Source organism: Ornithodoros turicata, chromosome 7, assembly GCF_037126465.1.
Source record: "Ornithodoros turicata isolate Travis chromosome 7, ASM3712646v1, whole genome shotgun sequence".
NCBI classification, from domain to species: Eukaryota; Metazoa; Arthropoda; class Arachnida; order Ixodida; family Argasidae; genus Ornithodoros; species Ornithodoros turicata.
In genome coordinates, this window is record NC_088207.1 from 37,709,178 (window position 1) to 37,991,542 (window position 282,365).

General features: G+C 45.3%; 16 protein-coding genes and 3 long non-coding RNA genes across 41 annotated transcripts; 7 read left to right on the forward strand and 12 right to left on the reverse strand.

Annotated features, from left to right (window-relative positions):
* The first annotated feature begins 5,101 nt into the window (after positions 1–5,101).
* On the forward strand, positions 5,102–10,036 carry LOC135401001 (uncharacterized). The gene is made up of 7 exons (XM_064633089.1): positions 5,102–5,350; positions 6,083–6,135; positions 6,251–6,316; positions 6,385–6,417; positions 7,266–7,379; positions 9,757–9,798; positions 9,873–10,036. Exons 1-7 carry the CDS (start codon positions 5,278–5,280, stop codon positions 9,906–9,908), a joined length of 417 nt encoding a protein of 138 aa, XP_064489159.1. The 5' UTR covers positions 5,102–5,277; the 3' UTR covers positions 9,909–10,036.
* A 150-nt stretch (positions 10,037–10,186) lies between these two features.
* Positions 10,187–25,162, reverse strand: LOC135401002 (uncharacterized). Its single transcript, XM_064633090.1, has 7 exons — positions 24,767–25,162; positions 20,931–21,013; positions 18,167–18,232; positions 17,969–18,001; positions 17,783–17,893; positions 13,051–13,092; positions 10,187–12,960 (listed from the first exon to the last, which is right to left on the reverse strand). The coding sequence occupies exons 1-7, from the start codon at positions 24,813–24,815 to the stop codon at positions 12,928–12,930; spliced, it is 417 nt and encodes a 138-aa protein (XP_064489160.1). The 5' UTR covers positions 24,816–25,162; the 3' UTR covers positions 10,187–12,927.
* A 13,820-nt stretch (positions 25,163–38,982) lies between these two features.
* Positions 38,983–39,684, reverse strand: LOC135400592 (uncharacterized). Its single transcript, XM_064632428.1, has one exon. It carries the CDS (start codon positions 39,682–39,684, stop codon positions 38,983–38,985), a length of 702 nt encoding a protein of 233 aa, XP_064488498.1.
* Positions 39,685–40,878: 1,194 nt separating this feature from the next.
* LOC135401003 (uncharacterized) lies at positions 40,879–50,712 on the forward strand. 2 transcript variants are annotated; one of them, XM_064633092.1, is made up of 6 exons: positions 40,879–41,169; positions 42,334–42,432; positions 44,517–44,673; positions 48,100–48,199; positions 48,269–48,336; positions 48,775–50,712. In XM_064633092.1, the coding sequence occupies exons 1-6, from the start codon at positions 40,919–40,921 to the stop codon at positions 49,063–49,065; spliced, it is 966 nt and encodes a 321-aa protein (XP_064489162.1). In that variant the 5' UTR covers positions 40,879–40,918; the 3' UTR covers positions 49,066–50,712. The 2 variants fall into 2 exon arrangements, with proteins under 2 accessions (XP_064489162.1, XP_064489161.1); XM_064633091.1 differs by having other exon boundaries at positions 40,886–41,169; positions 48,100–48,336.
* A 5,209-nt stretch (positions 50,713–55,921) lies between these two features.
* Positions 55,922–61,489, reverse strand: LOC135401005 (uncharacterized). Its single transcript, XR_010424696.1, has 2 exons — positions 58,515–61,489; positions 55,922–57,054 (listed from the first exon to the last, which is right to left on the reverse strand). It is a non-coding gene; the product is annotated as an uncharacterized LOC135401005 (long non-coding RNA).
* A 6,287-nt stretch (positions 61,490–67,776) lies between these two features.
* LOC135399847 (uncharacterized) lies at positions 67,777–68,623 on the reverse strand. The gene is made up of 2 exons (XR_010424426.1): positions 68,368–68,623; positions 67,777–68,098 (listed from the first exon to the last, which is right to left on the reverse strand). It is a non-coding gene; the product is annotated as an uncharacterized LOC135399847 (long non-coding RNA).
* A 7,206-nt stretch (positions 68,624–75,829) lies between these two features.
* LOC135401008 (uncharacterized) lies at positions 75,830–80,371 on the reverse strand. 7 transcript variants are annotated; one of them, XR_010424701.1, is made up of 6 exons: positions 80,339–80,371; positions 78,466–78,869; positions 78,216–78,346; positions 77,580–77,651; positions 77,353–77,512; positions 75,830–76,193 (listed from the first exon to the last, which is right to left on the reverse strand). XR_010424701.1 is itself a non-coding variant. In XM_064633097.1 (5 exons), exons 1-4 carry the CDS (start codon positions 78,900–78,902, stop codon positions 77,469–77,471), a joined length of 339 nt encoding a protein of 112 aa, XP_064489167.1. In that variant the 5' UTR covers positions 78,903–80,310; the 3' UTR covers positions 75,830–76,193; positions 77,294–77,468. The 7 variants fall into 7 exon arrangements, 2 of the variants coding, with proteins under 2 accessions (XP_064489167.1, XP_064489166.1); XR_010424700.1 differs by lacking the exon at positions 80,339–80,371 and adding an exon at positions 79,515–80,304; XR_010424698.1 differs by lacking the exon at positions 80,339–80,371 and adding an exon at positions 79,954–80,303.
* Positions 80,372–80,457: 86 nt separating this feature from the next.
* On the forward strand, positions 80,458–88,358 carry LOC135401007 (uncharacterized). Its single transcript, XM_064633094.1, has 5 exons — positions 80,458–80,676; positions 85,781–85,879; positions 86,746–86,902; positions 87,347–87,583; positions 87,981–88,358. Exons 1-5 carry the CDS (start codon positions 80,606–80,608, stop codon positions 88,269–88,271), a joined length of 855 nt encoding a protein of 284 aa, XP_064489164.1. The 5' UTR covers positions 80,458–80,605; the 3' UTR covers positions 88,272–88,358.
* A 74-nt stretch (positions 88,359–88,432) lies between these two features.
* On the reverse strand, positions 88,433–95,970 carry LOC135401006 (E3 ubiquitin-protein ligase parkin-like). Its single transcript, XM_064633093.1, has 10 exons — positions 95,686–95,970; positions 95,360–95,516; positions 94,183–94,298; positions 93,526–93,731; positions 93,301–93,437; positions 93,115–93,176; positions 92,478–92,630; positions 92,338–92,418; positions 91,475–91,595; positions 88,433–90,520 (listed from the first exon to the last, which is right to left on the reverse strand). Exons 1-10 carry the CDS (start codon positions 95,881–95,883, stop codon positions 90,411–90,413), a joined length of 1,341 nt encoding a protein of 446 aa, XP_064489163.1. The 5' UTR covers positions 95,884–95,970; the 3' UTR covers positions 88,433–90,410.
* A 216-nt stretch (positions 95,971–96,186) lies between these two features.
* LOC135401009 (serine-protein kinase ATM-like) lies at positions 96,187–141,007 on the forward strand. Its single transcript, XM_064633098.1, has 61 exons — positions 96,187–96,570; positions 97,804–98,050; positions 98,831–98,992; positions 99,691–99,856; positions 100,430–100,589; positions 101,276–101,460; positions 103,843–104,046; positions 104,232–104,339; positions 104,999–105,127; positions 105,271–105,380; positions 105,500–105,638; positions 106,025–106,239; positions 106,407–106,606; positions 106,687–106,803; positions 108,783–109,028; positions 109,098–109,320; positions 109,477–109,667; positions 111,004–111,086; positions 111,339–111,482; positions 111,571–111,646; positions 114,341–114,556; positions 114,976–115,137; positions 115,269–115,429; positions 115,503–115,731; positions 115,932–115,994; positions 116,548–116,633; positions 116,712–116,841; positions 117,094–117,284; positions 117,553–117,664; positions 118,295–118,375; positions 119,089–119,238; positions 119,818–119,947; positions 120,431–120,522; positions 120,661–120,839; positions 121,489–121,636; positions 121,717–121,878; positions 121,967–122,120; positions 122,798–122,903; positions 122,991–123,119; positions 123,513–123,645; positions 125,028–125,213; positions 126,110–126,246; positions 126,342–126,440; positions 126,517–126,636; positions 126,849–127,044; positions 128,172–128,321; positions 128,484–128,594; positions 129,403–129,605; positions 130,001–130,220; positions 130,501–130,617; positions 131,213–131,359; positions 132,185–132,326; positions 133,038–133,117; positions 133,661–133,801; positions 135,239–135,355; positions 135,755–135,904; positions 136,059–136,224; positions 136,829–136,915; positions 137,298–137,412; positions 137,487–137,674; positions 139,474–141,007. Exons 1-61 carry the CDS (start codon positions 96,502–96,504, stop codon positions 139,638–139,640), a joined length of 9,027 nt encoding a protein of 3,008 aa, XP_064489168.1. The 5' UTR covers positions 96,187–96,501; the 3' UTR covers positions 139,641–141,007.
* Positions 141,008–141,254: 247 nt separating this feature from the next.
* Positions 141,255–143,304, reverse strand: LOC135401011 (superoxide dismutase [Mn], mitochondrial-like). The gene is made up of 5 exons (XM_064633102.1): positions 143,131–143,304; positions 142,047–142,234; positions 141,865–141,981; positions 141,570–141,749; positions 141,255–141,488 (listed from the first exon to the last, which is right to left on the reverse strand). The coding sequence occupies exons 1-5, from the start codon at positions 143,166–143,168 to the stop codon at positions 141,340–141,342; spliced, it is 672 nt and encodes a 223-aa protein (XP_064489172.1). The 5' UTR covers positions 143,169–143,304; the 3' UTR covers positions 141,255–141,339.
* Positions 143,305–143,509: 205 nt separating this feature from the next.
* LOC135401010 (pre-mRNA-splicing regulator WTAP-like) lies at positions 143,510–163,201 on the forward strand. Of its 3 annotated transcripts, none has more exons than XM_064633099.1 (8): positions 143,510–144,125; positions 147,441–147,486; positions 148,460–148,515; positions 148,591–148,658; positions 149,466–149,590; positions 149,662–149,852; positions 160,108–160,262; positions 161,930–163,201. In XM_064633099.1, the coding sequence occupies exons 2-8, from the start codon at positions 147,454–147,456 to the stop codon at positions 162,508–162,510; spliced, it is 1,209 nt and encodes a 402-aa protein (XP_064489169.1). In that variant the 5' UTR covers positions 143,510–144,125; positions 147,441–147,453; the 3' UTR covers positions 162,511–163,201. The 3 variants fall into 3 exon arrangements, with proteins under 3 accessions (XP_064489169.1, XP_064489170.1, XP_064489171.1); XM_064633100.1 differs by having other exon boundaries at positions 143,510–143,829; XM_064633101.1 differs by having other exon boundaries at positions 143,510–143,669.
* A 19,110-nt stretch (positions 163,202–182,311) lies between these two features.
* On the forward strand, positions 182,312–192,678 carry LOC135401014 (protein 5NUC-like). The gene is made up of 10 exons (XM_064633111.1): positions 182,312–182,409; positions 184,754–184,976; positions 185,576–185,713; positions 185,892–186,108; positions 188,311–188,508; positions 188,619–188,819; positions 188,953–189,209; positions 189,576–189,747; positions 190,092–190,295; positions 191,441–192,678. Exons 2-10 carry the CDS (start codon positions 184,773–184,775, stop codon positions 191,629–191,631), a joined length of 1,782 nt encoding a protein of 593 aa, XP_064489181.1. The 5' UTR covers positions 182,312–182,409; positions 184,754–184,772; the 3' UTR covers positions 191,632–192,678.
* Positions 192,679–196,807: 4,129 nt separating this feature from the next.
* LOC135401013 (golgin subfamily A member 6-like protein 1) lies at positions 196,808–226,063 on the reverse strand. 8 transcript variants are annotated; one of them, XM_064633104.1, is made up of 22 exons: positions 225,923–226,063; positions 224,766–224,822; positions 222,331–222,516; positions 216,508–216,693; positions 215,222–215,433; positions 211,966–211,996; positions 211,774–211,857; positions 207,696–207,839; positions 207,238–207,381; positions 206,829–206,972; positions 206,425–206,568; positions 206,021–206,164; positions 205,620–205,763; positions 202,890–203,063; positions 201,058–201,117; positions 199,140–199,214; positions 198,988–199,049; positions 198,767–198,803; positions 198,574–198,650; positions 197,855–197,930; positions 197,043–197,114; positions 196,808–196,940 (listed from the first exon to the last, which is right to left on the reverse strand). In XM_064633104.1, exons 2-22 carry the CDS (start codon positions 224,793–224,795, stop codon positions 196,866–196,868), a joined length of 2,301 nt encoding a protein of 766 aa, XP_064489174.1. In that variant the 5' UTR covers positions 224,796–224,822; positions 225,923–226,063; the 3' UTR covers positions 196,808–196,865. The 8 variants fall into 8 exon arrangements, with proteins under 8 accessions (XP_064489174.1, XP_064489173.1, XP_064489177.1 ...); XM_064633103.1 differs by lacking the exon at positions 201,058–201,117 and adding an exon at positions 202,674–202,739; XM_064633107.1 differs by lacking the exons at positions 201,058–201,117; positions 211,774–211,857 and adding an exon at positions 202,674–202,739.
* On the reverse strand, positions 218,151–222,324 carry LOC135401016 (uncharacterized). Of its 2 annotated transcripts, XR_010424703.1 has the most exons (5): positions 221,765–222,324; positions 221,611–221,706; positions 220,980–221,563; positions 220,731–220,803; positions 218,151–218,334 (listed from the first exon to the last, which is right to left on the reverse strand). It is a non-coding gene; the product is annotated as an uncharacterized LOC135401016 (long non-coding RNA). The 2 variants fall into 2 exon arrangements; XR_010424702.1 differs by having other exon boundaries at positions 220,980–221,706.
* A 2,156-nt stretch (positions 226,064–228,219) lies between the features above and the next one.
* LOC135401015 (uncharacterized) lies at positions 228,220–230,214 on the reverse strand. Its single transcript, XM_064633112.1, has 2 exons — positions 229,916–230,214; positions 228,220–229,287 (listed from the first exon to the last, which is right to left on the reverse strand). Exons 1-2 carry the CDS (start codon positions 230,024–230,026, stop codon positions 228,328–228,330), a joined length of 1,071 nt encoding a protein of 356 aa, XP_064489182.1. The 5' UTR covers positions 230,027–230,214; the 3' UTR covers positions 228,220–228,327.
* A 6,593-nt stretch (positions 230,215–236,807) lies between these two features.
* On the forward strand, positions 236,808–258,681 carry LOC135401017 (solute carrier family 41 member 1-like). Of its 4 annotated transcripts, XM_064633114.1 has the most exons (12): positions 237,339–238,135; positions 238,228–238,292; positions 251,078–251,788; positions 252,500–252,607; positions 253,060–253,131; positions 253,612–253,756; positions 254,960–255,106; positions 255,465–255,612; positions 257,436–257,509; positions 257,575–257,706; positions 257,766–257,914; positions 258,051–258,681. In XM_064633114.1, exons 3-12 carry the CDS (start codon positions 251,150–251,152, stop codon positions 258,207–258,209), a joined length of 1,773 nt encoding a protein of 590 aa, XP_064489184.1. In that variant the 5' UTR covers positions 237,339–238,135; positions 238,228–238,292; positions 251,078–251,149; the 3' UTR covers positions 258,210–258,681. The 4 variants fall into 4 exon arrangements, with proteins under 4 accessions (XP_064489185.1, XP_064489184.1, XP_064489183.1 ...); XM_064633115.1 differs by lacking the exons at positions 237,339–238,135; positions 238,228–238,292 and adding an exon at positions 236,808–237,051; XM_064633113.1 differs by having other exon boundaries at positions 237,339–238,292.
* Positions 258,682–258,695: 14 nt separating this feature from the next.
* LOC135401019 (beta-1,4-N-acetylgalactosaminyltransferase bre-4-like) lies at positions 258,696–272,750 on the reverse strand. Of its 3 annotated transcripts, XM_064633119.1 has the most exons (9): positions 272,144–272,750; positions 270,055–270,188; positions 269,907–269,989; positions 269,080–269,161; positions 268,929–269,022; positions 265,457–265,644; positions 265,230–265,352; positions 263,976–264,071; positions 258,696–261,127 (listed from the first exon to the last, which is right to left on the reverse strand). In XM_064633119.1, exons 1-9 carry the CDS (start codon positions 272,162–272,164, stop codon positions 261,001–261,003), a joined length of 948 nt encoding a protein of 315 aa, XP_064489189.1. In that variant the 5' UTR covers positions 272,165–272,750; the 3' UTR covers positions 258,696–261,000. The 3 variants fall into 3 exon arrangements, 2 of the variants coding, with proteins under 2 accessions (XP_064489189.1, XP_064489187.1); XM_064633117.1 differs by having other exon boundaries at positions 268,929–269,161; positions 272,144–272,740; XR_010424704.1 differs by lacking the exon at positions 258,696–261,127 and having other exon boundaries at positions 263,982–264,071; positions 264,791–265,352; positions 268,929–269,161; positions 272,144–272,743.
* Positions 272,751–275,019: 2,269 nt separating this feature from the next.
* LOC135401020 (tetraspanin-33-like) lies at positions 275,020–282,209 on the reverse strand. Its single transcript, XM_064633120.1, has 6 exons — positions 282,031–282,209; positions 281,535–281,675; positions 280,313–280,570; positions 278,363–278,716; positions 276,178–276,374; positions 275,020–275,481 (listed from the first exon to the last, which is right to left on the reverse strand). The coding sequence occupies exons 2-6, from the start codon at positions 281,661–281,663 to the stop codon at positions 275,265–275,267; spliced, it is 1,155 nt and encodes a 384-aa protein (XP_064489190.1). The 5' UTR covers positions 281,664–281,675; positions 282,031–282,209; the 3' UTR covers positions 275,020–275,264.
* Between the last annotated feature and the right edge of the window lie 156 nt (positions 282,210–282,365).

Genomic DNA, 282,365 nt, shown 5'->3' on the forward strand with positions numbered 1-282,365 from the left:
GGATAGTCGGTGACGCCCCACCAACACCTACAGCCGTGTAGGTCCGTCCGTAACATTTGTGGAGAGAGAAGAAGAAGAAAAGAGAACGGGAGAAGTAAGAAGTTACAATAAATCTCTATGCTGAGACCAGTGCGTGCGCCGGAAGACTGGAACACGGCCCTGTAAGGCGTTTCGCAGAGCGCACAAAGTAGCATCCAATTTAAAACAAGAGAGAGCATACATGTAACGCGAAATACTTCAATTGTCTCACATAATAGGATACAATACTATAGACAGGCTCGAGAGTTACAGAGCTGTACCCTGTATTAGACTCCCAATATTAGTTTTTACATTTTCTATTGTTTGTACGTTATGCCCCCCAAAAAGGGGGGGGGGGTTCGTTTATCTAAAGAAATAAAAAAAATAAGAAAGAGAGGTAAAAACCCCCCAGAGAAGTAAAAAAAACGAACAAACAAACAGAGGAAACTGTTCTCCAGAGCAAGAAGGTGCACTCGATTACTTTGGGTTCGAAGTCCATGATGAAGAAGTCTGAGCGAACTACAAGAAAAAGGACGACCACAAGACCGCACAAGACAGGGTTATAGATTTCGTTCACCATCCACCATTTATGCTATTGTATCAACAGTGTTTGAAGCCACGTTTCGAAAGAGCCACATTATTCATTCGGCAAAGTTGTCCGAAGTGCGTCACTCAATACCACTATAGCTGCACGATAGAGGGCGAACCTGCTCCACAACAAGACAAACAGTTTAGACAGCTCTTTCCACCTGACCTTCATCCGGGAAACGTTTTCTTTTGCTTTTCTAGAAAAGTTATTACTGGCCAAGCATTAATTTTCAGTAGTGGCTCATGTGCCACTACACCCTTTCCCAGTGTCGTGATCATGCTTCGCTGATGGATGAATCAACGGAGCATGTCGGTTAGCGAGAGTTATATCCTTCCTGGTTCCCAGAGGAGATTGCACAATGGAAAAAACGTAAAAGGGGGGGGGGGGAGGCGTAGTTATGCAAGAGTTTCGCTGCGCAATTGCGCAAAAATGCAGCATATAGTAAATCTGAAAGCTGATAATAATACGTTGGGTGCGTACAATACGTTTGGGTGTTCGAATGCAAATGATATTGTTTGCATGGTGTGTGATCGGTAAATGATGGACGGACGTCAGTTCTGAGAAAAGAGACCTAATTACTGTAATTGTACGAGGGTGGTTCCATAAGTTTCCGGCCCGACCAACTTTTAATAGTCATAGAGACGAAACAAGTGTACCACTTTTCGACATAGTCACCCTTAACTTCGATGCATTTTTGACACCTTTCAACCACCATTCTTATACCCTTGAAAAAATAGTCCGAAGTTTTGTCCGCGAAATGCTGGAAAACTGCCTCTTGCACCTCACTATCGTTTTGAAATCTCCGTCCTTTGAGATCCCTCTTCAAGTTTGAGAACAGGAAGTAGTCACTCGGTGCCAAGTCTGGACTGTAGGGTGGGTGGTGGATATCTTCGAAGCCACACTCCTTTCAGTGCAGCCTTGGCAACAGAAGCCGTGTGGACAGGGGCATTGTCCTAGAGCAACCGGACACCTCGACTCAACCTGCCGCGCCTCTTTTCCTTGATGGCGTCTCGCAGTCGGTGCAGGAGTGAAGCAAAATAAGTCGCATTCTCTGTGGTGTTCCTCTCTTTGAAATTCGATGAGGAGGATCCCGTGACAATCCCAAAATATTGTTGCCATGACCTTCTTTGTGGATTGTGTGACCTTGGCTTTTCTTGGGGGTGCTTCTCCTGTTTGCGCCATTCCATCGACTCCTTTTTCGAAAGGGGATCATAGTAGAGCACCATAGTGGCATAGTCTCATCCCCTGTGACAATTGACTTCAATATTTCTTCTTCGTTCTCTCGACAGAGCTCCAAAAACTCTTTGGCACAGACGACGCGCTGTTGCTTTTGAACTGACGAGAGAAGTCGTGGCACCCATCTCGCACTGACCTTTTCCATGTGAAGGCCCTCGCCGATGATGCGAAAAACGGTTGTTTTGGAAAGCCCCAGCATTTCTGAGATTTCCTTCACCTTCAGACGCCTGTCGCTCAGCACTTCCTCCTCGACAAGAGACAAATTTTCTTGTGTCACCACTTCCACTGGACGACCATCGCGTGGATCATCTTCAATGGACTCTCGCCCCAGTCGAAACTGCTTAGCCCAGTCTTTTACCGTTGTGTACGACGGAGAGGCTTCCCTGTACACGTTGTCCAGTCGCGCATTAATTTCTTTAGGCGAAAGTCCCTCTTTTGTCAAGAATTTTATCACAGCGCGGTACTCGAGTTTTTCCATTTTAACTGAAGAGTGCACCCTGGCTGTTTGAAATGCCGCTCTCCGACAAAAGCATGGAGAGGGTTGAGGGTGGTGCTCCGGCCCTCCAAGAGATGGCGCCACGCGTCCTTAATCGCATTTTCAAATTTGCGCGCGTTTGCTACCTCGGGCCGGAAACTTATGGAACCACCCTCGTAACTTAGTTTCTATTTTTGCAGGCTAACTTGAACTTCGTTACACTTTTTGAGCAACTTACCCGTGACTGGTTCATATTGTGAAGATGGCTGAGGAAATTTGCCAGTTGCCGGAAAAATATTCGGTATAAGTGGCAGTTCGATAAGAGCGGAAGTGCAGCACAAACAGCAGGAGTTCGAGCAAGCAAACAAACATTTTGGAGGTGATTATTACTTTGGCAGTCTTTAACGCTAAATTTAAGAAACAACAACAACAATAAATGGTGGAGAAGTGATGTGATGGCATGGGATGTTTCCCCGTGGCAGCCGCAGGACCCTGCCCCACTTCACAAAGGTTAATATGAAAGGATGAATTAAATTTAAGAAAGAGAGAGAGGAGGCGTAAGCGGCGGTTTGTCGTATACGGGCTTCTGCCGCTACTATAAGCTTCGAACAATCGGGTTCGAAAGGCATGCGTTGTGATCGGGAGAGCGTGAGACTTCGAATAAAGCGATAATTAAAAGAAAGCGATTTCGTTTTAACGCATCGTAATCAGCTTCTAAGGAGCAATCACGCTTCCAACAAAGATAAGCGAACGTGGCACGTGACGATTGAGTACACAGATCTCTCTGAAGGTGCGTGCGTAACAGCGTTTTAAAAGTATTCCGGAAGCCCGATAGTACGCACGAGGGCCTCAATAAAAAGCCATTAAGCCTGGACTTCCTTTGATGCTCTGAATGCTGTGACAGAGCGGAAATAACGCAGGTTACCACAACGTTTCTAACTCGCAGTAAGTGAGAAAGACGTTCCGGTCGTTGAAGGTTAACCATTCATCTGTTATGACGTCAAACGCCTGAGAATGCCTATTCGAACGATCATTAAAAAGGACGTATTCTCCACGTGCAAGTTGCGTGACCGTGAGCAACAACAAAAACAGATGTGTGTAATGAGAATCTCACGTGACCGCGTGTATACTGTACATCGTTGTTTCTACGTTTTTGATTGTAGCGCTCATGAAGAGGGATGGCTAATGCAGTTCTCGTAATTAGAAGATGAAATAAAATAAGGTAACGAAATAAGAAATAAATGCTAGAATCGGGGAACCCAGAAATCACTAGAAAGAGGAAACCCGCCAACTTGGTATCTGTAAAAATCTGCACAAACGCCCGCAGGACCTGGCGATGTCTGACAGCGTAGGCCAAGGGCCCAAGACTTTTGTCACGTCAAAAAGCTTGCCGTCGTCGATGCTGATAATATCGCCGGTGGGACAGCGAGATGCGTTCAGTGTCCTCAACAGACCCCACACGTTCGGCCAGTTAGGGGAATTAAGTTAAAATCCGGGCTGGTTGGTGATCCATTCTAAAAACGATAAAAAACCCTCAGTGCAAGGGGACAACGAAAGGGGCAAAAAAACGAGACAAACACAGCACTGAAAGCAAGCACAGTGCTGTGCTTGTCTCGTTTTTTGTCCCTTTCGTTGTCCCCTTGCACTGGGTTTTTTAATCGTTTTTACAGTTAGGGGAGTCCGCCTTTTTAAGTGTACATGTACGTGCGTGTAAACACATTACACAATTACACAACATCATTAGAGCATAGAGCGTGCATAAATATTTTCTTTAAATCCCTCCAGTGTGAGCACGTGATTTGTCACTTCCATTTTCCAAAAAAGATGCATCATTACACGGTTGAAATCATGCTTCAGTACCACCTCTCTCTCTCTCCTTTCTCGAAGAAATGTACACTCTACAAACTATATAGAAACCTTAGAGTATCACTCGTAGCCCTTCTTCTCCGTGTAACGCGTTCCTTAGTGGCTCTCTGCAAGAAAAAAAAGAGTAAAGTTGCCGACCCAGAAATTTGCTCAACAACACTGCAAACAGTCCTCAAAACTTCGGATAAACTTCCGTGCAGCGGTTGTAGCAATGCATGTAGTCTCCAAAATGACTAAGATTACTCTTTTAATTTTTTTTTTTTTTCGCCCTTTGAGTGACTGACTACAACTGCTCTGATTGCATGTAAGTGCGCCTGACCGAGTACGGTAGAAATGTAGGGGAGGTAAGTGCGCAGTTCCCAAGTCAGCACCGTGTGTCGAAGAACGGAGTTCTCAGGTGGTTGACATTATCCACAGTCCCACCCCGCGGCACGTGCATCGATCATGTCGACACAAAAATATGAATGACTCACCCTCTGTGTAAATCTACTGCAAATTACATAATTATTACATGCAAATGCATGGTGGTAAAAAGAAAAATAGAAGCCTTTCTAGGCCATTCAGAATATTTCGTGCCTCGTCCCGAGGCCTCGTTTTGTGCATTATGTTCCCGCTTACTGCTAATTACTGGAATTACTGCAAATTCTGTCGATTATTGCTACGTTAACATTTGGAACGCTTTACACATATAACCACGTGTTTATAGTTCCAAATGTTACAGCACAGCCAGCACACTCCGGCAATACAAACAAGCGACCAGCTATCGTGCTTATCTTTTATTAATGCAGTATGATGTAAGTCGCCACTTAGCATCGAAACGAAAGGGAGAGCCTTTTAATCAGGGCCATCGCTTTGGCCGAAACCTGTTTCGTCGAACCTGTTGGTCTCTGTGTAATTTGTTTTTTCATTCCCTGTATGCACGCACCTTTCTGTTGGAAGTCTCTTTCCCTTCTTTTTCCACAAATAATCTCTCCTTGCGCGAACGAGTTCTGGCATATCACTCGGACAAGCGTCGCCTGAATAAGCGTGTCTGAGGATCCTGCAGAGCAGTCGCAGCATTCATCTTGGAGAGCACGAGGTGCATTGCCCAGTTATGAAGTGCCTAGTAGTCTTCGCTTTGGTTTTCTTCGTATCCGTAGCAGCACGGAAGACGGCTACCAACACCCGTGAGTAACAGATATCTCATCCGCTGAATACGTTGTAGTATATAGTAGGTAGTATACATCCTATTGGTTGTAACCGCAACGCTTATGGTTTTAATAGATCGGAACGTGTTCATGATAACAGTTCCGTGTACATGGTAAGCTAATCACACTCTTCAGATTAGATTAGAGTTCTCCGAAACACTTAAAAATAAAAGTTAGAAACGAATTATAAATAAAAATAAATTATAAATAAAAATGTCCACAAGGAATGTGATTAAAGCAGCTGTCGCACGATGTCTAAGATCCCATGGCCATTCTCCGAGGAGCTTCACTTAGTCTGTAGAGGACGGTGGTCCAGTCTTTCCAAGGCGGCTCTAAGAATCACTCTTCGTCTGAGGGGGCTCCCCACAGCATTTCTCAACTTCGGTTTCACAGCGTTCTTGGTTGACTGAGTCCCAATCTATACTAAAACTCCCGATTGTGTCTATCGAAGCAGTGCGGAATCGAGGGTCTGAAACGTTTTCAAGCTAATTAATGTTTATATAGCACGTTAACAGAGTTCGCAGTTCAATTTTGGAGTCGCTATGCACTTGAAGCGACTGCTGTTCATCGCGTCCTGTTGTCCGTCTCCGTGAACATTTTCTTTATCGTTGAGTATCACATGCGTGCAACGCATCTTCATCCTTACTAAACATTAGCTCGAATATCATTCCCACTTGCAACCCCTAAACCCAAATAATGCCCTTCCCACAGGATTAGTGTACAATGACTGGAGATCCTGCATGGTAGACAAGCTTCCTGAGGAGGTACGTTGGAGCCATTAAAACATCCTGCGATAGTATACACAGGGATAACCCAACTGCTTCTTGAGTCCCCGTCAACTCAGACGGTTTGTCAAATTTGTTTCATTTTCTGCTGCAGACCAGAGGAGCCTACAACACCTGCCATGACAGAGCTCGTGGAACTCAACACCACAATTTCCGAGAGGTGAAACGTTTTTACGTTTTTATTTTATATTACATTTAGAACATCAATAACCAACTCTTTTCTAACAGGGCTTACAGTGCGTGCTGGGTCATTACAATCTGGTGAGTGCACTCATTTTACGCACCCCATATTTCCTATTAGCATAATCGGTGTTTCAAAGCTACTTCTTCAATGACAGTGCTCAATTTAAAAGGGAACTAAATGACTCTCGATATCTCGAAATCTGTATATCCTCTTCCAGAGAACTTAATGTTTGTACAGATGCTTGCTGCTGCGTGTACTATGCTTTTTTGCTGGTATCAAACTGCTCAGCTCCTGGGCGATGCCACAGGAAACTACGACCCCGAATATGAATAAAACAAAATCATCAGTAAATAGACAAGTAAATAAATAGACAACGAGCACGTGATACGCCATACTTTTGTAATGGTGTATAATTACAAGTGCATTCAACTGCATCGCAAACCCACGAGTAAAAATAAGTATTCTTCTGTGTTACAGGAAAATTTATTGACGCCCTAGAACATCAGTTGGCTAGTTGTGCTAGTTATGTTTTTGTGTCTACTATGCATACTACTACAACTATGCAGTACATGTACACACACACACACACACGTGTGTATATACATTAGACGATGATGAGTACATGTACAATATGCTATGCAAATGGACTATGCATAAACCCGTATGGACATTGTGAATTATTCTTCCACGTGGTGTGGTTGGTTTTACTCGTTCTTGAGCACAGTGCCATGATGCCATGGCGAGCGATGACGTCACAGGCGTCAAAGCCTTGACCATTCCACTTGCACGGTTACAAGTGAGAAATGGCCTCTTTAGGTTAATGGCATTCCCTCGAAAGCTCGTGCATTATGTAATAGCTGTTCGTTGCGATGAATGACTAGTGAAAATACTCCGTACAAGAAACTTCCATGCACCAACTCCACAGGTACAAGGTACTCGAGTGAACCTGCAAGCAATGCGACAGGCAGCAGCTTCAGTGCAGAAGCCGGATCTGAAGGCGGCTTTCAACACATGCCCCCAAGCGGAGAACAACGTGCAGGTAATGTGGACACCATTTCCATTTCTTCATACGCGTATGGTGGGATCCTTAAGCTGTCTGGGAAAGTGCGGTTAATGTGTATTTTTTTTTAAATTTTGTGTTAGCGACGCGAAGCAACTGTGGCTATGAGCGGCGTACAGGCGTGGACAGATGGAGAGAGGACAGCAGGAAGGAGTGGGGGACAGGGGGGTTAGTATGCGTCCTGGGCCGGGTTAATGTGTAAAGATCTGCAAAAACGCAGCCTCATAAAACATTTGCTTGGTGATGGATGTGTGCATGTAGCCCTTAATTACGATCGCGACATTAGTTTCCTACACCCCCCTTGTCCCCCATTCCTTCCTGCTGTCCTCTCTCCATCTGTCCACGTCTGTACGCACAGTTGCATCGCGGTGCTAACACAGAATTTAAAAAAGTTTTCTACATAAAAAGGCTGAGGCTGATGTTGGGGAGGTATGTTAGCTTAGCTCAATTGGTAGAGCCCTGGACCGGCAATCCAGAAGATGTGGGTTCGAGCCCTACAGCTGGTTAACCTCAGCGTCAGCTGTATAGTTATAGTATAGTTGAGACTTTCTCGCGATCGCGTCGTCGTCGGCATTCGCATGTCCCCAAGGAAACGACGACAAGGGGAAGATACTATCACAGGAGCGGCGTGAACGAAAACGACGCAGACAGCGGGGAAAGACACTCGAGTTATGTTATTTGTACAATTTTAATGGGAACTTTCCCGAGATCGCGTCGTCGTCGGCGGCATTCGCATGCCCGCACAAAATTCTTGTCGCATGTGCGCTCAGTGCTGTGAGTAAGGAGGAGAATCCCGCCAGTTTACAACCGCTATCGATGGAAAGTGAGATAGCTGACTGAGTGAGTGGCTAAGTGGCTGAGTGAGTGGCAATGACTTGAACTTCTATCACGGAAAGGCGAATATCGATAGAACTTTGGCGGACGAATTTCATGGACTGCAAAAGCACCGCCTACGCACCATCACTACGCAGTGCGTGGAACAACTAAACAAGCCCCACTCGTTGACACTCGCAGCCGTATATGTGCGCTCCGTACAACTCCACGCAGAAGACCTATGTCCTCCGTAAGACATCACTTCTGTGTCTTTCCGAGACGTGGATGAAGACGGAGAGACCGATACACGTTGACGGCTTCAAGTGCTGCTGCGGGGCGCGTCGCAGTGGCAAGGGCAACCGAGCGGCCGCAGTTGCCATTTACCTGCGTGCCGGAGTACTGGCTACACCACTTGACGTCACGCTTCCTGGAGACGACGTCGGAAAAATTTGTGCCGTGCAGCTTCCCACCGGGCTCGTGGTGGCTGTGTGCTACGCGCCGCGCCGGATCGCATCCGCGACTTTATCGTTTATGTACTCGCGCCTTACCGAACGCGCAAGCTTCTCGTCGTCGGAGACTTCAACGTGGACGTTTCACTGGCCAAGAACACCACTTTCCTAAGTGATATGTCCAAACAACTGGACCTTCCGCTGTGCACCGACATTCGCAAACCCACAACATGGCTCATGCATAGACTTGGTGTTCCAGAACAGCCCCCCTCGTTCAGGACACCCCTCACCTAGCCAACCATTTCAGCGACCACAAATCAATACTCATCACGCTTAAATAAATTTGTCTACACACTTTCATCCGGCCTCATTTCACCACACGCACAGCTGACGCTGAATTTCGCGTTACACGACTCGTAACCGTCCTGTAATTTTGCAGTGACTTCGTTCTTTCATTCTTTTTGCGTGTAATCGAAGTAGCCAGTTTGTAGAATATGACTAGAGAACGCGACAAAAAACTATCCTTGTTCTGTCGTTGTAGAGTAAACGTACGTGTGAGCACGTCCGAGTAAGATTTTACCATATATATTTTGTTCAGTAGGCTTCGTAACTAACGCAAGCAGTATGAAGTTTCGCCATCAACTAATTTCATTAGCTCATCTCATTCTCTATACCGTTGAGTTTGAGTTTGAGTTTAAACGGTGCTAAAAAAAAAAAAGCAAGGACGAAGTTGAATTCGTCACCTGACGAATTCTGCAGCTTCCATAATGAACGCCTCAATGAACGAACCCCCCCAAAACAAGAAAAAACAAACAAACTAACTAAAACCATCACTCTTCCCTCTCCCTGAACTGCATCATTAATTCATTACAATTGTTGTTATCTCACATTATGTGCAACACACAAATAAATTTTTGGCAGTTTATGTGTTATATTGAGAGATGTGATAGATGAAATTTGACTCTTGGAAAGGTATTTCCGCATCCAGTTTTGCATACTGTTGTTTGTATATACATATATTTGTTCGTCTGGATCGCATAAGGGCTCCGCCCTGCATAACAGGTTGCTTTAATAGCGCCCTTTTTGCCTAACAGGTTGCTCGTGCAGTACAGTGCGTCATCACCCACTTGGAGAGGGTACGTAGAACACTTTCTTTGCAAGTGTCCGGTTACTTTTTAGCGCAGTCCATGACGGTCGACCTTACTTGCAGACGTGTCCAGTTCCAGCCGCTGCAGGTCGCCAGTGATTCTCAATACAATGAACCACACCAGAATGTATATTATACGTGGTAGGATTGTTTAAGATTCATCAAGTATGCATTATGTACATCTGTTTGCCACTGTGTACAACATCAATAAAACGCCTTGAAAGGAGTATGAAAGTCTTTCCATTGCCAGGCGAAAAACGGAAAGCTTCCACTTTTTGATCCGTTTCTCATTGCCTCACAAGACTACCTTCCCGTCCTTTGTACGTATTGTTGTTTGAACTTTATGTATCTTGCGTGTTATCCGTGGACGGCTAAAATCTTTTTTCACGTTTTATTAACATACATTTACATACACCGCGACAAAATATGGATAATTTCATAATTTAATTCACCTTTAGTTTATTGCAACTGCAACCTCTTTAACGTTTGTCATTCAAAATCTCTGAGAGCGTCACATTCAGTAACATGTATCACATGGTGCCTTTTCACATAGAACCTCACAATTTATTTACACTTCTATTTACAACCTCACACAGCCAAGAACATTGAAACAGCAGCTTGCGAAAAATGCGACGGACGATATAAACGACACGTGCAACCGGCGAACATGACAGTGACACTGCAAGACGTGTTAGGTACTTTGTGTGAAATTATAGGAATGCCCTTGCAGGCTTCAATTGCAGCAGGTGCCTGAAGCGGGAAATCGTGTGCATTTTCCGTCAACTTTTCCCCCAACACAGTTTTTTTTTCTTCTTTGCCTGTATTTCTTTTATTGAAGGTCCTCAATAGCGTGCAATCGATTACTACCAATCTCAAATGTTTACAATAGACTCTTCTATTGTAGACTGGGGATGGGACAAGACGCTGACCACATCGCGTTTAAAAATAATATTACTGCTAAAAATATTACAATAAACCTTGCGCAGAATTTATACAAAAATTACGTTTCTATAGGAACCAATTATATTTGAGAGAGTTGTGGCGACAACCGTGAGTCTTCAAGCCCGAGGGAGAAACTTGAAGTTGCAAGCGGGTGCCGAAGTGAAAGTGACGGGTTCAAGCCACGTGACGTGTGCTACATACAACTCAAATTCATGAACGTAAAAAATAAAAAAAAACATTTTTTATGGGTGCGTCACACATGTGCGATAGTTCGCTAAGCGTTAGTGACGATATAGTAATGGGTAACACCATGCGTGACTGCCGTGCTGTACCGCTAGAAGCTCTCCACGAAAGCGTTCAGATATCGACCTCGACAACAATGAACATAAAACCATTCGTAGGACATCATTACATACATTGATGGGGTATCCGCACGAGCGGCTTCATCGGGCGAGATAGCGGCGGATACGCGGGTGTGAAAAGAGCAACGTCAAAGTTGAGACACGTGACCATCTGCGTCTTACGTCACGTCTTCCCGCGTTTGCCATTCGACTAGGAAAGTTTCCGTCCGCTCGTTGCGCAATATGTCATCTGCGTCTGTCGTCTGCTAGCAAGCAGAAGCGTGCATCGCTTTGCACACCCTTCTTTCCGTTTTCCAACAAGTCTTACGTCGCTTCTTCCAGCGTCGTTCGGGTACTATTGGTGTTTCTTCCGCGATATCTTCTTGGTGTGTGTTTTCCCCCTTGCTCTCTTCCGCTGACATCTCCCTGATAAAGTCACCCGGTCAGCTCCAGTTCACGGATATTATGGGGTTGGCAGACGGCGGCGCGTCTACATGGGAGTGCTGCTTCCAACGATAAATGGAAAGGTAGGCAGGAATAATGGAGGAACAGCAATACCATGCGAAATATCTTAGGTCATTCCGAAGCACGTTGAGCAATTTGTTACGCAGAATGACTAAAAAATATTGTTTGACACGTCCTGATGCAGACGAAGGCAACTTATTTTTCGTGTGACCCTTTTCCTCTCCACCTTTCCTCTCTCAACAGAAATGATGATAACGTGGGACTGCTTTCCACCATCAAAGAAAAATAGTGCGGAAGTCACTGAACGGATGGGGAACATCAGGATTTACCCTTTCCACATAACACTCGTTCCAGTGCATTTTCACTAGAAGCTTTCAGAGCAGAATCTAAAGTTTCTAGAAAATCATCTCCATAAAATCATTCCTTGACTTTAGAACGCGAGACGAAACAGAATGCATTGAATTGCGTGAAATAAAAATACGGAAATGAATGATGGTTCCACACGTGTGCAACACAGTAAACAGTGCACAGACGCGTTCTGCGACCATATACGACCATGTAACATCGTGTGCAGAAAAAAAAAAAACATATATATAGTGCTAGCACTCACAAGGGTACGAATAGACTATGCTAAATCAGGAGCCTCAGAGTCAGGAAACAGCTGGATGAAAATCCTTAGCTTCCGACATGAGCCTCTCTCGTTTTCACGAATGTTCAAAGACTGCGCTAACGATTTCGTAATCGCAACATTGAATGTTAGGTTTCTACTTGATGCTCACCTTCTCACATGGCCGCGCTGTTCGTCGATGAACGTGTAATCACACCACATTGCATAACTCACTCTGTACACATGTCCCACTGTACCCACCCGCAAGATATTCCCACATTTGTATATCTGTATTTGTGTACGTTTGGCTTCCCGCGTGGCTTATTCAGTATTGGTATAGTTGATGTGCGCATTCGATATTATATTTAGTGTAGATTTGGCTGACTTAGTTTGCACATAGAGGGCCTCACACTGTCAACGTGTCCCTATACGTACCACTTCATTTAACGTACATTAATCAATACAATATTACGACACCAACTATTTTCGTGCATTGTAAATACTAGCAGCCCTCATTATATAGATATGTACTAAGTACTTCTAAACAATGAATGCTATCCACATGAGTGTATATATGCACAGAGTAACGCTAATAATACTTTCCTCAGTAGTACGCTCATTAATGAATATTACGTATAGTTTAACAATAGGTCTAAAACCTCCATTTTAAAATATTAATTCGTGATGCCTTCATCCCTTGATGAAACCTGCGAGGCACATCTTGCCACTGGCGCCTCCCCGAAGTTAGTCCGTCCTGTGAGAGTCAACCAGGCATCCTGACACGAGTTTTGCATATCTGTTTGTATAGACAGAAGACATTCGTAAGCTTATTGCTTGAATGTGAAAAAAAAAAAAGTAATTTTTGTGCCTGATATAATATACTTACTTCTTGAAAGCGGCTGAAGAGACAAGTGGTGAACTTCATAGCCTGCAAGAAGCAAGAACGCCGTGATGTCAGGAACTCGACTGTGCTGCAAACACTGGTGAATTAAGTTTCTCGAAGAAACCACTCTAATACGCGCTTTGTGATTTCCCCTCATAAGATGCATGCGGACACTCGGCGCCCTCTGTCGGTCTAACTTTTGCCTTTGTCAATATTGTTTTACAGCTATAGACGACCTGAGCCCCTACGCCATTGTAACGCCGCTGCGCAAAGCACGCTGGTGGGCTCTATGTATCCAGGGATCGGAACCGGTATTTTTTTCGGTCCGGTTCGGGTTCGGGTTCAGGCATATTGGTTCGGTTCGGGTTTAGCTCCGCTGAACCGAAATTATCAGCTTGAACCGGTTCAGGTATATCGGTTCGGTTCGGGTTCGGCTCAGGGAGAACCCCCCACCCCCACCCCACCCCCGCACATACACAGACAAAAAAAAATCTGTCAGCGGTCGGGGCATTTACAGGGATTGGAACAGTTACTTTTTTCGGCCTCGGTTTAACCGGTCCACGGGCAGTAATTTTGCTACATGCAAGCAAGCTTACGCTCACCGTACACGATTGTAAGAGAAAGGCGTGAGATAACCGTACAGGAGAGAAAAAAAAAAAAGGTCGGTCAGTAGTACAATTAATTCACCTGTGAACCGATTCCCGAACCGGTAACCGTATCAATTTTTTTCGGTTCAGTTCCGGTTCGGCTCAGGACAAGCAAAAAAAATCGTTCGGGTTCGGTTCGGTTCGGGTTCGTCAGAAAATAACGGTTTTTTCCGGTTTTCGGTTCGGGTTCAGTTTCGGCTCCGATCCCTGTATGTATCAGCTTTATCAGCCTATATCAGCCGCCGCGTTTTTTCCGCTAGCTTCTCGCTCGCCACAGTCAAATATAACATCGAGCCGGTCTTCTCCTGACGTCACATGTTTGTAAACACAGGGTTTTGCAGCGTCGACGGTGATTATGGTGAGCGTATAGCAGAAACGGAACGACGTCACCGCGACATGACGTCACAACATCACGCACAATGACACGCACAATCGCACCACTCGCACCAACTGACATCTCGCATCAACTGGCATCAACCACACGCACCACTCGTACACGCACATCACGCACAATGACGTCGCACCACCTTCAGCACCGGCATTAGCCGGCGCGGTAGTCAGTCGCAGCGCAGGTAGAGGGAAATAAACCTAGGCCTGCGCGCTTGTCGCCATTGTACCAGGCTCCTCACAATGAGGCGGACATCACATAAAGTGCGTCCGCTGTCTGAAGAACGAAAGTAGAATATAGGCGCAGTGCACCGCTGCTGCTGAATGCACGGACCGCTCGCAAAGGCGCGTGTATTAACGTAGTCATCGGCAAGAATATACTGCCACGCAGTTGCAGTGCCTCGCGCTTCCTGACATACCTTACTGATCATGAACGTTTGTTGTTACTCCTTGAGTAACGCAAGTGTGAAAACAGTTGTCCATATTGGCAAATTCGCGTGGCCATTTCCTGGCAGATTTCTTTGCCACATTCTGAGCACTTATACGATGTTGTCACATCAGCCGTCGCCGCCTGTATTTTTGGCTGTGCCACTATGGCTGTGCTTACCTGACAGATTTCCACTGCAGGGACCCTCCAGTAGCCTGTAAACATCGCTGCGGACCGTGATATGCTTTGCCATCGTCATGAACAATGTATATAGAGTAGCAGACGAGGGAACCCGGAAGAGCGCTCCTAGCAGCATCAAGGGGAGTTAAACCGCTAGAGTCCTGGCACTCACGTTCGGGTGGCAACGGTCACGTGATCCAGCGCGGGCACCAGACTAGTAGTTGCCGAGCGCTAGGCCGTGTTACCACGAAATGACCACGCAAATTCGCCATTGGCACAACCGTGAAAACATTGCGCGAAAATTATAAAGCTATCGCTGTCACGTCTTCGAACTTATAGGCGAAAAGGCGTGTTTTCTTCATAGTCAATTTTCCTATGTGCTGGACGTCTTCGTTTGTTTTCCTGTCATCATCATCATCATCCTCGTCGTCATCATTACCATAGCTGGGGAGAGGTTTTTCGCAATAGCTTCCCGGAAGAAGACCCCAATTTACTGAGGACCTTCTGACCTAACCGGCGGCACAGTCTCATGCCCGCACCGCCTAGTGCGTGCCTGGGAGGGGGGGCGCCCCCAGACCCCCCCCCCCCCCCCGCCCAATACGTCAAACCCAAACTGACCCAACCTCGCTAAAGTGAGGTGAGCCCCTTCTGGAAACTACTGCAAAAAACCAATCCCCCATAGCTGCCACGAACTTTTCGCGAACCCGAGAGTTTCGCAGATGAAGTGGCTAGGCTCGTACCTTCTACCTAGGCTTCGAACCTTAGAGGCGAAATGCGTTTTTTTTCCGCTTTTTTTCCACATTCAATTTTCCTATTTGCTGGACGTCTTCATTTGTTTTCTTGTCATCGTCATCATCATCATCATAGCTGCCACGAACTTTTTGCGAACCCGAGAGTTTCGCAGGCGAAGTGGCTATAGGCTCCGAGCAGAAGACGATGCGGGCTGACGTCACTGTCTCTTCCTCCGTACGAATCGTGGGACAAGCGGAAGCTCTGGTTTCTGCTCTGGTTTCGCCTCTCCGCACTTCTGTTTCGGTTTGAAATCTACACCGTTTCAGAACGAATTACTCGCGCAAAATCAATACGAAAGCTCTAATGCGAGGGTGGTTCCATAAGTTTCCTGCCCGAGGTAGAAAATGCGCGCGAATTTGAAAATGCGATTGAGGACGCGTGGCGCCATCTGTTAGAGGGCCGGAGCACCACCCTCAACCCTCTCCATGCTTTTGTCGGTTGGAGGGCGGCATTTCAAACAGCCAGGATGCACACTTCAGTTAAAATGGAAAAAAATCGAGTACCGCGCTGTGATAAAATTCTTGACAAAAGAGGGACTTTCGCCTAAAGATATTAAAGCGCGACTGGACAACGTGTACAGGGAAGCCTCTCCGCCGTACACAACGGTAGACTGGGCTAAGCAGTTTCGACTGGGGCGAGAGTCCATTGAAGATGATCCACGCGATGGTCGTCCAGTGGAAGTGGTGACACAAGAAAATTTGTCTCCTGTCGAGGAGGAAGTGCTGAGCGACAGGCGTCTGAAGGTTAAGGAAATCTCAGAAAGGCTGGGGCTTTCCAAAACAACCGTTTTTCGCATCATCGGCGAGGGCCTTCACATGAAAAAGGTCAGTGCGAGATGGGTGCCACGACTTCTCTCGTCAGTTCAAAAGCAACAGCGCGTCGTCTGTGCCAAAGAGTTTTTGGAGCTCTGTCAAGAGAACGAAGAAGAAATATTGAAGTCAATTGTCACAGGGGATGAGACTATTGTGCTCTACTATGATCCCCTTTCGAAAAAGGAGTCGATGGAATGGCGCAAACCAAGAGAAGCACCCCCAAGAAAAGCCAAGGTCACACAATCCACAAAGAAGATCATGGCAACAATATTTTGGGATTGTCACGGGATCCTCCTCATCGACTTCAAAGAGAGGAACACTACAGTGAATGCGACTTATTATGCTTCACTCCTGCACCGACTGCGAGACGCCATCAAGGAAAAGAGGCGCGGCAGGTTGAGTCGAGGTGTGCGGTTGCTACAGTACAATGCCCCTGTCCACACGGCTTCTGTTGCCAAGGCTGCACTGAAGGAGTGCGGCTTCGAATAAATCCACCACTCACACTACAGTCCAGACTTGGCACCGAGTGACTACTTCCTGTTCTCAAGCTTGAAGAGGGATCTCAGAGGACGGAGATTTCAAAACGATAGTGAGGTGCCAGAGGCAGTTTTCCAGCATTTTGCGGACAAAACTTCGGACTATTTTTACAAGGGTATAAGAATGCTGGTTGAAAGGTGTCAAAAGTGCATCGAAGTTAAGGGTGACTATGTCGAAAAGTGATACACTTGTTTCGTCTCTATGACTATGAAAAGTTGGTCGGGCCGGAAACTTATGGAACCACCCTCGTAGGTGTGGGAACTGATAAGCTATCAGTTCGTGCCCTCGAAAAGGAGTAGCGTGTGGGAATCACATGATAGTAAAGGGGGCGTTTTTGCAACATTTAAAAGCACGAGCGGGGTTTGACGGAGATGATTCTTGGCGGGGAGTGTCGGGCAAGACGGAGCAGCCGCAGATGTAAGCGAAATAAATCCTTGTTGTTGCTGATTGCATTTTGTCGTTGCTGTGTTTTCCTGGCGGGTGCGGCGGACGGGCTGACGCCCCGAGGTTGTGGAAACACGGGTTTCCACATAGGCTACGAGGGGATTGCTTCTGTAGGGCACGACGCTCACCGACATGGACCCGAACGAAGGTCACGTAACACGTGAACGACGTGACCACGTGACCTTCTGACGCCACTCGCTCAAACGTCGTCTACCTGTGCATTGCTGAAGATGGCCCAGCAAGGCCGAAACAGCTGTCCAGTGCTGGTATGGCAGCGTTGAGCACTTATGAACACATATTTTACGTGCAGCCAAAGAGCTTCGGCTACTTTTCTTCCTTGCAGACAGATGGTCGATTCCACCTCATCGTAGTATAGCTATAACTTTAGATATGAAAGTATCATATGGGCGCATTTCACCGCCCAGTCGCCGGGAAAATTGGTAACATGTATTCTGTATAGTATACTACACAGCTACAAAATTTGGCATGTTAAGAGGCATGCTGCTCACCACCATTGGGGGCTTCGCACATTTGTCGACTGCAAGTTCGAACCGGGTACCCTTGAAGTCGCCCACTGCTGAGAAGAGCAGCGCCGTATCGACAAAGCGATCCGGTTTGATCTGCAAAAGTGACCAGTAATGTCTGCATCAGCCGAGAGAATAGAGGAAGACACACAAATTAGACGATATACTCACTGCATTCGCCAGCCTCAGTATACACTGCAGGCCCTGCACAATGTACAAAAATATGACATAACCATTCGCATGTACGCCCAATGAACTTCCTGAAAGCAGACTGGCTACAAAGCAGATAACATTTGCGCTCACTGCACAGCGAAAATTCTATACTGACAAATTTGGTCCGACCCGGATTTAGAATATTGGCACACTCACCGTTAAGAATTTGTAAAAACTGCCGACTGTAACGTTGTCAACACACTCCTGGAATTTAGGCGAGACCTGAAAAAAATGATGTTTATTCAGCTCTATCGCCCGTGGATGCCAGCAATTTTCCCGAACAATAACAACATCGTCGCGATGAATGAGGAAATGAGGCACTTTGAACATGCATACAGGGTGAGGGAAAGTGCCTCAGGACGAGAGCCGCCGATATTTCGAACAGAGACTGTGGGAAGAACGAAAGAAGAACACAGAAGAACAGCCCCTGTTCAAAATTTCTGCGGCTCTCGTCCTGAGTCACTGCTCTTCACACTTCCTTACCGGTTAGCTGTATTTTCTACCCTTCTACATACACACAGGACGTCTTCATTATTCGTTACAGAATTTTTGTGAAAAAAAAAAAGCTGTGAGATGATAAAGATGATTCAGGTTTTAATGGCGCATCTGCTGTGAGAGCAGCAAAGATACAGCCTTCCAGGCGCGGATCGAGGGGGGGGGGGGGGGGGGCAGGGGTCCAGACCCCCCTCAATTCCAGACTTCAACATAGGGTTCAATGGACTAATCCCAGCATGCACGTGGTACTTGCCCACAGTGGACCCCCCCTCGGGAAAATCCTAGATCCGCCCCTGCAGTTTTTGTAGGTGGGTTATACGGTCAGAAGGACATATTCTCTCGAAGAGAATGTGCAATCTCTAACTACTATAGGTGTCTAATAGACCTTTCCCGGTAAACAAATAACGTCACACTGTTCGACAGCGCCACCAATTTGGTACAGTTGAACTAATCTCGAAGCTAGGGGCGAACAAGGTCGCGCCTGAAAGCCAGGGTCTTGAGGGGATTTCGATGGTCCCTGAAAGGGACGCGACCTTCGGTCCTACTTTTCCTTCAATAGGAAGCAGCGAAAAACTACCCATTCGTGGAACCCAGCCCGCCCCGTCAGATTTGTTTCGCTTTCAGTCTGTCTACCAACGTCATGATGACGTTTCGCGGGTCTATTACCTAAAATTCACTAACTAGCCCTATTTTATTAGGGTCCTTCTCGCAAAACAGAGCAGAATGGGAGACAGTCCTCGTATCTTTTAAAACTACCGAAACGCGTTGAAATATCCTCGCCGAATCTTGTTATGCAAATGAATCAAAACCAGCGGTGGCCGTCTCTGCCAGCTCCTTCTGGCGTGTTGCGAAGTCAGATCATCCGAGCACTTTTATAGGGTTCCAAGAATCGTCTGCTACAGCGCGCGTGCAAGGCGACCGACCGACTGCTCTGCGTCAGACGCAGGAAGGGCGGCGCCAAATACAACAGCAAAAAGAAAGAAAAGAAGATGCGCGCTTCACTATTGGGCGGATGACGTGACGTCACACACTGACAGTGGAGGGAAGATGCTCTTCTGACCCGCGAGATTTGAAACCTCCCTCTCTTGCTTTTTGTGCGAATATGTGGTTTGTAATCCTAATCTCCACGCCTCATGGCACTTTTTTTTTTCGAGCCATCCTGTTTTCTTTTTGCATTGTTGTCAAAGTAACAGCATCTTTTATCCCATAAATAGGAATTTTTGCACTTTCTGATTTTTCCGTCGGTGTAAAGGTGACTGCCTCCCGTAGGTAGCCCTCCTACTTGATATCAATACACACTGATTCTTGAAGAAGATACACAATTTCCCTGAGTATCCTTAGGGAGTTGAGGATACTCAGATGATTCCCTCGTTTTTAAGTTAGGGAAATAATGACTTACATAAAGCTCACCCAAAGTAATGGTTTTGTTGGGAGTTCGCGACGCTTCTATCCGAGTTCAAATACAGCAACCGTGTTTTGTATAGTAGCGTACCATTTTCTATACAAATCTTATCTTATGGACTGCCCTGTCCACCATCGGGAACGCGAGATCTTACAGCATGGGATGCATACAACCGACCACAACCCCTTTACCATAGACAAGGTGCTGGGCCCCTGATCCAGTAGCGCTCACATGCACCAAGGTCTCCGTCACCTTTGGGATTTCCTGTCCAACAGGCCTCTCTACCATGCTTTGATCGCCTGAATCTCCGATGGGGTAACTTCGCCAATCATCCTGGTGGTTACCGTGGTACAGGGAGCGTCCCTACGAAGACTACTGAGGGACGCTCGCATGTTTTCCGCGGTGGGTAGTCGTCTTGGACTATCCAAATCCCAGAGCAAGAGGGTTAGCACACCCCTTTCTCTCCTGAGCCTACCATCATCTCCCTCTTTCACCCTCCCCTCTTCTCCCTCCCCTGGGTGCATAGAGCCGCCACTTCAGAGCAGGCTGACCGCACTTCCCCCTACATAACCCCCCTCCCCCAACCTAAAATTAATACGCATCTCCATCATCATCATCTTTAACTATCTACAAATGGCACAGGGGCAGCGCCTAGCCTGCTGGCCGGCATCAGCCCCATCTCATCATCGTCTCTCTCTCATTGTGTGTGCGTGTGTGTGTACAAATCCCCACTACGTTGTCCCGCGCGTTTGTACGGAACAAATAACTGAGATGTAACCGATATGAATATGACTTGAAACTCCGAATGGGTTGAATCTGCCGCATGTATAGGGACGATGAGCTATACTTTGCACCACACAAAAGTGATTGTCAGACGGTGAACTTCGAAGTTGAAACAAGACTACAGCGGTTCACGCTACCCCCAAAGAGTCATTTACCAACCCTGATACAAACTACTTCTTTAGCTGGAAAGGCAAACTGGTGGCACTGAGGTTTTAGCAAAAGGAGACCGGGTGCACTTACCGTTGCCGGAATTTCTTGCCTGATGCAATCCAGGAGTGTCACTCCCTTCTTGCCCCCATCGACTTCGGATACCAACGAAAGGGCTGCACCGATGCAATACAAAGACGACGTTACTCACTCGAAACACATTCGAAGTAAAAGAAAAGTGCCCCAGTACAGGCAAGCCACAGTGAACAAGAACCCAAAGAAGGCCATTGACTAAACGGCGACTGCCCGCCAGCAAGTGATACGCGCCTGCAAAACAAAGCGTATATCTCGTCTAAATGCGTTCCTGATATGAATTATTGCGTTTTACTCGTCGGACAATCCCAAGCAGCACAATGTACTCAAAGTCGAGTGCAATGGGGGTGGACGGTATGTGTCTTACCAATATGTTCCTTTCCTTTCACAGGTATGTTCAAGGCCTTTCACCTACCCGTCCACCCCCATTGCACTCGACTTTCAGTACATTGTGCTGCTTGGGATAGGTCATGTTTATGATAGATGTTACGTTATCTTCCTAGCAAACAGTCTGAAAGTAACGGCTACTGTTGTGTGAAAATAAACTAATAAGGCAGCCCAGTCCTCGTTGGTGTAATTGATGACGCGGCTACGATCGAAAATGCACAACGTGGCCACAAAGCCGTTTTGCCAAAACATACAGATTGCGACTGTGATACGGAACGCACCGAGCCACAGCTGTGGTGTGTCTGAAGGGCAGAGATCCGAACCAGAGCTGAGCGCGAAGCAGAAACCTCTATAAACAGTTATTTTGTGCAGAACCGGAACTGAGCCGAACCGAAGCTGAACCAAAATAGATCTGAAGTAGTTGCCTGACCGCGAAACGGCCAATCGTTCCACTATGTTATGAAAATCTGCTCTGAAGACGCATGAACATCGTCATCAGTTGCTTTAGCTCGAGGAGGTGGTATAGGGACAAAGACATAAAACACAAGTAGACAGGACTAGGACTGTGACAGACTAGACTAGGACTTTGTGTCTTTGTCCCTACCACCTCCTCAACGGGCTCAACCTTAAGGGAATGACACCGTCCATATCGATACACCAGCTTGCTCTGCTCAACTTTAATCGCGTCGTTGTTTGAGTGTCTCAGCCGTGAGAGGTCATATGCCATCATCAAAGCTGCGTCAAGTAGCCGGGCTTACAGCGTATAGAGATAGTTCTGTGAAAGGATGCAATGATCAGTTTCGTAGCTTTTTCGATCCTGTGTTAGCACCGCGAAGCAATTGTGGTTATGAGCGGCGTACAGACGCGAACAGACGGATAAAGGACAGACGGAATGGGCCGACGAGCTTCATTGTGAGGACCAGAGGTCCATTATCATTCCACAGTTGCACACTGTTTACAGAAGATTATAAAAACGAAAGCTCACGTGGAGGGGATTTCAAACCACAGTTGCGTGTACGCGTCAGTACTTGTTCCTATACGTGAGGCAAAGCGTGAGGTGCTTTCGCTAAATGACAGATAAGGAAGGACACAAAAAAGGAGAAAAGCTCCTTCGTTTAAACGCAAAATAATGATTCCGATCCATGAGTCGGCGAAGATCGTGCATTCCTAACACAGAAGGGTTTGTTTTAACTCCTTTTTGGGGAGTACACGCTTGCCACATATATTACTCCCTTTGGAGTGGACAATTCCTCTCCATTACCCTCGTTAATGAGTCCCCTCACTCCCTTCAGTGGAGGGTAATGGAGAGTAATTGTACACTCCAAAGAGCGTGATATATGGGGCAAGGGTGTACTCACCAAAAAGGAGTTACAACAAACCATTTTTTTTTAAAGAGTGTACTACGATTTTCGCGTGTTTGATGCTCCCACAAACCACGACCAAGTGACGCAGGGGTCACCCGCCCACTCATGTCAATTGGGGACCGGGTTGCCAGTTTCGACTCCCGTCTGACAGGAATTTCATGGCATACAAGTTGCTCAGGTGCGCCGCCTTGCCGTTACACAAGGCACATGACTCGATAGGTACAATTTGGTGTCTGTCACTTCTCGAGGCTCCCAAACACCAATGAACCAGTAGCTACGACTCCAAAGCTTGCCACGCTCCATAATAAGGAGCTAATGCCGACGCAGAGGGTAGAGCACTGCACGGGCCCGGGCTTACCCGAAAGCCCGTGCCCGGCCCGCTGGCCGGGCCGGGCCTCCTTTGCGTTTTTTATGCGGGCCTGGGCCGAGCTCGGGTTTCAGCCACCGGGCCCGGGCCGGGTACGGGCTTGACAACGCCGACCATGGTCGGGCATGTACGCCAACATATTTGGCGAGACTGGACAGCTGAATTTTAATGTCACCTTTTTTCTTTTTTTTCATTGGGTATGGTGTACCATGGTATTCTCATCTGAGAACTATCACTTTATTATATGTGATCACGCTTATTTCGTGCAATGGGGCTGAATTTAACACGTGCACTCACACACATTTGGGGACGTTTGGTGTAGCGGGCGCGCTGAGCAAGTTCTGCACGAGGGTCAGTTATGTTAGGTGTTCTGACATATTTCGTTCGCGTGAGTGTTCGAGAATGGGGAATAACACCGGTGCATGCGCAATAGAGCGGAAATGAGTCTCTCTTGATCCGCAAGGTACATATCGCCCACGCGCCACTGCGCGCTGCCTTCCCAAGCAAGCAAGCAAGCACCAAGCACACAGCGGCTTGCCGGCAGAGAAACACAGCCTGTAAAACACAGAGCGTACATCCTCACTCTCCACCAATTAGCTGGGTCCTTTTCCTCGCTGTGCTCTTTCAATACGCGGATTTGAAGGGAGACGAGAGCAGAGACCAGAGCATAGCGCACGTCAAAAGAACCCCAGGTGGTCCAAATTATCCGCATTCCTACCCTGCGGCATGTGCAACATGTCACCACACTGCACAGACAAACCCTACGTGTAACATCACAGTACCACAGTAGCATTTGTGCTCTTTAGTAAATCTAAATACGCCTCCGAGCCTCGAGAACACATAGAGCAGAGGCGGGCTTGGGCCGGGCCTGAGCATGGAAACAGTCGGGTACAGGCTGGGCCCGGGCTGGAAATGTATAGAAGACGTCGGGCCCGAGCCGGGTGCGGGCCGTAGCAGCCGGACCTGGGCCGGGCACGGGCCTGAAAATTAGGCCCGTGCAGTGCTCTAGTAGAGGGCACAGCTGCTACTATAGTATGGAGGACCTTCTTCATGGCGGCTGGAATGACATGCAACTCTGCACACCGTTGTCAAACCGCTGAGACTCCATACGTATACTACTTTTTACTAGGCAGTAATGAATAGTGAATCGGCAGTCTGAATATTTCAGTTTTTCGAAATTCGAAGCCAATAATTCTGTATTCGATTTTCCAGATCGAACACGGAACTTACATTCGAATTTCGAATTGAATCGATGTTCCTTTCAAACCGAATAGGTTCGAAAAGTTCCCAAGATGCACACGTGAAGGCGAAAACGGCACAAGATAAGATAATATATTATTATCATATTCGATTTGGTTTCATTCCCTTCGTATTTTCTTTAGCTATGTATCCCTATTCGCTTCGCTTTTAAAATAATTATCCGCACATGCCTACTTTTTACTAGCCCACACTTGCATTTTCTTCGTTGGTTCATCATCATTCAAATAAAGTTGTTGTTGTTGTTCTTCGTTGGTTTTACCTTGCTTGCATACCAACCATGTTGTCATACACGCAGACAATATGGTCCTCAGCCTGTGCTTCGCCTTTAAGCACATCACAACGACTTCACTTTATAATTTAATGATTTATCGCTCTGACAAATTATCACGAATCATCCCGCAAAACGACAGATCACAGCACTTGAGTTTGAGTACCAACAAAAAGAAAGTTACACTCACCTAAGGTCCAGACAAAAGCAGCTATCGCCAGTTCTCCTGCGTTCCCCATCTCTGCCACCAACCACACCGTCGAGTTTGCGCCTCTCTTATGGTATTGCCCTTAAACCCTCATACGAAAGTACGCTTTCTCTTCTCCTCTGGCTCGCACGTCTCGGGAAAACACCCCGGCTTTTGGTCTTCTACCGACGACGAATCAGCAGATCCGATAGACAACGACACACTCAGCTAACCATAACCTTACAAACGCCAACATAACCTTCGAACAAACTGTTGGCAAGACATGCCTCTTCTGCTATGCGGGCTCCCCTGAAGAGTCTTTCGAAAAATGTGACCGCAGTTCAGATCGGTCCCGCCGCAGAATCGTCGTCACGCTTGGAATCCCTGACGCGCCTTTTTCATAGCATTTTCGAGGTATATGAGAGAGGGCGAAAGTGTGGCACGTGCCTCACGGACTCTGTGTCACGGACACAGCAAATAAAAGTAGGCCTAACAAAAAAAAAAAAAAGAAACAGTCCAAAATCACACCAGCCATTCATTATGGCTGCGTTTTTGTTTCGAAGCAGCCATCAGTTTCGTTTTTGTCATGCAGCAGACGCGCTTCTGCACGTTCGGAATGCAGACGAGACGCCCGCGTGTGTGCATACAGAGCTGATGTTTGGATAGTAGAACGGATGCATTTCGTTTTCATTATCGCGTAGCGGCTCCCTTGGGAAGGATACAGTGTGCTCGGTAGGCGTAATATTTATGCAGATTGTGGTATTGCTTTAGCGGTATATTTGCACAAACGGCTCTGATGTGCTAGGCATATTCGTCCCGCCCAGGGATTCGTTTCCAAAAGTGTCTTTTTTTTTCGACGCATGACTGGTTTTATTCGAATGCAAAGACGTGAATGGGTTTCGTAGAAATGGGTGGTGTACGCGTTATCGGATGGCGTTGGCGAAGAACGCGGTATACGTTTGCATCTGTAGGGAGCGTGAATACTATATGCGTGCAGGGTGCCTCAGTAGTGGAAGATAGGGCACCCAGTGGGTGGCATTGCCAAGAGATGCAGCTGATAATGTCTTGCGACTAGCAGTGGCGTTTCAGTCAAAAGGCAAAGAGAGCAGTCCACTGACGTCACAAAGGAGGACCGAGTTGCCGTCTTACAAAGTGCGTGGTTCAGAAGGAAATGCCAATTTCATGCTCATATTGCGCCATTGAAATGTTCTGGTACGTGTGTACTATCCTGTGGTTGTCGTTGGACACCAGAAGAATGGCAGTTGCTAAGTCATCCACTTCTTGTTTCGAATACACCATTGCGATTCAAATCCATTTTCTTTCGCGCAATCGTGTCAATGAAGTAATTTCTGGAGTAAGCTTTGTTTGTTATGTGTTACGTGGGTGTTGTAAGCGCATGGTTTCGGAATGGGTAAATTCCGGATGGACACTCACGCGCCGAGTTGTACCAACATTGTCAACACCAGTGGCGGATCTAGGGGGAGGGAAGGGGGGTGACTGCCCCCACCCCCCCCAAAAAAACACGTCAGTTTATACATGGGATTTCCTTCTCTTCCCTCCCCACTACGCATTCCGACAAGGAAACCGCCCCCTCCCCACCAAACTGACGGTCCGGATCCGCCCCTGGTCAACACCACCTAGAAACGAAGTCCATCATATCGCTCAAAACAGTGGTGGTCTTGGGGGAACTATACTCGGCGTATGGTCGCGGCCACGCTCAGCCGGGCAACGTCACGACTATTGGAGGGGCGATCGTGCGTCCTGGGCCGACTTCACAGGGAACTGCCGACATTTGTCTTAAAGCGTCTAAGGAAAACGCCCTGACAAGCACAGCCGGCGCACGGATTCGAACAGTCACATCCCAGTCTCGGCATGATCGCTTAAACGACGTGACATAACAATTAAGAGTCCGCCAATCACGGCCGTGCTTGGAGGCTCTAGCTATATGGAGACGAACCGCATGGGTAGCCACAGAAAGTCGGCGTTCGAAATAGTCTGAAGCAGAAGATATATATGCCGACGCAGCGAAGGAGGGAAAGGGGACGCGCTAAGCCAACGCCACCTAGATACAGAAGGCCTCCTCTTCCTCCTTCGCTACGTGACATATAAAGTCAGAATTCGTCTGTTACTGCGATTCGTCGTAACATCACCCTTTTTCACGTATAACCTTACGCGTAACATCACGGCACCATTATTTTGCGATTCGCCTTTCTGTGAATTCAAGAACTAGCAAATGACTGCAGCAGACTTGGAACGTGTAGCCTGCAAAATCCGCAAAAATCTGCAAAATCTGAATAGACAAAAAGTGCAACATGCTTTCCAGCAAACCAGTCTTGAGAAAGATACGGGACCGTTTTGCGCTTTATTATCAAGATTTCCCACTTAGTACGCGAGGATGTTCAATCACTACTCGCAGATAACGGTGGTTCGTCTCCATGGCTACGACCGCTGAAAGCACGTTCATGATTGGCTACCGCCGTTGAACACACAATCCCGATTGGCTGACTCGGAGTTGTTACGTCACGTCGACGAGTAAGCAGGCTGTCTCTATCTTTAGGTGGTGTTGACTATAAGCATTCCTTCTGGCGTTAAGAGAGTTACGTAGAACGTGATGTCCATCCTCTCTGGGTTAGAGCCTCCAGCCAGTTCGGTTAGAGCTGTAGCCCAAGTTAGCCAAAGGCTGGAGCTGTGATAGAGCTTCGGCTTTATCTTGGTTTTAGCCAGGGGGCTCTCACTAGCATTTTCTCTGTTTGCATATTTCACCATGACAAGCGTTTCGAACGCATATTGCACGTTGCACAGGAAGCAGACACCTCTACCCGACATTTCAAAAGCTTATAGGACGCGTGAGACGTCAACGAAGAGTGCAACCTGTTGTTCCAGACATTCAGAATTTTAAGGCCTGTTCCGACATATAGCAGCGCGCTATAGCGCTACAAAACAGCGCGCAAAAGCAGCGCTTACTGCTATCGGACGGTTCGCACTTGTACAGCGGCGCTAGCGCTATAACTTAGCGGAAGTTCGGTGGTCGTTTACCGTCTCTTCCATCATGGCGCTTCCAGAGTTCGACAGCATGCGGACGAACAAGTTCGATCAACTGAATGAACGCAAAAGTACCACATTTTGGATGGCAAACTCGCCGGTCCCAATGCGGCCGCCGTGCCGTGAAAAGCGAAGCCAAACAACTCCACGACTTCCTCGACGCCATCGCTGAAGGGTCACCTCATTGGCCAACACGAATGTAGTGCTAATATTAGCGCTGACACGAGCTCAACTCCAGCGAGCGCTAGTTTTTAGTGGTTTGGAGCACTGCGAGGAGGAAAATATCGCGCCATTTTATCGCGCTATACAGCAAATCGCTATATGTCCGAACCACGGTCGGAACTGGCCTTCAGATCCAACGGTCAACGCAGCATCCATTCGAATATTTCACGCCTCTATGTTGTCATATAAACACACACACACACACACACACACACATCCGCAGTGGTCAATCGCTTCATCTCAGGTCGTCGGCCTATAGCTGTTTGGGATCACAAGTCACGGAATGACCTCCGATACTATACCAAAAGAACAAAAAAAAAATCAAGAACTAAATGATCGGAAAATGAAAGAGGAGTGACGGCTCTTCCTGAAGGCTGTAACCTAAATGCGCACCAGCATGTTCAGTCATACCCTAATGACACACTGCTATAATTGACACACATAATGAAATCCGGAGAAATCACGATGCTCACGTGCATCATGGTCACGTTCATGTCGCATTATATCCGTGTGTGTTCCTCGCGTCCAGTTACATGACACACTTAACGTTCGTTCGTAGGAAACGAATGTTTTTAGTGTAGTCGGTGCACGGTAATCGAAGTTAGGTAGTACAGGGTGCATCAGCAACCATGTCAAAGACTTTTAATAGACAACCACGCTACGGAAAGGTATGCAATCAACGACATTCTGTAGGGAACTTTTGCCACGTACGACAAGTGCATTTAGCAAATTTCATTCCTTGAATTGAACTTCTAAATTAGTACCAGTTTCTAAACTACGGGACTAGCTCATCCTGTATATTATTTGCCTATTGTATTTTTCGTGGAAATACACAAATAAATAAACAAACAAACAAATAAACAAATTCACTAAGTCAACGTTACCCTTTTTTGCCAGAAACAGAAAGCTCCTGCCAAACCATTACAAAATATATTCCCTACTACAATGGCAATCGCTGAAGAAGAAGCAAAAAAAAAAGAAAAGAAAACTGTGAAAACTGTTGGATACACAAACTGTTGGCCACCTTTATTTCTGCGTCAACAAGCGACCTGAGGCCTGAGGGCGAGGGGAACGTGAACGTGCTCCTTCAGTTTCTCTTTTGCGGCTTATGCGGATAGCAGTACGGTTCGACTCTGAATTATATCCTTGACAGGACATCTGAAACAAGAGTGAGAAGCAAACAGGAAGAAGAGGGTCACCACTTTCTTCCGACGCTTCTTGCGTTCACGAAGAACTGAAGGCCAGTTCCCACATATAGCGCTTTGCTACATAGCACTAGAAAATTGCACTATATTTTCCTCCTCGCATTGCTACGAACCGCTATAAAACCGCTCTTGTCGAAGTAGAGCCCCGGTCAACTTTTCTAGCGCGATATTGAGCGGTGACTCTGCGTTAACCAATCATGAGATTCTTTCAGCCGTGACGTCGCGGAAGCTGGGGTTTGTGTTGCTTCCGATCACTCGAAGCAGCAAGGCGGGAAGACGACGAAGACGACGACGACGCGAAAATGGCCCCGAGTTTCATCTGCCAATGCATGTGTGTTGGTTATAAGTCTGGTATCGCGATCACAGCATCGAAAGTGTCATCCCCCTTGATGCTGCGGATACCCGACGCCGACAGTAAGCAATCACGGTAGCACCGGTGCATTACGTCGCAAAAAGATATCCCGTGGCCCCAGCGGGATAGCGCTATGTGCTCGGTTGTATGTGAAAACGGCAAACGGAAAAACAGCGCTAGGTTTCGAGCGCTATTTTCTAGCCCTATAGAGGGAAGCGCTATATGTGGGAACTCGCCTTGAGCCATAGCCCGTGTCCGGCAATTTGCGCATGCCGAAACGACAGCTTTCCCATTGTTTTTATTATTTTTTATGTATTGGCATTGTAGCAGGGTGCATTTTTTAACGGAATTGGGCAAATCCGACGTGCGCTTTCTGTTTCTGAGTAAGAAAACGTTACGTTGACTTGGAAACTTTCGGCGTGCGATTCAAGAAATTTCATTTCTTGCAATTTAAATTTTATGAAATTATGACAAAAGTTCCCCATTGCTACATATAAACGTCGTTGGTCGCGCATTTTTCCACAGCGTGTTTTCTTTATTAATTTTTTTACGTGGTTACTGGACACCCCGTGTTATCGATGTTGATTTGTCAGCGTTGTAAACGTCCTCTGACAGAAACATGCTATCCTTAGGGACAACAACAACAACAATAAAATTCTTTGGGAAGAGTCGTTGGAGAACATTGCTAAACGTAACATGGATCGTAAAACACTTTCACCGTTTCCACGAAAAAGTAAAATGGAACTGTGTCCTGAAGGCTTTGACGGTGGAAGACGAGATGTCAGAACTGCTGCCTCCCCTTCACCCAGCGTGATCCTTAAAAACGAAGCTGTTTCTGGGAGTCCCACACCAGAAAATGTAAGTTTTGCTCACGGTTTTCGCAAGAAAGACACACTAAGACGCAAGACACTTTTTAGGGGTCTGATTGATTGTAAGTAAAAATGTTTTGGGGTGCACTCTGTTAAAAGAGCCGTCGTCGCCAACTCACATCGCTTTACCCCTAGAAGGGGTAGACCTCTAAGCGACTTATAAATGTCGTGACCTTTATTTTTGGAATGACACGATTTTTATTTAAAGGCTATGAACAGATTGCACAGTTCTGAAATCGCATCAGGGGTCACTTCACTCTCATAGAGGTTAACTCTCTCCATCTGCGCATACCATCTGTTAGGTCTTCGTCGCGTAACCATCGTCATCTCTGCGGAGTGAGGGGTGCACTTTCTGCGCACGACACGCTTTCTATCCCACACATATGAAGGATGCGTGAAGAAGCCCTTCCTACGTTACAACCTCAATACCCGCCACCCACTTCCGGGAGCAAGGACTTCGGACAGATTTGACGGGGACGTCGCTTTACGGTGAGTCGCTTGCAGGTTCCCACCTCCAGTGTGGCCGATGCCGATGAGGCCATATTCTTCCGACCACCTATTGATCTACTATACCCTCTTCGACGCATGGTGAAGCGACCACTTTCTGATAGAGCTAGATTACGCAAACTTAATTAGAGGAACGAACAGGCAAAACGAACGTAACGAATGAACACTTTTACTATGAAGACAGACTGTCAAGAATTGTACGAAGATACTAATGGGCAACACCAAGTCATTTACGTCCCTTGGTCTTGATTCCACGGTGTACGGCGTCACTAAGCTCAACAAAGGAAGAGACGATGTGCTTTGCTCTCGCCAATAGACCTCTCCCTGTTTGTAAACAAATGACGTCATAGTATTCCACAGCGCCACCAATTTGGTAGAGTTGACCTACGCTCGAAGCTATAGGGGCGAACAAGGTCGCACACGAAAGCCAGGATCTTGAGGGGATTACGATGGTCCCTGAAAGGGACGCGACCTTTGGTCCTACTTTTCTTTCAATAGGAGGCAGCGAACAAGTGCCCATTCGTGGAACCCAGCCCCCTCTCCTTCCGATTTGTTTCGGTTTCAGTCTGTCTACCAACGTCATCATGACGTTTCTCGGGTTGATGTCTATTAAGTGCACCATCGGATTGATCCCTTGCGCGCGTTATGTCGTCTTTCCCGAGCGCCTACTGCCTACCAAACTCCTATACATGCAGTATGCAGATCCCTTTAGCACATCGTATCTTCCCCCCCGTATCTTCCCACACCGTATCCCCCACGTGGCCGTAGGCAAGCTCATCGTCACTATGAAGGCCCCTTGAGACCACGAGCACGGTCCGAAGGCACAAAACTGCGTGGAACGGGTTCGTCGTTCTCTTCTGTTCATTCTGGAGTCGTGGTCCCTATACACTCTGCTGGTCATCACCATTCGTCTCATTAAGAGTCTAGAGCTCTAGTAAACTGGTCCTGTTCATTATTGTGAGGGGGAACCGCAACAACACACCAATATTGTTTGGACGTTAGGACTCGAGAGCATGGTGTAGTTCTCATTCTAAAGAGGAGCAAAACAATCAATCAGGTAGGTTCCTATACACACCCGGCCGTCTTCCTAATTCCCTGCCTTACCGAACTGGGACGCTTGTTGCTTAGGTGACCCTTATGGTACAGTGGTGGACCAAAGTTACGGACTTACAAACATGGGCCTAGGTAACCCAGTCACCTGTCTGCAAGTTCGTACGATACCATTTGCAGCTAGCGTGTCACTCTGAGTAAGTGAGTAACGTGTTCCGTGAACTTTTGTTCAGCCCTGTACATACCTGGAGAGCACAGCCAATCTCGGAGCAAGTGACTGGACTGAAGTAGACACGCTATTAGGGTTCATCTTCAAAGTGGACAATTCTACAAAGTGCAAAGGAACCGCATGTAGTGTTTCTCGACATCGAGCGTCCGTTTGACACCGTATCCAATTAACACAGTGGTGCAGGCCATCCATTTAGTCCATTTAGCTAACATCGGAGGGAGGAGTGTCGCAAGGCTGGACTTCCGAGGTCCTTACCGAAGACTTCACGAAACTCAACTCTTCCGTGTATGCCGGGCGAGTTACCCGAATATGTTCTACGTTCATCGGGCAGAACACTTGGGCATCTCAGACAAGACTTCCAAGAGGCAAAACTGCAAGAGAAAGCTATACATTGATCAGGTTCGCTGAAGCTATCGCAAGCCCGAATTTGTGCAGTCGGATCGAAGACTCAGCGTTACCTGGGCATTGTGATATTGTGAATAACGTTTTGCGAATAACCTAGTACGACGTATAACTATACAAATAACTGCAGGCAGGCAGCAAGTAATAGGCTCGAAAAGCGTTTCAGGTGGTGAAAGGGCTCGCCGTTGTCGGCCTCACATATGTGGGCAACGTCACGACTGACGCCCGGAGGAATCCTGGGCCGACTTCTAAGGGAACTGTGCTGACATATATGTCTGACAGCATCTGAGGAAAACCCAGGAAAAACCCCAGATAGCACAGCCGGCACCGGGATTCGAACCCGGGTACCTCCCAGTCTCGACGTGACATGGCCAGCACGCTAACCACTGAGCCACGCGAGATGGTAAGCGTTTCAGGTCTTTTGGTGCGCGAGCGTACGCATGGAGCCACACGCGTGGAACTGGTTTGAACTAGGAGTATAGGAGCAAGCCACGGATGCGAGGTCCATGGAGTGGAGCATATAGCCTTTCAGCAATATTCATATTTAAGCGTAGTTCCTTTCCCCCCAGTTTTAGACATAGTTGGTGGGGTGATGCAAGGGGAAGGCGCCAACAGCTTGCTCTGGAGATAATTCTTTGACACATTTTGACCCTTACATAAAAGGTTACAAAAGTGTGAGTGTGGGGTATGGCTGATATTGAACTGGTGTCAGTATGTTTTCTTAGCCGATGACAACAATCTTGAGAATGGGACACGAAAAAAGCAAAACCATACAAGAACCTAGTGCGTGTTTTGAAATCACGGTCGACATATTGGTATATTAAATCGAAACCACAAGAAGAGCGCCGTAGGCCCCGCCCCGACCATTCAGTTGATTCATTTTAGCTCATCGACATAATCGCAGCAATTCTACGTAATATCTACGTAATCGCAGTAATGGTCGCACTTCCATGTAGCTTTATATGGCTTGTGGCAAGTGACCCGTACCACGGGTCCCTGGCGGTCATTGCCTGACAGTTTGAGGTCGAGGGTCACCCTGGCACGTGAGGGCTCACTTAGCCTCTAGGAGGGTCATTCGCCCAGAATCAATGACCCGATACCTAGCCTTGGTACTCTAACCGAGTTCGTCACCGACGACGGACGGTGCAACAGGAGTATAGCTGCATGCATCATTTGTCCGTTACCCTGCTGCTGAACGACGGGATGGCCCTAGTCATTATGGAGGCGTTCATTTTTCCTTGTCAAGACTATCCCGAGCTGAGAAGAAGACGTGACACGAATACGTCGATACGGATACTCACAAAATCTATCGGGATGACGAAACATTTGGGATTAATCCAAGGGGCAAATTTCAATAAATCCGCCTGCATCGAACATACATAATAAACAATGAACGTTCAGACTACAGCAAAAAATAATATGCAAGTCTACGGATAATTCAATTGATTATCGTTCTGTTTTTTATTATTATTATTGTCATTTGCGTGTCTTTTGTATTACTTGGTGTATCAGCTCGTGACATGTCGAACCGTGCTAAATGCACAAATCCAGCCGAGGAAAGCCAGCATCTTGGTGCCCGTCATAGTGCATATTCTACAGACGGACCACAACCGTGTCTTTCATGATTATGTTGTCTCGCGACGTAAAGCCCCTAATTATGATTATTATTACTTTTTCACAATCCGTGGACAACCTTCTTCTTTCTTTCTTTCTTTTTCCTCTCTTTTTTTTTACGAAAGTTTATTCGTCAGTCAAATCATCCCTGTAGCATACAAGGAAAGTGTGTGTACATGCTGTGTACATATCTCCTTGTGAGAACTGTGATTCGCCATAGCATAACGTATATGCATGACTTCGATTCGAGAATTCCTGTTGGTCGACTTCAACTTGCCTCATATCACGGAACGTCCGTAGCGCCTCCGATATGGACATCCACATCACAACTTGCTAGGTTCAAGTATCATTGCAACGAAGACAGGTGAGATAATCATCGCGATTGTATACTACCCAACGAGAAGCAGTTCGTTTGGCATCACGCATGACAAAAGTAACAATATATCCGTGTCATCTTGCGGTTTGTGATCTTTATCAGTGCTTCCCGTGACTGCAATTATCACTGGCAGGAGAGAGGATCCTTTTTGATAGCACTCTCTTCCGTGGGTTTAAAAGGCGAAACAACGCAGGAGCTGTTAAGATGTCGAGGGACAAGGTCGATTCATAGATTGGCTGCATAGTTGAGAGATATTTAAGCGATAAACAGGCTTTGTTCTTGAAAACGCTGTGTTCGTGTCCTCTGGGGCAGCAGCTGAAGTTCAGAGAGCTCGCGCACAGAATCGCGACAGGGTTCCGGTTGGAAACTCACAATCGCTTGTAACGTACTAGTAGACGAGGCAATTAAACGCACAACACAAACCGCAATTCCTCGGCCAACATATATTGGGATAGCAGATGGACGAGAGGATAACAAGAGGGCGTAAACTAAGCCTGCGCAAACCATAGCAGACGGAGAGAGCTTGGCAACAATCCACATCTCCCGCAGCGCTACAACTTAATGGAACACACATGGTTCCTACTTTTGAATAATACGGGCAAGTACTGCCATAAAACATAATTTGCTTTGTTGCAGCTATACAGTTACGTTATGTGATGGTCGTTTGTTATAAGTTTTTGGCATAGTCATAGCAGACGATATCGATGTCCTTTCGTCTGAAGCATAAAATATGGATTTTCCTCGGTGGTTTTCCTGTTGGTTTGCCATGTTTTTGCTCAAATCAGTCGTTACTTCCTGCTTTTGCTTTTGTGCGGAGTTTCAAGTCGTGAATGTCGAAGTGATCGAAGCCTTATATATTTCATATGCGGTTCCAAGGGCAATACAGCATTGACGAGGTGAGATGCGTAAAGCAGGTGCAGCTGCGAGAAACACACGTTACCGTAAGCATGCTATGCATCTGCGGTAAGAGATTGCCTTCTTCATGATACATGATTTTGAAATGCACTACGAAATGGACATCGAAGTTGAACGCATCGTAGTAACCGAAGGGTGTATGTTGCAATATGGGTGATGGATAAGACAATCATTAATTTCTATCCTGAACAGTTACAGATGACAAGACGAAATACGAAAAAATACCGTAAAAGAAATACGACATTCATTAGTGTGGCGGAACAAAGCAGACGATACTGGCGCGAAACATACGAGGGTGGTTCCATAAGTTTCCGGCCCGAGGTAGAAAATGCGCGTGAATTTGAAAATGCGACTAAGGACGCGTGGCGCCATCTGTTAGATGGCCGGAGCACCACCCTCAACCCTCTCTATGCTTTTGTCGGTTGGAGGGAGGCATTTCAAACAGCCTGGGTGCACTCTTCAGTTAAAATGGAAAAAATCGAGTACCGCGCTGTGATAAAATTATTGACAAAAGAGGGACTTTCGCCTAGAGAAATTAAAACGCGACTGGACAACGTGTACAGGGAAGCCTCTCCGTCGTACACAACGATAAAAGACTGGGCTAAGCAGTTTCGACTGGGGCGAGAGAGTCCATTGAAGATGATCCACGCGATGGTCGTCCAGTGGAAGTGGTGACACAAGAAAATTTGTCTCTTGTCGAGGAGGAAGTGCTGAGCGACAGGCGTCTGTAGGTTAAGGAAATCTCAGAAAGGCTGGGGCTTTCCAAAACAACCGTTTTTCGCATCATCGGCGAGGCCTTCACATGAAAAAGGTCAGTGCGAGATGGGTGCCACGACTTCTCTCGTCAGTTCAAAAGCAACAGCGCGTCGTCTGTGCCAAAGAGTTTTTGGAGCTCTGTCAGAGAACGAAGAATAAATATTGAAGTCAATTGTCACAGGGGATGAGACTATGCCCACTGTGGTGCTCTACTATGATCCCCTTTCGAAAAAGGAGTAGATGGAATGGCGCAAACCAGGAGAAGCACCCCCAAGAAAAGCCAAGGTCACACAATCCACAAAGAAGATCATGGCAACAATATTTTGGGATTGTCACGGGATCCTCCTCATCGACTTCAAAGAGAGGAACACCACAGTGAATGCGACTTATTATGCTTCACTCCTGCACCAACCGCGAGACGCCATCAAGGAAAAGAGGCGCGGCAGGTTGAGTCGAGGTGTGCGGTTGGTACAGTATACAATGCCCCTGTCCACACGGCTTCTGTTGCCAAGGCTGCACTGAAGGAGTGCGGCTTCGAAGAAATCCACCACCCACCCTACAGTCCAGACTTGGCACCGAGTGACTACTTCCTGTTCTCAAACTTGAAGAGGGATCTCAGAGGACGGAGATTTCAAAACGATAGTGAGGTGCAAGAGGCAGTTTTCCAGCATTTTGCGGACAAAACTTCGGACTATTTTTTCAATGGTATAAGAATGCTGGTTAAAAGGTGTCAAAAGTCCATCGAAGTTAAGGGTGACTATGTCGAAAAGTGATACACTTGTTTCGTCTCTGTGACTATTAAAAGTTGGTCGGGCCGGAAACTTATGGAACCACCCTCGTAGCAGGCGGCAAAGCCTTATATACAGGGTGCTCATTTTTATCCGTTACAGACATAGAACCCTTATTAATTCTATGACTACAGCAGGTTTTGCAGGTGGATTCTACGGCCACGCGGACATCCTCTCGAAAAGAGTATGTAACTACAAGATGTCTTACCAAAAATTCGCTAATTATCCCTTTAATTAGGAAATTTCGGGCAAAAGCGAGGTAGCGGCTAGTATAACTTACACGTTATGCTATCTGTATGGTTCCAGGTTTTCGGAGTTTATTTTTGGCATATTTGGAGGGTGTTTTTCAGAGTTTATTATGTTCCGAGGATTCTGAGTTTTTCGTCTTTTATTTATCATATCTCTGTTGATATCCGAAGTCAGAAGAAAAAGCTGTGAAAACGACATAACAATAATAATAATAATAAAGAAAAAAAGGAATGAGCCGCTGCTTCTCCAAAATGTTATGCTTTTATGCTCCTCTGTTATGCTGCGGAACCGACAAAAAACGACATCTACGCCCGATCACCTCGCGACGGGAACAACTCGGAGTCCTGAACATCAAGCTGCCCTTTCATAAAGACAATTTGTATGCCATCTCTGTTTCCTTGTCTACTTGTGAGGGGAAAGCACGATAAAAAAGAAAAAGGAACCCAAGGCGATAGACATTTTTCAAGGAGACCTCAGAAATGACTGAGATATGGCCTCAGAATGCCGTCATGTTGAATAGTTTCGCTAAATAAGGTACCCTATAGATCTCTACCCGAGAAACGTCATGATGACGTTGGTAGACAGACTGAAACCGAAACAAATCGAAAGGGGAGGGCTTGGTTCCACGAATGGGCACTTGTTCGTTGCCTCCTATTGAAAGAAAAGGAGGATCGAAGGTCGCGTCCCTTTCAGGGACCATCGTAGTCCCCTCAAGACCGTGGCTTTCGGGTGCGACCTTGTTCGCCCCCTAGCTTCGAGTGTAGTTCAACTCTACCAAATTGATGGCGCTGTCGAACACTATGACGTTATTTGTTTACAAACAGGGAGAGGTTTATTCAGTGGCCCCAATGGCGAATTACCTCTAGACTCTAGGCAAGGATTCACCACATTACACTGATGATTCGCGCGTTTGTAGGGGGTAAGTGAGGTCAGCCAATGTCGCAGTGGTTGGTATACCGCGATGCGAGGTAGCCTCGAGCGACACCAAAGGAAACGATCCAACCAGTCATCAAGGCAGTGGCCAGTGGCGTAGCCACGGGGGGGCTAGGGGGGGCTCGAGCCCCCCCTACCTGCCACGGACCGATCCAAATCATGCCAATCCGAGGAGAACGTCATATATGGGGGGAGGGGGGCATGGTGACGATCGCGAAAGTTCTTGCAGATCAAGGCGTCTATCTAAGCAGCACACTTGAATGGTTTTCAATGTATGAGCTTTTCAAAATACTTCGAATCTCATGACATCACCTCATTGGTCATGACAGCCTATACATGTAATCGTATTGTGAACGTCGAATCAACTCTTTTTTTTTTTTCATTTCGCACTCCGCAGTGTGCACAAGTATGTGTGCGTTGCCGCACACATGATCAGCCGGGTGGGGGGGGGGGGGGCAGAGGGGCGAGTTTTCGTATCGAGCCCCCCCTACCTTGGAGGTCTGGCTACGCCACTGGCAGTGGCGTCGCTAGGGTACGCGTCACCCGGTGCGGGAGCTCTTTGCGTCACACCCCACCCCACCCCGTGCCTCATTAACGTACCTTTCCGTACCAGGCGATTCATGATAAACATACGAGGTGTGTCCCAATGAAAAGGTGACTGCTGTCAAATAAAATGGAAGGCATCAATAATGTGTAATTTTTATTATGGGTCATTCAAAGTAGTCCCCCGCCGACTCAATGCACCGCTGGAACTGCCCGTAAAACCGCTCGAAGCAGTGCCTGAAGTCTTCCTTCGGTATGGCTCTGAGAAACTTCGTCGCAACGCCTTGAATGTCCTCTATGGAGTCATGCCGTGTCCCCTTCATGGCCAACTTCAATTTTGGGAACAGCCAGAAGTCAGCTGGAGCCAGGTCTGGGGAGTAGGTGGATGATCGAGGAACACCGACGTAGTATTTCGTGTTTACTGTCCGACCCTGTATAATATATTCAATATGAATTATTCCCTTTGAATCAAAGAAAACGGTCATGAGTTTTTTGACTCGACTCTTCTGCATTCTTGGCTTTCTGAGCTTCTCGTCATCTGCCGACCTCCACTCGGCGCACTGCCGTTTGGTCGACGGTTCGTACTGGAAGCACCACGTTTCATCGCCCGTTATGATGCTTGGGAGGAATTCAGAATCCTCTGCTGCGGTTACCTGCATGTCTCTGCAGTGCTCCAGTCCGGCGCGCTTCTGACCGCTTGTCAGGACATGAGGCACAAATCGCGCGCAAAGCTTTCGTTTTTGCAGGTCTTCCGTCAAAATGCGATGCACGCTTGTTTTGGGAAGGCCGGTGAGCTCCTCAGATGAGTTGTACAAAGATGCATCGGTCTGAAGCAAGCACTTCCGCAACTCTTTGCAAGTTTTCTTCATTTCGGGATGTCTTCGGGGCTACCGGCCGTGGATCATCTTCCAGGGCATCCCTGCCGTCACGAAACCTCGAAATCCACCTGAAGATACTTTTACGACTCATTGCCTCAGTTCCATACGCAGTTTGGATCATCTCAAAGGTTTCTGTTGCAGACTTTCCCAAGTTGACAGAAAATTTCACATTGGCACGCTGCTCCATCGTTAAAAAATATACACAGCGACTGCATGCCAACACAATTCAAATTCAAATCCGGCGGTTAAAATGTGTCAACCATCTGAAATTCAATGAAAAAATGGCTAGGAAGCAAGCGAGCTGGTGAAGATGATGCATAATGTAAAACCCCGAGACTAGGGAACACGAAAGGACAGTGTGTTTGACTTCGTGTTTGTGTCTGTCCTTTCGTGTTCCCTAGTCTCGGGGTTTTACATTATGCATCTGAAATTCGCTTCGGCCAATAGCTGAGGGACTGCGCTACGTAATCCATGTGCTCGACAAAAAATAGCGCGACAAGCACGCTCGCGAGCGCGCCAGTCACCTTTTCACTGGGACAGACCTTGTATTGCACCACACTCAGAATAAAAAAAAAAAAAGTGCCTTGCAGAAGGCCCCTCATGGTGTTTTTGGCGTCATCGTGCTACAGAGAACGGGAGGAAGCGGCAGTATTGGTGCGGCGCGTCACCCCTTCCGTCACTGCACCCGGTGCGGACCGCAGCCCCCTAGTGACGCCACTGCGTCAAGGCATGGCTTTTCTTGTTCAGTTCTCTACTGAAACCCACAAATGCGTAGTTTTTCGGATAAATCAGAATAGACGATTTCAGGAAATCCTAGTGTTCCTTGCCCACGCGTTGTATCGTGAGAGATCACTGTCATGAGCAAGGGAGAACAGTCCTTATCGCATTTCGTTTTCGCTGATCTCGACACCTGGTAGACAATGGGAAGGAGAGATCAAAACAATTTGGAAACCTTCTCCTCCTTTCTAATAAGCAAGTTCCCATAGTTCAAAGCAGCGCAAAGCTCTCTGGGATTTTCTGAAGTCGTCGATTTTCCCGCGTACGATTTTCGGATTTTTTTCGGATAAATCCGAAAACCAGGAACATTCGGTAAGTTCGTCGGAGTGGTCGGAGTAGAGCGCCGCGGTGGATGATTCAATATGGCGCGCTCCCCTACATCCCAGCTTCGGACGTTTCCTTCTAAATCCTATCCTGTGAAATATGCAGGAATCGGCAGGAATATGGAATGGATCGTTGGAGTGGGAACACGTGGGTCACGTGCGGCCACTTGGGGTGTCGGTGTCGCTGCGGTCGTTGTGGCTGCCTGGCGGCCTGGCCTGGCTGCCAGACCGGTCAGACCGCAGAGGCTATAGTTGGGCTGTCAGCTGTTAGTGGTGCTGTGAGGCTAAAGCACCGAAAAACGTTAATCATGCGTCCAAAGGACATTGTTGTAAGGCAGCCTGCTGTTGCAGACGGTACCCTGGTATGGGCAATTGAGTACGGCTGCTGTTGTTTTCGTTGGAATAGCAGGAGATGTAGTGGCAAACTGTGGTTTCTTTTGAGGCAATTCTAAAATTGTTTAGATATTGGATGGTGGTAGTATGGAACACAGTGTTGGAGACATATAAGGTGACTTACGCGGGCCCCACCGTTGACCTTTCGACAGGGTCACAGCGAAGGATCAACGGTGGGGTCCGCGTAAGTACTTGGAATCCTGGTACATACGCAGTGTCTCATCCGTCTGCAACACCAACCGCGACCCCCGTCCGGAGCTACACGTACCTACTTAAATAGCCCTTGTTTGTTGTTCCTTCCTTGTTCTGTTCCTTCCTTGTTCTGTTCCTTACTGATGTCTTCCGCATGGAGGACGAAACGTCTAAGACACACCTGTTATTCTGTTGTCTAAAGCCGGTGCGCTATATTTTTTTATCGTGACCAATCCTGGCTTTTGGAACATCTTTGCATTTAAGTGCCTGCACTCAGCGTGGGTCTCCTCCACAAAATCATGGCTGTTGTATACCCATAACCGTTCGATTGTTAAAAATGTGTATCCCTCCAACAGTTTTCAGATCTTATTCCAGTGAATTTATTACGAAGCAGGCGTGCCACCTATCTGAAGCAAAAGGTTTCTGAAAGCACTGTTGGACTTTGTATGACCAGGCAGCTTTTCCTAGCTGTAGCGTATTCGGTTCTGCCCTGTTGAAATTGACACCGTAATGGTTGGGTCAATACGTTGCATAGGAGGTTGAGTAACAGATCTTGCCACGTGACAAAAATGGAGATTATTTGTAGCATCCCTTTGGTTTTGCTACGAATGCAAGCGACAATGCCGGACTCCAAGGAGACTGCAGGCTAACATCACGCTGTCCGCCTCCTGATGAATCTCCACTCTAGGGCATGCCAGTTTCCCCACTTTGCATATCGGTTTTGGTTTGCTGTTGTCTTCAGAAACAAATTACTTCTGCAAAATGAACACGAAGGCCGCATTAGGTATTAGGGATAGATATTGTGTTTGGTACAATGTTCGCCTGATTTAATTCTTTTTTTTCTTTTTCCCGGGTTGTTGCGGAGTCTCCCTTTAAGAAGCTGTTGTACTGCATTGATTTTGCAATCACTAGTATGCTAGTGTATCCTACATCAAAATAATTTTCTACCTTGCAGTGAGAAAGAAAGGCTTTTGACAGCTTTAAAAAAACATGGAACAGCTGACTTAGAAAGGCTTGCGGCAGAAGTGGGCACAAGGGATGCTGTGGCAGTCAAGTAGGTATCTGTACACGGTATAATCATGAGAACTACACGATACAACGGTGTAAAGACATTGGATTACGTTGTTCACATTAGTAGACATTTAAATTTGGGAAGGTAGATGAAATACTTATCAGAGTGAACTCTCAATCAACTGAGCACCTCTGGCAGCCATCCTGAGCAATGCCACAGTGGGAGCCATCCGTACGATATCTAGAAGCTTTGTACGGATTCTTTACGTACCAGCTTGAAGCTTTTAGTAAGCTTCCCCAAGCTATTCCCGAGGATATCCTAACGTACAGATCAGGGTTGCGGAATGGGGTCTCCCATTCCATTCCATTCCTATTCCATTCCAAGGAATGGAGATTTGCGATAATTCCATTCCTTTCAATTCCTCGGAATGAAAAGGTACGGTCACTTCCCACTCCTGGAATAGCTTGGCAACCCAATTCCATTCCGTTAATTCCCTCAATAAAAGAAAAGGACCGGTAACCATACTGGCAAGTCCAGCAGTGCTAGAGGAGGTTAACATTACCAAGCATTGAAAAAGCACAAAGACAAAGTTATTTCACTCTTGACTGTGCGCAGGTGCAGTGCAAAGGGTGCGAGGGCAGAAACCAGCACGTTGAAACCAAAACTGCCACCGGGATACCCAGACCATTCCATTCCCATTCCTAGGACAGTTTCCGCCATTCCAATTCCATTCCGGACTCTGCTGAATCTGGAATGATTCCGAAATCATTCCAACTCCGGAGTTGCAACTCCGCAACCCTGGTACAGATACAGCATAGGCTATGCATGGGCAGTGTTTATTTTGTGCTAAACCCTAAAACTTCAGGCTCTAGTTATAAGTAGAGTTCCGTGTTTTTGGCATTTGCCGAAACATGCCAAAAACCACCTGCCTAATATTAAATGAAGAAAAATAGCATACGCTCTTTGGCTGCACGTTGAACATATGTTTATAAGTCCCAAACGTCGCCACACCAGCATTGGACAGCTGTTTCGGCCTTATTGGGCCTTCATCAGCAATGCGTAGGTGGGCGACGTTTGAGCGAGTGGCGTCAGAAGGTCACGTGGAACGTGATGTCCTCCCGTCAGGGTGAGTGACTCACCTCTGAAAGCCCAATGCGAAGCCAGTAAAGTATTAAATGAAGAAAAATAGCATACGCTCTTTGGCTGCACGTTGAACATATGTTTATAAGTCCCAAACGTCGCCACACCAGCATTGGACAGCTGTTTCGGCCTTATTGGGCCTTCATCAGCAATGCGTAGGTGGGCGACGTTTGAGCGAGTGGCGTCAGAAGGTCACGTGGAACGTGATGTCCTCCCGTCAGGGTGAGTGACTCACCTCTGAAAGCCCAATGCGAAGCCAGTAAAGTATTAAATGAAGAAAAATAGCATACGCTCTTTGGCTGCACGTTGAACATATGTTTATAAGTCCCAAACGTCGCCACACCAGCACTGGACAGCTGTTTCGGCCTTATTGGGCCTTCATCAGCAATGCGTAGGTGGGCGACGTTTGAGCGAGTGGCGTCAGAAGGTCACGTGGAACGTGATGTCCTCCCGTCAGGGTGAGTGACTCACCTCTGAAAGCCCAATGCGAAGCCAGTAAAGTATTAAATGAAGAAAAATAGCATACGCTCTTTGGCTGCACGTTGAACATATGTTTATAAGTCTATTGTCTTGGAAATTCAGCATGTTCCAAAAAACTCCGAATTATACTTTTGCATATGGTGCTAGATGCCAGAAATGCCGGTACCCAAATGCCTGTTAGTTCCTCCGGGGCATCACCTTCCTTACTTTTCCTTCACCACGTGTCCAGGTGGAATGCAATGAATTAGGAATCTAGCTTTACTCAGCATCTCCTATTCGTTGTATTGGAGATTAGATGCTTGTACGCATTTTTTGTTAAAGATACGCATGCTATAGTTTGATAAAAAGCTGCTAATAGTGGTGTGCGTGTGCGATAACCATCTGTCATTGGTGTTGCACTTTGCCATGGCACACATACAAACAACTTGTCGCTGTAATGCAAAGCTAGTGTATCCCTACTTTGGAAATATTTCACATCCGTTTTGTCTGTGGTGCGTTCCTTCTAGGGGCTTCTTGGATGTACGACGAAGTCAGCTGCGACGTACCGCCTACCCCGTGAAGTCTGACCCCGTTTACACATACCTGCACAACTGGCAAATGTACATGCACAGGGCAAAGAATCCAAAATGGAGAACCACTGACAGAGCCCAGATCTTCACTGAGGTACTGTGACCTCCCCTATGAAAGTGTATGAAAGGTATGAAGGGTACGAAAGAAAGGGTATGAAAAAAGGGAGATTTTCTTTGCCCTATTTTTTAAGTCTTGCATCGCAAGATAAATTAGGGTCATACACAACCAGACTTATGCGTAACGCGTTACTAGTAATTGCATTACTTGTAATCAATTACTTTTTTGAGTAATTTTTCGAGTAATCAGTTACTTTTTGGAGTAATCGATTACTCAGTAACTGATTACTTTTCCGGCAGAGATTAACTTATTTTTCAGATGTTCTGCCCCAAGTCAAGCACCTCGTGCCGTCAGCCTTTATTGGATCATTCTACTATAGCAAGTACAGGTCATTGTACTAACGTTCTGGAATTTCAGGGTCTCTCTCCCTAATCTTTTCCTACACCAGTATGGTGGTACCTGAAGGTTCAGAGGTTTAGTGAGTCATGGGGAGGTTCCAGGCAATGTTCTTCCACAATCGGGTCAACATCTTCCCGGACGATAAATACAGTAGACGTACAGATCTACCTGTCCTAAGTGTTTATGTTTTTCGTGTTATTTCAGTTGTTCCGCTATTGAACCTTTCTTTCTGTCCTTTCTTTTTTTCTGGGGCACACAAAGACAGGTATAATTTGTGTGAATGCAGAGTAACGACCGGAGTAACGCGTTACTTTTTTACTCGTTACTCAATTACATTTGGAGTCGAGTAATTGGTAATGGTAATCAATTACTTTTTGCGCATAAGTAACAGTAATGGTAATCAATTACTTTTTTCGAGTAACGGGCACAAGTCTGTATACAACCATCAACAGCATGTGTCGTGGCAGTCTGAACATGTTGCCACCCAAGAGTTTAACCAGCTGAGCATTCATTTCGTTTTAGAAGCACGAAAGGTACCTCAAACATACAGGGTGTTTCACCGAATGTGAAATAAAAAATCGTGCACATTGGATTTACCCCATTGCATTGTAAAATACATTCGCTACTGCTTTGGTAGCTGAAAAAAAATGAAATGAAACACTCCAAAAACATTGTTGTGTGGTTTGCAAATTGTCGGCTGAGCTGAGGGAGGGGGTGCGACCCCCCTTGCCCCCTCTCGGTACGCCCATGATGGTGAGGGAGGAAGGCAACCGGTCGACCAATCTGTGCATCGTAACTACCCATTCGCATTTGTACCTGCCGCCGTTGTACCCTTGGCGGCTGTGGGCAAATACGGCCGCAAAAAGAATGTGCGTGTCCCACTGTTGGGCAGAAGACGTGACGTCGCAGACTGGCAGCTGGTGGAAACAGCTTTTCCGACTTGTGCTGTTGAAAGCTCTCTTGCAGACCAGGATTGCGCCTTACACTCATACTTCTTGTGCAAATATTTATCCCAGGGAAGGTCGTGGCTTTGTGGCATATATGTGATCGTACGGAGAATGAATGATTTGAGAAGCAGCTGTTTGGGGATCAGTAGGTGTGCACAAGGCTTGAGCTTGTATTTGAGGTCTGAGATGCATAAAAAGGTTCCAGACGACGCTGTGTAGGAGTTTTTTGGAGCGTTCAACCTTCATGCGTGGGAGTGCTCTATGACATGGGACAGTGGTAACCGTGGCCGAGGTTACGTCTAGCAGAGTACTGTCAGGCTTGGGAGCAAGCCTTAGGAGCCAGCATTTTTTTCTTGGGTGGATACTTACGTATTGGGTGTGCGGACATTTCGTGCCTCCCCTGTCGGAAGTGCGTCCCTGAAGTGGAGAGCAGGATCACATGCTTGATTGCTGCTTTGGCAGCGTATCTCCTGCAGTTTTCTTTCGCTGACCTTCACTTCTAGCTTCGTATACGAGCCCTTAGATTTTGTAATTTCTCGTGCGATATATCAGCTCGTTTGATACCAAATTAAGTTTTCTGAGACTACATACAAGCTTCGGATTTTAAAAGACCACGTAGTCCAACGCCGTCATTCGCATCATATGGCGCAATGGAGATTTCAGAATTCTGTATCTTCCATGAACGCAAACTGTAGTTCCTGGTGAAATCCTTGTCAACAACGTATGTCTCGCATTTATAGTGACATGACCACAATTTACTGTGTGCTTTGTGGTTGTTAGCTTCTAAAAATCACAGTGCATGTTGAGAATCTCTCTGCATACTAGAAAATAAAAAGTTTTAGCTTAAGTAGCAAACTAGTCAGCTCAAAAAGGTATGCACTGTTGTGATTTAATGTGTGTCAGTTAATTGTGAATTTTGTCTGCATTGTCACAGAACCATAACGCTTGCTGTTTATAGTTAATTACCGGTCAATTATTTGTCGCTCAACTCCTGGATACGCCGTTTTATTTTGCATATATAGATTTTTAAAATGTTAAGTGCAACACAGTATACTAAATTTCAGGGTTGATGGTTGAAAATGCATTTTTCTTGGTTGCACTTAGACATAACCTAATAAAAATACATGTTGAACATCAGAGCAAGCTCATCGTGTGCTTGCCACAGAATATTTGTTCCGCAAAAGCAGTACAGGAGTGAACACTGACCTACACATTGTGCAGCCATTCGAATTAGACGAAGTACAGATATCGCAAGAAGGAAAACAGAAGCAGTCTCCCACAACCGCACCGCAGGTTTAAATTAACCGACAAGTGATCATTATTAATCGATCATTACTAAGAGTCTCATGGGCATGCCTACTATTAGCACGTAAATTGTTTCTTAGCTTTCTTTCAGTCTTTTCATTCTTCATCCTTTCACTATTGTCTTTGCCATCTCACGAACCTATTCACAGCTCAAGCTGCATGGATGAACCAGTCATGAGGCAGGCTCGTTGAGTAGTAAAAGCTGCTTATTAGGGCAAGAAAATTTTAAAATATGCAACACCAGGCAACAAGCAGAATAAGAAAGAACAAGGCTAAATGCGCGAGCTGTGCATCCAGCTAGCATATGCCGAAGCAGGCAGGAGTCACATGATCCTACTTTCTCTGCGGAAACGACGGCAGCACCCCTCTCTCCAGTGGTACAGCTCACGCCCAGTATGCTTCTTGACCTGCAATCTCACCTATACAGAGTAGACCTTTTTACAAAAGCAAGCGCCACCTGTGCTACGCAAGGGCTCATGGGAACTTCTAGCGCCTTAGAGTATTACGAGACGACCAGAGACGTAGGTAGATGAAGAACAACAACATTCCCGGGGTGCGCAGCAGCACCATCAGCCGGTGTGAACCACAACCGAAGCAGACGACGGAGCAGTGTCGCTCAAATTTCCCATGCTGCTTTGCGCCACACGCTTAGTGGCGCATGCATCTTTCTAAAATCCTCTATTCCTTGAGAAATCGGTAGATTACTCTTTGTCGAAGTGCAAATTCCTTCCAACTGAGTGTAGTAAGAGATGCATGTGCGACTCCTCCTTTGTGTAAAAGATGCTAATGAATGCAACACTCTGCATTACAGGTAGTAGCTACATGTGCGGAGAAGGATTTTCCACAACCAGCCCATGACCTGGAGCCAAACTTTGGGGAGCTCTACCACTACTTGGCAGATGTAATGCAAGGTCAGGTTCCTGCAGAGCTCTCTTTGGCCGATAGGTGTGTGCTGACGCACCTCATGAGATCGGTTGCAGACACTGTGAAGCAGATGGACCTAGAGGCAGAGAAGCATGCTTTGCAATGTGCCGTTACTCATGTTGAGGTAAGCATGTCGCATTGTCTTCGTGTATGAGCTTTCTCGGGTCTTCATATCACTTAGACATTCATGAATACATGCATTTTTTGATGACTGAATAAGGCTACGACAGCAAATTGTATGGCATTGTTACTGCGCTGATTGTTTCAATATTATGGGGGTTCGGGGGGGCTGTTATGTTATAACATGGCAGAGTGCCATTATGGCACCGAATTGAGTGTGGGTAAGTGTCCCAAACCAACTGACAGCTTCACTTATTATGTGGCGGCTGTATTTACGGTTGAGACATTGGGTGTAGGACTGTCAAGGGAAAAGGAATATATTTGTCTGCTTCAGTCCAATCCAATCTAATATTTTGATAGTCACACTTAGTCTCGTTGAAGTTACTTTCACTGTGCCTATAAGGGTATATTTGAATTAACAGCTTCAGAGTTACTGTTTCAGAATATCAGCGTATTGGGTAAATCAACAGCAAATGCACAAGTCACGGCAGAGTCCTCCAAGGATGCGGGTAACAGTGACGAAGTTGATCCGTCTCCTAAAACTAAACCAGCCCTGACAGTAATGGCAGAGGATGACCTCAGCCGTAGGAGTGAGTCATTTCATGGCCAGCCCCGATTTCCACCTTGGAAGACTAGAGTGAACAATGTTAGTGCTACGTGGAACCCTCTCCAGATTGCTCCTGATGTGTTGCACCAGGAGCATGCACACATCACAAGTATGTGGTTTAACTAGTGATGGTCTCCACAGAGCTAGTATGCCAGAAGTCCTTCCACGGTACCGAACATTAATAAAATGTGATAGATTGCAGTCTCCACAGACAACGGCGCCTAAGTTACACATGGTATTGTACTGTTTAAAACGACTCGGGCAGCCTCGCACTAAACGTTAAACTCAGACACATAACATTTCTTTGTTCTTATATGCTATGAAAGTAGGTCAGCCTTTCGCGCAGTCCCTCAGCTTTTCCCCTCGTGCACTTAGAACGTTCTCACTGAATCATTCCCAAATAAGGGCCCACAACAACAGCTGCACATGAGGACCACGTGCTGTGGGCCACCATACTGTTGTGGGCCGTCTGCGAACACCCCCTTATGCTGCTTTCTGAGTGGACAGATGCGTTGTCCCATGCTTTCTTCAGCCTTTTCTTTCTCTCATGCGCAGAGACATACTGTCTTAGCGTATACAGAAGAGGTGGAGAAATAGACTTGCCTATGACGAACCTCACTATATTGTACAGTGTATCTGTATCTGTACATGCTGGTAAGGTTCTCAAGTTGAATGCGTATGCCATCCTGTAGCTTATGGAACGTTCACAGTGTTTGTCACAGTTTGTTCACCTATAAATAGGCGATTTCAGATATTGCCCTTGTGCTCTGCACGGGGGCCCTCCGTCGCCCAAGTCACGCGCATCACGCAATGCGTCGTGGGAAATGGTTTACATTCGTGCTCGTCTGCCTGCTGCTCGAAGGTGCGGGAGGTGAATGAGAGAGAAAACAGAAACCGTTTGCGTTCTTCTTCTCTCTGACTCATGAAAACTAAATCCCAAGGTGCAGCGGGGCTTTCGCAACACGGCGCTCTCTGGTGGGCCATTCATGCAATTTCTGAAATCGTCTATTACGCCTGCTAGACTTCGCATTGATGTCTTGATCGACTTCTGTCCCAATTTGACGAAATAAAAAGTTTTGGGACCTTTTGTGCTACTAGGGAGGTTACAACCTCAGCACCCACTCCGGGGCGCAAGGACTTCGGATAAATGTGGTGGGGACGTTACTTGCTGATTCTGACCTATAGTGTGGCCGATGCCGATGAGGCCTATTCTTCCGCCCACCTATTGATCTCCTACCCTCTTCGATGCATCGTGAAGCGATCACTTTCTGATAGAGCTGGGTTACGCAGACTTAATTGCAGGATCGAACCAGCAAAACGAACATAATGAATGAACATCGTTACTATGAAGACGAAGCGTAAAGAAATGTACGAAGATAGGTAAAGGGAATTAATGGGCAACACTAAGTGATTTACGTCCCTCGGCCTTGTCTTGGAGTTCCTCAGTGTATGACGTCACTAAGCTCGGCAAAGGAAGGGATGATGTGCCTATACTATGTTGCTCCCGTAGTCACGGATTGACCATCCCTTTGCATGGTGTGCGCTATAACGCATGCATAACCGCACGATGCGTTTCTCCAGCGGTCGGCCGTAACGATGGTCGAGCGGTGATGAGCAGAGTGTATGAGCTATCGCAGGCTTTGTGAGTGCAACAACAAATGGCTCAGTGAGTGCTTATATTGCTGCAGTATCTTGTTCGTTATAATATGTTATCACGCAAAGGCACCCTGGTTTGAGACTTTTTCACTTTTAATAAAAGTGTTTATCGAGTCACGTAGAGTTTCTTTCCTTGAGAGAGTATAGAAACGTTCGCATGGGACGCTTGCCGCTGAGAAAAGCTCGGCGCTTTGCCACTCATAAAACTCCTCATTTACCTCAGGTTCCACGGAGGTACCGGGTCCTGCTGACGCACAAACTTTGCTTTGCGGTTGGCATGCTTTGCAACCGTGCGGCCGTAGTGGCCATGTACATGTGAGATAGGTTCAACACTTTACCTCCAGACATCTTTGGTGACCGTGGAGAAGTGGCTGAGGTGTGCGCGGTGCAATTTGAGAGCGGACTCGTCGGCGTGGCTGCCTCCGTTGCCCCCCACCGCAACAGTGCTACGAGTTATAACGTACCTCACCTACGCCTTAGCAGTCCACATGCCATCGCCATCCGCTAATGCCATCGCTGTCTGGGACGCATCGACACAAAGACCATCAACTTCGTCACTGGTCTACATGAACAGGGGTCGTAACAACCTCAAGAAAGACCTCCATTGATGACCTTCCAAACCAGGGACCAGACCTTCCAGAAAAAGGTCTTCCAAAACCGAGACCTCGTCAAGAACCCACATCACCGCACACATCACCACTCACATCGCAGATCACAAGGCAGTACTCATTGCTGTCAAGTGGCTGTGCATACATCAGCAATAAAAATCTGAACATTCACCCACAACAGCCATCGCTGAAATGTGTGTTAGACAACCGTAACCATCTCGTGATTATCCCGTGATTTTAAAGAAATATGGAATGGCTTTCATCAAGGATTGTTTGGGCCCCCTAACGGGCACCTTGGATGAAAGACGTTCCACATAGATGAAGCACTCCAGAAAGATGTCTTTCAGTGGCTACAACAGCAGCCCACATCTTTCTATGGAAAAGGCATCAAAGTGGTGCCACAGTGATGGCAACTGTGTCCAGATGTGCACAGTGAAGACTTTGAGAAACTGACAGTTCTGTGCTTCACAACTTTTCCATTGTATGTAAAAGTCTTGGTCAACCTTGACCAACCCTTGTGCAACCGAAGGGGGCTATCTGACTGGACTGCAGTACATTGCTGTGATATGGTGTTACTAGAAGATGGTGTTGGCCTGCCACAATTGGCTTGGTGAAGCTCTGATGAGCATCTGTCTGATGCCCTAGTCTGGATCAGTGGCGGATCACGGGCGCAGTTGTAATTACGCTTCCCCCTCTTCCCTCGTCCACTTCGCGCTTCAAGAAAGAACTCTCAAGCAACTGGTCTGGATACCCCCTGCCCGTGACCTGGATGCGGGACCAACCCGCGTAGCTCAATGGGTAGCGTGCTCAAGCCACGTCGAGACTGGGAGGTATCCGGGTTCGAATCCCGGTGCCGGCTGTGCTGTCTGGGGTTTTTCCTCGGACATATGTCGGCACAGTTCCCTTAGAAGTCGGCCCAGGACGCACTTTCCCGCGGGCCGAGCCGGGCTCGTTATTGGCTGTGTGCTCCGGGCCGGGCCGGGCCGGGACCAGGCCGTTAAAATACGCCACCACCGCGGGCCGGGCTGGGCCCGGGCCGACAAGTATGTTTCCGAGAGTCAGGCTCGGCCGGGCCACGCAGCTAATTCCACACAATGGAGATGCATTAGTTCATATCATCATGCGCTTGCGTCATTCCTGTGCATATTTTGCAAAGACAAGCAAGGGATACTGCATTAGGCATATGATTCGACCCTCTAGAACATTCTGAAAGTCACTTTACATTGCTCGTCACTCCTCACGTATTTCACAATCACTTGGCAAAGCTTGGTGAGAGGGGTATGGACTGGGAGAAGGAGTTTGTAGACAGCATCCTCTACCTCCGCAAAATCTTGACAGGGTAACGATAACGCCCGTGCACGCGTACGTTCTGGATTTAATTTGGTCTGGTGCGGTTATGGTGTTAAACCGCCATCACTTGTATGTTTGTCTTCTCTCCTTATAAATTTACTGATAAATTTGTTTGATAATCGCCAGAAACGCGTACGTCGCGGCTGGAAATACTATGCCGGGATCTACTCGCCGGGTCACCGGGCCGGGTCGGGCTCTAGTCACTGGGTCACCGGGCCAGGCCGGGTCGGGCCGCATAAAAATATGAAGGCCCGGGTCGGGCCGGGCCATTTTTCGATGCGCCCGGGCCGGGTCGGGCCCGGAAAAGTCGGCCCGTGCAGGGCTCTAATGGAGAGTCTATATCATATATTGACAGAATGTGACGCGCTTCAACTAGAGAGCCACGAAACAACAGAAAACCAACAAGACCTCGTCGCCTGCCTATTCTGGGAAACCGAAACCACATCGACAGAACGGCTCAACCATGCGCAGCGCCGCCTTGTGAAGTGGGAGCAACTAAAAAAACAAAAATCGACAACATCTGGACAGACATAAGTGACAATGTGTATTTTTGTGTGTGTGTGCACGTTTTTATCTAATTAGTTTTATTTTTGTCTATTTTTTTGCACCTGTGAACCTATTTTTGGGATCTGCCCTGTATCAAAAGGGATTAGGTGCACGGTACTCTACTCTACTCGCGATACAAGATTTGTCAAGAATTATGCAGACAAATACAGCAACCTTCTGAAGCCATTATGAAGAACTTTCTTAATTATAATATATAGTGTTCATCGACGAAATATAATTTACTTTTAACATCACGTAAGCAGCAGCTTCATATCGCTTGCTCCATCCTTCGTACTATGGCATTGACTATGGTCGCTATGGTAATCGTACACACACATTGATCCGCTTTTCCACATGATTCGTCTGCAGTTCACACAACGCTATTCTACCGCTACTTCTGTTTGTGCGACACATAATTGTCAGATAGGCTCTGCGCTGCAGCAGTTTATTTCATAATGGCACACCGGACAAAGTCATTTCTGTGAAGCCGGCCCTGGTCGCGCAATGCCCCTTAGCAACATGTCACCAACCAACATTATTTGAACCACCACCACCTGACAGTGTTGGGTACGGAAAGGTGATATCAGCCTGTTCTAAAACGGACAGAAGTTGATGGCTTTGCAGTGACTTTTCCAGACCCCTTCCTACACGCCAGGGCTTGGTTGTGGTTTAAAGTGACATTATTTCTCGGACTATAAGGCGGGACATCCAGAACGCGTTGAGGCACATGTTGAGGGGCGGGTCCTGTCACTCAACAAACTATACTCTTTTTTTTTCTTTTCATTTTTACATACTACCTAGCATGCACAGAAATTGTTTCAGTACAATGTATTCGCTTCAGTGTTTCTTCACACTTGCAGATATGAAGGGGAACTCCCGCCCAAAATTATTCGTTGGACTTGCACTTCCATTTGACAATGATCATTGATGTTGTGATGAATGATGGCAAACCTGTATTCCAAGACCAGTGGCATTGCCACGGGGGGGCTAAGGGGGGCCCGAGCCCCCGCTACCTGCCACGGACCAACCCACACAAATCATGCAAATCCGAGAACATAATATATGGGGGGGGGGGGGGGGGGACCAGTGTGACGATCGCGAAAGTTCTTGCAGTTCATGGCGTCTATCTAAGAAGCACTCTTGAATGGTTTTCAAAGTATGAGCTTTTCAAAATACTTCCAATCACGTGACACCACCTCATTGGTCATGACAGCCTATACATGTAATCGTACTGTGAACGTCTAAATCAACTATTCTCGTTCCTTTTTTAATCCTCAGTTTGCAGTGTGCACAAGTATGTGCGTGTTGTCGACACAGGATCAGGGGGGGGGGTTGTATCGAGCCCCCCCTACCTTGGGGGCCTGGCTACGCCACTGTCCAAGACCAAGGCAGCTCCATGGGCAAAGTTTTCACTATCAAAATGGTTCATTTCCATTGGCTGAATCTACCAAAGATGTGAGCATCCATGGAAACCGGAAGTGCTTCTGTTTAATCTGCTCATTCCTTCATCTGGAGTTAGTTCAAGCCAAGCCATGAAGGAACACCCACCAGGCAGGGTTGAGGGACAGCAAGACCTTCGATCACCGTAGCTTTTGGTGAGCACTTCGATGCAAACAATTGAACTCCACACTTCCTTTTGTTGCATAAACTACAACAGAACTCTCATTTTTGTACCTCTTGCAAAGGGTTGGGTCAGTAACAGCAATATAAAACACTGAAGCTTTCCTTTAAAGGGTACAAGCTTCCATGCAGTGGACTGCATTTCGTCAGGTACCTACCTACCTACCTGACGAAATGCAGTCCACTGAATGAAAGCATGTAACCATTAAGGGAAAGCCCTATCGAAATTGCTTGGTCCCTGGCCTAAACCAGCCAAGCCCAGCCCAGCCCAGCAACGCTCTGCACTCAAAGCTCTTCTGGCATTTCTGAACACCATCGGACTTCGATCGTTATTGTGAAGGGGCTCGTTATTTTATTCCCCACATTCCCACCAGCAATGGGGTAGAGTATTGCCTGTGGCAATGAACCTCCTCACTCTCCAAAGTCAAATATAAAGATGTTGCTTCAGTGTTTTATATTTTTGCTGTTACTGTTGAATGTTATGTCAACATTCTATTGTCAACAAAGATGAGTCACTGTGACGCTCGCGTGACAGACATCGCGATCATTCTAGTTCCTTTCAACGGAATAAACACCATCGTCATCCCTCTGTCCTCTCATCTTCAACAGTTACCTCTTGCAACGAAGATCCTACCCCAAATGCACTTTCACACGTCATTGACAGGATTTCAGTAAAGAGTTTTTGCAAAAAGTTTCCACCAGTGTTTCACCTCTACAAGCAGACATTTTAACATGCTTGACACAATGCCCAGATTTTTTGTAGGACATGAACATCAGATTTTCTAAACGATTTGAAAGAATCAAAACTTTTTTCATACCTTGTGAATTTGGCAAGCAGACATCCTTCACATGAAAAATGATTTGCAAATTAGACAAGAAAGTTACTCAATGTGTTGTAAGTTGTCCAATTCACAACCATGTTTTTATAACTGCCCATCCATATTTGATTGCTGGATTGACAATGCACTCTCACCTTTGGTAGTACATTTGGGAAAGGGAAATGGGACTTCACATGCAGAGGAGGATTTCACCGAACTCCTCTAGAAATATTTTTCTGGCTACATTACTGGCATTCAACACACAGAACACAAAGTGAAGAGACAAAGCACCTGAAATTTAATGTACAGAAAGATGAAAATCACACAGATTTAATACACAAGAACAAGTCAATCATTATACATTATTTAGGTAGCATCAGCACATACAAAATGAACTATTTAATACACAAAGAAATCTCACGCAATAATCAGATAGCATCAGCATGTACAAAATACACATCACTGAAACACTCACAATGAACTATTCAATACCAGAAAAATCCTGGCACATTATTTAACCATAATATAGTGCACCTGAAGGCACACACAGCATCGAGGATATAATTTAAAAATTGCATTTCAAATAACCAGGCGGATCCAACCTGACCATTTGAAATAACCGAACCGAACCAAACCGAATAATGGCTTCACTGCAGCAAAGTCCGCCCGGCAAATGACATTCAACCACGGAAGTTTAGTAGCGTTAAAGACGGACACATCAACATTTGCGTACGTACGCACATGCACACACATGCTATACACACACAGACACGTGCATGTTGCAATACCATACCAGAATCTTTGAGACTGACTATTAAATAAATTTGTACTGGCTAAAAGTAATGATTCATTTGTTTCCCGACTTTAATTTGGTGTGGGTCCTGGTTTGGTATGTACAACGTGCGCACGTGACATGCGCACACATTCAAAACATCCACGCAACATGCAAAATGGTCGACTGTCATTTGCACAGTGCGAGCCATGTCGCAGTGAAACTTAAAGGGAACGCAAAAGATGCGTCATGGACGTTTAGAGCAGGATTACGTCCAAGGCATGCGGTGCCGCCATTTTGGGGGGAACGAAATTGCGGCCTGGGCCGACTTCATGGGAACTGCACCCACATTCGTCTCTGTCTGCGAGGAAAACCCAGGAAAACCTGCAGAAGGTGCAGCCGGTACAGAGCAATGCCCCATACCTCCCTGCTCAGCTGGTCAAGTTTGTTCATGATACAAAACAATTGCGTACTTGTCACACACACAATAAACCTAAACCACACAACAATATAACAATACAACAATATGTTACAACAATATGTATATGCGCTATGTTGTCCATAGCGTGCTAAGCACTTGCAGCGTTACGTCTTGTGGGATGATACATAGCTGTTGACTGAAGGTGCTTGGAGCACAAAAACAATATCCACGAGTACATGTTTACTTGAGGTTGACACTTCGATGTTGTACCGTTGACGAAGTCTGGTAGCCCCCACTCCTGGCTCTTCTTCGGAAAGACCTGCACTGGTAACAAAAACTAGTCAATAATGTAGGTGTGGTTGCTTATGAGGTGTTTGAATGGACCACGACAGGGCTCAGAAATGTGTCATAATTCAACATGACAAGTTACAGAAAATTATTTGCTCCAGCCTCGCATCACATTAGAATTCCACTCCGTGCAATACCGCAATAAACTACCGTGTACCGAACAAGTACCGCGCAGGCATTTTGAATGACAGTGCATCCTTACAGGGTGCCGGTAAGCAGGCTTCCGCTGTTGACACCTGTGACACGCGGCAGCGCTCCCTCCGCGTATCGTTCGAGGGGTGCCGGCAGCGTCGAGCCGCGCACGTGACCAGCGCAAACAGGGAAGAAAAAAAACAAGTGTTTTCGAAAACCAGCCTCTTCGATGTTAAGCAGCCGGGGGCATTCACTTCATGTTGCTTGACAATTTTTGAAACTTCAGTGATTTATGTTTGGAGGTCGAATCTGTTTCGTACTCAGTCACAAGTATGAAATAAATCGGTGGGCGATTAGAGTTATTCGAAATTTCCAACATGAAATTAACATCTGATGCTAATTAAATGCTATTCGCAACCTAGTTTCAGTATTCAACATTTTCGAATATTTTTCCAATAGTTCTGAAGCGAGATATCGCTATAGCAATTCTGCAAGTTGGCTTCGTCTTATTACACCCAAGCGTTAGGTGAAGCCCACTTCACGTTACCACCCTTGTTCTTTTTGTGTGCGGCTTGATCTCATTACACTCGAGCGTAACGTGATGCCCGCTTTACACTGTTAACGATTTTCTGGCATGAAAGTCTACAGATTTTGGGAGCTCATGGTACAACACTGTACTCTTGACACTGCAGGTTCCAGTAAATGTACTCCCAACTTTCTGAGTTATGTTCAGCAGCAGATGGAAATATGTGCAAGTTTCTAAAAGCACAGTAATGAGGAGATTCACACAAAGCAGGCCGCATGGAACATGACTCTCTCAACGTAGTTCATCCCACTAATGCACTTCTCTTACAATATGTTATGCTGGATGTTTGGAGCAGAACAGCATTTAATCCATGCAACACCACAAAATATTTCATCATGGGGTATGTACAAAAAATTACTCGAATTTGGCCTTTTCTGATTTTTTTAAATTTGATTCGCCATCTTAAGAAATTGAGAGAATTTATGTTCTGAGGCTGGAACAACGAGAAGGGAATATGAAATTATTCGGGTTCCATTTGCAGTGCAAGTGAAATATTCGTAAACTATACACAATGGAAATTTTGCTATTCGCCTGGCTCTACTATGTATCTGTGACAACTGCGAATAAAAACAAGCCTTTTATAGCAGGAGAACATCAAACAGGCGTTATCAGTTTTTGAGTTTTCCTCAGACACTTTAAGGCAGTTGCCGGGACCGATCCCTGTGAAGTCTGCCCAGGACACACCACGTGAGCCTATAGTTATAAAGGCATCACTCACGTCTCACTGTCTCCTTTGGCTGCACTCCCACAGATACACTTCAATTTGCCCCCCTGGGAAGTCCGAGCTAGTCGCCCGTGTCCAAAGCTTCCAAAGGCCAGTTAAGCGAAGCAGGGAAGATGCTAGATGTGCTTGATATGGCTGCAGTTGTATTTGCTTCTGAAATAGAAAAAAGGTCAGAAACAGCGAAACAAAGCATTTTAAAATGCCTGGCCTTTAAGAATGCTCATTAATCTATGATCTGTGAAGTTGCAGCCATAAAATTATCCTCAATGGTCAGTTCAGTCCGTTCATTCCCAGTGTCCAGTTCGTTCTGTCAGTGCCCTTTGCTTTTCAGGCTCGAGAAAATGATGCCTATTTCATCTACACACCAGCTATCTCGCCTTGTTTTATGTTGGTCGACATTCATTGTTCACCATTGTTCATCACTAGGTGATTAATTCTTCTGGTGGAAATTATGCAGAGCGGTCTCAATAAACACTTCCTCCCATTTCTGTGTCCTTGCCACAATACTGCTCTTGTTGGGCAACTAGTTGCATGAGAGTTCAACCTATCCTAAAGATGCAGCAATCATTTTCTTCCATGGAGCATTTTCTTCCAGAAGCCTCAGAGGCGTTTCAGTATAGAATCTTGGCTGCCTTCTAATCTTACGGAAGGAAAGAAAAAATATCACCACATCTGTCGATGCTAGAGAACCAACGGCTGCACTCCATAGTCGGGTATCTTCCGAGACCATGGGCTTGTGGAACCATCACTCTGGAAAACGAAAAAGAAAAACCAAAAAGGAACACCACACCCATATCTAACCTACTTATCATTATCAATTATAAAAATGATTTTTTTTTAAGTCAGTTTCTTCTTCCTCTGGTCCAAAGTACTTGCTGTGGTTGAATATATCTCTCAATGAGTAAAAGCTCCGACATGTTGATATTATAAGGCAGAAGATGTACTATCGTGAGCATCATATCTCGTTATCGTGAGCATCATATCTCGTTATCGTGAGCATCATCTCGTTTGTTCCTTTGGTCTCTTGCTTCTTCTAGCTACTCTGATCTCAATAAACAGTTCCTCCGATCTCTGTGTGTCCTTGTCACAATATTGCTCTTGATGGGCAACTAATTGCACGAGAGTTCAACCTATCCTAAAGATGCAGCAATCATTTTCTTCCATGGAGCATTTTCTTCCAGAAGCCTCAGAGGCATTTCAGTATAGAATCTTGGCTGCCTTCTAATCTTACGGAAGGAAAGAAAAAATATCACCACATCTGTCGATGCTAGAGAACCAACGGCTGCACGCCATAGTCGGGTATCTTCAGAGACCATGGGCTGGTGGAACCATCACTCTGGAAAACGAAAAAGAAAAACCAAAAAGGAACACCACACCCATATCTAACCTACTTATAAAAATGATTTTTTTTAAAGTCAGTTTCTTCTTCCTCTGGTCCAAAGTACTTGCTGTGGTTGAATATATCTCTCAATGAGTAAAAGCTCCGACATGTTGATATTATAAGGCAGAAGATGTACTATCGTGAGCATCATATCTCGTTATCGTGAGCATCATATCTCGTTTGTTCCTTTGGTCTCTTGCTTCTTCTAGCTACTCTGATCTCAACAGTTCCTCCGATCTCTGTGTCCTTGCCACAATATTGCTCTTGATGGGCAACTAATTGCATGAGAGTTCAACCTATCCTAAAGATGCAGCAATCATTTTCTTCCATGGAGCATTTTCTTCCAGAAGCCTCAGAGGCGTTTCAGTATAGAATCTTGGCTGCCTTCTAACCTTACGGAAGAAAAGAAAAAATATCACCACATCTGTTGACGTTAGAGAACCAACGGCTGCACTCCATAGTCCTTCTGAGACCATGGGCTCGTGGAACCATCTCTGGAAGACGAAAAGGAAAAACCAAAAAGGAATACCACCCATACCTAACCTACTTATTATCAATTATAAAAATGATTTTTTTAAAGTCAGTTTCTTCTTCCTCTGGTCCGAAGTTCTTGCTGTGGTTGAATATATCTCAATGAGTAAAAGCTCCGACTTGTTGATATTATAAGGCAGAAGATGTACTATCGTGAGCATCATATCTCGTTTGTTCCCATGGTCTCTTGCTTCTTCTAGCGACTTTATGATCTCAATAAACAGTTCCTCCGATCTCTGTGTGTCCTTGCCACAATATTGCTCTTGATGGACAACTAATTGCATGAGAGTTCAACCTATCCTAAAGATGCAGCAGTCATTTTCTTCCATGGAGCATTTTCTTCCAGAAGCCTCAGAGGCGTTTCAGTATAGAATCTTGGCTGCCTTCTAATCTTACGAAAGAAAAGAAAAGAAAAAATATCACCACATCTGTTGATGATAGAGAACCAACGGCTGCACTCCATAGTCCGGTATCTTTCGAGATCATGGGCTGCTGGAACCACCACTCTGGAAAACGAAAAAGAAAAACGAAAAAGGAACACCACACCCATATCTAACCTACTTATTATCAATTATAAAAATGATTTTTTTTAAAGCAAGTTTCTTCTGGTCCCAAATACTTCCTGTGGTTGAATATATCTCTCAATAAATAAAATCTCTGAATTGTTGCCATTGTGAGGCACAAGATGTGCTATCATCATTATCTCGTTCGTCCATTGCTCTCGCTTCTTCTAGCTCTAGAGCCTGAATAAACAGTTCCTCCAATTCCTGTGTCCTTGACACAATATTATTCTCGACGGGCAACCAATTGCATGGGAGACAGTTCCAGCGAAACATAGCGGATAAATTAAAACATATGGGGAAATATATGGTGAGAACCTGAAAAATACAAGCAGAACGATTAGTGTACCACATCGAAACAATGTGGAAATGCTGAAAAGGAGGAAGAGGTTAGTACAGCAGCCGCAAATTAATCCAGCCAAGCTATAGCGATAAGCCGACTCGCACGCGCTCCGCCAATCCTTCGCCGGGGACGATTCGGTATATATAGTTGAAAAAAAAAATATTATATATATTATATTATATATATTATATTATATATATTATATATATTCTATTATATATATTATATATATTCTATTATTATATATTATATTATTAATTATATTATATATTGAATCCCCCCCCCCAGCAATACAAGACGAGTAAAGAGACACAGACACACACTTTTTTTTCCGAACATCACACATTAAAACACACTTCAATTTTTATTTCTATTCAATCGCCATGTTCGCACTGAAAGAGAACGTACGCGAGCTAAGCCTAACACGGGCGGGCATCTATGCCGAGCAGTCCAACTCCACCGCCTAACACACAGATGTTTGGAGAGGATCTAGGCTCGACCGCATACGCAGATACAGCTAACCATAAATGAGATATATGGATGCATATGTGTGTGGCGATCAGCAGCTATACGGAGGGATCATCCACGGCCAGAGACTCGTCCCGAAGGTACGAACCCAAGACACGAGCACAGCAGATGTGCTCACTCGCGCTGGTGTGGACTCTCTCACCGATAACCACTAATCGAGACCGAGCTAGCGGGGTTCCAGCGGCGGGAGGTCCGTGCTTCCATCCAGCGCCGCCACGTCCGCGGCGATATGTCCCACGGCGGTACAACTTACTGTTGCGTTTCCCAGTGGCCGATTGACCAGTGTTCCTCGAAGGAGATAGTGTACGAGTGGAATCGTGTTTATATTAATTAATTACATTACTAATTGTCACACTACGAAGTCAAAGCAACACTTTGCTTTTTTTTTTTTTTTGCTATAGAATAAACTAATAATTTCCACTCATAACCATCTCCTTCCATTGTCTCGCTTTTCCTGTCATTCCCCTATCATTTATGACACCCTACACACGCAATATACACTCTGAAAAACCCAGGGACGAAATCTTACTCCCTAACGACAACCGTCTTTACTCCCTACGTACTCCCGAACAGAAGACACCCCAGGACCGCCACCGCCACGGCTATCATTAATACAACCATAAAAGCTAACCGGTCGCAGTGCGCACCCGTCCGCTTTCCCGTCTACCTAAAGTAATCCAGACCCTGCCCTAAACGGCTGCCAGAAATATATGCGCCCGTCCCAGTGTTTCGCGCCTACACCTACCCAAACCAGCGGACGAGCCCGGTATGACGGTGACGGCCCTTCCATTCCCACGTATTCCCATGGTAGTCGTAGCCTAGTGTGTCCGACATACTTACCGACGAGAGACGACCGCGAAGGTGCCTCTGTCGGGGTACCACGCGGTGCGAGCTATCGTAGCTATATTTAGGGGCCCACAACCCCGCAACATCATTACACAAGCACTATATGAATTCGCGTACATGACACTCGTAATTCCCAAAGTAATATATGTGTGACTCCCCTCTCACTGTAGCCGCGAGCCGTGCCCTTCTTCGTCTTTGCAGACAAACTAATGGTAAAGCTAAAAGCTGCACCTAACCTTATTATATACGGCTGTATGTATATCTTCGTGGACAGCCTCTCACCCAACCCGTATACCCCAGAGACCAAGTGCGTCATTTTTCAGACTTATCATAGCTGAGCGAGACAGAGCTGACCGTGTGATGAGCCTCGCACATGGCCATGAACGTTTTTTTTTTTTTTTTAATTTATGATAAGAACGAGTAATCGGTAAATATTACATTTTATGCTACTGGTATAGAAATAGACTCAGAAATGAGTTTCACTTATGGCGCATTTATTTAGGCGTGAATGAATCCAGAAAGAACGCCATGTGCCAGGCTCACGTTTCCATCACTGTACCCCAGGTGCTCCTATTCTAATTCTCATACAACTTAACGCGATAGAGTATGGTATTCTTACAGCTAAACCTCACTAGCCTATCTGATATTGTTCAGTGGTGCTGTTCGAGATTCAAAAGCAGAAGGTTCCGACACAGGCTAACGACCAGAATGGGAGGACATTACGTGGAGAAAGATAGGGATATCCCGATAAGGGAACCGAAGTCGAACCAAAGAACACAGAACAAAGAAGGTCGGAGGATGTTATTAGCGGACGCGCCACGCAACTGATAACCAACCTGAACATGCATTGCACAAGATTCGACCAGACTGATAATGGACCCTTGATACGCACAACTTTAGGGAATGTCCAGCTTATGAGGGAATGTCCAACTCATTCATAGACGACCAAATGCGATGCGCAAACCTAACCACAAAGACGGACAGAGAGGACACAGTGTCGGAACCGATACCAAATATCAATATCGTGAAAGGATTGAATCCGACGGAAAACATCCGAGCTAAGCCTAGCATGAACGACATCCACTGAAATGGATCATATTCTACTGGCGGAGAACCTCTTTACAGCAACCACTGAGACAATATCCTGTAGCTAAATGCTTTCCGCGACATACACAGTGCACTTCAGATACCGCAGTGCAATTCGTTACCTGTCTATCCTAGCTGAGCTTGTACCTAACCAGCTACGGCTGCACGCGATATCCTGACACTACTCCTGTCCTATATACACTTCAACTGCTGTGGCATTAACAGTTAAATTGTAACGATATACAGCTCTTCGTGGCTTGTCTCCTTTCAGCTCTCCTCCAGGCTTTTCCGATCGTGTCCTTCCGCTCCTCCATCCGCTGGCTGCTCTCTTCCTGTCGCGTGCCCGACCTATCATTAACTATTGCACGCAGCAGTTGGACTACGTTAATTTTAATATATTGGTTATCTATATAAGCGCTAGTGACGAGCAGGAAGTTTCTTCATCCCTGGATTCCGGCAATGCAGGACACTATAGGACTATGTCTAGGCTAAGAGAGTAAGCTAATTCCCTTGCACACTAAGCCTGAGCTATGCTGCGGAGAGAACTACTCTAAACACTACGTTCTATAAAAAGGAAGGAGAGAGCAAGAGGAATCGCTACTGTGCATTTCTGGGAAGTTACTGGTTTTGATCTGGATTTTTGAGATTTTATGCAATTGCGTGGTAAAATAAGAGACAGTAAAAATAAGAAAGGCGGTGGGTCCAGTGACCCATTTAATTTAAAAAATCATCGTATTCGTATACGGAGTGTCTTAAAGTATTTATATATAATCACCAGATTACATTTGATTCTAGTTACTTATTTTAAACGGAGGAAAGCTCCTAAAATGCACAGTAAGCACAGAACACACCGTATATAGCTACAAAATCCCTGAAGCTAAAAGCTAATGAATAGCACCTGAGGCACAGCGAGCGAAGAACCCTGCTCGGAACACAACATCCGCTCCAAGAAGAGGCCTTCACTATCCCAATCACACAGCAATCCTGATCAGCGAAGAACACAGAGCCCAATGCACACACATTACATATATTTCTTTAGGTTAAAAAAAAAATACAATTTTGCGAACAAGGAGACCAGGCGCACTGAACAATCTCGCACCAGACCGAAGCTGTATCCCAACCCGCGCGCACAGAATCCCCAAGTTCCCCACGAGGGCCACGGCTTTCCCCCTTTCCCTCAAACACTCCTGTAACTTAGCACAAAAGACATACTAAAAGCTGACATACACTCTATCGTGGGTACGAGATAGTCAGAAACGCCTGTCGGACTCTGCGCCTCCACTAATGCTACGACTAAGAGTAAGAAAAAGGGTATTTTACCCATCACATACCGATCTTCTATGCGTCGCTCGAGGCGCCACAAAAACCACACACATCTTCACCTACCCTACGTTACACTTTCATCACGGTATCAACGTTAAATCTATAGAAGTCTTCTGCATGTTCTGATGGCAAGTTGTGCTAAAAAAAAATAAAAAAGGTAGGTAGTCATGTGCCTAAAATCTAGGCACTGCCCTGAAAAGAGAAAGAGAATGTTGTTACACAATTGGAAAACAATTCATGTAGACAATGCGAGAGCCTCCACCTCCATTTTTGGATCAAGTGTGAAACTAAATGGCGAAAAAAAAAAACAGCCCGCCAAAAGTAATTTCAGAATTCGAGCTACAAATTTGGTTGAAATTTCCATGCTAATATTACACAAATGTAAATGAATAATAAATGAAATAAATTACAAATAAAACATCAGCTAACATTTAAAAAAAGAAAAACTCACGGTAAACTCAGATCGACCCCATGCTGTACAAAGCAGACGAACACCAAATGTGCGTTCAATCATGGGCGCTCGTCATCAGAACCTCACCATCCAACCAGGAGGAAGCCCGCGAAAAGCATTAGATCACGCGATAAATCGACGCCATGACAGTACAAACGCGTTTGTCCCAATTAAAAAAAAAGGAAAAATAAGAACAACGAGAACAAAATGCATGCTAACGAGAACAAGCGACCAGTGGCACCAGGAATTCCAAATAATACCGAAAGAGATTAACTCCACCGAATTACAACAGCGAGCAGCGTCGCAAAGAGGCGCCGGACATTGAACATCAGGTCGTCTGCCATGGAACGCGTTCACGTAAAGTTAGTCAGGACAACTGGAAATACGCGAAGACGGAAACGGCCAGCAACACTCCCAAAACTTACACCCCATGACGACATTAAAATTAGTTTAAGACCAAACAATAAAAAGTAATTCGTACCGTGGTTGCTGATAACGCACCCGATGATGCTGTTAACGTCCTCACGTAACAGCGACCAGGGGCAAACTGAAGGGAGATAACGGGCGCCTTGGGGATCCAAACACTAGCGCCCCTTGCGGAAAGGTAAATTTTTCGGTTAAAAAAAACGTAAACGAACAAACTAATATTGTCCGTACCACCAACAATGAGCAACTAATAAACAAAGAAGAAAAACTATAACGTTGCAATAATGATCCATTCAGTATTTACGAAGTCGTCTGCTAAAACTACTGGAGTGATTGACATCGCCGCCAAAAAAATAATAAAGAAAAAAAATGGCCGAAATTTGATTTCACTACCACCCCAACTGAAAACAAATATTTGGCTGGCTAGAACGCTGAGTGGTTAACGAGGGCTGTTCCACTTGATGCCCCGAACATCAAATAAAGTTGAAATGACACAATTTATCTGAAATAAGACGATATAATAGTCGCGGAAGCGATAAAAAGCAATAACCCTAACGCGATCAGGCGACGGGTCGCATGGTGTTAAGTTCGTCGGCACGATTTCACTTGAAAGTTTTTGGACAAGAAGAGGTGTTCAAAGTTGCCCTGGATTATCAAGCTAATCAGATCAAAATATGTTCAATCTTTATCCGGATATTCTAGCGTTTACTATCCACATTTCTTGCCTAGCGCCTGCCGTATCTGCGTCGAAGTAGAGATGGGAGTAAATTGAAATCCATTGTCCATGTTCTCGACATGTCTCAAAGGCAATCGAAAAGATGCTTCGAATGTCCCTCAATAGTCTATCGCATGCTATATGTCACAGAAAACTTCGAAGGATGGCAAAAGCGATTCAGGTTTTGTATCTCAGCCCAGTGCGGCTCGCTTAGCAGGCAGACGATGTTGTCGATCGAAAGCATGAAAACAGTTCGAACGCTGTGTATATAGCGTTGTCGTAAGCAAAGGATCGCCTCAATTAAGCAGTTTCACGTTAATGTACGTTCAATTATAGGTGGCATGCACGCAGAGTCTGCGTATCATATGGACCTCCAAAAACATCATCCGCTGCTATATGAGTAAAGGATTGAATTCTCAGCTTCTGAAACAACTGGACGATTTATAAATTTAAGGAGTGAGAGGTACACATATGAGTCGGGCTCCATCTGGGGAACACAGAGAAATACATGCAGCCTCACTACAAGCATAGCCAGTTGAAATTACGATGAAATAACGATGAATCAACCAATATGATTAGTTTAATTGGCTTCAGTTGCTGCTATGTTCACGGATATCAACCACATTATATACTCACCTGAAGTCGTTGAGATGTGGACTCTCGCGTTGTTATGTGTGGCAGAGTTGAGTCCTTTGATTAATTTCAAATACGTACAGGAGACGAACTTTGATATGGCCAAGACACACCTTTATTCGAAAACATATCATGCGAAATACGGGGTAGCAAGAAAGGCAACGTAATATTTCTACTAGCGAACTGTTTGCCGAGCTGCTGAACTTGAATGCTAAATTCTGCAACACATCTGATACGCTCATCACACCGTAATCGCGCAATAAGAATACAAATCGAGCCAGATCTCATAAGCGTACTGGAGTACCCGGCCCAATGTAAAGTTCGGCTAACATCTCCGTAGTTTTCTTTTTTATACTAACCAACCAACCAGCATCACATGTGTATTCCAATCAGGGTAGAGATCTGTAGGGATAACCAGCTCAACTTCAGCCCCTTACTGCTAAACAACAACTTTATTTCGAGAGCAGAGAAGGTACCTCTCCAATCCAATTTAAGTGATACATGTACACAACCGAACGTTGCACTCTGGCTCATTAGGTTACATCATTCACTGTACACATGAAGTGTTACTCCTCCAGGACCTAGGTAACCGCAGTAACACTGCAAATGAAGCCTTCCAATGTCGAGCGCGACCAACCTTGCAGAGGGAATGTTATCCATAAGACGCACACACTGCAGCAACCACTGTCGATCAGCTGTTCAAGACGACACACACGCCTTCAGCAAGATATCGTCCACCATTCGGCACCGATGAACTAGACGGTGACATGAAATGACGTATTACACGATGCATATTGCACACTTCTTCAAGAACATCAAGAGAAGTAAAAGGTACGAAAGAATCAAAGGACAACGAAAGTGGAAACATCAGCCATGTGCGATGCGAAATTGCGTTCTTCGAACAAAGAGATCACGTGAACAAGGAATATAGGGGAATTTCGGATTTTTGAGCACGGTATAGGGAAATCTAAGAGAGAGGGTGTATACTTGCCCGCGGGCCCATGCGATAGATGGAGTGACTTACGCGTAACAGAGGAGATTTGTTTGTTTTCTGACACCGAGAGGTTTGGTCTTTGAGGGAGAAGACGGAAGGTTGGCGTTGATTTGGTTTTCGTGCCGAATGCGCTAGGTACATACATGAGGGCGAATGAGGGTGTGTTCCCACCCCAAATTCGGGCACGATGAAATAAAACTGCGCAATAACTGACCATGAGCTAATTATAAGTATGCTTTTGCCCATATCGCTTGGCGGTTCCAAATTAGGACCGGAGATCCAGCGGTGCTCAATGGTACCAGTGACTTTAGCAGTACCTTCATCTCAGCTAGAGTGTTGGAATTCGTCAGGTGTGTGTGACTCCCGATGATGATGGTGATGGCAGATTTAAAAGAAGGGGGAGGGGGGAGCGTATCTGCTGCATGTTTGGGCATTTGGGGCTTTTCTGACAGGTATATATACCAGGTGTTTCAGTTAAATCCTCGGGTTAAATAATTCGCGAACGGGTGCACCAATCGACGAACTTTGTTTTTTACAAGTATCTGTCCGAAATCACCTACAAGCTGCGCACGGTGTGAATGAGTGGGAGGCGCTCATTATTTAAATAAAAATTCAAATTAGTTTCGTAAAAAAACTAAACTTCTAAAGCAGGGCGCTGTCGGCATTAAAATGGGTACTACGACTACTACCGCTTTTGGGACATTCAGTGGACACCTTTTAGAGAAAAATCTGCCACCGATAAGCGGGTCATTTGTTGTAGCAATTAATTGGTTTCGGTTTACATATTTTTGTCGCGGCTGGTCGCGGTGAAGCGCAAAAGGACGCTCTTCCACTCCCTTATCCACCAATGAATTACGTCCTTTTGCGCTTCACCGCGACCAGCCGCGACAAAATATGTAAACCGAAACCAATTAATTACAGCAACAAATGACCCGCTTCGGTGGCTGATTTTCCTCTAAAGGTGTCCACTAAAAGTCCCAAAAGGGGTAGTACCCATTTTAATGCCGACAGCGCCCTACTTTAGAAGTTATGTTTTTTCATGAAACTCATTTGAATTTTTATTTCAATAATGAGCGCCTCCCACTCATTCACACGGTGCGCAGCTTGTATAGGTGGTATCGGACAGATACTTGTAAAAACGAAAGTTCGTCGATTGGTGCACCCGTTCGCGAATTATTTTAACTGAAACTTTTAACTCCCCTTTAACCGGGGATTTAACTGAAACGCCCGGTATAGGGGTAGGGGAGGTTGTAAGGTTTTCGGAAAAAATCCCTGGCTGTGACTTATTGGGGTTTGGCTTTTACGGGCAGGCGTTTTGGCCCTTTTCGTCATGTATTTTGGGGAAGCGTTGTAAAATCTTTACGGGGAAGGGATTGCTAGAAAAATCCCCGAAGAATACATTACTCCTCCCTCAACAGGGTTTTTGTTCTTTTCTTTTTTTTCACCTGATCACTTCAAGCTTTTCAGCAGCCCGTCATTTCGAACCTCGAAGTATAGCAGCAGTACAGTGTACTAGTTTTTGTGTGTGTGTGTGTGTGTCACTTGCTCGTCTGTTTCCATCAAGGATTTAAAAAATCAGTTTTTTTCGTTTTGATGAATAAAAATGAGGTCGGTAGATCGTGCCCTTAGTACCTTAGTATCTTTATACCTTACACACTAGTACCGACTACCGGACGTGCCATCGCCTCTCTCAAGATTTTTTTTTTACGTATTTTTTCAACTGCGGATTTTTATTTAACGATTATGATTTTCGATTGTGATTTTAGTTTTTTTTTTTCTAGAGTGTGGTTTTGTACTAAGGATTTGGGGATCCGTCGCTGTTAACGTTCCGTTATTTCTCCCTTTCCTGTTTCCTCCTTGTCCTTGGAGAACGGCACGGTACGTTCGTGTTGGCACGACGGGAAGCCACGCATTTCTTCCTTTAATTGAAATAGGTTTCGACGATTTGTTCCAAGTTATGCGAGATAAACTGTATGATACAATATCTGTGTTCAAAACCCAGTGCTCGTGCGTGTGTTCGTGCACGTGCGTGGTTGCGTGTTTGTCTGTGCACGCGCGTGTGTGTGTGCACGTGTGTGTGTGCGTGTGTGAGAGAGAGAGGCGTAAAAGGGACGGATTTTCAAAACATTTCCAACAACATTCCACACTGCTGTAAAATATTCCTGTCATGCGTGACAGCATACTATGCAGTGAAGTTCTTTTTTCTAGAGTGTGTTCTGAGCGCATTCTCCCATGTCGATCCACGTACCAACCAAAGTGGTCCTAATACGTAGACCATTTCAGATTCTAGAAACAGAACCCAGTGATTTATCGAGAACCCCACTACACCCCCCTAACACCCCCCAAATGTTCAGTGACACCCCCTCCCCTAACTTTTTCAGCTATGTACCTCCTACAGGGGGTGCCCTTGCGATTTCAGCTTTAGATACATGTCGGTAATGATATGTTAAGGTGTAATGACGTAACTATAATAATGACCCCCCTCCCCCCCAATTTTTTCTAACACCCCTCCATGCTTGGGATTCTGGATAAACCACTGACAGAACCTCACCGCATATAGCACACTCTACACCAACCTCTGATTTGAGGAGAGATTTTTCCTCAACTGCCACTTTTTAATTGAGGAGAGCACAGGGATTACGCTTTTTTTGTGTGTATGTGTCAATTAACAAAAAGTCTGTAACTGTCACAAAAAGGGCGTACGCCTTTCATCATCCAATAGGATGTCTGTATAGCGGCAGATGTATCACCTACTGTAGAAGTGGTTTTTTTCGCGCGGAATTATTTTTCGCGTTTTTCGCGCACACCTCCAAAATCGCGAATTTAAGTTCCCGCGAATAACTCTGGCCATATGAGGGCGAAAATCGTTCGGCGTTCGACGCTATACCGCGACTACCTGATACGTTCTACTTCATGTAGCATAGGCAGTTTAAGCAAGTGCAGAAGATTGTTTTATCCCATCAGGCAAGATGAAAAGAAATGAAAATTCATCATGGTTTTGTTACTCCTATAAACGCTTTGCACTATACATGCAATATACCACTATACCACGAAGTCAAAACATGCCTTTCCCCGCATTCTCAAAACCAGCTTGAATGATAGTACCACTTCTCAACCGAACTGGTCAGTGTCCCGAGTGATAATTAATAAGAACTGCTAAAATAAACTGACTAACTTGCACACGGCCAGTACTATGGCCTCCTACAGGGTCCCTAAAGGCCATTTGACAGGACCTTTCCTCCTATGTCTGTGAGGAGAAGAAAGGAATAGACCTAGAATGCCGCAATCCACGTGAACAACGGATGTCTTAGTACGTGCCGAAATATGCTCGAGTATTGACGGCGGCACGATATGCAAGAGCAAAGCACTCCCGGAAACCTGTGTCGCGAATTTAAGTTCTCGCGAATTAATCCTCAAAGCAGCTCTGCTCGAAAACGCGAAAATATTCTCCACGCGGAAAAAAACCACTTCTACAGTATATCGTGCCTCGGCGAGCAGCTGCAGCAGCGAAAGGTGGGGCGTATCGACCCAGAGGGTCGACCCCGTCGGAGAGTTATGTTTACAAAGTGCGGCGCGGCTCCTTCGCTGCTCCCCCACGGAGCAGACATGTTTGAGGATAAAGGCGAGAATTTTTATTGGTCGAAAGCCAGCCAATTGCAGCGCTGCAGGCGGGTAGAGCGGAAAGGGAGTTCCTCAGCCTCTTTTATTGATGGCTTCTTTTCAGTGCTTCCGACTTGTTCCTCCCTGACGACGACTTTTTATTCAGGGGCCGCGATATGGTTTTTGTTGTTTTGTTATACACTTTCATCTTTCGTGGTTTTTGTGTTTGTTCAAAGAAAGCATGGCAGTGCCGGTGTATCTTATTCTGGAGATATAGATATAGTCAAGCACTGAAAGAAATTTATAATAATGTACGGGGGAAACCAAGATGAAGTACGGAGTGTGCGATGAAGATAAAACGAATAAAAAGTGTGTTTGGGAGCCTTGGAGGCAGCTTTGGAGGAATGGGATCACCCGTTCCATTCCAATTCCATTCCGAGTAGTGAAGATTTATGATAATTCAATTCCTTTCAGTTCCTCGGAATGAAAAGGTAGGGTCAATTCCCACTCCTGGAATGGCTTGGCAACCCCATTCCATTCCTTTAATTCCACCAATAAAAGAATTAGGACCGGTAACCGTACTAGCTAGCCCAGCAGTGCTATAGAGGAGATTACCCAGCGCGGAAAAAGCACAAAGACAAGGTTGTATTTCGCCCTCCTCCTCCTCCTCCTCTTCTTCATTGGCATAATCATTACATGAGTTTTCCACGAAAGTAACTGGTGCAAGTGATGTGGGTTGTGGGCCTCACACTAGTGAAGCCAAAATCTCCATTTTATTTTTTCTTAAAACCAAACCATCGCCCTTGACCGTGTGGCACCCACCCAGACCATTACATTCCAATTCCATTCCGCGTGCGAAAAAATACCCTAATTCCATTCCCATTCCATTCCCAGGACAGTTTCCGCCACTCCATTCCAATTCCATTCCGGGCTCTGATAAATCTGGAATGATTCCGGAATCATTCCAACCCCGGAGTGGCAACTCCGCAACCCTGCTTGGAGGACGCTAAAATTGTACGTAAAAATTGGCACTTGATCCGGTGCCGCGTAGAACATATCGCGAGAAAAAAAAAAGAAAAAGAAAGAAGAGAAATAAACGGGAATGCCACGCTCAGGCGGACAACATCTCGACTATATCGCAGTGCGGGATTGCGAGTCCTGGGCCGGCTTCACAGGCCGCCCGCATTATAGAGCCTGGCTGTATATGACGACATGTGTGACGGTGCGTTGAAGTTGAGTGCAGGGCTCGCTGTAGTTTCATAGCAGAAGAAACTTTCTTACTGTATTTATTTTCCCGCTTTTTCACAATTTCGAGGCATACCACACGTTGTTGGAGTTATACTTCCGGTAAGTATGCTTCACAGAATGAATTTAAGCGCGTCACACATGGCACGACAGCTCTGGATAGTGGTGGAATTGTGTATTTCCGATCTAGAGGGGAAAACATCTTGGCGAAATGTGTCGAATAGTGGGTTTATTGTGGCTCCCCCGCAGTTGTGTACGGCATGAAGAAAGTAAAATATGAGAGCATCAGCTACGTTACTTTTTACGTCAACTGAAAAGCGACGATCCTGCATGGAAACATTTGTCCTAAAGCGCCTTCCAAAAACCACGTGCAAAAACGAAACTCTTATATTTCCGATCTAGAGGGAAAAATAGCATGGCGAAATGTGTCGAATAGTGGGCTTATTGTGGCGCCCCCGCAGTTGTGTACGGCATGAAGAAAGTAAAATATGAGAGCATCAGCTACGTTACTTTTTACGTCAACTGAAAAGCGACAATCCTGCATGGAAACATTTGTCCTAAAGCGTATTCCAAAAACCACGTGCAAAGACGGAACTCCTATATGTCCGTTCTAGAGGGGAAAACAACATGGCGAAATGTGTCGAATAGTGGGTTTATTGTGGCGCCCCCGCAGTTGTGTACGGCATGAAGAAAGTAAAATATGAGAGCATCAGCTACGTTACTTTTTACATCAACTGAAAAGCGACGATCCTGCATGGAAACATTTGTCCTAAAGCGTATTCCAAAAACCACGTGCAAAGAGGAACTCCTATATGTCCGTTCTAGAGGGGAAAACAACATGGCGAAATGTGTCGAATAGTGGGTTTATTGTGGCGCCCCCGCAGTTGTGTACGGCATGAAGAAAGTAAAATATGAGAGCATCAGCTACGTTACTTTTTACGTCAACTGAAAAGCGACGATCCTGCATGGAAACATTTGTCCTAAAGCGTATTCCAAAAACCACGTGCAAAGAGGAACTCCTATATGTCCGTTCTAGAGGGGAAAACAACATGGCGAAATGTGTCGAATAGTGGGTTTATTGTGGCGCCCCCGCAGTTGTGTACGGCATGAAGAAAGTAAAATATGAGAGCATCAGCTACGTTACTTTTTACGTCAACTGAAAAGCGACGATCCTGCATGGAAACATTTGTCCTAAAGCGTATTCCAAAAACCACGTGCAAAGAGGAACTCCTATATGTCCGTTCTAGAGGGGAAAACAACATGGCGAAATGTGTCGAATGGTGGGTTTATTGTGGCGCCCCCGCAGTTGTGTACGGCATGAAGAAAGTAAAATATGAGAGCATCAGCTACGTTACTTTTTACGTCAACTGAAAAGCGATGATCCTGCATGGAAACATTTGTCCTAAAGCGTATTCCAAAAACCACGTGCAAAGACGGAACTCCTATATGTCCGTCCTAGAGGGGAAAACAACATGGCGAAATCTGTCGAATAGTGGGTTTATTGTGGCGCCCCCGCAGTTGTGTACGGCATGAAGAAAGTAAAATATGAGAGCATCAGCTACGTTACTTTTTACGTCAACTGAAAAGCGACGATCCTGCAGGGAAACATTTGTCCTAAAGCGTATTCCAAAAACCACGTGCAAAGACGGAACTCCTATATGTCCGTTCTAGAGGGGAAAACAACATGGCGAAATGTGTCGAATAGTGGGTTTATTGTGGCGCCCCCGCAGTTGTGTACGGCATGAAGAAAGTAAAATATGAGAGCATCAGCTACGTTACTTTTTACGTCAACTGAAAAGCGACGATCCTGCATGGAAACATTTGTCCTAAAGCGTATTCCAAAAACCACGTGCAAAGAGGAACTCCTATATGTCCGTTCTAGAGGGGAAAACAACATGGCGAAATGTGTCGTTTTTACTCGGCAAAATTACCTGCAGTCATGTAGCAACCATTGCCATCTGTTTGCAACAGCCCCCACATCCCTTTGCAGCTTACTGCCATTACTTACCGTTAATCACTTGCCATTTAATAGACACGACGTCACAAGACAATTTTTTCTCATGAACGGCACCACAGTAGCCTCTCTGTGTAATAACTTTGCACACAGGGGGCCCACAAGTATACGGTGCACCCAGTTTAACGTCCCTCATGAGTGTCTAAGCAACCTATGCATAGGGCCTGACTTTTTAGGGTTAAACCCGTATCCGCCCGATATTTACCCCCCGAACGAAATCTGTAAAATTCGGGTTTAACCCGAATCTACCCGAAAACATCCGGGTCGCGTGGCGCACTCATAAGCGTGCATTAAAATAAAGTTTGATAACATTGCTAAACATTAGTTCCACGTTAAGACAAATTTTTATTAAACAATAAAAAATCACCCGAATACACCCGAATTCCTGATGACAGAATATGCCGTAACGGGATTTAACCCGAATACACCTGAATTTTCCAATGAAAAATATCGCCCGATATTTACCCCCCGAATTTGGCCAAAAATAAAACCCGAAAAAGTCAGGCCCTACCTATGCACTGCCACTGCTGCTGTTTTCAGCTAGGATCAAGCCTGCAACAATACCAACTGATCCAAGGAAGCCTGTGCATTTCACTGCAACTGTCGCCACCTTTGCACACAGATGGAGCCACATAGTGACACAAACAGTTTTATTTACTCAATTTATACACATATGCGACACAGCGCTAAAAAGGAAACTAAAGTCCCAGCAGAGGAACTGCTATTTACAATGCCCAGTGGAGGTCCCTGCCTTCTTCGGTGGCCTTGAACCCCTCCCTTCAGGGGCGATCCCATCCACGACCATCAAATGAGCAAACAATGTGGGAGTAGAGAAAACCGGAAGAAAAATGAGTGAAGTGAATTGCCCGCGCGCTGGCTGGAGCACCAGGCAGTGGTTTTACGGAAACCTCATTCTCGGATGTGTTGACTGGGATCAGTGCGTTGGGTAGTACGACGTTGCTGGATATGTGTTCCACTGCTGCTGGTAGCCGTAAGCCTGTAATTAAGTTATTGTATGGTATAGCTCCTCCAAAAGCTGCTGCAAAGCTGAAGCACATTTGAATACATCCACGTAGCCACAACCCTCAGCAAGTTAAACAACTCTTGAAGCAGAGGCATGTTTTCCAGCGATAGCTTTATAGGTAGAGCCTGAAGTTTTAGGGTTTAACCCAAGTTTTCCCCAAATTTGCAGCCCGAATTGAAGGTTGCCTCTTTAGGATGAAACCCGATTTCTACCCGGCAAATTGCCCTCACTAAGACATCTGTAGGAATGCACACTAACTTGTTTGGCAGCAAACGCAGTTACATCACCATTTGTACCAAACCAGTACAGTTAGTTTGAGTACCTGAGCCCAATTTCTCCCCGAATTTAGAATACTGGAAGTTTTCTCACCCGAATTCACATGGATTTAGAGCACATGTTCATTTACCCGATTTTTACCCCCCGAATCTAGAAAAAAATATTTCCCGAAAACTTCAGGCTCTATTTATAGGGCACACCAACGTCAACAGCCACGTATGTCCGTCCATAACAGTTGTGGAGAGAGAGAAAGAGAAGAAAGTAGCTACAATGGAAGGTAAAAAATCAATCAACATTAGAAGATGGCCCTGTAAAGATACTTCATTCAAATGTGTTTGGCAGAATATTTAAATTTTTTTCCCTTAAATTACTTCAAAAAAGCTTGCAGGTACAAAAATGCCTCGTATTTCGGACCCCCCCGAGAGCAGGTCATATCTAGGGCCTGACTTTTTAGGGTTAAACCCGTATCCGCCCCCCTTTATTTACCCCCCGAACGAAATCTGTAAAATTCGGGTTTAACCCGAATCTACCCAAAAACATCCGGGTCGTGTGGCACACTCATAAGCGCGCATTAAAATAAAGTTTGATAACATTGCTAAACATTAGTTCCATGTTAAGACAAATTTTTATTAAACAAAAAAAAATCACCCGAATACACCCGAATTCCTGACGACAGAATATGCCGTAATGGGATTTAACCCGAATACACCCGAATTCCTGACGACAGAATATGCCGTAACGGGATTTAACCCGAATACACCCGAATTTTCAAATGAAAAATATCACCCGATATTTACCCCTCCGAATTTGGCCAAAAATAAAACCCGAAAAAGTCAGGCCCTAGTCACATCCTCACCTGTGGATAGCTTCCCCACTACTGCGCATAATTGTACTGCGCGGAAGGGTCGGTCGTCGCAGTGGGAGCAGCTGCAGTAGTCGCCACTGCGGTTGCAGCTGTTGCGTCGCCGCCATTCATCTCAGACTTGACTTTCTTCTCTCCACCTGCCGCGTCGTCTCTAGAGGGACACATCGAGATTTATGTGAAAAACGCAAAAACTAAAAACAGGCTAACTAAAAACTTACTCTGCCGCACGTTTCTTGGCCGTTGCTTGAACCTTGAACATCTTGTTGTACTCCTCAAACGTTTCCTGAATCCTGCAAAGCACAGAGAAGAGTAAGAACACGTAAAAGTTGCCTTTACATTCTCACTACATATGCACTTGTAACTCAGTAAAACGTTGAAGGAGCAGACAGTACAATCTCACGTTCCGATTATGCAATACACGTTCAAACGCCTCAGGTTCTGTAACATTACATTATGTTTAGACCCTGAACTTTTCGGGTTTTATATTTTTCCAAATTCGGGGGGTAGAAATCGGGTCAATAAATTGATGTCCAAAATTCACGCAAATTCGGGCAGAAAAATTACCATCAGACTGAGTTCGGGGAGAAATCGGGCATTATTGTAGAATAAACGTTCACTGTACCGTTTATCCAGAGTGCCAGAAGTAAGGGGCCAGTCGCATATTTTGTGAGAAACTAGCACGGCGATGCCTCGAGGTGCCTAGCCTAGGTGCAGTTTTGCAGGTAGAAATCGGGTTTAGCCCCAGATAGGTGAACCTCAACTCGGGGCGCAAATTCGGGGAAAAATCGGGTTTAACCCTAAAACATCAGGGTCTAACCATCAATCAATCACGACGAAACGACGATCCCTCTAACCTCCTGTTCCACAAACTGCAGCAGGTACGTCCATCCCGTAAAATCGGCTGGGTTGCTCCTCACCACCTGCCAGTACTTCTCCAACTCCGTCGTAGCCGAGTCCGCCTTGGTCTTGGCGTCTGCCGTCCCACCTGCAACACCACACACAGACACACACCAAGACGAGCGTGAGGCAAGACCGAGCCACTCACACCTCCCTTCGCCCTTTGCCGAGTAATAAAAGAGAGTCGAGCCCGTCGTCGTTCATTACCTGACTCGTTAGCTTACTAGAACCCATGCTCCATTTGCTAAGGGTGGCACGGCGGCACACTGTTGTGGGCGGAGCATCGTCAGAATGCCGACAAGCGAGGCACAACGGAAAAAAGAGAGGAAGACACACACTAAACAAAAAGGGACCAGAGATTTCTGTTTTTCTCTTTTTTTGCGACCTTCGAGCTCACACTTTCGGTCACACACACCTTGTTAAAACGGGGGCCTTTGCCGGCCACATCGAATGGAAGACCACATTCCCCCGTTTCGCGGAATGTGGCAGTAGCCCTTTGTGCGCTAGAGTGGGGGGAGAATGGGTTATAAAAGGGAAGAAACGAAGACATACTCTTGGAGTCTCCGCCGCTGGCGTTCGTGGCTTCGGTCTTGGACGCGTGCATGGCAGATCTGGAGTAGGGAGGGGAATGAGATGTGATGCATGTTGGATGGAGAGTTTGTACACAAAAAATCACAACAAATTCTAAAATCTTAAGAATTTTCTTTTTTTTTTCATTTGTCCTATTTCACACCAAAGCTTTTGGTATTTTTATGCTGCAGCAGTAACCCGTAACATTGTTATAAAACCTGGTGTTTTTTTTTTTTTCCTCTTGGCTGGGGGGACTAAAAAAATTGCGTAATGCTTGCAGGAACAGGGGAAGTGCTCTGAGCAAGCCTAGTATAAGCAAGTGTGATTCATTCAACTCATTCAGCTGCCACGAGCAACGTTATGTACAACCACACTTGCATTCGATATGCAAGCTGTGGCCTGACACAATTGAACCTCCGTATGCAATAAGGGGATAAGTCGAATTATCCCCTTTTTAGTATTTTTGTTGCAATGACATCTACGTACCAGTGTGTACCTGTCAAATATTATTTAGGACCGTATTTGCAATTTGTTGACTCGCGATAGGAGGATACGAAACGGGAAAGGCATGCGTGTCAACGGGATAGACAGCCAGGTCAGGCCCCTTTTCTACACATGCATACAAATGGAGTAGTTTAAATTTTAAATGAACTTCAACTTCCACTCAAAAAGCATGTTCCTCCTACCTCACGTGACCATGCCAGCAGCGCTACTGAACCTTCTAATAGGAAAAACGTGTGCACTATGCTAATAAGTCATATTTTGCTGACCATACATAACATTATTTTCAAGATTCTGCTCGTTTAGCAACACGATAATCACGATCTAGGCTGCTCCACTGCACAAAGGAAACTTCGCCCGTCCTGGCATCACCATGAAAGTCCGACTCGTGAAAACTGTTTTTTTTCCTGCACGAAAACCCTGCGCGTGCGGCGTTATATAGAAAAAAGGGGTTATGCCATGCTCCTGGGTTTTGTTCAATTTGTGCTAAGTCACACACCCAGAAACAATGCTAGCGGGACATGCATGTAAAGCAGACACATGCGCATATGTTACACATTTTGCATTTGCATTCAAGCATTTATGTGCCACTGAATATCAACTACCGCTGGGTCAGAAACGTACAGCAACACGATGGCAGTGTCAATAGAGTGGACAATGAAAACATTTATCTTCAGTTGTGAGTTGGGTAACAAAATGCAAACGTTATCTTCTCCTGCTATTACTCCAAAAAATACGCAAAGAACACATCATTTCTCTTCCAACGCCTAGAGGTTCTCTTTGCTTGCCCTACGTTGCCCACATCTGTGAGGCCGACAACGGCGGGCGAGCCCTTTCACTACTTTCACCATCACCACCACCTTGATGCGGGTACAGTAGTTGGATTAGCAGGGTGGTGTTACGCAGCGGAAGGACGCGGACTCCATGTGTGCGCGTGTCTGTCTTCTTTGTTTTGGCCTCGCTCTTTTGCTGCGTTATGTTGTATCGTGGTTGTATTTGTATCACATACCGTGCAAAGTCCGTACGCGAGATTGGCTATTTCTGGGAAGCTTTGGCTACTTTTCGCGATTTTGAACTGGCAACACTGGTAGCAAACGAAAGAAAAAATGAAAAGGAAATGAACGAATGGGACGAACGCGGCGCTGGCTGCGATCGCGGAGTGGCAGTGGCGGGGAGGTGGTTGTCGTTGTATGGTAGTTGCGGTAGTTGTTCCTGTCAGATCTCGGTGGTCTGCGCTGTGCAGACTGATGCTGCTGCTTAGGCTACAGCGTTAATCATGCGTCCGAAATACGCTGTTGTGAAGCACTCTGCTGTTATTGGAGGCGGCAGCGTGATATGGGGAATTAAGTACGGCTTTTATTATTTTCGTTGGAATAGCAAGAGATGTAGTGTCAAACTCTGTGGTTTCTTATGAAACAATACTAAAATTACTTCATTGTTCAGATGTTGGATGATGACACGCAAAAGTGGTAGGGTGAAACACAGTGTTGGGAACATTACAGGGCGACAACTTCATTGTGTAGTCTAGTGTTTGTATTAGAGCACTGCACGGCCCCGGGTTTTGCGTTTTTTATGCGGGCCGGGTACGGGCTTGACAACGCCGGCCATGGTGTGGTATGTACGCGAACATATTTCACGAGAGTGGACAGCAGAATTTTCATGTCACATTTTTTTTTTCCATTGAGTATTCCATTGGAGATATTATGGTATTCTCATCTGAGAACTATCACATTTTTAAATGTGATCATGCTTATTTCGTGTAATGGGATTGGATTTCACACATGCACTCATACACATTTGGGGACGATTGGTGTGGCGGGCGCGCTGAGGCCGGCACGAGGGTCAGTTAGGTTAGGTGTTCTGACATATTTCGTTCGTGTGAGAGTTCGAGAAAGGGGAACTAACTCTGGTGCATGCACAATAGAGCAGAGATGAGTCTCTCTTGAACCACAGGGTACATACATATCGCCCATGCGCCGCTGTGTGCTGCCTTCCCAAGTAAGCAACCACTAAGCACAGAGCGGCTTGACGGCAGAGAAACACAGCCGCGCCGTTCGAGTGTACCTCCTCACTCTCCACCAATTAGCTGGGTCCTTTTCCTCTCTGCGCTGTACTCTTTAGTAAATCTAAATACGCTTCCGGGCCTCGAGAACACATAGAGCAGAGGCGGGCTGGGACCGGGCCTGTGCATGGAAACAGTCTGGTACGGGCTGGGCCGGGCTGGAAATATATAGAAGACATCGAGCTGGGTGTGGGTCGGGCACGGGCCTGAAAATTAGGCCCGTACAGTGCTCTAGTGTGTATCCCCATAACAAGATAACACTGATAATTGAAGCATCCTGCCGAGTTCGCGAAAAGGCGTATGGCAATACGAAACGCTTCTGTCCTTACAAGCACAAAAGAGGTTTTAGCCGATTCATTCTTGGGATGCTTTATACTTTCTCAGATGTTAACTTGTCAAACATGACATATTCCTGAAATAATGTCAAAGTTTTTCTGTCTATTCTCACAACTGGGTTCCTCACTTTCGTCAGATTCATACTGATCATCAGTGGACAACAGTAATGACACCGTTATACCTAATTGTGGTGCAGGTGTCACCATTCTAGTCAACACTGACATTCCCCAAACTGGTGTTGCTCATAGCTGTAGCTCTCTTGTTGCAGAATGCAAATTAACATTTATTTTAAAAAATATAATAATTGGATAATTCAGTTGATTACCTGCAGTGCACTGGACTGGCCAGTGAGCAGTGCACGGGTACAATGGTCAAGGTTAGTTGTCAGGTAGCTCAGAGTGGCAAGCCAGCTTGTCTAGGCTGACTACTCCTTAAATTTCCCATAATGAAACGAATGAATGAATTCCTCAAGGTGGGTCAAGGGGAAAATTCCTCAACGTTCTTGCTTCCGTTTGACGAAATGTATGCCGCACGTTCTTTCTGACTAGAGATTAATTAATCAATAATTGGGGGTTTACGTCGCGAGACAACTGAGATCACGAGAGACGCCACAGCGGTCGGTCTGTGGATTGCTTTTGCCCTCCTTAGAGTTCTTTAATGTGCGATGAAAGCTCACCACCCGGCACCCCGTATTTAACGTCCCTCCCGGAAGACGGTGTGTCTAAGCAACTTGTACCCTGTCACCAAGTTGCTACTAGAGACTAGATAGGTGAAGGCAGTTGTTGGATACTTTCCTCGGTTGTTCCTGGAAATGTCTGTCCAGATCCAGGAACTGAAGCCTGGATAAATGAAGGCAAACTGTGTGTACCAAAATCTGTCCTCATGTTTCCTGTCCAGGTAGCGCAAGATCTGGAGAAACGGGGGATCGACTGTGTGTATCTGTTTCTGACAGGGATCAGTTCTGCATTGCACTGCTGGTGGCATGGTAGAATGCTTTTTGTAGCTTTTTAGTGCCTGCACAATATCGTGACAATGGTTGTCGTATATCTTAGCACAACCGTATCTGTAACTTTTCGGCTGTCAAAAATGTGCACGAAATATCTCCCTCCAAAGCTGTGCAGATCGTATTCAAACGAATTCATTACGAAGCTGGAGTGCCACCCAGAGCCGTAGCGACGGGGGTGCGAGAGGGGCGACCGCTCCGGGCGCCCTCGCCAGAGAGAGCGCCGAACGGCAGGCCCTTGCAGGATAGTTGGACGGTATAAAGCGGAAATGAGGAGGATTTGAATTTTACAGTCTCGGCAGTGCAAATAAGCGTTTTCTTTTCTTCGTTTACAGACCTTGTGGCGGCAATGGGGTGGGGGTGGGGCGCTTCAGATTTGCTCTGCCCCAGGCGCAAACTCGCCTCGCGATGGCTCTGGTGCCACATATCTGAAGCAAGAGGTTTCTGAAAGCATTGCTGGACCTTGTGTGACTAGGGAGCTTTTCCTAGCACTGCTTTTGTTTTCCCCATGTTTTGGAAGAAAACTAGCTTTTCTAAAGCACTTTTGCTTCTGTCCTGTTTGAATTGACAGCGTAATTATTGGGTCAGTACGTTGCATAAGTGATTGTGGTAACGGATCTCGCCATACGACAGAAAGGGCAACTAATTCAAGCATCCCTTTGTTTTGCTAAAAATCCAAGCGACAATGCAGGACTCCAAGCGGACGGCAGGGTGACGTTACATTATCCTCTTCCTGATGAATCGCCACAGTAGGGCACTCCAGTTTCCCTTCTACACGTTTCGGTTTTGATTTGCTGTCGTCATCGAAGACAAATTAATGACTTGCACAAAATGAACACAAAGGCTGTATGAGGTATCGAAGGGGTGGTTTGTGTTTGGTAGTACGTTCGCCTAATTTTTATTTGTATTGCTGCAGAGTCTCCTTTTAAAGGAGCATGGAAGCGACATTTAATGTAGCTCAGAACCGCGTCTCGTTTGTGAGGCTGTCCACCACGAGCGAGTCACCATTCAAAATATTTTCGCTCTGCAGCGTATAGTCGCTGCGCCATCGACTTTCCAAAACGAGTTGGAGAAGGTAGGCCGCGGACGACAGAGACGATTCTCGCGTGACGTAGAAACTGCTCTGTGCCTTTAATCTTTGTTTTATTTCTTCTCAGCTCATGTGCCGCTTATACCAAGACCATGTCATAGGCACCCATTCCTAGCGCCGCATTTGGAAGCTAGCGGTGGCAATACCCTTCGGCCCGGTTATTGCTTCCTCAATTTCTGCGACACTTCGTACTTCGGCTTTTCTTAGTATTCTTGTACAAGCGGTGGATGTCCCATGAGAGAGGCTTCTTTCTAAAGTTGGTTATCACTAGGGTTTGTGGTTTTCGGCATTTATTTTCAACCCAATTCGGGGGCTGTTTATCGGCATTTATATGGGGGACTATAAATCGGATTTTTTCGGCATCTATATTCCGCCCAAAAAATAAATGCCCGAATACGGGCATCTATTTATTTCGCATGAAGGAAAGCCTATTTTGCGCGTGAAGTGACAACGAACCGAAAAGAAGTGAATCGATTCATGGCTTCATTACCAATGTCTTTTATTGCCTGTGCCAAACTAGCAAACAAGGAGACTGCCTCTTGTTGTGATAGATGCAAGCGCACATCATCATGCTCGCATCTGTCATAGCGGCTCGCTCCTTGCGATTAATAACACGCAGTTTAGAGAACGCGCGCTCAACATTAGTGCTAGAAACAGGAATAGCCAGTATGCTTGAGGCGCACTGCGATAACAAAGGCCAAACAACAACTTTATTTTCGACCTTGGAGAATGGGGTAACAAAGGCCATGTGCTGGAACGGGTCGTCCAAAACTGAATAGCAGATATATCCACCTGAGGGGAAGGGCATACAGCATATTCGAAAAACTCGCGCTTTATATCATCCATACGAGATTCATCTCGTAGAACAAATAAGAATAAGTCCTCATACAGTGAAGTGCCTTGAAGTGCCTCAGGAACGGAAACAGGGGTCACTCCAACTAGTAACTGGAGGGGAGTAGATAGAGGAATAGAAAAAACACAAAAATTAACTAGAAGGCTAGGGCAGGGGATGAGCGATTGGCTTTTGAAACTGTTTGGGAGCTCCGTACACTCGTGATCTCTTTTTAACCCGACAACAACATACCATAAAGGTTCTGAATAGTAAATTCACTAAAGGTAGGTGTGTCACTAAGTACGTCTGCTGCCAAAAGGCGGTCACCGACCGCACAAACACACACCGACCGACACACACAAACGCAAACCGAAACAAGAGCACAGCCCGAAGATAATGCCACGCTTGAGAAATAGTCGACAAAGGGAGATTCCAAGGGGATTTCTCTTTGCCGTTCCAGGAATGGCAGCTGTCAGGATACGAGAAATTCGGAATTTTTCGGAATATTGCGAATCTGAAAAAAATCATTCGGGGGGTGTTTTCCGGCATTTTTCGGAAAATGCCGAAAACCACGAACCCTAGTTATCACCATCGTTCTACACGTTTTCATAGGAGCTGTTGCTGTCGTCTGCTGCGGTAGTCATACGTCCACTTCTGCGCGTTCAAATTCAAGTTTCCATTGTCCAATCGTGACGTTGATCTCGCGGGCCGATGAGTAGCGCCCCTAGTGGATCGTGTGGACGGGCTCCTCATAGGGGTTGACGATTATGACATGGTTGTTATAGTGTAGTAGGTCGTGGCTTATACATGCCTTACGTCACCGGTCGCGTGCCGGGGCCCATGATACGTCACGACGTTTTCACGTTTGGTGATGCGCTCTTTGCACGAGAAGAGGATTTTCTAAAGGTGTGTCGAACACAGCCTTGTGTGTGCTCTGTGGGTCTTCTGTGCTCATCGTTCTTTCGCAGGAGCTCATTTTATTTGTTGCAGAACACGTGGCAGCGAGAAACAAAGGATACTTTGGGGGTCACTTGCATGCTCCTCCTTAAGAAGCTATTGTACTGTACTCATTTTGCAATCACTATTACGCTAGTGGATGCTACACTGAACTAATTTTCTATCTTGCAGAGAAAAAGAAAGACTTTTGAGAGCTTTAAAAAGATATGGAACTGCTGATATAGAAAGGCTCGCAGCAGAAGTGGGCACAAAGGATGTTGTGGCAGTCAAGTATGTATCTGTACATGGAATGATCATTAGAACTACATGATGCAGTGACGTAAAAACATTGGGTGACGTTGTTGATATTAGTAGACATTTTGATTTGGGAAGCTAGATGAAATACTTATCAGAGTGAACTCTCAATCGACACATTTAGGACATTGGGAGTTGTATTTTCAGAATATTTGACGTGGAACTTGCACTGCAGTTTTATTGCCAAAAAGCTAGCAATGGTAAACGGAATGTTGTGTAGAATTTTAGGAATTTTAAGGAATCTTAAGAAATTTTATTAAGGAATACAATTTTTGTAATGTCACATTTCTTACTACACCAGAAGTGACATGATTCTCCCAGCAGGGATGCATCAAAAAGGTGCATGACTCGGCCTGTCCTTGCTGTTGGTGCAATGAGATCGGCACTGAGGTGGATTTAAGTGTGTTCTTTGATGTTATACATAAAAGTGCCTAAAGAAATCTCGATGTACTCAGCGTCATCTAAATGTTGTATTAGAGATTAATGGCTTGGACACATTTTTTGTCAAAGATAGGCATACTATAGTTTTCAGGTTAAACTACTGATAGTTCTCTGCCTGTCTGTGTGTGTGTGTGAGCGAGAGAGAGAAACAGAGAGAGATAACCAGCTGTCACTCGTATTGCATTTTGCACACGAATTGCACACCCACACAACTTGTTGCTGTAATGCAAAGCTATGGTATGCCTACTTTGGAACGAAGCTTTCCGTTGGGCTATTTGGTTCTGATGGTCCATTCCATTCCATGTTTTTGTAATATCGTAGCAGTGCTCAGAATACTGACTTGAATAGACTTGCTTTGGAAATATTTCAAACCAGTTTTATGTGTGATATGTTCTTTCTAGGGGCTTCTTGGATCAACGACGAAGTCAGCTGCGACTTGCCAAAAACAAAGCAAAGACCGACCCCGTTCACACATACTTGCACAACTGGCAAAAGTACATGCACAGGGCAAAAGATCAAAAATTGAGAACCACTGACAGAGCCCAGATCCTCACTGAGGTACTGTGACTTCCCCTATATGTTCATGCGCTGATAATTGAGCCTTTTTTTTACAACTGAAGTAGCATTGCCTCATGGATCAACAAAGGCTAGAAAAATAATACAGCATTTGACGTTGGCGTTGACATTCTACAGTACTGGACAAAAATTTACGGAGCACGCTCCGCCGCATTCCTTCCTCGGAGTGACACGCTAGCAGTAAATGACATGCGGTTGCAGATAACCACGGCGGAGGTTGGATCTAGCAGAGTATTATCAGGCTTGGGGAGCCTTAGGAGCAAGCGTTTTTTTTCTTGGGTGGATGCTTAGTACGTATATACCCTTCTTGTCCTGCCACCTCACCTGTTCACGGTTACTTGAGAACCTATTCACAGTTCCTGGGTAGATGCGTGCGTGACTCCTTTGTGTAAAAAATGCTAATGAGTAGAACACTCTGCATTACAGATAGTAGCTGGATGCACGGAGAAGGATTTTCCACAACCAACCCATGACCTGGAGCCAAACTTTGGGGAGCTGTACCGCTACTTGGCAGATGTAATGCGAGATCAGATACCCGCAGAGCTCTCTGTCACCGATAGCTGGGTGCTGAAGCATCTCATGAGATCGGTTGCAGACACTGTGAAGCAAATGGACTTGAAGGCAGAGAAGCATGCTTTGCAATGTGCCGTTACTCATGTTGAGGTAGCTATGTTGCATTGTCATTGTGTATGAGCTTTCTCAGGTCTTCACATCACTTATACATTCAGATGTATGCATTCTTTTAGTGACTGAACATGGCTGTTCCTGACAGCGAATTGTATTGCATTATTACTGGGCTGATTGTTTCTATATCATGGGATTGGGGGTGCTATTATGTTATAATATGGCAGAGCGTCATTATGGCACAGAGTTGAGTATGGGTAAGCTGTCCCAAATCAAGTCAGCTTCATTTATTATATGACATTTACATTTAGGAGGCTGTATTTCCAATCCAGTATTTTTGATAACTATTAGCTCACACACTTAGTCACATTGAAGTTGCTTTCACTGTGCCCATAAGGGTCACTTTGAATTAACAGCTTCCGCGTTACTGTTTCAGAATACCAGCAGATGGGGTGAACCAGAAGCAAATGCACAAGTCACATCAGAGTCCTCCAAGGATGTGAGTAACAGTGACGAAGTTGATCCATCTCCTAAAACTAATCCAGCCCTGCCAAGAATGGCACAGGATGACCCCAGCTGTAGAAGCCAGACATTTCGTGGCCAGCCCCACTACCCACCTTGGAAGACTAGAGCGAACACTGTTAGTGCGACGTGGAACTCTCTCCAGATTCCTCCTGATGTGTTGCACCAAGAGCATGCACACATCACAAGTATGTGGTATAACTAGTGATGGTCTCAACAGAGTTAGAACACCAAAAAGTCCTTCCATGGTTTCTGAACATTTGCCATTAATAAAGTGCGATTGATTCAAGTATCCACGGACAACAGCGTGTAAGTTATGTGTTGTGCTGTTCAAAATGACTGGCTGTCTCGTACTAAATGTTAGACTCAAACGCAGAACGTTTCTTTATTCTTATACAGAAAAGGTGGTGGAGTTGCTCCGGTTTTTGAAGTCCCCTCCAGCTACGGGATACTGTGTGAACAGTTTCGGCCTTTGTTGTTGGGACACGGTTGTCTAAATCACCAGCCGTGGCTGAGCAGTCCCCTATCAGCGATGTCGCGCACGAAGGAACTATACCATTACAGTCTCTGAGGTAAGGCCACGCAGCGCCACCTGTCGGGAGAGAGTACCATCGCATTACTCAGCGTCGTCTGCTAGGGAGAGCAGATGAGCGCGACCTCCCCTCGGGGAGGGTATTGGTATAGTTTCTTCATGCGTGACATCGCCGATAGGGGATCGCTCCGCCACGGGCTGGAGACTTTAGACAACTGTGTCCCAAACAGTACAAACCAGTCAGATGCATCCTTTCCAAATACATATTCATTTCAACATTGCATGCCTCGATACAACACCTACTTGCATATTGTGGCACGCTTCCATCCGAACAAGCTTGTCTACGATGAACCACACTGTACTGTACAGTACTCTACTACACATATCTGTACATGTTGATAATATTCTCAAGTAGAATACACGTGACATCCCGTAACTTATGGGGCAACGCACAAACCAAGCATCCCTTGATGCATCTCGAGTATCTTTGTATTCTGTAAACTGGAATGCAGCAATGGTACCTCACCAGCTGTTCATGCTTAGGATTTATTTACGAGTGTCCTGTTGTCTTACACCCGAATTACCAGAACATGTGCACACTATGTGGCCAAAGGTTTAACCATGTTTTAAAATGACAGCAAGAATCCAATTTTGAGCAATTTACGGAAGAGTTACACACAGTTGCAAACATTCTGTACGTTGATGAAAACCGAAACTATCACCACATATCTCTGCAAATTTTACTTGGGACTGCTAGTTTGTGCACTATAGTGATGATCTTCGTGTGCATAGCAAACTTCTATGAGCTTAAAAATGCTCACAGGTTAACTAGAGTACCTTACAGATATGTAATCATCTTCCATTTCCCCGTATTTTTTCTCGAGGAATGCAATTACTTCATGCTACTGCTGTTCACAATGGTGGGAGAAAAGTGTTACCACTGCCATCTTATATTCATTCCATCACACTTTCTCACTGCTTAGAGCAGCTTCCACATGAATGTTTGAGACACAACATAGCCATTACATACCAACAGCACTTCTCAAAAAATAGATCTGCAGGGCCTGCAGCATTGTGTTGTCACTAACTAGCTACTTCAGAAAGCACACAAAATAAGGAGCACTGAAAATCATCAAGTTACATCCTTTAATTTAAGCGCTGAAAACTGTTGCGTTTTCCCATCCAAGCGCAACCATTGTCCATATCGTAAAATACCATCCCAGGAGGAATGATGCGTGCATAGGGCCCTGTGTTTTTTGAAAATGTGGGAGAAGGGGTAAAAATCGCGGATTTATTTCAGGAGCCGGGAAAAAAACGGGTGATATCGGGTGGAAAGTAAGATTTTTGTGTGAAAAAAAAAACAAAAAAAAAAAACACTCGTTACATTTTAATTAACACAAGATATGGAACAGCTGTGCTTAGTGTTCTCCAGTGCCTGTATTGGTGGCTGAATTGGCACTTTGCCATGTTCATTTTCTGTTTTTTCCTGAAATATGGGGGCCCTATGCATGCACTCCTGGGCTCATATAGACTATCTTATCTATACGAACGAAGACAAGCATGACAAGAAAAAAAGGGGTGAGCTGTACTGTACTTCTGTTCCATGTTCGTGGACACTGAAGACCATGAAATAGAGATGTCTCTATATTAAGGGGTATTCTATGGACCTGTATAACTACTTGCTATTCCTTTTTCTCCAGTGTTCTTTTCCCCCATCGTTCATCATTCAGAAAATCTACAAACATCATACTTACAATCGATGATACTACACTATACATTAGGTGTATACACTATGCACAGAAACGTAGCTCCTCATCCAAACCAATGTGCGCCTTGGCATTCACGAGACCACTCTACTTGGCAGATCCAGCACCAGTGATACCCACACTGAGGTCGTGTGCACACCATGTGCATGCAGCCACCTGTAAGCAATAGAAAGCGACATTCATAAACACTCTTAGCAAACACAAGAGCAAGCTTTGAACAGTAAACAATCCCAATATGAGCACTCCCCGGCAGTGCAGAGGAGGCCTTTGGGTTCTACAAAACTACGCAGCAAGACTTGGGTGGGTATGATCACAATAGTATGCAGCCAGTATACCAATAAGGACCTATACCATGGTCTCAAAACCATTAGGCTCCTCAGTTATGGTCATGCCCACACCTCTTCTTTAATCTGTCTCTGTTATGCAGAAATGCATGGATGGACATATTGCTCATTGGAACTTGTGCCACACCATTCACACTATCTTTAAGTTCACTGTGAGTAATAAATTTAGGCAATGCTGAGGCAAAGCAACATAATATACAAGATACATTCATAGGGTCCTGTGTTATAAGGTCTTATGTACTTTGAAAATTGGGGGGGGGGGGGGGGGATAAAAATTGGGTTTTAATATTTCAGGAGCTGTAAAACAGGATAACGTTGCGTGATATTGGGTGGCAAAGCAGATTTTCGTGTGGAAAATAAAAAACGAGCGCTTCTCGCATTTTAGGTTGACATAAGATGTGGAACAGCTGTGCTGAATTTTCAATGCTTTGTGTTCCCCAGTGCCCGTAGTGGTGGCTGAATTGGCAGCACTTTGCAAAGATTTGTTTTCGTTTTTTGGGGGGTTTTCCCCTAAGTGGTAGTGATGCAAAGCGGGGGGGTAAAAACGTGTTTTACCCTAAAACGCAGGGCCTTATAGCCATTCCTCCCCCTCTGCTGGCTTCATAGTATGGGAGCTCCATGAAAGAAAACAGCAAAGTCCAAATGTGCACTTGTGAGGTTATATAACTTTTGTGCTGCACCGTTTGCAGAAGCGGTGCCCGCAGTTTACCACATTGTAAAGGAACATGGAAAACTTCTCGACATGTGACAACACAATATCATTTACCATCTCTTTCTGTCGGAGTACGACACTTGGGACAAGGCTTGGAAATTCCCCAGATTGTATGACGACTTGCAGACTCCCAGCGAGACCTGTCCGCCTGAGCCTCATCAACTTCATACCTGGGCTGCAAACAAAATTCATCTGTGGAATATGCATTATACAGGGTGTCCTAGTAACCATGTCCAAAAGTTGTAAAAGAAAAATACGCCATGTAAGATGATGAAAGATGAAAGTAGAGACACGCAGTCAACAGTATTTAGTGTTACTACATTTTCACCACCTCGTGTACTTTTTTTATTACAATTTTTTTTTACATGGTTGGTTCTTATGACAGTAATTATGTGACAGCATATGTAACAGGATATTGATGCAGAAGCATGACCAGCAAGGCCAAGCAGGAACTCTTCAAACATTTTACTTGTAAGCAACACGCTCTTTTTGTTTTCTCCCTAATTTCTTCAAACATGTAGTTATTGTGTGCGGTAGATTCCTTTGTTCTCTTTGCCTGCTCTATCCCTGACTTATGTCTGGCCATTAATGTAAGTTACAGATCTGTTTCCATGTCAGAACTGAAACAGTGAGGTTAGCACTCAACAAGTGAAGTGGACAGTCCATTTAATCTGATGCATACAGGGGGAATCTCCATACAATTAAGGGCATAAAGTATGACGTGTCCTTCAAAAGTAAAAAAAAAAAAAAAAAAGAGATCTGTGCAAAAGTACATTTCTCAAGGGCCATTTGGGCTGGAGTAAAAGTAAATAAAAGTAGTAATAATTTTCTTTATCTAAAAAATAAATAAAAACCCCTCATATCTTTCCTATACAATGTGTGTGTAGCAGAATAGAATACATATATGCCTCACAGACCTGAGCTGAAGGTGTGAGAGGCTCAGCTTCAATGCATGGCCCTATGTGGTACCCTTGTAGACACTGCTTGCAGAACACAAACTATAGGGAGAGACATCAGTAAAGACACAACTATCATTTGTGACATGGCAGAACCTCACCCCGCAGCCTTGCCCTTCGATCCTACCGCCGCAGATCACTCTGTTGCAGTTTCGGTCCGGAAGGATACCTGCACCACATCCCGGTCTGGGACACAGAACCCCTCCTGATTGCAACAAAGACTCTTCAGCTCCAAACCTCAGATATCGTTGATACTGCAAAATGAACGCGTGAAACACAGGACGAAGAGACAGAGGTGGAAATATATGGTGGCGATGTAGGTAGGATGAGATAGGAGACCTTTAGTTTGATGGATGGAAAGCATACATTCATGCTAGTATTGTATGACACTACTCCAGGTACAGGTGTATGCTTGTTTAATTGTGTAGCGTGTAGTCGGTAGCTGTGCTCTTCGTATAGTAGCATGTTTTAAATGTCTTGAACATTGTTTTGTTTTTTGTTCGTTACACTGAAGGTGTTCATACAGGGTAGCTTCAATGTTGGCAAATCCCTCTTGGAACAATCAAGGAATAAAACATGACAAATACTTTTGACATTGTACTAACAAGTTTGTCTACACTTGTATGTTAAAATAGGAGAGGGAGAGAGAGAGAGAAAGCGTGCATGCACGCACACAATCTTATATAACAGTTACATGGATTACAGGCTTTAGGGAGGGTGCTGCCCACATTGTCTTACCTGATCACTGCCAAGCAAATGAAAATGGTGAGTCTCTTTGATAAGTGAATTCTCACAGCCCACTGCACAGAGAAAGGAAAAGAAACACACCCATTTTAAATACCATCTCAAACATTTCGAATTGCCAAGACATTCGGTTAGCATAAAAGACTGGCTTTATCCAAGAAGTGTGGAACACAGTCGTACCTGGGCAAGGCAACGTGTATCCTAGTTTTGGGTCCTGGATGAATCGTCTTTCATCTAACCTGCTTCTGCAGTAAACTTGGAAGCACTCGAGGCAGATCACATGGGCTGACTCACAGGGAAATACCAGTACAATCTGACTGGAAAAGGAGTAAAAAATATCCGACATACTATTTTGTAGGAGACCAGAATGTAAATGCCCATAATTCCTTTGCAAATTATTCTCACCTGATCTCGGTGCAAGAAAGGCAAGAGATATGTAAGAAGTTGTTTTTGATGAGATGTAACACGGCAAGGCTAGACTCTTCAGTAGAAGTGGAAGGATGAGATGCGCACTTGAAGAAGAATTCTGCCATTTTGCCTGTACAGTCCTCTCGCTGACAGGTACCGCTAATCTTGCCTTGTTCGAGCACATCTTCCCAGCAACTTGGGTCCTTAAAACAGTTAGTCCCACTCAGTATGACAATAGCATTTGTGTTGCATTGAGCAAATGAATCCATTGTTGGCATCAACAGGACATAGTGGCTAGCGTTATGTACATGTATAGTTTATGTTATGATATGCGCAGCAAGATTCCACACAGTAAGTGATGCCGTACATGTACATCCATGGAAGCATTTATTGTGGAAGAAAGTTATGTTGATGCATAAAGCTAAGTAAGTTGGTTGTAAGCTACTGTGATGATTTGTGATTCTCCGTAGTACATGCCTTACATTTATTTTCTGATAATGCTCTGAGCACACACTGTGGGCGAGCATCGACGCTACAGGTCGTGCGTTTGTTACATCTGCCAGGAGCTTCTGTTGTGTACATAAGTAACACTATATGCTTTGATATAAATGGATGTATATGTTCCACCATTGTTTAAGAGGAAGATCAACTAACCCGGGAAACGACAAGTGTTCCTTGCTTGCACATAGAACAACGAACACGTAGTTTTGCAGGCACAACATTTGAGCAGGGGCTGCCACAGTAGACGAAGAAGTGCACCTTTGAAATATCTGCAATTTGGTTATAGAATGGGAGTAATTACTCACTTGGAAAGAAAGACAACATACTTTGAGACACGAAAACAGAAAAAAAAAAAAAATCCATGCACTGTGTATCGAAATAGAACAATGGACCTTTTCCGAGTAAGCGTATGCGCATGCCCAGCCCTTGCGTCCGCCATTTTTTAGTGGAAAACATCACTATGGACCCACCTGTGGGTGACTGTCATGTTCATTGGGGGAAGGTAATCGGTTTCAATGTTACGCGGACATTTGAGGTCTACATTTGACAACTCTTTGTACTGGTAATGAGTACAATGTGCTTTCACTCTTTCCGCATTCTTCTTCCAATTTTCTCTTGCTACTTCCCCACGCAACGTGCCAGTCCGAAAAGCGTCACCATGTTTATTGAGGGAAAGAAACGACGTTCGGCATTCCACCATCAGGGTCGACGTGAATATGGAAATGGTCCATACCCACATCGGCCCCTACTCCTGGGAACAAGGCTAACTGGAAGTCGCGCGTACGCTAGTAATGAATTATGCTGTTATTTGTAAACTTCTAAGTGAGCTTAGGTTGGTTAGACTAACAGACGGCGAAGCTGTTGGTTATGTCCGTGCGCCATAGCAGAAGCCTTGCGGCAGGCAAGACAACCGTTGCTGCATCAGCTGCATTTCCGTCTAAGCCTCGTTCCTAGTGCTAAATCTGAGTGGTCCAATAGCAACACGCTGCTTGTTGGAAAAAGAATGCAATCTATCTTTCTCAATGAAAAAATGGCTAGGAAGCAAGCGAGCGGGTGAAGACAATGCACAACATAAACCCCCCCCCCCCCCCCCCGAGACTAGGGAACACGAAGGGACAGACACCACACGAAGTCTCGTAGTCTTGGGGACGTTTTACGTTATGCATCATCTTCACCAGCTCGCTTGCTTCCAAGCCATTTTTTCACTGTGTCTGTCCCTTCATTTCCCCAGTCTCGAGGTTTTACGTTATACTAGCTTTCTCGTTCATTCAGAAAAATAAAAAGATCGAAATGCACGCTGTTTTATGGGCAGTAACAGAGTACCGAGTACCTATATCGCTGCCGAGTGTCTTTTTCTCCTCTTCAGTGAGCTGCAGTCGTAAAACCGATTTGCTAAGCGGGCAACGCATTTCAGCAGTCACCTCTGGGGCAGCAGCAGTGGCCGACCGGACAGCATGAAGTGTGGTGTGCTGACCCACATCGCAGTCCTAATGGATGCAGGAAAAAAAAAATCAGTTTCACTCCTTGTATCACTTTCATTTCAGTGGGCCTCTGAAGAACCGAACAGACTCAGTACGATAAAAATTGAAATTAAGTGGTCTCCAAGCGTAAGAAACACGACAAATCCAAGGACATTTCACGTTCCAACACACGTACCCTAAATAAGTCGTTGTCATGAAGTTCTTTGCCTGAAAATATGACCTTTATTTCGTCCACAGGCAAGCCCAGCTGTGACGCAATATGCTCTTTCACTTCCTTCACAGACCATTCGTACTTGACATTCAGTGTGAGGACAAGACTTCCACCTGGCATTGATACAAACTTAATCTTTACCACGATGCTGCTACTATCCATTGTTTGATCACATCTCTGGAGCTTTAGAAAAGGAAATATTCTCTTTATTAGGTCGGCGATCAAACCCAAAAACCATTTTACTGTGGATGCTGCCATTAAAGTAGTGCTGAAGTAGCCAAATCATATTCTCGTAGCAAAGTAACAAACAGAAAGATTACACCTTTTCTAATAAAAATTATATCGATAACATTACGAAATTAGAGTAATAATTTTCGTTATGTGTTGTGTGCAATAAGTTACAAGAAATTTTACGCGCTACTTCCGAATTTTGCGCCAAATTTAGTTGACGGCTGTGGCCTTGAGCGTGGTGCAAGTCGTGTGTCTGTGGTCTGTGTAATGCAATATTATGCAATATTTTAATGTTGTTGTATGTGGGTGCCTGACCAGCATTGTGTGAAATACAGCTCTCATGTTCTTGGATGGCAATGCGAGCTGTTCAGTGGGAACGAGAACTTGTTTCGCGGTGTTGACAAATGCGCACATGGAGGCATGGTTCATCGTGAGCATCACCTAGAAATGTAGATCATGGGCAAGGAACACCGAATTTCATATCGCGATCAAGAACTTAGTCAAGAGACCCACAGTATTATAGTCAGGAGACGTTCAATATAAAAAAGAATGAACACTCTAAACGAACTGGCAGGTTTCTTATCAGGCCAGCGGTCGTCTAGAGCAACGGACAGAAAGGTAAGATGCGGTCTTTTTTATAGAGTATTTCTTGTTTGAGGAAGCTGCTTGGATGCTGTTCTAAACCAGAGTCCTGCATATGCCATTGTTTATAGGTGACAGTTTTCCGTGCAATTTTATCGTATGTATGTATGCGCAATTGGGGTCCGCATACCTTCACTCGTTTTTCAGTAAGTTGTATCGCTACCTAATATTTAGCTGCCACGAAAAAGTCCTGGTACAATTGTCTTACCGTTGTCTTCCTTTCTCGCCGATGTTATCTTTAATGTAATACTTTACAGCAGCATATTCAGCATAGTAGCTATCTAATATCATTATGGTGTTTGTAAGAGTCGGACTTCACAATGACCAGCCTGGACGAACCCACGACGACAGGATTGCTGAATTGTGCTTCTGCTTTATTTGGCAGATACCTTTTCGAGTCTCTCTCGAGCAATCACTCTCCCTTTGCCCTCCTGATGTGCCCGTTCCAAAGTCTAGAGGGGCAGTTCTTTACCTGTTCTTGTCCCACAAGACTCAAAAGTGCAGACGCACACGGACACAGAGTGACACACATCTCTCTGTGTCCGTGTGTGTCTGCGCTTTCAAGTCTAGGTAGAATACCAACATGTCCAAAACTCAACCCTTCTTGTCCCACAAGCCTGAGCCACCCTTCCTGGTACAGCTCCAGTCAAAGTTAATAATAACACTGGAAAAAATTTGGTCTTGTTCCTGAGCACGATTACAGCAGCCCTTGGTGCCTCGAGGAAATCTTAATCGAACAAAACTATTCCGTTAATGTAACGCAAGGATTTTTGTTCACTTAACATTCCCACAGTGCCCCGAAGGTGGCTGTTATCACGCTTGGAAACAAGACAGAATTTTTCCAGTGTTACTGTTAACTTTGATGTGAGCTGTACATCGAGGCACCAGGAAGAGGAAGATTGATGTCTGCTTTTGATTATCATGGACATGTGGTGCTTTGATGACCTACGGCTGACAAAGTTTAATCTGTTCCCATATCTCAATCAAAGCTCTTGGGTATTCCAGGTTTGTTCCTCGAAATGTGTTGAAAATTTGTAAATTGAGTGTTCATGAAATGAGGGATAAATACAGGAGAGATGCCTTGTCCCATGATGTGCGGCTGATAAAAAGACTGAATTTTGTAAATTGAGGGTTCAGAGGTCGAGGGTTGACTGTACTGTATATGTTTTCTATACTTCATGATTTGTTTATTGTTGGATTGCTTTGCAGAAGTCTTGCGAACGACTGGCCGATATATTACAGAGGGATTACATCAAAACTGCCCTGAATTGCGCATCCGCATCCAAGTCTAAGATATCTTGGACCTCCGTGACCGAGTGTGCCCTCGGGTTTATCCTGGACGAGCATGAGCGAGCGTTGGCAAAGGCACAAGCTCATGCTGTTCAGTTGTCACTTCATGATGTCGCTGCAAGCTTAAATCTTTTGAAGGCACTAGTGCAGGCTTGTTCTACACAGAGTAAGTGTATCTCCTACTGGCTGAAACATTAGTAGTGCCACAGTGGGCCATTTTTGTTATGACAACCCCCTCTGACAACAAGATTTCGTATTAGGTAATTTGCAAGGGCTGAATATTGCCGTCTTCAAATGGCACCCCCATTCGGTTATACGTATAACCGAGCCATTCTGTAAAATCCTGTAGGAGTACTTCTTCTTTTCTTTTTTTTGCTGTCTTCACGTAGAAAGAGCTACGGATGATACTTAAAAGTGCAAAGATTTCTCCTCATCGAATGAAAGATTCTGTTAAATTGGCACCAGCACAAAAAGAATGGCAGTCATCCGCTGCATCATTTGTAATTTATGAGCGAAAGAACCTGCAAGTTACGCTTTCATTCGCAAGGCTGTCAATGCGGAGCGCTCACTCATCACTCTCAATTCAACGATTTGTTCAACCATCACAGGAGATTGCTTGAGGGGACCAATCAAAGGCCTCTCCACATAGTTGGGCTTCGTGAGAAGGCGAGGAGGAGGTTAAGCTTACATTGAGGTTTCTTTCGCTCATAAATCGCGAACGACACAACAGATCAATCTTTTTGAGACTTCGTGTTTGTGTCTGTCCTTTCGTGTTCCCTAGTCTCTGGGTTTTACATTATGCAAAGATCAATCGTGTTCCTTTTGTGTTGGTGTCAAGGTAATGCTGTCTTTTATTCCCCGAGGATAAATTTTTGCACTTTAGTGCCCCTTTAATTTGACGTACGCATTGCAGTGTGTATATGACATATACCTTTTGGTCTTCCAGACTCATTCTACTTAAATCCAAGAGCAATTCTGGAACACATCTCATCTATGCTGTTAAAGAAGGCTTATAGCCATAGCCTGCTCAACAACTATGTGTCCTTTTTGTTGGACATTTTGCTCTCACCCTACTGGCAAACGACGCTTCCAGCATCGTCGTACAATAGTAAGCCACCATTATACCTTCGTTTAAGGGCTTGCAAGTAGTAGAATTCTAGAGCTCGAATGAGCTTCTCCGGAGCACCCAGTCAATTGTCAAGCACAGTCTTGGCAACATAAGCTGATGGTGTCGTAAGTAGAGATGGCAAGCCAAAGGCTGAAGTAATTGAAAACCCAAGTTTTTTCATAAGAACTTTCATATAAGACAAAGTGCGTATGCTACTTTTGCTATCTGATATTGATTTAATTCATAGCTTAATGGAATGAAGTACTTCAGAATGAAGGACAACACGTGGTACTAAACATTGAAAGCTATCTTCTTGCCCCATCCCTGGTGCTAGCTTTCGCTCTGGCAAGTAGACAATAAGCCATAGAAGAATTTCTCAATCTCCAAGCACACCCTGAGTCTAGCCAAGACAAATCAAGAAATGTATGTTTTTAATCACAGAATATAGACCATTGCCTTGCTGATTTAATAGGTCTGGCTTGTTAGATATACATATGTAGGGTTGTGACATCACGGATGGCAGTGGTGGTAAGCACTGTCCATTCTTGAGGTTTTTTTTTTTTTATGTAAGAGGGTGTCATGCATCTTTCAGGTGCTTAATATGCCAACAACATAAACCGTGGCATGTGAGAAAACCATTTTGTGTTTTATAGTGCCTTGGACTATAGCACTGATCTCGTATGTGATGCTTCTTGCAGACCTGGTACAAGCCCTGTGTTCCTGTACTGGACAAGGTAGCAGAGATAGCAGTTCCATCGCTATCAGTCGTTGTTTGGAAATCCTAGTCAGTGTTGGTTTCCTCCACGCCGACATCAGCTGTGATGCCGTGATAGATACTGCTGCAAATTTTCTGCTGAATGCCAGGTAACAGTTCAGTTTCATACCACATCACACCAACACTAAAGGCTGTTTTGCATTGCTGCGTTTATGCTCGCGTACTGTGGTTTGCATCTACGCTAGTTTCCTCACAGAATAGGCTGACGTTTACGCACATGTCGCCCCGTTCACATTTTTGCGTTCCTCCAATGAACTATCTCTCTGCTTCCTGGCTCGAAGCAGCGTGCATTTCTCGAATTCGATTGGCCAGATGGCTTGTGCTTGTTTTGCTTGCATAGATGAAGTTGATGTTGGCTGAACTGCTTGTGGTGCATCGACCAAGTGGCCTTGCAGAGAGCGTCTGCCCATTTCCATGGCAACGATCCGCGGAACTTTAAGCTTAAGCTTGAACTTGGGGGCTGGATGGGCTGAGTAGACTTTTACCTAATGTGCACATAGGTCCACAATAAACGACCGTCCAATGAAGGGAGCTCCAGTTGTCACAAGGACTTTTAACACTGATTGTACCTGGCTAAATTTCTTTAACAGTTATCTGATCTGTTTGATACAGGTTTGAAGAAACCACAGCATATGATCTTTCCTTTTTCCTATTCTGCTCAGGTCAGCAGGAGGAAATGCATTGGTTGGACCGAATCTTGCAGTGCTAATACAGCTATGCTGGCGCCTTGGACCAACACATCGCCATCGTCTCTGTGGCCTCGGTGAGACCTTGCCCTGGTCTCTCTTCCACCTGCTCTCTTCAAACACCCTCCAGCTTAAGGTATGTACTCCCTCGGATGACTACCATATTTGCTTGAATAAAAGTAGTAGCCTTAAGGTATGTATATTTCCTCACACCATTAAATACACTTTCTAAACCCAAAGATGTAACACCATAGAGGGAGTGCGTTAAGTATGCCAAGAAAACCTGTGCCCACACTTTACTGTAGGTGTCGCCGTGTGGTAGTGTTGACTCTAGTAGCAAGGATGGGTTGTAAATGCCAACATTTTTGCACAAAGTTGAAGGTGTGTGAACAAATAATAATTCGTGACTTTGTCGTGAGACAGCTGTGGTTAATTTCACTAGTGTGTTAATTATTACTATTATTTATTAGCAGTATTAATATATTTATGCATATGTAATATTTTTATTTATAAATATAATATAGTTATGATGTAGTGAACATTCTGATATAATGAAGTTTTGTAGACGTCCAGCCAACTTCACTATAAAGACGTTCTACTCACAGAGGAAAGTTAGTCCTGCTGATTGGCGTACACATACTGAACAGAGAGCGAAGATACGAAAACTGAGCTTGTCAGATTGCTTTGCACCAATTAGTCATAGGGTCTACTCCCTAAACGTGACGCAAGTGCTATATGCGAGGACCCAGATATGCACATTGTGTGCTGCTGTACATCTGTCATCACCTTGTGGACACTGAAAGGTGTGATGTTTCTATGCAGGAACAGTTTTTAGATTTCCTACAAGTGCAGGTGACCCTGCACCACCCATGTGGTGCTCGAACTGAAGCCGAGGGAGCCTATTCTGCTGACTGGAAGGAGTGGCATTCTGTGCTGGAGAAACTCTATGTCCACTTTTTGAGTCATCTAGAAGAAACAACCGGAACGTCACTCTTATCTGCAACCGAGTAAGTGTCCATGCCACAAGAGTGCAGCAAGGGATTGTGCGGAAGCATTTTTAAAAGAAATCTGTTCGAAATGGCTCGGTGATTCCAGATACTAGACTTAGTTCAAATGAAGCATTTTGATGTACAGTTCTTTCATGAGATGAGGGAAAAGGCAAGGAAAGCAGAACAAGCTCTTCTGTATCTTAAGAAGGTACTTGTGTAATTTGAAAAATCTTGTCCCATCACATCCACACAGGATGTCTACTAACCTGGAAAAGTGGGAATTGTCAGGGAATTTTGATACGACTGGAGAGGTCTGGGGATTGTCAAGGAATGTGCCAAAAAAGAGCTCATGTCGGGGGAAAATCGCAGACAAGTGCCATGGCGATGCGCAGCGAATCGCGAGTGCTGACCAGTGGTCGAGCGACTGTGCCGCAGCAACGTTGCTGCGAGTAGCAGTTCGCCAATGCGACAAGCTCAGATGCAGAAAAGTAGAGCAGTCTCACTAATATTCAATAAATGATCGGTTTTCTGAGGGATCTGTATCAAAACGTAACAGGAGGCACCAAGTTCCCTTTTGTTTTGGTCAGGGAGTCCGCTTGAGATACAGTGTGATCTCTTTAAACGGAACATCAAGGGACCTGGAAAATCTGTTTCGTTTTCTGTTCCGTTTACTCAGTGGTGTATTATTTTTTGTTCCGTTTCACGGGAAAAGTTTTGCATTGCACAAGTACGAATCCAAACAACCTTGCAGCTGTTGTTCCGTTAAAGCAGTAACTCCGTTTACGTGATTTCCGTTTAGTGAGATTCCACTGTAGTCTGTGAATACCTGGAAAAGTCAGGGAATTTGAAGGCTGCAACTTTATAGACACCCTGGTACAGTTCTTTCAAATGAGCGATAATTGCACAAGGGGCAATGCAGTTGAACTTAATGAATTAGTTCCATGGCATACATGTGTTCACATGGAAGCTAGTGATTCTGGAACAAAACTAAAACTTGATGATGAAAATTAATGAAGCTGACTAATGGCAGCCGACAGACACTTAGAATAACCTTAAAACTTGGGCAGGTTTTATTTTAGGAGTGTAAAAGTAGATTTTCAGCTGGAAAATAAGAAAAGAACGCTTCTCGCATTTTAGATTAACGCAAGGTGTGGACCAGCCATGCTGAGTATGCAGTGCTTAGAATTTGCTAGTGCCCATATTGGGGGCAGAATTACTTCTGCCAAGTTTTCCGGGTGTTCGGGTTTTACTCCAAGTGACGATGAAAAGTCTGGGGGGGTGGGGGTGGGGGGTAAAAATGGGTTTTAGCGGGTTTAAAGGAGCATTAAAGTGGTATCTAACATGGCCAAAAACTGCTGTCATCTTGTAAAGCAGTATGTGAAAAGCATTCCCACAAAATATATCTGTCCGAAGTTGTTTCGCCACGGTACAATCAACTTGGAAAATCGCTGCCGCGGTGACAGGCCGGAGCGCTCCAACTGCAGACCACACCCACTCTACTGTGACGTTGGTCGTAGAGAGCCCCTCATTCGTTCGCAGGAAAAACCGTCGGCTACGAACATTGCTAGCTGTTTCTTGTGGACTTCTATTCTTTATATGATTTATATCACGTTTTCTAAAAAAACAAAGCATATATGCAGCCTGAGAAAATAAGATTACGATCACAAGAGTAATATATCCGTGGCTTCTGTGCAATCTCAGAATTCACAGTAGCAGAAAGCAAGGGATGGCGGCGGTATTGTGGCTCCACCTGTTAGCCACTGAACCAACTGCGCGGTGAAAACTGTCGGACAGGCTGCACACTGTCGAGAAGCATGGGATTTTCGCTGTACAAGCGCAGTTAATTTCGGGCTGCACCACTCATTCTTCCCGTGGTATCTGCGGTCCCCAAAAAATCGTGGTTGTGTCATGGACAGCCTTCAAACCCTCCATTTCGGACATCACGTAGCCGGAGAACGCATGGCATCTCCGAAGCGGTAGCAGACGCTCCGGCCTGTGCGATGTTGCTCACTTCGATCATGTGATCCCAGGTTCAATGAGGAGCGTCCTCACCACTTGCGTCACATGTGACGCGTGTGGTGGGGCTCATCACGTGCCTATCGTGAAGGCGAAGGAGGGTGTTTCGCGCACAGGAGGTTCGGGGAGCTATTTCAGGCGTCCCAATTTCGCTACGGTTGTACTAATTGTGGGAAAACTGTTTTCGGCCGCCTAACATTCCATACTGACCAAAGCCAGAAACAAAGTTGTGGGCCTCTAGACTGCTCCTTTAAACCCTAAAACAACAGCAACTTTATTTCAAGATGATGAATGGGGAATTTCACTCGGCACTCTACCCCATTGCTGTTACCCGTAGGATAATTGGGCAATTAATGGGAACCTTGTATCTGACTTGTACAATAGGGAAGAGGTTCGGGTGCTTCACCGGATAGTGGGACTGGCTGCTGATAGCCTTTACCAGTTGGAAGGAAGGGAGGTGCTCTTCCCATCTCCGTCACTTGCACTGCAGCCTGTGTCACAAAGGCAACGTTCCAAGGTCCCTGTGGAGCTGGCGTGTGCAGTTGATGCCCTCTGTAGCTCAGGCACCACAGATGCTGCTGCGTCTTGGTAAGCACGATTAGTGAACGTTTGGCAACTAGTACTGCTTGATTCATGTGAATGTGTTGTTAGCCCAAGTTATGCGCCTAAAAATGAACCTTTAGGCCGAAGCAAAGCCAACGTGCTCGGCTAATTTAGCCTGCGTTTCTTTTTTGTTTTAAGTATACAGAAGTACTTGTGTCTTGTTCTTTTAGGTTGCAAATACTCACAGCATATTTGCAGAAGTATCCCAAATCAGCCAACTCCAAGATTCTGACCAGATTGCTGGATTATCTGTCTCAGTCGTACTCCTCTTGTAAAATGTATGTAGAACATTGTAAACACTTAGTTGAAAAACATGGCAGGTACTAAGGGGCATCTATTACACGGCCACCCTACAGTATATTTAGAGCCTGAAGTTATCGGGAATTATTTTTTTTCTAAATTCGGGGGTAAAAACCGGGTAAATAAATATGTGCTCTAAATTCGTGCTAATTTGAGCGAAAGAACTTCCAGTATGCTAAATTTGGGGAGAAATCGGGCTCAGTTACTCAAACTAACTGTACTGGTTTGGTACAAAGGGTGATGTAACTGCATTTGCTGCCAAACAAGTTAGTGTGCATGCCTACAGGCATCTCAGTGAGGGCAACTTATTGGAAAAAATAAACCCTAAAACTTCAGGCTCCCAGTATATTGCAGCCACACTTAGAACTGAGACACCGTTCAAACTACGTCAGAACGGAATCCAGAGGATCACACACGCATGCCCACAAACGAGCAACTTGGTTAGACTTGACGTTTTACACCCTCCCATAAACATGCACTTAACAAGAACTACAAGCTGACCTTACTGAGCGGTACCGTGCATTGTTTTCCTGAAGAAAAAATAATTTTGAAATGGGGGAAATATTAATCAGAGTGCACCATGATTTAGAATTTTTCTCATTATGCATGAACAAATGCGCATGTTCTTAATATGCAGAGTTCATGTGAAGAAGTGGATGCTGCAGTGCTGCTATGCTGTGGCTAGTGCATCAGAACACTGTTCAGGTCGGGATTCTTCAGATGGTCATAGAACACGTTGGCTTCACATTTGGGAGCAAACAGTGAAGTATGTTCATTGCTATATGACATGCTGTTACAAGTTCTCCAACTAGGCATTTTTGTAATGCATCCCATTACATTCAGACTTCTACTTCAGTGCTAGAGATCTCTAGCTATGCTACTGATTTGAAACTTACTGGATTGTTCCAGATCCGTGTCTCTGAATCAGTGCCTTGTAGAGGGTCACATGCTCCTCCAAGAAATCTTGCGTCAGCGGTTGGCATGCCCATGTGATGACTTTATCTCTTTGTTTTGTCCAGGTGAGGACAACACTTTGAGGGACATTGACATTTGCTAATGTGGGATATGTGGCAGGTGTATGCACACGGTGCTCCTGATGTTTACAGAGGCATTTTCTTTTTAAACTGTTTTACTATAGGATACAACCACCGTCCTGAGCTTCCTGCATTGAGAACTCTGGCTGCTTTTCTGTCGAGTACCTATTGTCTTCCATATAACTGTCCCAAAAGGTTTCTTAATGTGTCGAGAGACGTCACTGGCGTCCCTTTGAAGCACAGGCAAGTCTGCACTGTTGTTTTGCTTACCCTTTAGGTGTACAGTGTAGTTGGTCAGCATCACAAGGAGTTTCCATATAAAGGCGTACTGTACCTGCTAAGCGACCATAACCAAGGTCTCTAAATAGCACGCTGTTAAGTGTTCGATAAACCTTCAGCATTGCAGTTTCGGCCTAATTGAGATGTCACTGCATAGTAACGTAGTTCACATTTATTCGGAAGATTGGCTGTGTGATGAGCAGTGTTATAACATGAGCATTACTTGTGCCATAACTGGATGTTAACTAATTATGCGAACACATCCCATTTAATTATTTACCCATTACTCCAGATGATATGTGCATTCCACACGCAACACTTATAGCGTATAGATGTATTTTCTTTAATAGGTACCGCATATCCCTGCTTGAGTGGCTATTACCAGCTTCGCCGGAAGAGGTTGACATTCCCACATTCACAGCCACTCAAAAAGCTTCACAAAATTCGCAAAGGACCTGTTCCAGCAGTTCGCTACCTCTGCTACACCACACAGGAGAAATTCTTGCTTCTCTATGCCTTGGCCGGACGGCAGCCCTTACATCCTGGAAGGATGGAACGATACAAGGTTTGCAAAACATATAGCTCTTATTGTAATAATGTTGTCGTCTTCTGTGAGAATACATGAGGCATACTACGTTTCATTACATTACATTACACCTCAGTTCACTGATGTTGTGTGGATTTAATGCAGCCAAGTCCTGTGAGTTGACTTGTTCATTATCTTCTATGCAGGTGAACCTGACCTAAGAAGTCAGCTGGAAAAGAACTTGCTCTGTAGGTCATTGGTGTGCTCACCATTGCCATCTGTTGATGACACCCTGAAACTGGAGGAGCATGACTCCCCTTCAAAAGTCACATTCCTTGAACCTATATGGGAAGCCGTATTGGACACACTCATGTGCTCGTGCCTTGCATTAAAAGAGAAGAATGAGGTTAGACTAGCCAGTGTTGCTTCTCATATAAGTGCATGATTTGTTGCTGTACTCACAGTGGTAACATTCTTCACATGCAGACCGTCTCTTGCCTTGAAAGATGCTACGTCAGCATAGCCGTCCTACTTAACCTCTGGAATTCGCAAGCTGTCGATGAGGCCTTCGTGTCTACTTCTCCGCTCACTTGTCAGATAAAGGTTTGTGTTGCAGTATGTGTATTGGTGTTCGTGCTGCTCAGACATAGGTGCACAATGAATAGACCCTTGTGCATTAATGTTTTGTGTTTTTTTGGAAATGAGGGAGGCAAAAATCTGGTTTAATTTCAAGAGCCGCAAAACAGGGTAAAATTGGGTGGTATTGGGTGGAAAAGCAGATTTTCGGGTGAAAGCACTTCTTGCAGTTCAGATGAACACAGGCAACTCTGCTGAATGCACAGTGCTTAGCGTTCTATGTACATGCATATATGCATGCATGTATGTATGGGCATGCGTTCTGTATTGGTGGCTGAATAGGCACTTTGGCAAGTTGTATTTTATGGCCTTTGGGGTTTTATCCTATGTGACGATGATGCAAATCGGGGGAGTAAAATCGGGAGATTAACCCTAAAACACAAGGCTCTAATAATGAACAGTACAAGCATGACGTGAACTGATGTGCTAATAGATTAACAGGTAAGCACGTGAATACAGTAGCAGCAAGAAAGTTGAGGGAGTACATATACCTGCCATGCCCTCTGGACTTGTTATACGACTCCTGCATGGTGTGCTCTAATGCATGGTGTCTCCTCATGCTTGGGGAAAAGGGAGAAGGCAAAAGCATTAGAGAGTATCCTAGAGCCACTGTAACAGCATATGATAATGTGACATGATTTGAGTGACACCCATTTTTCGCTCATAAATTGCGGCAAAGTTTGCTCATCCTTAAAAGAGTACAGAGGGCCATCCAAAATATTTTCAGCTTAAGACATCTGATGAAAGTATATATGTCAGTTTGCCGAATGGCACAAAAGGGTTTTGATGCATGCGGTTTTTCCCCCAGAAAAAAAATTTACACAAACACTGCCGCGCTCGTTCACTCTTGACTCGCCCCCCTGGGGTGTAACAAGAAGGACAGGGACAACTGATGACAGCTAGCATCTGCACGGTCAGTCGAGGCCAGCGCCTGTCTTTTTCTTTTTGTGTGTGAAGGCTTTCTTCTTTTGTAGTTGGTAAACCTGTTCCCTCGAGGGGGGGGAATTAGGAATTAAGGATTTCATTGTCGCGCCGGAGTTTTTCTGCGTGCAATCTTTCTTCAGAGCTCTGAACAGCGAACTAGCAGATAATACTCTGAGCCAATCAATATAGCCAACCTGAGCTAATCAATGTGGATGATGTAACATCAGCACAAGGTCTCTCCACCACTGTTGTGCATGGTCTCTTTTTATGGCATAGGTGCTTTAAATTCTTTTTCTGCAATAATTAAGACTTTGTTGGGGAAATTACATCTCATGGTTCATTTTACTTGCCTACTTAACAGTTTTATAGGACGAAAACAGGGTGTTAAAAATGACTTCTTTGCTACTTCAAGCCTGATGTTGCAAAAATGCCTTAGGCGATGTTGGGGTACTACAGGTTAAGTGTGCATCCGTGTGTATCAAACACAGCATTGTGGCACTGCATAGGGATCCTGAGCATTTTCTCATAGTGGGGCTTGTTATTTAATTCCCCACATTCCCACCAGCAATGGGGTAGAGTATGGCCTGTGGCGATGAACCTCCCCACTCTCCATAGCAAAAATAAAGTTGTTGTTCTCATGGTTGTGTTCCACATGATGGGCGCTCCCATTATCATTTCCATTTGCAATCAAAGGAGCACCTGGTACATTGTCAGCAGCTTTTTGTTAACAGTATTGCAAGGCAGTGACTTGAGCATCTGTCTGTGTGCGTTTTGTTATTATTTTGTTATTTATTCATGGTTTTCTTTGCTGCAATTAGAGCACATATCACTGATTTACGTTAGCTGACACATTAACTGATTTATGATTCTAGTGTGGCATTAGTGTAGAGTGGTGCTGCTGTAACAGGTTTTCTCTTTGCAGAGGCTTTATACCCGTTTGCAATATCAGCTACTTCAACTTTAGTTTGAAATTCGCATTCTCCTGCCACCACCAGAGTGTCTCTCTTTCTTTGGCTGTGTAGGACTGCATCCTCATGGCAGAGAAGGAGATGTTAGAGTCCTTCAGTCAAGCCTCGCAGAGAAGTGACTCCCCTGAGGCTAAACTGCTCCATGATCTACTTACCCTACTTCAAGGCATTCTTTCGTACGTTGAAAAATTCTTCACCATGAAGCACAATGTGATAAATACGAGGGATTTGGCATCGTGGGTGGAAGGCCTGTTTTCGTCAGAGTTTCCTACAACACTAGTGAATCTGTTGCAGAGAAAAGTGAGTTGCAGCGCAAGAGTGTTACGTAGATCATATCATGATGTTGTATCTTACGGTACATCCATTTAGGACAGCTCAAGTTTGACAGGCGCCGAGGATCTCGACACATCAGCATCTTTGATGAGGACAGAAGACCCTTATGGATTTGCAGAGGAAGTATTTCAAGATGACTTTGCACCCTTCTCCCAACGTACACAGCGGGCAGAAAACTGCGGGAGTTCCTCCGCAAGAAAAGAGCCTAATGACCAGTTTGCGAGCATTTCAGGCGCTAGCACTTGTTCGAGACGCAAAGGTATGATCTTATTAAAATATTTTAATTATTATTTAATTTTATTTATAATATACAGATATTTGTATATATTTACTAAAATTTATTTTATTTAATTGTTATAATTTTTGTTCTTTTTTCGCTGCGAAGCTGAAATGCCTCCCTGTTTTTTATACTCAGAGTTACAAGGCATCCTGTCTCCGGAACATCTTTCCCAAAGTGATTCCATGAGCATGTTGACTGTGCAACTGGCACTGTCATACTTGCGTGTAGCCAGCAACACACACGAGAACTCCTTTCAAGATGAGCTCCTCCACCTTATTGATTCTGCTGTTGCTACCAAGGACCCCCAACCTTACCCTGCACAATTTGTAAGTGCAAAGTTTTCTTGAACATCTTAACAAAGCTATAAGGCCTGTCCAAGACAAACCTTTCCTGGGTGCATTCGAGAGAAAAAGAAAGAATATGAGGCAAAAAAAAAAAGGAAAGAAAAAAGAGTGACATAATATAATGTAATGTGTAACGTTGTACCAGCGGCATGGCCGCGCGGGTTAAAGCGCCCCGCTCGTTGGTGGTAGCCGAGGTCGTGCTAACGACTGGGAGATGGTGGGTTTGAATCCCACCACAGGCTGAGCTGTCTGAGGTTTTTCCCTGAATTTTCTGGCTGACTTCCCAGGCGGACGTCGGCACAGTTCCCTTTGAAGTCTGCCCAGGACGCAAAATAACTCCCCTGTCCCCCACTCCTTCCTGCTGTCTGCTTCCTTCTATCTTCTTCCTGCTATATCTATCTCCATCTGTCCACATCTGTACGCCACTCGTAGCCACAGTTGCTTCATGGCGCTATCACATAATTAAGAAAAGTACATAGTATCGCCCACATACAAAAGTGCAATTACGTACCTAGTATGCTAACATGAGCTTGACAGTGAGGGATCATGAAGTTAGGTTGATCCTAAAGAAATGGTAGGAAAACCGTAAAAAAAATCATGGTCAATGTTAGGTTACCAGAGTATATAGTTTGTGATCACCTCGTTTCAGTTTTGCTTACAGCAAATGCGAAAGGGCAATAACTTATACATGTATGTACGATGTCATGGGCATGTATGGGGGACGCCATGTGAACAGTATAGCCTCTTATTATCTCGGGCACAACAGAATTCAGAAAATGCACCCTCAGGCCTCCATGAAACCCATGAAAGACACACTCGTAGCAGAAGAGAAACATCGAGTGAGGGACTGAAAAAAAGAAGCAAGTGTTTAACAAAAATTGATGAAACATTTGCCAACTATGTTAAACATGTGGTATAGCAATATCTTTAATGGGTCCTTATTATCTCTCAAAGTAATGTAGTGTATCTTGAATAAACAACTTAATCTTATACCAGCATAAATATTGACCCACATGCAGCATGAAATTGTACAGCACACTTCTGGTGCATATTTGCTCAAGGTAAAGTTAATTTCCAAAACTGAACCAAAATGTCTACAAAATGCTATGCTGAAGTGTTGTTCTGAAAAGGAATGTCTGCGTGGTGAGTCAGCTGTTTCTTTCGTTGCTTCGTGGTGTCACCAGTGTTGCCATGCAACCACGTGTGTGTTCTAAGGCATGCCTCTGAATGCATAAACGTCGAATGCAAGCCACTTTGTTTTCTTGTGCTGAAATATTATATCTCCAGCCTTCTTACAAAGTATGTATCTCTTTATTAGGGAATTCTTGTTCTGAGGGAAGTTTTGAAAGGAACATTCAAGTTACATGATGAATACTTGCATAACATCATCGAAGCATTGAGGTACGTACACACCCTGTTCTGACTTCGAGCGCTAGGAAAATGTAAACAGTTAATGCAGCATCATTCATTATATTAACAGTTACCTTCACTTGAAAGTAAAACTGTATCTGTACCCCTGAGCATGTGATATCTGGCCACCTATTTGGTATTGCAGATTACGCACAGCAGACTTTTTTGGTCGCTGTTTACCTTGCCTTTGCTAGTGTGAGCCTTCTTCGCTACTTTTCTCATTGTGCAGTTCTCTTAACATAGGGAACTAATGAAAGCACACCAGAAACATCACGAGCTGTCTGCAGCGCTTCTAGAGTTGGCTCAGATGTGTCTTCCTCGAGTGAGTCGCTCCAGCCAAGGGTGTGACGCCAGGAAAAAGTTCATTTTTATCCTGGAGGGGTACATGTGAGTCTTTTGTCCACTCAGCCGTGAATTAATCCTGTAGCCTGAAAAGTTCTTACACGCTATTATAACTATAATTATTTTTTTGTAGAACGCTTGAAAGACAGCAGAAGTTAAACGAGCACGTCACATACCAGTTAGCTAAGTTGCTTTTTGACTGCTGTAAGGTGAGAACTTTTTTTTCTTTTTTTTTTGTTTTCGTTTGGCTTTTCACTCGAGAGGTGTTACCTCCTTGTACGTACTGTATGTCTTAATACCTGTGTCCATCAAGTCCGAGTTTTCAGACTTTCCAGATTAGTCTGGGACTAATGCATCAGAGTGTTTGCCTACCTCTACCATTACTTTATTGCAATCGTAGCCAGTCTGCCACAAACTGTAGGGATGCATTGATGTGCGTCTAACGGAGAAAGATGAAAAGCGTTCCTTTGTGTACTCGTAGATTCATCCTTTTGAATGTCCAGTGGTTAATGTTCTCTGTAGTAGCTCAGAGCAGAAAACTGAAGCTTGTGAGGTTGCAACCTATAGATAGAGCCAGAAGTTTTCGGGAAACATTTGTTTCCCAGTTTGGTTGGTAAAAATCCGGGAAACTAACATGTGCTCTAAATTCATGTAAATTTGGGTGGAAACAATTTTAGTATGCTAATTTCGGGGAGAAATCAGGCTCTATTACTAAAACGAACTGTACTGGTTTGATACAAACTGTGCTGTAATTGCGTTTGCTGCCAAACAAGCTAGTGTGTATTCCTACAGACGTTTCAGTGAGGGCAATTTGCCGCGGTAAAATTTGGGTTTCACCCTAAAGAGGCATCCTTCAATTCGGGGAAAAATGGGGGGGCAAAACCCTAAAATTTCAGGCTCTACCTATAGGCTGTCAGTAAGCATTATAGCAGAGAATAGACATTTTCAAAAGGAAATGGAGTGTGTCACGGCTTAACTTCCTCCTTCACCCTCAATCGAACGAGGTAGCCAAGAAGTTAGTTAAGATCTTAAGTTAAGTTAAGCTCGTTAAGTTTCTGTTGACTCTAATATTACGGGCAATAAAGTGCAAAAATTTCTTCTTGTGGAGTGCATGATGCCCTTGACAGCAACACAGAAGGTCGTTTGTGATTTATGCAGAAAAGAAACCGCAATTCGTGCTTTCCCTTTTCTTTCCTTCTCGAGAGACACGACAGCACAGGCAGCCACACATTGGTCTCCACGAACGATTTCCTACAATTATTGGACACTCTGTATAGATCTTTCTAGCCTACCCTTGCACTGTGTTTCCGTACCCTAGGAAACAGACGGGTTTTGTTTTGTTCTGTGCAGCTACGAACCGTGGTTGCTGCCCTGTTTGGCAGGGGTCGTGGGTTTAAACTCTGTAGTTGTTGACTATGTGGAGTGTAGTATGTGTTTAAAACTGTCCGCAATGCATAGCGTTCTCCGTGAAAAGCAGCGGGTGGCAGCCCAGCGAGGGCAATATGGCGGATACCATGGTTTTAGGAAAAGCTTTGTCTATACACTGCCGTGTCACACTTCTTGAGATGGTGAGAAGGGAGAAAGCGTAGACTGCGGTTTCCTTTGTGCACAGATCACGGACAACGCAATAGATGAATCCTGTTCCTTTTGTATTGCTCTCAAGGGAACACAATCTTTCCTAATGCAAGGAGAAATTTTTGTACTGTATAGCCCCTTTAAAAGTCTACCTGAAGAACATAGGACAAACTGAACGACTGACAAGCAACCAAAAAGACATGACCGAACAACTCGGTACTAAATTAAATGATAATTCGTTGTTTTACATCCCGAGACAACTATGATCTCTACTAAATTAAAGGTACTGTAAAGCAGTAGACAAGCATGATATGCCGGTGATGTGACTAGAGACTTTGTTGCTTCTAAATACCATATGCGGAACCATACGACCAATAACGCGTTATAAATATTTTTAACTTGCCATGAAAGATGCGGCGTAGTGGAGTGGTGCTACGCCTGGTGTCAAACAACCCCCTGTACAGCGGGCAACATTGAAACTTGGTATTACACACTGTTACATCGGAACTTCGTTATTTTGGTAACCATATTATTAGTTTTCCTGTTTACCAATGCATTCTGAAACCCCTGTTAACAGTGTTTTTTGCAAAGTAACCCAGCGCTGGCCGCTGTTCGATGGAGGCTCTCCCTGCTTCTCTACTGCGTCTGCGCACTCCTTCTGTTCGCAGCCTCTTTCGAACGAACAAACTCTTTCTGTGAACCTTTGTGAACAAACAAGTCCCGACGCTGTCTGGCTTCTTGAACATCTGACACATTTTTTTTTCAACGGCTCAGCATTTCATTTCAGTTCGCTTATCTGTTTATCCTCAGATGTGGATCGTTGTGTGGATTGCAGGGGCGAATTTTATGGTGGATTGTGGTGGATTCTTATGTCAGGCCCAGTGTTATACGCATGCAATGTGGTTGCCGCCGTATGTGTCAGGAGTACGGATTCATTTCGAATACCTAGTACAGTGTTGCCCGTAATCTTCAATTGTAATTTTCAAATTAATTGCACCGTCGATTGGAATGAAGCTTGCGCAGTTTTTGTCCTGGTGGCTTGGACTATCGAATAGCCACACCAAATGACATTTGGTCGGTGCTGCTTTACAGTACCTTTAAAGCTTTTGAGTACTGGCAGTGGCTTGAATCATGACCTTGCGTCCAAATATAATCTTTCTTCCTCTGGAGGGCATGAGCGCCCTGGACTCAATTCCAAGGTTTCTTTATTTTTTGCATGTCCTCTTACATATATATTTATGCAAAATTCATTTTTTAATCGTTTCTTTTTTTATGCAGTCTACTCTTTTGTCTTGTGAGTGCCTGTAATTACTTTGTTATCTCCCTAGGATCCCCACTCTGAATGGGTTCAGATTGCTGTTGACAACAAGATGCAAAAAGTGTCTGAATTTGCAACTTGCTTTTTGGGGAACCAGTATTCTTCTGTACGAAGCCTTGCAGTTCAAGAAATCGCCTGTTTCTTCTCTGACAATAGTGCAGAGAAAGACATGAAAGTGTTTGACACCGTTCTAGGCCAGTGTCTCCCATACGTCACTAATGCCAGCGTAAGTTGTGTTTACCGTACTCGTAAGATGAACCTGGCCGAAGCATGTGAGACTCACTCGGGGAATGTACAACTTGCAATTAAATTGTGCAATTAAATTGCAATTAAAGTTACATAACTTGTGTGCGACTGCACATCCTGTACGAAAGTCATTCATTGTAAATAACCATGTTCTCCCATCTTTCTATCCTTCAAAAGCAAAGTTTTTCCGAAGGGAGCACATTTAGTTGTACGTATCTTTCTAGAGAAGGCTCTCTAAAAACATACAAAGTACTTCACAGCATTTGTCTGCCAAAATGCCTGGTTGCCATAATGTTTAAGTCAGCAAAATGGCAACATTTTATGAGCCCTTTCACTGTTTGTGCTTGTGACTGATCGAGTAGACCCTGACACAGCATCCTTGTTCATTTTTCATAAAAGGATGCCACATTGAGCATTGACACCCAGAGCAACAATCACTTCATGTTTCTGTCAGCAATGGCTAACATAGCACATGTTAGACCAAACCTGACTGGGTTGTCAGTTTTTGCTCTGCTTGACCTGGTCCGACTGAAGAAACTTCCTGCAGAGCAGGTTGCGAAGGTATGTACTGTGTTGTCATACAATAAGTCAGTGACACACTATGTCAGAGTAACCTTTACTGCTTTCATCAGTTATAAACGTTGTGCTGAGCGTTTAGGATAAATTAAGTAAAATTTGTACATGAATTTCAGATGCTAAAATTTATAGCTGAGAGGCAGCAAGGGAGCTCATGGTATGCCTTCATTTCAACCCATCTGGAATATGTGATGTATGAATGGCTGAACAAAGCCTACACACTGCTGTCCCTTCCCATTGAAGCTATGGGATATAGTACCATTAAAGAATTCCTGACGTAAGCGTACCTTTTATTCAGGGACAGCTCAAGTAAAAAGTACTGAATCCTTTCATGCACTTTTGTCTTACAGGTACCATTACAAGGTTGTGATATCTAATGCTGTCCTACAGAACAGTTTGGAAACTGTATCTTATGTCAGCAGTATTCTAGATTCCTCTCAGAAAAGTCTGATTGCAAAATGCATTCCAGTCATTCTGAGTCGCACCTTGCCATACATCGCATGTAACAGTTTCATGCCAAGTGCAATACAGAAGGCAGTTGTGGCTTATGAATTCCTAGGATCTCTGTTGCTGGAATTGGTAAGTTACGCTTGTACAAATTGAACAGCACGAGCAGTGATTTTGTTGTGTAGACGACTAGTTTGCCAACTCTGCTTATAAAACTCCCTTGTTCTACACAAACCAGCTGTATAGGAAAACATAATACCGCTGACATGACATTACACAGTTTTTTGGCAAGGTTGATAATATAACGGTCACACATATTTCTATTTTGTAAGCGTGGAGTTGATGAAGCTAAGGAAAACCGACAACAAAATATGATGAAGCCTTCGGTACAGCAGGTAAGTTAAATAACCCTCTTATTTCCCTAGTACGTTGAACTTTGTTGTACTTTGTTATGGGGATTGTACAATTTGAGCTTGCTCAATAACCAGCTATGATAAAATCAGATGTAATTACCTAAACTGTTAGCAGTGGTTCTCAAACTTCATCTTTTGTAATTGAAACTTCTCAAATGGAGAGCCCTTCAACAACTTTTGAAAGATCCCAAGGGACCTACTTATAGTGAAGCAGGAATAAAGTTGCCGTAAGCAATTCAAAGCACGGTGCAGCTGTGACATTTGCGAAAATTGAGAGACGCACACGCTCCTACTTTGCAGGAAGGAGTCGAATGCATTTGTGCAGGACATGTGTAGCATTCTGTAACAGTTTCCCTACATGTATAGTTTCTCTTCTTTTTGTATGTGTAGTGTTACAATTTTAGGCACTGGTTTTCCCATGTGTTTAATGTTCTTCAATTCTTCCTGAGATTTTGATTGCAATGTTTAGACACTTGTAATTATCAGATCCTCAACAACAACAACAACAACCTGCTTCTCAATATTTCTGTAATAGATAATAAACCAATTCCTGATGAGTTGTTTGGACAAAGTTGTGGCTGCAGTTCTGCTCCTAACTAGCAGTGACAAATCACCTCAAAGGTAACAATTCACATGAGAGGCAAACAGCTATGCCTTGTACAACATTGGGGAAGCGGCAACATCACATTTTCTTTACAGCACACTGCAGAAGAAGGTCTACCCTCCTCGTTTCTCTGCTGAAGTCGTCAAGTTGACACTACAATACATGTTGAAATCCTGTGGTGGTCAAGGAGACAATTCTCTGATAGTCTTCCTTTCAAGCAAGAGGGTAAGCACAATAACGCCACTTTATTTTCATTTATTACAGTTGATTGATTACAGCTGATTGATTCTTCAGAGTTCTTGGAGTCATAAAATTGGTCCGAATTACGGTAAAAAATTTTAGTGGATGGCAAATCCCACACAGGCCGTGCGCTCGTGTGTCGTCGTTTAGGCTGATGGCGGCTGTACGGTCCTACTGTTCCTTTTATGTAGAAATTAATCTGTGCATAAAGTGTGTACGTATTTTGTTTCTATGTAGGACTGTCTGCAAAGCATAGTAGCCACAATATCTAGACGAACTGAAGAATGTGCCGTACAGTTGGCACCCCTTGAACAACTGCTAGACATTGTCATCCCGGGATTTGCAGCTGCAAGTCTGTGTGGATCTGAACGTTTTGTTTTTCGTTCCATCGCGCTCTTGCTGCTGCGTCGCCTGACAGCTCTTTTTGGGTGAGAGAATAAGAAGCATATGATTTTACCCGAATTTTAAGTTGATGTTTGTGTTCATAAGTGCTTTGAGATGCATTGTCCAGTAAAGCTAGGTGCTTGAATGCATGTAGGTTGCAAACGGCTCATTTTGTGTTTGTTCAGCATGTGCTGCAATGCAGCCTTGCTGTGAATTGCTTTCGTGAATGTTTGCTCTGTTTGCAAAGTATCCTTATTCTTTGTACATGTGGGCATAACATCTTGTTTTATATTTTTCTGTTTCTCACAAAAGCAACATAAAGAGAGCAACAATAAATAATGATCAGTTTTACATGGATGATGTTGCCTTGACAATGGCACTCCTCAACAAGCTTTACCAAGCAGCTTCAGCATGCATTCCACAGGTAATGTGACACACTAAAAGGAGCACTGAGGTGACCCCCCCCCCCCCCCCCCCCCCCCCATTTTCCCTGTTTTTTGCTGGTTTTTGTGACTATCCTTGCGTTGGCTGACCAAGAGTGAGGCGCCAGGCTTCTGCCATGACGCTCCAATTTAACAAACGGCTTCGCCATCCATCACCATGGGAACAAGGCCAAGCAGGAGTTGCAGGCACGCCGGTTAATGGACGGCGAACCCGTGGGTTAGATTGGAGCGCCATGGCAGAAGCTTTGCAGCATGCAAAACCGCGGCAGCTGCTGGTTAACCATGGCGAAGCAGTTGGTTAGATTGGTGGGCCATGGCAGAAGCCTTGCGACACGCGAAACAACAGTAACGCTGTGCCACCTCTTAAGTGTGAGTAGATGCTTGGGAAGTGCCTGCCCTCTGTGTCCTCCTGTTGGCCTGCGTCCAGGAGGTGGAGCCTCCCTCGCTCTTGGTCCGCAAACGCAAGGATAGTCGTTTTTGTCTGTTGTCTGTCTTGTCTGTTTGACTCTTCCGAGCCATGTTAAATGTCACCTCATTGCTCCTTTAACTTGACAGTATATGCTTAGTTGGATCACAGTAAACATCCTTGTTTCATAACCTCTGTTTTCCAGGAGATGGAACGGAATTTGTCGGATGTCATAAACTTGGCTGTTCCCTTTGTTCAGACAAACAACAGCAGCATTATAGATCAAGTAAGCACTTTTTAAGTAACCCGTCACTTAGCTTAATGGGTGAGTAGAACAGTTAACAGGAAGAGATGTTGCAAGTGCTCTTTTCAAGATGCCTGACACCATTGTTGTCTGCCAACGCTCCTCGTAAGCCTTGACCACTCTTCTTGGCTTCGCTGTCTTAGCTCTTAGGTTTCTGTGACTTCTGATGAACATTTGTGACTTGATGTGGTGTGACTACAATGCCATGTAAATACATATGAACATTCAATAACATTGAGCACACATGCTGGCAAATTAGCTATGACATATGTTCGTGTTGAGTGCTGTTCTTGGTTCGTTTAGTTGGGTTCAGCGGGTGTAGGAAAAATCGTCGCCGGAAGAAACGTCCCCAGGAAACGATGTCCCCCGGAGAAATCGTCCCCGCAAGAAAAGTAGTTTTCGTCAAACGGCACTATAGCGTAGCGTAGCGGGCGTGTCCAGCTGTGAATAGCCCCCTCAGCCGCATGGTGAACTGTCAAAAACAAGCCTAAACGAGCCTAACCTCTGAAAACTAACCTAGGACCCAGTTCTAACCTAGATTTCTCAGGGGACATTTTCTCCGGGGACGATTTTTCCGCATCCTGGGCTCAGCATAACATGTTGGACCATTCTGTCTCAAAACTTGCTATTTGCACATTGGTACGATGGAGTATTATTTATGGTAGTTCATTCATTGTTTCTGTTCAATTTTGCAGGTGAAATCTCTCATAACATTCTTCATTGAAGATTCAAGGTACAGAAAAGCTTTTCTACATGTCCACCATCTTCCTGACTGCATTGAGCTTCAAGAGCAACAAGACCTGCTCAGGAGGGTCCATTCCAATGACAGAAGAAGCTTTACTGCTGTAGGCCAATATTCTTTATTTAATGTATAAGTTTTATCTAAGCGTCATATTTCTATCAGACAGCCATGCTAAGTGCTAAGCCTAGACAGCCTGATAAAAATGGTAGCTGAATTTATCCTTCCGCTCACTGCCGAAGCAGCCTTAATATCTGCCATATTAAGATAATTAATATTTGTTGTAATATAACAGATTAATATCTGTTGATATCTGTTGATATATCTATAACAGTTTTCCTACATGTATAGTTTCTCTTCTTTTTGTATGTGTAGTGTTACAATTTTAGGCACTGGTTTTCCCATGTGTTTAATGTTCTTCAATTCTTCCTGAGATTTTGATTGCAATGTTTAGACACTTGTAATTATCTGATTCTCAACAACACCACCACCAACAACCTGCTTCTCAATATTTCGAGATAGATTCTATAGATTGATAGCTAGATCTATAGATTGATGTGGTGTTAGTTTTTATTGATCAGCTCTGAGGTGCAAGTGATCCGTAACTTAAATGGATTTTAATAATTTAATCATGTGATGGACATGTTGATAGTGTGGTTGATAGAAAAAGATGCTTTTGTTTCAGGTGATTGCATCTTTTGCTGATTCCCTTGACAACAACTTTCTGGGAAACTTTAAGGATACCTTGGAACTGACACATATCTATTTGACCCGGAACGGAAGGAACCTCGTGCGCATGGTCGGGCAAATTCAAGGTACATGGGCCAATGCACCAAGACAAACATTGCACCCTACAAATACCATTAGTAGTGCATGGTCACAATAAGATGTACTACAGGGCATAAGATAATGCCCATAAGAGTCACGTGCTTCGAGTTGCACTGTGGGAAACTTCTGTGATGTGAGCTATACATACTATTTATAGTAGATGCCTATAGCAAAATATGAGATGCTGTAGAACCAGTTTTCCTGATAGCAATGATCAGACCACAGAAAATGGAAATACACACGGAGCTCAAGAATTCACAGAGCAGTGCGTGCATGCTATATCTATTGAAATCCTGTGCATTTCCCAGCATGTCGAAAATTTCCTCGCTTTGCTGTATGCTCCCTGGGTCTGTAAGCGAAGACCAACTTTTAGAAATTGGGACACTGAACCCCCTCAGATAATGCTGCAAAATGTAGGGAAGGGCAGTACATGCATCATATCACCTGAGACACCCTTGCATCTCTTGCAGATAAAGTTCTGTTTTCCGAAGACATATCACATAGCCCTCTGCACAACCTTGTATCTGGGCTCTTTCGGCTGGCTAAGTCAGGTACCGCCGAGGTGAGGAATATTGTCGTTCAGTAGCAATGTGCAGTGCAGAAGAAACCATGCCTAGTACCCTGCCACATGGGCAGCATTGGAAAAATTAAGTTAATGACAAAATTAAAGGGTCTCACATTATGGTTTCTGCAATATCAGGTTCAAGAATTGGCAATGAAGTGCTTGGGCACACTGGGGCCACTCAACCTGAATGCCCCATCTCTAAATGCTCGTTCAACCCTATCGATAAGGAACACAAGTTCTGCTCCGTGCTCTCCAAACCATTTCTGCTTCCGTTTCCTGTTTACCAAGATGCAGGACTATGTGGTCCATCCCAAGTAGGTGCATGTTTCTACAGCAATTTTGGTTTACAATAGGTAGCACAATACAAAAAGCAACACTGAAGCTTCCTTAGTTTAATATATACAAGCTTTCGCGTGGGGCACCACGCTTCATCAGGTACAAGGTGTGAAGTTCGCGTATACAACTATATATATATATGTGTGTGATGAACACTGGAACATCCGTCCCGCGCAATATCAGTTTAATGAATATCCCTGCCCATGCACGAGCGTGGGTTCGGTCTCTTCGTCGTTACGTCACATATATATATACGGTATATATACAGAGAGAGAGGAAGTTTACAATAAGCAGACCTGACAAAAAGTGGGGGGAAGGTACACACTGAAAAACAAAACAGAGACAACTGGGAAGCTACCAGTTTATCACTACATGAATGTTGGGGGTCAAAGTGGTGGGAGTGAAGGAAAGCAGAACCTCTCATAAAGGACCTGCTTTCTCCCTGCTTTTTTCTGCTTTCCTCCCCTCCCACCGCACTGACCCCCAACATTCATGCAGTGATAAACTGGTAGCTTCCCAGTTGTCTCCGTTTTGTTTTTCAGTGTGTACCTTCCCCCCCACTTTTTGTCGGGTCTGCCTAGTTTCTATCTCACTGTGGATTTTGTTCTCCAATGAACTTCTATGCAGCCCGGCTGTAGCAGACACCGCGTGCCGAGTACTAAAGCACGCTCTTTCAACGAAAACCGGGTGGGAGTTTGCTTTGGAGAACAGCAAAGGACCCATGAAAGACGTTTTTGAGTTCCTCTATCCGTTTACTTCGGAAAGACCACCACCGGTAAAAGCTTTTGCCCTTGGCTTCGAGCTATGACTAAAACGCTATGTCCTACAAAATGCAATATTTTCCTACCTCAACAGTGTGTGATCTCTGAGGAGGATGTGGGCAGTGTCACAACACCAGACTTTTTGCCTTGCAAATTTGACGATCACAGGGAGTGGATCACAGAGCTTGTCTGTACACTCATTTCATATGCTAACTGTGATTTGCTGCAAGCAGTTGTACCCCTCTGTCATGTCCTTGTGAGTACCAGTAGACCCTCATAGCTGCTTATGCGAAAGAGATACTTGTTTGCACGGAAGTGAAGGAAAGATGACATTGTTTTTGCAGCCGGAGTTGTGTGAGCTCCTCCTGCCCTACGTAACCCAGATAGCCCTGAAAGACGGACGCACAGCTGCCATTGTAGCAGACTTTTTTCACCAGCACACTACGCATCGAGCATTGGACTTTAGCAGCCAGTGTACTCTTTCTTCTTCAAGTACTGGTTAGTTGAAACACAATTGCTGATTTGTCTCAGTACAGTATGCCTTTGCGAAGTTCAGAACTCTTTTAAAGCGGAGCACGTTATAGAACACGTTTTTTTAACGTTTGCTCTGGGCACCCCACCCCAGTTGTTTATCAAGAAGTGCAAGCGCAGGGGAGTGGGGACGAGGCATCATCATTACAGTTATGTTCAAGTCAAAACAGGTTTGCGTATTATTGCCCCCTTTCTTTCTTTGCTGTGCAACCCCTACTGGGGGTACAAAAGAAAGAAAGGGGAGGTGCAAGGAGGTGATCTGGATACCTTCACTGGGGCACCTTCACGACATAATGTTGGCATGCTGCATTCTGGCTTTTGCGCATTAACAGTTGTGGCGATTAGCTTCTTATCCTTTTCTCGGTCCCTGCGTACATTCCAGTTCCTTCCAATTGATTCGTTCTTATCAGCAGCACACAAAACTTTCAAAATATAAGGCTTTTATTTATAAGTTTTTATTGACACAAATGTTTTAATGAAGAGAACTTGAGAGAGTTGACGATTGTTTGAGTTTAGCTGTTTGTTAGCTAAAATTTTTTAAGTTTAACTATTTGAGGATTCTCAAAGGTGCTGACAAAGGAGTCCAATATTCTTGGTGTCTTTCTTGTGGTGTTTTGAAGCACAGTAATCATACCCAGTTAAAGTTTCAGGCACAAAGGACCTGACATTGTCATCAGTGTACACATCTAAAGAATCTGTTGCGGTCATGCTCTCTGTTGTTGAGTACCTAACAGTTCACAAGAAGGATGGGTAAGGTGGTTTTCGTTAGCTATTCAGCATCTGCTGCAATTGCATTCATGATAGAGTGTTTGGTCCTGGTCACTTCATACTTCACAGTGCAAAAACAGTCTGGGATGGATTTCATCTTGATCTGAACTTCCTGAATGTTGCAATGGCTGCAGAGTTTTGTGGACGGCACTTTGCTGCCGTTCAGTTCATGGAACTATGGTGGGACCAGAAAGGCAGGTAAATGTGTTGGTCCTATGTATTCCTTTATCTCATTGTCATGAATGTTTTAAACTCGCACATTTTCGTGTTCTTGAGGAAACAAAAACAAATTCTCTTTGTATACCAACAAAAATCTGCAAAGGTTTCTTTTGGAAACCCCGCTCGTCTCTTTCTCAGTTGATTCCTTGCTATACAAGAATATTGTAATTGACGCTGTCTAGACAAATCTAACTTTTTTGCAGAATACCATGTACTCTTCTTATTTTATCTTTTTAAATTTTAAATAATTGGTTGCAAATTTTATTGAAACATTTTTGACAGTGATTTTCGGAATTGATGGGTAGTAGTAAAAAATTGTGGAGTTCCGCTGATGGTGAAGCTACGCCTTTATTTGACTGCTATGTGGTACAGAGAAGAAAAGCACAGAAAAAGGGCACCTGAAGACCAGGATTTATTTGAAGAGGATGTAGCTATCGTGCATTCGGAAGAAAAGGGATGGTGTGCAACACCTTTTCTCTCATGGGACAGCCCTGAAGCTGGACAGGTTAGTCGGATAATAGCAGTTAAGAGGGCACACCAGCTCTCCGTCCCAATGTATTTCCTATGGAACATATTTTATGCTTTTTCTCTGTAACCACCGTGCAGATTTTAACACGGGTGTTTTCACTATAAAGAGGAAGACAAGATGAATCTGATAACGTTCATACATTTCTGATACATGTCGTATGTATTTTACAGCGACGTCACGAATGTGAAAAAAATAGTTTTTCTCCTCCCTCTTTGAACAGGTTTTTATTAAACTTCTATATCCATTTCGAAAAAAACTTCCCATTTACTTTCTCTCGAAATATTTCAGGAATCGATAGACACCAAATTTATATGTCTACCACTTTTCATTTTTATAAAAAAGCATGAAATTTGAGTACACATACACAGCGACTGAAAGCATGTCACTGTGTGGCGCCATCTGGTGACGCAAAGGAGAAATCCGTAAACCGTATCCATCCGTAAACCGTATCCATCCGCCGAGCAAGCGGTGCACATGCGCAGCATACTTCTAGCTCGTATGGGGTGTGGATGGCATGCTGGTTCCTGCATCCTCTTTCTCTCTCTCTTCTGATTACTTTCATGGCCCACTGACTTAGAGCATGGAGCCTTGGAGACCAGTACAAAAGGTTGCTCGGCTGCTCGTAAAGGGATTATCCCCTGACCTTGCATAGTAGCGCCTGTGTAATGTAAAGAGAAAGCACACGGAGACCAAGAACCCTCTTCTTTTCTCTCTCTCTCTCTCTGCACACAGTGCGCATATAGAAGAGTGAGACGAGTTTATTAGCTTCATGTGAAACATCAGTTTGCCCGATTTTGCCGGTTGGAGTTTGTGTGGACTCAGTCAACTGTTTGAACTGTCTCATAGGGCTAACGAGAATCTCTTGTATTTCCGGTTAGTGTAAGCCGGGATTTAGTCATTCATTACAGTATCATCTAGCGGTAGGGATGTTGTGAGTGCTGGTTTTGAGTCCCTCGGTGTTGTCCATTCTTGTTTGCTCAAAAACGCTGGCTTTTTTATAGTACTACAAAAAAGCCAGCAAAATAAGGCAGTCATTAAATACATACTTTTGGACTTAATGACTGTTTTATTTTGCTTTGCTGAAGGACAGGGTATGTTTGTCTGCTATGCAAAGTACGCCAAGCGAACATGCATCTCTCAAGCTTCCTCCTTTGTCCCTGTTTTTGTGAAGTATGTGACCTAATTGGTTGGACACCGAATAAGTGCTTTAAAAAGCAAGTATGTGGTGGAGCATGTGCATTCCCACATGGTCTCAACATTGGTGACAAAAAGTGACTAAACTAATCCAGTGCTTAGTGCAGTGTTGCAGAATTATACAATGTGATTTGTTGTGTTTTGCTACCTTTATTTTGCTGCAGGTTCAGCAGCTCCTCCTTGCTGCATATGCTGGGATTGGGGATGAAGATGGCCTGCATGGTAGCCGGTGTTTGGCTCTTCCCTCTGAAGGCATCTGGGATAAATGTGCTGAACAGCAGGGAGACTGGTGTTCTGTGCTTGCACAAGCTGACCTTCAGGCTGGAGCCAGTGACTGCAAAATTCCCATGGTATAATTTGCTCGTACAATGTACAAAATCATAGTGATGGTTTCAAGACTTTTAAGTTACTTTTTCTTTTTCAAAACTTCACAGAAGTAAAACATTTCCGCCAACTTTGTGCGCAAAGAGCAAACATTCGATTAGTATTTCTCAGGAAATGCAGTTTAAGCTTCTCTGCATAACATATATTGATCTAACAAATAGCATTTCATTGCATCAGTGGTACATGAATACACTGTACACCATTTATATTATCACCTATTTATGATAAACTACCATGAAACACCTTTATATCGAAAAAAAAAAAAAAGAAACAAGAAAAACAGAAAACTTACAGACTATGTCTGCTGTCTTTTGTTAATTATGTACGTGTTTAGCTTCGATTTTCAATGTTTGAAATTCCAGTTCTGAAACACGTTTTGTGGTTTCATTTCATTTATTAAGACCCTTAAATTACATCGAGGGCATTACATAAGAGGGGTGGTACAGCAGAAATAAATAACCATATAATATCAATAAAACCACAAGAGAAACTCAATACACACAGATAAATGTGCATTAGAAAAATATAAAAACTGCTTGGCAGAAGGTGTTTTGAAAAGAATGAAAAAGCGATCAAGTGGGTTGTATTGGCATCATGATTGGAAAACATACAAACAAAGGAATATAACCAAAGGGAATGTTGAGAGTTCAGGCATGCTGGATTATTTTATGTTCTCTGAAACGGCACGTTGAAACGAGGCATTATGGACAGTGCTAACGATGGCATCTGGGAGAGTTGCAAGTTAGACTGAAGTGCTGAACATTCTTTGTAGCTATATAAATGAGCAAGCACCACACGTGGTTGTTGGTTTAGCGGTGTCTTGTCTATGTGTGTTCTAATGCATCTTGTACGACCTTGCTAGGCACTGAGTCAGTGTGGTCTCTATGGCACCCTACATCGTGCCTTCCAACATGAAAATGACTCACCAGCGCTCATGGAAACCCAGAGTGAATGTGCATGGCGGTTGGCGAAGTGGGATCACCCTGTTGTAGCAAAAGGGCGAGTAGGGTTTTAAATATTGCCTGCACTGTTCTGCCTTTTTGCTTGACCAATTTCTGACACTTACATCTGAGCATCTGATGCGTCTCTTGCAGGGCGGAAAGTGTGAGCTTTCACCGAGGCATCTTGCAGACGTTGTCTGCAACAGCTAATGGGGAGGCAGAGGGTGTTGTTGAAGGCCTTCAGATGTGCAGGTTAGAGTAAAGATTGTTTTGTTTGAAGCTTATATCACAATCACTGATTTTCTAACGTAACGAATTCTGCACATAGAAAGTCACTGAGTACGGAGCTTTCAAGTGTTGGAGTAAGTGTAACTCATGGGCTGTACCCACTGCTATCAAGGCTCCACATGTATTCTGTTCTTGAGACAGGAGTCAGTTTGTGCAAAGGGTATGTATTAAAACGCTGCTATCACTCTCTTTCTTTAGTTCCCACTGGAAGCATAATGTAGACTGTTTGCACAGTTTTTTTTATTGTAGTTTTTTTTGTAAATTTTGTAAATACTCTGTAAATTGTATTTACATGTATGTAATTTAATTGTATGTCATTGTATTTATTGTAAATACTCTGAAAAGACATTGTGCCATGTTGCCTGTTTACAGAGCAACACATCCGTCTGAGGTACTTGAGACTTGGCTGGACCGAGCTAGAGAACCTGTTTGCAGCTTTCAGCTGCACGAACCAGCAGTCTGGATGCAGATAGTATTGCTGAAGCTACTTCCCTCTTCCCCAGTGGAGGAACTGAGTTCCCTGTTGGAGTGCTACACATCACAAGCTCGCAAGAGCAACTTGTTCCTGGTACAACAATTTTGTTGCTCCCCTAGCCTGGTCATGAGGTGACCAACGTAGTCAATGTCATATGATGTTAGTGCAGGACACGTGTAGTAACAAACGGTTACTACTGGTCTTATGTAGAGCCTGAAGTTCTCTGAAAATTTTTTTTCTAAATTCGGGGGGTAAAAATCGGGTAAATAAACATGTGCTCTAAATTCATGCGAATTCGGGTGAAAAAAAAAACTTCCAGTACACTTAATTCATGGAGAAATTTGACTCAGTTAATCAAACTAACTGTACTGGTTTGGTACAAATGGTGATGTAGCTGCATTTGCTGTCAAACAAGTTAGTGTGCATACCTATACAAATGTCTCAGTGGGGGCAATTTGCCGGGTAAAACTCGGGTTTTACCCTAAAGCTGCAACCTTCAATTCGGAGTGCAAATTTGGGGAGGAATCGGCTTAAACCCTAAAACTTCAGGCCCTAGTCATATGTGAATGTCATTTGCTGCGTTCAAGGCTTTCTCTATTTCAACCTCACTGTCATGGTTACCGTGATCATTTCTGATTTTGGAAAGATTTACATAATCTAATTGTTATTAGTGTTTCTGTTCTAACTGTCATTGTATAGTAAATTTGGTCCCCGCAAAAGTATGATGTGGAGTCACGGTTTTGAATGGCAGGGGAAAAAAAACTATCTCTTTTTTTTTTTTCTGGAAGGTTGGAAAGTTTGGAAGACAAAGTATGGTGCAATATGTATCAAGTGTACTTATTCTTATGAGAAGGCAACATTTCCTGGGGCTTGAGGTGGCATGGAAGGCGTGGGCATATGAGGTGGCATATGCCCATTTCCAAATTGGGAGCAGTTTCATCACATGAGATGTGGCGGCCAAGGCAAGAGATGACTCCTAAGGCACTTAGAAGGCTGTGCAGCACCTAACAGTACTACAGACTGCTCGCCTTCTCGCCTACATCTATATATCCAGGAATCTACTGTCTAGATGTTCTGTAGGTTTTCCACCACCTTAAATTTAATGAAAGAATGCAAAAGAAAACAGGTTTTTTCCCGAACTTTTTACATTTTTGTTCAAGCATTGGAATCTCTACTTGCAATATGCATCTTTAACTTTTTTAAAAATTCCTGCATTGCAGTGGGCTGAGCGTGCACTGGAATGTCTGGATGCACTTTCTGTTGAGCAAAACAGGCGTTGGAAACTAGAAAAGTTCAAAGTGCAGTGTGCCAGAGGCAATACAGCAAAGGCTCAGCATATGTTGTGGACATTACTTCAGTCACTTAAAAAGGTAGGAATTTTTTTTATTTGGAAAAATTTTCTGCAATATATATACAGTATATATATATTTGAACACCACGACCTTGCGGCCTTGAAGAAAGGCTAATGGAAACATGTTTGTTGATTCACATTTGTTGACAACGCATGTTATTCTGGACAATTTTATATCCAGGAGGCCACCTCGGATACTGTTTATGCGGAAGCTGTAAAGCTGTACGGAGAGCATCTATGGGAGAACTGTTTGGAAAGCCCAGACACTATTGCTCGAGACTATTTGGAAAAGGTGATCTGCATTTGTTTAGTTTTTTGTGTGTATTATTCATTCCTTCTATAAACTAAGGAACAGAAATTGCTAGATTGGCTTCTGTGACATAGGAGCAGGGTTTAATTCCAGAAACAGTAACAGAAACGAGAAACATTAGCTTCCCTATCATTCCACAGGAATGGAAAATAAAAGCAGACAAAAGATGTTTTCGTCACCGGAAACCAAAAATTAAAAAAATTGGGTGTGCAAAAGCAAGCTGCACATTTACATCATGCACAAAGCACCTCTAGAGCCACCAAAGAGTTGACTTGGGCAATATCGTGCTTTACACCAAAGAATCGGGCTGTAGCTATCATTTGCAGGTTGTCGAATCTAACTATGTACATTCTGGAATTTCTACGTTCTGGAATTTTCCCCACGTAACCACTAACCTCCTTATCTTTCGCTATGTGCCAGTTCTTGCCTGTTGTCCCGTTTCGTCTACGTGTTCGTGAACCTCCTATTTTTCTGTAACCGGTCTGGAGCCTAGATCACTACATTCACATAATCCCCTCCACACTCTAACAAAGCGGCCATTCACTCCAGCCGTAGAAGCCCGTACGGACCCTTTCTTATTCCCTCCGGGCTGTTGACCCACAATTCGCATGAACCTTTATACACGTCACACCTAATCCTTTAAATACCATGCCAGTGATGAGGACGGTGCCCAGAAGAAGAACAGTCTCTGTTCGAAATATCGGCGGCTTCTGTCCTGAGGCATCTCCCTTCCTACATATTATAAAGTGTCACTGACTGACGGCATTGTTTTCATATACATCCCTCTCAGGCAGTGCAGTTGCTGGAAGCAAAGTCTGGAACGGCATGTAAACAACTGTGGGATGCATACCTGACGCTTGCACGGTTTGCTGATAACCGTTACCAAAGCATTGATCAGTACATGCAGTCACCAGACCACCAGGACCAGAAGATGGTCTTGCAGCACTCAGACAAGATCTTGTGCAGCACTCCTGCAAAGCAACCCAGTGGTCGGTAAGTGATAACTCCCTTCACTTCAAGCATCCTAAAATTTTGTCCGCAAATGGTAATGGAAGAAAGCACTAGCTCACAGTAGTGTAACGGTTTAGAGGTTAGTTGTAACTCATCTGGTAGAATGACATGGTTGGAACTGGAAGCAGGGGCTGTTGGGTTAAACTAGGCTATTCCTGTAATTAAATGGACATATTATGCAGAATCTGCTACTGTGCTGTATCTGTGATTAAGGACATTGTTAATGATGTAAGTATGTTGTTACTGTGATAGGCAGTGTAGCCTTGAAATTGCTCTGATGAATCACAAGAGTGGGGCACATGCGAAGCCAAACTTCTTTAAATGAGACAAGATCATCCAGAGATGTTGAGACAAAGTTTGATTTTTCAATGATCCAGGAAGCCAGATATAGTAAGACTTCGAATTCAAAGACAAAGTGAACTGGACAGGCAGCACGTAGAGCGACTGAAGAAGTCTCGCAATCACTACCTCATCCAGGCTCTACAGAATTACCTGCTGTGTCTTCAAGGTACCCGCAGTCATGACCTGCGCATCTTCCGGCTTGCAGCACTCTGGTTCCAAAATTCAGACATGGCAGAGGTGAATCAGCTCTTGCAGGTGTGTGTGTGTTCCACTATCCTCTCATCCAGAACAACTGAAAGAAGTGCTTTGGTATTTTACCCTGTGTGCAGAGACTAAAACATTGTTACTATTTCTATTTGAGAAGTATAAACCAGGCAGAGCTATTCCCTATTCTGCATTAGAAACCATGTTTCAAAAATGTAATCCGTTTTGCTTTCGAGTACTAGTCTGTAGACTGCAGGTGTGCCACGCACAGTTTCCAAGTTAGGCAAAACAGGAATTGTTTTATTATTCCTTGTTTTCTGGTCTCTCCCAGCATGGACTTCAAAAACTGGAGACATACAAATTTGTGCCACTTATTTACCAACTGGCTGCCCGCATGGGCGTCCCACCGTCAAAGTCATCTTTCAACTTCAAGCATGTTTTGGGCCAGGTGAGACTTGTCACTTTGTATGTGTGGGCCTTATGTAACTTTACACAATCGGAATTGTTTGTCGTTTTGGAGATCGACTGCAGTCCCATGTTCGTACCATCTAATCACAAAGGGTTATTATGTTGAACATCTGCAGCTTGGCACCTCGCTTAACTTGTAATGTGTTCTGCAACATTGTTCAATGTGGCACAATCATTGAATTGTTTTGGGTAAAGTAGTTTATTTTAATTTTTGAACAAGATGAGGCAACATAAATGCTGCATATCACTCTTTATTTTTCACATTAATCCTACGTGTGCATGAACTTCTCTCCAAATGGAATGTAAGCTGTGTGTAATGTGGTGCTGGTGTTCCCATTCACAGTGCATGCACACATCCTTTGCCTTTGCCTCAACCCCACGCTTGTAGTTTCGCTCTCAAGAATGCACCTAGAGCACGTTATTACCTGAGATCGCTACTCTAGTATTCTCGGGATGCAAAAAAGCTACAATTGTTTGAGTGCTCGGGCCACTGCATAGTATATAATCGGAGTGGGATGCAAAATGTAATATAATGAATGTTACATACAAAAGTCTTCTGAATTTCCTGTCTGTAGCTCATTGAAAGAATGGTGAAGGACCATCCATTTCAAACCCTGCCCGTTATACTGGCGATGTGTAATGCAGAAAAAGACTCGCAACATTCTGCTTCAGGCAGCGCTGAAACACCTCCTTGTAGTAAGAAAGCAAAGATCAGCGTCGAGGTAAGTGGGAATTGCACAAACAACTCTCTTATTTGCACAGCTTAAATTTAAATCAGCATGGATGGTACCTCGAACATGTATTTTTTTTTTATTGCACGATATGAACATACTACCATTGTGCAAACGTTTCTTTTGGGAGGCATGCATTTCCTGAGAAGATTACGGTAGTTCATAAGAATGTGCTCAACGGCAGCAGCAGAGCCATTTATAGTACGGGTGTGCGAATATTCGAGTTCTCGAATTCAAATCGAATATAAATCACTCGAAGTATCCGATTCGCGAATCAAATATCGAGTATAGTGGAACCTCTCAGTAGTGAAGCTGCATGTAGTGAAAATATGGGTGTAGTGAAGTAAACGTGCGGTCCCAATGTGTTGAAACCAGAGTTTTTAACTACTGATGTAGTGAAGACATTGATATTGTGAAATTTTTTTAGCAGTTCGACTAACTTCACTGTGGAGGGGTTCTACTGTATTCGGTTTTCTAAATATTCGACTCTTCCACGAATATGAATGACACCACCCCTAAAGTGGGCTTCATCCGATGCCTCCCTGCATGAGGTGACACTGGTGTCAGATGTCACCTGCATGAGGTGACACGTGACACTGGTGTGCTCACACAGAGAAATGATAGATCCCAAGTCACATCCATTTACCAAACAACAACAACTTACACACCAGGCACAGATGTTATGCATAACGTTTCTTATTATGCACTTGTGTTACTGCTGCCCAAGAAAGGGAACATAAGAGTATATCGACACTAGCTTGGTAATAAGGAGGCTGATATTGCTCTATCTCTATTCCATTTCACACATTGCCTTAGGAACGTGTGGAAGCAGCTCAATTGCTAGTACAGAGGGCAAGAAAGAGCTCTCTTGCACCAATTGTGTCAGAGATGGACATACTGATGGATGCCTACATGCATTTGGCCTATCTACCTCCTCCACAGATAAAGAATTCAAGCGGTTTGTAGATCTCCTACATCCTGGTGCATGAGCTATTGATTTTGGATGTTACAAGGATGTTTGGATGTTTTGGATGCTCAAGTGTATTTGAATTTTTCAAAAAAATATACACTTAATTAATTGTTATCAATCAAGTTAGTTTCTGCAAATTGTAGGGCACGTGCCATGTGTTGAAGTCTGTAAAAGAAAACTGATTATAGCCACGTAGTCATATGCGAAACAGAGTGTAACCTATATCAGGAAAATGGGCAATCCTGTATGAGATTTAACGTCTTTCCTAAATCCGTGTAGTCACTGCTCCATGCCACCCAGTGTAGTTGTAGTTATAAGGGAAAACATGTACTGTTTGTAAGCAAGACAGTGTAAAAAAGAAAAGACATGAAATAAGATTCTTGTGTGCATACAATTTGTGAATGGCTCTGTGCATGACTTGCTGAACTGCATCAGAAACCACACAAATTATGAGTGCAAAGCACCAGCATTGCTTCATGGATTCATAAGTGATGGTGTTTCTTAATGTGCTTGTGTGAATATTCATATTGTGAAGATACACTTTTTTAAATTGGTGTTGAATGCATTATTTCTTTAAAAAATGCGATCAAATGATGTCATTCCATTGTGATAAGATGTTTCCATTCTTATGAGAATTTTTATTATCCAGGCTTTAACATATTTCAAAAGCTCCTAAGCCATGTGTAATATCTATTCCAGGTGTGACACTTCCAAGAAATGCTCCAATAGTGAAGCTCTCTAACCTGAGTCATATTCCAGTCCTCACACAAACGGTTGAGGTAAATTAAGTGTTTAATGCAGTGCAAGACATCGTAACTTTCCTATGCTGGGGTTCCCACCTAACATGATGATGTGTCTGTCTATTTATAACTGAAGAGTCCCGTATTCCTGAATCCTTGTTTGTTTTGGTGTCATATCGAAGGAAGCAGTGTCAGTCTCTGCTCTCTACAAGGTGACATGAGATGTGTGCAGCTTCGCGCAGTAAACCTTGCCACACAGTACCTAGAAAGTAAATTACACGTTGAACGTTACCTTAGCTTGGCACATTACAGAGTTCAATTCAAGAAATTAAATTTTTGTTCTACTAAAATTTGATCAAATTACTTGCAGTACGTAGTAAAAGTTCACGAAGCTAAGTACTGTTGATCCCGTTATTTCCAGACAAATAGATTTTTCAGTCGACTCTTGGGACACATTATGTGTCTATACATGTCTTTTATTACAGGGTTTCTTTTTTTTTGTTGTTGTTGTTGTTGTTGCTGGGTTTCTTTTTGGATATTGGTAACCACAATATTCACACAATCTTTATGTTGTTTATCTAGGTAGATCACAGTTGCAAGTATGAGAATGTGCCAGGCATCTCCAAGTTCCTCCCACAGTACCACCTCTGTGGAGGTATCAATATGCCAAAAAAAGTAACTTGTATGGGTCAAGATGGCAAGAGGTACACACAGCTTGTCAAGGTAACAGACTTGATGGAAAGCTACTTTTGTTATAGATGTTTGTAGAATATTGCACACATGCCCACAGAAACACTGATGCAGCACATTGGCACAAAAAGCAATACGTAAGGCCATCGGTTTTCCGCAATTTCGCGAAATTTCACAGAATTTGGAATTAATCGTGGAATCCTTCGTTTGGCACAGAATTCCACGGAATCCCTTATTTTTAGGGGTGTGCAGATATTTGAGTTTTCGAATTATAATCTACTATCAGTCACTCGAAGTATTCGATTTGCGAATCGAATACCCAATATTCGGGTTGCCAGATATTCCACTATTTGCCGAATACGAACGACACCTCCCGAAGTGGGCTTCGCCATGTGCTTCCCTGCATGAGGTCAAGCCTGCTTTACAAAATTGTCCATGCCGCAGGGCAAACACAGAGAGATTGTAGTTTAGCTTAAGATAACATTAGCCCAAGTTTATTGTGCATACTTCGCCTGAGGAAGGGGCAGCGTCCCTTACGTGTACACTTTTGTGGTGGCAGTTGGGGATTTTGATTTGATGTCTGGGAGGTTGCCTTCAAAAAGTAAGCTCTTAAATAATGCCCAGGTACAGAAAAGGGTGTCCTAAGGATGTATTGTAAACTCCCCAGGGCATGTATTGTAAACTCCTTCCTATAAGGTTCCTATAAACTCCGTAGATGCTGAAACATCTTTCAGCAGGTATAAAATGATTGCAGGCGACGTACGGCATCAGAGGAGAACACAAGATACCATGTATGTAATGCTCCTGCCGCAACAGTGCTTTTAATCTGTAATTTCATAAAATATTTTTGTTCCCACATTATCCAAGAAAATAAAGTGTTTCCCATTTCAAGCAGCCGTTGACCGCTCGCTGCGGCAAAATCGAGGAATTCACAAGTCGGTGCCACCGAATTTTGATTTTGCCGCAGCAGAAAACCGAGCGTTATTAGCAATAAGTTAAATTGAGGTAGCCACAAAATGGATGGCAAGATCTTTGTACTGCACCCTTGCCTCACCATAAATGCTGCTGCTCTGGTGCTGGACCAGTGCATGTACAGTGTCATGTAACGTGCATGGTTATCATTATCGCATGTAATGTGCACATCATATTTAGGCACCTAGTACAGACCTTTGGCATATGGAGTAAATAAGCCATTGAGTAAAAGGGTAGGGCACAGGTGCGCTGGTACATATTCCAAACAGTAAAACCTGAGACAGGGAAGGAAGGACTGATTAAATGTTCAACTTTGGTAAAAAAATGAGTTTTACCGGGTTTAACCTGAAAACACAAGGCCCTTAACTATGAGGTAGCTAGAGTGGCATAAAAACAATTCTCTGACTGAAAATCGAAGGTCACAGAATTGAACCCACTGTTGGTGCCTTTACCATCAACTGCTATTCTTCAACCTTAAACGAAAACGTCGTACTTCAGGGGCGAGATGACCTCCGGCAGGATGCTGTGATGCAGCAGGTGTTTCAACTTGTTAACCAGTTGCTAAAACAAGATGCCGACAGTCGGGCCTTTAAGTTGCACGTTCGCACCTACAAGGTGAGGGAATTGTCTGTGCATCTCATGAGCCCTGCATGGGCTGTCTTCTTTGGATATTGATAATTTCTCAGGTGTCTCAAACATTGATGCAGTATTTTAAACATTATTTTGAGTATTTTATTTATATTTCTTAAAAAAATTTAGACATCGCAGAATTCAGCGTGGCTTTTACGTACATTTAATTTTGTAAAAAAAAGTGTCAGCATTCTTTAGTGCAATTGCCCACTTTGATAACCCAACACCAAGTTCAATATGGGATGAGCTATTCCAATGAAAGGTTGACTGTGTGTGGTATTTGATGATACCTGTACGTAATATGCCGACTTCACTACATAACTTGGAAAAATTCATAATTTATGTGTCTTAATGTGCTCTCTGTTTCTCACATTCCATGTGCAGGTTGTCCCTCTGTCACGTCGTAGTGGTATTCTGCAATGGTGTGAAGGCACCCAGCCATTTGGGGAGTACCTTACCAATCCAAATGTGGGAGCTCACAGACGGTATCATCCATCGGATTGGTCAGCCATGGAATGCCGTGGTAAAATGAGGGTATGCTTGCAGCCATAGACCGCAGCACTGTCAGTAGGCTTGCGTTGACATTATTAGTCAGTAATAATGTGATAATAATTAAATAGCAATAAATTATGAATGATAATCTTACTGACTTAGTGACTTCCTTTTTGTTTTGCTTCCTTGCTTCCAGAGTGTTGCGGAGGATTCCCCCGATGTCAAGCTGATGATGTTCCGAGAGATTTGTGACAAGTTTAACCCAGTCTTCCGTTATTTCTTCTTCGAAAAGTTCCCAGAGCCAACTAAGTGGTTTGAGCGACGACAAGCCTACACTCGTAGCACAGCAACGGGCTGCATAGGTACACTTCAGTTTTTTACTTTTTCTTCTATGCCTATGTGTTAGTACCAGAAGGTAAAGAGCGTGTTGGTTGAAATTCCGCATGGTAAAATAATGCACAGTCCGTGTTTGTGTGTGCACTTTGTCCGTGTGTGCACTTTGTCCATGTGTGCACTTTGTCCGTGTGCGTTCTATGTGTTACTGTTTTGTAGGGTGGTTTGTAGTGTTACGTGTTGTTTTGCCAGGCTCAGGCTTTCAGCAAACCCCACACCGTGGAGCGTCGTACCCTCAAATCTGGTAAATTAAACCAGAAGCTTTTATGGTTAATATGCGGCATTACAATTTTTCTCTGAACACAGCAAAATTTAATCTATAAATGTATGCTGCTTACAAGTGATACATATACTATTGAAATATGTGTCATTGTATTGCTATTCGTTACGTACTTGGAAATTTGTGGGGCTAAGCTCACAATCTGTTTCCATGGTCACCTTCACTGTACAAGCTAGCCGCTGTTTACTGGCGGTACATGATTTGACTTTCCGATTGAATGTTCCGTAATGGCTCTATTGTTTGAACAAAGTGCACAGCTTTAACAAATGTGGTACTTTATTGCTGCGTTACAGTGGGCTACATTTTGGGCCTGGGTGACCGACACTGTGCCAATATCCTGGTTGATACTCATACGGCTGAAGTCATACACATTGACCTTGGTATGTACATTGCATAACTGTAGTAGAAGACGTATAGGTAGTACAGTGCTAGACTGGGAATACACGCCACCAGAAAACTTCCTGGTGCTGTGACTTCGCCTGTAGTGGTGTGGGTGTGACATCTACCTATATCTTTTTTTTTTTCCTGTTCTGGTAGGCACTACCATATTTTCTCGAATCTAAGACGACCCCCGAGTTCAGGGTACACGAATTTGGGAAAAAAAAGTAAACAGAGATTGGGAGACAGTATAAGAGTCAGATGGGAAACAAATCCCTGCAGAGATTCTGTAAATCTCTACGCAGATTATCACCATTCTGGGCTTGTGTAGGAAACTTGTAGTGTCCCCACTCAGTGATGTGGTCTTCCAATATTTTCTCGTAGGTGTTGCTTTCGAACAAGGCAAGACCTTGAACACACCTGAAACAGTGCCCTTCAGGTTGACCAGAGATGTGGTTGATGGCATGGGGATATCCGGGGTAGAGGGCACCTTTCGCAGGTAAGGGCCTTCACCACAAATTTAGGAAGGTGCATTATTTTAAATGATGTCAGCAGTACTTTCAAACTTCACAGATGCTGTGAGCGCACTATGCATGTGATGAGAAACTCTCGGGAGTCTCTACTGACGATAGTTGAAGTTTTGCTGTACGACCCTCTATCAGCATGGACGCTGAGCCCTGAACAAGCTGCAGCATTGCAGCAGACTAAAAGCCCTGCGACAAAGCCTTCCATGGCATCTGCTTCAACTACTGGTGATAACAGTGAGTGTTAAATCTAGGCAGGATCAGAAATTGTTCATCTGCAATGTAATCTTGTACAACAATACTTGTCACTTACGCAGGCCTGTGAAAAGTTAATTGGTGTCTACCTGTAAACTCGCTAGCATTTTGAACGCAGTGGAGATTTTTTAACTTCAGCAAATATAAACAGAGCCTGGAGTTTTTGGGAAATATTTTTTTCTAAATTCAGGGGTTAAAAATCGGGTACATAAACATGTCTTTGCGAATTTGGGTGAAAAAACTATCAGTTTGCTAAATTCGGGGAGAAATCGGACTGAGTTACTCAAACTAACTGTACTGGTTTGGTACAAACATTGATGTAACTGCGTTTGCTGCCAAACAAGTTAGTATGCATTCCTGCAGACGTCTTCGTGAGGGCAATTTGTTGGGTAAAAATCGGGTTTCACCCTAAAGAGGTAACCTCCAATTCGGGGAAGAATTGGGTTAAACCCTAAAACTCTAAATATAAATCCTTTTGTGCTTTTAGTTTCATTTAGCAATGTGACACATTTAGTTTGACTAGGCGGATTGACTACTTGGATTTCCACGCTGGGGTAATAATAAATCCTACAGCATACATTGATTAGAAAGGTGACTGTATTTTTCACATTTGAAGAATCATTGTTATGATGCAGGATCCCTGACAGAATGTTCTGCACAAATGTTCTGGTTTGATTCCCGACGCTGTCTGGCTTTTTCGACAATTGCCATATTTCGGTTATTCATATTCCGCACAAGTAGCCCCTTTCTCCTGATGAAAGGACACTCTATACCTCTTTCATTCATACACTGTGGCATGATATCACAGTTAAACATGCATAAGGCCCCTGGTTTTCTGCTGCGGCAAACTTGAAATTCCGCGGCACCGACATGTAAATTCCGCAATTTTCCTCGGCAGGCAGTCAACGGCTGCTTGAAATGGGAAACACTATTTTCTTGGATAATGTGGGAACAAAAATATTTTATAAAATTACAGATTGAAAGCACTGTTGTGACTCAGCATTACATACATGATATCTTGTGTTCTCCTCTGACCAAGACAAAGGTCTCTCACCTGCAATCATTTTATACCTGCTGAAAGATCTTTCAGCACCTACAGAGTTTATAGGAACTTTATAGGAAGATTATAGGAAGGAGCTTACAATACATGCCCTGTGGAAGTTACAGGACACCCTTTTTGTTTATTGGCATTATTTAAGTCATTAAAGGCAAACTCCCAGACATCAAATCAAAGTCCCCCACTGCCACCGCTCAACTGCACACGGGAGGGACGCCGCCCCTTCCTCAGGCGAAGTATGCACAATAAACTTGGGCTAACTTTATTTTACGCTAAACTACAATCAATCTCTGCTGGTCCTGCAGCATGGGCAGTTTCGTAACGCAGGCTTCACCGCATGCACGAAACCTTCAGGTGAAGCCCACTTTCGGGCGGTGTCGTTCGTATTCGGCGAAGCGACTAGTCGGATATTCGGAAATCTGAATATTGGGTATTCGATTCGCGAATGAAATACTTTGAGTGATTGATATTTGATTCGAATTCGAAAACTCGAATATCCGCACACCCCTAGTAATAAGGGATTCCGTGAAATTCTGTGCCAAACGAAGTATTCCGCGATGAATTCCGGATTCCGCGATATTTCGCGGAATCGCGGAAAACCCGGGGCCTTAAACATGCAGTAGATGTAAACACGCACTGCAATTTACACCTTAATGTAAAAAAAAAAAATATGGTGTTCTCTCATCAACTTTGATGGTTACCAAGGTATACATTGCTTTCACAGAAAACCGCCTAGCTCAAAGAGTGTTGCTGCGCCTCAAGCAGAAGCTACAGGGCCACGAAGAGGGCGCCACTTTGAGTGTTACTGGACAAGTGAACCTCTTGATTCAACAGGCGATAGACCCTGCAAATCTATGCCGTCTCTTCTCTGGGTGGCAGCCGTATGTTTGAGTAACCTGTGCACTCAGTTTACACACAGGAAAGAAGCAAGAACACCGTTATACCTCAAATTTGAAATTCTTTGCATGCAGAGCTTGAGACTGTCAGTATGCAAGACTACTTAACACAATTTTTTTTAAATTGCTTGTTAAGGTAACTCTTTGTTAGAAATTTCCTGCTTATATTCAACAGAAGCTATAGTGGTTATAGTCAGTGCACCACACAGTTCATGTCAGTGCTGGACCCTTCAAAGTTTTGGAGAGTGATTGTCCGTTTTTTTTTTCTTCCACCTTTTAATTTATGTAGGGTTTTACAAGTAGAACGTATACGTGTATCTTGTGAGGTACTTTTGTTATATAGTGTTCCTTTTCTGTTTACACATATGCTCTACAAAGTGCCAAAGGCAAGGATGCCTCCTTATGAGCTTCACTCAAGTGTGCTCGATTATTTGTGCTGCACTAGTTGTGTAGTACATATCAAGCTGTCCGTGTTTCATTGCCATCACTCATGTGTTCACAAACTAAAGAAAGAGTCACAAATTATATTAAGAATACTTTCTCAAGCAGGTACAATTATTTCAAGCATTCTTGTTTCACTGAACTTGACTGAATTGACTTGAATTATATTCAGAGTTGAAAAAGAAATTTTAGCCTATGTATGGCACTAATTAACCTGACTTTATAAATTTAAGTTGAAAATTTTTGGAGCAAATAGTCCCCCTTTTTGAAAATGTGGAAAGTCCATAACCTTTATATCAACCATGTTCCAATTTAGAACAGTGCGAGAACAAGAAGAGAGCGAGCAAGATACAAGAAAAGCAGTTGGCAATACTTAAAAGATTAATGACTAAAGAGGTGGACTTTAGTTGCGTACCGCAAAGTGAGCTCTTGCCAATTCTTTTCTTAATAAAGCGCCGACACATCAGCTCTACATAAATTGGCCTGTGGCACAAGAACGAAGGTCTTCCCACTTTTTCAAGAAACCAGCAACATTTGTTGCAAGCTTTTTGGTTTCAATGAGCTAAACTATGTGTCAAACTCAAGTACGAACGTAACAAATTGACAAAAACATTTCACTAATTTGCACGTGTATCTTCATTATGCAACTTATTTATTGAAATCCAATGTCAACATAGGTGAAACATTGTGTATGCATTCCTTGCATTTATTCTGTGGACTGATGTTTTCTTGGGAAAATAAGCTCGGTCATGGTAGACAGTATTTCAGGTATTTTCCGTTGACCGGACCATTCCAGAGCCTTCCCAGCTTTATAAATCTGTGATACATCTTTTATGCGCATGGAACAAGTTAGCCAGCACAATAAACGAGACATTTAGTTCCATGTAGTTCCAAGTCTAATAAATGTTTGCTATATTTTTACTATTGCATTGTGAATTTTATCTTCAGTTGGAAATTTAGTTGGAAATTTTTACTTTTATACTTCTGTTACTTCTAAGACATGCAATTAGTTCAGTTACTTGCCCTCAAGTGGGACCCACTTCCTGAAGCTGATACAATTGTATTGATCTTATAAACTCCACTATATTGACGTCACAGCCCCAGTCCATGTGATACACATGGTTACAACAGCAGTTTTTCCTGCAAAAATAAGTTGAGGTACAAGACATTTATCTGCCCCTTCTGTTTTATTGAAACGTTCTATGCACCGGCATATACATGTACAAATGCAACAACAAACTAAACACAACAACTCAAGCAGCACGTGCTTTCTGCAGCCTTTCCGCAATGTTGTTCCAGTTGATGATATCCCAGATAGCTTTCACATAGTCTGGACGCACATTTCTGTACTGCAGATAGTAGGCGTGTTCCCACACATCAATTGCAAGTAGAGGGACAAGACCTAGATATGGTAAGAAACAGGGTTAACAATACCATTGCACTAGGTTACATCATACATACTGAGGTCTGTGAGCAGCCGTACCTGCAACATCCCGAACAGTGTCCTGGTCTTTTGTGGCAGCAACTTGCAATCTTAAGGTTTTTGGATTGTAGCCAAGCCATGCCCATCCAGAACCTTGAACATCAACTGCCATGGCTGACATCATTGTCTTCATTGTTTCAAAGTTGCCAAAATCCTTGTTGATAGACTCAAGAAGGTCACCTGCAGGTCACCATAAATGCAGAGTGCAATAAAGGTAGCAGGTTTGCAGCTGTCTTGTAAAAGTTCATCATATCGTATGAGACAGTTTCCTCCTATATTTGAACAAAACACTAACCAGTTGGTTCGCCACCGCCATTAGGAGATAGGTTGGTCCAGTAGATACTGTGGTTCAGATGACCACCCCCGTTGAATTTTATCTGTGCGGATGCTGATATAATAGTCTGAGGGCAGTCTGTGTAGAATATGGGAAAGACGATAAAATGTGCTTTCGAAGTTGATCAGCTTGAGCTGTCTTACTCTTTGCTAGTCCCTCCTGCAGAGCCTGTTCTGCAGCATTCAGCTTGTTGACGTACGCAGCATGATGTTTGTCATGGTGGACGTGCATAAGGTCCCCAGAAATAACGGGCGCCAAGGCGTTGTAGTCATACGGTAGGTCTGGCAGAGTATGCTTCGATCTTGCAGAACATCCTGCCGCATTCTGAAGCCTGGTTCAAAAGATATGGCGGGTCAGCATAGATATAGTGCATGGGACGACCACTCCAGTTACAATGCAAGCTTATCCAATCGACAGAAATTCTGAACTTTTGAGAGAAGCAGGAGTTGTGAAAAACTATGTCTGTATCATAAGGTATGCTACCACGGAATCAGTGCCGGATTCATAATGGTGGGGGCTCCCGGGCCACTGCGTTTTAGGGGACCGTCTTCATGGTCAGTACTGTGCATGGTGGTTTACATGGTTGGAGGAAGGCCAGGATTTCACAGAATTTTAACTGCAGTGTCACCTACCCTGGGTCCCAGGATTTTGATCTTGGGGGGGGGGGGGGGGGGGATGCCTATATCTGCTGCTTTTGTGGCGCCTGTGACCGGTATTCCAGGGGGTGTTGCAAGATTTTTTTTTCTGGGGGAGGAGGGGGATCCTTGGACCTCCCCATATTACTGCTATCCATATGATGATCAGGGGGTCGGGCCGCGTCAAGCTGCACACTAGCAGCTTTTTGCCTGACCTCCCCCACAAACTTGTTTGGAAAATATAGACTTGAATTGAGTTGATGTACGCAATAAATTACATTAAACAGTTTCTGTTTGATTCATTAACTCGCAGTTGTAGAAATAATTTAAAATTATGCTGCAGTAGCACTGTACTGTGTAAAAATTCTGTTTGGCCGAGCTTAAGTGACTTCTTGAAGGCATATAAATATTTTTAAAAACTGGATTCCTTTCTACACATAGAAGGTGGATTTTGCGAAGGTGGGGGGCCCGGGATTATGCCCCTTTAAATCTGGCACTGCACGGAGTACTCAATCCAGTACGATGACAACACGAGGTCAACGGGTCACGCAGCAAAAACATTCTACTTTGCAAAAAAGAACTAACGTGCTACCTTCTTATAGCGATGCTTGCCGCTCGTGAAATGATCATTTTCGCTTTTGTTACGTCGAGGAAACGTGAGGAATGTGTATTACAGAACGCACAGCCGCAAATTCAAGCAAGACGAAACCACGAAACTCGGCCAAACCGATACGACTGGCTGCCGGAAGCGGTATCATGTATTTTACCGGAAAATGGAACGCATTATTGCATAGCAACGCGAGAACACAACGACACAACAACGTAGGTTCGGTATTCTGTAGAGGATTCAAATGCGATTTTATTTTAATTATTATAAACACAGAAATAAAGTAAAATAGAGTGCAACGAGCATAAAATTTATATGCTTTTTTTTTCTCTCTCTCTCTTTTTTGTGCATACAGTGTACACTGTGCGCACTGTGCCTAATCGTGACAATCGTAACAACCTTGGCTGCATTGGAGTTTGGGAGCGTTCTCGCTGTCGTTGTTGCCGTAGACCGCTTTTCTGTTTGCGAGGAAATAGTTGCTTGTTCCCGTATTCGTGGTTCAGCATAGACGTCAAATTGTGTGGGTAAGGGAAATCCTGGACTATGCAGGGAAGATTTAGGGGAATTGAATTCCCTACCTCCGGCCTACCTCCCGCCCAGACGAACAAACTCCAAACTGGAATGGTGCCTACGTTCGCTACGTTATGTGACATTACGTTTATTGTGGTGCGCAATTAACACAAAGTGAGTGACCCCTCCGCCTAGTATATGTGTTACGCATCAGCTAAGCATCGTGTGATCCTCGGAACGTCGTATTTCGTAGAACGCAACAGGGTCGCCACAACCAGTCCGCTTTCAAGAGAGGGCGCCGCTAAGCCTAAACGAGGTTTGGCTGCAGCGCTTAGTAAACTGCCTTTGATTCCGGATGGATGGCCGTGTAGAATTGATCGAAATATGCGCCGGTTTGGTCTAATCATCAGTGGTGAACACTGTACTGTCTTTAGAGGTCCCCGTACTTTGCCGCAGCTCGAAAAGTGAAGGTTAGTGCTCTCTGCCATGGCAAATGCTAGTTCTAGCAAACACAAAGCGACGTACAGGTTCAATAGATGGAATTTTTCCTTTGTGGTTTGGATCGTGTGTGAAAAATGTGGTGGCATTAGAACGCAACAAAGGTGGTTGTGTTCGAAGCTTAGTGAAAATGCCGTCAACCATTCGTTTGAGAGCGCGCCGCGGTTGCCTAGGGGATTCGTACGCAAATCCTCGCCCAGCCGTTGTCTTCTTGCGCATTCATTCACGCCGTGTTAGAAATATCGATGGTGATCAGTTTGAACAACCTTTGAAGCAAACAGTGAACGTGTTACTATACGTCATGTGTGGCACAAACTACCAGAAGAAGCGGCGTGGGCCATGATGTAGTGTATAGCTGTAGACTGATATAGTTTCTTCCATTTGTTTACCTTTTTTTTTTTTCGGTTTTCTTAGGGAGAACAAACTTGCTTACTGGACATTACACACCCTTTTACCTGAACACAATGTCGGAAAGGAATCAAGTTGGTGAAAGTTATCAGGAATTTTCCCCAGAGGTCAGGGAGACCCAACCGGTTATGGAACGACACGTTTGTTGGCAGTCTAATAAGTGTTTCAGTGTATAGTATTTCACTATATATGAATATAATAAGTATTCAGTGTATATAAGTGTTTCAGTATTCCACATTAGAATGGCGCCAAATGTGCTGCAGGAGAATTTAACGTTTTCTTATTCCTTATTACGTTCAACTACGAAAACCAGAAAGGAGCAACACTTCCTTGAGCCTGAGCAATACACTTCTATACACACAGGTTATAAACACTGCACTGTCTTCTGGTGTTTAACAGATGCCGATGCTATGTTTCAGCTGAGCGGGACTATTTGAAGTTTAGATGTGTACATCGCTGTAGTGTCCTTGACATGGTCCTCCACACTTTGCATGCTGTGCACTTGCCTATTTATCAGTGTTAGAGCACAGCGCAGTGTCGGCTCACAAAATTCTAGTCTACCGTACCATCACTGGCACTGTTGCATGATTACGGTCATACGTAAATAATTCAGTAAACGCCTGTGGGTAGGGGTGAGCACGGATAAGATTGACAGTATCCACATCCGCACGGTGCCCGTGCATGTACGATCTGCAACCACGATAGTTAAAATAGATTTATCGACACAGGCAATTTTTGCCACACACCCGCAATTATGGAATTTGTAGGAAAGAATCTCCATGACGAAAACATTACGTTACAAACTTTACCACCTCACTGGCTGCGATACCGGCCATGGTGTCGCGGCTGGAGGAGTTGCGGTATTCACAAGTATTGCAAAGAACTGTCTTTTGCATTTACTCGTTTTGTTGCATTTAATCGTCACAATCAGTGTTGGGGATTTGAAATCTCGGATTTCATGTAAATCCGCAAAAGGGACTGGTGGATTTGATTGACGGCTTCATTATGAACAGGATTTGAATTGAATCACGTTTTTGCTTAGGGATTTGGATTGGAATTTGCATCATTTGCTATGAAATTCGGCCTATATGCATGAGTGATGTGCACGCTGGCTCTGGCTGCATCTGCTATACCTTGTTATGTAATGCTGGCAGTAAGTCCAACACACTTCAATATTCGGCATATAAATAGAATGGCGTAAATGCAGGCAAGCTGGTTGATGAACTCCATGATAGGCAAGCCTGAGTGATGGGCAAGACATGTAAACACAACACGAGGACTCAAAGGGCTTTGGCAAAGGGCACGAGGGCTTTGAGCCCTTGTGTTGTGTTGTTTACGTGTCTTGCCCATCGCTCCGGCTTGCCTATCATCGGCATATAAACTATTGAGAAAGCCTCGGCGACACTTCATAGGATAAAACTTTGTTCTTCGGTGGTACTTCCCGAACACTGCAGCGAGCTCTTGCACGCTGCTAATGTCAATTTACGGCCTATACTTCATGCAAAGGAAAAACAAAAAGCACTAGAACGTGTCTTATCCTTCCTATTTGCCACCAATTTTTGCAATATGCTGTCATTATGCTGCTATCCCATCTCTTTATTTCACGCATTCGTTCGTACATACTGCACAGCAAGAAATGTATCATGTTGCAGGTGTACCGTAGGAAAACCAGCAACAGGGAAGTAATAAACAGTGTTTCCCGCAGCACAACATTCGTCCTGCAATCAAGTTCCCATTTCTTTTTGCCGCAGTTTATGCTCGTGGGGCTCCACTGAAATGGATGGCTTCCATATGTTTCGCCTCTTTTTCCTAGTTACGCAACTGTTACGAATTCCTGTTAGTAATTAGGTATTCTGTGTAAAAAATCTGAGCTTTGAAAACTGCAGTCGATTCTCAAGTCATTCCACAACTGTTCAGCAGTGTTAATTTCTCTTCCGGATTTGTGATGGATTTGAAATGATTTGATTTACTCGAATAAATTTAAATCCGGACTTTATTTGGATTTCATTTAGCGCCTTCTGCAAACTGCGAACTTGATTTAAATCCAATTTGTTTCCTCAAATCCCCAAACACTGGTCACAATCGCTTTAATGCTGCAGACAATAATAACAACAAATTTATGATGTACTACAACCATATAACTAACAACCTGTTCAATATGTGGGTTTGAAAACACTTCACTTTGCCACTTTGATCACTGCTCGTTGTATTCTGTCTGTTACAAGCCACACGTGGTAAAATGTACATTTCAAAGCTTTACATAAAAAATTTTACAATGTTAAAAAATAGCAAAGCTGAAGTTTGCACTTGTGTATGGAGCCGGCATAAATCAAGTGCAAGTGCATAAATCAATGCTTCCCAAACTCTTCTATCCTGCGACCCATAAAAAATATAAGATATTGCGTCATAACCCGCCCTCCCCCATGGCTTTTTGCGATGCCACAAGCTTTGCGATTTCGGTGCATGAACAGTATTATGCAAAATTGATGCTGAAGCTGAATTTGAGAGTTAATATGGTCAGAGTGAACCAGCCGGGGTAGAAACCATCACAAAAAGAAGGAAAAGAAAACTCCAGCAGGATTGGCTGTTCCTATTTCCTAAAGTGAGCTTGTTTGTTAGACGTCGCGCTGCAGTCCCACGACCTTTTCTTCGTGACCCAGAATAGTGGGCAGAACATTGTCTAAGGACGTCATTTGCTGTCACTTTATTTCAAGGTCCCAAGCAGTTTTGTGACCCCCCGCTGTACCCCCTGGGGATCGTGACCCACACTTTGGGAAGCACTGGCATAAATCACACGTTATGTGTGTGCAAAAGCATGTGTATAGCGCATAACTTCAAAATTTTGAACAGACTAACATTGCTACTCTGCATCCTTGCAGGTTGGTCTTCAACATGGTGGGCACCGACGTGCAGCCACCCAAGAGAGTGAGTAGCTCTGGAATTCTTACGTGATATAAAAAAGGGAGAGATAAAAGCTGACCAAAACTAACTTTATCTAGGCTTCTTTCAGCATGATCTGAAATGAAAACATGTAACCGTAGTTGTAGGTATCATGTGGGAGGATGGGGAAATAACATCAGGACATTTAAAATGTTTTAGAAGTGTGCCACAACCTGTGTTGCATCAAACAATGGAGGTGATGCAAAAAACACTGCTGCTTGCTTTCTCACAAAAAGAGGGGAAGGCTTTATTGCCTGCTAGTGATTTCCAAAGTTACTCTGGATGTGGTCTCATGTAGCACAGAAAAGTACCAAAGGCCATAAGGCCTCATATTTTGCATAACAGCTTTCATTATGATCCTTTGGGTTGTTAGACCATACTTTGAAATTAGTAAGGAAGCTTTGAGCTTGGCAAGCAAGGAAGCATCAATTGCTTGCTCTGTTGCACAGGGCACTGCCTGTCACTAGACCCTTGTGTTTTAGTTTGTTTTGTTGAAAAACCTGGTTTTATTTCAGGAGCCATAAAACAGTTAAACCAGGTGATATTGGGTGGAAAATAAAAAAAGAGCGCTTCTCGCATTTCAGATTGACACAAGATGCAGAACAGCTGTGCTGAATGTTCCATGCTTAGTGCTCTCCCATGCCCGTATTGGTGGCTGAATTGGCATTTTGCAAAGTTCGTTTTCTGTTTTTTTTTTTGGGGGGGGGGGGGTCGGTGTTTTTACCACAAGTGATGATGGTGCAAATTGGGGGTTTTACCCTAAAACATAGGGCCCTATCATTCACACATTCATCTAATCTTGGGACAGGTCAGGTCAGCTTATTATCTTATGTTTCAGTATATGAAACACACCGGACGTTTTTGCCTATACACAGTGGGCCAATGCGACATTTGAGCACATTCCTGGATGCTGGTTGTATGCAATATCTGGGTTACTTAATTTGACCTTTTGTTGCAGATCCAGCTGCGGAAAGAAGAGTTGGAGCTTTTGTCAAAGGAAGAGCTGATAGAAAAGTAAGTTTGTTGACCTGTAACTACTGTTTTGCAATGTGGTGCTTAATAGCTTTAATCTATTGTTAATCTCATTAGGTGGCTGCAACAAGACACTTACTTAGACCATCTAGAAAGCAGCGCTGGCAAGAACTCTGCCGAAAACTGTAAGTCTTCTTTTTTCATTTTTTTTTTTCATCGAATTGTGGCTTACTATGTATCGTTAAGCAATTTCAAAACAAAATCAACCCTATGGTTGAAAGAAACAATTTATCATCCACTGCGGGATAGTGGAACATAATACTAGAGCTCCTTATAGTGTGCATACTGGTGTAGTGCGAGAAAAAGAGGTCCTATAGTTTGCAGTTATTTAGCATTTACATATTTCCAACCCCATTACTTTGTTAGTATCAACAAACTATAGATAGGGGCTGACTTTTCAGGGTTAAACCCGTATCCGCCCGATATTTACCCCCCGAACGAAATCTGTAAAATTCGGGTACAACCCGAATCTACCCGAAAACATCCGGGTTGTGTGGCACCCTCATAAGCGTGCATTAAAATAAAGTTTGATAACGTTGCTAAACATTAGTTCCATGTTAAGACAAATTTTTAGTGAACAAAAAAAAATCTCCCGAATACACCCGAATTCCTGACGACAGAATATGCCGTAACGGGATTTAATTTTCAAATAAAAAATATCACCCGATATTTACCCCCCGAATTTGGCCAAAAATAAAACCCGAAAAAGTCATGCCCTAACTATAGACAGATACTTAAGTAAAATTTTGCAGTAGTAAATCGTGGCAACTCTTGAAAAAAAAATTGATTGTTAGGCAGCATGATGCAACTCCCGAAATGTTAGTGTTTGCAGGCTAAGTGCAAAGGGATAAGTTGTTCAATAATTTTTACTGTATGGAGCCGCAATACGTTTTATCTTAAAGTGTAAAGCATCGACTTCCTTCTCGCCACAGTGGAGCTGGTCAGCCTGCGAGAGTCCGAAGAGAAGCTGAAGCAACAGCAGCTCGAAGCGTCACGCCGCGAGAATGTGCTCGTCATGCGACTCACCACAAAGGAGCAAGAGATGCAAGAGTATGCGGTGCGTAAACTCTGCCCCTATCTTTGCTTAGGAGCTGGAATAAAGTCCGGAACGTGTTATTCCTCGTGCAGCACCAGATACAGGAGCTGAAGGGCATAACCGGACCTGGCGGCTCGGGGTCAACACAGCAGCTGCGAGCCGCCCTGCTGGACCCTGCGGTCAACCTGCTCTTCGACCGGATGAAGAGAGAAGTTGAGGCGACACGTGCCCGCCTCCAGGAGACCCAGAATGAACTGAGCGCTTGGAAGTTCACCCCTGACAGGTGCACACAGACTCTCAACACTCCTTCTTTCGGTATACTAGTTGTACACCCACGTATCGTAAGTACTGCTCAACCAGCTGCCCGTTCCTGCGGCTGCCCCTCGAAGGTACTTAAAGTAAGGGAAGGGACGGCTCCTGCCAGAGACTGTGCCGCACAGTCCACAATCACTGGAACTGATATGGCATGCATGGGCAAGCATTGCCCTTGCTTGGCAGAAAGAGACATTATCAAGAGACTGGTTACTTCTCGTTTCTTGCCAAGAGGGACATTTTTTGGCAGAGACTGGATGCAAACACTCGCATAAGCAACTTATTACAAGTTTCCTTTCTCGGTATGGAGGTTATCAAAATGACCTTTCGGGTCTTCTAAATGGGACATTAGAGACAACGGACAAGAACTCTCTTCCGAGCTCAGTTTCATACGCAGGTAGGAAATTGCAATCCGTTAGAAATAAGTAACAGTATTTGCACAAAAAGAGTTCTCCATGGCCATGGGTGGCTAAGTATGTGACATTTATTTTCTCGCAACTCCTCATTACTTGAGCAGTGTACTTTGTTAATTGTCTGAAGTTGTGTGCTTTTGCTGTATTGCTGTGAGAAATTTGTTTCTTGTGCTTGTAACCTTGTGAGACATTGATGTGTGTTGAAAAATTTTGATGTAGGTCACTTTGTGGCTTGTGCAGTAGTCAGAACCACCCTGGGCAAGCTAATGAGAACATTCACATGTCCTGCAGAAATTTAATATGGGGATACGTCGTGACTTGTGTATGAGTATAGAGTGCAGGGTGCCCAGGCTGAATGGATTTCTGAAGTTTTTACAAAAGGTTACCTTGTGTTGTTCAAGTGTTACCTTGAATGTGAAAATCGCCAGTATTGTTAGAGGTTTTTTGGTATCTGTGGTACCCTTAACAGAGCAGTGAAATGCCTTCAGTCACCTTTCAAAGCATGATACCAAAGCAGGCAACTCTCATGGCAATAAGCGGAAAATATTCTTCCTGTAACAGTTCAAGTGCGAGCACCACACCTGCACGTGAGTTACGGTGGCCACTGGTGAACTTGCTTTCAGTCCCATGACACAGGACATGCACACGGTTTCTACATTCACATCTTTAGCCATGCCATGACGTGTGATGTGAGTTCTATGGAAAAAAAAAAAGAGAAGCATGCTGCACATGCAATGGGATCAAACACCTGCTCTGTGCTCTGCAGGCTTGCAATACAATTGGGGCCATTTATTAGGATCTTTGATATAATATTAACTCCAGTACTTACAATCAAATTGCTGGTTCCCATCAGCTCAACCACTGAAGCACACACCGTGAAAGCGTTTGCTTGCATACAGCGATTAGAATTCTCCCAGCGGGGCGTGAAGAGCCTTAGACACCGTGAGCATGAAAGTGACAGGGTGCTACCAACCTGAAAAACTGGGAATTGTCAGGGAATTTTGTTGTGGCTAGAAAAGACTGGGGATTGTCAGGCAATTTGCCAAAAAGCAGCTCAAGTCTGGGGGAAATAGCAGAGAAGTGCTGTGACGATGCACAGCGAATCGCGAGTGCCGACCAGTGGTTGAGCGGCGCAACGTTGCCGCAGGTAGCAGTTCGCCAATGCGACAAGCTCGGAGGCAGAAAAGTAGGGCAGCCTCATTAATACTCAATGAAGGATCTGTTTTATAAGAGATCTGTATCAAAATGTTGCAGCAGGTACCAAGTTCCCTTTTGTTTCGGTCAGGGAGTTCTCTTGAAATTAGTCAGTGAAAACCTGGAAAAGGCAGCTAATTTGAAGGCTGCAATTTGGTATACACCGTGAGTGAGACCGCGGTGTGTTTATCTGTGCATAACCGACGGGGATTAGATGTCCGCTTTGCAAGGTGTGCATGCGACATCGAAGGGGCTCTCGAGATGTACAGGAGGTTGCTCCCTCTCCACGTCGTTCGCTTGCCCTTAAGTTTTCTTCCAGTTTGCTGTGTGCTGTCATGGCGTCTGCAGTTCTGGGGTGCGTTTCGATGAGGAAAGGCACATGGCTTGACTCAGATTTTGTGTTGGTAGAGAAGCTCGTTGCGAAGTACCGTGCCTTCCAAAACGTGAGTTGGCAGACAGCTGCGTGTCGCCACCCAAACGTGCGTCGACAAATTACCTGTGGATGAGCTCGTTCTAATGGACAATGCAGTTCTGATAGTGAGAATGATGATGACCACAGCACTGGATGACAAGTAATGGACAAAGTTGTCGATCTCAAAAGGTGTGAAGCCTCATGTGGCACCTTGCGGTTATGTTGTCCTTGGAAAAGCTTTTTGACAGTTGTGTCAGTTCACAGCTAGATAAAATGCTTTTGCGTTCTCAAGAAATGTGCATCTTCTGCGGCATTCTATTTGTACCGTTCTACATCGTTCATGTGATCCCGACCGGCGATTTCGCGAAAGCCTGCATACTATAAAGATAGCTCTGATATAACATCCAGATTTAGCGTTCCCCTCAATGTCGTCATAAATGGGCTCGACTGTATTCGCATTTCTTGTGTGAAGGCGTGTGTTGGTTGAACATTCCACTATTGTCTGAAGCGTATCTTTTTTTTTTTTTTTTTTATTGCATCTTGCACTGCCACTGATGTACAAAGCTCATTGTATAGAAATGGTATTCATATGTTGCAGTGGTACTATATCTTTGTTTTGAATTGTTTACTATTTCACCTATCCCTATTATTGGGTAGAGTGCCTTTGTGTGGTCATACAACATTTTTAGGCATTGACTATTTGATGTATTTTGTAATGGTACACTGACCTTTGCTTACCATTTTGTCACCTTTTAGACAACATATAGAACGGTGCAATAATAGCAACAACAGTATTTGAACTACTGTATTCGCATAATTTGCACAGTTTTTTCCCCAAAAAAAGTCGAAAAGTTGGTGGGGGGTCGCAAAATGCACGTGAACATTCGTTACGATATTCCCAAATTTTGGTGTTTTGGTCGCATTGGCTCCTGGCATTCGTCGCATTGGATACTGGCTTACTGAGCCTACCGGCGGCGGTGACACGGTCAGGAAGCAAAATGTCGGACCCACTCACCCTACTGGTGAAATGCAGCGAGACGCTGCGCCGTTGCCAGAAGTCGCCGCGACTCACACTGACAATCGAAAGCGTGCTATGTTTGTGAAATTTGCCCCGTTGCGTTAAGTTCATGGGATGTTTTTCCATCCTTTCTTTCATTTCATTTATTTTATTTCGTTCTACACAAAATATATCACGACTGGAGACCATAGACCTTTCCGCACCAAGTGACAATACGTTCCATTGCTTCACTGGACCATCGTCTGAACGCACTGCGCAAGCCGAACAAAAGCACGGCAATAACTTTGGTAATACTTACGTTGTGGTGAAAGCCGCACCGTAAGCAGAAACCAATCGGCGCTGTCGCTGAGAGGTGCTGGACGAAGATGCGGGTGCGCGAATCTTTCGCTTTTTTCTTCTTTTTTTTTTTTTCTTGCCAAGCTAGGGGCGTGCAAATGATGCAGGTAAATACGGCAGTTCGTTCAGACCTCAGAATTGTTTGGCACATCATTGCGATAGTTGCTGGAAACTCAACTGATCAGCAGCAATAGAGAGAAAAAGTTGCAGAAGATCCTTTGGTCTTAAGGCACAAACTATTTGTATGCAAGGTCAAGTATGTACAGTGTGCCAATCCTTTGTGTTTTGGTGACGTCGACTGTTGCATTATGAATGCTAACTCGAATGCATATTGGTTCAGCATGAGGCTAAAAACTCAACCGTGGCTGCACTTCATGAAGAGGACAACCTGCAAACTCTGGCACCATCTTCCACCTTTGTGCACAGCAAGGGCGCTTGGGCATCGTGTACATTTACTCTGTCTGTTTTACTTTGATTTGATGATGTTCATGTATGTCAAGGAGTCAGCTTGCCACTCGTAACAAGTTTGAACAGCACTGGTTGTATTCGGCAGGAAGTGAAAATTTTATGCTTGCCTTCTGTGACTTCACAGACTGGCTGGGTGCACAACACTCTTGCATTTACGCTCTGAAACACAACAGCAGTCTTTCAAGCCCGCCACGTGTCTTGTACGTGCTTGGGAGCCAGAGGCATTAATGGATGCACACCGTCTCACCATGGCTGAAATTTATACATAACACCAATTGGGAACAATAACAAATCAGAATTGCAAGTGCATTTAGAGGGCAATCGAGCACAAAAATTTATCCATTTCCTCGACGTCAACATGAAAGGAACAGGGTTCATCGGCTGTGTCGTTCGTGATGTGTGAGGAAACAACCTGCACTTCACTTTTTCCATCTCCCTCCCCCTTCTGAAGAAAGCCCACAGTGTGGAGCGTGCTCCCATTGGTCTTCTCAAATGATTTGTCCAAATCATCGCGGGGGATCATTTGAGGAGACCAATCCGCGGCCTCTCTGCATTGTCGACCTTCTTGAGATGGAGAGGAAGAGGGAAAGCGTCCATTGCGGTAGAGCACGGCAAGGGCCAGGCTGGCACGACAACCTGAGCCCGGCACAGCCAGCGGGCCGAAATCTGGCCACAAAGTCATTTTGACCGCGGGCTTGTGTTCAGCCGCAGAGTTCTCGGTCCTCAGTTGGGCCGACGTTTTGTGAGCCATTTTATCGCAGTATTCAATCCTCAACATACGTTTGAAAATGGAACCAACCACGTACCTGGGTGCTCCCTCAGTCTTTCTGCTAGCACGCTACAACATAGACATAGAGTTATTCTCGACTTCGCCATGTTGCGGATCTCGCCCTCGCTGTGGCATGCACCGTGGACAGGCGCGCTAGACTTGACGCCCATGTGTTGCTACAAGTACAAACCACATCAACAGCTGCGCTTGAGCGTTCCAAGTATGTGTGGTTTACGCTGTTTGCCGTGTACAGTGACCGCCACATTGCATCCGCGAGCCGGGCCTCGGTCGGACTTGGGTCCGACTGGTAAATTCAGGCCCGTGCAGCGTTTTACATTGCGGTTTCTTTCGCTCATAACTCATGCATGATGCGACAGATGGATCCTGCTCCTTTTGTGTTGGATGCTTGTGAAAGGATGCAATGAAATGTTGTTCCTTGTAAGCCATGTGTAAAATAATGTGCAACCAATTTTGATTCACATACATATCAAAAGCATTTTGTATCTTCCACAACCTTAGCATCTTCCGTTCGTGTAATGTGAAACGTGAGATTCACTGTCATAAAAAGAGGGGCTAATCTAGAAATAGATGTGTTGAGAAATAAGCGTGCACACGACACAGGGTGATAATCCTCCTGGGCTAATGCTCGTGGTTCATGTCCACCAGCATCATAGCAGTAGCATAGTAATTTTACTGGTGCATATACTTGTTTCTTTCTTGTAATGTTTGTTATTCCTAGCAGGCTATGTGGCCGTTGGCACTGGGCCGTACCTGTGGCATGGTAGGGACTGCAGGTGTTGTTCAGCATTCCAGAACTGTCACTTCGTGTTTTACAGGTTTTGGAACCTTACATTATTTACCTGTGTTTGTATATAATATGTTCAAGCTGTGGTTTAGACTTTATGTCATGCTTACGAAAGAAAAGTGCAGCAAGAGTGAACTATGCCGATTTAGCTTTTCTGCTGCTTTTCTACTTGCTATACTTGCTCGGATGAGTCAGTCAACATTTTTGGCAAGGGGCTTGTGAGTGAAGGGCCACTTGTGCTGTTGCTTTAGCAGCTGTAGCTGTAACCGTAGAAGCTCAAATTCTGGCATGGAAAGAAGCAGCCGCTCAAATTTTAGCATTTTTTTCCTGCAAAAATGTAGCTTCTAAACACTGAGCTTTACAAGAGAAGGTTTCACAGTGTTTACCCAAGCACATGTGCAGCTAAATAGGTTGCACTACACCGCATAAAAAAATTTACTCTATACTATAGAAGAATATAAATATATTAGAGATGGGACGAATCCAAAATATTGCGAATCCGAATCCAAGGAAGGTGCTACAAATCCACGAATCTTTCGAATCCATTCTTTGAAAAGAGTTTAAAAAGCAAAGAAAAAAAAAACACTTCTAGTTAAAAGTGTTTTGAAGCAGAATGTGATACCTTTGTTTAACGAAAAACAAATTAAATAATGCTTCAGTTTCAGGAGAAAATATACACACATAATTTATTTAACATGTTTGTCATTGACTGCAAGAAATGCATAAATTCTCGAGTCTGAATTATTTCTTAGAACTAAGCAACAATCGCAAGCAAAACCAGGTTACTTTTAAGCTTGTAATGTAACAGTTCCTGCCTGAACTCTTTCAGTCCAAAGTAAACAAACAAACAAGAAAACATCTGTCGACCAATGAGGCTTTCGGGGGACTCCGGAGGTGCCAATTTGAAAAGTAAGAAACAAACATGGTTGGTGGATTCGAAAGATTTGATTTGCCGTTTGGGGCACTGGGATTCGGATTCGCGAATCTCGAATCACTGCCTAGGATTCGCGGATTCGGTTGGCACATCTGTAAAATATATATAACATAAAATATGATGATAAAATAAATAATATTAGAAAATGGATGTGCCCTTCCTGATGTGAGGCCCAGATGATTTTCTGGCTTATCGAAGCGCATTGCACCCACCCGCAGGCGCTCAGCTATTTTCATGACACTGACCAGCAAAAATTAGAATATGCTTGATCCCAATCAAAATAAGTTCAATGATGCTTAATAATGGTTTAATATATAATTTTATATACTGTTTTGCTAAGCTGGAGATCGTTTCATAAGCGTTGAATAATAGCCAATACCATGTGTATCAGCCCTGTTGTAGTGCATTGACATTTCGTAATGGAAAACATGGCATTCGGTGCAGTCGGTATACTGTACTCGTGTCTCAGTTGCACTGTCTTGTGTTAGGCGTGCTATGGGTGGTGACATTAACAAAGTCATTGGCTTTGCTTTTTGCTTCATATAGCTCAGTTCAATGTCATTCGTTGTCTCAAACTTTCGTGCTTAACATTTAAAATATGACATCTTACCAGGCTCTGAGAAAGGCATGTGTACTCTCCACTACGAGTTTTCCTCCGTATATTGTTCTTGAATGTCAGTTGGCCATTACAAATTATTTGTTCCACTGAATCACAGAACAAGTCTGATGCAAGCAGAAAGATGTCAGCTTTCAGGGTTGGATGTTGGGCAACTGTTCGCCTGTGTAACAGTCGTTCTGTGTAGTTATGCAACACTTCATGCTGATCTTCACAGTTGTGATAAAATTTTTAGGAACTTTATTGAAACTGTACTGGAGCATCAGCACTGAACCATTACTTTTGATGAAGAGTTGGCTCCTGAGAACCAGGATAATTTTTTAGTGTTAGTCACATTCTCTGTCTCATAGAACAACACAGTCTCGTGCTTTGTAAGGGATGAAAACTTGTTGCCACAACATTGTACACAAAGTACTGTATTTTCCCCCATACATTACTCGACCAGAATTGTAACAAAGGTGGTGACTTGTGCAGAACAGGATGGAATGAACCCGGCATGTTGGGTACAAGGTACTGTCATGATCCAATACAGGGTGACACGAATGTACGTATTTGAAGTATTTCCAAGCTAAATCGAACACGCCTTATAAATTGGACCATTTGCCATTGTCACAGAATATACAGTTTCTCTCACTGTTCTGTTCTGTTTTTTTACCAATGAGAGATGTTTGGCACAGATTATATTATGCCCTTGTGTGTATTGGAAAGTGATGTTTGAAAGTGCGTCGGTTTTTGGGTGGTAGGGTGCCATGCAACTGAGTGACGTTAAATGGTTATTACACTTCTTCATGAAGGTGAGGCGGAAGTGATGCAGTGATGCTCGATAGGCAATATGTCAGACCAACAGCCTGTATGCCATTCTGCATGCCATGTGTTCAATCGTAACACGAGGGACGATTTCAAGCTTCTCATTTTTTGGGGGGAAAAACTACAGTCAAGCAGGTTTCTGTAGTTCTGGTGTTGCTGTACCCTGATTTTAAGATTGCTCAGAAAAATTGTTGTTTTTGTTGGCTTAGGTCAACTAGTTGTGACCAACACCACAATCTGGGATCAATAACAATTACCAAATTTAATGCTTCAGTTTCTTGCAAGTTTAGTCGACATTGTTATTCCTTTATACAGATCTGCCTCAGAAATTTGCCCAATGCAGTCCCAGCATAAATTGACCATAAAGATGCGGACCTGTGTGAAACGATCGGTTTAATATTTTGCTCTGAGGGAAGTCTGTAGTCTTCGAGGTACATCAAGGATGTTGGCAGTACTTGTCACACAGTGTGTACTTTCTAAATGGGAAAAAGAAAGCAGTGAGCATCCATTTTGTGCATAAGATGGCGGCATCGACCATTGGAAACCACTGAAGGAATCTGCAGTGGAATGTACCATGGAACCTGTTTTATCTCCAAGACTGTGGTCACCCCAGATGCACATGCAGTGATCTGGGCACCTTTCCTTCATCTGCCTTGAATAGCCTTCATATGTCCGCCAGAGTTACCCCGGGACATTCCTTGGGACACCCCTCCCTTCCCTGTAATGGGGCGGAGAGAAAAAAAAATATAGTAATTGACAGTACCAGCATTTACTGCAGTTATAACTGGACGTGGCACAAAAGGAAAATTGTTCTAGTGACGTGACAAAATCGTGCAGGAAAGTATCAGGTTCCAAAAAATGTTTGCGACAAATCGTCTACGAAGGTTGAGATGGTTATGGTGACAGAGCCCCTGTTAGTTGGGTAACACTGATAAAATGGTGGGGGTACAGGCAGTCTGGTGGATGAACCCCATAGTGAAAATGCTTGAGCGTGGGCAAAAACGCAGAAGTTACAACGTAGTCGGTATCTTGACATTGAGCAGGAGTACATGCAGCAGGTGAAACCGACAGGTAAATGTACATAGTTTGCACTGACTGTGTGTGTGTTTCGCCTGCGAGACCACTGCTTTGAGCTGTTATGTTCGTGTTGTCGCTGTGTTTTTGACCACGCTCTGGCCTTTTTGCATGGTGTACCACTGTACATATTTTAGTTGAAACATGTTACTTTCAGGGCAACCTGTGATAGTTTTGAATGTTACAAGTCATTTAGGGGAAGCTGAAGCCATTAGAAGTTACTGTGTGTTTTATAATTTTTTGCCAGAAATCTTGGGCTCCAATACCGAAACACAATTTTGTTGTTTGACATTGAAGCGTATCCAAAAGTCTCCAATGGAATACCGCTGCGCACATTATATCTGTGCATTGATTTGTTGGCACTGATGAAGGCTACTGCAGCCTGATGTGTTGCATGTTTGGTTGCGATGATATAAGGGCTTGTGGTGCTTTCAGTTTGTTTCCTTTGTTCCGGTATAATTAATATTCGGGTCCATTGAACTAGTGCAGTGTCCACTAAAACCCCAGGTACATACCCACATGCCAGTGTGTGCCAAGGAGCAAATGTGACGGTGCAGAATTCTGCGGCATTATCATTTTTAGTACTGTGATAGTCATCTGCAATTTGACTACGTACCACTGTACAAGAGTTAGATGCCTTGAGTTACAGTGGTAAGCACGGAATGAAATTTGTTCAGGGAACTCCAGTTGGTTCATTCCGGCAGGCGTTGTATGTTGAAGAAAATGTGTTTAACTTTAATCGTTCACTAGAGGGTGCCTCGTACTTATCCTGCACATATTATGTGCCATTTCATGACATCTAAGAGTTTGTTAGTGTTGCTGTTGCCGAGATGATTTAGAAGTCACTGAGTTTTGCCTTACCATTTTTCTTTTTTCTGTTGCTGTCGTCACCATGTGTTGACTCAAAAATGTATAGCATAAGGAAATTAATAACAGCTGCAGTGCATGAGAAACTCAAGAAGCTGCCAGCTGAGAAGGAAGCAGAAATTGTGAGAGGTGGTATTCTAGCTCATTCTTCAGTGCATGAAAGGGGCTCCATCAACGTGTGCTGAGTTTCGTCGTGGAAGCCAGCTTGTCTTGCATCTTGTGCCACACATGTCTTGAAGAGTGCAGTCTTCCAGTGCATCCACGTAATTCCTGTATGGGTGCCCACCAATCGTCGCAGCGCAACGTCTGCTTGGAGAGCACCGGAGTGCTTTCACACGTCCCTGTGCCTGAGTGAGCTGGGGTACCATTTCAGGAAATCATGCACAGCAGCAACACTGTGTGGAGGCACAGCTCACCAATCCAGTGCTTGTGAATCATCTTGGCAGCTAGCAGCACATATCATTGTGGTGTGTTTGTGTGATCTGGAAAGGCGCTTGTGTCTTCCTCCAACAGCAACACTGGCAAGCGGTTGATGGCGAAATGTCGGCTGCTGTACCAAGAGAATGAAGAGCTGGGTAAGATGATCTCATCAGGGCGCATGGCTAAGCTTGAGGGAGACTTGGCCCTGCAACGAAGCTTCAGTGAGGAAATGAAGAAGAGTCAAACTGGTAAGTGCTATCCAAAGGTGTCATTCCATGGGCAATAGGGGAAAGAGGAAAACTGAGGAGCTGCAAAAACAGCTGACCTGCTTGCATACACAAAAATGCATAGCATACCTCATACGACATGTTTGTAAAACTTGTGGATTATTGCCTCCAGTTGGCCTTTAGCCCTACTGTGGGTGCTCTGATAGCCCAAGCAGTTCCTTACTGCCAAACCAGAATGACTTGGACACAAGCGATGTGATTTACATTCCTTTAATCCCTTGCACAACGGAGTCACAACACGTCCACACACTGCCCATCACTGTTCGATTGTTCTGCCGTTGCCCACTCACTCCGGTTGTTTCCCCCTGCGTCCTTTGTTTCCCACTGGCCTCCCTTGACCTTGGGGACTTGTGGTCGCCCAAGGCCAATCCGAATTGCTAGCCTCCCATGCGTGTACGGGAGGACCCGAACAAACAACTTAATTTTGAGACTATGAATGTGGAGTCTCATTTGCACCCAGTGCTGCATTTTGGAAGCTAGCGGTGGCGCTACTAATCAGCCCCGTTATTGCTTCCTCGATATCTAGAGTACCTTGTACTTCAGATTACCATAGTATATTTGTACAAGTGACAGATGTCCAACGAGAGATGCTATTTGCTAAAGTTGATTATTATCATCATTCTACACGTTTTCATAGGAGCTGTTGCTGTCGTCTGCTGTGGTAGTTGCATGTCTGCTTCAGCGTCTTCCGCACGCTCAAAATTCGAATTTCTGTTGTCCAATCATGACGGAGATCTCTTGGGCCGATGTGTAGCACTCATAGCGGATCATGCAGAGTGCGGCTCGTGCATGGGAGTTGCCGATTATGACATGGTTGTTATGATCTAGTATTGTCATGGTTCAAAGTACACATCCGCGTGCTGCTTAAGTGATGTTCTTCTGCAAGTTTTTCTGTCTTCGTACATTAAAGGGGCACTGAAATGCAAAAACAAGCTCACTTCAAATAATGTTACACGCTATGTTAATTTCATACTTGTTATCATAATTCAAAAATTTGATTCCACTACGAAGCTACAATCAAAATTATACCGGACTCTCTTGTACTTCGGCGCTAAGCAGTGAACGACGCTTCAGCTCGTGCATCAGTGTTTTTAGTCAAACGTGCGCGAGTACGCATGTGCCACGCCATGGAGCAGTCCCGGTGAAAAACATAGTGCGCGTTACGAAGTAGACTGGCATCGCTGTCCGAAGGACGTGAAGATAAATGTTGTCAGTGGAACATTCGCGAAAACTGTTGTGGGCTACAATTCACTGAATCTGTATCGAAAAATGCAGCAGTGCACATCATACCGTGCACATACGGAACACTACGTTCAGACTTCGGATTATGCCGGACTCTTTCCTGCTTCGGCGCTAAGTAGCGAACGTTGTTTCAGCTCGTGCATCGGTGTTTTCAGCCCATGCTGTGCGTGCATTAGAGCACTGCAGGGGCCCGGCCTTACCTGAAAGCTCGAGCTCGGCCCGGCCCGTGGGCCGCGGCACATGCAAACGCAGTGAAACGTTCGCTTCAGCCCCGGCTTGCCTAACATATGACATCTCTAGTTCAGACACACTGCTTTGTGAACCAAACCCATAAGTAATGTTTTGCATGTTCTTGCTCCATGTACAACCCTATGCTTACATTGCAGAACAAGACGAATTTCTTCTGGAGCTGGATGAAGAAGTGGAAGGTATGCAGAGCACAATCTACTTCCTGCAGCAGCAAGTACGCGAGGCCAAGGAACAGGTGGCCAAGCTCCAGGCTGCAGCTGCTGCTTCAGAGAAGCGACCTCTTGCCAATGGGGAGTCTGTCAAGACCTCCCCAAATCCACCGTCAGAGTCTCCGGCTGCCACAAATGACAAGGAGGACTCCATTCAAAATGGACATGTTGGTGATGAAGAAGTTGATGACCAAAGCAAAGCAAGACCTGATGCCAGGACAGCAGAGGGCAGTGAGGGGGGGCCAAAGGTGGTGGTTAAGAAGGTACCTGCCAAAGGGGGCCGTGCAGCACCACGCAGGGCAGCTGCACCACGGACAAGAAAAAGGGCACGTGAGCAGGGTGGGGAATCGGGGCCAGAGGCCAAAGTTGCGGCTCTTGAGATAGACGCGGACACTGAAGTTCAGGTGGCACAGACTCTTGCCTGCTGGTCACTGGTGGGCAAAGAGAGGCATCAGGATGGCTCGCCACTGTCGGACTCCTTGGCTGGGGATGAACAGCAGGAACTGTGATGGGCAGGCTGTACAGTGGGATGGGGCAGCCATGGGATGTGCCTAGTGTACATCACTGTCATGTGCAAATGTTACTAGAGGCTTTGCATTTGGTTGCTGTCAAAAGCAGCTTAGCTTCTTTCATTCTTTTTCTTCCCACCTTATAATGAGTTACTTTTGTGAAGCATCGGAAGTTTCATGCTCATTCAAAAGTTCTGTAACAAAAGTGCTGTTTTCTCTTTCTAAAGACAAAAGGTACGAGCTGCCACAGCATTTTCATTGCAGTGTTCAAGTTTCATTCCAGACAGCATCTGAATTTGTGCATACATTGATGTCATATTTGTCAGTTTTACGTCTTGAAGAGGACAGATATGAGCGATTCACTGATTACATGGACCATTTTTCATTCTGTCTCTTGCACTGACGCCACCTTGGGCTTGCGTCATTTTAACCGCCTGCCTCTGCGAAAAAAGACCTCAGTGAGCTACGTGGAGACCACAGCATGATGCATATGACTTTGGGTATTCTGTACCCATGCTGTAATATGAAACCCATATTTTTGTTGCTGAACTGTTTATGAACAGTGTCCGGTAACTGATTTTATATTTTGTTTTGAAGACTGGAAGCTGTTTGTGCAACTCATCTGTTCATTAGTCAGTTCAATTAAAAAAATAAACTGCATCTAGTGCAGAAGTCACCTTCCCTAAGGTCATTTGTTTGTGTGTCATGTGTTTGCGGTGGAACGTTTTCTGTTCATTTGTGTGTCGTTGCATTTTTGGCGTTGTCGGGCGTTGATAATAGAAGAGAAAATTTTACATCTCCATGTTTTCGCCTACCCATCAGGAAGTACTTGTGATACCATACGTGATGAATGCGGGGAAGGGGACAAAAAAAAAACGTGGGTGCTGTCTACATCCCGACAACGGTCCTTGAGTTAGCGACAAAAGGAGGTGCAGCTCCACAAGGTCCACAAGAGCCAACCAAGAGAGCGCGCTTACGGCACGTGACTGGCGCAGACATAGCAGACGAAACCCTTGAAAACAGTCTCAAACGTATTTTGTGACACAATAACAATTTGCTTACAAGTGCGTGCGAGTAGTTACTATTTTTGAGTAATACTGACAAGTATTGCCATAAAAACAGATATTGTGCTTTGTTGCAGTCGTACAATATTTCACGTGATTGTCGTCTGCCACAGCTTTCGGCTCTGCGCAGACATCTGAACACCGTTAGTCTGAGGCATCAAGTACGAATTTCCTCTGTGATTTCGTGTTATGTTTTCATGAAATTATTCTATATTATCTACTTTCGCATCTCTGAAAAGTTTTTGTTTACCACATGTGCAACATATCGACGTAAGTTGCTTGTGCTTAATTATTTAGTTTGCGGTTCCTACGCCGGAAATCAGCATACGAAATATGCATGCGACATTGCACTAAGGTTTTCTATATGGCAAGTAGTAACAGTATTTAAAAAAGAGAAAGTCCAGGCAATAACGTTCTTCAAGTTGAACTCTGCTTGCATATTAATCGAATTTGTTAGTACTATTATAAGTGGTGCATGTAGGGTTACTCAGGATGAAGTATGGGATTTGCAAACATGATAAAATTAACAAAAAGAGGGTTTGGGAGCTCAACTTATGTACGTGCTATGCGCTAAAAGGTAATATAAAAATTGCCATATGGCCTATAGTTCTTCGTGGAAAAATCGTGAAAATTATATATATATATATATATATATCTTTGCCGTTTGAACCCACGGACCCACGCTGGACCCACGTTGGACCCACGCTGCTAAGCGCTAAGCCTCTTGTGTTCACGAGTTTGCACGCAGCAGTCCGTAAGTAGGCAGGCGCGGGTGCAGAATTTTCTGGGGTGGGTTGGACGCGGTCTAGTCTCAGCCAGCATGTTACATATATTGCCCGAGGTAAATTGAAGCACTGAGCAATGGCAGAAATTGAGGGGGAGTGGACTGGGTACTCGTTGCACACGTGCGCTGTGCAGCGGTTCGGGATCCATCTGCGTAGCAAAACCAAATGCAGTTTACTTTCCTGCAGTGTGTGCTACCAAAATATCTTTAACATCATTAAGCAGAATTGCACGTTTATTTTTTATTTATTTCTCGCACACCTCTACGTATAGACTGTACTGCTATGTGTGTGATCTAGAAGCTGTGCACCGGAGGTGGAGTGTACCATAGGCGAGCGAACGACATTTTCCTTCAAAACAGTAAAACACGTAAAAAGAAAAGAGAATCCGACATAGCAGTGACCGGCGCGGACAATAGCAGATGCTCGGCGTCCCTAGAGTATGACATATACAAAAACACATCTCTTTACAAAGCTCCAAATTATTGAGAGTATGCCGCAGTCGTTTCATTTTATACTAATTCGATTAAGTACAGCTATCAAAATGGTGGTTTGACTTGCCCGTCACGTGACACAATTACATCACGTGACTGTCGTCTGCCGGCAGTTCGCGGTTCTTCGCAGACGACATGGAAAGTGTTCGTCTGCAGGTGTCAAATGCGAAGTTTCGGAGTGTTTGTGTTACGTTTCGCTAAGATCAATGAATCTTCCCTGGTATGTATTCTCGCTGTATTGTTTACTGGTTAGGTTAGGAAGAATCTTACCGGGAGAAGAACTACCAGCATTACTGCCCCGCCACCGTTCGGCCGTATTCCGCAAGACACAGTCCACCAAGGTAGACCGCGTTAACAATGGTGCTCTTACCCTAAGAATAGCAGGCTCCCCTTCTGCCTCCCTCCACCGCGTGCGCGGATTTGAAAGAAGACCAGAGTATCCCCTAAAATTGCCCTAAGGTTATGGGGAATCTTTCCAGGCGCAGAACTGCAACCATTACTGCCCCGCGACCGTTCGGCCATATTCCAAGTCACGGTCCCAGTGATTTATCCAGATCCGCCTACACCCCCAAATGTTCAGTGACACCCCCAACTTTTTCACCTGTGTACCCCCTACAGGGGGTGCCCTTGCGAGTTCAGCTTGAGACCCATGTCGATAATGATATGTTAAGCTGTAGTGACGTACGTAACTATAATATTGACTCCCCCAATTTTTTCTAACAGCCCTCCATGCTTGGGATTCTGGATAAACCACTGTACGGTCCACCAAGGCAGACCGCGTTAACAATGGTGCTCTTACCCTAAGAAGAGCAGGCTCTCTTTTTGCCTCCCTCCACCGCGTACGCGGATTTGAAGGGAGACCAGAGTATCCCCTAAAATTGCCCTAAGGTTATGGGGAATCTTTCCAGGAGCAGTGCTGCAAGCATTACTGCCCCGCGACCTTTCGGTCGTATTCCAAGCAGTGGCGGATCCATGGGGGGGAGGCGGTTGGACGATCGCCTCCCCCAAACGTCTGTTTATACATGGATAACCTCTCTTCCCTCACCCATTACGCGCTCCGACAAAGAAACCACCCCTCCCTCATACCGAGGGTCTGGATCCGACCCTGGTTCCAAGACACGGTCCAACAAAGGTGCTCTCACCCCAAAAAGAGCAAGATCCCTTTTAGCCCCCGTCTACCGCGTTCGCGGTTTTGAAAGATTAAGAAAAATCTTTCCAGGTGAAAGATCTGAGCGCAGATCGCAGAGACGCGACCGCCGCCAAGATTGGCAAAAACTTACCGCGCCGAAGCGGAGCACGAGTACGAGCTCCTCTCCAGAGCGTCTCAAGGCCCAAGAAGACAGCCATGCGACAAAGGCGATGCGTAGGTGAACAAGGAGCAGTGGCGTAGCCACGGGGGGGCTAGGGGGGGCTCGAGCCCCCCCTACCTGCCACGGACCGACCCACACAAATCGTGCAAATCCGAGAACATAATATATGGGGGGGGGGGGGGGGGACCAGTGTGACTATCGCGAAAGTTCTTGCAGTTCATGGCGTCTATCTAAGAAGCACTCTTGAATGGTTTTCAAAGTATGAGCTTTTCAAAATACTTCCAATCTCGTGACACCACTTCATTGGTCATGACAGCCTATACATGTAATCGTACTGTGAACGTCTAAATCAACTATTTTCGTTCCCTTTTTTAATCCTCAGTTTGCAGTGTGCACAAGTATGTGTGTGTAGTCGACACAGGATCAGCGGGGGGGGGGGGCGAGTTTTCGTATCGAGCCCCCCATACCTTTGAGGTCTGGCTACGCCACTGACAAGGAGACACGCGGAGTGCTCCCCACTGCGTGGGGTATTGCAAGGAGAAGCAACGCGATACCCGGACACAAAAGACGCGCGACAATCATAAAAGACGTGTTGGACACTCTCGGTTCGGTCGCAGAAACAACAGGTGGAACTCTGCACCATACGGAAGCGACGGAGCCTGTGGAGGGAAGGAAGGATGTCGAACCTATATGTATTCGCATCGAAGCGGAAGTCGAGTCACATGGACTGGCCCCCAACCGCCGCCTCAACAAACTAGGACTAAAACTAGATCTAGTGCAATACCAACTCCTGCCTGTGAAATCACATCACGTTAAGGATTGCTGTTCATGCTTGTCGTCACCGCAACGGACCAAGACTGCGGAGAGTTGCGTACGGGATAACGACAACAAGGAAAGTAATGCTTTGTAGTGGACAACGTCGTTTCTGCGAAGAGCACAGACAAAGCTAGCCAGCGTCTTCTGAACTCCGCAGCACCAAGAACTGATCTCTCCCTGTGTAGAACTCTGCGAATACCCGCTCGAATGAGGCTTAGAATGTGTGATGGCCCCCCTAGCGCGACCGCTGTGTACCGCTATGCAGCGGGCTATCTACACTTGGTAGTTGACCTCTACGGCTAAAAGAATGAAGTGCCGTCTATCCCGGATTGGAACGGGGGCTTGAAGGACTGTCTGAATGGTGCTCCAGCGAACCTGTGGAACTCCATACAGCTCCTCAACTCTGTGCCACAAGACGTCAGGAAAGAGACACTCGTGAAAAGCGTACTGCGCAGTTTCATGGCTAGAGCAGAGAGGACAGCTGGCGAGGCGAGACCATATAGTGATACAAACGATGCCTGAGTGGTAGGACGTCGTGCGCAAGTCAACGTAGAAATATCTGCGTCCACGTAACTCTCTCAGAGGCGACGGACTGATGAGGCGTACTTTTTTCGGAAAAAATCTTCCCGACGTAATCTGAGGCGTTTTAAGGAAAAAAAAACAAAACACCTCTGTATTGGCATCAGAGCGGAAGACCAGCCACACAGACTGGCTCCCTCTAACGTTTCACACGGACTAAACTAAGGCTACGTAGATGCCAACTCTAGAGCAATATGATCTCTAGATTAATATGTGTGCTGGACGTCACCATGCAACGAACGAACACTCACGGAAAGCTGCGAACGTGACAACGGCACACCCTACTTGGCCACCTAAAAGTGAAGCACATACGTACCTCTATCATCTTCAAAGAGGACCGAAGATGTCTGCCACCGTCTTGCAAAGTGCACAGCTCCCAGCACAGCTCTCTCTCTACGAAGAGCGCGACGAACCCCTGCTCGAACAAGATTTAGCACTTCTGCTACACTACGGATGCGGCCACTCTGTGCTGCAATGCAGCGAGAAATCAACACCTGGTAGTTAATCTCAACTGCCAGAAGGAGGAACTGTTTCCTATCGCGATGCGGGACGGGAGGCTGAAAGAGCGTTTGAATGAACACCTGAGGCGTCCTCGTTTCAAACAGTTGAGCCGAAAAATAGTGCATGCGCAAAAGAAACACATGAAGCTGGATGTAGTTCCTTATGTGACTTACATTTTGTACGGTGAGTTACAAAATTGGTACGCGATCATGTACTAAAGTGTTGTCGAAACCAAAGGTGTAGTCGTACTTCCACAATATGTTACTTCTTGAAACTGGAAAGCTTGACAGCCCGTGTGTACGGTTACTGGTAGGCGTTCGTCTCCGTCACATGTCTTATTTAGGCTTACATTAGAAGTGGAAGCAGCAAAAGACAAGGACAGAGCCAAGAAGTTGACGGTACGACTGCTTACTCACAACTAAAATGAAAATTTTATTGTATCAAGGCGGTACAACACAAAAAGGGGAGAGGGGAAGGAGGGGTTATCTTGTTATCCATCAAGTTATCTTATCTATTCCATATAAGCTGCGTCTCTCAACAACACTGCGAAGACAGGACCATGAGACAACTGCTAATTGAAAACCTGAATGATGTCATAAAACTATAGTGCTCATGAAGATATCTCTTCACAAGGAATGTTAATAGAGCGATAAGTTACACGCATCTCTCCTTCACTGTTATTCGACGGAATACATGATAAGAGCAGACGCCGGGTGCTGTGAGTATGCCGGAATTCCCTCTTTGGAAAAAAAAAAGAGAGAGAAAATGTCATTCTGTAACCAGCCAATATGGCACGCCTTTGAAAAAAGAACGCCGCGGCCGTACGGGCGACTCATATCATAAGGCTGGTTTACAGTCCGACGCAAAGTTTCGTCAGTCGCCGCCGCATTCCCTGCCGCCCGCTACAGTTCGCCACGCCACGCCACGCTTCGCCGTCGTCACTTGATTATAGTGCGACGAGATAAACGGAGCGACGCGAAGCTACGGCGCGATATCATTGGTTGCATCCGTACCACTTTATTTGTCAATGCTGTCCGTCGTCTCCAAATCTTTGACAAACGCTGTCCCGAACAACTTTCCAATACTTCTTGCATCCCTAGTTGATGAGGCGAAACAAGTAACTTCAACAGCGACGGTGGACAATGACCGTATTTACAACGCAACTGAAGGTGTGGTCACAGAGCGCACGGATGTGAAGTTCGCATTTTTCTGCACCTCTTCCACTTTTGTATCTCAGCCATCCACTCGACGTGCTTCGTTCAGACTCTGATGATCATTTGCGGCTTCGAATGATAAGAGCAGCGCATTGTAGTCGGAACTACTGCGGACTGACACCAGAAGTAGAGACGTGCCCTACTCGTTGGACGAAGGCTGGCGCCGCCGTCCCGCCACGTTTCGCTTCAAACCGCCTAACTATAAACTGAACGACTGCCACTGGCGTCGCGCAGCGGTCCGCCGCGCGCCTTTCTGCCCCATTCCGTCGGACTGTATGGCGAGTTCACACGGCGGACCGGACCGGGGACATGTACGCTATGTCGCATCTGACCAACGTACAGAGTTGTATTGCCAACTCTAGGATGGGACAAGCGCAAGCTTGTCCACATCACGTTTCAAAAATAGTACTGCCCTCGCCCTAAAAACGAAGAGCCCGGCATGCACTATTGTCTCCCTCCACGGCGATCATTAGAACGCCGATCGAATTACGTTAGACGGCGCCTTTCCTCCTCTACGTGCCGCCCTCTCACTCCTCCACTTAGGGAGTGACGTCACGCCGCTTGGAGCTTCTGCAGCCGCGGAGGCAGCGCTGATCTTTAAAATTCGTTTAGGTAATATCTGAGCACTTTTCGGACGAAAAAATTAGCCAGGTAGACTGTTGGTCGATGCCGAACGCAGTGGTATCGGTTTCATAGATGGGTTTCCGGATGTGACCGTCCCTTTAAGGACGCTTCAGCAATCTCACTTGCTATATTCTTGGTTTGCACATAGCTCTGACTTGTGCCTGTTCAAAAAGTGACCTACACCCACAACTACGATCCAGTAATCCTCCGGTCCATTGTTTGTGCTTTGCGGGTGTAGGCCACTTTTTGCCATGCAAATATTCATGCATACAAACAAGCAACCTAGTAAGAGCAGTAGGTGAGGGCCACTCGAGGAGCGTCGTTAGTCTGGCTTATTCTTCCCTGGATAGTTGTGACCTAATTTCTGCTGCTCTCGAATTTTGGCCCAAAGAGCGTTTTCACGCCTTCGCTTGGTAGTTGACAAGCGCTACGCGATCAATATACAATGAACTTTTCTTCTCGAACAAGCTATACCAACTAGCACCTGAAATACCGCAGTACGTATCCAAGTTGCTTGTCAAGTAGTTTCATACGTCATCAAGCAACGAAACACCAGTTTGCATTCTCTGTCGTCCGTAACGCTTGTAAGATTCTTCTGGTGTCCATTGAGGTTCTAGGCTCAATCCAGGTGATGGTGGTGGTGAGGATGAAACTGCTTGCCGTAGTCGACCACGCTTATAGGCGGGCGACGTCGCTGCTATCGCAGGTGGGGCCGTGCGTCCTGGACCGGCTTCACAGGGAACTGTGCCGGCAGAACAGATTGACAGGACAACAATACATTTATTTTGCAATCCTGCTCGGTAGCCGGTAGGAGCCTAGATCACACTCGCCTCACGCTCTTTGCCTTTCCTCGTGATGAAAGATCATGGCAATATAATTACACTTCTCTCTCCTTCCAACTGAAAGGCGACAGTGTGCCTCGCACGGCATGCATCCGGCTGCGAACACCAAATGATCCGGACAGCGGCGCCCAAACGGTGGTGTCGCATTGTGTGATTGCATGTATTGTATGTGTGTATTAGTGTGATGGTATTTGTTGTTATGACAGTAGAGAGCCAGCCAGCTATCAGCAAGTAGAATACGTGTAGATGGTTTTATATTGCCTTGTTTGTTGCATTGCATTGTATTGAGTTGCATTGCATTGTATTGACTGCTTTCTAGGGCCTTCAATTTGCCGGCCAATGTGGACCTGTAGCAGGCCAAAGTGGAAACAGCGACTCATCTCCATCATGGATAACAGTCCTCCCATCGAGAGGAGAACGGGACACCTACAGCGAAAGGGATTATTTTATAGCCTAGTGTATTAGTGCGATGGTACTTGTTGTTATGATTGTGGAGAACCAGCCAGCTATCTGCCAGTAGAATACGTGTAGATGGTTTTATATTGCCCTGTTTGTTGCATTGCTCTGTATTGAGTTGACTGCTTTCTAGGGCCTTCAATTTGCCGGCCAATGTGGACCTGCAGCAGGCCAAAGTGGAAACAGCGACTCATCTCCATCATGGATAGCAGTCCTCCCATCGAGAGGAGAACGGGACACCTACAGCGAAAGGGATTATTTTATAGCCTAGTGTATTAGTGCGATGGTACTTGTTGTTATGATTGTAGACAGCCAGCCAGCTATTAGCCAGTGGAATACGTGTAGATGGTTTTATATTGCCCTGTTTGTTGCATTGCTCTGTATTGAGTTGACTGCTTTCTAGGGCCTTCAATTTGCCGGCCAATGTGGACCTGCAGCAGGCCAAAGTGGAAACAGCGACTCATCTCCATCATGGATAGCAGTCCTCCCATCGAGAGGAGAACGGGACACCTACAGCGAAAGGGATTATTTTATAGCCTAGTGTATTAGTGCGATGGTACTTGTTGTTATGATTGTGGAGAACCAGCCAGCTATCTGCCAGTAGAATACGTGTAGATGGTTTTATATTGCCCTGTTTGTTGCATTGCTCTGTATTGAGTTGACTGCTTTCTAGGGCCTTCAATTTGCCGGCCAATGTGGACCTGCAGCAGGCCAAAGTGGAAACAGCGACTCATCTCCATCATGGATAGCAGTCCTCCCATCGAGAGGAGAACGGGACACCTACAGCGAAAGGGATTATTTTATAGCCTAGTGTATTAGTGCGATGGTACTTGTTGTTATGATTGTAGACAGCCAGCCAGCTATTAGCCAGTGGAATACGTGTAGATGGTTTTATATTGCCCTGTTTGTTGCATTGCTCTGTATTGAGTTGACTGCTTTCTAGGGCCTTCAATTTGCCGGCCAATGTGGACCTGCAGCAGGCCAAAGTGGAAACAGCGACTCATCTCCATCATGGATAGCAGTCCTCCCATCGAGAGGAGAACGGGACACCTACAGCGAAAGGGATTATTTTATAGCCTAGTGTATTAGTGTTATGGTACTCGTTGTTACGATTGTAGACAGCCAGCCAGCTATTAGCCACTAGAATAGGTGTATATGGTTTTATATTGCCCTGTTTGTTGCATTGCTCTGTATTGAGTTGACTGCTTTCTAGGGCCTTCAATTTGCCGGCCAATGTGGACCTGCAGCAGGCCAAAGTGGAAACAGCGCCTCATCTCCATCATGGATAGCAGTCCTCCCATCGAGAGGAGAACGGGACACCTGCAGCGAAAGGGATTATTTTATAGCCTAGTGTATTAGTGTAAAGGTACTTGTTGTTATGATTGTAGACAGCCAGCCAGCTATTAGCCACTAGAATATGTGTATATGGTTTTATATTGCCCTGTTTGTTGTATTGCTCTGTATTGAGTTGACTGCTTTCTAGGGCCTTCAATTTGCCGGCCAATGTGGACCTGCAGCAGGCTAAAGTGGAAACAGCGACTCATCTCCATCATGGATAGCAGTCCTCCCATCGAGAGGAGAACGGGACACCTACAGCGAAAGGGATTATTTTATAGCCTAGTGTATTAGTGCGATGGTACTTGTTGTTATGATTGTAGACAGCCAGCCAGCTATTAGCCAGTGGAATACGTGTAGATGGTTTTATATTGCCCTGTTTGTTGCATTGCTCTGTATTGAGTTGACTGCCTTCTAGGGCCTTCAATTTGCCGGCCAATGTGGACCTGCAGCAGGGCAAAGTGGAAACAGCGACTCATCTCCATCATGGATAGCAGTCCTCCCATCGAGAGGAGAACGGGACACCTGCAGCGAAAGGGATTATTTTATAGCCTAGTGTATTAGTGTAAAGGTACTTGTTGTTATGATCGTAGACAGCCAGCTATTATCCACTAGAATAGGTGTATATGGTTTTATATTGCCCTGTTTGTTGCATTGCTCTGTATTGAGTTGACTGCTTTCTAGGGCCTTCAATTTGCCGGCCAATGTGGACCTGCAGCAGGCCAAAGTGGAAACAGCGCCTCACCTCCATCATGGATAGCAGTCCTCCCATCGAGAGGAGAACGGGACACCTGCAGCGAAAGGGATTATTTTATAGCCTAGTGTATTAGTGTAAAGGTACTTGTTGTTATGATCGTAGACAGCCAGCTATTATCCACTAGAATAGGTGTATATGGTTTTATATTGCCCTGTTTGTTGCATTGCTCTGTATTGAGTTGACTGCTTTCTAGGGCCTTCAATTTGCCGGCCAATGTGGACCTGCAGCAGGCCAAAGTGGAAACAGCGCCTCATCTCCATCATGGATAGCAATCCTCCCATCGAGAGGAGAACGGGACACCTGCAGCGAAAGGGATTATTTTATAGCCTAGTGTATTAGTGTTATGGTACTCGTTGTTATGATTGTAGACAGCCAGCCAGCTATTAGCCACTAGAATATGTGTATATGGTTTTATATTGCCCTGTTTGTTGTATTGCTCTGTATTGAGTTGACTGCTTTCTAGGGCCTTCAATTTGCCGGCCAATGTGGACCTGCAACAGGCCAAAGTGGAAACAGCGCCTCATCTCCATCATGGATAGCAGTCCTCCCATCGAGAGGAGAACGGGACACCTGCAGCGAAAGGGATTATTTTATAGCCTAGTGTATTAGTGTTATGGTACTTGTTGTTATGAGCGTAGACAGCCAGCTATTATCCACTAGAATAGGTGTATATGGTTTTATATTGCCCTGTTTGTTGCATTGCTCTGTATTGAGTTGAGTGCTTTCTAGGACCTTCAATTTGCCGGCCAATGTGGACCTGCAGCAGGCCAAAGTGGAAACAGCGCCTCATCTCCATCATGGATAGCAGTCCTCCCATCGAGAGGAGAACGGGACACCTGCAGCGAAAGGGATTATTTTATAGCCTAGTGTATTAGTGTTATGGTACTCGTTGTTATGATTGTAGACAGCCAGCCAGCCAGCTATTAGCCACTAGAATAGGTGTATATGGTTTTATATTGCCCTGTTTGTTGCATTGCTCTGTATTGAGTTGACTGCTTTCTAGGACCTTCAATTTGCCGGCCAATGTGGACCTGCAGCAGGCCAAAGTGGAAACAGCGCCTCATCTCCATCATGGATAGCAGTCCTCCCATCGAGAGGAGAACGGGACACCTGCAGCGAAAGGGATTATTTTATAGCCTAGTGTATTAGTGTAAAGGTACTTGTTGTTATGATCGTAGACAGCCAGCTATTATCCACTAGAATAGGTGTATATGGTTTTATATTGCCCTGTTTGTTGCATTGCTCTGTATTGAGTTGACTGCTTTCTAGGGCCTTCAATTTGCCGGCCAATGTGGACCTGCAGCAGGCCAAAGTGGAAACAGCGCCTCATCTCCATCATGGATAGCAGTCCTCCCATCGAGAGGAGAACGGGACACCTGCAGCGAAAGGGATTATTTTATAGCCTAGTGTATTAGTGTTATGGTACTCGTTGTTATGATTGTAGACAGCCAGCCAGCTATTAGCCACTAGAATAGGTGTATATGGTTTTATATTGCCCTGTTTGTTGCATTGCTCTGTATTGAGTTGACTGCTTTCTAGGGCCTTCAATTTGCCGGCCAATGTGGACCTGCAGCAGGCCAAAGTGGAAACAGCGCCTCATCTCCATCATGGATAGCAGTCCTCCCATCGAGAGGAGAACGGGACACCTGCAGCGAAAGGGATTATTTTATAGCCTAGTGTATTAGTGTAAAGGTACTTGTTGTTATGATTGTAGACAGCCAGCCAGCTATTAGCCACTAGAATATGTGTATATGGTTTTATATTGCCCTGTTTGTTGTATTGCTCTGTATTGAGTTGACTGCTTTCTAGGGCCTTCAATTTGCCTGCCAATGTGGACCTGCAGCAGGCCAAAGTGGAAACAGCGCCTCATCTCCATCATGGATAGCAGTCCTCCCATCGAGAGGAGAACGGGACACCTGCAGCGAAAGGGAATATTTTATAGCCTAGTGTATTAGTGTAAAGGTACTTGTTGTTATGATCGTAGACAGCCAGCTATTATCCACTAGAATAGGTGTATATGGTTTTATATTGCCCTGTTTGTTGCATTGCTCTGTATTGAGTTGACTGCTTTCTAGGGCCTTCAATTTGCCGGCCAATGTGGACCTGCAGCAGGCCAAAGTGGAAACAGCGCCTCATCTCCATCATGGATAGCAGTCCTCCCATCGAGAGGAGAACGGGACACCTGCAGCGAAAGGGATTATTTTATAGCCTAGTGTATTAGTGTTATGGTACTCGTTGTTATGATTGTAGACAGCCAGCCAGCCAGCTATTAGCCACTAGAATAGGTGTATATGGTTTTATATTGCCCTGTTTGTTGCATTGCTGTGTATTGAGTTGACTGCTTTCTAGGGCCTTCAATTTGCCGGCCAATGTGGACCTGCAGCAGGCCAAAGTGGAAACAGCGCCTCATCTCCATCATGGATAGCAGTCCTCCCATCGAGAGGAGAACGGGACACCTGCAGCGAAAGGGATTATTTTATAGCCTAGTGTATTAGTGTTATGGTACTCGTTGTTATGATTGTAGACAGACAGCCAGCCAGCTATTATCCACTAGAATAGGTGTATATGGTTTTATATTGCCCTGTTTGTTGCATTGCTCTGTATTGAGTTGAGTGCTTTCTAGGACCTTCAATTTGCCGGCCAATGTGGACCTGCAGCAGGCCAAAGTGGAAACAGCGCCTCATCTCCATCATGGATAGCAGTCCTCCCATCGAGAGGAGAACGGGACACCTGCAGCGAAAGGGATTATTTTATAGCCTAGTGTATTAGTGTTATGGTACTCGTTGTTATGATTGTAGACAGCCAGCCAGCCAGCTATTAGCCACTAGAATAGGTGTATATGGTTTTATATTGCCCTGTTTGTTGCATTGCTCTGTATTGAGTTGACTGCTTTCTAGGACCTTCAATTTGCCGGCCAATGTGGACCTGCAGCAGGCCAAAGTGGAAACAGCGCCTCATCTCCATCATGGATAGCAGTCCTCCCATCGAGAGGAGAACGGGACACCTGCAGCGAAAGGGATTATTTTATAGCCTAGTGTATTAGTGTAAAGGTACTTGTTGTTATGATCGTAGACAGCCAGCTATTATCCACTAGAATAGGTGTATATGGTTTTATATTGCCCTGTTTGTTGCATTGCTCTGTATTGAGTTGACTGCTTTCTAGGGCCTTCAATTTGCCGGCCAATGTGGACCTGCAGCAGGCCAAAGTGGAAACAGCGCCTCATCTCCATCATGGATAGCAGTCCTCCCATCGAGAGGAGAACGGGACACCTGCAGCGAAAGGGATTATTTTATAGCCTAGTGTATTAGTGTTATGGTACTCGTTGTTATGATTGTAGACAGCCAGCCAGCTATTAGCCACTAGAATAGGTGTATATGGTTTTATATTGCCCTGTTTGTTGCATTGCTCTGTATTGAGTTGACTGCTTTCTAGGGCCTTCAATTTGCCGGCCAATGTGGACCTGCAGCAGGCCAAAGTGGAAACAGCGCCTCATCTCCATCATGGATAGCAGTCCTCCCATCGAGAGGAGAACGGGACACCTGCAGCGAAAGGGATTATTTTATAGCCTAGTGTATTAGTGTAAAGGTACTTGTTGTTATGATCGTAGACAGCCAGCTATTATCCACTAGAATAGGTGTATATGGTTTTATATTGCCCTGTTTGTTGCATTGCTCTGTATTGAGTTGACTGCTTTCTAGGGCCTTCAATTTGCCGGCCAATGTGGACCTGCAGCAGGCCAAAGTGGAAACAGCGCCTCATCTCCATCATGGATAGCAGTCCTCCCATCGAGAGGAGAACGGGACACCTGCAGCGAAAGGGAATATTTTATAGCCTAGTGTATTAGTGTAAAGGTACTTGTTGTTATGATCGTAGAGAGCCAGCTATTATCCACTAGAATAGGTGTATATGGTTTTATATTGCCCTGTTTGTTGCATTGCTCTGTATTGAGTTGACTGCTTTCTAGGGCCTTCAATTTGCCGGCCAATGTGGACCTGCAGCAGGCCAAAGTGGAAACAGCGCCTCATCTCCATCATGGATAGCAGTCCTCCCATCGAGAGGAGAACGGGACACCTGCAGCGAAAGGGAATATTTTATAGCCTAGTGTATTAGTGTAAAGGTACTTGTTGTTATGATCGTAGAGAGCCAGCTATTATCCACTAGAATAGGTGTATATGGTTTTATATTGCCCTGTTTGTTGCATTGCTCTGTATTGAGTTGACTGCTTTCTAGGGCCTTCAATTTGCCGGCCAATGTGGACCTGCAGCAGGCCAAAGTGGAAACAGCGCCTCATCTCCATCATGGATAGCAGTCCTCCCATCGAGAGGAGAACGGGACACCTGCAGCGAAAGGGATTATTTTATAGCCTAGTGTATTAGTGTTATGGTACTCGTTGTTATGATTGTAGACAGCCAGCTATTATCCACTAGAATAGGTGTATATGGTTTTATATTGCCCTGTTTGTTGCATTGCTCTGTATTGAGTTGACTGCTTTCTAGGGCCTTCAATTTGCCGGCCAATGTGGACCTGCAGCAGGCCAAAGTGGAAACAGCGCCTCATCTCCATCATGGATAGCAGTCCTCCCATCGAGAGGAGAACGGGACACCTGCAGCGAAAGGGATTATTTTATAGCCTAGTGTATTAGTGTTATGGTACTCGTTGTTATGATTGTAGACAGCCAGCCAGCCAGCTATTAGCCACTAGAATAGGTGTATATGGTTTTATATTGCCCTGTTTGTTGCATTGCTGTGTATTGAGTTGACTGCTTTCTAGGGCCTTCAATTTGCCGGCCAATGTGGACCTGCAGCAGGCCAAAGTGGAAACAGCGCCTCATCTCCATCATGGATAGCAGTCCTCCCATCGAGAGGAGAACGGGACACCTGCAGCGAAAGGGATTATTTTATAGCCTAGTGTATTAGTGTAAAGGTACTTGTTGTTATGATTGTAGACAGCCAGCCAGCTATTAGCCACTAGAATATGTGTATATGGTTTTATATTGCCCTGTTTGTTGTATTGCTCTGTATTGAGTTGACTGCTTTCTAGGGCCTTCAATTTGCCGGCCAATGTGGACCTGCAACAGGCCAAAGTGGAAACAGCGCCTCATCTCCATCATGGATAGCAGTCCTCCCATCGAGAGGAGAACGGGACACCTGCAGCGAAAGGGATTATTTTATAGCCTAGTGTATTAGTGTTATGGTACTTGTTGTTATGATTGTAGACAGCCAGCCAGCTATTAGCCACTAGAATAGGTGTATATGGTTTTATATTGCACTGTTTGTTGCATTGCTCTGTATTGAGTTGACTGCTTTCTAGGGCCTTCAGTTTGCCGGCCAATGTGGACCTGCAGCAGGCCAAAGTGGAAACAGCGCCTCATCTCTATCATGGATAGCAGTCCTCCCATCGAGAGGAGAACGGGACACCTGCAGCGAAAGGGATTATTTTATAGCCTAGTGTATTAGTGTTATGGTACTCGTTGTTATGATTGTAGACAGACAGCCAGCTATTAGCCAGTAGAATAGGTGTATATGGTTTTATATTGCCCTGTTTGTTGCATTGCTCTGTATCGAGTTGACTGCTTTCTAGGGCCTTCAATTTGCCGGCCAATGTGGACCTGCAGCAGGCCAAAGTGGAAACAGCGCCTCATCTCCATCATGGATAGCAGTCCTCCCATCGAGAGGAGAACGGGACACCTGCAGCGAAAGGGATTATTTTATAGCCTAGTGTATTAGTGTAAAGGTACTTGTTGTTGTGATTGTAGACAGCCAGCCAGCTATTAGCCACTAGAATAGGTGTATATGGTTTTATATTGCCCTGTTTGTTGCATTGCTCTGTATTGAGTTGACTGCTTTCTAGGGCCTTCAATTTGCCGGCCAATGTGGACCTGCAGGAGGCCAAAGTGGAAACAGCGCCTCATCTCCATCATGGATAGCAGTCCTCCCATCGAGAGGAGAACGGGACACCTGCAGCGAAAGGGATTATTTCATAGCCTAGTGTATTAGTGTTATGGTACTCGTTGTTATGATTGTAGACAGCCAGCCAGCTAGCCACTAGAATAGGTGTATATGGTTTTATATTGCCCTGTTTGTTGCATTGCTCTGTATTGAGTTGACTGCTTTCTAGGGCCTTCAATTTGCCGGCCAATGTGGACCTGCAGCAGGCAAAAGTGGAAACAGCACCTCATCTCCATCATGGATAGCAGTCCTCCCATCGAGAGGAGAACGGGACACCTGCAGCGAAAGGGATTATTTTATAGCCTAGTGTATTAGTGTTATGGTACTCGTTGTTATGATTGTAGACAGCCAGCCAGCTATTAGCCACTAGAATAGGTGTATATGGTTTTATATTGCCCTGTTTGTTGCATTGCTCTGTATTGAGTTGACTGCTTTCTAGGGCCTTCAATTTGCCGGCCAATGTGGACCTGCAGCAGGCCAAAGTGGAAACAGCGCCTCATCTCCATCATGGATAGCAGTCCTCCCATCGAGAGGAGAACGGGACACCTGCAGCGAGAGGGATTATTTTATAGCCTAGTGTATTAGTGTTATGGTACTTATTGTTATGATTGTAGACAGCCAGCGGGCTAGCCACTAGAATAGGTGTATATGGTTTTATATTGCCCTGTTTGTTGCATTGCTCTGTATTGAGTTGACTGCTTTCTAGGGCCTTCAATTTGCCGGCCAATGTGGACCTGCAGCAGGCCAAAGTGGAAACAGCGCCTCATCTCCATCATGGATAGCAGTCCTCCCATCGAGAGGAGAACGGGACACCTGCAGCGAAGGGGATTATTTTACAGTCTAGTGTATTAGTGTTATGGTACTTGTTGTTATGATTGTAGACAGCCAGCCAGCTATTAGCCAGTCATACGTGTGTATGGTTTTATATTGCATTGTTTGTTGCATTGCTCTGCATTGAGTTGACTGCTTTCTAGGGCCTTCAAGTTGGCGGCCAATGTGGACCTGCAGCAGGCCAAAGTGGAAACAGCGCCTCATCTCCATCATGGATAGCAGTCCTCCCATCGAGAGGAGAACGGGACACCTGCAGCGAAAGGGATTATTTTACAGTCTAGTGTATTAGTGTTATGGTACTTGTTGTTATGATTGTAGACAGCCAGCCAGCTATTAGCCAGTCATACGTGTGTATGGTTTTATATTGCCTTGTTTGTTGCATTGCTCTGCATTGAGTTGACTGCTTTCTAGGGCCTTCAAGTTGGCGGCCAATGTGGACCTGCAGCAGGCCAAAGTGGAAACGGCGCCTCACCTTCAATATGGATAGCAGTCCTCCTATCGAGAGGGATTATTTTATTGCCTACTGTATTGGTGTAATGGCATTTATTGTTATGACTGTATAGACAGGCAGCCAGCTATCAGCCAGTTGAATACGTGTACATGATTTTATGTTGCCTTGCTGGTTCCATTGTTCCGTATTGAGTTGACTACTTTCAAGGACATTCAATTTGCCGGCCAATGTGGACCAGCAGCAGGCCAAAGTGGAAACAGTGTCTTATCTTCAAGGATAGCAGTCCTCTCATCAAAAGAGGACCGGGACACCTACAGCGAGAGGGATTATTTCATTGCCTACTGTATTGGTATAATGGCATTTATTGTTATGACTGTAGACAGCCAGCCAGCTATGAGCCAGTAGAGTACGTGCAGATGGTTTTACATTGCCCTGTTTGTTGCATTGCTCTGTATTGAGTTGACTACTTTCAAGGACATTCAATTTGCCGGCCAATGTGGACCTGCAGCAGGCCAAAGTGGAAACAGCGCCTCACCTCCATCATGGATAGCAGTCCTCCCATCGAGAGGAGAACGGGACACCTACAGCGAAAGGGATTATTTTATAGCCTAGTGTATTAGTGTTATGGTACTTGTTGTTATGATTGTAGACAGCCAGCCAGCTATTAGCCAGTAGAATACGTGTATATGGTTTTATATTGCATTGCTTGTTGCATTGCTCTGTATTGAGTTGACTGCTTTCTAGGGCCTTCAATTTGCCGGCCAATGTGGACATGCAGCAGGCCAAAGTGGAAACAGCGCCTCATCTCCATCATGGATAGCAGTCCTCTCATCAAGAGGAGAACGGGACACCTGCAGCGAAAGGGATTATTTCATAGCCTAGTGTATTAGTGTAATGATATTTGTTGTTATGACTGGAGGCAGTACTATACGTGTACATAGTTTGATGTTGCCTTGTTTGTTCCATTGCTCCGTATCCAGTTGACTACCCTCTAGGGCCTTCAATTTACCGGCCAATGTGGACCTTCAGCAGGCCAAAGTTTCGGAAACAGTGTCTCATCTTCATCAAGGATAGAAGTCCTCTCATCAAAAGAAGACCGGGACACCTACAGGGGGGGGGGGGGATTTATTGGCAGAAAGAAAGAAAAAGAAAAAAAGAAAGGGGAAAGGTCAGCCATGCAGGCAGGATAGCAGTCCTCTCATCAAGAGGAGAACGGGACACCTACACGGAAAGGGATTATTTTATAGCGTAATGTATTAGTGTGATGATATTTGTTGTTATGATTCTAGAAAGCCAGCCAGCTATTAGCCAGTAGAATACGTGTAGATTGTTTTATATTGCCCTGTTTGTTGCATTGCTCTGTATGGAGTTGACTGCTTTCTAGGGCCTTCAATTTGCCGGGCAAGATGGACCTGCAGCAGGCCAAAGTGGAAAGAGTGTCTCATCTTCATCATGGATAATAGTCCTCTCATCAAAAGGAGAACGAGACACCTACAGCGAAGGGGATTATTTTATAGCCTCGTGTATTAGTGTGATGGCATTTGTTCTCGTGACGGTAGACAGCAAGCCAGCTATGATAAAGCAGAATGCATGTAGATGGTTTTAGAGACTTCAATCGTTTCCGTGGCGGTAGAGTTAGTCCACGTTTTTCCTCCGTATGTTTCCTCAATTACACGACTGCTTTATGGCAGTGTTGAACGTAAATGACGCTGCGGAGTCTCATGGGCTCGTAACTTTAGTAGGTAAGATAGTCACGAGCGACACCTTATCGAAGTCAAACACCACGGCCGTCTTTTTTATCAGTTTACGGCGTTGTGTAACGACGCCAGAGGGTAGCAAGTGCCATTTCTTTCAGATGTAATCGAACTTCCCTGGGAAGACAGACGTGCGCGCAGTAAGTGCATTGAGCGTTACATTATTTTCTCTGTTTTCTCTTTTCATTTGTGTTCCGAACGATTTGCTTATGAGTCCCACAGTTATGGAAAAAGGTGTCTCAGGAATACTTTTCAAATAGGGAGTGGAAACTGGAAAGGGGACCAGTGGAACGTTCTGGGTGTCCTTTGAATGAGATTACAACACACGTGGTCGTCCAGAATTTTGTGCTGAAAACTGCCTAGTCTCAGACATGCTTTACAGTGTTCTATGTAGAACTATCAGGAGACAGTTTCTACATGCGTGGCTGTCACTGGAAGAATAGCGTACAAAACCTTTAGGCAGATCCATTGGAGGGTCCTTTGGAAATGCGTTAGCATAAGCCTTTGGTTCGTTTTTGTGCTTCCTCCTTTTGTTTTGCTTCCTACTTTCTCTTTTGCTTTCTTTTTTTTTTTTTTTTTGTTCCTTCTTCAGTTTCCTCGTTTCTCGTTTCTTTTCTTTTTCTTCCTCTTTTTGCTTTTCGGGGTTCGTGTTAGCGTTTAATTTAAGGAGTTACCGGAGACGGAGAGAGAAAATATATGTTTATTTAGAAACATTGGAGCTGGGTGACACCCATCAGGGGTTTGCTGGTCCATTTCTTGGAAGTGTTTCAATTACGCATGAGTAAAATAATAGATATACAGAACAGAAGACACATGCGACAACACACACACACAAAATACATATATACAGGGTGTCCCACAAAACGTGTCATTGAATTATAATAAAAATACTACACCACCTAGAGCCATGCGGTCAACGGCATCTGTTCTTACTGGGTTTTTGCCACCTCCTGATATGGATGTCGTGTAACGTAAGTTTAATTATGTAAATTTTTGCGAGCTTAAGTCGGAAATTTGCCAAGTAAAGGTGACTTTTTTACCCCATCGATGTGAATAGCGTGTCTAATTTACACAAATTATTGATAATTGACAGAGATATTCAGGAGCTATCCTATCGGAAAAAATAGCCGAACATAGTGCTCTACGGAGCTCCCAAAGGACAGCGCACGATGAATTTTTCAGCGCAATCTTTGTCAGTCCGACGAAAGGAGGTTGGAAACCCAGCCCACCCCGTCATCGCAGAAAGAGATAACACAGGCATGGCTTATCGCGTCCGACTTTCGCTGGGATAATGCTTTCCCTCTCCTAATTTTAGGAACTGCTATTTTTCTACTATCGCTCTGTGGGCTGGCTTTGGAACCTCCTTTCGTCGGACTATGAGCGATTTCGCTCAAAAAGTCATCGCGCGTTATGGTCCGGTGCTCCGAAAAGCGTGATGTTCGGCTATTTTTTTCGATGGGATAGCTCATGAATATCACCGTCAATTATCATGAATTTAACTGAATTCAGCACGCTCTTCATATTGGTGGGGTAAAAAAGTGACCTTCACTTGGCAAATTTCCGAGTTCAGTTCGCAAATATTTACATAATTAAACTTACGATACATGACATTCATATCAGGAGGTGGCAAAATCCTAATAAGAACAAATGCCGTTAACCGCATGATTCTAGGTGGCGTAGTTTTTTTATTATAATTCAATGACACGTTTTCTGGGACACCCTGTATACATCAATTGGGATGTGAGGTACATCCCGGTGCTGATGTGATTTAAATTACACGCGTGTTAGTAATGGATGATGATACGGGAATCATTTAAATACTTGTACAATGCTGCTAATGCGGTCGTCCGATGCGTTACTGGTGATGCGTTACTGATAACAGTGATAAGTTAACGGAAGGCGTTTCGAAATGGTTATGCTGACGCATTTCCAAGGAATCCACGAATGGATCTTCCTAAAGTTTTTTGAAGGCTTGCGCCACCCCAAGTAACCACCCAGAGGCGTCGTTTGGTAGACGTGGTGCAGGCACGTGCCTCGGTCAGTGGAGATGGAACCTTTGGGGACGGTAGAACGGACAAAGCACAGAGAACGCATATCTAAGGCGACCTGGAAGTCTTTCACATCGTCTTGGATTGAAGTCTCCTTCCATGACGACCCACTCCTGAGTAAGGATAAAGCAGTTCATGTGGTTTACAGCGGTTGCCGCTTGCCTGTGTGTAATCCCTGGCTGGAGGTACACAATAACGACGTTGAGATCTGTGGGAAGGTGTACGGCACAGAACTCACCGTATTCGTGAACGTTGCTGTGAATCTCTCAAGGTGTAACGCTGATGCCATCCTTAAAGTAGATGGCAGCTCCGGCCTTTCGTTTCCAGGACGCTTGGCTCCTGATGCTAACGCAGTAATAATATAAGGGGAGCTCTCTTATAAGCAAAAACACAAGAACTTGAGGTCACGTTCGAGATGGGTCTATTTTTGTCACAGGAACCAAAGGTGCACAAACATGGTTTGTGCGTTCAAGACAGCAGGATTCACCCTCGTATTATGGTGTGGCGTTGCGCTGGCGGCAGAGATCACCCTCACCGTGTTACACAACAATGATGTCCACGGTCGCTTCGAAGAGGTAATGCCAGGAGGGTCCCGGTGCACGCAAAAAGCAGCGGCGGAAGGATTATGTGTTGGAGGCATCGCTCGCCAGAAGACTGTAGTAAGTATTGTAATGTGAATTTAACGATGTCTTAAATATCACCCCAAGAACCGAATCAAGCAGAGGCGGTAAAGTTATTACTAGCTCTGATGGGCTGCAGCAGCCATCTCTTATCAACTTACGTACCCACGCTCGCACGTAATCTGTCACAAAAATAACAAGCTCTTTGGCGGTACTGGAGCGTTATCAAAGTCGGGTTCAAGGTAGGCCGAGCCCTGACTTGACATTTTCACCACAAGTGTCAAGTCGAACTCGCTGCAAGAACGCTTCAAGCTGAGCAGGGTTTCTGAAACGCTCTTCCAATGAATCTGCAAGTCAAGTCGAGATCAAGTCAAATCTACGAATTTGGGGGTAAGTAGTATAGCTGTAGGAAGATAGAGCTGAGAGAGGCCGATTAGGTGGAGGAGAGAGAGTGCGCGCGCTTGATATAGGAACCAGGGTCACTTCCACGAAAGTGGGCGTTGCGCTCAATGTCCGGTGTCGAATTTGCTAATTATACTTACTACTTGGGAGCTACGGATGTCTGCGGGTAACCGCGTGTGCGTTTGCATGCTCTTTATTAGCGCCCGACTGCAACGTCACTGTTTTTGTTATGACAGGTTAACCGTGCGAAGTCGATCAACAGCCGCACATTGTTTCTAAACGCTGGTGACTATTACCAAGGAAGTCTGTGGTACTACCTGTTGGGAGCTGATATTGTTGTCCGTGCTGTCAACTACCTCAAACATGACGCTATGGTAAGTACCCCTCATCCAGCGCCGCTCATATATTCACTCCTTTCTTATTCCATGAGCCGCCGTTCTATTCTCTGCATTTGCGTTTTCTTTTATTGTTATGTGCCCCTTCGAGATGTCCTATTCGCCCATGAAATTCGCTGGCTTCGACTGCTGAGCTGATCAAAAATTCGTCTTCCAGACACTTGGCAATCACGAATTCGACAAAGGTCCCAGCGCTGTGGCTCCTCTTTTACAAGGAAGCGAAGTGCCCATCTTAGGCTGCAATGTGGATTTGAGCGGCGAGCCTCTGCTTAAGGGCCTTCCGCTACGTCCTTCAATGATGCTGAACGTAGCCGGACAAAAGATTGGACTCATCGGCTACCTTACTCCCAAGACAGAGTACCTTTCACGCCCTGGTGAGCGATGACTAGATACCTTTTAATGTATCCGCGAAAAGGGTATGTGAACGTCAGAAAAAAAAAAAAAAAAGTATGTAGGAAACGTAAGAAAAGTTATCTGCTAGGGGGGGGGGGGGGGGGTATATGTTTATTCACACAAAAAGAGGTGTCAGCCAGGCAAGTGCATCTGCTAGGTATTAGAACCATTCTCCTACTCTCCGCGAATTTTATCGCGTAGCACGCTGATGGTCATTTATCATTCAAAACGATGTCGCTGTTTCTTCAGATTTGTCGAAAATATGGAAAGTTTGCATACTTTTAAATTGATACAACACGCATACCTGGCAAGAACAAATTAGAAGGACGCAAACGAGCTGGTATATACGGCAGATAGATAGAGGGAAAATTTCCTCGAGTCCTGCCTTATTCTTACACAATCTTGGACTTCACCAACCCACCTCGACAACAATGAGTGGAAGAAAGAAGCGCTTTTCCACTTGAAGGGTCATTGGGCTTCCAGGAAACGCCCGCACTACCCTGGGGGGGGGGGATATGTTTAATGATAACAAACAAACAAACAAAGAAGAGGAACGAGGGAAAGGTCAGCCAGACAGGGTGTCGGCTTGCTATTCCCAAAAGAAATTAAAAAATAAATAAAAGAAGAAATAAAATAAGAATAAAAAATAAAAAAAAAGAATCAGAGAGAGTACCCAGGCGGGCACAGTCCGGTTCACAGGGCGATCAGTAGGTCGGCTGCAGCAAGGTAACGGAGGAGCAGTCTGGTGACTACGCACTGTCGGGCGCGCTGCACGGGGCCGAGTAAGGTGCGCAGCGTGAGGTGCAGGCCGAGGTGTGTGAGCTGTTGCCCAAGTGCGGCTCTGGCTGAAAAGTAAAGGCGGCAGTGCAGGAGGAGGTGGGTAGTGTCCGCCACCACACCACATTTCGTGCATAGTGGAGAACCTATGTTGCCCATGAGGAACTGGCGCGATGGGGTCTTAGCGACGTTGAGTCGTAAGCGGTGAAGGAGTGAGCTCTCCCTTCGAGTGAGGCTCAGTGGGATGGTGAGCTCCATCTTGGGATTGATGGAATGAAGGAAAGTGCGGGCTGGGACGGCGCTCTCAGTGAAGAGGCGAGTGTGCTGGGCGCACATGCGGCGTATGTGGAGTCGGCATGACGAGGGTGATAGCGGGACCGATAACAATGGTGCAGAGGTGTGGGCCTGCTTCGCAGCGGCGTCGGCGGATGTGTTGCCGGGGAGGCCTGTGTGACCGGGGACCCACTGAAGCCAAACGCTGTGGCCCGCGCGGGCGAGACGGCTGAGGCACTGAACGATGAGCGCGCCAATGTCCTGAACAAGGGGGATCGAGGATGTACCCTGCCCTGTACTACTCGTGGAAACCGCGAAGAATCCTCTGCTTGGGGCGTTTCGAGTCAAGGTCGGTTTTTATGCAAGACCAGTCTCGAGCAGTGAGTGCATAGGAAAGAAACGCTTCTCCGCTTAAAGAGCCATTGGGATTCAAGGAAACATCGGCACTACAATGTAGCACTCGTCGAAAGCGCGAACAATTTCCTCTGCTTGGGGACGTTTCGTGCGAGGTCGATTTGTGAAGCACAAGATGGGGGGGGGGGGGAGTTTATTAAGAAAAAAAAAAGGAAGGAAAGGTTAGCCAGGCAAAGAGTCGACTTGCTATTCAAAAAATAACTAAATAAAAAGAGGAAAAAGTTTAGACTCGAGTGGAAGGTAGGTTGAAGGACTGTACGGTCTTTTGTCTTGCGTCGTCCACTTCGTTTGTATCTGTCTTGTGTGAAGCACATTTCGTCTCCACGTATTCCCAACCAATATGTATAGTAGATATCGTCTTCTATTGGCCTATATGTGTTTATACTTTAGAAGAAACAAACTTTCTGATATTTATCTTCTCTGGATTTGTCATATTGAGATAGGCTACTGGTGTGTGCTGTAAATTTTACCTCAGCATTTCCTGGTATCTGCATTTCATCTGTTCCATCCCTTCAATCTGGATTTCTTCAATGCGAAGTGTAGTCCCGCTGTGATTTTGGTACACGCGCATTTTTGCTTGTTTGGAATAATCTCCTATAATTTTACAATCTGTGGGTGCATCAAGAACCAGCTCTATAACCGGTACCAGGGCAAGTACTGCGTAGCCGCTGCCGGAAGCATGATGAAAGTAAATCCAAAATGATCATTTCTTCACGCAGGCAAGGTGGCATTCACGGATGAAATCCAGTGCATTAAGGCGGAAGCCACTAAATTAAAGAGGGAGGGAGCGAATTTCATCATTGCCATGGGCCACTCTGGTGTTCCCAAAGATATAGAGATCGCCAAAGCTGTGCCAGAAGTTGGTTTGGTCGTTGGTGGTCATACGCATACTTTTCTCTACTCTGGCCCGATGAACGGTATGGTATACTGCATTTCATTTACGTTTTGTAGTCGTTCTGAAAAAAAAAGTTCATGTCCTACGGGTAGGTATAAGGTTGAAGGTATGATTGAATCCTTGTGATTGCAGGCAGCACTGCATTTGGAGACAGGTCAATGGGTCCTTACCCAATTGTCGTTGATCGCAAGGATGGCACAAGGTGCCTAGTAGTCCAGGCCTTCTGGCTGGGGAAGTATATGGGGTATATCAACGTCACATACGATGACGTTGACGGACATGTACTCAGATGGGACGGACAACCCGTGCTTCTGGATAACAGCATCCCGCAAGGTATCAGATCACAAGCTAATATACATTCTAGCAAGTTACAACGCTTCACAAGTGTTGGGTAGACCTCAGAGGAAATAATAGATACTGTATGTCATATGAGCCTAACCAGTGCTCAACGCAACGTCTGTTTCAGATCCCGATGGCCTTGCACTTTTGGACGAGTACCGCCCACTGGTAGCAGTGAAAAGGGCAGAGAAGATAGGTGAAACCAAAGTACATCTGCCATGTGACAAGGTTACATGTCGTCTGAAAGAGTGCAACCTGGGCAATCTTATCACAGAGGCCATTCTTAAACACTTTGCCACTCTTCCAAGCACCGCGGGCTCATGGTCAAGAGTTGCGGCTGCCATCGCAAACAGCGGGGGATTCAGGGCGCCCATCGATGAACAGGTGCGGCACAGTGGAATAGGTACCTGAAGTTGGACTTAGTTTTCTGTCGGGAACGGCAGCGCGTCAGCAATTCACGGGTCGGCTGAAAATTAATTTTTGAATTAGGCGTCCTCCGAAGAACTGTCGTCTTCTACTGTGCCACCACCATTCCCTACCTCAGAGGCTTTATAATCACGGCCACTGCGAAATGCTCTCAAACTGTTGGTATATCAGCTGTCTAGTTCGCGACCTACCAACATGGCTGAATCCAGCCCACCAACGCTCGTACACCACATTACCGCCAGCAATGGGGTAGAGGTGTCGCTGCGGGCGACGAAACTCCCCAATCATCATCATTAAAATAAATTTCTTGTTGTTGTCTGACAGAGTACTGGGGGCAATGTGACGTTCGAAGACGTGGTGAACGTGATTCCATTTGGCAACACATTGGTGCTGGTCAACCTTACAGGAGAGCAACTGAAGGGCATAGTCGAATATGGTGTGTCCGACCATGACATTACTGGCGCCACGACCCACGGAGAGTTTTTACAGATGGCAGGTGAGCAGCGTTTCTTCTTCGTCCATCTAAAATAAGCACTGAGAATGGTGGGAACACTGAGGGTCTCCCCTCTGTATTCTCCACTCTCCACTAAGAGTCTGAATGAGAGTCTCCCCGCTGTATTCCCGCTTTGACCTCACAGATCCTTAAAGCCTATGAGCTTCTCAAGAGCGTTGGCAGCCCTTTCCTGCACGCACAACCAGCGTGTGCTCTATGCACTGCCAAGGCTATTGAGAGGGCCCTTTCGAGCGTACTACGCTCTACGGATTCGTGAGGGCAGGGCAAGAATACGGCGTTTACTCCGAGACATGGTAAACTGAAGATTTCTCTATGTTCTCGTGTAGGTTTAAGAGTGCGGTACGACATAAATAGGGCCCCGTGGGACCGCGTCGTTCAAATGGAGATACTTTGCACTGCATGTCGTATACCAAGATATGAGGTCGTTGAACCAGCTAAGGTCTATCGAATTGCTACCATCAGTTACATGGTCAACGGAGGGGACAACTTCGACTTTTCGTTCGTCGCTGTTCAAGATAAATATGACACAGGTAAGTCGCGCGCTAGACTGGCAGACCAACCACAGATGACTCAGTATAATATTGATCGCGAAATTATTTCAGAACAGCCATTACGATGTAACGCTAGTACTACTGGTTTCTCAAGTAGCTAAATGTCCCAGTTATTGCTCCTCCTCCTCTTTTAGAGTTCTTTTAGCTCCTCCAGCGGAACTTTGTGGTGCCTTTAATAAACGGAAATCAAATCTGTCCCGAATCTTAGAACAAATCGCGAGAAAATTCACAACAAAAACAACAATTACGCGATGAACGATGGTGACATGGGATGTTTCCCCGCATGGATCTCGGGACCATAGCCCAGTTCATGCGGGTGGATTGGTTTGATGAGTTAATGTGGCACACACGCGAATGTCTAGCAAGTTATCGTCTACGTCTAGCGAGTAAGTTCGTAAGCGGCGGAAGGATTACGCCAAGGTCTGCACGATCTGACGTCGATAGCTTCTAGTTGACGCATATCGCTGTTCGTGTACCGTTGACAGGTCATGGGGTTTTGCTGAATGGTAGTTGACAGCTGTGACTGTGGGGTCTGAAACTCAACTCTTTCAATCCATAAAGATGGGTAAGCTGTACCCTGAGATCGTGCCCATGTACCTTTCGCAAGTATACAAAACGAACTTCCTGGGTTGACAGTAGAGCCAAAGGGAGGACCTCCGTGATACTTGTTTGTTTTTAGACTGGGCACTTAGTGTTATATTCGCTCATCTCTTCCGTGCATTAAGACTAGCAAACCTTGAAAAGACTAGATAACACACACAGCCGGCGGTACAAGCATGCTACTGCGTATAGGCTTGAATGATGTATTGTGAGTTGCCTGAATACAAGGATGCACTGCCCAGTCAAAGTTAAGTCAGCTAACACGAAGTTTATTCTGACAGAATTGCTTGGTCCATGGTCAAATCCAGTCCACCAACACTCTGCCGTAAAAATATCGCTAACCTTTTTGGACAAAGTAGACTGTGTGACTCGTCGACCAAATTGCCGCGAGCAAAGGGGAAGAGTATGAGATCCCCAAAAGTTGTTGTTATTCTGCTCCTTCCTGTCACTGAGCACATAAGTGTACCTTTCACTCCTTGTTGCCATCCACTGTAGCACCTTAATTGTCGTTATTCATACTTCAGGTGATACTGACTTGGACGTCGTGATCTCGTACGTGAAGGCCAACACTCCTATAACAACGGGATTGGATGACAGGATCTCATTTGTAGAGACTTCAGCCGGTCATTCTTCGTCCGCCAGTGGAGCTCACGTTTTATCCTGGTTCCTTAGTGTTACTTGCGCTATCCACTTTTCGCTCGTAACGATTTTCTGACCTGTAGCCCTTGCAGCGCGAAGAACCATCAACATGACGATGCGCGGGAAGGATGGGCGATCTTGGTCATCTCCTCAACTTTGGTGGGGAGAACACGCGGCTTGTGGACAGTGAGGACCATATGCTGGCAAATCGTACAGTTGCGGGGTTCGCAACCCGCAAACGTACAGTGCTGGACCAAAGTTTACGGAACACGCCTCTGAGCATTCCTTCCTCCAGATGACACGTCAGCAGCGAATGGGACCGTACGGACTTACAGACATCTGCTTAGGTAACCCAGTCACCTGTTTGCAAGTCCGTACGATACCATTCGCTGCTAGCGTGTCACTGTGAAGAAGGCATGCGCAAGAGCGTGTTCCGTAAACTTACATATGTACATATATGCGCATATACGATAAGTCGCGGACTCTACGGGGTGGATCAAGTAACTCTAAAAAGAACGCTGGTACAAAACGCGAGAATAAAACCAACGACATTCGTCTTTGGGCACGTAAGATTCTTTCTGTTTTTTTTTTTTTTTTTTTTTTTTTTTTTGTATTCTGCCCGATTAAGGTAGGTAGTTAAGGATGATTAACGAACAGTTTACATATATCGACTTAACGGCATACGTTGTAGTTCGAAACTTGTAAATCGCCCCCTATAGAAACATCTGATTCAGTTGTTTCCAACATGCTACCTGTTGCGCAGTTCTTTTTCCTGGCGAACCAGGGACGATTAATTGCGAGACCGCGGCCAATACGAAATGAGTGACACCGTTCTTCTTCGTCCTGCAGGAGTGTTAGCTTTCATTCATACCATCAGAAGAAGAAAACAAACCGAAAATATTCGTGTTCTACGTTGACAACGTGGACGCAAACAAACACGTTTCATGTTGATCAACCTAGTGTCCGTTGAAGTTATCCCACGTCCTTCATTTCGCCCGTTCAATGAAAACCCGGCGAAATATACACAAATAATACGGGGGCCGTGCTAACTGTGGTGAGATTTTTTAATGCCATTTTCCAATGACAATAAATGGCGATGTATGGGCCAAGTCCGCCACCTTACGGCAGCAAGAGTTGCATGAAAGAGGGTCTAGCTAAGCGAGGAAATGGGCCCAGGTCTGGTGGTCATTTTTGTCGCTCCACCAGAAGAGCGAAGGAGAAAAAGCACTACTGCTTTCGGAAAATGTTTAAAACAGTTAGGAAACGGTTTAACTTGTAGAAACAAAAGAAACGCCGCTCTGATATTCGACCTCACACTCGTACACTACTGAGTACATACCTGAGCTTCACTTTTTACGTCAAGCCAGGAAGCTTCGCAGTGCTCGTGCCGAGCTTTGTTCATTTACCTGCCGGAACAGCGCTCGCTGCCCAGGTCCAGTCCAGCAGAGGTAATTTGGCTGCTAGGAGAAGCTTAACTTGAAGCGCGTCATGCGACGTCACGGATGAACGATCTTCCTTGCCATGCTCTATTGTTGCCAAGGGCCGGCGAGAGAAATCACGGGCCCCGAGGGATGGGTCCTACCCGGGCCCCCCTCTTCACGTCTCCTGGTGCAGCTACTGTCCGGCCCCGGGGCTCCATTTCCGACAGCCCCAACCCCTTTCGCCGGCCCAAGTGTTGCCCCGACGTCCGCCATTTTGATGCGGAGTTGTTTACGATGCAAGGACGAGGGAAGACACGTGCGTACTTCGCCATTCGAAAGCACAGGAGCGGCCATTTCGAACAGATTAGAACGGGTGTCCGTGGGACCCCTCTGGCAGCCGCTTGTGTCAAAACCGCTATTACGTCCTGTCCACCACGTGATCCTTTCTAAAGTTACGGTTTTGCAACGCTTTGTTGCTCGCGCTGCTTTCCGTGCTTTTCCAAAGTCAATCGTTGTGTTAAAATGTGAGCGGCCATTGCAGAAACAATGTTATGTTAACGTGTTCATACCACGGCTTCGGCTCTCGTTCAACGGAAAGCAGGGAATCTGGCAAGGGAATAACGTCTCATTCGCAAGTACGTACTTGATGGGTTGTTTCGAGCCCATGTGTGTGTTTGAGTCATCTTGAAGTGATCGTTTGCGAGCTGGCGCTGTGCTGGATGCAGTTCATTTCCTCCATTGTTGTACAAGTTTGATTAATGGTGTTTTTTTCCGCATGAGCAACAAACACACAAACGTCGTCACCGCTGCCACGCATAATGTTTCTGGTCCCGCGGGCTTATCCTGCAGACCGTGACTGTCTTGTAATAGAAGAGTAAACGTCTGAATACAGAGAAATAAAACAGCACGCGCGCATTCATCACAATGCTGATATCTGAACGGTAAACCAAGGTATATCTAAACAGGTAGCGTAACTCCCATAGGCCCCTGTGTCTTCAGAATGACGCCATGATAGAGACTGTCAGCGCCATCCATCCGTTGCGCGGACTACTACGATTGTAAATAAATGACGTCAGAGACGACGTCACTAGTATGAATAATAAGTAGTGCATAATTATCCATGCACGTTTACATTGGCCCGGCCCACCTCGCTTGCCTTGTATTCCCTTTTCCGCGCCCAGTCAACAATACCAGACGAGAACACAGAAAAATAAAGCATATCAGATTTAATGAATCATATCAATTCCAAATACATAGTTATCACAGATTTTGACAACTCCAAAGAGAAACGCATCGTGATGACCATAGAGAAATTAGGAAGGCTCACATAAGGCCCACTTCTCACCTAGAGCTATATGTATACCTAGTGATTAGACGTTTGCATTTATTCAATAAGTGGCCGTTATAGGTTCATTGCAACAAAACACGACATCGTTGGTATACACAGTTGGTTCCTGCTAACACTCACACCATCATGGCCGCTCGTCCCATGACGAAATCTTTTTTTCACGGGCCCAGCAACATGGGATCATTGTATTCATCTGTTCACTCGTGTTAATCTTGGTTTACAGCACGGAGATGTGAACGTCGCTTCCTGTTTAAGCCGGCGTTCACACGGGGCAACTTTTCCCAGCAACTCGAAGCAACTCAAACCAACGTCTTTTGAGCAATTTCGAGTCCGCGTTCACACGTAGCAACTCTGTAGCTCCACCCACAAGCAACCTTATGGCGACCGGACAATGTGGGTTCGAATCGAACTGGTGGAATCTTTTCTTTAGCTGCTGTTTATCAAATTTCAGTCAGTTTTATTGCTCCAATAGATCATTATTGCCGTCCAGAAGTGGCAACTGATATGGTTCCGTGAAGTTCGTAAAAAAAGAAAAAGTTATTTTTTAGCTGCACCTCCAGGATTTGAACCTATGAACCCACGAACGAAATCCACAACGCCATCGGGAGTCACGTGGCAATGCTTCCCTCTCTGATTGGCCGATGCACGAGCAACTTCTCAAGTTTTCGGTCCGGGAGCGATTCGCAGCAACTCGGAGCAACTCGAGTTGCTGGAGGTTGCCGGCTGACAGCAACTCCAAAATTGCTCATAGTTGCTGGAAAAAGTTGCCCCGTGTGAACGCTGCCTAACCCAAAGAGTGTACGAACTCCGTATTACAACGCACGGACACACGGTACGAATACAGAGACGCACGGATAAACAGACCCAACTGTGACACATGCGCAAAGGAGCAGGATACGGAAATGTACTGGAGTGGTAGATGATCTCGTATATGTGCACGAGCGGGGCAACAGAAAGCTTTTTCTACATTGAAATTATGAATAACCTATTAGTACACACACAAGCCACGCCCATGTTGTAATTTTTTTCTGTTTACAACCGTACCTCTACTGTCAACACCCAGGATCGCTCGCGCCTCTTGCTGGTGGCCTTGCCGATGGGTCTGATTTGGTATTTTCGATTGTTTTCGCTACCAGTTTAGATATACTTTGGGTAAACCACAATGAACCTTTTTCACATACGCGTGGTATCCTAGCGGCTCTCCAGTGAACCACGCTCGGCGCGCGCCAAAGCAAATCCACGTGGGTAGCACAAAGGACCAAAACCGGTTCGAAGTGGGACCGACGAGCTCGCGCGGTCTCCCCACTGGTACCCACTTCTCCCGTCCCCACACTGTGCCATCTAATGGAGACGGAGATAACCCTCTCCAGCACCTCAAGGTCATGCGCATCCATTAGCGTCGTCGGCGTTCGGAGCTGGCATGCTCTTGGGTTCACGTGAGCGGTCACGTGGTAGACAGGAGCACCCCACAATGCAATGCGAAGGCTGGCACGCCCTTCCCAATGGAAAACGGCTCGAAGGGCCGCTCCTGGGGTGGGGTGGGGGGGGGGGGGTGTTTCGTTCCTCCATGTTCGAAAACTCTTCGTCCTTGAATTCTTTCAGTTTGGCAACAAGGCCATTTATATCACAGGCTGCTGCGGGTATTCGCCGGAGATTCCTGCAGAAAACATCGAGCGTGACGAAGCACGCGTCGACCGGCTGACGGACCCCATCAAAATGGCGTCCACCAGATAATTCTGATGTATCTCATTTCATCTGCGCCATACTGTCAGTCTCATAGGGTGAGGACTCTATGGCGTAGACACAGGTCATTTGGCGGACGAACTCCATATAGAGCAGAAGCCTGAGTCTGAGAAAGGGTGATAGTGAGAGCGGGATAGGAAAAATCGGCCGCCAGTTTGCGGTAGCGCTCGAAAGTTGTGCATTTTCGTGTATTTTTTTTTACTAGAGCACAGAAAAGCGCTGCGGTTTCAATTCGAGTGGACGAGCCTCCTCAGGGTTGAGGCGTACAACTTTGCAATTCCGTGGTCAACCTATTTTCACTAATGATAAAGATTAATTATGGAAGTTAATTAAAGGCTGCACTACTTACTGATGCACCACCATCTTTGAGTAGGCCTCATCGGGAATAAATATATATGCAACGACGTTTTCGAAAGAGAAACAAACCATGAACTTAAGAAAATTCTGCTCAGTCTTATGTGACGTCCCCTGTATATCGCGGCACCGGTTCAGTAGGGAGATTTATGAGGATTGCAAGGGTTAGAAGACCGGAAGGTCTTTACGATAGCGGTTACTAGAATATGGTACACCAAGCACCCAATTCCTTCGAAATGGTGGTGGCTCCACGTTGTTGATCTTGGATATGAGTCATATAAGGCTGACAGTATGGCGTACATGCAGGCCAGATGGTTAAGTTCCGTTTCTATCACCCGTTTTCTTGATGGAGACGGAGTGCTTAGCTGAGAATATCAAAGCCTATGTACATGAACTTGATTTATTAGGAACGCGATCACTATCACAAGTCACGTCTACATTTCTTTAGACGTCTGTCTCTTTTGGTGGATGTTTGTCGTAGGGCATTCGTCGAGCATGCCCTGGTCGCGCATTATGCATCTGAAAGAGAAAACATACCGACCTGTTTTCTACTCATTTATCATCATAGCGCACTGTTATAGAACTGAATAAATAAATAGTAAGCCACAGGAAATACGCTACCGTAACTGGGGTGATAGAGGCTCTCCCAATCGTGAGGGAAAGGGGACTGTATGCAACAGGAAACTGCGGGTGCTTTAAGAGAGGAATTTTTTTTTTCTTGTGAACTATGTCAGAAAATGATGAGAAAATGTAGCGAAAGATACTAAACACGCAGCTTTGGCTCTGAAAGTACACATATACACAAAAAATATATTGACTACTTTGACACCCTATATTACAGGCATTGCACAAATACTTCTTTAAAGGTGGTGTCCGGACAAAAAACGCAGTTGGAACGAAAGTGCGATCGGAATAGTGGATGCCGTATATGTAACCGGAACATTTCGCTTTGAAACAGTCGGAAACATCAGCAAATGAATTTAATCGGATTTCGTAGCCAGCTTCGTGCTCCCGGTTGTACCCAGGCGACAGTGTGCAGGCCGACGTCACCGGAGTCGGTTATGAAGGCGGGCTATCCGTCACAAAATGCGGTGTCCCGACTCGCAATCTGCTGCCGAACAGTCAATGGAAGCACCTGCGTTCATGCTCTCGGTGGTATGGGATCGCAGCCAGCCCGGCGACGCCGTCAGCTGAGAGATTGGGAATCTCGCCGACAATTCCAATTACGGCACCGGAAGATGAGGGAAGGGCTGTTTCAACCGGAAGCTGGCAGACGATTTCGAATTCGGTGTTTTTTTACGTTTTATGAAAAACACAAACGAATTTTGCGAATCTTTTTCGAGGTTTTCTTCTTGGAAGGCATCTCCAAGTGGATTTCACATTAACTTTATACTGACGGATTTCTCGCGGACACCACCTTTAAGACAATTTACCCGTTGTCCTGTTGATGGATAATGCAGGCTTTGGAAATCCTTTGATTGTCCAAAAGGAACGCATGCTGGGAGGCCGCTGTGCAATAACATCGTGTGTCAAAGCGGAAACATATTATCGTTAGGTGAACTTACGGCCGTATTCTTAAACGTTCCTCAACTCAACCCTGCCGCGGCTCCTGTGAGTGGAGCGAAAGAGCGCTACTCGACTTGAGGAAGCATTGGGCTTCACGGAAACCGTACCATATAGCAATTTTGGGTAGTAACTAGGTTACGTGTCACTTTGATTAATGACGAACTGCCATGGCCTTAGACTGGCACAGGAAATTCTCCGTTTATAACACGTTTTATCTATGCTTTGAGTGCCATACGCTGAACCGAGTTTTTAGTTACATTTATTCGGCCTGTAAAGTAACTGAGTTACTTTGACGTGGTAACATAAGGTAGCTGTGACTGCCTACATTTCAAAAAGAGTAACTGCAATTCAGTTACTATTTCTACAGGCTAACTTTAACTTAGCTACATAAAAAAAAAAAAAAATCATGACTTCCATGTTGTACTCGAGGAAAATGCGAAGGATCTGCACCGTTAGGTGCCCCCTTTCGAGTCAAGGCCGGGCTCTAGGATAGGTGGCGCATGTTACCGCCTGCTCCAAAGGGAAAAGCCACAGTAAGGGTCGAGTAGAGGATCGTTTAAGAATACCGCCTCTAGCTTTTCCTTACCTCGAGGGCATGCAGGGGACGAATCCAAACTGCGCGGTCCTTTCTGCCAGAGTCCGCCGAATTTCTTCATCCGATGGCTATAAAATTTAATGTAGTACATGTAAACCCTGTCTGTCTACTGAGCAGTCACTGCGGCTCTATTGAACTCCTGTCTTCGAACGTCTCTTTTACCAGAACAGCTGACGATGCTCACCGTTTGTACTCTTTGCTTCACGACTGGAGAACAGAGTCTAGAACACAATAAAGAGCGATATAGCACCAGAGCATGAACATATGATGTTGAAAAGTGGAATATCCAGCCTCAGGTTCGATATCTCTAACAGACACTATTCTTCCACTGGACCAGTAGAAGATAAGCGGCTTCCAACCAGAGGTCTTTGCATCAGCATGTAATGCGAACATTAAATATCTTACGTTTCTTCTTTTTTTATATTCGCTTGAGTCCATAAACACGGCTGGTGTGTACCGCTTGAAGCCTATAGGAAGCATACATCTGTTGATACCCTTAGGGCAAATATGGTTTGCTGCAGTGATAAGACAGCAAAGAGGAGGGGAATATGTCAGACCTCTGTGTTCTTGTGCAGTTCCTTGCTGGCTTCCCTCATCTCGATTCTCCCCTTTTCTTTCTCTAGCGACAATTTCTGCGACGTACAATGGAAGATGATTACAGAACAATAGCAGAAATGGAAAAGCCCAACAAAGACATGAGTTTTAATTTCCTGCCGAAATCTAATACCAGGCATATGCTCTGACTAAAGACGGAATTTTATAAAATGGGGATTTTGTTGTTGTTTTTGTTTGCATTACCTAATGAATGGTATCCTGGGCCAGTGGGGCCTCCTTATGGCAACACTAGCAACTTTCTGGTGCGATGTACTAACTAATTTTAACTAATGAACGTTTAACGTGAACGTTTTGAACGTTTAACGTGAACGTTTTGAACGTTTAATGAACGTTAAAAAAAAAAGACACATGCCGTTTCGTAGGTCTAGTTACGGCTCATGTGCATAGCGAAATTTGACATTGTATTTCTCGAAGTACGTTCGCTTCACAGGGTGTTTAATAAGGGCGGTGGATTTGAATAATGACTTGCTCCAATTCTGCCATCTCGCAGTTCTCAGAAAACATTTAATTAGTAAGTTCATCAATGAATTTGAGCTCATTAGTCGCCTAGTATGCAAACGCTGTCCTACAGTATGTTCGCCTGGTCGAATAACTCACCTGCTAAAATGGCATCAATTTTGTTCTGCTAGTTTTTTTTAATAAAAATTCTGTAATGAATAAAAAAAACACCCTATATATCGCCACTTATCGCGTAATGTAAAAAAAATCCGGTTTACGGTTGCGTAAAACTTTTTTTTCTCTTGATATCCGGCGTAGCGGGATGTCCAGAACTCACTGGTTACATCCCATTTCGCCTATTCCCATTTCGCCTAATCCGGATTATCGGATTACAAGGCGGGATGGGTTCCTGTTCGCAATCTCGTTAGGCGGAACGGGACTGTCGACAAGTGGGCGTTACTTACATGCCCCGCCCCGACAGTGACGTCTGCAAGAAATGAATGCGCTCGTCCGACGACAACCTTACGTCGTCCGAATCAAGGACTCGTTACATTTGCAAGCGAAGCTGTGTGCGATACCACAAATAATAAAACGAATCGATTATTATCGAGTAAAACGTTTTCGTTGATTCATAACTGGATGGATGGATGGATGAATGTTTAACGTAAAAAAGACAGTTTCCATATACAGACTAGACACGGAAATGGACCTGCTACCAATTTGCAAAATCATTAGCAGGGACACAGGTCTTCCGTGCGGCTCAGGGAATTCGATTTGGAATGAAAAAAAAAAAAAAAAAGAGGCAGATTTGTGGATTCTGCTCACTTCAAAAACAAAAAAGTAAAAGAAAAAGAAAGAAAGAAAACCCCACTCGTGAATAGAGCGGAAGGAATACAAAGGCATGGCGAAGGGTGCGCCATGACCAGCCAGATTGTGGTGACGTGGTCTCTGTGCACGTGAGCTGTGACAGACCTCATTAGTTTAGCACACAGATACGAAATATAACAGGTTAAGTGACTTCTGGCAGCACGCTTGAAAAGAACTAGCAAAGGGATGAAGTTGTTATGTGGAGGTGCGTAACTAACTTTGACTTCCCGACAAAGAATAACACATTTCTGGCATTTACTTTTCATGAAGTACTAAAAAATGCGTTTAACGCAGTGCTATGTTTGAATAAAACCAACGAGGTTGTAAAGTTATGCGAGGATGCGTAAATGACTTTTCGCAGCACGCTAGTGGACCGCCTTCTTTCATCACGTGACACGGATCAGTAGGCGAAGTGGGGCTGTCTGCAGCATACATTAGGCCAAATGAGACCCACTGCAGATCGAAGTCGGTGAACCTGCTAAGGGATTGCGAGATAATCAGCTAACAAGCATTAGGCGAAATGGGAATAGGCGAAGTGGGAAGTCACGAACTCACTTGCACTATTCTTTCCAACTCAATGCCGCTGCTGCCGTGACACTCCACCTCTCTACGAACCTGTTGTGTACAAGAGCAATTCTTATACCATTCTGCGGTGATTCCTATAGACCAGTTTCCGCGGGTGACGTCACAAGGCCGGTGTGGGCAAAACAAATTATCACAGAGTCCGGGATAATGAGAATAACGTGACACAGTTTGCCAGAAATTACCATTCGACAACACCTGAAGCTATCTGCAATTACATTCGCATTTCGTGTGGTTGCCCACACAATAATGGCGTCTTTTGTTTGTAAACGGAAAGAGGCATTAGGCATGTGCGAATACCGAAACCGAAACAAAACCGAAGAGAATAGTTGTACAATCGGACCGGGCTCAATCTTGATCAGCACATGGCGATCGTTATAGCTATTTTTCAAAATTTGCGCGCTCATTCCGTCACGCGCATTGGCCGTCAACCGGGGAGCACGAGCGTTTAGCAAGCGTTACGAGATAGCGAAAAGTTCAAAATCTAGCCCCAGTTACATGCAACATATGCGTACAGCATGTGTGTAAGCGATATATTCATATACGCATCAGAATATGAAACAGCGCGCGCTTTCCGTTTTCGGCCTTACGCGTGCACCATCTGTACTGTTCGAATATAGATAACGAGAATTAGCCGAGGCAAGCTACAAATATGGAAGGCAGAAACGCATGAGCCTCCAATGACGAAAATTTAAAGAAATTTGAATAACTGAGTTGTTTGAGTTTTGAGTTTTTGAAATTTGAGTTTTTCCTCAGTTATTTGAATGTGTTCGAATTTGAAACTGTGCTCGAATATGGGTTTGGAAGGAGAATCGATTCGATCCGAATAAAATAGAAGGACGAAATATGTAATTAATGCGGCGGAAATGGGTTAGCATTCAGCCGACCCACACACTATCAGTATCCTCCCCTAACTATCACTAACTGACTAACTACAGAGCCACAACAGTGGCGCAAGCCTTCTTCCACGCCAGACGGTGGCGTAATTTTGAAACGCTGCTTTCCCTCTTCCTCCGTCTCGTTCGCTTGCTTTCGGCGCCCAGCAGCGGTATCCGCTGCCTGACGTTGCTTGCGTTATTCCTCGGTTTCGGCAGCTCGTCGCCTTTGCTCAGAATGAGTCTCCTTTTGGCGCGGCACTCGTACTCGGTTCACACTCCATTGTGAACCGAGTACCTTCCATTGTGTACTTGAATTCAGTCCATACGCGCCTTGCACACCCTCAAGTCAGACACGCCCGCGTCTCTGACGCGCCGCCGAGACCGCTTCCGCAGACGTGCTCCTCTGCGTGACATCACCCGCCGCGGCGCGCGTACATTGGCTTCCGCTCCGTGACCTAGTTTCTCTTACTCTCAACTCTCGACTGCTCTCCTCCTCTCTCACGCGGCGTGCTTCCCTGTCCACGTTTTGACCACTGATCGATACCGACATTTTTCCTTCAAATCACGACTTCTGATGCTAACGCAGTAAACGAATTATGTATTCGATTCGGAAATCGATTCGAATACATGATTATCCGCTTCGGTATGTAAAAAAAATCGAATATTAGCACAGGCCTACTATACATATAACATAATGACAACGCTTCGTACTCCGTTTTTAGCAGACGTCTCTTGAAGTTCAGATATCTTCCCACCTAGCGTGGCCTCTGCGTGTTGCTGCAGAGATGCACGGAAATAGCACATTCAGTAGCGTTCGACTACGTTTGATACACAAACACGTCCATACTACACAAACGCATAATATGAATGAAGTGCCGCGTGATTTTTGTAATTGTTTTAGGTTTAACTCTCGCGTAGGAGTCTCACCGTTTGTGTTAGGGAGTCGTCGCATTTCTTCTGCATTTCACGTAGTTCACCTCGAAGAACATCGTTTTCTCTCTCTTTGTCCCCCATCTGACTTTCGAGCCGCCCCAGCCGTGACCTCAGCTGTTGCAGTTCTTCTGTGGGAGCAGCACATCTGGCTTCCATGAGTGTCCTTTGCTGTTGGACGATATATCTTCAGCGACCGCGCTGTACCACAGCACAATCGTTCCTTTACTCTTTCGCGCAAGAAAATTATCACGTCAAGAACTTCTACTTACGAACTCCGCTATGCTGAAAGCATTAGGGGAGAAGACAAAGAAATACTTAGATATTCTTGTATACTGCTGAAAGGTTCATTAAGCCTTACAGAACTGTAGTCATGACTGGAGTACACAGAAACATATATCCATGAACCTCTACGTGCACAACTTAGAAGTTAGAAGTGTAAGGTCGGGCTGGTGCTGAATATATTCTCGCTTTTGCTTTCCTCCTAGAGACATTTGGTACGCTACTATTTGCACTGCAAATATGTTCGATACCACAGGATAGACATTTCAAAGTTATCTTTTGCTACATCTGGGACCTGCAAATACCATAACGATACGTAGAACTAACATAAAATAGACCGCGTATGTACCTATAGAGCGCAGGATCGGTACTTTATGAGGCTACGTCTCTGGCTATTTTTTTTCCTGCGATCCAAGACAAGGCTTTCATTGCCAAACACGAATGTGTCACGTGCAGCTTGGACGTATTAATACTGTTTCAATAAACTTGTTAACGTTGCACAAGAGAAGTAAGATAGCACAATTATATATATCTATTGGTACGGAACAGAAAAAGAAGACAAAAGGTTGGGTAGTTTCAGATAAAAAAAAAGAGTAAAGGTTCCTCTATAGGTTTAGACATGTTACTCATGTATGAATTGGACATCGGGTGCGTCTTGTAACACGAAGCCACATACACACTGTATATAGAGAGACTGGGAATAGCTGAGAGCTCTCGTATGCAACTCACTCTGTGGTTCGAATCATCTGCTCGCGCGAATACCGAGATTTTAAGTTATTAATTACTGAGGTGATTTTGTTGCATTCATATATCAGAAGTTTTTTTTTTTTTAAGTAGTGAAATGCCTTTTTTTTTCAATTACAATAATTTGGCAATATATCCTCGGTTAGGTGAGCCACCTTATGGCCGCACTATAGTGATCTCCTGGAGTGTCGCCTTAATTAATTTTCATTAATGGACTTTTTTAATTACGAAAGATAAAAATTCTGGTCAGTGACAACATCTGTTCCCCGAAAAAGGGTCGAGCCAATTTTGTGCAAGGAAATGGTCCCGGAAAAACGGCAGATTTGGAGGCCATCTTTTTCGCGCCCCCAGAAATGCGCTCTTCGATTTCCGCACCAAAAACGTGTTGAAGTAGCAGTGGGACATCGATCCATACCGTATGATGTATCAGTGCACACAATTTCTCACCTAGCTGGCATAGATAATTAGAAAAGGAATATTTTCCTTTGAGCGAGTCGGCGCTCCTCCACGGAAGAACGGTCCAGCAACACTGGGCTTCACCTCACCGGTATTGTTCGCGCGCGCCTTTCTGCAGGTTCTGCTCTACCGATGGCGAGTACTTTACAACGAAATCAAGGAAGGAGATGATACCATGTCACACGAAGAAGGCCCGTGCGAGACTAGCTGTGCCTAGAGATGCGAAGTCTCGAAAAAAAACCCGGTAATTTTGAAAAAAAAAAAAAAAAAATTTCGGTTTCTTTTCTCGTCTCCGGAAAAATTGCCCGAAATTTCCAGGAGAAAAAAATCAAAAATAGAAAGTCTAGTGCCTTTGAGGCGTTCCAACCCGCCAACAGTGCCTTAGATGCCTCTAATCCGCCAATAACCACCAACTTAGAGCTCCGTCTTGCCGCTCCAAGCGGTCGTCATCGCGTTCACATAATGTCGCAGTTCTGATTGGGGTGGGCGGGTTGTTCTAATTACCTATCGCTGGGTAGACAGCAGTCTCATGGGATGCTCTGCTCTGCATTTATGCCTAAAGGATGAACACTCCAGAGAGACCACGTAGCTCCAGACACCATCCAGTTAGGTGAAGAAGAAGAAGAAGAACACTACTAAAGTTTCTAGCTCATTATATGCTGTTGTTTGGCCGGCAATGCTACGACTCCATTTTAAATGGGAAAGAGACGCTGTAACCACGTTTGTTTTCATTTTTCAAAGAAAAAAAAAACCGAAAGAAACCGGAAATTTTGCATCTCTGGCTGTGCCTCCATGTATACAAAAGACCGAAGAGGGAGCTTTCAGGAGTTTCGGTTTCAATACAAACTTCCCCTCTCTTTTGACAACTAACGAGTCCTCGACTCAACTTTGTTTCTGATTTCTGACCTCGTACTTTGTGATTAATTTCTGGTGCTCCTCTTGTTGTACGCGTAAAACCTCATCCTTGGTAGCAATTTCACTTTCCTGCAAGAACGTATAACTACGTGTCAATGTACCTCATGGCACCAGTGTCCACTCATGTTTCGAAATACGCTATGTCGCTTTGCCCCTGTAAAGAAACATGATGGAAGGCACCACAATTTTTTTTTTCCTGAAGAACCTACCGAACTTATTGACGAATTGTTCCACCTCCCTTTAACTCCGAGAGTAAACAAGAAGTAACTACTGTGTGGCCACGCATACAAGGCCTTCTGTTCGACGTTAAGACACGAACGTGATACTTACAATTTCTTGCTTGTGACGTTCCTCCCTGACTTCATTCTCTAGGGCATGGAAACGACGGTTTAGCTCCTCGTACTCTGTGATCAATTTCTCGTGTTCCTCTTCTTGTATGCGTAAAACCTCATCCTTGGTGGCAATATCACTTTCCTGCAAGAACGTATAACTACGTGTCAATGTACCTCATGGCACCAATGTCCACTCATGTTTCGGAATACGATATATCGCTTTGCCCGTGTAAATAAACGTGGAGGGCACCTCGAACATTTTTCTCTGAACAACCTACCGAACTTATTGAGGAATTGTTCCGTCTCCCTTTAACTCCGAGAGCAAACAAGCAGTAACTACTGTGTGGCCACGCATATATGGCCTTCTCTTCGACGTTAAGACAAAAATGTGATACTTACAATTTCTTGCTTGTGACGTTCCTCCCTGACTTTATTCTCTAGTTCATGGAAACGACGCTTCAGCTCATCGTGCTCTGTGATCAATTTCTGGTACTCCTCTTGTTGTACGCGTAAAACCTCATCCTTGGTGGCAATTTCACTTTCCTGTAAGAACGTATAACTACGTGTCAATGTACCTCATGGCACCAGTGTCCATTCATGTTTCGAAATACGCTATGTCGCTTTGCCCCTGTAAAGAAACATGATGGAAGGCACCTCATTTTTTTTTTCCTGAAGAACCTACCGAACTTATTGAGGAATTGTTCCGTCTCCCTTTAACTCCGAGAGCAAACAAGCAGTAACTACTGTGTGGCCACGCATATATGGCCTTCTCTTCGACGTTAAGACAAAAATGTGATACTTACAATTTCTTGCTTGTGACGTTCCTCCCTGACTTTATTCTCTAGTTCATGGAAACGACGCTTGAGCTCATCGTGCTCTGTGATCAATTTCTGGTACTCCTCTTGTTGTACGCGTAAAACCTCATCCTTGGTGGCAATTTCACTTTCCTGTAAGAACGTATAACTACGTGTCAATGTACCTCATGGCACCAGTGTCCATTCATGTTTCGAAATACGCTATGTCGCTTTGCCCCTGTAAAGAAACATGATGGAAGGCACCTCATTTTTTTTTTCCTGAAGAACCTACCGAACTTATTGAGGAATTGTTCCGTCTCCCTTTAACTCCGAGAGCAAACAAGCAGTAACTACTGTGTGGCCACGCATATATGGCCTTCTCTTCGACGTTAAGACAAAAATGTGATACTTACAATTTCTTGCTTGTGACGTTCCTCCCTGACTTTATTCTCTAGTTCATGGAAACGACGCTTCAGCTCATCGTGCTCTGTGATCAATTTCTGGTACTCCTCTTGTTGTACGCGTAAAACCTCATCCTTGGTGGCAATTTCACTTTCCTGTAAGAACGTATATAACTACGTGTCAATGTACCTCATGGCACCAGTGTCCACTCATGTTTCGAAATACGATATGTCGCTTTGCCCCTGTAAAGAAACATGATGGAAGGAACCTCTTTTTTTTTTTTTTCCTGAAGAACCTACCGAACTTATTGAGGAATTGTTCCGTCTCCCTTTAACTCCGAGAGCAAACAAGCAGTAACTACTGTGTGGCCACGCATATATGGCCTTCTCTTCGACGTTAAGACAAAAATGTGATACTTACAATTTCTTGCTTGTGACGTTCCTCCCTGACTTTATTCTCTAGTTCATAGAAATGACGTTTCAGCTCCTCGTGCTCTGTGATCAATTTCTGGTACTCCTCTTGTTGTACGCGTAAAACCTCATCCTTGGTGGCAATATCACTTTCCTGCAAGAACGTATAACTACGTGTCAATGTACCTCATGGCACCAATGTCCACTCATGTTTCGAAATACGATATATCGCTTTGCCCCTGTAAATAAACGTGGAGGGCACCTCGAACATTTTTTCCTGAAGAATCTACCGAACTTATTTACGCAGTGGCTATGTAAGAATTTCGAATTTTCCGTCGAATTTGTCCCGTCTCCCTTTAACTGCGAGGGAGAACAAGAAGTAACTGTTGATCTGACTACACATATGGTGCCAAATCTTCTGTTCGGCGTTATAGTACACAATAATGAATACACGAAGGTGATACTTACAATTTCTTGCTTGTGACGTTCCTCCCTGACTTCACTCTTTAGGGCATGGAAACGACGCTTTAAGTCCTCGTACTCTGCGACCAATTTGACGTGATCCTCTTGTTGTGCGCGTAAAACCTCATCCTTGGTGGCAATTTCACTTTCCTGCAACAGCGCATTGCCAAGGTATCTCATGGCACTAATGACCACTCATGTTTCGAAATACGATATGTCGCTTTACCCTGTAAAGAAGCGTGGAGCGCATCGCGAACTTTCCTTTCTTTTATTTGTTGCTGCTTCATATAAACAAATCACATCCTGGAATGGTCACGCATATTTCTTTTGGGAAGCGCGCATTTCCGGAGAAAATTGGTTAAGAAGAATGCGCGCAGTTTTGGCGACCCCCCCCCCCCCTCAGCTTCTTCTGGCGTGCTGTGACGTCAGCTCATCTGAGCACGCTTATTAGCTGCCGGAAATCGTCTGCTGCAGCACAGGAGCAAGGCGACCGATCGACTGCTGTGTGTTAGACGTGGGACGCTCGGCGCCAAGTACAACCGCAAAAAGAAGAAAAAAGGGCGCGAGCGTCACTGTTGGGCAGATGCATAGAACTCTCATAATAACTAGAAACCAAGTCAGTGAAGGGGACATCTCAACATGTGAGCCGCCATGATCGATACGTTAGGCCTAGCGTGTTACGAATGGTGTCTGCTACGAGTGCCGTGCGCCGTTATTTCGTGTCGCACCACAAGGCTTAAACAGTACGATACTAGTTCCTCACGGAATAAGACACAATCCAAGCGCACACGTGAGAGCAGACAAAACAAACACACTTCGCACACGGCATGGCACATGGAGCGCAGCGGAAGCACCCGATCGAAAAATCCATACGAGTCAATCCTAATGGAACCATTAGGCCAATAGATCTACCGTAATTTCGGACATTCCCAATAGGATTAACGGTTTTGGTGGGACCATTAGGACCTAAGGGTCTAATGGTTTTAATTGCCACTACGGACTAAATCTCGTGTCTTCAGAATCCTACCAAAGTTATGTTACTTAAATCTTCTTGTCTCACTTTACGTTCCTGAAAAATAGTTTGGCTCTACGTTACGCGAAAGCTAGATAAAATTAATTTTTATTTTTGAGAACTGTGACGTCACGTTAGGCTCCGACGGAGCTCCTGACTCTCATCTGGCAACGCTGTTGTCCTTCGCGTATTCCGCTCACTTTTTGCACTCCGTTTGCGGACCCCTCGTGACATATCCTCCGACCGCTCCGACCTTCGAGAAAACACAACGAGGGAGAAGACACCTCTTCAATTTTCCCTTCTTACGGTCAGCCTCACGTGACCCTCCCCAAACGCCTGTGTCGTTGCTAGGAGAAGAGTGTCCTCTCCAGTACATGACATCATTGTAATTTGTGGGTTTATGATTACCTCACCCGCTCCTCACGTCATCGAAATTTGTGTAAGCTCAGCAGATCCTCAAAAATTGACAGAAATGCACAGTGTTTGTAAACAGTATTGAAATTTCGCGTATATAATCCTTGAGGCACCTTCTTTTCGTGGAATAAATGAAATAAACGATGTTTATCGAGTCCGGAGTGGCACCTTATGGGAGCTCCACAAAACGAAACGCACGTTTTTAGTAAAAAATTGGCGTTTTCTTTCTGCCTTTACAATTTAAATTGTCTCACTTCAGTATTTTTTTTTATTTTGTTTCGTAGACTTTTCAAAATAGACAATGCACGTCTGGGACATTCTATCACCGCCGGTCAGGACTTGTGTAGAGGAAGACTCATCTCCTCTGCATTTGGTGACACGGACAACGAATATACACCTCAGTCCGGTGTACAATTCGGCTTTCTACCATCCCAAATTTCACAACGGCCACTGTCATCGGGCAGCAACATCCGCACACCTGCTCAAGAAGCAGACGATGGTTCTAGGGCCCGCCTATCGTGCGTCCGCCGAGTACCTCTCTCCACCGGGGCTCGTAATAGGAGGCTACGCTCGCTCCTTCTGACCCGGCACCCTTCGGCTTCCACGCCCCGTACCGGTCACGGTACGCCGTGGTCCCGCACTCTTTTCCAGGCCTCCACGTACTCCGCGATGGCACCCCTGGGCATCACCAGCTACCGTTCAATGAGCAACACGCTCCTCTACCGGTCTCGGTACATCGCTGTCCTTAAGCCCTGACGCCGCACATGCGTCAGCTCGGCAACGCTTCCCGGAAGACGCTCGCGGAAATGCCTCACGCTGCCCCCATCGTCCTGCTACCACCTGACATGACGCGAGATGACCACTGGCACAGCAGCACGACGCACAGCGCGCAACGTCGCCAACGAACGTCCACGCCGGCTGTTCTGCCGCGCCCGCTGCCACGAACTCAAGCCGTATGCCAAGCTGTCCCCCGTCCACGTGTCGTCATCATTCCTCCCGTCTTGGTATCGACGCGAGCCTCAACCGCAAGCGCAGCTCCCCGTCTGATGGGGGGGGGGAGTGATGTGGCGGCCCGTGGACGACGACGATGTGACCTAGCTGCCACGCGCTGCCGCGCTGGCGCTTCAGTTCTACCGGCACCGTCCTAGCGTGACACCACGAACATCTGCCCGCTGGGACATTGTATCACTGCCGGTCAGTATTCATCTCCTCTACACACGCAACGCTTACAGAAGTAAACATAGAAAAGTAAAAAAAAAAAAGGAAACGCTCTCCAGAACCGAAGCCCAAAAAGCTATCTTCCATTTCCTTTGATGTATTGGCATCAAAGTGTGTATTGTCATCAAGCAGGCGAACTACCTATGGAGGTAGTCCCTTTTGCACTGATACCAGCTGCACTCTTCCTTCGACATTGTTTTCCGATCCCTTCCATGCTCTTTTAACAGGTAGCGAACGTACACTTTTTTCAATGACAAGTAGAGAGAGCATATCTCGAGCGTGTCGGTTACGTTCAAAACACAGTATAATAACGCAAGAGGGTATACACAGAGAGACCAGTGGCGTAGCCAGAAAACTATTTCGCGAGTTGTTCTGTGAAGACTGCGTGGGGGTGGAGAATTTCACTGTTTCCCTCTCCCAAATGCATATAAGGTACATTTTCGGGGGGGGGGGGTTGTACTGTTTCTGCACCGGAACGCCCCTGACAGAGATAGACAGCAGGGAATTCCCTACGCACCCCTCTGGGGGGGTGGGGTACACTCGCCCCTGGCTTTTCGCAGCCCCCCCTGAAATGTTTTAGATTACCCAAGACAGCTTGGCTACCAATGCATATACCTATAGCCATGTGTACATAAACATGTCCCCCCCCCCCCGGTAGATTTCTGCGCAATCTACTGACGGACGGTTGGACAACAACTAGCTTCAGCTAGCTGATATGCAAGCGAGTTTATGTACACATGACATGTCCCTTTCTGTAAGGGAAATCGTTTCTCCACGCGGTGGTGAGGAGAGAGCTGCAACTGGTGGGGTGGGTCTCAAAATATATCACTTGACTTGAAGTCGAACGCTCCTTCTGTGCTGGCCGTCCGAGTCTGTATATGCTCTCGTGATCGTTCTCATGTGTTATATGCAAGGCGTTGTTGTGCTTCTCTCTTTCATTTCGCGCTAGCATTCTAGATGAACCCCGGCTGTTCGCCGTGCACAAGCGTGGGGAGTGGACAGCAAGAAGGAGTGAGAGACAGTGTAGCACACGTGCAGCCTGCTTAGACGAAAGGGATGGCAGCGAGGTTACTTACAATGCCCTCTGCGATGTTGTGCTGGCGACGTACTAGATAAAGGCAATTTGTTTAGAAGCATTTCAAAGTGTCCACAGTTCTCCCAAATGTACTGCAGGTCAGGAAAGTGGCCTTCTTCTAACTCTCATATCGGGATAGGATGTGAAATTTTTGCAAACCCTGCTCCATTACCGCGAACGACCTGAACCAAATGAAGCTCTCTGCACGGCACTTCACCGTTGTGAACCACGTGTTACATCTCGTAGTTCACGTTCAGGAGGCAGTTCCAGCGACACTCCAGTTCGCTCTCTGCTGATGCTCTGTACAGCCCCAAAGACCACCTAGACTAGGCTAGACTAAACTAGACCTAGACTAAAGACCGCACCCCGTGCTGTACTCTCCTGACCAGCTCCACTTGTGCAGTAGGCGTCCAACAGCGAAGTACCAGAATAGTTTCTTTTGCTGCCACCTGAGACAGTTGCCTGCTCTTTGTGAAAGCTCCCTCCTTTATCTTTGAACCAGTTGGGTATCGGCTACATTTCTTTGTTGTAGTTGGCCACAATTGCATTTCACTTACCATGTTTGCTATTTTGTTATCGGCATTTTCCCTGAAATTAGAACGTTTATCACAGTGTTAGTCAAAACGAGCCAGCAGAAATTGGTGCCGTAGATGCAAGGCCAGGGGCGAAATAACACGTCATGTACTACACTTCAGGAACGACTACGCACCTCCCCTGCTGACCCTGTGAGTAGAGAGATACTTCCCCGAGAAATCTTCCCCGGATTTAGTCCCCAAAGGTCGAAAATTGTCCATTTTCATTTTATTTTTTCTTGGAGTTGCACCATTTCCCGTCGGACGGACTGCTACTCCGCAATGCTAGGCAATCTCGGTACAAAAGGAAAGGAACCTTCTTAACAAATCATTAAGTTCCAGTCAGGTTCTTTTCCACACTGCAGTCTTTTATTTAACCATGCGCGAAGCATCCACGTAACGCAGTGAACTCGATTCATCCTTACCCAGACGCAGCTTGACATTGCAGTCGCATAATAAGATTCACTATTTGCTAGCTCTACTCGACATGAGGGTATTTTGAGCTCATTTCGGTCATTCCCCACGTCAACTTGGAAAACGCCCAGCGCTCAGGCTTTTCCTTTCCCCTTTTTCTGTGAATCGCCTCCCCCTTAATGTGCAAGCTGTCTTCTCGAAGGGGCAGCTAGATGTTGTAAAGTAGGCAGTAAGATGCCGCCTTGCGTGTATTTCAAAGAATATCATGATTTGGTGAAAAGGCGAGATGATCGAGATGCAAATGTCTTTACTTGCAAGTTCTGCAGCATTTAACAAAAAGTGCTTTTTGGAGGAAACTTCTCACCCTTTTTGTGTGGCGACACACTCGTCGCTGTCGCTGTGTCTCCCGTCGTGTCACGCCCGCCTCAATTTCGAATATTAACTCAGTTACAGAAAGTAAACGACAAAAAACTCAGAATTCTCGGAAAACAAGTAAACTACGAAAAATACCCTCCGAATATGCCAAACGAATTAAACCCGGAACCCCATTAGCTCCGAGATCGAACGGTGTCGGCACGCTGCGGAGAAACGATGAACTACCGTAGTGTGGGTAGCTTCGTCGCGTCGACTGCTTTTACACGTTTATTTTCTGCGTTCAGTGCAGTAGGTGGAACATTGGGGAACCGAACAGCATCGTACCATCGCGGCACAAGTGATATTGTTAATATTTGTGAACACAAGTGAATATTTGTTAATCCAAAGGAAACACAAGTTATGTGCTTTAGAAGCCCTCAAAAACAGATAACTGAAACTCCGATATATCTGCGTGAGGACACATGTAAGCAATGCGGGTGTGTACCATTAGAACTTTCTCCAATCATGAAATATTTGGGTATCATTTTCGATCAGTTTCACACCTGGTCTTCACATGTTCTATACATTTGTAAAAAGCTTATTGTAGTCTGATTGTATCTGCATAGAATGAGACAGTGGGTATCACCTTACATTAGGAAAATGGTTTATACATCACTGGGTGAAAGTGTTTTACATTATACGGCATAACTTTCTATGGAAATGTTTCAGAGGCTTCGAAGGCCAGGATTGATGAAATAATTTCTGGCATTCTTCGAAATATTCTGTACGTTGCACCAGGTATATCTACAAGTTTTAATATCTTCTATCTCTTTTTATAACGTCTTCCGTTTTACGGTAATTAAGCGACACTATTATAGTTCAGAGTACAAAAATGTAGTAGTGCGCAAAACATCACTAAGTACTTCTTTACCACTGTATATAGAATCCCGAATACACACCAAATATGGTAAATATCAAAGAAAATTTTATGTTCATTTAAAACCATCCCAAAGGACTTAATAACTTCCAATCCCAGACGAGTTTTCAAACATTAAACAATTCCACAAACAATTAATTAATTAATTAATTAACAATTAATTAATTCAAACAATTAAACAAGTCTAAAAAGACAGTTTCAAACAAGTTATTTCATACGTTCTGAACTATTTCGTAGCAAGTAATAAGTTTCTCTTTACACAAGTTTGTCACAGGTGGCGGGTTATTGCAGTTTGTGGCAGGGGGCTTAATCGCTTGCATGCGTTACGAGCTAACGAGGGGCGGGGCACCTGTCGAGAAGGCAGACATGTACAAGATACTCAAAAATGTATTTAAGATAAGATAATAAATACTGACGTTAGAATGTAATTAAGATAGAGTATAAATACATGGAAATTAAAGTAATTAAGATAGAGTACGAAATACTTTAAAAAGTATTTGAAATACAATTAAGATACTACATATTTATCCTTGAACGCAAACAGTCACCAGTCACTGGTCAATCCGCCGAGTCGCCGCAATGTGACATGAATCACCTAAAACCCGCGTACTATGCAAGCCGTCCCTGTGTGATAGGAGTCATTTAAACACAAGTCCCCAAAAGATGACAAAGATATCATATAACTCCACTAAGTATATGTGACCCAGAACAAATCAAACTTCTAGCAAGTCCCTGCTCGGCGAGGTCAGAATTCGGCGTTACCACGTCAGGGCACACATAATAGAACTCTCACCCGCCCAGGATTAGTACATACGGGGCAAGATCTCTAAATGGAGACTTCCTAGAAGGGCCAATGTCCGGGTCAAGTCCGAGGAATTCAGGGAATTTCCACTGAACAAGCAAGATAATGGAAAGGCGAGACACACAAAGTTTGAGAGGGAGATCCAAGATATGCAATTAGAGTATTGAGTAGAAAATACCATAAAATGTATTTTAAATAGAGTACAAATACACAAAACAAAAAGTATTGAGTAGAGTACCAAAATACCGCAAACTGTATTTAAAATACAGTATTTTAAATACAATACTCCAAATACGTACAAGTCTGCGAGAAGGGCACGTGATAAAACACGCGCACAACGCTCTTCGTGCGATACGTGAAGGGCGTGGTATACGTCATAGGCAATGTGTGACGTGCCATCTTTTTGAATTTCCCGCCCGCCTTTTTGAATTACCCGCCACTCGTTAGCTCGTAACGACTGTAACGACGATGTAGCGATTGCTTGTGTACATGTTGATTGAAATAAGTTCCTATATAGTTTATTGTCGCTGACTGGCGTGACCAACAAGCCCTTAGGGTTAGTAGAATATTTGTAAGAATGTTGAGGAATAAAATATGAAAAATATGAAAAAATATGTAAACTACGAATCTCGGCCGGCGCGTTATCCACACTAGAAAGGTGGCGATGTTGCCCCCTATAGGTTGATATCGCAGCGATAATATTTTTGACAGCATTTCTTGCGCAATGTACTTACAACATTTGCTGTGCAGACATCATCTCACAGAACTCCATTTCTCGGTTCTCGAAAGTCTTCTGCAGTTCCTCATATTCGCCCTTTAAATTTGTGTAGAGTTCGAGGTACCTGGACGCCTCTTCCATGTACTGGCGTGCGTCTTCCTGGGTGAACTGGTTGTAAATGAGTTTTGGCTCTGTCTCTTCCACGTTGTTTTCCACGCATTGACGTTTCTGAAAGTCATTACTTCATTTGATGTTGGACAGCAAGGAGCCTGCCGTTGAAAGGAAAACAACGAACTCCAAACAAGAAGAAAAAAAAAAATGTGTGGTTGAAATATACACTTAGACAAGTAAGCGTTGATGACTCAGCTGTCACCTCTATTGTCGTGTACAACAAAAGAACGGCGTTTCGGGTGCTGAAGGAGATCTTAATATGTTATTTGTATGTTTAGCTACGAAGATGACTTTCAAACGAAAGACTTCATTAAGAAAGACTTCAGAAACGAAAGTTTCATTAAAGGTCCTAAAAGGGGTAATACCCATTTTAACGCCGACGGCTTTAGAAATTGTTTTTCACGAAACTCATTCGAATTTTTATTTAAATAATGAGCGCCTCACACTCATTCACACGGTGCGCACCTTGTAGGTGGTATCGGACAGATACTTGTAAAAAGAAAGTTCTTCTATTGGTGCTCGCGTTCGCGAATTATTTAGCGCGGAGATATAACTGGAACAACCTATACGAGGTAGCTTCTAAAACTTTCCTGCGCAACTGGCGCCACGAAAGAGTGAGAAACAATTGCGAGTCTCCCATTTCTGAATTAGAAGCTCGGCGCCCTTGAAAAGTAGCCCCACGGTCTACTGCATGTTTGAGGACGGCATCCTTGAGTTTGTCGATTTTTAAGACGGTGAAAGTCCCAGACGTGGATAAGAAGGCCACCACCCTTGTATACTGCCAATAGGCAGATATCAGTTCAGGTGTATTGCAGAGAGCAGGCAAACCTTACGTGTAATGTACACATTGCCATTATTATAGTGTCACAGAATCGTCGTCGTCATTGCACTCGTCCAGGAAGAACCGTAATGTGCAGCCGTTTTCCCTGGGATTTTCCACAAAAGCTTTGGGGCATATCTCGCCACGGCTCCTTACCAAGTTTGCCCAAGACGGGTCATGCCCCCATATCTACGGGCCAACGTGGTGATAACACAGTAACGACCCAACGAAAATACATACGCTCCGCATGTGCAATGTATTCAGTGCAATGTGACACGCAGACCTGTGCAGAAGCATACATACAGACATACCTGTGCAGAAGCAGCTTCCACGTGTTCCTGAAGCAGGCGTACCAGTTCTTCACTGTCCCTTAGCTTATCCTCCAACTGGGCTATGACCCGATTTTGCTGTCCAGTGTCCTGTTGCTCTCCTGACCGAAGCCCGTGTAGCTGTGACTCCAACTCCTGAAGTCGCTCATTGTTGCGCAGCGCGTTCTCCTACAGATAAAATTCCTTCGTGCTTTGTTTACCTTGGCTAGTTAAAGTGCTAGAAAATCTCGCGATGATAACGACAAGACAAGGAAAATTTGGAAAATACGATAATATACGGCGAACTTCCTTGCAACCCCATATGGTGCACTGGAGGTACCTTCACGCACAGCTGTCGCCACGATCTTTTGTTGTTTTGAGCACGTCCTTCCACGTGCCCGGTCTGTACGAAATGTTGCGTGTGTCAACTTTTGTCCTGCCTGCATCTCTGTGGCTTCTGAGACTTTCAAGATGGTTCTACGTGTCCTTCTACATGGTCCACTTGATCTCCCAACTCTTACAGTAGCGTTGATTGACTTTTTTTAGCTTGTACTTTCTTCCATAAAGAGAACACGGAGCCATCGTCCTCGTTGCTACGGAACACAATGCAATTTGTATAACTAAATTATAAAATGATGTTGTTGTGGTCGCCCTCTTTCTTTCAGGGGGGGGGGGGATCCACTCTCTGCAGGTTCTGTTCAAATCGCTTAGGCCAGCATCTCACTAACGTAGAAATCATAAGGTGAGAGGGTAGAAGAAAAGGTGGGAGAGAGAGTAATGGGGGAGAGCAAAGGAGTTGTACGGAGCCGAGGCCTCACCCCACTGTCCAAGTCCAGGAGCCGCCATGACCTATATTATGGATTCGACCACAGCTTTTCCACGCGTGAAGACCAGGCAGGCGCATTCCGCGCCATGGTATCCAATCCAATCCAAGTCGTGCTTGCTTCCGCTGGGCCCCGTGTGCCATGCAGTGTGCGAAGTGTGTTTGTTTGTGTCTGCTCTCACGTGTGCGCTCGAATTGCGTCTTATTCCGTTAGGGACGAGTATCTCACGGTTTATACCATGTGCTGCGATGTTAAGGAACAGCGCACGGAACTCGTAGGAGACACCGTTCGTAACACGCTAGGCCTACCGTATCTATCATGGCGGCTCACGTATTGACACCCCCCATATTCGCCGACTTGGGTTTTAGGTATTATTATGAGCGTTCTATGCTCTGTAACTACCACGCCGGGGACACAAGGACCAGCAGGCCCTGTGTTGCAGGGACAATGTTCCTAGCCCTTGTTTAAAGTACTACACTCTGAAAAAAAAAGGAGTCGTACCGACTCCTTTACGGGGGTAAAACGTCCTAACTCCGGGGTGCAAAATAACACCCCTTTTGAAGAGTATCTGCAACTCCGGAAACTACGGAGTAAAATTTACTCCTATGGTACAGAGTAAAAGTTACTCCCATACAGCTCCCTATTTACTCCAGCACATCGGGTGTAAAAGTAACTCCGTTCATGAGGCTAGCATAACTCCACTGGGGAGTTCTTGTTATGCTACATAAGGCATAAAAGTTATGCCCTTCACCTTTAGTGCACATTACTCCAGTCGTCTCCTCACCTTGAAGATCATGCAAATAAGTGTTGCAAAACAGTATATCTAAATAAGAAACATTTATTGTGTCTCTGATACAAATTGGCAAGAACAGAAAAAGGAAGCTTTCAGTGCTTAATATGATCCTATGAAAACCACTGGTAGGATGCCACAGGTACAAGTACATTCTTTCATTATAAGGTTGCCACACACCCAATGCAACTATCACCTGGCATATACTTCCAACTCCTACAAACAGGAAACAAAACAGTTATTTGAAGTTCATCTGTCACTATACATTAACATATCAGTGCATAGGAATTTGGCATATCGGCACCCACTTTTCTGCTTTTTCATGAGAAAGCAAGGGGAGACGCGCCTTTTGAAGTGCAAGAGATAAACTGATGTTCTGAGGCTGGAACGACATAGAAGGGACAGATACAAACAAAGCCTCAAATTGCCTAAGAAATCAACGATGAAAGATGAAAGTCACTGAAAAGGTTAGCCAGCTGTAGGGATCGAACCCACATCTTCTGGATTGCCGGTCCAGGGCTCTACCAATTGAGCTAAGCTAACACGCCTCTCCAGCGACTTTCGGGGTGCGTCATCTGAAGGGACGACAAACCAGCCACTCACTCTCACTCACCCTCCTTTCACTCTTACATTTTTGCTCACTCATACACACATTCATACGACGGAAATCGACGCAAGCGGCACCTGTTGAACAAGAGATAAACTGATGTTCTGAGGCTGGAACGACATAGAAGGGACAGATACAAACAAAGCCTCAAATTGCCTAAGAAATCAACGATGAAAGATGAAAGTCACTGAAAAGGTTAGCCAGCTGTAGGGATCGAACCCACATCTTCTGGATTGCCGGTCCAGGGCTCTACCAATTGAGCTAAGCTAACACGCCTCTCCAGCGACTTTCGGGGTGCGTCATCTGAAGGGACGACAAACCAGCCACTCACTCTCACTCACCCTCCTTTCACTCTTACATTTTTGCTCACTCATACACACATTCATACGACGGAAATCGTGGGTTCGATCCCTACAGCTGGCTAACCTTTTCAGTGACTTTCATCTTTCATCGTTGATTTCTTAGGCAATTTGAGGCTTTGTTTGTATCTGTCCCTTCTATGTCGTTCCAGCCTCAGAACATCAGTTTATCTCTTGTTCAACAGGTGCCGCTTGCGTCGATTTCCGTCGTATGAATGTGTGTATGAGTGAGCAAAAATGTAAGAGTGAAAGGAGGGTGAGTGAGAGTGAGTGGCTGGTTTGTCGTCCCTTCAGATGACGCACCCCGAAAGTCGCTGGAGAGGCGTGTTAGCTTAGCTCAATTGGTAGAGCCCTGGACCGGCAATCCAGAAGATGTGGGTTCGATCCCTACAGCTGGCTAACCTTTTCAGTGACTTTCATCTTTCATCGTTGATTTCTTAGGCAATTTGAGGCTTTGTTTGTATCTGTCCCTTCTATGTCGTTCCAGCCTCAGAACATCAGTTTATCTCTTGTTCAACAGGTGCCGCTTGCGTCGATTTCCGTCGTATGAATGTGTGTATGAGTGAGCAAAAATGTAAGAGTGAAAGGAGGGTGAGTGAGAGTGAGTGGCTGGTTTGTCGTCCCTTCAGATGACGCACCCCGAAAGTCGCTGGAGAGGCGTGTTAGCTTAGCTCAATTGGTAGAGCCCTGGACCGGCAATCCAGAAGATGTGGGTTCGATCCCTACAGCTGGCTAACCTTTTCAGTGACTTTCATCTTTCATCGTTGATTTCTTAGGCAATTTGAGGCTTTGTTTGTATCTGTCCCTTCTATGTCGTTCCAGCCTCAGAACATCAGTTTATCTCTTGTTCAACAGGTGCCGCTTGCGTCGATTTCCGTCGTATGAATGTGTGTATGAGTGAGCAAAAATGTAAGAGTGAAAGGAGGGTGAGTGAGAGTGAGTGGCTGGTTTGTCGTCCCTTCAGATGACGCACCCCGAAAGTCGCTGGAGAGGCGTGTTAGCTTAGCTCAATTGGTAGAGCCCTGGACCGGCAATCCAGAAGATGTGGGTTCGATCCCTACAGCTGGCTAACCTTTTCAGTGACTTTCATCTTTCATCGTTGATTTCTTAGGCAATTTGAGGCTTTGTTTGTATCTGTCCCTTCTATGTCGTTCCAGCCTCAGAACATCAGTTTATCTCTTGTTCAACAGGTGCCGCTTGCGTCGATTTCCGTCGTATGAATGTGTGTATGAGTGAGCAAAAATGTAAGAGTGAAAGGAGGGTGAGTGAGAGTGAGTGGCTGGTTTGTCGTCCCTTCAGATGACGCACCCCGAAAGTCGCTGGAGAGGCGTGTTAGCTTAGCTCAATTGGTAGAGCCCTGGACCGGCAATCCAGAAGATGTGGGTTCGATCCCTACAGCTGGCTAACCTTTTCAGTGACTTTCATCTTTCATTTTTGAAGTGCATCTGGCTGAGGCATAAAGCGCAGTACATGTACTTTAGACTTTTCTTTTTTCTTGGCAGAAGAGTAGTTGCCTTATATGAGAAACTGCTGTCATATGCAATTCACAATTTGGAGCCTACAAGAATATCTTGCCTAAAATAGATGTGTGTATACACTTCCCAATATATCTATTGTAAAACACCTGTAATAAGATGAGCACTTACACAAGTGAAAAGGTCAGATGCACCTCCTTCAGCAGATGAGCAAGGGCATGAATTGCTCATGCTGGGTAATAATCTGCAAGATAAATATAGGTAATGGAGTCCGAGCAGTGGCGATATGTTACGTTATCATAAGTCAAATACTTTCATAACTAACAATTTCTTGTGCCAAACAAACTATGCTAGGAAAATGAGTGGTTTGAATCATGCCTGTGCGTGCAAAAAGTGCTTGGTGCTATGTCGGTTACTTACTATCTTGTCCATCAGTAATATTCTCATTTGTGAGCTGATCATTACTCTAACTAGTCCCTTTGTCTTCCTTGCAATGTGCATCCATCCTTTTGTGGAGGTGGAGCAGCACTTTCTTTTCTCTGTCTGCCCAATGTGCCGTGCATACGACTCGTAAATCTGAAACAGTAACAACAGCATTAGAACTCAACACTGATCATGCAGTGGCAGATCCGGGGGGAGGGACGGTTGGGCGATCGCCCCCCCCCCCCCCGGCTGAAAACAGTAGGTTTAGCAGCGGTGTCCCCCCCTCGCCGCCCCCCACTTAGGGGCTTCGACAAACAAACAACAACAACAAAAGCGACACGGACTGGATCCGCCCCTGCACTGACACCACTTGTCTTCGGCAGGATACACGTGAATGATAATACAGAACGGCGGTAATATACCTACCCCATTGAAACTTACCAGTGCAGGGTACCTCCTTACCACAACCTGCACAGTTCACTTCTCATTCCAGAGACATGCCGAGTGATGCTAGCCGTTAGGTAACTTGCCAACTTCGTCATCTGCAGTGCGTTCCATCAAAGCCAGACTATTCTGCAATGCTGTTCACATTAATTAACAAAGCGTCCTATCCAAAATACGATTTCACTTATCGTCAATTTGAAGTTCCTGTTCTTCAAAGAAGTTAGACTTCTTAGGATACAAAGGTCCACTTACGAAAAGAAACTCTCTTGAAGAAGCATAACTGTGAACAGATACCACATTTTCATAATTCGTGTACGTAACACAGGACGTATACTTACCTGAAGTACATACAGGACGACATTCAGACACATGATTTGTAGTTGTGGCATTCATTGCACTTCAGCACGCCGACGTTGTTCTTCGACGATAATCTTATTCAGCTTTGAGAACATCATTGATACAGTTTCAAGTTCCCGCACGACAACGGCCAACCGCTAAACGACCGCACGATGTCAGTGTTGCTAGACTAGGCAATGAAAAGAACGGAAACGGTCCAAGAATATGAAGACGCCTCGCGCTCAACTCTTACCACGGAGTAAAGCGCTGGTTGAATGGAGTTATTAGAGCATGAAAACATAGAAACGCAGAAACAGGGAGTTGCAATGGTGTTTGGTGAGAGTTAAACTGCATCAAGGGGTGTAAAATTGCCTAATACTCTCGTTCGACTCCTTTTTTTCTCAGAGTGTACGACGGACTAGCCATGGTGCCTTCAGGATCATACAGAATTCATCGTAAAACTTTGTCGGGACTCACATCTCCATTTTTTTTTCTCTGCCAATCAATAAATATAAGAGACCAAACCCTTATTGAATTGTTCTGGGGAAATGTTAACGTAACAACAAACCTGCAACTCCTGCACCAAGGCTTCGCTATCCTTGAGCTTGTTCTCCAGATCGGTGATGATCCCCCGATCAGGATTATCTTCGTAACGCCTAATCCGAGATTCCAATTGCGGCACGACAACGTCTCGAATCCGTGAAAGGTCACGGTTCTCCTGATCGAGGCGTTCCAATTTCTGCTCCACAGTTTCCTATAACATAGTAAACAATGACACAAACGGCTAAGGGTGGCCACGCGAGCTATTGCACGATGATTATTTGACGAATATCTTCAACGTGTAAAGCCCACTAAAGGGCCACTAAACAGCAAAGAGATGCCGTTGCTTCGACAGCAACGGAAAAAAGAACTCTGCGAACGATGCGACTCTCCTCCTCAAGAGGTGCGACACGATGCTGCGAACAGGCCGTCCAATCATCGGGGAAAGTGGTTTGCGGAGACCAATTGGAAACTTGAGGAGGAGAGAAGAAAGAAGGAGGAAGAAACTAATTGATGAGGAGACAACATGGAAAACGCAAATAGACGATTTCAGAAAATCCCAGTGCTCCTTGCGTACGCGTTGCATGCTGGGAGATTACTGGAATGAACGTTTCCTTTTCGCTGACCTTGACTCCTCTTGGACACTCGGCCGAGAGACAAGGAACCGAAACAGCTTGGAGACCTCCTCCTCCTTTGTTTTCAGCAAGTTCCCATAGTTCAAAGGGGTGCTAAGCTCTCTGGGATTTTCTGAAGTCGCATATTGGGGTTCCCTTCGCGACTATCAGCCATCTGCGCAGCTCCCCTGTTTCCCTCTCTCACCTATTGCACGTGGAAAGACCCTGTTGGTTTCTCTCTCAAATAACGGGGTAACATTTCAACGAGATGTGGTTCCTTCTGTGGACTAATGGAGGTCAACGAATACCCCCTATTGTTGCGTTGTGAGTGGACAGAAACTTTGTCAAGTGGTTTCTCCAAACATTACCGTAATTTCACGCGAATTAGACGCGGCTTATGCGCGACTTTTTCTTCTAACGGGCGATCTGCGGCTTATCCACCGGTGCGGCTTATCTGATCACTTTTTTTCCTTGGTATTTTCCCCATACACCGGTTTTAACAAAAGAACCGACAGTGTATCTGGGACAACACCGCCGTGCCGATGCACGAACAGCACGTATAGCGGGGGCGCGTCCACATTCGAGTAGATTGACCTTCCAGGTGTCTTCTGGAAGACCACTGACCCAGCGATCCATGAAAGACACGCAACAAGGACACAATCCGACCTGGGGTAGAACACTAGAACTGAACCCCTTCTTATACACCGTGCCGACTCCGGAGTATGAACCACAGGGTTTATGGCCTTCTCTATGGTCTCCCTTGTAGCACAAAATCAGTCGCGTCGTATTGCCCGCGGCTTATCTGCCAGTGCGGCTTATCTGCGGTGCGGCTTATACGCGTGAAATTACGGTACTCTCCCCCCTGCGCTGGGACGCCGCTAGGCAATTTTGTAGGGAGGGGCAAGACCTCGGACCCCCGCGCCACTGCACAGTCCCACATTATTTAGGACAGGTTGTGTGCTGTTTGCGGGCGACGGAACGAAAAAGATAAGTATGAGAAATACGGTGGGAACTTTCAGAGATGTGCAGCCTTGACCCCGTCGGCAGGGCTCTTGCAAAGTCACAAACGAAAAAAAAAAAGTCTGAGCCAGAAGGGGCAAGTGCCCCCTTGCCCCTCCCCAACGGCGCCCATGCCCCTGCGCACAGATAAACTGACGTACCGTATGCAGCTGTAAAATGATGAGTGCATGGTACGGTTCGCAGAGCATGGAGCGTGGTTTGCAGGCTACTGAGGGGACACTTTGAACCCGACTGAGCTGGAAGAATTGGCGTAGAACAGGCCAGAGGTGCACCGCATAGCTAAGGCGTACAAGCGATAGCAACGTTATCAGATGTAGGCCCGATAACGATCTCAGAAATCTAATGGCGAATTCGTGTGGTCATTTCGTGGCAACTTTTTGTGCCAGATCCCGAGCAGTCATGTTCGCTTGGTCAAAGCGAGGCAATCTCGCATGTTCGCGTGGCGCTTTTAGAGCGCCCGGAATTTGCCACCTATAGCACTTTTTTTTGCCCGGCCTCGATACGACCGGGCAGCGGGTTGCCCCACTATAACCGGAGTCGTCACATCCGCACTGCAAGGGCGGCAGGGCCCGCATTGCCCCGCACGTCGAAGTTCACGTGGGTTAGCGGACGACGAACCCGAAGACGATCGACCGCGATGCCCCTAGCGTGATCCAAGCGGCTAAAGCCGCCAGACTCCTGGCACTCATGTTCGTGTGGCAACGGTCACGGGATCCGGCGCAAGCAATTTCCAAGCGCTAGGCCGTGTTGCCATCTAATGGCCACCCAAATTCGCCGCAAGAAAGATCAATGAACGCTGAGCGATAGGGTATGTCTGAACAAAACTTGCTTCGACAAATGAGTCCTGTGAGGCATCCATGGTGAAGCAGTCCCTATGATGGGCTATCTGCAAGGAGACAAGTAATGCGCACGTGACAAAACATGTATTTGAATGTGGCACATCAGAAAACTGAAATTGACATTGAAGAAACGAAATAAATTTTATCAGAAAGCAGTCCCCACATAGGGACCGTGGTTTCACTGTGTTTCGTGCAGACACTAAGCTAGCGGATGTACTGTGTCACTTCACGCACTGTGACAACCATGTGACGTACGTGACACGCCACTGCTATTTTATTTCATTTCATTTTATTTCATTATTTTATTATTATTTTTTACATACTTTATTTCATTGTATTCCTTCATTATGATTTGATGTAGCTTACTGCATCTTTAATGGAACCGGAGTAGCCGGCTGGGTACATGAGTGCCGCATTCTCCATTTTAGTTTTCCTACACCAAACCAAACCAATATTTAGGCACTCAATTAAAAGTTGAAAACCAACCCCCTGTGTTCGGAAGTGTGCTCGTTGTGTGTGTGCGCGCGTGTGCATGTGCGTGCGTGGACGAGCTTTGCTTTATTTGCAATTTAGTAAATTAACAACAAGAGTTCGCAGCCCCACAGCGGATTCCGAGCATTCGCTTTACCATCAGACTTCGAAGCGTAGCATTTTTGTTTGTTTTAATTTCACAAAAAAGCAGATCGAAATAGTACAAATCGCAAAATTGTCGAATTGTGAAGCGGCCAACTTTCTTACTTCAGCGCGATGCTTCTGCGTTGGATCAAACAACGTAAACATAGTTAAAGGAAGATATATGCGTATAGGAGAATTTGTGAATATCAAACATTAGTATTGCCGTAATGAAATGACCTATGAAAGGAATGAATCGTCCTATGCAGGCGCACTGTCAGAAATATCCGCACCGATAACAGGTAACATTCGAGCGTTCCTTCTCAAGTAAGCGAAAATTGCTGATGAATTGTTGATTACGTTTCGTATTATTAATTATATAAAAGTAAACTGCCGCGCATTCAATACACTTGTCAGGAAGATAAAAGGTTTTTCTCCCTCTCTTTACCCCTCCTTAGTTTTATTATAATGTACCAGCTAACATCTGAACACACATAGCATAGGGGTATATTACTGAAATGATTTCATAACTCGCCTGAGCTCTCCTCCTTGAGATGAGAAAACCTGTATTGAAAAGCAAGCTTGTCCTATGTTACAGTGGAATTATTTTGTCGCGACGACGGCCAAGCGTCGTTCAACACACCTACTCCGTTGAGAACGCAATGCCCGTGTTGTGAGCTTATCTTTCGTTCAGAGGTCGCTGCGGAGTCGTGGAGTTTCCTGTTTGATTACCAGCTCGAATGTCAGCGCTTCAAAACAGGGGCTTCTCTTTGTCAGACAGACGTATCTTATTGGGCACCGTACCCAAAATACTGAATGATTTTAAAAGCTTTCGTTGGTGCTTTTGCACATGTGAATATACACGTGCGAATGAGATATGCTGTATGTCCATATGTATGCCGTGAATATGTGAGTTAGACTTATGTTCACTTCTGTTGTGCAACTATTCACTTCGTACTCGCTGCGGTTACTTTATCTATTGGTTTCGTACTGGTCTGTTTTGAAAAAGGGCTATTCGCACAGCCCTGGTGAACTCTATTTTAAATATTTTTTCGAGTGTTTCCTGCTCAATACTATTCCTTTTTTTTGTTATGTTTCATATGTTCAATCTCACAACCTCCTCCCACGTCCTTTTTTTATTCCGTTTGATTAGTCCTGTGTGATTATTCGAATTTTTCAAAAACCGAAGCGAATAATTCTGTTGTTCGATTCGATTTCTGAATCGAATACGGGACTCTATATTCGACTCACGAATCGAATCGATGTTTCTTCCACAGCTTCCAAACCGAATATGTATACGAATAGTGCACGAACCTGCACACGTAAGGCCGACAATTGCACGAAAGAAAAATCGAAAGTGAGCTCTACTTTATATTCTGGTCCGTATGGATATATCACGTATGCATGCTGTACACATGCAGTTAAACTGCACACAACGCAGCAAACATACTGATATAAATATGAGTATGTTTGCTGCGTTTGCCGCGAATAAGTTCTGATCTCCAGCTTGAACATGCTTCCCCCACAGTTTTCTTTTCAAGAGTTTATCCCACGATAATTCAGGATCCTTCACGGCTTCACCTCAGATACACACAGAACGTCGTGACTCTGGAGTCACTCAATAGGGGGCTCTAGGGGACTCATAATGTGTAACTATAGGAGTTCCGTTGGCCAATTTGAATTTTTTAGTGCTCAGTTTCGTTCCCTCGTTCGGGGAGAGGTACGCCGATCATCTCTCTAGTAGTGCCATCTCGCAGGGCCTACCTCTTTCGCGTATGGGCATCGGAGCACCATGTGATCCCTTTCTTCCATAGTCCTTTTTCTTTTGAACAGAAACTTCACAAAAAGACAATTTTTCATTGGAAGCGAACAGGAGTGGCAGACTGAGATTTTCAAATGCAACTCCTGTATACTACGCGGCAATTGATTGTAATAAAACAGTACAAGAAAATACGAAGACAAAAAAAAAAAAAAAAACATTCGGAGATGGCAAGTTGCCGGTGGTGAGTAAATCGGAGTGATATTAAATGGTAGAAGTAACTTATTTATTTACACATGGTAAACAAGACTTTCATGCGCGAGACTGCACTTCAGGTTACCTGAAGAAGTCCTGACTAGCTGATGCTGATGCTGTGCTGATTAACCTGAAGAAATTTGTAAATAAATAAGTTGCTCTTACCGTTTAATATCACTCTTTAAAACAGGACACTAAACATTTTGGTTGCTTCATTCTGCAATACGCCAGCTTCCCCTTTCAGGTTCTTGTTAGTTTTCTTTCTGTAGGAGTGTTCATTGTGACACACGAGCGGGCAGTGATGCATTGGAGCAGCGACAGAAGCGTCGTAACGTTACAACGTCGAGATGGAATAAAAGCAGGGAACTATATGAGGAAAAACAAAACGAACAGCAACGTGCTGCGTCAAGAGCTTTACGCGTGTGCAGAGTCAAGTTCACTGAGCAACGCATTGAAACTTTTCTGGCTTGTTGTATGCTTGCACCCATCAAGTTTGTCCTCGCACACACTGGCGAATGCAATGTATGGTCTTCCCTCCCTCCTAGGAACATTTACATATGGTAGGCACATCATACGTTCAATAAACCCCGCGACGGGTCGCAGAATTATAGCGACTGTCCACATAACTATGAAACGAATGCTTCGTTTCAACGAGGTTCCCCGGGGTTCCTCGGGTCAGCCCTGAAGGAGGTGTATGGGCCCCCAGCAAACAGGAATCCGACGACAAAGTTGTCAACGATGTTGACACCCGAGCCAGCGTACCTGTACTCTGTTTCCAATTATCAAAAAGTAACTCGAATGTCATAATGACGGTATCAAAAATGTACAATCGAAATTTCTAATAACCATAAATACGTGCAGAGTCAGCCATCACGTACTTCGAAAGTTGTCAGTTTCTTCATAATTTTTTTCTGCTCCACTGTCCTTCATAAGAAGTCCAGATTATCCATGAACTCGCTCTCGTACAAATCTGTTCGGTAGAGTGCTAGCATGTAGAATAAACTGGCACAGATGCCCAGAAACAGCGCGAGCACTTTGGGGAAACCAGTTCGTGTCTCGACAGGCACGGTCTGCGTGGATTCGTCCACATTGGACACATGGTACGTTTGCGTCGCGCCATTGCAGACGCAACGGAATTCCTGCTTTATGCAGTCGCCAAACGTTGAAGCCCCCAATGAAGCAGACAATGAAGTAGTTGAGGACGACTTGTCAACCGCGTTAATAAGCTTCGCGGTCTCACTGGAGCCCGGGTCACCTTCACAAACATCTGGAACGGCCTGTTCGGAATAAGAATTCTTGCTGTTCCCGCTGATTTCATTCGTACCACTCCCGTCATGTCTTGCGGCTGCAGCGCCACTCTGGATCCCGTGGACAGGCAATAAGTCTATACGGAACACGCCTTGCGGTCCAAGGTCCGCCACGTCTGCCTTATGATTATCCCGTTCTACATCATCGAAGACTTTCACTGTTGAAAACTGAAGGTTCGCCGTGGTTTCGACTGGTTGCGGATATACTGCCTCGAACTGTGAAATACCTACTGAAAGACATTCTGCGAGAACCTCTTTGTTACAGGCAGCAGATAGTTCACTATGTGACGCTTTCTTGGTAGACACCGAGTCGTGATTGAGGTCTCCGAGCTCTGCAGCTGTTTCCGTCCTTTCTGAGAGAACGAAGTGGTCTGTAGGATGGTGGTTGATGTCTTGCAACAGAGCGTCGCCCCGAACACACAGAGGCTTGGGTGTGGCGGGACGTTCTTTGAGGTCGACAGCGTGCTCTCCTGATGCTTTCATAGCCTCGTCCGTCTGCTCAGGCGGCCTGTACGATTTGAAGGAGGATCCGTTGTCCAGAGTCACGGCATCCTCTCCTGAGTTCCTATCCATACCGACCTACGAGAAGTTGTAAGTAGAATAAATGAGGTATAGGAATGTAGTCATTCCTGCTGCCTTATACTAGTATGCAACATCGCGTTTCAGAGGTCTTACAAGCTCCAGCAAACAGTAAGGTCCACTTTAGACGATGGGACTGTCGTGACAATATCCATATGTCTGACAGCGTTATCGATCGCAGAGTCACGTAGAGCCATAGGTGGCGGCACAGGCATCTCCCCAGCAACATTTTGGAATCCACCTTCCGTTTATTTCATCTGCTTTGGGGTGACACCCTATGCCGTTTACTCACCATTGTCACATCCACCACTACGACAGTGGATACGTTTCTTACACATCACATATCCGAATTCCTTGCGAAATACCAGCGTATACGTGCCTTTTCCCTTCCATTCACTCGTCAGCACACATATGTCCACAATAGGAACGTGACATGCACTTAGCCTGTGTTATTTATACTCCATCGTAAGCAGGCTTGGCGTTACAACAACGACGCTGTTTGCGTCAACGCGAGTATGAAGGCTACCCTTATCCAGTACATCGCATTGAGTGTTGCTAATAATACAACTGCCCTTCAGCGCTTTCCTATAGCCTCACACCCCGGTGTGAGCATTAGAAATGACGGTACCTGCGACTTCTTTGGTCCGTGCAGCATGTGCTGCGTAAGGCCCGGAACATCCATACTGAGGGCATCTTCATCATTGAGCTGGTCTTCGACGGGGAGCAGCGTTTGTGCCATAGTGGATAGGTTACCGTATACGCTCGCACTGGGGGCCGTATAACAGGGCTGTGGCGCATTAGGCGTCTAGCGCCCAACCACACCCAGTGTTGAGGACGCTCCCCAGGCGTACTGCTGAGGAGAATGGCTCCAACTGGGAAAGCTGAAGAGCACGTGCGCCGTGCTTGTCTTGCGCCCTTACCTACGCTTCTTCGTCTACCACGGTGGCATCTTGAAAGAGAGCAGACGACAGGCGGACAAGACGTTTTCCAAGCTTTCAGAGGCGGGAAGCAGCACTACTTGAATCAGGAGACTACAGAGATATTACAGAGCTATCATGGCAAGGAACTTCCGCTGTTAGCGTCGGCCACATTCAAACCTGTCCTTCAGATAGACAATGAAGTGTGATGATGCTTGCTGGTAAGATTAGGGTCAGGTGAGGCAAGATGAGACAAAAATTTGCACGTGAATACGATTTTTTTATTTTTCGTGTGTTTCAAAAAAACTAGCCATGGGCACATTCTCAGGGGTCTAGAGTTTCTGACCTGTAAATGCAGAACGGCGTGGCATGTCTAAAATAAACACAAAACAAGAAATTCAAAAATGCAGATTGTCTCATCTTGCCCCAACCCTCGGGGCAAGACGAGACATCGCGTGGGGAAGATGGAACAGGCCGTGTTAATGAACTATACAAATTAGTTTTTGCAATTCAAGCAGACAAAGTAAAATCCGTGGGCTCCTACACAACCCCCTTGAGCCCACCGCCCAGATGATGTGCAATAAAACTACACAGGACCCGGTGCTATTGTGCTCCACCGTCCTTTGCAAACAAGACAACGCCAGTATGACGTGTGGCTGGTCGCTCGCTTTTGCGTGCGCTTCTGCTTTGCTGAGACAGGCGGCGTCGAGCAAAAAAATGTCGCGTATTTCCCCGTGTCCCATCTTGCCCCACCCTACCCTGCACGGTAGCGAATGGCTGCTGAACAGTGGTGTAGCCGTACCTCCAAGGTAATAAGGGGGCTCGATGCGACCCCCCCCCCCCCCGCTCCTACCCCAGTTGATCCTGGGCGCGCTCACACACATGTGTGTGTGAGCACCTGTGCATACAGCGAGATTCAGCGAGATGGGAGATGAAAATATAGAATATTTGGACGTTTCATGCTGCGATTACATATGGGGATCATGACAACACCACCTAGATAGAGAAAGCCTGTGCATTGCCTCCTCTCCCTCTTTCAATTAAGTGTCAGAATTCGTCTGCTACTGCTATCCACCGTTCTGCGAATTCAATAACCCGCAAATGATTGCAACTCACCTGGAACCTGAAGACCTAAATATTCAGACAAAAAGTGCAAGACGCTTTCCAGAAAATCAGTTTTGAGAAAGCTGAGACCGTTTTGCGCTTTATTTTCAAGTTTTCCCATTTAGCACGCGGGGATGTTCAATCACAACTCGCGGACGACGGTGGCCACGGCCGTTGAAAACACGATCCTGATTGGCTGACTCTTAATTGTTACGTCACGTCGACGGGCGCGCAGGCTTTCTGTATCTAGGCGGTGTTGGTGATGACCGTTGAGGCCGTGTCACGAGATTGAATGGGGTTTGAAATGCTCATAATTTAAAAACTATGCAAAAATGCTGTTTAGATACAGACTGACGCCGGTAACTGCAACATCTTTAGCGACACTCATAATGCCCCCCCATCCCCCTATATAAATATATAATTTTTTCTCCTCGGATTTGCACGATTTGCGGGGGGAGGAGGCTGAAGCCCCTCCAAGCACCCCCGTAGCTACGCCACTGCTGCTGAGTTATCACTTATCAGTAGGGTTCCGCGTTTTCGATTTTCATGGAAAAACATGCGCCGGGTAAATTTTCCCTCATTCGGTTTTAATCGAAAAACAACGAATACAGAGGGACATTCCAGGAACGATGACAGACATAAATTGCTACACATGCCCAGCAAGTTGTTGATGCAGATCACAAAACCGTACAGAAATACGATGGCTGTGAAAAATGTCCGTTTACTTTTTCGTTAGCCGTAAAACGCCACCGCAGCGAACGACGCCACGTTGAATGAGCGTCGTGCGGAAATTACATTGTGATTTCTATTCGCCGATAACTGTCGGGTAAACCATGTACCCGCCAGGAAAAAACATCGAAAAACGCTGATTTCGTGAAAACCAATAAACACCGAAGAACATACACCGAATCCGCCCAAAAATACAAACCGAAAACGCGGAGCCCTACTTATCAGGCACAATCAGGTCTCCCTACAGGTCCCCCTGCAGGTCCCCCTGCAGGTCTCCTTGCAGGGAGACTGCAGGCCTCCCGACCGCCACCGCAACACCCTTATTCGTTCACCACGACTCCGAGGCATGCATGGCTGTCGAAGGGGGGGGGGGGTAGACATCCTCCTTCCCGTTCAGAACGTGTCAACTGTTTCTGGCGATCGATCTCCACATAGAACGGGCACCAAGGATTACAATACTCCGCCGGTTTGCAGCTCAGGACCATTTGGTACCTCAGGCATTGACACTTTGCGAAGTTCCGAAGTTCAACGCAGTGCACCGCAAAACCGAATGAGAGCATGCATGCTGCTATGTGAGCCGTATTACAGGAACGTCGCGTTACAGCATAGATATAGCGGTTATAGCGGTTCGCAGCACTGCAAGCAGGAAAATATAGCGCTATTTTCCTGCGCTATGTAGCAAATCGCTCTATTTGGGAACTGGCCTTTACACCTTAAGACTCATTGAACGCCCCTCGTCTAACCGTGCACTAGACTCAAGATCCAACCAAATATCGAACAAAACGCGTTCTCAGTCCAGTAAGATGCGTGCATGGCTGCCGAATGATATACGGGCTTACGTGCGGGGAGGTCGACGTCGCGACCACTAGCGTTTCGTTCCACTGCGTGCGACACGAAATCGCTTGGCGACGTCTTCAGTTCGTGCAGAACGGCCGCAACAAAATTGCTCCCTACGGGTACATTGATGCATCAGGCACGCGACACCGTCACTGTCGACTGGACACGCAGAACATGGGACGAGCTTGTTATCGAGCTTTCTCGTGACGTGGTTTACTCCTAGATCGGTGTCTATACACTGCCGTTGCCGAAATCCGACGCCCCCATCCCCCGCGGGGCACCGACACCCCTCGATATGAACATCCCTGATACAAAGTGACACGCAAATGAATCCGGGTGCCGGCTGTGCTGTCTGGGGTTTTCCTGGGTTTTCCTCATATGATTTCAGACATGTGTCGGCACAGTTCCCTTAGAAGTCGGCCCAGGACACACATTCCCCCAGGGCGTCAGTCGTATGACGCTGCCCACCTCTGTGAGGCCGACAACGGCGAGCTCTTTCACCAGCACCACCACCACCGCCACCGGTGAAAGCATGTTCGTGATTGGCTGCCGCCGTTGAAAACACGGTCCTGATTGGCTGACTTTTAGTTGTTACGTCACGTCGCCGAGTAAGCAAGCTCCTCCGACGCCCAAGAATCAATTATATCAAACAACACAGAAAAAATGCAATGACGCCAGGCTTCGAACCTGGGTCTTCTGAATCCTGGCTTCAGCACCTTTTTCCCCGAGTTGTTGGATTTAATTCGTAATGGCTGGCTGCAACTGCAGGAAGCGCGACAAGCATTCGGCGACGGCCTCCACACGTTAGCACTTATTTCACGTTATGTCAAGTTAGTGTTTTCGATCAGTACAAGAACACGGTTGGACACAAAACAGGGGCTTTTGCGTGAGTTTGCTGTGAGTTACTAGCCCACGGCCGATCTGATTTCACCCTGTGTCATGAAGCAACCGCACCGGATGCATATTAGAGATGTGTTATACCCCTGCCACACGGGCAGTTTTCAATTATCATTGAATTCAATCGACAGTGAACACGCGCGTGGCGCCACCAAGCGTGTCACGTGTCAACTTCGCAAAAAGCATTGGATCCAATGCTCCCTGAAAGGTTGAGACGTTACGCCCTAGATGGCGTTACGCGCGTGCTTAATGACGATTGGTATCAATGATCACTGAAGAGTACACGTGTGGCAGGGGTATTATCCCCCTGTCACACTGGCAGTCTTCTGAGATCATTGAAGCCGATTATCATCACTATCAGATAAAGTTGTTTGTTGATGCGAATTGCCATTGGAGCATTGCCAAAGAGAATTAGATGCAATGCGTTCTGACAGGTTGACACGCTTCACGCTTGGTGGCGCTACGCGCATTTTCAATGTAACGTCACTGGTTTGGGGAAAGTACCACTACCCTCTGATCTTTGCCGCGGCGACCTTGGAGCAACAATGGCGGCTGTAGCATACTAACACACATAGAGGCGGCCATTGTTGCTCCAAAGTCGAAGCGGGAAAGCATGGCGTTACTGTCCCAGTGACTTTAGTTCAATGGCCATTGGTTTTAATGGTCGTTGAACATTACCAGTGCGGCAGGGGTATTACACGGATTCCCCACGTGCGTCCATGGGATCAGAGCCAAATAATGATGGTATAATGGTATAACCGTACATGGTACCTATATACATATATTATAATGGTACACCGGACCCTTCTGCCCGGTATACACATGACGTCACGTATAGATCGTATACGTAACCGACACTCATTAGTTTGGATCCCAAAATCCTCAGCGAACTGCAAGTCCTTTGTTTGAACATGTTATATGTTGCGCTATGTAATGAAAATTGCATCTGTATAGATATCCCGTTGTGGGAAAATCCTTGTATCCACTCTTCCTTCTTGGCCCCGGCTCTTACCCATGTCTCTATTAGGACCAACCATCTCTGTTAAAGTGGCCGTGTTGCTTGTCGATCAATTCACTACCCCCCCCCCCCCCCTCCCGGGATCGTTCTTCCCACTAACTATTACAGTAGATTGAAATGAACTTCCCCCAGTCGCTTGTTTCCGCGTCCGACTTTTTAACTGTGAAGCCACCAGTTGTGTACCTACCTCAAGCTATGATGAATAGTGTCCCTCTCTATTATGTTTTGTGTGTATCCCCCCCCCCCCCTCTCACGTAACGCCTGTTTATGGGCCTTTGAGGAATTGCAACAAGGACGGTCTCACGTTAACGTTTTTCTCCCGTGTTTTTCACGTGCGGGAAATGGACCCCTTAAAGTCTATGGTGCTATTCACACGTGCATGTTTGCTCACGAACCGTGTGTCCGCGCAGAGAAAGTGCGAACCTCGATATTCCCGGTTGCGAAATCCCCGATCTCGAAATTCACGTTCTCGAAATATGGAAGATCAAGAAGCATGCTCGATTGCTCCGTAATTTGATATGCCGTGTTTAAAAACGCGACATCACAATTTAATCACTCAAATTTACGGATTTTCTGTCTGTCCAAGTCCTTTTAGGGAACGAAAGGAACATTTTAACGGCCGTTAGGCTTAGCAGGGCGGACACGACGAAACAGTACGCTGGTTAGTTTGTGGTTAGTCCACGTTCGGTGTTTACATTTTTATGTTCAGGTTAGTCCAAGGTCGTTGTTGGCAGTTTCCTGCGCGCGACTGTGTATTTTATAGTCAGATAACATTTATTTACACTAGTCTATTTCGCAACGGCGATTTTGATCAATTTATTTCGAAGTACGCCCCCGAGAAACTCTCGGTGTGTCCCTATTCTGGCCCGTTTTTTCACGTATTCGACTCGCCGTGTAGGTGCGTTCTTTCACACAACCATATTCCTCGTCGTAAGTGCATCTCTGCGCATGGGAGGAGGCAGTGAGAGGGAAGAGGGAGGGCGCTGCCTTAGCCAATGGGGCTTCTCCAGTGGAGTAACCGGGAGAGGAGATATGCGCGAAACGCTCGGCTACTTGGAGAGCGTATTGATAAAGATAAGAGATAAATGAAGAAGGGGAAGAGAGTGTTCTTTTCACGTAGGCCGCCCTCAAGGACAGCGGCCTTACAAGATTGGCGAGACACCAGTTTCCGTAGAACTGTGAGGTCACATCTCTTTGGCTTGCCGTTTCGCCATTTCGTGATTTCAAGCTCTGACTCTCAGACCTTCGTACCGTGTCATTTTTGCGTGCCGCGTGGCTGTGACAAATGATTTATCACAAGAAACGTTGCAAGCAGAGAAAGTTATTAATTGCAGTGTTTCGTCGAAGTAAAGACAAAAATATAACTCTTGTGCATATAAAAATATGTGTAAAATATAAAGTATAAAAAATATTGTTTATAATATCCACGATATGACCGCTAATGGAGTAACAGCAATAGTACTTGAAAAGAGAGGTAAAAAACTTTCGACGTCCTGACATCGTTGAGGAACGGAAGCGGCAAAAAGGCGCATCCAAAAAGGGGGGTAGTGCCCGAGAAACATGGACAAAAAACGGACATACAGTCATTTTCACGAAGCGGGCACACGGGCTCGGACAGTGTGAATAACAGCCTTGAGCAATGCAGGTCCGTTTTCTATCCGCTACAAATTTCGAATTTGTCTCGAACACGGTGAGCACACGGATAATCACCGAGAAAAACGGTGTGGTGTGAAAAAAAAAAATAATAATAATAAAGTGTGAAACCGGCCTAAATAAATAAATAAGTAAAGCGTCGCCAACCTCACCTTATTTGTTGTAGTACCTCTACCGGACGAGTGCCACAAGACAACTCAGATTTCATGTCATAAATAAAGATATTCTCGTGCATCAGTCGTTATAAATATGGTGCACAGATGTCGCCGCATCTATCCTGTCGAGCAGGATGGAGGCATCCGCGTCACATATTAACTGATAAACACCGAGGAAATGAATGGAAGATCAAAACAACCGCAAAATGCGACGGCTTTGGGATGTTCTCGATGTGATAATCGCTTGGCTCGTGTGTTGATCAGCCCGTGTTATATTCCGCGCTGCCATTGCGCTTTTGTCGCATCCTTCACGCAATACATGTTGTGCGCGTTTTAGTGTGAGTCCTGTTTCGCAGAACACTTCAATTATTCGTGACTGGTGGCAGGTGTAATCCCATTGTATGGCTATGGGCCATAGGAGACACGTGTGTAAAAGTGGCGATAAAGCATACAGGTAAGCATCTCAGCAATGTTTCTATCTGTTGGGGAATTGTGCAGAACTTGTAGATAACGATGATTATGTCGAGCACCTTTCCCGGAGACGCCCTTCACCGTCTGAATTTAATTTAATTGGAAAATGAAAAACATTAGCTCCATCAGCATGGGTATAGCGACTATTACAGAACACTTATGCCTGTATACTGTACGTTAATGAACTAGAAAAAATAAATGAAAAGAGGAATGTGGCAAAAAAGATAACTTGAAAATGGAAAAGATGGAAAATACTTTGAGTATTCCGATATTCTTCAGTCTGCTTTCGTCGAAAACTTTGTCAGCTATCCCCGATATGGTGGCGAAAGGCACGAGGACATAAAGTCTTTTCAATCCCCATCTTACAAAGGTGCGTTTGCAGCTTGCGAATAGTATTAATTCACAATGGCAAATATATTTTGAATGCTCTGTGTCAGTAATTATATCCAAATATTGTACATAAAGACGGCGCGAAAATGTGACATCAATTGAAAAGTACTAATTAGCGTGGAACTGCGCACAAATTGCAGTCCAACGGAGCCAGCAACGCGTTCCCGTGGAAATCAATACGTCATTGACGACGCATGTCACTCGAACACTTGCCCCGTGTCCAAAGAATTGCACGATCGGCGATAAAACGACACAATGGTAGCGCCCAACATGTTGGCGTCACCTTTCCCCGGAGAAATCCCCTCGTCCTTTCCAGCATTTCCCAATCAGTATCGAAGGGCTCTCATGCGGGTCGCGCATGTCCGCGAATGAAGCTCTCCTTCCTGTACGCCCGTCGTGCAACATCATTATAAGCGGTACTCCAGCATCGTGCAAGGCAAGAAATCGCTTTGTCTCTATTAGGGGACCTTGCATTTTGTATCCTGCGTTGCATAACCTTCGCTGGGAGCTCTTCTCTCGCACAGTGCGCACCAGCTTGGGACGCGCGCTCTCATCCATTGGAGCCACGCCAACCGTGTTAGCTTCCTGGCTCTTGAGGTGACAGATACTACCCGTGCGGCGTTCGACGCGATTCTGTGCATCCCGCATCAAACGAACGTCACACCAGCAAACAAGCTGTAAGCTGACACCAATCAGTGAAGGAGGCGAAAGCATAGATTACAGCCTCTCGTGATAACACCGGGTTTTTTTTTGCGCATGCCATGGGAAGCGACCAACAGCGTTTACTGGCAAGGAATCCATACTGCTGCTTTTCCCGGTGGACGTCGTTGAAATGTGAGTGCGATACTTGCCTTTTACGCTTGCGGGAAATGGGTTGCCGACCGAGCGATTTCGATGCAGTGGGGGAAAGAAATACTGTGACCAATGCGCACGTTTGTGAGGGCATCTGGCAGCTTTGCAACATGTGCGTCCACATTGTGAAGTAAAAAAGAAAAAAGTGAGATACTACGCGGTAACAGAAACCACCCTTCCAGCCGATGTTTTCAGTCAGGTAAAGCTGTGTACATGTTTGCATATTCGTCGTTGCATAACAGATGGGCCCTCTATCATCTGCACAGACTTGTACGTAACGCGTTATAAGTAATTGCGTTACTTGTAATCAATTGTTTTTTTTTGTAATTTTTCCAGTAATCGATTACATTTTTGAACATGTAATTTTTCAAGTAATTCCATTACATTTTTGAGTAATCAATCACCAAGTAAACAATTACTTTTGACGTAAAGTCTGATTCAAAATAACGATGCTCTGTGACAAAGTTATTGTGTCTTGGTTGGGCTATTCTACTGTAGTAAGCGGAAAAATATTATTGCAACTTCTCACGCATGACTTTTGCGCGCTATTTGCGCGCTATCAGCTGTCACAATCACTTAGGGTTCCTTTCCTTCCTTTTTCCTTTTTTGAAGCACACAGGGGAGGAAATTTTGGGTTGAATTGAAAGTAACGGCCCGAGTAACGCGTTACTTTTATACTCGTTACTCAATTACTTTTGTTAGAAGAATAACGGTAACTGTAATCAATTACTTTTTTTAGAGTAACGGGCACGAGTCTGCACCTGCTTGAATCACTTGGGCAGAACAGCTGCGGGGTGCGTGTTCGGAAAGAGAGCGTCTACTTTAGAAAATGACCACAACAAATGTAGTGCTTGCGAGGCACATAATAAGATTAATCGCGTGCCTATGCGAAAAATGGCAGTTAGTAACCTTTCGTTTGAGTAATTTGACAGTGTGAAAACCAGTTTCGCGACGCTTGCACAAGTTTTTACGATAGTCAAGTGGTTAGCTCACATCCTCATCATTTATTCATATTGTGTCACGCAGGGCGTCAGCACGCAATAAATTATCAGACTTACTTTTCTATAGGCACACTCCTGTGGCACGTAGTTTTGACGTATATGTGTGTTTTGCCTGCACTGTTTCGCTTCCGCAATTGCATTCTCTTTCACTGTCTGATTTGATCAATTCAAGAAAAAATGTATTTAATACAGTGGTAACCTGGGCGTGTTCTATACTAAGATCTATAAGAGTTTAAACTTCCGTGCAATCCTTCCGGTTAAAAACACATAATGCCGGAAATTCGCGCAACGCAGTACTGTACTTGCAACAATGAATTACCTGACAGACGTTATCGTTTTTTTTTTTATACCCACGATATCCCATTGTCGATAAACCTATCCACGTCATGCCTCAATAAATTCATCTTGGGTTGCCTAGTTCTGGTTTCCCTAACAGCATTACGCAAGTACCACGAGGTATTGGATTGAAATAAACGAACAAAACATATGGAAGTTGTTATTCCACCAGACTGTAGCTGGCAGCTACACGGAACGTCTTACAGACAACCAGTTGAGGAAATCAAGGAAGACATCAAGGAAGATGGGCAGGAATGAAAGAAGGTATCATCATTATTACCACGACACCCAAAAGAGCTATGACAACGGCACGCTTGACCTCGGGAAAATATACCGGCCAGCTGCACATCGACACGTGTTCCGCTCTGTATAGTTTCCTTGGATTGGATTGGATTGGAAAAGAAAGAAAAATAGTTTCCTTCCTTGGACTCTTGTGGAAGAAACGTCGTTTTATAATCATTGGGAGCGAGACCTCACCACCCTAAGTGTGTTGGGGCAGCCGGCCACTGCAGAATTGGGTCAACATCTCCTTATTGTTCCTTTAAAAGCAAAAAAAAAAAAAAAAAAAAAAAAACGAACCAACCTAAAAAGAGCTGCAAAGTTTTAGAATGAGTCTGAGCCATCCGAGAGAAACCTTCATACCCGCCCGATGGTAATGGCAGTGTGTATTGCAGGTAAGGCCTGTCTTGCCGTATGTGTGGCGGCGTGTTTCACGTGCCGCAGGGAAGGACTTCGGATAATTTTGACCATCTGTGGTTGTTGTGTCGAGCGTCGGAAATCTCCGACACAGGGCGCTGGAAGCACTGTTTACCTCCCCCACGTTGCTACCGTCTCCTGGACCCGGATTGAACCCACCCGCAGTCTTGAGCTCAGCCCTTCAGTCCTGGTAGGGGACGGTAGGCGCAGGATGAGGACGGAGGCGGGTTCAGTCCGACGATTGCAACAAGTACCTGAACAACATCGAACTATGGTGGAGGTGGTGGTGGTGAAAGAGCTCGTCGTTGTCGACCTCACAGAGGTGGGCAACGTCACGACTAACGCTCTGGGGTGAACGAAAACGAACTACGCTGAACACTGGGCACATCTCCATATTTCCCTTTTTCATGCCAACCAACCAACTGAACGTAGAGAGAGAGAGAGAGAGAGAAAGGGAGGTGCTCGTGAGCAGAGGAAACTTCAACGTTCTCTTTCTTCCTCGCATTTTTTCATTTGGAGGTGTAGTTTTGGGACACCTGTATACTTGTAAGTAACGTTCCTCTCTTTCTCTCTCTTTCTGAGCGTGAGAAGAATGCACGAAGGGACGAACTCAAACCAGCAAAATGAAACATTTTTTTACACACACAGACACGTTTTTGCTGAGTGGGGAGTATCACCGCCAGGGATGATTCCCTACCCCGTTGCTGACACTCAGGGGCGGATCTAGGATTTTTCGAGTTCGTCCATTCGTGTCTCTCCGCTTTGTGCCATCTCCTTAGCTCGCTTGCCTTTTGCATCCTTTTACTGATTTGTCCAAACCTGTATGGTTGGGTTGAGGGTTGAAATTATTGAAAGGCGACAGAGTGCCATATTCCTAGCAGAGGTGTCTCGTTTGCGCACGGGGACGCCCCCCCCCTCTCTCTCTCTCCCTCCCTCATTGCCGTCAGAAGGACTGTGAACATAGAAAACAAAACGTCAATTTGCACTGCCGAGATCGTATATTCAAATTCTGTTCATTCCCGCTTCGTACTGTCCAGCCAACCTGCCAGCAGGGCATACTCTTCGTGAGGGCCCCCCGGGCGGCTGCCCCCCCCCCCCCCCCCGCCCTCCTGGTGGGAACAGCTCCGGTTCCTGGTACAGGTGATTGTCACGTTTACACTGTATAGAATCAGCTGTTTACAAAACACCGGGAAATGTTCCCGGACGGAATATTTCCGCTCCTTGAAACGTGATTCCATATCGGAACTTCAGTGTATACCCGATACACGACCGCGGAATATCTCGTTTTATCGCACCGTGAACTAAGAATGTTCATTCAGGTAAAACAAAACACGATCACAATGGGCAGTAAAGGAAAGGCGATCAGAAGTGGCAAGGGGAATCTGTACCGTCGTCTATACAGCGGCAGGATGGGGTTTTATGGGTTTTCTCGATGAAAATGGTACGTTGACTTCTCGCTTGTTAACAACTTCGACATTTTGTACGTTGTTTGTACGTTATTCAATCTCTTGATGGTTCGCGAACAGTGGCAGCTAGCCTCTTTAGGACTGTGCGATTTTTCAAATACCATACGCGAGTCATTACACATTCCATTCAAACTCCCCGAATGGAATATGAAATTCTACATTATAATTTCAGATCGACGCGATGTCCCTCAATGTACAGATAGCGATATATAAAAATATATAATTCGAACGTATATACGAAAAGTTCCTATAATCTGCTATATAAGCCTAAAAGCGCCGGAAGAGAGAAAGTGAATGCTCGCTCATGTGAAGTTCCGTATCCATATATATATATATCACGTACATATGCTGCACTACCGCACATGTGCTCGTTTCTGCTACATCACTATTCGCTTCAAGTATATGTACATGCAACTATGCGCTGCGTACTCGCTTCGGTTTTTGAATTGCTATATGCGCATGACGCCCTAATTTTCATCGCACTTATCTGACCTCCTCGCGGTGTTTTTATTTATTTATTTATTTATTTATTGTGTGTGTGTTAGCTCCGCGTATCAACTGTGGTCATCAACGGCACGCAGACGTGAACGGACAGTGGGGTTTGTACTTATCCTAGGTCGACATTCGTCTGGAAAGTTAACCGGAAAACCCTGGAAAAGTCTCAGACGGCACCGTCCGGTGGTAAGATCCGAGTCCACCACCTCACAGATTTCAGCACGGCCTTGGCTACCACCCACCCGCTGGGCCACGCGGCTCGTAGATTTTTATCAACCGCTCCCCCACTCCCCTCGTAATACCGTTATTACCGGAAGTTTCAGTTAAACCGCGGGTTAAATAATTCGCAAACGAGTGCACCAATCGACGAACTTTCTTTTTTACAAGTATCCGTTCGATACCACCTACAAGCTGCGCATCGTGTGAATGAGGGGGAGGCGCGCATTATTTAAATAAAAATTCGAACGAGTTTCGTAAAAAAAAAAAAAAAAAACGTGACTTCTAAAGTAGGCGCTTTCGGCGTTAAAATGGGTACTATCCCTTTTGGGACCTTCAGTGGACAGCTTTAGAGAAAGATCTGCTACCGAAGCGGGTCATTTGTTGCTGTAATTAATTGGTTTCGGTTTACATATTTTGTCGCGGTTGGTCGCGGTGAAGCGCAAAAGGACGGAATTCATTGGTGGATAAGGGAGTGGAAGAGCGTCCTTTAGCGCTTCACTGCGACCAACCGTGACAAAAATGCGTAAACCGAAACCAAAGCAACAAATGACCCGCTTCGGTGGCAGATTTTTCTTTAAAAGGTGTCCACTGTAGGTCCCAAAAGGGGCAGTACCCATTTTAATGCCGACAGCGCACTGCTTTAGAAGTTACGTTTTTTTACGAAACTCATTTAGATTTTTATTTAGATAATGAGCGCCTCCCACTCATTCACACTGTGCGCAGCTTGTAGGTAGTATCGGACGGATACTTGTAAAAAAAAGTCTGTCGACTGCTGCACCCGTGCGCGAATTATTTACCTCGGGGATTTAACTGAAGCACCCGGTATAATTACGCATGTCGTTCACATTCGAAGGAGAAGGAAAAACACTACGTATTCTAGGATGCCTCAGATGTTATCGCTCCAAAAAAACATCAAACTTCAAACATGCCTCAATACTATCTTCCTTTGAGAGGAAGATAGTATTGAGGCAGCCTAAGGTATTCCCTTCTCGTTTAGCGTCACAGCATAGAATGCAGACGCGATATGGGCTTCTTCCATTGTATAGCGCAGGCTTTTTGTTTTGACAGAGCTGCGAAGTAAACGATTTAATTGGAGCCTTGAATCTTTGGCCCTTATTAACGTCTATTCTTATCGTCTCAATGCCCCGGATGCGATTCTGCCGTATGCACAGAAGGGGGCGCCCTTGACGATACAAATGGAGGTCCTGCATTGCGTAAAGCTCGAGCAGGCAAATTTATGTTGATGCGGGGGTCGCGTGAACAAACAAACACAAGCGTCCGAATGCTGATGGTGGACGAGTGCCAGGCGATAATAAACAGAAAGGATAATTTGAGTAAGATAATTTCCAGCTCGGCGAATAGCGTATAGTGGAATGGCAACTTGGTGACGTCTCTGCAGATGAATTTGTCGCTTTTAAATTTGAGCTAGCTTTTTGTTCTTTTTTGTAGTGTGGTGATCTCGTTTCTAAACTAAGGAAATAATGTGGAGTTAAAAGTTGGACCGGGTTGTCATACATTATTAAAATTGGCGAAAACACCACGGAACCCGCAGTGCTGGGCATATGATAGGACAACACACACACAGAGTGCTCTCTGTGTGTTGTCCTTTCGAATGCCCAGCACTGGGGGTGTTCTTTTTACCGATTTTGATTCTTTTTTACCTATTTTAATAGGAAAATAATATATTTTACTTTTGCCTTTAGCCTTAAAGTTTTATCCTTACTCGTTCATAATAATATTTTGTAGGCTCACAATTGATTTGATTTTGTTTGTGTCTGCGTTTTAGTTTTTGTATAGCTTATCCTTACTTACGTACAACGCCCAGGACGTAAGGCGAAAAGAATGCTGTAGAAATTTTCTATCCTGTTCCTGAAAAGGAATAAAGAAATAACCTAGCTGCGTATATCAATAATATATCAATGATTTCATCTTAATTCTGGTATATACTTTTCCTCTTCTTCAGTTTCGTAATTATTAGCACGAAACAACTACGACTATAAGCAGTTTATGTGTGGGTATCGGACTCACTTCACCGCGTGACGTCATACCGATGCGGCGGTGCTGCTGCCCTGTTTGGTGGGCACAAATCGCATGCTCATCGAGTCACTGGGTGTTTTCTGTCGTTGTTTAACGCATGACGCAAAGTGGCGTTGCTATTGGATGTGCTACGCGGTACAAAGAGCCCATATACGCCGTATACACACGCCATGCGGTTTCCTACACCCTTTTGCCCACCGGCGATGTCTGTCCTATGCGCATGTGCAGATGCGCCCTCTTGTTTAGAAACAGAAGTGGGTCTTGTAGGGAAAAGAGTGCCGACGGAAAGTCAGCCAGAACGCCTCGAATAATCCTTATCTCATCCAAATCTTGAGAGTCACACTGCCACCTAGTGGATCTCGTGGCAAGAAGGAAAATATGACCTTCAGACTTCACGGGGAACCCTGTTCGAAACCTTCGTGTCACTGTGTCACAACATTCGTGTCAAATAACATTTTTGTGCGCCACCGTTTACGGCATCGTGTGTACGTGTCTAGACTACGAAATGGGCTACGTCTTTGTGATGCCCATCAGCAGCTTGCAATGAGGATTTCATAATCGGCGCTATTTCCCGACCCACTTTCGATGTCACGAGGCACGTTGTCCTATCGATCGCTCAGCCGCTCCAGGCGTCACCGATATCGACTGGTCGGCGATCGACAGCTTGCTCCCCAATCTGTACCAAACATATTGTGTCCAGACAACCCAATCAGAACTGTCGCGACTGCCTGGGAACTGCATCTCCTCTAGGTAAGCAATGCAGGCAGAGTTACGGCGTAGTTCAATGTGCGCGTACTTCCAAATCTCACGCTACAGCTTATGGCGCGAGACCATTAATATGATTATGATCTCGGATCGAGCGAAGCGCATGGTGCTCAAACTTGTGCGTAAAACGACGCGTTTCACGCAGCGAAAATCGGGTTTTCTCTGCGTGAAATCGTGCGTCAAACGCGTCCGGATGTTTTGCGCGGATCGCCTGAAAATCCACAGAGTTGCACCCAAGTGAGTATTTTTGGAAACTCAAGCACAGGGTAGCGGCTCTCGAAGCACTTAAAGGGTTGTGCGTTGTGTCAGTTTGATAGACGTAGTTGATTTTATCATGCTTACGAGAGCAATGAGGGAAGAAAATTAGTTTCCTACGTGTCGTACATTTGGCGAGACACAGACCGTCGAATGATACTCTCACATGAGGCTCTGACATCAGAAGAGCGAGGGCTACGGCCAGTTCCATTGGGTCTCGCAGAGCCGTATATGTAGAGAGTTTGGCCATCTTTTGATATTTTGCTGCTTCACGGGCGCAGGCTGTTTTGACGTCAGAGTCCCAGTTGCACCACCCAAAAAGCCTGAATCCAAGCGAAATTCGCTTGTCAGCCAGCAGGTACGCACCATTTTGATGCACTCCACCGGCTGATCGGCAGGAACCTTTGTCGCGCACAATGTAATCTACCAGAACCGCCGGATTATTACCTACAGGCCGCCTGTGATAAGGGGCTTGTTATCAAAGGATTCAATGACGAGGGGTTCTCGAAGGACACGATACGCACGTGTCTTCCCCCTTGCATCGTGAACAACGCTTTGCATCAACTTGGCCTCGACGACCGGTTGACAACTGGACAACAATAGAGCACGGCGACGGAGGTCGTTCAGCTGTGACGTCGCATGAGGCGGTTGAAGTTAAGTTCTTCCTAATGGTCAACTCTCTCTATAAACTGCTCTGGGTTCTCGTAAATACGTGACCATTCCCACGGCCTCCCGCTGGCGGAGCTGTTCACCGTGACTTAGGGTGAAGTGTCGCAACCCCAGTGCGCATGCGTACAACTGTCCTGAAATGAAGTACGCGGTAGCGACCTATAAAAGTTTACCCATGCATGCGCGCCATGCTGACCAATTACTCAATGCAGGCGGAAGGTCCCTGTATCCGCGTGGAACTCGCCTATATCATCGTGGTAAGTTTCAAACCGATACGACGTTGCGATGCCGAGTACTCAAAAACCTCAAGCTCCCTATCGGAAAACAATCAAGATGGAAGCCATATGTTGCGTAACCTTTTATAGGTAGCTACGCCATATAATAGCTGGCACGTGAACTTTCATCTCGGACAAATCTTGCTGCTACATATTGTACCTGCCGACATGCCATTTGCCAAACAATCCACTTGGGAATACGCTATGCAAGTAGGTCAGCTGTCTGTGCAGCCCCCCAGCCTCTCCCCCTTATTGCCTGTGGATACACCTCATTGGCCCTCTCACAAATAAGGTGGTATCATTCCAAGGTTGAGGCGTACATGGTTCCTTCATTGTACGCATGCCGGTCTGCGAATAACCCCTTATTGCTGCCTCGTGAGTGGACAGAAATTTTGTCACGTGGTTTCTCCAACTTTGCCCTCTCCCCTGTATAGAGAACAAACTCGTAGAGCATAGCAGCTGCTAAAGAACTACAGTATCATGGACGCAGTTCATGGTTACGTTGCGGGGGCTATTGTTAGCATGTTTGATGAGCACTCACGCCGTTCTATAGCCATCGATTGGAGGCTACTTCACACAGCGCACCTGCATGCAGCGCCAGGGAGTTTACGCAAATGATAAGGGCCGATGGCACTTCTTCCATGCTCCTCTTGTGGGCACCTCACGCAGTCGTTCACGCGGTTTGGCCTGTGTCAGCCCAGCATTTTGGGAATAGCGCGTTACACACAGGTTCACGCAACGAAATACGCATCGCAACGCGACTGATGACGCAAGAGATGGAGCTGGCGAAATGAACTGCCGGACAGGAAAGGTCGACCATACGAGCGTAAGGCACCTCCTAGGATCTTTCTTGCATGGTCTCAGCTGACAGCGACGTGGCTTGCTGTCCAAACGTGACACAGCCGCCGATACCACGCGGTTGTATAGCAGCATTCGCGCTTTCACAAGAGCTCTAATATTGTCAGCTTTGCGTCGTCAGTTCACGGACGACTGATCACAGATGACGAATTCCACTGGCCATTGTTGCGCAGAGCAGCCTATATACTCTGGCTTGGGTGTGCATGTTCCCTTGTCACAATGCAAATTGAATATGACGTTCCCAGTGACTGACGTTCGCACTGAATGGCATTCGTTCCATGACACACGTTGAAACCAAATGGCAATACATGCGAATGTGTTCGAGGAATTAGTTCGCTTTACCTTCTCGTGTACCCTCGTCAGTAGAGAGGTAGCAAAACAAACAACGATAAACCCGGTTCAGGGAAATTAAACACCACAGACGAAAGTTTTACTCTATTTTTGGTCAGGAGTTTAACCACTTTTGACGTGAAGGAAGGAAATACAAGCGGATGACGTTCGGTGCGAATGTTATTCGCTGGGAATGCCATTCAATCTGTCGTGTGACAGAGCATTGCTCGGTTCAGGGTAACGTTCGTCGCGTTTCGTCGGTTGTTCCGTTCGTTTCTACACTGAGCCCACATCGCCACACTACACGGCGCTGCACGAGAACGACCAGCGGAATTCGTCATGAGCTTGAAGTGTGTGCCTTACCGGATTCTGGGCAGAATGAGGGAACAGTGCTGTGGGCTGTCTCGCAATTCTAAATCTGAACACGAGTCGGCACTTACTTTTCCTTCTCCTTCTTTTCTTTTTTTCTCGGAATAAATATATACTTACCTCCCCCGCTGGAAGCGAGGGCAGGCTGTGTACGACGAGAGGTAGATTACTAGGTCGATAAAACGGCCAAGTGCGTTTAGTGCCAACTGTTGCGCACTGAAGTATATTTTAGGATGCACTTTGAACGGTAGAGGAATGGCTCGATGATTTGTGTCGAAGCCATAGCCGGAGGGAATATTTGGTGCATGCGCTGACACGATGCCAATTTCTGCAGCTGTGTTCGCGAGACCTCGATAAATAGCGCACCACTGTAATTTTTCGCCGAAGGTGGAGAACCCCGACGGAACGCCAGCGGGGGGTGGGGTGGGGGGGTGGGGGGACTTGTCAGCTTTTCTCTCGGAATAGAATTTCATCGCGTAGGCGCTGAGGGAGAATGATAGTGCAAGGTGAGAACACGGGGTGTTTTTGTGGCGTCCTTCCGTATTCAAAAGTCCGCAACGGACGAGCGCGCGTGTACGACCAATGGCGGAACATGCACCGCGCTTGCTCATTTCCATGGGATAAGCAATCTTCTGGCGAGAGACGGACTTGTTTACATGCAAACGGAATGCGGAACAGACTGTCATTAGATTCCTGTTTACACTCAGTGCTAACACATACCAAGCGTCTTGGAGCAGCTATATCGCACGGCGTGGTCAACGTCTCGATTCCTCTTTCTCATGGCACACGAATCTCTCGAGTAAAATAGTCTGTGTTGCACCCGGTAAGTGACTATATTGTACACTTGGTCGATTTTGTTTAAGGGTAAGGCGTTATAGTCCTCGTACAGTAAAATCGCCATTTTAGCACTGTTAGTGGAAGAGCATGCCGGGAAGGAGGGGGGCTAGCTTAGGTACAGCGACGGACTATGAAGTGTAAACTTCATAGTCTGTCACTGTACCTAACCGATAAGGAAAGTGGCTCAGAACAAGAGCCGCGGATATTTCGAACATAGACTACTTGCTTTTTATGTACTTACTTTGCTTTAGTACAAACTAAAGACTCTTGCCTCTTTTGGGCTATACATGAAATGAATACTATATCCTCGCATGTGCGTGTCGACTGTCGAATCCACCCTTTTTCTCCCACTGAACCAACACGTTGCGATCGAGAGCAAGCGATCGCGTACTCTTCGTCAAACACCTTCATTAACTCATGTGAATTTCGAAGGAATCGCTGGCCCAAGGTCTGAGGACCACCGCCATGGTACAGCGCCACCTAGCATTATTGGTTGAACGACGTCATGTAGCCACTAAGCGTCCTCCAATCACGACCGTACTTCGGCGGCCGTAGCTATGCACACGAGCCGCTATCAGCCTCATGGGCAGCCACTTGCAGCCACAGAAAGCCTGTGTTATAGAAGTTGTCTGCGACGACTGACTGGAGCAAACGATATCACCGTATATGTCCACGTGCAACGTCGCCTTAAAAGGGGCCTTAAAAAGTCAAAGCCTGATCGCTTAAACGACATGACGTGGTCCCTAAGAGTCCGCCGATCACTACAGAACTCTGGCAGCCATAGCTGTGGAGACTGTGGTGGTGATCGTGGAAGGACTCGCCGTTGTCGGCCTCACAGGTGTGGGCAACGTCACGACTGACGCCATGGGGAATGTGCGTCCTGGCCCGGCTTCTAAGGGAACTGTGCCGACATATGTCTGAAAGCGCCTGAGGAAAAACCCCAGACATCACAGCCGGCACCGGTGTTCGAACCCGGGTACCTCCTAGTCTCGATGTCACATGGCCAGAACGCTAACCACTGAGCCACGCGACGCCAAGACGAGCCATCATCAACCGCACGGGCAGCCACTAGTAGCCACAGAAATCGTCGCCGCTGCGCCGATTGGTTAACATCTCGACTTCATATGTCCATGTGCGAAGGAGTGAGAGGAGGCATTTGGCAGACCTTCTGTATCTAGATGGCGGTGCCATGTGGCGCAGGCAAAAAAAGAAAAAGTCATTATGGTTCCTGCGAAGCAGAGTTCGCGGACTTACGGTTTTGCAAACTGTAAAACCCCGAGAGTGGAGAACACGGAGGTACACGACACGAAGTCTCAATGCTGTCTGAGTTGTGTTTGAGACTTCGTGTTGTGTCTCTCCTTTCGTGTTCCCTATATAGTCTCGAGGTTTTACATTATGCATCAACTTCACCAGCTCGCCTGCTTCTTAGCCATCTTTTAAAGTTTTGCTCATACCTATGAGTCATTCGCCATGGCGTTCCGCATGAAGGCATGAAGGAGACGTTCCGATGCTTCAAGAAGAGTTTTCGTGGGGTCTCGAAGAACCATGTCTTTTTAGTGTGGGTACTGCGCTCGTGACTTCTACGACGCTTCTGATGGTATTCCGAAGATTCATGTTTATTAATCCCGAAATTAACGTGTTGGAACTGTTTTCAGCGTAACTGAAAGAGTTTTTCTCTGTCTTTGCGACCTAGCAAATCTCGGCATTTTGTCGGAGAGTAAAATACCTTATTATGAAATGCTTGAATATCTTTCTATGTGATGTTTGTATGCAAACTGTAGGATGGGACAAGCTCATGCTTGCCCACATAAGGCTTCAAAAATAGTACTGCGATATGCAAAACTGTGATGTTTCCGACATTCTCAAGTTGTATGCTGCCCCTTCGGGGAGAGCCTAGACATCCTTAGAACGCATTAACGACAGTAATATGAGTTGGGAACAAAAACATTCCGGTGTGGCTGCTTCGCCAAAGAAATATCCTTTGTGAAGACTACATTCCAACGTTGTAAAGTTGGAATGAATGTAAAAGAACGTCTATATGTCAAAAACAGGATTGAAACTGGACCTGCTCATCAGCAGAGAGCAGTAATTTTAACTATCCAGTGTTCCTTAATCTTGTTAATTCTTACCCGATTCTTTCTCTCTCGTTTCTCTATCAGAAAACACGGAGACCTCATGCTCGAGCCGCCATGACATTCGTCTGAGTGACACCGCTCCGCTCTGAAAGAGGCATGGACCTCCACCGTAGCACCGTGAAGTTAACAACCAACGATGGAACGACAGGCACAGGGGCCGCAAATGTGTCCTTTGTCTGCAATCTGGACTGCGCCAACCACGAACCACGTGACACCCCAGCTCCGATCGAAATGTCTGTGTGTAGGAAGTGCGTCGGTGAACCCGCCGAGAAGACTGACGACAAGTCAGGCACAGATTGTGAGGCCCACGCCAACGGTTCTGTTGGCCGTAGGTCTCCACCACCAGACTATAACCAGGCTACAAGATCATCTCGAGTGCTTGTGAGGCGGTCACTAACCACTGTGTCCAGGGAAATGGGGCCTCGTGGTAGTAGGGAATTCAGGACGTTTTCTCTGTCGCTCGATACTTCTGGTCCGCCACAAGCAAGAATGCTGTCCAGGAGGATGAGCTTCTGTCCCAGGGGTTCTTTACGCGAAGTGGTGGACCCTGTAGTTCTTCCGCCTTCGTTATTTGAAGGGATTGGTGGACTAAAAGACCTGGAAGAAGCGATTATCGAAGAAGAAGAAGAGGAAAAGAAGGAGACAATGCTGTCTATTGTGACTGAAGTGTTCATACCGTTCATTCTAGCTGGTTTGGGAATGGTTGCGGCTGGTGTGCTACTCAGCAAAGTGCAGGTATGAGAATGACGAATTTGTCATGTCGGTGTCGTAATAGAGAGTTCTAGAGCATTGTATGCGCAATCAAATAGCGGACTCACGCTGCACATACGGCGAACCAAGCGTCTGTTTTACGCGTTGCGTGCGCCCACGATTTTGCAAAGTTTGCGTGCGCCGCGCGAAGCGTTTTGAGTGTAAAGTGATTTGATCCGAGTGGTATGCGCGCGCCTCCTGCATCTGCTTTGTTTGCTTGAGTGCGGGGGTACCGTCTCGTTGTCTTTACCAGATGGCACTGTGACACAACGTCACACTAAGCCTCTCACTGGTGGGGCTGCATTGCGGCTGGCAACCTCGGTGGTGCGGCTTGCGTCAAATGTTCAAACGCAAAACTAAAACTCTCTAATGCGATTTTGCCCTCGTACATACACAGCGCAAAACTGTATTTAAAAATCTGTCTGTCGAACAAGAATGTCGTAACTTTATTACGTCAGAGGGGCCTGAAAGAACACTCTAGTTGTGCCGGCGTGCTCCGTGAAGCAGGGGATACAGCTGTCCTACATCAATGTTCCCACCTCTCCGGAGCAGTAGCATAGAGGGGATATAATTGCTCAGAAAATACGCTAATTTTGTAGCTCTCATTGCCGTCGGAGTGTGCTTGGTGGTGTACTCTTCTTTTCTTATAGACAAATGCTACCGATATTAACAACATCCAATAAATGTCGCCAACAGTATTGGGATGCATTCGTGGACATTCCTGAGCTCATCATTATGGTACCGCCACTTCTTGGTCTCAAAGGCAACTTGGAGATGACTTTAGCTTCTAGGATATCAACACAGGTGAGCTTCATATCCCATTGACCATGTCCAGTTGCTACGCGCTTATGCTCACGTCTTCAATCTATGTTCTCTTATATATGAGAAATACATATTACAAGTGTATTTAGGAGCGGTTCTGGTAGAGTTTAATAGGTCCTCTATTTTATAGCGATATTTCAGTCTTTTGTGCGTCGTGATGTGTTTGCATATTTAATCCCCCTGTGTACCTGCTTGCGCTTTCGATATTTTTGCCTTGAATAGGAGGTCCAGACATCGGTGATTAATCTCTTCTTCTTTTTTTTTTTTTTTCAAGCCGACTGTCTCACGAACTGACTTGTGTTATCTGACTGTGTTTTTTTGGTTGGCACGTACTGCGACCACCGTTCACAAGAACCGACACCAGAAAGAACTCTCCGATTAATTGCCTGTATCTTGACAGATGCTGATATAAAGTGAAAGTCATTCCTCTCTAGGCGAACCTGGGCCGCATGGAAACCATGGGAGACAGGCTTACAATAGCCAGAGGAAACTTGGCGCTCATCCAGGTACCGTAACCTGTCTTTGCGGTTGAAACCCACTGTATCTCACCTGACTATTGTAGTGTCACCGTTAGAACACCCTGTTTCGCAAATCTTCCATTGGCTAGATAGCGAAGTACTGGCATGTAATTGTTTATTCCTCCCTCCCATTGTCCTGCTGCTGTGAATGACCTTGTTCGTGTGAGAAGTTGTTTGGTCAAACTCCATGATCGGCAAGCCTGAACGATGGGCAAGACACGCAAACAACACAACTTTGGAGCCTTTTTTTTTTAGCCAACTTTTTTAGCCTTCGTGTTGTGTTGTTTACGTGTCTTTCTCATCGCTCAGGCTTGCCTATCATGGAGTTTATCCACCAGCTAGCCTGCACCTACGCCATTCTATCTTGTTTGTTCAAGTGACACATAAACAGAAAGATGTACGGCGCTGCAGGGGAAGCGATTGCTCCAGGACGCCGGTGACTGAATCTGCGGCTTTTGGTTTGTGCAGTGTCAAGCGACCGTAGCTGGTTTAGTGGCAGCTCTCTTAGCCATTGCGAAGTCATGGGCTGAAAACGGTACCGCCAATACCAGTCACGTGCTGCTGCTTGCCACGGCTGCAGTGCTTACAGCCACGCTGGCTAGTATTGTTCTGGGTGAGTACCTGCGGGCAGTTTCTTGTGAGAAATACAGTGAGGACTTCGTGAAGCAATAAAAGTAGAACTGGAAATAAGTGAATATAAACTAAAAAGAAACGATACTATCTCTCGTTGCATACTTCAGAGGCAATCCATGGTCCTGGGTGCAGATATACCGTCAGCAGCGCATACTTTCATGAAACCTCATCTAAGCCCTTGTGATGTTTGGTGCTACCCTTAGGCATCTAGTTCTATATTGATAACAGAAACACCATACACCTCCTCAGCCCACACCCTTCCTCATCTTATTTCTCTCCTTTTGCTCCTCACCTCTCTTACGACGTTTCGTGAAGGTACCTGTCAGTTTGTTTCGTTCTTCCTCGCAGGTAGTTAACTGCTCCAGGGTCCGCTTGCACGAACGTTGCGGAAATTCCTCAGTGCCGTCCACAGTAGTTTTGCCAGTGCTAAAAAGTATTCTGCACAGAGAGACCGAAACTTTTCTAATGTTGGGTGCATAATGCTTGCGTGTAGTCAAATCTCATAGTCCGCTACTATTGGTTTCTGTGGTTGTTACAGAACACTTGTAAATAACTGCGTTTAACCGTTCGGTTCCGCCGTTTCAAAAGAAACGCCATTTTCGTGTGTAATACGACGTCACACCTCCATGCCAGTCGTCTGGCGTGCGCCCCCTTCCGATCTCTGGGTAGCTAGGTGCGGTCAAGGTGAGCCGAACTTGAAGGCCATTTCGCAGGAGAATGCCACGAGTCGAAGTCGCAGCGGAGCCAACTAGCCGGTTGCGGCCGACTGTGAAGACGCGAAGGCGGCATCCTCCGTTGGTTCAGGACAGGTTGCCAACAGCTGAGAGCCAGCGAGTTTTTACATACTTGGAAGTGATTTTAAAATATGTTTGCCTCTACTAAATGCGACGAAACTTCGCAGAGTTGTTCTCCTTCGTGGTCTTTATGAGATGCATGAAACAGTAGCAGCGTGTTTCTGCTGTGCAGAACACATTTAAGGACAGTAGCATGTGCACGAAGCACTACCGAATCTATTCGGGCCACCACTCAGGAAGTTCCTCAACGTTCGTGAAAGCACTGAGAGAACATGCGGCAATAAATTGAACCCCACAAAAACTTGTGTTGTTTAATGCGAGTCATTTGAATCCAAGGTTAACTTCATAACTGTGCTGGGTAACTGGTAAAATACAGTGAAATTCTACAGCTAGTATCATGGTCCTGGTTGTGATCGTGTGCCGAAGATTCCACTTGAACCCGGATAACGTGGCAACCCCGGTCGCAGCTTCACTGGGAGACATCACAACACTTGCACTTCTTGCTGGTCTTTCAACACTAATGCACGTGAAGCTGGGTAAGACACTACTTGTACCCAACGACTATGACTTTCATGTTCGTCTGCTAACGCTTCTTGGCGGAGAAACCAGCTCATTTTAATCGGCTGGAAAATATGTAGTCAGTACCTGTATAGAAGACTAATTTACAGTGGCAAATGGGAGCTCTTCTCCCCATTACATCACTGGCAGCCGACTGGGCCGCTCCTCCAAGGTCACTAGGCAGCTCCTGAGTAGCGTTTGAGTCTTCCAACTTCCCTCCTCAGTCTCAAGGATTATTAGCTGTGTGTCCCTAAATATTATTTTGTTGTTTCTTTAGTGTCCTACGATGTGTGTGTGCATTCGCTTGTTTTGGTACCCAAATGGGCGCTTTTTCAGGCAGCTACCCCTGGGCCACTCCTTGTCTCTTGGGTGCATCGTTTGTGGCGCTCCCATTGTGGGTGTACATTTCCTATAGGAATCCCTTCACCAAAGAAGTGCTCTTCCACGGATGGATTCCCATTCTGCTGGCTATCATTATCTCGAGGTAATTGTGCAGTAATGTCTTTACAAAACAGTAAGTATGATGGCACTTGAGAGGTTGTACCATGCAGTGGCATTGACCATGAATTACAAAAAAGAAAAGAAAAAAAGAGAGAGGGAGAGAAACGCAGTGATGATAATATGCAGCCCTTACGCGTACATGCATCCATTCAACGTGACAACTAATCCAGGTGACCTTACTGTTAGCTGACGACCAGTTGCTCATTTTGATCTAACCATTGCAAATACAAAATTGCCAGACATGTCGCCGGACATTGGTGTCCTACTGCTGTTTATTTTGCGTTGTTATGACACAGCACACTATGCACTTGCGATTGTTTGTACTCGTCAGATCCAGCACGACTGTTGCACACAGCTAGACCACGGATTGCAAATCTGCTGCATAAGTCATGTGGTGTGATTCGTGTTTGTGTTTGAACGCCAACTACGCTGACGGTGCCTGTCCACCTCGCTTCCATACCGAGAGTTCCTGGACGTTTCGAGGAAAGCTAGTCAGAACTGGGGTTGGACGTCCACGAAGTCAAGAAGATGATGATGAGCACAATGACGAGACCACGTAGTCGACAAGACCTAGGATCGGGCAATGGCAACAGGCACACGTGTATCGAGGCTTACTCTGTACAGAAGTCTGTACGAGTAAGTTCCTGATTATCCGTCCATTCAGTTGCTGACGAAAGTGTGGGTCGGCATCATGTTACACTCCGGAGTAGGCCTCCTCCATGTCTTCGACGGACGTGTACGGCAGTGGGCCAGCTGTCACAGCATCCTTGAAGAGCGTGTGCTACTTTCCCGGAGAGCATTCTGTCACGACTTCCTGTGCATGGACAGTGCTCTCCCACGCAGGAACTGCATCACGTGCCGTTTCGCGCTGATACGTGTGGACTGTGAGGGAGAACCAAACCAGAACTAATGTACGCTCTCGCGAGGTCTTGTGAGAGCGGGAGGGAGGACACGTGATGCGGGGGCGGGGCTTCCGGGAGGAAGGAAAAGGACGGGCAGGACGGCAGATCGCCATGTTGTGCGAAATTGCAAAATTCCCATATCGGACACCCCTCTTGGGACAAGGCTAACCGGAAGTCGCGCGTACGCTAGTAATAAATGTCGCTGTAATTTGCAAATTCCTTAGTGAGGTTACGTTAGGTTAGGTCAGTACATATTACACGCGCGGGGGGGGGGGGGGGGGTCCGGGTTGGAGAGGTGTGTGGAGGAGAATAGCACGTTGTACCGGGGAGTAGAATAAACCTGACAGGACCATGTGACTGATAAAAGGTGTGCTGCATAATCTGGATATGAAGCATGTTGCTTTTACTGCATGATTGACATCCCAAGTATTTCTTGGTTTTGGAGTCTGCGTTATGAGGCGCGCAAGCGGAAATCGTGTCTTACGTATCACGTTTACTAACGATGGGAAATCTCCCCACTTCATCATCAGAATTTATATGTTGTTGTTACTAACGATGCCATTTATGCCGTTCGAAAAATTCCGTTGTAAAATTTCGTCAGGACGCTGGTCAGGTTGTGTCAATGAGTGTGTGTAATAGCAGTTTGGACTCAGAGGTATAAGACATTGCAGAAAGGTACGACACCTGTAATTAATTTGGCATTCCTGTGCTTTGTAGGAGCCACCATCTCCACATTTGTCATCTCGAATTCTAATATAATCTAATCATTTGTCATTAATTTCTAAACATGTTATGCCGAAATACGCATCCGCTGTCGTGACTACTTGAGCTTTGTACGTGAGGATTACGCCCTCAGCCTACTCATCCGCGTTTCTAACACTGCTTTAATTTTTCTTTTCCACAGCGGCGGTGGCTTCATACTCGAGTACGCCTCGGCACGATTTGAGGGTCTTGCGGCTTACCAACCAGTCATCAATGGTAAACAGCGTGAGCCTGCCTGACACCATGAGAGGAACGCTCAAGTGTTTCTGGACGCGTTTCAGGAGTTGCTGGTAATCTGGTCGCAGTACAAGCCAGTCGGATCTCAACTTACCTGCACTTAAACACGGACAAAGGTCTGCTTCCTTCCAAGGAGAAGACGTGTGTTAGTCCCGTAGGAGTCTTCTTTGGGCCTTGTAAGTTCATTTTGTGGCGAACAAGAACACTCCAAGGGACTAAAGAAAGTGTGTTTCAGGTGCCCATGCACGAACAGCAAGGATCTTGATGCTGATCCTCATCCCAGGCCAAGTCATCTTTGTATTTCTTGTGAACAGGGTAGAGAAGCCCGGGGGAACACTCAATGGTGCTTTCATCGGTCTTTATTTAACCGCTGCCGTCCTGCAGGTCTGTGTCTTGTCGGTTCATAATCGTGCGAAGCGTTATTGTTACTGCTAGCTGCCACACAACGAAACCTTCATTTATGTCCCAGGCATGTGTACCTTCAACGGGGTGTAAAATAAGTTCAATCCGACATTTGCAGGTGTACATTCTGCTTCACATGGCACGAGTCTTGGTTTATTTGCTGTGGACGCACAAAGTGGATCCGGACAACGCCACAATTCCATTCCTAACAGCAATGGGGGACCTCTTGGGCTCTGGATTCCTAATGGCTGTCTACATTATTCTGCAAGTCCTGTAGCAGTCATCGACGCCGACAGTCTTCTCAGACGGTAAACGCGTCATCAATGCGATCTCCGCTCCTGGTACGAAGCGGTTAATTCCTGGGAAGCTGCATCTCGAGGACCCTCCAGTAGCTTCGGACGTCTGAATGGCTCGTTGCCCCGTAGCGTGGGGCCGCAAGACATTTTTGAACTGGTTTAGTGCCGGTGTCTTGTGTTATACCGAAGGCGATGAAATGGCGAGTAAGTAATATGTGGAGGGGCTTTATTTGTGTTTGGATGTTTCTGGGAGATCCTAGTCTTAGAAACTGAAGTGTCATGCCATCATTCCCAAGTTTTATTTTTTTCACGATGATTTATGACCATGCCGTGCCTAAGAGTTATTCTCAACTTGCGTTGTAAACTTTTAAGCAGTATCTTTTATGGAGGATTTTTATCGTATTTATACAGAAGGTTCACAATAAAACGATTCAAGAAAACCGAAAGGAAGAATCGGCATCCTCTGCTGACCGGCGCTAGGTTGAGTATTTCAACCTTTGTATTTTTTTTTTATTTATGCGAATACCTCAAATGCCCGCGAGGGGCGTTACATGAGGGGGGTGTGAACTAATAATACAACAAGCACTATCACATAATGAATATATTAATATAACTAGTACGCGAGGTTACATATGTTCAGTAACACACAAACAAAATAATACAAGTAAATGAGACACACTTTATAATTCAAAAAAGGAACACAACTGTCTGCGAAATGCAGAAACATCAGAGATGGTGGCAATGGATTGGGGAAGGTCATTCCAAATGTCAATAGCATGTGGAAAGAAGGAATTGAGAAACTGGGATGAACGACAATGGATATGCTCAACTTTGCATGTGTGATCAGTCCGGGCGGAGACGTAGTGTGCTGGTGCAATGAAAGAGGGTCGGGTGGCTTGATTGAAGTAAAAGTATAAAAAAAAAGTATGAAGAAAAAGTATACAGCACCAAACACGGTGCTGAATATAATATATCAAAAAGATTTACTAAGTGCAAAGGACTGACATACTATGCCTCAGAGGTGAGTTGGCGCAGCAGAGAAAGGTTCGAAAAGTCGTCGTGTTTAGATGGAGTTCCTGCGTCTACTTGTGTTTCGCTGGAAAACCGCCCAAGCAGCAAATCTTGGCCTAATATCGGCTGAAGATTGGCAATACTGGCCCAATATTGGAACTGCCGATATTTTGCCAATGTTGGGCCAATATATTTTGCTGCTTGTGCGGAAGTTACGTTCGGTACCTCGTCTGTCTCTGTCGTCGCGCCTGTCCGATATTCCTCCGGCTCGGATTTGAAGGGATCTGATTCAATGGATCTGCGTGACCAGCCGAAGACGGCGTTGATCTCTGTCAACATATGATCGCGAAGATATCGTTCGTTAAATATGAATTAGCGTTACTGAAAAAGAATGAGCTGCAAATAAACGGAAGTGGCGTCTTGGAGCCCAGGATGTGGAATTACATTTTGCAAAAAAAAATTAAAAAAATTGGTATTTGGCGTAGAATTTACTTTGGCGACTTAATTTATTTATTGTATTTCCTCATGTTACTAAATTAAGATACATATTTAGACCAATTTACTTAATTTAACTCAACACCAAACCGTAACACCAAAACGTTACACGAAATTTAACCACATAAGCGATCGAAAGGGCGCAAATGATACAGAAAACTTCACTTAGCGTGCAAGTTTTTTTATTTTGCGCTAGAAGCTGGCAGTTCGTTTTCTACATGCGAGCTAAGTAGATGATATATAAGAAGCGGGAAGGATGTTGTAAATGGATAAGTACGTAAACATTTATTTTTACCTTAATTCTTCTGGAAGGAATAGTTATATCCAGACATGTACTCAAAAATGTGTTTAAGATAAGATAATAAAGACTAAAGTTAGAATATAATTAAGATAGAGTATAAATACATGAAAACCAAAGTAATTAAGATAGAGTACAAAATACTTCAAAAAGTATTTGAAATACAATTAGGATACTATTTATCATTGAACTCAAAAAGTCACCGGCCACTGGTCAATGCGGCAAGTCGCCGCTATGTGACATGAATCACATAAACTTCGCGCACCGCGCTAGCCGCCGCTGTCTGATAGGAATCAAATAAACACAAGTCCCAAAAAGATGACAAAGAGGTGCCACATAACTCCACTAAGTATATGTGACCCAGAACAAAGCAAACTTCTAGCAAGTTCCTGCACGGTGAGGTCAGAATTCGTCGTAACCACTTCAAGGCACACAGAATAGAACCCTCACTGGCTAAGGTTTAGTACACACGGGCAAGATCTCTAAACGGGGACTTCCAAGGGCCAATGTCCGGGTCATGTCCGAGGGACTCAGGAAATTTCCACTGAACAAGCAAGATAATGGAAAGACGAGACAGAGAAAGTTTGAGAGGGAGATCCAAAATATGTAATTAGAGTATTGAGTACAAAATACCGTAAAATGTATTTTAAATAGAGTATAAATACACAAAACAAAAAGTATTGAGTAGAGTACCAAATTACCGCAAATTCTATTTAAAATACAGTATTTTAAATACAATACTCCAAATACGTACAAGTCTGGTTATATCCTTGAATATGGGCGATACCTAAACCCCGAGGCAGGGAATCACTTGATAATGATAACTTAGTAACACGTAACCACGAACACTAGCCTGTCCTTCTGCAAGAGAGGACGATGCCCAGTAGAACAGCCCCTTGTTCCAAACATCAGCGACTCCCGACCTCAGTCCTGTCCATTCTTAGAGTTTGTTTTATGCTACTGAACACTCATTCTTGCAAATCAGCGAGGATCCACGTGAAGAGTCTCTGAGGTATGATGGTCAGTTTCTTGTAGGTTATGTTGTTTAGTCCATCGGTGTCGTATCGACCTGTGGCTTCGCTCAGCAACTTTGACCTGGATGAAGTGAAAATAAAAAATAAAATAAAACTTGAGAGCTGGACTGTCCCGAATTCCTGCGGTCGCCAGCAGCAGTGTGCAGCCAAACTGCACTAGCTATAGGCGTCAGTTATACTGCTCAATCTTCTAAGCCGCAATGCGCTTTTAGGCCTTTGGCAACTGTTTTGTTCATACCATTTTCCTAAGTTTCGCAAATCTACATGATATTGCTAAGCACTAGAACTTTCTGCAATTTCGTGGAGGCATACTGGGTGTCCTATTGGCGAGTAGTATTAACAACAGTCGCAACGAGCCTATAGTCGATTTGCCCACTCAGTGTCAGCGGTTGCTTGCTGTGGGACCTCACGCCATTTTGCCTGATGCAGTATGTACACACTAGTCTCGTGAACAACTAGAGATTACAGATTTTTATTATCATCCATCAGTTTTTTTTTATATACTACCAATTTAGAAGGTAATGATTTGGGCAGAATTACCCTGCCCTTCTATTATGCTATCGTGTTGGAACATTCCCTGTGGCTGCTGGAACAGCCACAGAGCAAGGCACGTCAGAACGTTTATACAAATCAAATTTTTCAAATCTACATTTTGGGTACAGGGCTTGCATTACAATTTTCCTGTAAGCCATGCAAAAACAATATTATCGCTATCAATATTTCGTCAGTGCCAAACCAGATCACCACATTTGTGATCAAGGAAACCCTGTGGCATGGTTCATTCAAGGTTGGCTGATACTTTTGCTGGAAATAAATCATGGTGTAAATATAATGTAATCTGCTCCCAATTACTACTATTTCGGAGGACCACGTGCAATCCTGCAGCAGGGGCAGCTACCATGGCGGCGAGCAGTTCGTATTTGTGGAACACGGATGCATAATCAAGTTATGTGTCGAACCAGCTGAGATTTTGCAAATATTACAGGGATAGTGTGGAGAACAAACAATGTCAAGGGGAAGAGTATGTGAATGGTGCAGACAGTTTGGCGAAAGAGTGGTGACGAATCCCCGATGGAAATTGGTGTCCTGAGGCTGGAACACCGAAGACACAAAGCCTCAAGTGCCTACGATCACTGAATGAAGAGAGAATAGGAAGTCACTGAAAAGGTTAGTCATTTATGGGTTCGAGTCCTGCAACTGGCTAACCTTTTCAGTGACTTCCTACTCTCTCTCTTCATGAAGCACATGGACACGTTCGTCCGACTGCAATCACGGCAGTGAAGATCGGAGGCGTTGAGCAAGCCATCCTAGAGAACCGGCGAGTTCGGGACATTGCAGCCTAGCGCAATATTAGTGTCGGCAGTGTGGAGACTGTTAGGTTCAACTCTTTAATAGGAGGATACAATATGCAAGAGACGGGCGAGTCGCCCGTGATACATGAGTTCGCTCTGCCTCAGCAGCTTCGACTGAGGAAAACTGCGTCAGCCGCGGCAGACAAACGCGAGCTTCCCTTTGCTTTTCAGCCTTCAGGTACGTTGCACCCTCACGTGGAGAGCTTCGGATACAATTGCACGTACACGTATGGAGAGCACAGGGAACATCCAACAGAGACATCCATTCCCGAGCGCTTACTCTACCATAAAGTCTGTGGTTCCCTGCCACCTCACTTGTGACCAGAAGCGAGCGCGCACAGTTCCTATTCTGAGTCTCTGAGCAGCTGCTGAACTGGTTTCAATCTGAGGGGGACGAATTTTTGCAAGGAAATGTAGAGGACGATGGTCTTCCTCTACATGAGCCCCAACCGGCGATGATGGTATGCCACGGAGAGGCGTTGACGGTGGCCTATCTCCATGGCCGCGCCGGTGGAACTGAGGCAGGTGCTCCAGGCGCGTGGCCATCTTCGTCGTTGTCCACGGCCCGCTACAGAATCATCACATTTTATGAAACTTGGATGTATCATTTCACCCCATAGACAAAGAGAAACAGCATGGAATGGAGACATAAGGCTTCCACGCCGCAAAAGAAAAGCGAGATGTAGCCGTCTGCTGGGAAGTCCGTGGGAACTGTCTTCCGGGACATGCGGGATGTCATCCATGTGGACGTCTTGCAGCAAGGGGTCACGATTATAATACCCAGTACTACTACACGTTGATAAAGGGTGCCGTGCGAAAAGCAATTCGCAAGTAAAAGCCCGGGATGTTGTCCGGAAGGGTCATTCTTCATGACAATGCCCTGCCTCACATGGCAAATTTGACGGTAGTACTAGTAACCCAGGCTGAAATGTGCTGGATAATTTTGCCCCACGCCCCCTTACAGCCCAGATTTAGCCCGAAGCGATTACCATTTGTTTGGGCCCCTTAGAGAGCACCTTGGAGGAAAGACGTTCCACACAGATTGAAGCCCTCCAGAATGATGTCCCGCTGTGGCTACGACAGCAGCCCACTTTTTTCTATGCATCAAAGGCATCAAAGAGTTGCTACAGCGAGGCAGTCTCGGTCAACCGTGAGCGACCCTTGTACGTACCTGAAGTAGCAATTTACTAAAAAAATAAGTAACTAAGACTGGTGACTCGTAGCGTAATAGCTCCTCTCAACCTCAAACTCTATCGAATGACGTGTAAATTGTTTCAGTTCTTGCCTATCAGCGCTTTCGTGTGCCAATGTGAGCTTGCTTTTCGCGTTGACATTCATTCTTACTTGTTCTAAGGCAGATAAAATCGCGTAGATACAGGCAAGCTGGTGGAGGAACTCTTTTTCACTACACTTTGTTCTAAGACGTAAAGTAATGGGGCGCAATATTTTAAAATTGCTTTGCTGCTATTGTGATCGCCTTATGCAGCGGTCTCAAATGGATCACCGGAACACAGGGCCCGCACACTATACATATAATGGATATGTACAAAAGTTTACCTGGAAGGGCTGCGCTCTGCACGCTTGTGAGGAAGCATGATGTACTTTGCTACATCCGGTGAATATCTTCTGACTTTAAGACCATGATCATTGACCCTAAAAGAAAGAAAGTGATCGAAGTAAAAATGAACAGCTTTCGCTAAACTTAAAGGGATGGTCGCGTCTGCTCCAGTCAATTTCGAAACTATAATGTCATTTTATTCCTCGTGGGAGCCTACTGATCAAAAATCCCACGCGAAATAGTGGTGTAGTTTGACTGTTATTCGATGAGATACATGACAACAGCAGACGCCGGATGTTGAGAGCATATCGGAACTCCCTCCCTGGAAAAACGAGAAAACGTCACTCCCTAAGAACCAATGAGGACGCGACCTTGAGAAAATCAATGCCGCGGGCGGCTCATAGAACAACAGGTCGTCTGGACGGCGCGGCGCCTTTCCTCCTATGAGCGCCGCGCTCTCACTCCTCCTTTTAGGGGATGACGTCACGCCGCCGGAGCTCCTGCAGCCGCGGAAGCAGCGCTGATCTTTAAAATTCGTTTATTGAATATCTAAGCACTTTTCGAACGGAAAAAATAGCCAGGTAGGCTATCGGCCGATGCCGAACATAGTGGTATGGGTTTCATAGATGGGTTTCCGGATGCGACCGTCCCTTTAAGCAATAGATACAGTCTTTATAACCTCTCGAGTTTGAAGGGGTTAATCCGAATTAATATATTACAAAACAGCACAAATTTTACTGCTTCATTCGTGTGAACTCTTTTAAAAAGGCGGGGGGGGGACCATTTGGCGCAGGTCGTCAAAGGCAACACTTACACTCTAGACGCATTGCCACAACTGGATAGTCCCTTTCAGGACTAACTAAGGATAAAGCCTATGTGGAGTCCAGAGACATCTTGCTGTACTGGGGAGCCAATTTCAGGATCAGGGAACTACAATGGGAAGTAATTTGCAATTTAGGGGACTAGAAGCTGTAATTGCTCTCCGATTTACTTAATTTCTTTCTTAAAGCGCACGTATTGTAACGCATATCAGAATAATGTGTAAAAAAATTCTCTTCCACATGATGTAGTTGCCTCGATACAGACTTTAGTGCGCACTGCACAGCGAGTGATGATGTCAGAGATGCGAGAGCTTGCAGTAGGCGGCTCCACATGGATCACTTGATGTGTCTTTCCGCTCGAATATTGAAGAAGGTAATTCCCATACAGTGTCTTGCAAAACATCTTTTTTTAAAAAACTAACTTGAACTCACCTGTAGAACATGTCATCGTCTTCCCCTCCCCAACCCCAGTACTTGTTGGAGAAACCATTGACCATTTTTACGTGGTCTTTGGTCATTGCGCATGCTCCACCAAAGAAGTCCTGGTAGGGGAGGCTGAATAGATCAATAACAATGTTGAAATACATAGAAACAGTTTCAAATGGGGGTTTGTTACAAAGTGTAGTCCTATCCCTGCGTATCCATGAGATTTCTCGCACCGGTTATGGAAGGCATCTACAGACACCGTCAGGTGCCTAGGATGATCAGAGCACGTGTAGAGATTGTGATCATTTACAGGAATCATATCGACGTCATGGAAGATGAAGCACTCGAAGCCATGTAGTCCGGATGCTACTAGGTAGCCAACGTTGAAGAGCTTGCCACGATTGAAGAGGTCTTTGCCTGCCTGAAAATATATTCATGGTGTTTCACCTAACATGATAAAAAATCGTATTAAAAACTCCCCTTCACAAACGCTACACAACCCTTCACACGACCCTACACTACGCTAACACAAGACAGCATCCGAAGCCAAAGGAGCCTTTCGTGCTTCCTCCGACTCAGCTTGGCGTCTCCGTCTCGGAGCCTCTGCCTTCTTTCGTCAGTGCTCCTACGCACAGCTTTCATAACCCATGGCGCGACCACGCTGACACGTCTGAACCTGTGAACACCACAGCTGCACTGGCCGGTGCGCAGCGTCGCGCGTCCTCCACGAGCCCTCTCCTTCCCTCCTTCTCTCTACACTCACCCAGCATGCGCGCCGCGCCGTGGCTACAGACAGACCACGCCGCGATTCTTGCGTACCGAGGACTCTAATGCTGACGCATTAAAAAACTACTTGCCCGAACATTATGAGGTCAACGCTGTTTATCTCGGGGGAGATTTTACTATGACTTCTGAGCACATTTGTCGAATTCGATTCGAGCGAAAATTGAACTTTCCCAATTGAACTCTCCCTCTCTAGCATTACATCATAACTCATTGCAGTTCTGCTTCTACATTTGACCCATACATGCAAACCATTACGCGCAATTTAAAGTGATCTCCTCATTTTCTTAGCAGTTCGTGTTATACTCCTCGTTGCATCAACAGGGAGACTGCTATTTTTTTGTTTGTTTGTTTGTTTCAGTGTCGGGATTTTAAAACAGCAATTTTTTCAAGCCACCGTCAACGGTAGCGCCAAACAGCGCTGAGAGACATCGGCAGACGAACAGGAAATTACGTTTTATCTGTGCACGCTTGCCCGAAGTACCCGAACATCACCATACCGAAAGCAGTTCTCCGGTGGCCGGCTCCCTCTTTACGAGCTCCTGCGTCGTCATGGAAACGGAAAAGAATGCACTTCCTTTCTTGGCGATAAAACGTCACTCGAAAAACGGACGAGGAATTGAGGGCGATTTTGGCGCTCGCCCCCACGCAGGACCACTGCCACTGCAGTGCCACTGCCGTAGCTTCGTAAATTCTAGTCCGCACTATATTGCGTTCAAAGGCGTCCGTCCGGCAGGGTCCGCGTGCGTCTCCCGCATTCGTTTCACATTTCCGTCCGCATCTTTGCGCAACCTATTTGCTAGAGATTCTTCGTTATCCCATGGCAACAGACTAGGGAGCCAATCATATGCACTCCTGTCGTACAGCGTGCGTCACTCCGCTCAAAAGTTGAACTCGCTCAAACCCATGCGCCCGTCGCCTGCGAGGGTTATGCGTGGGTTCGCGGACGGACCGATCGCTGTTGGACGCATCGAAACGCTACAGTCCGGACGCGGGATCGCAGAAATATGTGTTTTGATGTGCATGTTTAGTACACATAAATAGGGCCCGGAATTTTAGGCATTTGCCTATGAATGCCTACAAACGCCTAAATGCGACATTTTCGGGGTTGCCTGCCTGCCTTCAACATTTTTAGATGCCATTACAGCCTTTTTTAGAGGTGCAAACGCGCCTTTCAGGCTCATGCTGCGTGCTGCATTCTACTTTTCGTCTCTGCGTGTTTGCGCCTTTGTTCCCTTTTTTTTTTTTTTTGCCTTTGGTTTGCTTCAGTACCTTGGGTTGCTAGAAGTTGTTCATCTATCAAAAGATCAAAAGATTTGGCCTTTCTTGGCCTTTCGATATCTCCGAGGGCAGAGAACTAAAAGCATATTATGCTACATAGCGCGGTTCTATGCCGTCTCAGCATTCGTGTACTGGAAGTCAAAGCTTGTACGGTACCGTACCCTTTGGACGAGCACGTTCTCCTGGATTCTGAAACATCAACAAAAGCAAAGAGCGTACCAGATAAACGCGCCTATTTAGGCATTTTATTGCCTATTTTGGTGTTTCTGAGGACTAGAGCACTGCACGGGCCTAATTTTCAGGCCCATGCCCGGCCCAGGCCTGGCTGTTACGGCCCGCACCTGGCCCGGGCCCGCTGTCTTCTATAGATTCACAGCCCGGGCCCGACCCGAGCCCGACTCGGCCGGCCCTGGCCCGCTGTCTTCTATAGATTTACAGCCCGGCCCGACTGCTTCCATGCTCAGGCCCGGTCCTAGCCCGTCCCTGCTCTATATGTTCTCGAGGCCCGGAGGCGTATTTAGATTTACTAAAGAGCACAGCGCAGCCAGGAAAAGGACGCAGCTAACTGGTGGAGAGTGAGGAGGTACACTCGAACGGATCGGGTGTGTTTCTCTGCCGGCAAGCCGCTCTGTGCTTTGTGCTTGCTTGCTTGGGAAGGCAACGCGCAGCGGCGCGTGGGCGATATGTATGTACCTTGCGGTTCAAGAGGGACTCATCTCCGCTCTATTGCGCATGCACCGGTGTTAGTTCCCCTTTCTCGAACTCTCATGCGAACGAAATATGTCAGAACACCTAACCTAACTGACCCTCGTGCCGGACTCTCAGCGCGCCCGCCACACCAATCGTCCCCAAATGTGTGTGAGTGCACGTTTGAAATCCAGACACATTACACTAAATAAGCATGATCACATATAAAAAAGTAATAAAGTAATAGTTCTCAGGTGAGAATACCATGATATCCCATACCCAATGGGGAAAAAAAGTGACATGAAAATTCAGCTGTCCAGTCTCGTGAAATATGTTCGCTACATGCCGGACCATGGCCGGCGTTGTCAAGCCCGTACCCGGCCCGGGCCCGGTGGCTGAAACCGGAGCCCGGGCCGGGCCGGGCCGGGCCGGGCTCGGGATTTCGGGAAAGCCCGGGCCCATGCAATGCTCTACTGAGGACTTCAACGCCTGCCTTTTCCCATCCTTTTTAGTGCCTATATTTCCAGGCCCCACACGTAAATCAATATTTACGAGGCGATTCCTTCAAAAGTTTGGAAATGGTCTTAAGGGCGGTCTGTCCGACAGCGTTTCTGTGTGACGGACGAATGGATTTCCTATTCACGTCCGCACCTTTGCTTTGCGAGAAATGGCTCGCGATCCAGTCACGGCCGACTACGTGAAGAGAAGTAAAAGCAGAACGCACCCGGCACGGTTGCCGGGACAGTGAGCGACATTCCTTGCGTCGCTCCGACCAAAAATTGAACCCAGCGAACCCATGCGTCCGTCGCTTCCGAGGGAGCTTGCGTCGGTTTGCTGACGGACGCACTGAAACGCAATAGTGCGGACCAGACTTGAGGCACGTAGATTGCAATGACAGAATTTCGGTAGGACTCTGAAGACACGAGATCGCTGTGACACTTTAAGATACTATACCTGTTCCACCACAAATATTTGATATTGAAGTTGCTGTCGTCTCAGCATGTGATGCATGTGGTAGATGAACGCACGCAAGTGAGCCTCACGGTCTCTGTAGGGGATGATGAGGGCTACTTGGTGCCTCGATACACATTCATGGGGCGCGTACCTCCCTCCGACGAAGACGTCAGGAAAAGATTTCTCTTGTTGTTCCAAGGAAGGAGGGTTTTGTACAACGTCCATCGTTCCAACTGCAAGAAGGTTTGTTTCTACGTAAACCCGCTTGTGAGTCAATGAAACTAGACTGTCTAGACGAAGTGGCAGGCACGCAATATCTTCGTTGAGATAATGGCATCGTACAGGGTCTCTGCAGGACGTCACATGTAACACCAATTAAATGAATGAAGCGCGACCGAGTTCTCGAAACCTGGTAAAAACAAGAATAATTGGCTAAGGGATGTCTAGTGCGCAGTTTCATGCTGTTCAGGGCTTTTTATTTCTGTTAGCGCCATTGACATTTGCAGCCGTGCAAAACGTATGGCAATGGGGACAGCTACAGATGGCTTACAGCTGCCCAGGTGTTCAGCATAACAGGTGCGTGAAAGGTAACCTACATGAGATTGTGCGGGCATTGTGCGATGTATCAAAACATGTTCTAAGCTGGAACTTGCATTACTTAACTTCCGTCGTTGCGCTCAACATTCATTTTCCGATCTCGCCATTTGCGGGTGGCTTAGCCGTTATCAGATACAACTGAGTTCCAGCTATTGCATGCTGAAGTGCACAACGTCTGTAAACCGGCTACATGCATAGCCTTGACAAGAATGGTGTGAATTTTCTAGCTCAGCTGATATCGATGACATCGATAGACTCCTATGAATCCCTAGGAGAGCCCTACGCAGATCCGTGTCTGTCAGTATCTATACTACTGTCTCCGTTAACTTCGCAACTTGCGAGTGGCCACACTGAGAGACGAGACGAGAAGGTGAAACCCACCGAGGTATGGTGGCATTTCTGGGCAGCTGTTGATCATAGAGCTGTTTACGGAGAATGTGTTGACCTTCACGTGGCAGTTTGTACTGGAATGAGAATTTCCAGTGTCAGGCACAGAACAGGCACACATGATCCTCCAATTCTGTCATACCAGGAATAGTTCGTGTTTCCTCGTAACCACCACAACAGGAGCACGACGCTCACCAGCATAAATGCTGTGAAAGTTCGATAGCATCTCCATAATGGTCCAGGGCTGCTCGAACCATTGAATGCTCTTCGTTGCCCCTGTAACACAGGTGTCGTGTTAGCCTTCTGGTTGGAGTGTTAGGATCCCGTCGTCTTCAATAAAAGGGATGTAACGACTGCTTATGTTTGAGCTGCAAAAATTCTAATTTCGTAAGGAATAAGAATTAGTCACCTGATATTCAAGTGGAGGAACGGCGCATGCGTAACTGCAACTACCTTTGTCTGTTCACAGACGTGTGACCAGGTGCAATTACAAGAAATTGTTGAAAGACGATTGGACAAAAAGAAAAAAAAAGATGGATACGAGCGGATAAGTGTATTACCTAGCTCTATTAAAGATAGCGCATTATTTCAACTGTAAAAGCAAAACTTGAAAAACTGATCTGTGCGCAATACAATGCACGCATGCAATGGTATGTAACCTGGTGTCTAAATGGGTTATCGTACTTTTCTTGCGACAAATTCAATCTCTTCCTATTATTTTTTGCGTCAACATCAACATCGTATCCTTTTTTTTTTTTCGGAGTCCTGGGAATCGTAAACGCCAGACACGGAATTTCGCCTCCGGAGACTTTGTAGAAAAGAAATGCACTACCTTTATCCCCTCAGCAATTTGGTTCGGAATTTTACAGTTACTTAAAAGGGGCACTAAAATGCAAAAACAACTCGCTCTTAAATGAAAGTCCATGTTTCGATTAGCATAATGCAAGTAAAATTAGTTCACACAGCGCTACCGTTAGAAGAAAAACGCAATGAAAACAGAGTCGTCTTTGGCGGCAACGAATGGGATCCCCAGGTCGCAAAGATTGGCGGCATCCAATGAGACAGCAGGAGAAGCGCGTGCATACCTATCGTGGTATGTGGATTTTGAACGGGTCCGATCGTACTGTTCCGTATATGCGCGGCACAGTGCACACTGCTGCATTTTTCAATGCCGATACACTGGATCGTAGCCCACAACAGTTCGCGAATGTTCCACGGAACATTTATCTTCACGTCCTCCGGACAGCGACGCCAGTCCGCTTCGCAACGCGCACTACGTTTTTCACCGGGACTGCTCCATGACGTGGCACGCGTGTGCACGCGCAGCATGGACTAAAAACACCTATGCACGAGCTGAAACGACATCCACAGCTTAGCGCCGAAGCAAGAAATAGTCTGGTATAATTTCGATTGTACATTCGTAAAGGAATCAAAATTTATGATAACAAGATCGAAATTAACATAGCGTGTAACGTAATTTGAAGTGAACTTGTTTTTGCATTTCAGTGCCCCTTTAAATAATGTGACCGCTCTGCACCTTGAAGTCTTGGAATTGCCCATGATTATTTGGAGACTGCAAGACAATGCATGCTGTAACTAATTGGGATCAGATTTACACGTAACGTGGGTTGGCCAAGATTTGTGTGGCGATACGCTAGATGTGCCGCAGAGAAGGACTGCGGATCATTTCGACCACCTGGGGTCCTTTAAAGGGCACTCAAGTGCAAAGATTTCGCGTCGTGAAATGAGATGTGAAGTTACCTTGATACCAATGCAAAAGGAACGGGGTTCGCCAGTTGTATCATTCGGGATTTATGATCGATAGAAAGGAGGGAAATGCGGGGCGCGCTTTCATTGGTCTCCTCTCCTCAAACGAGTTTTCCAATCATCGCGGAATATCGTTTGAGGAGACCAATGGGAGGCCTCTCTGCGTTGCCGGACTACTTGATTAGGAGAGAAAGAGAGAAAGCGTAAATTCAGTTTTTTTTTTCTATTGATCATAAATCACGAAGGACGCAACGGATGAACCCCGCTCCTTTTGTATTGCTGTCAAGGTAACGTCATCTTTCATACCGATATTTTTTTGCACTTTAGTGCGTGCTTCCTTCCTTCCTATTTAAATTGGCGCCATAAACAAATATACATATACAGATGACCTCCCACCCTTCTATTTTACGGTAACATTTATTCATGAAACGTAGAAACGAAAATGGCAACATGCTCCCACTTACTTGTGCCACAGTCAAAGGCATCCTCACACTATTCCCTTGACCTTCCGGTTTCGAAGGTCGCACTCACTGCGAAGAAGTGCGTTGCACGTGTAGCGCACCGAGCTCTTCTCCGTTAATATCCGATCTCGTCACGTCCACAGAATTTCAAATGGTTTGAGACTATCTGATTGCCGTCTTAGTTACGATCGATTGGAGAAGCAGGGACGCAGTGAAACCAATGCCTATTTCATAACGAACCAGTTGTAGCACAACGAATGAAGGAAATTTTCGCAGACAATTGCGTCATGTCTGCCACTTGTAGCTCCAATACCATCTGTCATGTACTGCGGTGTACGGTCGAGCGAAACAAAATAGCTGCGTGCGCTTGCTTTGTGTATCAAGTTCCGTAGTGCGTGAGGACCAAGTGCGCTGTTCAGCTGTCCTTCCAAGACGTTGTCTCTCGATCTAACGCGGAAGCGTCATAAAATTAATTTCTGGTTTTGCGACGTATGACCTCACGGGGACGCCCAATCTGCCACACGGATGGCAACGTTGCTCGTCGGAGGTTGCTTTCCGACACTTACCCACAGCTGCTAGCAGCCTTCCAGCGTCGGTCGGAAAGCGGAGACGCGCGCGCCGTTGCTGGGAGACACGCGGTGGTGACATCACCTAGTCTTGGAGAATAGACGGTTTTAAAAGATGCGTGATGAGTTCCAATAACCAGCGCTAGAGTTGTGCCTAACTCGTTACAAGTAACTCGTTACTTGGTAACGGTTACTTTTTTTGGTAACGAAGTAACGATTCAGTTACTTTTTAAAAAATGGTAATAGTAACGGAATCAGTTACAAACATTGGTAACTCGTTACTGAGTTTCTCGTTCCTTTTCTTCAGCGCGGGGGAGCACATTTCGGCACTCCGTGTGGCGCAATGCGTGGACCTGCGTGACACACGACCACGTGTGACTCAAAGTATTATTGCAGTCCCTCGTTGGATGTGTTGTTGACGTGCTGAATCGTCTTAAACGAAGGCCCTTGTCTTTTCTCTTGTTTCCGTAATCTCCGACCATCACTCCTTCCCAAGAATGGGTACCAATTGTGCTATGGCTACAAAAAACGCGTTTCGACTTCTAGCCTTTTCTTGTCTTTGCTAAGCTTCTGAGCGCCCTAAATTATGACGCAGCCCCTCATCTGTTTTTGGAAACCGTTGGTGATCGGTGGCACGAAAACCGGTGTCTTTTCTTGTGTTTTCATAACCTCCGATCACCCCCACTTCGGCAGCAGATGTCATCACACGAAAGAGAACGAAGATCACTGATGTAAATTTCGAGTATCAGCTTCTTGTGAAGTGCAATTTCTCGTTAATAATGAGTTGAAGGCAAGTGACGGCATGTTTGTTGGCGGCGGTAACGAAAAAGTAACTCGTTACCTGTGAGTAACGAGAACTCGTTACTTTTGTATGTTGGTAACGAGTAACGTATTTAGTTACTTTTTTCTGAAGTAGCGGGTAACGGTATTTAGTTCCTATTTTTTGGTAACTGGCACAAGTCTGACCAGCGCAGAGCAGCATGGGAACTTTTAGGGAACTTTGGGAACACTGCTGTCGTCTGCTTCGGTTATGGTTTATCTCAGCTGAAGCTGCTGCGCGCACCGGGAATGTTGTTGTTCTTCTACCTCCGCGTCTGGCCCTTTCGTAAAGGGCAACCTCCATGGAGCGAATTTTTGCAACGAAGTTCGCGCGGCGGACTGCCACGCGCGTTCCGCCGGCAGTTGTTCGCCGGCACCAGCTCCATGGAGCGAAAAACCAGCGGACGGCGTCGGGAAGTCACGCTGTGATGTCACTGTTACCAGGGTATAAGGTGAAAGCTTAGTGAAATCAATTGCTCGAAAAAGTGCATTTAACGTCACAAATTTTGCAACTAAATCCAACAACTGTCTGCAAAGATGCGCCCAGTAACGTACCGAAAAGCATATTCACTACTGCGAAAGGAAAAAATGTTTCTTGGCAGAGAATGCCTCACGTTCTAACGATGCAGTTGGCGAAACAGCGAGCAGACGACAGCATCCAGTTGCAAGAAGAGGACGATGACGATGATTCACGAGAGCAGACGACCACGTGCAGGCGATCTGGCGTAGATTCGTAGCGGAAGAGCACTTTGATTGGTTCATCTGCAGTTGACGCTTCCGGAATCGCGGACGCTGGGCGAAAATATCTGTTATGAGCAGATCGGGTGCGGACGCTCACATTTTTGACGCCTCGCGCAGGGCGTCCGACGCTGAGCGACGTTCGCAGCAGAGAAGTTCGACGAGTACAGCTTTTTCGCTGTACATTCGCTCCATGGAGGTTGCCCTTAATGCTCGAACTTCCCATGATCCCTTGTGTGGGTCCGTTCTCTTGCTTGATGACAATACACACACGTTGAATGGGTTACAGGTTTCAACTGCACAGGGGCCGTGATCTGGGTGGGTTGGAAAGTACCACCTGTGCCAGACACGTGCTTGGCGCTTCAATCGAGTGTTCTCTTTGGCGCACTCAAACCGGGGGCATGGCACACCCGGAGCGGCCACTAAACAGCAAAAAGCAACTATGGAGCGCTACACTGCTCGCTCGCTGATGCTTCCGTCGGTTACTGATAATTAGACATCGGATGTTTTGCGCTGTTTGTGTGTTGTCCTTTCCTCCTCTAGCTAGCATACTTTAGGCGAGGCAACTTGGACGAGCGACGGTTTTTCTGGCGGTCGTTACAGTGTCAAATTTTGTGTCAATTCTGTATTTGTGACTGAAATGGTGTGTTGTGGCCATGGGCTTACTAATTAACGCAAAAAAAGTTAAGTCTAATTAATGAAGTACACTGATGGAAAACATCCGTTTGGGTAGCGAAAACCTCCACAAGTGTCGTGCACAAGGTTTATCTCAATTTTTATCTCACGCAAATGTTTTTTTTAATAATTTGGGGCACTCTCTCGTGCAACACCCTGTATATCTTAGAAGGTTCGCTGAACTACTACACACTGCTACACTACTTTGTTCCTTGCCACCATGAAATGAATTATTCATTAATTACCCTTCACTACTATGTACTATTTAACATCCACTTCTACGCAACTACATTCGTGACCGCTAATTTGTCTTGTCGCTATTGCTATTATCTATATTGGCGATAGACAGGTTGCAGTCTATCCAGTCGACCCATTCGTTTGGGATGCACGTAAGGCGACCCGTATGGCTGGTTGGCTGGAACAGCGCTGGCCACCGGGCGGATCATTCGTGGATCTTGCTGGTATTGATCAGGAGGACCCTCATCAGAAGATGAGGATGAGGTGTCCTGCTTGTCATGCTGCTGACGCACCACGACACAGCCCCTGAAAGTGTTCAGTGATTAATTTTTAATAGCACACATAACGTGACAAGTATCTTAATCTTCTCTTGAACCTTTCAGCTTAAATGTATCGTATATAGAGCAATGTGCGTATGATTTTATAACCTGTACGCCTACAGTACCATAGGTCGACGTGTAAGTAGCAAGACCGTACGGATGAAAATAGCAGAGGCGTTCAAGCTGCGTATACCGAAGATATTGTTACGAGGCCTTAGACATGCTAATAGTCTATGCCCTTCTGAGACATCAAAATAATGCAGTAGTCAACCACGCTATTGAATCTGGTTGCTACAAATACCAACTAACTTAATACAAATCATAAAAAAATTGAGGGGTTCTCTCCATTGAAGAGGTCAAGCTTCTGGGCACAGAATTTACTTTGCTGACTTTCGTGATGTTAATTGTGTTAATGAGTTGATGACTGACTGATGAGTGGTAGTGACTAGTTCACAGTTCTGAAACAGCTGAAGAACCTCTCGCAGAAGACACTGGCGGTCGTTGCTTGGAAATCGCGCGTGAGAGGTGCAGGAGCCTTTTTGGACATCGAAGGTTGCTCAGCAGATTTTCTGGCTCTATGTTCCCGGACACGCTATGCTCTGTAGCCCCAAAACTTTACATACGCGATCGCAAAGACGTAATTTCTACGTCAAAAATTATACCATAACCTTGTTGTGGTTACCTTGGAACGCGAGCAAGCGCACGTCTCTTGGCAAGTTTCTTGCGCACTCCGCGTCGAATATCTTCGTAGTAGCGCTCGTAGACCTTCGTCAGCTGTTTGATCTCTTCACGAACGTGGTCGGCCATGTAGGCCAAAATGACCAGTAAGATAACAGCGACGACGCAGCCACCGACGATGTAGATACCGTATGCTCTGGCCTGAAGAAAAAAAGAGAATATGCGCTCGTATTAATATGGTTTCTATCTATGGTATCTATAGGAATGGAATGGGAAGGGAATTTGGCATTTTTCGCAGGAATGGAATTGGAGTGGAATGGTCTGGGTGCCCCGGTGGTATAGTTTTGGTTTCAACCCGTTGGTTTCTGCCCTCGCGCCCTTTGCACACATGCACCGCACCTGCACACAGTCAAGAGCCAAATAGCCTTGTCTTTGTGCTTTTTCCGTGCTGGGTAATGTCAGTCTCCTCTAGCACTGCTGGCCTTGCCAGTACGGTTACCTGTCCCTTTTCTTTTATTGGTGGAGTTAAAGGAACGGAATGGGTCTGCCAAGCCATTCCAGGAGTGGGAACTGACCATGCATTTTCATTCCGAGGAATTGAAAGGAATAATGGAATTATCACAAATCTAAATTTCCTCGGAATGGAATTTGAATGGAACGGGTGATCCCATGCATTCCGCAACCCTGCTAAGAGCACTAAGGGGTCCGTCCTGTCCATGGTCCTGTCGGCCACTTGGGGCAAGCATGCAACTGGGCCTTCGCAATGTAACCAAGCCATATAGTTCCAGCCGAGAACACAGAAGGACTACTAAGGCAGTACCCAGTGCAGTCCATACTGAGAGTATAAAGAAAGCGCTGAGTAGAGTAGGAGTCTCAAACACGGGCCGCATGTGGCCTGCAATCACATATTTTGTGGCAGAGCGGCTGATTAAGGAAGCTACATTGTCAAAAAATTTAAGGCGGACTCAAATCTATGGGGAACTTTTGTACGCAGGGTTCTCGTAAACCTTGCTAAATTTCGACATGAAACAAGTTCAAGCGTGATCCCCTCGTGTTTGTCTAGGGAATGACATACTTGAGGGCCTGGCGCAATCCCCTGATTTTTTTGTCAAATCAAAGTTTGTCAAATTTTCAATACATGGGAGTCTATGGGAGATTCCACAAAATCGCTTCTCTCGGCACGCCCGCCCGCCCGCGATATTTGGACCAAAATGATGTCATTCACTACAGTATACAATCGAGGAATTGATTGCAATCAACAAATTTGACAAACTTACTGCAGTTTTCCAGATCCCTGCGAATGAAAATAATGGCTTTGTCGTTTGCTAGCATGTTCTGCATGCTGGTGCCGATTGCATTACTTCCTTGAAAACAATTTTGCGACGGTGCAGCCAACTCTCTTCGGAAGCGAACGTTAACTAGACTGCATGAGTGCGCCTTAATGACGAATTAGAAATAAAACCGGGCACATTTTCCGAAATTGTTTTTATCTTTGCCCGGCATATAGTGCCGACCCTGTCCTTGCCCATGTAAGGCAGAACATACGCGAGTGAGCACTTCTTCTGGCTCATGAACCGCAGCAGCGTGAACTACCATTGTATAAGTAATGTGAGGATTAAGATGTGCTCACCTCTACTCTCACACTAAGTGAAATAGACACACAAAAACGGAACCACATTTTTAAGAGTCATATTAAAGTAGCAATCCTGAAGTCATGAATCGTCAACAGCTGTTTTCCGTTTGATTTTCCCATGTCGAAACGGTGAGCAAAGGCTACAATACAATGTGAAGAGCTACGTATTTTAATGGAATTCGTTTTTCGGTAATTTCTGTGCCCGATTTGGAAAGGCAACTTATTTAGTTCTTTTGGAGTGCCAACTGGAGTTTCAGTAATGAATTCCGCACACACCGTCCGGCTCCACATGCCACAATAACTACACAGCTCCTGTTTCTATATATATATTTTGTTGTATTGTATAGTTTGTTTTATTGTATTTGACTGTTTAGCCCTCCATATGTGGTGGTCTAAGGTCAATGCGACCCACGACTCGATTTGAGTTTGATGCCCCCGATGTGGTAAGATATGTCCTACAAAAAAAGGGTAATACATTTGTGTAAGCATGCTTTATACCCATTGTCATGCACCTTTCGTCAACAGTATAAGCATTGTCAACAAACAACTCACTGACCTTGCCGACCATCGCACTCGGACAGCTGCGTGTATACACCAGGTTCCAAGCTTGCAGCTCAGGCATATCTAAAACGCCCTGGCCGCAATACCGTCCTCCCGTACTAGTAACTATTGCGGTTACTTCATTATCTGTGTCTTGCGGTTTACAGCAGGACGCTGGAACACTGCAACGTTCGAAACTGGGATTGGTTTTGCTGCAGTTGAAGTAAATATTGTTGTTCCAATCTCTGTAGGATTTGTCTGACACGCCGCAACATTCGAATGCAGCCTGGATATAGTCGACTAGGCCTTGGTAGTCAGCGTTGTCCCTGTAGTTTACGATAAGGTCGATGCTGATTACGTTTTCGATGGACTAGAAAGAGACAACAAGCTTACATAAACGAGCTAAACGGCGTGGCAAGTAGAAACCAGCGGAGAGACGCGAGCACAAGGAAAAGGAGTAGACAAGACAACCGCTGGACTTGCAAGTCCACAAGCCCCAGTCCTCGTCTCAGATAAGGAGATGAGGGGTTTTCAGGAGGATGTTTTTGAACTGACCTGGCTGAGCGAGTGTACCAGTTGTATTACCGCAAGTAACTGTGTTGTGACGTTACTGTGGCTGTTGTCCTGTGTACTCCGTCTGCCTTGTACTAGAGTTTCTTCGCTGGTTTCTACTTGTCAGCTATGTACCAACTAGCCCAACATACTTCGTTAAACAGCGTTAATAAATGGTACCAGTGTCTGTTCCGTGATTTTTTTTTCCGTGATGACAAAAACTTCCATGACGTAAAATAGTGCTTTCGTAGTACAGTTTGTCTAAGTGGCATTGCATCTGTGGAGAGGAACAAGCCGCGTTTGATAGTATGAGAAAAGCTGCGTAGTATGTTCTATCACGAGCTGCCAAGCCTGTGGAACACGAAATTGTAATATATGACGTAGTGTACGATGCTGTCGCCATAATTATAGCTTGATGTGGTATACCAATATTCCGCAGCTGAAGAATCAAATAGCAGATCCCGTGAGAAGCCTCCGAATCCAAGACATCATCAAGTTCAAAGAGCGTGGTTAATGCGCCTCACTCAAAAATAAACAATACTGCTCCAAAATTAAAACTTCCGGTGTTTTTTCCTGTCTGTGGCGACTTATGGAAAGACCGGGAATATAGTTTTGAAACATTGACGTTGTACATTGTCTAATAACTTGCCCCACCAACGCGACCCTGTGTATTTTCTGTGGGATCGAACTTTACGGCACCTTTTACAAAACGAACTTTACACTGCCTTTCACTAAACAATGAACAGATTTTCACGGTCCCGGTCCCTTTCGTCACCTTTTAAAAATTCGTACTGAATTCATAACCTACCTAGTATCTTATGGTGTTCGGGGTATTGCTCTCAACCTCTTTCCTATAGCTATCTGCACGACCGCTTCCGGTTTGTTTCTGTGAATGGAACCAGCTCAGCAATTATGAAAATAACATTTGGGGTCCCACAGGGGTCGCTCCTGAGCCCAGTGTGAATCCTTTTGTTTATCAATGATACTGTGACCGTTGTCACGCGAACATGGGTGTCAGGAATCTAGCGGTTTCAGTCGCTTGGATCACGCTAGAGGAATCGCGGTCGCTCGTCTTCGGGTTTCGTAGTCTGCTAACCCACGTGAACTTTCATGTGCCAGCCAATGCTGGCCCTCGCCACCTTTGCAGTGCGGATGTGACGACACCAGATATAGTTGGGCAACCCGCTGCTCGGCCACTTCGAGCCCGGACGAAAAAAGTGCCAGCTGGCAAATTCCGGGCGCTCGAAAAGCGCCACGCGAACATGCGAGATTGCTTCGCTTTGGCCAAGCGAACATGATTGCTCGGAATCTGGCAAAAAAGTTGCCACCAAATGACCACTCGAATTCGCCACAAAGCTCTCCTAGTTCTTGCTCATCACTATCGCGTTCGAACCACCATGCAGCCTAAACTTACCTTCTTAGTGAATAGAGGGGCAACGAAAATAAACGCTGCGAAAGCGAGGACGGTATATTGAAGGATCGATAAGCTGCAGGAGTAGTGCCATAGAAGCGTCCTGTTTTCACGAAGCGAGCCAATGTATCCCAATGTCGCGATGCCGAACACGATGAAACTCGTTGTCAGGAAGGGAATCTCCAGGTGGACGATTAAGTTCACCACCACCGAGGACTCGATCCAATGTAAGTCGTCCCACCGCTCGATCAGGGAGTAAGTCTGGAGTTAACGAGAACTTTGTTTGGATGATGATGGTGGTGGTGGTGGTGATGATGATGTAATTTGGTGAATATATAATGACGAGCCTCAAAGTGAGGACCGGATGTCCGTAGTCCAGAAATGTCAGTAGCGTTTGGTGGGCTGAATGTGACCATGGACCGAGTAATTTTGTCACGGTGAGGGGGCGAAGCTGATTGATTTAGATACAGTGTAAAAGCGGGCAATGAAGAAGTATGTTCCACGTTTTCCAAGTCAGCAACCATATACGCCGTGCTTTAAAAGCCACATCAGTTGCTGAACATAGTACTGAACCATGATGTAGCATAGTTTGCACTGAATGTACTACATGGTACTCCGTGGCACATATTTGTAGGCCGAACAAAATCGTAACGGTTTTGGTAATAAGAGTCTGGGTAGAGCTATAATGCATACACACAGTGCAGCTTTGCAAGAAGGGACTGGTTAACCCCAATTGAACTAAGGCCCTCTTGGTATGTCTACCGTGCGGAATTGTTGTCGTAGACACGTCTGTTTAATGGGCAGGTTTACGTTTTGCATGGTAGCAGCGGTCAGTGCCCTGTCCTGTACGAAGTGTGAATTCAAATGGTATGCTTCCTCATGCCCCTCCGCATGGCATGCGAAGTAGTTAGCTTATATTCAATGGTAACCAACTGTAATGTGTGCTGACCCCTCCCTTAACATGTATAGTGCCATACAAACAAGAAGTATGCGTGGCATGATATATTCATTAGGTTAAGGTTCAGGTTCACCTAATCCCTTTTGAAGCAGGACATATATCGGGGGGACACCATACAGCGAAATCATCATTGGACGTGTTATACAGAGGAGGCGAATCTTTACTTGTCCAGTTCTCATGTGAAAATGTTCTGATGTGAAATTCAGGAAGTGCACATTTGGACAACTCACTTACACTTTTAAGCCGTTATAGTTTGAGCGAACTTACACTAGTAGCCAAAACAAGCCCTGAGAAAACCATTAGGGCGAGGTTGATGAGGATGAGGGACACGCGCTGTATTGGGCTCACATCCATCATCGGGGGAGCGGAGCGATGGTGACGCTTGCGGCGACCCATGGTTCAGTTCAGCTACAGTGCGAGGAACAAAGCAAGCGTTATGTGCATTCATCATAAGGGCTTGGCTCTCGATCTGTTTCCTTACTATGACGTTCATAGCGTTTGTAAGAAAGGAAGCCCGTGTGGATCGCTCAAGCGGGTGCGCTAGCTCCTACTCCAAATATACGTGTAAACCATGAGAACGTCATTGTTCATTTGCATACGGCGATTTTTGCGAGTTCTCGTGTACGGATATGGGTCCGTCACGACACAGGACGACGCGATGCAAGCGTGGCGATCCTCCACTCCACCCCCTCCCCCCAAAGGAAAAAGAAAAAAGAAATAATGACAAAGGGAGGACGGAAAGGCTGCTCCAGGTATGACTTACCGAGAGCAAAATTGTCTTCAGATTTTACAGCCTTGGATGTGAGGCTGTCCAACTCCGGGATCGGCATCCGCTGTGTACGATCGAACGTTGACGGACGATCTTCTTCTTCTACCAATGAGATAATGACGATCATACGAACATGCCTTCCTTCTTCTTCTTCTTCTACCAATGAGATAATGGCCGTGGGCCGTGTGTTCTCTCCTTCTTCTATGTAAGTGTCGATGCTTCTTCTTCCTCCTCCTCCTCCTGGTCCATTGGCCTTGATCCACAAAGGGTGACTGGACAAAGTTAAAACCGGAGTGACTGATACACAAAGTTCATAAAGTATAAAAGGC

Excerpts from the sequence above, each read along its gene's own strand:
- LOC135401001 (XM_064633089.1), top strand. The coding sequence starts at position 5,278 with ATGAAGTGCCTAGTAGTCTTCGCTTTGGTTTTCTTCGTATCCGTAGCA. Across the intron at positions 5,351-6,082 it reads GAAGACGGCTACCAACACCC|GATTAGTGTACAATGACTGG; the intron begins GTGAGTAACAGA and ends CCCTTCCCACAG. Across the intron at positions 9,799-9,872 it reads TCATCACCCACTTGGAGAGG|ACGTGTCCAGTTCCAGCCGC; the intron begins GTACGTAGAACA and ends CCTTACTTGCAG.
- LOC135401002 (XM_064633090.1), bottom strand. The coding sequence starts at position 24,815 with ATGGGGAACGCAGGAGAACTGGCGATAGCTGCTTTTGTCTGGACCTTA. Across the intron at positions 13,093-17,782 it reads GTGCGAAGCCCCCAATGGTG|GCTATGAAGTTCACCACTTG; the intron begins GTGAGCAGCATG and ends TGCTTCTTGCAG. Across the intron at positions 12,961-13,050 it reads TCTTCAGCCGCTTTCAAGAA|ATATGCAAAACTCGTGTCAG; the intron begins GTAAGTATATTA and ends CTATACAAACAG.
- LOC135400592 (XM_064632428.1), bottom strand. The coding sequence starts at position 39,684 with ATGAAGAAAACTTGCAAAGAGTTGCGGAAGTGCTTGCTTCAGACCGAT.
- LOC135401003 (XM_064633091.1), top strand. The coding sequence starts at position 40,919 with ATGGATCGTTGGAGTGGGAACACGTGGGTCACGTGCGGCCACTTGGGG. Across the intron at positions 41,170-42,333 it reads ACCCTGGTATGGGCAATTGA|TGAGAAAGAAAGGCTTTTGA; the intron begins GTACGGCTGCTG and ends TCTACCTTGCAG. Across the intron at positions 44,674-48,099 it reads GAGCCCAGATCTTCACTGAG|GTAGTAGCTACATGTGCGGA; the intron begins GTACTGTGACCT and ends TCTGCATTACAG.
- LOC135401008 (XM_064633097.1), bottom strand. The coding sequence starts at position 78,902 with ATGCATCACATCTCATTCCCCTCCCTACTCCAGATCTGCCATGCACGC. Across the intron at positions 78,347-78,810 it reads CAGCGGCGGAGACTCCAAGA|GTGGGACGGCAGACGCCAAG; the intron begins GTATGTCTTCGT and ends GTGGTGTTGCAG. Across the intron at positions 77,652-78,215 it reads TGCAGTTTGTGGAACAGGAG|GATTCAGGAAACGTTTGAGG; the intron begins GTTAGAGGGATC and ends TGTGCTTTGCAG.
- LOC135401007 (XM_064633094.1), top strand. The coding sequence starts at position 80,606 with ATGCGTCCGAAATACGCTGTTGTGAAGCACTCTGCTGTTATTGGAGGC. Across the intron at positions 86,903-87,346 it reads GAGCCCAGATCCTCACTGAG|ATAGTAGCTGGATGCACGGA; the intron begins GTACTGTGACTT and ends TCTGCATTACAG. Across the intron at positions 87,584-87,980 it reads GTGCCGTTACTCATGTTGAG|AATACCAGCAGATGGGGTGA; the intron begins GTAGCTATGTTG and ends TTACTGTTTCAG.
- LOC135401006 (XM_064633093.1), bottom strand. The coding sequence starts at position 95,883 with ATGGATAGTAGCAGCATCGTGGTAAAGATTAAGTTTGTATCAATGCCA. Across the intron at positions 92,419-92,477 it reads TCGAAGGGCAAGGCTGCGGG|TTTGTGTTCTGCAAGCAGTG; the intron begins GTGAGGTTCTGC and ends CTCTCCCTATAG. Across the intron at positions 90,521-91,474 it reads TACTCCGACAGAAAGAGATG|GTGGCTGCATGCACATGGTG; the intron begins GTAAATGATATT and ends TATTGCTTACAG.
- LOC135401009 (XM_064633098.1), top strand. The coding sequence starts at position 96,502 with ATGAACACTCTAAACGAACTGGCAGGTTTCTTATCAGGCCAGCGGTCG. Across the intron at positions 111,087-111,338 it reads AACATCATCGAAGCATTGAG|GGAACTAATGAAAGCACACC; the intron begins GTACGTACACAC and ends CTCTTAACATAG. Across the intron at positions 126,441-126,516 it reads GAAGGCCTTCAGATGTGCAG|AAAGTCACTGAGTACGGAGC; the intron begins GTTAGAGTAAAG and ends TTCTGCACATAG.
- LOC135401011 (XM_064633102.1), bottom strand. The coding sequence starts at position 143,168 with ATGATCATTTCACGAGCGGCAAGCATCGCTATAAGAAG. Across the intron at positions 141,982-142,046 it reads GCAGGAGGGACTAGCAAAGA|ACTGCCCTCAGACTATTATA; the intron begins GTAAGACAGCTC and ends TATTCTACACAG. Across the intron at positions 141,489-141,569 it reads CACTGTTCGGGATGTTGCAG|GTCTTGTCCCTCTACTTGCA; the intron begins GTACGGCTGCTC and ends TACCATATCTAG.
- LOC135401010 (XM_064633099.1), top strand. The coding sequence starts at position 147,454 with ATGGTGGGCACCGACGTGCAGCCACCCAAGAGA. Across the intron at positions 149,591-149,661 it reads AAGAGATGCAAGAGTATGCG|CACCAGATACAGGAGCTGAA; the intron begins GTGCGTAAACTC and ends TTCCTCGTGCAG. Across the intron at positions 160,263-161,929 it reads AATGAAGAAGAGTCAAACTG|AACAAGACGAATTTCTTCTG; the intron begins GTAAGTGCTATC and ends CTTACATTGCAG.
- LOC135401014 (XM_064633111.1), top strand. The coding sequence starts at position 184,773 with ATGGTTTGTGCGTTCAAGACAGCAGGATTCACCCTCGTATTATGGTGT. Across the intron at positions 185,714-185,891 it reads ACCTCAAACATGACGCTATG|ACACTTGGCAATCACGAATT; the intron begins GTAAGTACCCCT and ends TTCGTCTTCCAG. Across the intron at positions 190,296-191,440 it reads TCAAGATAAATATGACACAG|GTGATACTGACTTGGACGTC; the intron begins GTAAGTCGCGCG and ends TTCATACTTCAG.
- LOC135401013 (XM_064633103.1), bottom strand. The coding sequence starts at position 224,795 with ATGGATGCCTCACAGGACTCATTTGTCGAA. Across the intron at positions 211,997-215,221 it reads ATGTCTGCACAGCAAATGTT|GGAAAATGCCGATAACAAAA; the intron begins GTAAGTACATTG and ends TTCTAATTTCAG. Across the intron at positions 207,382-207,695 it reads AACGTCACAAGCAAGAAATT|GAAAGTGATATTGCCACCAA; the intron begins GTAAGTATCACC and ends ACGTTCTTGCAG.
- LOC135401015 (XM_064633112.1), bottom strand. The coding sequence starts at position 230,026 with ATGGCACAAACGCTGCTCCCCGTCGAAGACCAGCTCAATGATGAAGAT. Across the intron at positions 229,288-229,915 it reads ACGGACCAAAGAAGTCGCAG|GTCGGTATGGATAGGAACTC; the intron begins GTACCGTCATTT and ends AACTTCTCGTAG.
- LOC135401017 (XM_064633115.1), top strand. The coding sequence starts at position 251,150 with ATGGACCTCCACCGTAGCACCGTGAAGTTAACAACCAACGATGGAACG. Across the intron at positions 251,789-252,499 it reads TGCTACTCAGCAAAGTGCAG|TATTGGGATGCATTCGTGGA; the intron begins GTATGAGAATGA and ends TGTCGCCAACAG. Across the intron at positions 253,132-253,611 it reads GAAACTTGGCGCTCATCCAG|TGTCAAGCGACCGTAGCTGG; the intron begins GTACCGTAACCT and ends TGGTTTGTGCAG.
- LOC135401019 (XM_064633117.1), bottom strand. The coding sequence starts at position 272,164 with ATGCCTTTGACTGTGGCACAA. Across the intron at positions 265,353-265,456 it reads GTAGATGCCTTCCATAACCG|CCTCCCCTACCAGGACTTCT; the intron begins GTGCGAGAAATC and ends TGATCTATTCAG. Across the intron at positions 261,128-263,975 it reads GCAGAGCGCAGCCCTTCCAG|GTCAAAGTTGCTGAGCGAAG; the intron begins GTAAACTTTTGT and ends CACTTCATCCAG.
- LOC135401020 (XM_064633120.1), bottom strand. The coding sequence starts at position 281,663 with ATGGGTCGCCGCAAGCGTCACCATCGCTCCGCTCCCCCGATGATGGAT. Across the intron at positions 278,717-280,312 it reads CCCCTCTATTCACTAAGAAG|TCCATCGAAAACGTAATCAG; the intron begins GTAAGTTTAGGC and ends GTCTCTTTCTAG. Across the intron at positions 275,482-276,177 it reads GCGCTTGCTCGCGTTCCAAG|GGGCTGTGTCGTGGTGCGTC; the intron begins GTAACCACAACA and ends GAACACTTTCAG.